Source organism: Erpetoichthys calabaricus, chromosome 11, assembly GCF_900747795.2.
Source record: "Erpetoichthys calabaricus chromosome 11, fErpCal1.3, whole genome shotgun sequence".
NCBI classification, from domain to species: Eukaryota; Metazoa; Chordata; class Cladistia; order Polypteriformes; family Polypteridae; genus Erpetoichthys; species Erpetoichthys calabaricus.
The window spans coordinates 75,341,054-75,629,411 of record NC_041404.2 but is presented as its reverse complement, the minus strand read 5'-3'; the positions used below and the strand labels follow the sequence as shown (position 1 = coordinate 75,629,411).

Sequence of the window (288,358 nt, the reverse complement as noted above, 5' to 3'; positions counted from 1 at the left end):
GAAACTCCATGCAGACATGGGGAGAACATGCAAACTCCACGCTGGGAGGACCCGAGAAGCGAACCCGGGTCTCCTAACTGCGAGGCAGCAGTGCCACCCACTGCGCTACTGTGCCACCCTAGTAGGAAAATGTGAGATTAAAAAAAAACAAATCCAAAAATGCATAAAATAAGTTAATGTCATTGTTTTCTCATTAACCATAAGTGAATAGTACTCAGAACAGAGTTACTAGGTCTTACCAATGGAACTGTGCAACATGAAGAACTGCTATATATGCTCAACATTTATTGGACATTGCCCTCTTTTTTCCCATTATCACATTATGTTGAGAACAGGGACATTCAGCCAAATAAAGCTTGCCAATCCTATCCACATAATATTTCCAAAATAACATTAAGTCGAGTTTTAAAGGTGTTGGATATTCACTTCAGCTTGAAATCTGAACACAAATCTTTGCATACTTAACATTAAATCCATACTACTGCAAGTCAAAGAATGGATTTTTTTGTGTAACTGAGAGATGACATCTCTTTGGTATGTAGCATTTACACCTCCTGATAAGGATATATTTGTCACAACCAAATATCACTTGAAAAAGCATATACCATACTTTAAAGTGACTTAGTGCGTCAGTCACGAAGACACCAACCCTTAACGTATCAAAATATTAGGCCTATTACTTATTGAGTCATACTGTTATCATTTAAATACATATTTATGCATTTTGTTACTGATTATGTTTTTGATTTTGTTCTGCCTACTTTTTAACATTGTGCTATCATAATACTATTGTTTATTCGGTTAAGAGTTTTGTAGTTGTTTTCAATGTTATCTGCCCTGTCTCTTACATGTGAAGCCCAAGGAGGGAGCACCACCTAATCACGTAGCTTGGGTACTGACCCCAGCAAAAATTTAAAGAGATACTGTAATTATCTCTGTTATTTCAACTTTGTATTATTTTTGACTTCTGTGTTTGGTTTGTGATTTTTATATTTCATGTCTTTTGAACTTTATTTAAGGTATTGTTTCATCAACCAAAACCTTAAACTGTAACTGCAGTACAACTGTCCACCACAAGGCATGAGTAAACCACACAGAGGAAGAGAGAAAAAGCATGTGGACAAAGTAGCGCAAAACATGCCCATCATCCTTGTACATGCGTAAGTGAAAATCTCTCTGCGGAACCTGAAGGACAAATCTCTAAGTGATGATGCTTATACCTTTGGTTCCAAGACTGATGTTGTTTGTAGTGTTGTGCCTTGGGTACGTAAAGCCAGTGAGCATATTAACATATGCATTTTTGGCTTTACATATTAATGTGTCTTGGCTAAATCTTTATAGTATCTTTTATAATTATCTCTTTCCAAATTGACAAGCAACCCCAAAATCTTAACAGTAATTCACAACAGCTGTAAGCATACAGTCCTGCAGCAGCTTCAAACCATGTGACACAAACAGACATAAACAACATGACAAAGGAGCTGTGCAGACAGTCACTACCTACTGCCAAAATAAGCAAGCAATAAGAAACTTGTAATCACACAAAGATTTGCCCATCTAAGATGTTGTAGACCAGAAATCTTACAAAAGCATCTAAAAGCTGGTTCCAAATGCATATTTTTTCCTTTGGCAATTATTTAGATATTATTTAACAAAGAGAGAGAATGTATACATTTGTACCCCATTTACAAAAGAAAGGTTGAAAGAAATCCAAACCACCTTAAAGTGTGTTTTTTTTATTATTTTCTTATTGCCCTGTGTCTGTATATACAGGCATATATCATCTAATATAATAACATCTTTTGTTAAAAATAAACTTTATTTTATTTATTACAGGAGATGTGTTTGTGTTGTTTGGTTAAAATAGTCTATTGGCACTTTTAAAAACAAAAAAGAGAAAGTGAAGATTTATGTGTGTGTGACATTATGTGACAATTTATGAATTTTGTTTATAAAGTGAAATTTGTATCTCTTAGTTTATCTATAGTTTTGGTGTCCTGGCTCAAATGTGAGAAAGAAATATTTCACAATGAGCAGTGGGTGTCAAGTGTAAAGTAAGGGGCATGTGCTGATAGAAGTTCTATCCTTTGCTCTGCACTTTCACAGTGAGATAGGATCTAGGTCAAAGTGAGAATACTCACAAGACTGTAACAGGCTGTTATGCAACTGCATGTTCAGAAGATGGACATAGAAACTGTTCAGAGTATTCTGTCTACTTACATAAAATGAGAATTGCATTTGAAAAGTATATAACCTAAAAACTCTGTAGTTAGTCTTGTCATCTAATCGTCTAGTCACAACCTCCAAGAGGGCAGATAGCAAGCAGGACACGCCTCCATTTCTGTCTGTTTTTCAGCTCTATTGATATCCATATCTGTTCAATTTCTAATATAATGTATCCACCTATATCTCTGTCTTCTCCTGCTTATTTTTCCCTCCATACATCCCTGAATAATGTCCTAATCTAAACTCACTTGTTTCTTCACATCATGGCCATATTACTCTACTTTCAGTTTCTGTATCTTAAGCAGCAGCTGTCTTCCCTGTTGTACTTGCTGTAAAATCTGTTGATTTCTTTCATGTTACGCCCTGGAAACCCTCAACAGTCTCCAAAAGCACAACACTTCAAAGCTCCTAACCACCGTCGGTCATGCTGCACATCCATATGTTGCAATTGGCCATAGAAGAATTTTGAAGTGCCTGCACTGATTTTCTATCTATTGCCAATCTTCTTATATCCGTATCACACTTTCCAGTTTATTTTATCAAAAGACTCCACGTGTTCCAGTACCTTCTCTGCAATAGTTATTTTCACTCAATGATGTTCTCTTGCTGACACCATTAGTTTTATTTCTTGGAAATTGATTGTTACAACTTCTTTAGCACTATCTTTATTTACTCTATTTACTGTTTCTTGTAAATCAGGTTCTAAGGTAGCTATTAGCACAATGTCATCTGCATATCTCACGTTATTAATAAAATGTCCTACAATTTTGAATCCTTTCTCATATCTCTCTAATACCTTTGTCATTACTATTTCTGCATATAGATTAATAAAGGTAAGGGGTAGGTAATACACCCCTGTCTCACATCAAACCTAACTTTAAACCTGTCACCTTCACTCACTAACAATTTGATCACTGTCCATCTTCATTATAATAGAGAAATCAGTCTAATAATATACAGTATGTGCAGGAAAACCCATCTCTAATATTGTATTCAAGAGTTGTTTGTTTGGTACGGTATCAAATGCCTTCTCATAATCAATAAACAGAAGTACAATGGAGTACTAAATTCTCTTGCTTTCTCCTTTATTATTCTCATGCTTATTTTTTAGGACACCAAGAGGAGTGTAAATTGGAAGAAGGGCAAGCTTGTGCTGAATTCCAGTGATAACTGGTACATGATTTCTGTGCTAGTCATGGGCTGACTATATCAAACAAAATTTACTTTATTCTATCCCTCAACAGTCAAACAGCATGTGTTAGACATGAGTTGCTAAGCTATCAGTTGAAAATCATTTTATGCTAAATCGTAAGTTGTGATAACTTCAGTAGTTGGGGGATTGCCATTACTTCGTAGGCTCTGATGGGTAGGCAACAAGGTCCTGTGAATATGTATTGGATGGCTGAAGATGACTTTATCTTTCTACTTTAGGTGGCAAGCATATATGTTTTGGTAAAAGTTAGAAACATTAAATATGAATTGACCCAAGGAAAGATCTCGGTTGTGGTGGCAACAGCAGTGTGAAATGAAAGGTGATTTTTAGCCTGCAATTGTGTCAACCCAAGGACCTAGAGAATGCCAATATTAAGGAAAGCCACTTAGGATGATCTATATTTTTGAGCGAGAGGTTCAAATTGACCAAAAAGCAAGGCACAAGTTGGGGAAATGCTGGAAGAAGTAATTGAGAATAACACTTTGGTGACCTCTATAGGTTTATGGTAAAATCCTGAATTACTTAGGAAATGTAGATGGAATGTCACCCAGCCTGCTCTTAGCAAGTTTGGAAAAATATTAACATTACCTAAAGACAGTACTAGAAGACAAAATTAACACATCAGATAACTCCTAAACTTAGTGAACATGTCTCAGTGAAGAAAATGCAGAAAACTCCTGACTCTTGGTCCATTTCCATTACAGAGATTGTCCTTCCAGGAGAACCATATATAAGGGAAATAAGTGAAGCTCTGAAAGCCAAAACAGGTTGCAATTACCTATTAGCAACCTTGTTAAAACAAATTAAACTGAGATATTCCTGGCTGGGACCCCAGAACTTTGACCCTGTCTTTTGCATTTTTGATACTGTGGTTACAATGTGAGTTAGGTGATGTCAAAAGTAGTGTCTCTCAAAGATCAGTGCTGGGATCACTGCTCTTTTTAATACATGTAATGATCACATACTGTAAGTAGCAAACTAATTAAGTTTGCAGATGACACCAAACTAGGCAGAACAGCAGATAATCTAGAATTAGCTACTTCAATGCAGAGGGACCTGGAACAAATTTCAGATGTCTGTAAATTTGTGGCAAATAAAAAATGCACATAGGAAGTAAAAATGTTACACTTAGAGTTTGAATTTGAAATTACATCTTATGAGAAAGACCTAGGAGTCTACTCTTTCCTATCCAGACTGTGTACAGAAACAAATAAGAAAGCTAATTGGATACATTTCACACAAACGTTACAAAGCTTTTCTTCACACAGGGAACTACAGAAACATGGAACATGTTATAATGTAGCCTATTAGAGAGTAGGACTTTGTGAACCTTCAAGACATGAGTCAAACCAATTTTGGAAAAATTAGGTGTGGTGGAGTGATATCTAGCATATAAGTTAATAAATATTTTGTATACCTTTATTTCTAAGGTAGACAAAGCAAATGTAATTTTAGATAGTGTTTTAGGAGGCATGGTTTACTTTATTGATGAGAGCCAAAAGCTTTCATGTTTACATAACCAAAACCCCAATGTTTTTAGGACTGACTCAGGATGTGACATTTATGGTAGGCAAGGGTGGAAAATGTATCAGCCAAGCTTGGCAAGGTTGATTGTGCTTGGATTTATAAGAGTCATTAAGTCAACCCATGCAGGAAAGCCCAAAAACTGATTAAACATAGCAAATGAGGGATGAGTTGTACCTGCACCTCCTCTCCTTTTCCTTCAGATCTTCTTTTACTATATTTACCCACATTTGCTTTGGCTTCCTTTGCTTTCTCTTCCCCTGTACTTGCATTCCCATCACTCTTTTGGCCACATATTCAATGTCTCTCCTTATCACACATCCATACCACTTCAACATACTTTCCTGTACTTTCTTAGATATCTCTCCCACTTTTGCTGTATCTCTGATTGTCTCATTTTTTATTCTTCTCCTGTGCTCCCTTACTACCCATGTCTCAGCTTCTTATGTCATTGATGATCTTATGCCTATCTTAAAAACTTTACCTTTAACCTTTGCCTAATTCTTTAGTCACACAATACTCCTAATATCCTGTTCCCATCAAAGTTGTTCTGATATATTAATGTTTTAATTTGTGAGGACCTTCAACAAAAATTGTAGCTGCACCAGATGAAGAGGAGTCAGTTGAGACTGATTGGCCTTTTGGTCAGGATACTCTTTGGGCATTTCTAACTATTAGAAGACCCTGGTGCAATCCCAGAATATCATGATAGGATTATAAACTCTCAGCTAGGAGGGATTGCAGCCTATTTAAGCATCACTGAAGGATGGGAACTGACATGAGATATGATTGCAATTCTACTTAATAGTTAAAAAAACAAAATAAGATGTGTTTTGTTATTTGCTCAACAATTTAGTGAATCTGAGACTTTTCTTTCATTATTGGATATAAGATACTGATCCACTTCACCTAAATGTATCAGTTAATCAGGCATTAGCAAAGGATGTCAAGTGGAAATTATTAACCAGTGATAAATTTGTAGTTTGAAGTCCTACAGCAAAAGACACGAGTTTTTACTACTTCAAGGCTTCAAAAATGAGCAGAGGCTTTTACAGTGTAAAGTTGCTGCAGTGTAACAGAAAAGATCATTTGAGTTCCACTTCTGATACTGTAACAGTACACAGCACTTTGCCTATACTCATTTAATAAGCGGCTTCTTATAAATGGATGGATGTAAACTGCATTCCCCATTCAAACAGATTAAGTACAATGTCTACTTTCTTTTTGGGTTCTTGGCTTCTACAAGCTGTTTAGCATATTTACATTGGTATACTCCTTTTTTCCCAGTTAACGGAACTCAACATAATGGTTTCAAATCTACTGTTTTTTTTAATAGTGGTTCTGTCTAAAGATGGAGTGTTAATGTCCTGTTTTTGTCTGCCAAAATTTCCTTTCTATGTACATACGCTGGTGTATCTCTAATTGGTTAGACTCAATTATTATAAATAAAACAGTTCAGTTACTGTAAATGGCATAGTACTCAATTCTAAATTAGAAAGCCAAGGACACTCCTCGTGTGTGTACTCCGGAAAGCTCTTTGCCAGTAATCAGATGCATTTATTCTCGATGGCTGCAGGGCTCCAACTCTGTTTTCCTTGTAAGAGGAAATGTTTCACAGCAAATCAGCCTTCCTTCACACTAATTAAAAAGGCTAGCAGTGTGCAGGCATTTAGACAATGAGGAACAGATAAATAGTTTTAGAATAATGAGAGCAAAGCAAGAAAATCACTACAGTCTGCATTTTTAACCAGGATATAAACTTGGTCACAGTAACCTCTTTTGCAGGCACCTACTGTATTTCCCTGTGATAGTAAAAATTCATTGCATGCAAAATATCACATATGCTGAAACTGTTGTTAGCTGCAAAGTGAGACATAAATGGCTATACCCAGTGGCACGACTAAGAAAATGCCTGGAGTATTTTTAAAAATTTTTTGGCAGTCCACAGTTGCACAAAGAAAATGCTATGCTGACTGTGTGAGACAATGTTTTATGAGGTGTGTGGAGTCACAAAACACTTGATGGATGGAGTAAATTAACTTCATGAATATAAGGACAAAAACCTTTATTAATGTTAATAACGCTTCATAAACATATTATACAGAAGAGTGCTTTAATGAATGTGCAAGAGGTTGTTATTTATATATTGATTTGTGATGAAGCTGACATAATGACACTTAATAATTATTGTTACCATATATTTATTTAGCAGACACCTTTAACCATGGCAATGTACAAAGCAAGGTATAATACATCTATCTATCTATCTATCTATCTATCTATCTATCTATCTATCTATCTATCTATCTATCTATCTATCTATCTATCTATCTATCTATCTATCTATCTATCTACATTGTGATGGACGACCGGCTATGGACTCCGGGCGCTACCCCCAGGTAGCTAGGAGGAGCCCTCCGGACAGCAGGATGGTGCCCCGACTTCCAGCAGGGCCTCATGGACTCTGTAGTTTATACACACAGCCCTGCTGGATACCTTGGGGGCCACCGGGAGTCGCTGTAGGGGGGCTAGTGGGCTCTTGCGTGCCCTATAACCCGGGAGTGCGTCACGGTCACGTGACCGGAGGAAGCGACGTGCTCCCGGGATGAAGAAGAGGACTGTTTGCCCTGACCCAGAAGGAAAACGGATTTGTGGGTTTGGCCAGGAACCACTTCCGGGTCAGGGGCTATAAAAGGATTGTGGGAAGCCCAGAACACTGAGCTGAGCTGGGAGGTAGGGTGGCGAAGTGTCTGGGCGAGGAGGAGAGAGTATCGTTTATTGAATAGTGTATTGTTTATATGAGTGTGGTGAGGAGGGTGCTTTGTGCACGTGACAACAAAATAAAATATTGTTGTACTTTTACCTCGTGTTCAGAGTGGTACCTGAGGGTTCAAGAGGGGGACAAAAGCCTTAACTGCTACAACATAAAAGAATGATTAGAAAGTACAAGTATCAAAATCAACAGAGAACAAGATAAAAACCTAGTAAAAGAGAATAGCATCACTTCATAATTATACCTGCAACTAGACTAAGACAAACATCAGCATACCTAACTCTTTGTCAGTACAACAGCAGCTATTTTGAAGAAGAGAAACTATGCAGTTCCAAAATATTTCATGAAAAGGTGCAGTTTCATAAAATGCCTAAACATGAGTAAATTGGGTGCAGTTGGATTAGACTAAGTGAGATCATTCCACTGCTTTGCAGCAAGAATGGAGAGGCAATGTCTAGTTTTGGCACACCTGGCAAGAGGAGGGAAGGTCAGCAGACAGGAAGAGGCAGAACAGAGACTTCTTGAATGAACATATGAAGAGACCAAAGACTGGAGAAACTGAAGAACAGAAGTATTTAGAGAACCATCGGTCAAGACAAGAGACCAAAGTAAGTGGGCTAATAGGAGTGAAAGAAGGATCAGAGAACACCAGTTGAGCAGGTGCATTCTGAAGGAGCTGGAGAGGTCTAATAGCAGCAGAAGGAAGCTTCAGCAATAAAAAGTTGCAATAGTCTAGTCAAGACAGTACCAGTAGTTGAACAAGGAATTGTGTGGCATAATTAAGGAGGAAGGGTTGAATCCTCAGAATATTATGAGGAAACAAAATGATTGGATCATTGAGGAAATATATTCAATGAATGAAAGTGAGGAGTCCAAAATCACACCAAGATTTCTGACCACGACTGATGGTGAAAGGGTGACATCGTCAAAAGCAATATTTAGAAATAAATCTGAGAAAGGAGAATCAGAATGCAAATACAGGATATCTGACTTTGTAAGATTGAGTTTAAGGTGATGAGCATTCATCCAAGATGAGATGGCAGAGGGACAGTTAGAGATCTGGGCTGAAACCTCTTGGTTGTAAGTGGGGAACAAGGATAATTCACAAGGAAGAAGGTAGTGGTGTGATTAAAGTGGTTAAAAATGAAAGAATGTTAAAAAGATTTCTTCATTATTTTCTGACTGCACATACCCATTCAATATCAAACACAAATATGCCATAAATGTCTATGTTCAAAAATACTACAATGAATAAACAAAACTGAAGACCAAGGTGAAAGAGACTTCTTCCCTTTAATTTCATACTTTTTAAATATTACAATTTGATACCTGTCAGGTTGTTGCTGAGCTGATTATCTGATATTATGCACAAACTCAGTTGCTTAATATTGATTCCCAGTGAAGATGGCCCAAGGGCTAATTCCCAGGAGTAAACCCGAATTGTTTCTCATTCAATACATTTTTATCAGATCCGTTTTCCACAGCCCTTCTCAGTCACAGAATCTACATCAATTTATGAATTGATTAAAAAAATGAATGAACACAAATTGTTATAAGTAAAAAATAACATTTAGGCAAAAATGATGAAGAGTTCCTACGAACATCAATAAGAGGGGCTGCTGCCTGGGCAAGTGGTTCAGTTCTCCTTCAGTAGCTATTGGGATCACCCCTTTCAAGATCAAGGAATAACTATACAAATATTGTACTGCTGCATCTGTAGCACAAAACTGGGTTTGAATTATGTCATTTTACAGTGCCTTATTGGATGCTGTGGTTCATAAGTTTAGTCTGGCAGCTTATATATCTAAACAATGAAAATGCAGTTTTTCAGCTACAAACACTGATAGGATTATAGGGTCTTTATTTGGCTCCGCTTACACCACAAGGAAGTGCATGTTCTTGAACATGTAGTGCTTCATATATGCTTATTTACAGAAAATTATTAAACTGAAAAGAGTCATAAGCAGTTTGTCAATATGGATACCATGGTAATATATTCACAAATGAGAAGGCCAAATCTTAGGAGACATTAGTGTAAAAATATACATATGGTAAATGGTACTTTTATAATATTTATCTCAAGGCTTGTGCCACATAAACAAATGAATTACTAGTAATTACGCTATCCAGACATTAAAACTCCACTAGAGAATATTAGTGGGATATCCATTTCCACAGTATTTCCAAGAAAATATGTACAGTATTTGCATTAACCACATTTTTGTTTTTATATTTGTGTTTTTATTAATTTCCTCTTTTCGCTCCATTTTCTTAATATCTGTGTATTATTGCTTAATAGATTGTGTAAGTATACAGTAACTCTGCACCTTTTCATTACTGAGACACGTGCCATTAGCCTTGAATCTATTAACTTATCTACCCCCCCATTAACCACCTCCTGAAATATAAGGGTGCCATTCTACTTTATATGTGAGAGAGATGAACTAGCTACCCACACAAGGCTTGTTCCCACATTGCCCACATGCTGCCAGGGCAGACTAAACTCACAAATGTCATTTCCCATGACCATGAATTGGATTAGGTGAGTAGATAGATGGACAAATGAATAGTTGTTTTCTGGAATGAAAAGCAATTCATCCTTTTAAAACCTTTGTTTTATGTGGTTTTGTTAAATGATGCCACCCACATATGAGCTCTACTGATTCCTTTACTTATGTCCACTGATCCACTGGAAGAAAAATAAACTAAAAACATGGTTTCTTTTTCAAACGCAATGATCCAGTTGTAACTGCCAGAGATCTCTGCATCCATAGTGACTGTCAAACTGTTACCCCTGAACTGACAGGAACTACTGAAACATGTATAGGTACTATAGACTTGTGCAAATTGTAATATTTTGACACCAGCAATGATTAGATTTTATGAACAGATACTTCATATTGACTTCATAGTAACTTCATAGTGACTTTTGCATACATTACAGTTCCTACTTTTTAATCATGTAAACTGACTCTTTATGATATGAAAATCTCAATAGTGTAGAGAGTGTGGAAAGTAATGAAAGCAAAGCTCTGTCCTTTCTTTATTTTACATGCCAATCTGTATTTAACATTACCATTCTCTGTGTGTGTTCATAACAGGCAGCTAATTCGCAGTTGTGGATTTATGGGCTGTATCTCCATGTACTAGAGACATCGATCCACTCAGTTGCAAGGAGCTTTGTCAGATCAAAAATTAGTAGTAGAAGATATCCTGATCCAGTGGCTGCACCAATTTCTAGCCACAGCTGGCAATTCCTCTATAATAAAGTGGGAGCTCACAATTTGCTGATGCACAAAAATCTGTTTTCAGAGCTATTTCTAAGACTTCATGTTTTTTTGTGTTACCTTTTTTAACAGGCTTCAATAATCCTGCACATTATTTGATTTGCTGTTTTGGAGTTACAAAGACAAAGAGTCCTATCAAATACATTGTCCTGGAAATTCATTAAATTATATCCTGTATAAAATCTCATAATGAAATGTTTTATAGTACTATATGAATAAATTTACAATATAACACAAGATATTACTATATATCAGCACTTTGTATGATCCTTCACTATACAAATTATTCCATACTCAATAACTCAACACAATAATACAGTACCCTTATTACTTTTTATACTGAAAAGATATTACAAATATATTATTATATTTCAGATAACCTGAAATATATGGTAAATTACTTTTTTCATTGCTGATATATGGTGAAATAAATCACTCATAAATGAAATATGATTTAAAGTTAATGTAATTTTATTACAGTGTTTGTTTTTTAACTTATCTGAAGTCATGTAATATTGAACCATAACATTTACAACTGAATGTCCTTACAATTTCCACAAACTAATGCAGCATTAGTGCTGTGCAATGAAATCACTACCATTTTCATAATCTTACTACCACCGAATATTATGAGCTCCCATTAAAATAATGCAAGATTATAAATCAAGTACAAGCATATTTTACACTGAGACATGGCAGGCCAATCTAGGTCATTCAAATGACAATTACTAGGTTATGTATCTTTTAAATGCATTATTTAAAAAAATGAAGAGATATTCTTCACTTAACTCGGTCTTCAGAAAGAATTCCAAAGACAGAAGAAAAAAGATCTGAATAACTTAATGATTTTCATAATAAAAAAATATGCCATATTATTTTTAAAATCTCCTCCTTTAAGATTCACCTTTATAATCCATCCATCCATTTTCCAACCCGCTGAATCCGAACACAGGGTCACAGGGATCTGCTGGAGCCAGTCCCAGCCAACACAGGGCACAAGGCAGGAACCAATCCCGGGCAGGGTGCCAACCCACCGCAGGACACACACAAACACATCCACACACCAAGCACACACCAGGGCCAATTTAGAATCGCCAATCCACCTAACCTGCATGTCTTTGGACTGTGGGAGGAAACCGGAGCGCCCGGAGGAAACCCACGCAGACACGGGGAGAACATGCAAACTCCACGCAGGGAGAACCCGGGAAGCGAACCCGGGTCTCCTAACTGCGAGGCAGCAGCGCTACCACTGTGCCACCGTGCCGCCCCACCTTTATAATCTCAATCTGAATGTAATTTTTGACCATAGAAAGCAGATAACCATATATGTAAAGCAAAGTAAAATTTGACTTCTTTACAGTTTTGAAAAGAACTGGGGCAAAATAAATAAATACATACGAGTAATGTCACAATGATACTGTATACATTGTATAAAACCACTTAAGACACTTTTACAATGCAGAAGTAAGTTATACGAGACAGTTTTCTAAGTGATAATTTAAAAGTATCAAATTCATCAGAGGATCTAAAACAGAAAATGTTTAGGCAACTTGCCATGCTTTCTATATAGCATCCAAGTAATACATTGTTGAATCCACAAACATTTTAAAAATTCTCATCAACTCTAAGAAAACTATTTACAAGTTACCCATTATCACTCATAAATACAGAAAGAAGTCAAGGACATGTTGATCTATATACAGGCAAAATATGAAAGTTTAAATGTCTGATTTTTAAATTATTGGTTGATCGATGCCTATTAATTTTTTTCTAATTAAAATCTGAATATGGCCATTGTTAAAAAAACAAATTCAATCAATAATATGTCTATATATCCCACTATGAATTTTAAATTATTGGTTGATCAAGGCCTTTTAATTTTTTCCCAATTATAATCTGAATATGGCTATTATTTATAAACATAATTCAATCAATAATGTGTTTATCTATCCATTATACATTGGATTCAGAAAGAATCAGATCCCATCACTTTCTGAGCAAATTGTGTTACAGATTTAATTTTAAATTGATGTACTTTCCAATTTTGCCCATCAGTCTTCACTCAATAACCTGTCATGACAAAATGAACATGTTTCCAGAAGGGTTGCAAATTTATTAACAATCAAAAACTGAAATATGTCATTCATATAAGTACAGACCGTTTGTTGTGACACACCAACTTGTGGTCATGTGCTCCCTGTTTGCTTGAACTATCCTTAAGATGTTGTGGACCACCAAGCTGGCACCGCCAGCTGAACCCAACACAGACACGCATGGGACACAAGCTCACGGCACACAGGTTTTATTTTTTCTTTTTCCCCTTGTAGGAAACGCCTTTCCCATTCCCCACAAGTATAACACAGTCTCAGCACAAGCACAGCACAATACCATATGTCTCTTCCTTCTCTTTATCTTTCTCCACCTTCACTCCTTGGGTCAAGCTTCGTCGCTCCTCATCCCGACTCTGGCTCTTGAGTAGTGGCTGCTGGCTCCTTTTATAATGCACCCGGAAATGCTCCAGGTGCTTGATTACTCATTTCTGGCAGCACTTCCGGGTGTGGTGGAAGAACTGCCCATAAGAGCTCAACAGCTCCTGATGCAGCAACCCCTGGCGGTACCTGCGAATCCCAACAGGGCTGCACCAAACTCCAACTCCCATGCTAGGGGTTGACATCTAGCGTCACGGGGGAGGTAACGCTATGGCCACACTTGCTTCCCTGGTTCTCCCTGAGTGGAGGCGTCCCAGCCGGGCAAGAGCCCCCGGCCACATGCTACAATGTGTCTAGAACTTGGCTGAAATCCACCTGTGGCAAACTGAGTCATCATGTTGAAAGCCACACACCTGTATATATAAGGTCCAACAATTCACACTGTATGTTAGGACAAAAACCAATCCATGAAGTCCAAAGAACTCTCAGTTGACCTAAGCAATTAAACTATGATGAGGCATAGATTAGGGCAAGTGTATAAAAACCTTTCTAAAGTTTTGAGTGTTCCCAGGAGCACATTGGCCTCAATAACTGAAATGGACTGGTTGTCCATCCAATCTTCATAACTAAGCAAGAAAGACCTTAGTCAGGGAGGTGACCAAGAACCCAATAGTCACTCTAACACAACCTCAGAAGTCCTCTGCTAATATGGGAGAACCTCGTTGGAAGGTCTACCTTCTCAGCAGCACTTCATCAATCAGGCATTTATGGCAGAATAGTCAGCCTGCTTGGAGATTGCCAAATGACATTTAAAGGACTCTGATGAGCAAGAGTAAAAAATTCACTGGTTTGATGAGACAAAAATTGAATTTTGTGGGCATTATGTCTGGGAAAGACCAGGCACTGCTTATCACCTGCCTAACACTGTCCCTATGGTGAAGTATGGTGGTAGCAGCAGCATCATGCTATGGGGATGCTTCTCAGCAGAATGGGTTGGGAGAATGTTGAGAACTGAAGAAAGGGTACATGCAGCCAAATAAAGAGAGGTCCTTGAAGAAAACCTACACATGACCTCAAGCTAAGACGACGCTACACCTTTCAGGATGACAATGAACCAAATTACACAGCCAAGACAATGCTGAAGTGGCTTGAGGACAAGTCCCTTAATCCAAAGCCCAGGCTTAAGCCACATAAAACGTGTGGAAAACAACATTTTTCCAAAAATATTGGAGCTTGAGAGGATCTGGATGAAGAATGGGATAAAATGTGTACATTCATCTATGCAAAGTTTAGAGATTTACCCAAGTAGACACAAGCTGTCATTGCTGCCAAAGGGACGTCTACAAAGTATCAAAATAAAGGTCTGAATATTCATAAACATGAGGGATTTCAGTTTTTAATTTTAATATATTTGCAAACTTTTCTGAAAACACATTTTCCTTGTTTCCTTGTCCTTGTAAAATTAAATCTATCACACAGTAAAGAGTACATAAAGTGAAGGGATTTGAATACTTTCTGAATGTGCTGTATGGCACACCGAGTCTTGCTAGCATTGGACACATGGGAAAACTAACTTGGTAGTAGTGATATTATTACTATATTATTTCTTATTATTCATTATCATCATTCTAAAAATTGAAAAAAACACAAACATATACTTTATTCCCCCTCATTAACTATGTTTCAGGCATAACAAATCTTTTTATAAAGACAACTTGTTGCTAGAGTGAAGTCTACATTTTTACATTTCACAAATCTTTCACAAATAATGTAGTAGCAAATTACATATCCATGGAAACCTCAATCATGACTTTAAAGGGGGTGAGTTTTCAGTTTAAGTTTAATCTAATTTTAATATAACAAGGGCTTTCAATTGCAGGACTACTCCCACCTCCTCTACTGCTCCTCTGCCAACATCTACATTGTCTACCTGCCTGGAGGAGATAGAGGCATGGATGAGGCTCAATTTTCTTCAGTTGAACAGATCCAAAACAGAAGCCATCTTAGTTGGTACATCACATAATCTTCGCTCTTCTACCATCACCAGTATTACTTTCTCTGGCCAAAATATTCCTCTTTCCACATCTGTTACTAATTTGGGTGTTAGAATGGACTCCCAACTTACTTTTGACACCCACATCAAATATCTCTATAAGTCATCTTTTTACCATCTCAAGAACATCGCCAAACTCCGCCCATTACTCACCCTGGCAGATGCAGAGAAGCTCGTCCATGCCTTTGTCTCTTCCAGGCTGGATTACTGTAATGCACTCCTCATTGGGATTCCTGGCAAGAATATCCAGAGACTCCAGTATATTCAGAACAGCGCTGCCAGGATCCTGATGAGGGTGCGAAAGTATGATCACATCACCCCAATCCTGAAAACCCTTCACTGGCTCCCTGTTTCATTCAGAATAGAGTACAAAGTCTCCCTTCTTACCCATCAGTGCATTTATGGACATGCCCCTCTTTATCTACAGGAACTCCTTACCCCCCATAACTCCTTACGTTCCCTCCGCTCTGTACTCACTAACACTCTTCAAGTCCCCAGAACTAAGCTCAGCAGCATGGGTGACAGGGCGTTTTCATCGGTGGCGCCGAGGCTGTGGAATGCCCTCCCTGATTACCTGAGAGCCCCACAGTCGACTGAGGCCTTTAAGCGAAACCTAAAAACTCATCTTTTTAGAAAGTCATTTTGTTAAAGTATTTTATAGACTCTTCTGTTCTTTTTTTTATTATTTTATTATTCTATTTTTACTCTGTAGCACTTTGGGATTGCTAAAATATAAAGTGCAATATAAATAAAATTTATTATTATTATTTATTATTAATTGAGCCAAATGTCATACTCTGCATGGCCCAGATAATAAATACCTTTATACTCTGTCCACAAACAAATAATGAATGAGCTGTCAATACTGTAACAAGTGGATATTTTCTTACTGACTTCAGATTAAAAAAAAATGTTTTACAAAAGAAGTAGTAACAATTAGCACTAAACACCAAGAAAGGGAAGCACTGATAAGGTGAGTGAAAAATTTTTAAACCTCACATTAGATAGATAGATAGATAGATAGATAGATAGATAGATAGATAGATAGATAGATAGATAGATAGATAGATAGATAGATAGTACTATCTATCTATCTATCTATCTATCTATCTATCTATCTATCTATCTATCTATCTATCTATCTATGTTTGTCTCTGGGGGAAATTTGGCTTAGAGCTAATCTGAACTAAATATCACTGAATAAAATAATTTTCATTTCTGTAATAAAGAAATTATTAAACAACCCATAATTTACATACCAAACACCACAAGATTCATGTCCAGAAAACAGATTTCTTGATGACTATTTCTTCAGAGTAGGCTGTAAAGTACTGCATAGCAAACACTACAGGAAATTTGTATTTTATGTTCACTATTTGCCTCCTACAAGGGAATTACAGAAAGAGGTATTGGTAAAATTACATACATGACATGTAAAATACTGTTAGCAATTGTGAAACTTAATTTCTGACTTCCTAGAGCAGACTAACAAATGCAAAGATTAATAAATGGAATAGTGTAACTTTTCCTATTAGATAGCCAGTTTAATATGAGATTTCACTGACTAGAACGTCCCAAACAGGTTTCCTGTATTGCCTATGATTACAGCAGATCGGACTGGTTCCAGTGTTACTTGACCAGAACAGCTGTAACATTCTTGAGTAGTACTTGACTAGAGCAGCCCCGATAGATTTTGCCATTACACGTCAAGAAGCGTATGGTTTTACCAGTGTATAGCATCAGTGAAGCACCAAATCTGACTTCTCTCACTGTAATGTGTTTAGTGTTCGGTTTGTTCAGATGTAATATTTTGCTAAAGGAGAATTTTTTATGCTGCTGCTGCTATGAGTAAATCTGAGGACAATTCAATTGAAGTGTGTCGGCAGCTGTAGGAATTGTCCTCGTGATTTTAATCTTGTGTTCAGATTATGTGTGTTTCTGTTACAAAGCTCATAGCTATACATTCACGGCAACTCTTTTCTTGATGTTATCATGTGTAAAAAGGAGCTATATACAAAGGCTAGGGTTGTCAGCTTTCAGATCCTTTGTAATTTCACTCTGAACTCATTTTAAAACAGATAAGGAAAATCCTTGACACCATCATATATAGTTAATTGTGTCAGTTTGGCATACTAACGGTTATATTAGAGTCTACTCAGATCCTCAAATGTTTTTAAGGCACCAATATACTTTGCTATTTGATTAGATTTTTTTACAACTATTTAAAAAAAAACTGCCAGAATAAAAGAAAAAAGAAAACAAAAAGAAATAAACCTTCCAAATAACTGAAAACCTTATTCAGAAAACAACACATTAAATGCCAACAGAGTTGTAAACATTGCTTTCTTTGTGATTGTTTTTAGACATTTTACAGTAATTTTTCACCACAATAAATATGGCTTAATACTACATAACAAATAATTGTATGTGATCTCACTAGAACCAAACTGCTCCAGTGCCATTCTTAGGATACTGGAGAGAATCTGACAGATATTAACATGAGAAATTGTGATGAGTTTTGAATAGAAGCTCTCATTGTATTCACAATCTTTATATGCAACAATATATCCTGCTCTAGTAAATGGCTCTGTGCAGTCATGCAGCCTGTCAGTCACTGACATGTCTCATGAGATGATACCTAAGCTTGAGCATACTAATTTTAGTCTCCCAGCTAGCACCCGCTACCCTGAAATGAATACTGTTTGAGAGACAGACATAAAACCTTCACAGCTCTTTTTTTAATTTAAAGAATAAATGTCAACACCCTGCAAATATTCTTCTTCTTGAATATATATAAAAGAATCAAGCCAGGGAACAATAATAAGAAATGGGTGTTTGCTTTTCTGAAGTCAATTATGTTACTGTTATAACCTGCATAATACAGTATAACAGGAAGCATAGAGGTGCAAGCCGAAAGCCTAAGCATCACAGTCTACAAAAACAAACTAATAGAGCAATTGAGAGATTTCAGTTCAAAAGAGTGCAGCAGGACTGTGAAATAAAATCTGTACAAGAGACACATGAATAGGACAAGAAAAGGTACATTTTGTGTGGAGGGTGCAAAGTCCAAGAACTACATGAATGAGGCAGCCAGCAATGAGATCAGCTTAGTTCAGGTTATGCTTACAAAGTGCACTTCCATTAAAGTGTCTGCTTTGCTATAATTACAAATACCTTACCACTCCTGATTAAAGACTTTCTCAGTCTTTAAATCTGTATTACAGTGATTCTTGCTTTGATTGTCGATTTTTTTATTGTTATATTTTTTGAAAACAATCAAATAATTTCTGAATTAAATTATCATTTGAAGCAACACTTAGAATACAAGGCACCTGAAGTAAAGCATTGCTGCAGCTTAGGCTCAGAATAATGAAGAACATGAGTAGTGCAGGAGTTTCTGTGAATTGGTGATTTTCAATAATGCAAATATTAGAATGGGATTGTTGAGTGACCAGCTAGCAAGGAAGTGCTATAGCAAGAGGCACAACATTTACTATTCATTTAATACATAATGCATAATCTGCTAAAAAAATATTCATTTTAAGATTTCACTTTATAATGCAGTCAATGAAACTAAAAACTGACTACAATGTTGCCTTAAACAATATGAGATAGAAGGAAATACAGAAGGGAGCAAAGGAGAAGAGCAACATATTAACTGAGAAGCAACTATTAGGATGAAAAAGTAACAGGTAGAAATTGCTGAAAAAAATGAGTCATTTTATCTCTAATATTAAAACATGATGAAACCTTCATCATACTTTCATTTGCTGGTAAAAGTATTTAGTTTGCACAGATAAATACGGTATACTGAGTTTAGAAAATACTTCTGTTGTTCACCACCATTTGCTTTTAAACTGTTCATTTGAGCAGATATCCTTAGAGCTGGTAGACTAATACTGAGCCACTAGTAATTACGTTATAAAAATTATCAAGGTCACCTGAAATTCAACAATGCCTCTGGAAGAATTGGCCAAAGTGTAATCATGCTACAGATTGGCTTCAAGGGACAGGTTAGTGATAAATTGCTAAGTAAACTATTGGAGCCATATACCTTAGGTCAGAGGTCACTGCTCAAATAGCATTTGTAAGATCTTTGACAAAACAAAGGAAGAACCAACAGAAATACACGTATATGTTTTCCAGGCAACCCAACAATTTTGATAATTGCATAGAGCAGAGAGACGGCCATCAGCACTATGCTTTCACATTAAGATGATTTCAAGGCCACCTTTATTTAGTCCCACAAATATTGTTATTGGCATTAGTGGATATTCAATGCATTACAGTGCTCCAGCTATTCAGTAAACTTTGCTCTTATAAACAGTACATAACCAGCTTATGAAAAATTATATTTCCACATCCAATATATATTGTATTTCCACTTATTATTATTATTATTATTATTATTATTATTATTATTATGTTACGCTGTTTGAATTACTTTTTTATTAAAGATTTTTCCTTTTGTTTCCATTATTATAAATCTTTGAGAAAGAATTTCTTGGGCTCTTTGTCTCTAGTTAGGCACTGATTGATTCAATGTACCAAAAGAATATTATCTTAAAATTAAAAAGAAGTACCACAACACCCTTGCTGTTGAGACCCCCACAACTCCTGAACCCAAGACAATATGTGGTACCAGAGCTTCTGAGGTACTTAACCCTGGGACTTTTGAATTGTAGCCTCTATAACATTTTACCTTCCAAAGTTCTCTGCACGCTCTTACAGCACCTGGACAAGATAAGAGCCAACACTCTGAGAGAAATTCAGCAAACAGAATGAGAGACAGAGAGAGAGAGAGAAGGCATGTATTCTAATTTCCGAATCAATGTTCAGTCTACCAACGTTCATCTGAGGTCTCCTGATGGAGAATGACAAGGACTGCATGCAGAAATAATTCCGTAAACAAGCTAAGTATTAAATTATTATTTGTGTTGTGACAGCACAAAGCAGCACTAACTTTCCACAGTGCATTTCCCAGCACTGAACTTGGTCCATTTGTGGAGCTAACGCTCCCTGTTGGACATAGGTTAAATTCATTCACGATAAAGGAGAACTGCCTCATCTGCAGGTACATTGTACTGTACTAATGTACTGTAATTACAGTTACCACACATATTCTGGCCACTCTACAGCAAGAAAAAAATGTTATTGTCTGTTATATCCAGACATGTACAATTTTTTTTAATGTGATGAAGTACAGTTTCTATCAAAATACTGATTCTGCCATAGCAAAAGGTAAGTAGAGCACTGCTATCTTTTAGACCATTTTTTTTTCTGAATTCTTTATTTGTCCAGCAAAGAAAGGTTTGGGGCAGCCACCTGTATAATATTCCCTAGCAGCAAATGAATAATTCTTAGGAGTTGTTTACAGATTTGAGTCCAAAAGAGAACTGATGCAGGGTGTCAAAGATGGTGGCTTTATTTGCAGAGACAGGATGTCATCAGAAGCGCTGGAACTGTACGGGATTTCTTGTGGATGGTCTACAAGGGATTGAGAAAGAAAGTCAATGCACCTCGCCGCCCCCTGGTCTGGCCTGGAATTACCATCATTCAAGCCCTTTAGCTGCTTCCCAATCGCACTTGTGTGACACAGCAAATAAAGACAAAAAAACAAAGACTGTATTGCTTCTCAAGTTGTCATAATCTGTAGCTTGGAGGTGTATTTCACCATAAGTATACTTGAAGGAGAGTATATTAAACATTACAGCAGGAAATACTGGAAACTCTGAACACATTTACCCAGTTAAGTAAAAAAAACACAGTAGAAGGAAAACCACCATGCAATAAGGTAAGACAGAAAAGATTCTACTCTGTTGGTATGCAGGCAGTATGTAATGACAAATTGCTATTGTAAATAATTTAGTCTTTATGTAAATATTAGGCATTTTAAAAACAGTTTTGAGATATCTTAATTGACCCTAACACTAAAGATGAGAATGAACTGTACTCTGCTTGAAACCACTTCATGGTTTATTGAATGGAGTCTATTAGAATTTTCCAAGCCCATTTAGGGATCATAGATATTGAAGGTGTGCATAACTTGTAGTAGTCCGAGCCAAAAAATACAAAACTGCAAAAATAAAAAACTGCCACAGCCATAAATACAAAGCTTTAATAAATTATGCAACTTCAAGGCACAGTATCTGTATTAGAATCTGCTGTTTTCTGAAAGGTACATCTTAACAGAGTTTATTTTTGTGATCGAGTCATCAATTAGTTTCCATTGTTACTAACTAAATCTACCATGTCTAACATGGTCTTTAGCAGAATTTTGCACCATACGATTGAAATTACTGCCACAACCAGGAATATTATTCTTTTTACCAGTTCTGCACTTTTAGTCTGATATGTGTGACTAAATATCCACTAAGAGAGTTCACCATTTCTACTTATAACATCCTCTTTAATAAAATCCCTGTGTGCGTCCATGTGTCCGTGTGTGTGTGTGTCTTCTGGTGAAGTACACATGCGCGGGGCACGGTGCGATGCTTCAAAGGCCGCCTGACGCGTCACACAAGACAGAGAGGGCGGGACCTATAAAATATCACGCGGCCGATCCAATCGGATTTCGGTAAATGAGGTAAGACCTAAAACATAACGCACGAAAAATCCAATCGGGTACTGAGATGCGGAGACCAGCTACCCCAAAGAGGTGGGATTAGTGTTTGTTGTTGTGCAAGTGTTCACTCTGAGGATGTCAGATTTGCGATTAACAAACTTGGCCCGGTAAAGTGAAAAGTGTTTTCCTAAATAAACGAATTTTCACATTACAATAGGATGACTTTTAAAAGTAGATTTATTTTCGCGCACATAAAATCCGTTGCTGGGGAGACGCCATACATACAATAATCAGCTGCACGCCAGCACAGATTAAAATACTTGCTGGACAGACGTATTACTGTGACAGAAAATTAAAGGCACACAATACAGTGACGCATATTACAGCCACATGCAAGCGAATATTACTGTAACAGAAAATAGACGGTCCTTTGCCATTTAATATTGACTGTTCCTACTAATGTTTATGCACTACTATTCTAGCGCCCGTTATTGTAACGGGCTTAATGTCTAGTTTCTAATAAAGACTAACAACAAAAAGACCTATAAGTTACCATAGACTATAACAGAATTAGGTATTTCTACCACTACACTATTATTGCTAATGGAACTAGGTTATTGTGATTTCATTCAGAATCAAACTATGATCTAGGCTCTTTATTAAAGCCAATAAAAAGTAAATTAACATTTTGTGAAAACAATTTGGATGACAATTTTCCATCCACTTCCACACCTGCATAATCCAGCAAATGTATAACCACTGAATTCCTGTAGGATACAGACAAAAATCAGCAACAACACAATTTGAGCATCCAACCAAAGATCTTATAACACACGGGGGGAATGCCATGTGAACACATGGAGAACATTTAAGTTCCATAGAGAAAGCACCTTAATTACCAATCAAACTCTTGGCCCAGCAGGCAGCAACATTTCTTACTGTATGACTGTGCCCAGATGACTTTTTTTTTTGTTTACAATTATAAAAAATAAACAGTGACAACCTGTTTCTCAGACCATTACAACTTTGACTGTAACAATCTCATGAAGCAGTTATAACCACTTGGCACAGACGTTCAAGCAATTTGAATGAAAGGGATCCTCTGCTGTGAGCGGGGTATTCTCTCCTTTGCCAGAGCAGCAGGGAGAAGAGATTTATTTAACAGGTTCAGCAGCCATAGAGATTAGTCTGCTGAATGTGTTTTTAATGTGCTCTGTGCTTGATTCATGGCCTTGATGTGAAGCTGCTGTATTGACAACCAGAGGGAGAATGGGGGAGGAGCAGAAAGTGCTGCAGAGTTGTTTAGTATGCCACACATTGCTATTCTTAAAGCCTGTGAGATCAGCCAGATACCTTTGATGGAGACTTCTGTTCAGGCGAGGATGCCTTCTAGGTTTCAATAAGGAAAAAAATCTTGTTTGTCTTTTCATTTTAATGTCCATGACGGCTAACACAACTTAGCAGGGTTACCAACTAATGACACCAATACAATGAAATGATATTGTGTTCAAAACCCTGAACCACTAGTGAGCAAGACAGTACAGTCAATCTGTCTGGAACAAAGTTTTGGAAGAAACACTATTCTATCAGGTATAAAACATTCACTTTTAAAACATATGGGAGACTTCTGTATATCAAACCTGTTTTGGTAGAGGCATTCACTTGAATATCTATCTGACACTTAAACAACTTTTCTTAATTTAATTAACTACATAGGTCTTTAGAATGGTCACGACTACTGCTGATGCTGAGCATGTGCCTCATATACTGGATCCCCATCCTCCTTTTTTCAGACAGTGGATAGTCTTCCAAAGGCTGAAAAGCTCTGTATTGAGAGACTCCAATACTACAAACAACAAGTTTGCTGAAGCACTGATTTATTCATTGTTTTACATGAATGCAGCGTGAAGAAAGAAAGACTTGACTATCATTTTTCCAGAGTTCACTTGCTTATTCTCCTTTCTGTATGTTCTATGCAGTTCCCTCTGTTATGGCACATTAGCCCAGAAGTCAAGCAAAACAGGAAGATCTGAATAGGTATGTCTGGACTGTTCAGTTTCATTTTGCTATCTTTATCTTCTGCTGTCTGTCTTTCTCGCTGTAACTCTCATTTCAAGTTGCTAATGGTCTTGTTTTATCCAAATATTTTTGAGATTAATCAGTTTCCTTACCAATTCAACCCTGGTTGTCTACTTTAACAGAAAAAATGGTGTGTGCTTTGTCATGACAGAACCATCCTGTACTGTTTGCACTTTCTAACCTTCTTGATACGTAGCATGGATTCTCACCATCATTTTTAGTATTTTTGTGGAAATATGCATGTATCTTTCATGAACTTTAACTTTTTTTCCTCCATCTTCCATGCTGTACTTTAAATGCAGAGTCGATGGTTTCATTTTGCGGACGTGCTCAGACCCCCCCCTGTGTCTATCAGCTGCTAAGCAAGTTTCTCTCTCATTTGTCTTTCCTCAGCAGTTTCACTTTGGTGACGGAGTCGCTTTCTTTCAGCTTCATGCTGTAGCCTCATACTTCTTTCTTCTTCCGACTCACTAACTTGGAGCCACCTTGCCGGCTCTTTGAGCTTCATAGCTGTAGCCTCTCACTTCCGGGCTGGACGGACACACACATACACTTCCATATGTAGGCGTTTATATGTAAGATACTATCTACATTAAAGGGAAGTCAAGATTTGTATCAGTATTTGCAATAGATAGATAGATAGATACTTTATTAATCCAATGGGAAATTCACATATTATGTGTAATTGAGGGCGGCACGGTGGCACAGTGGGTAGCGCTGCTGCCTCACAGTTGGGAGACCTGGGGACCCAGGTTCGCTTCCCGGGCCCTCCCTGCGTGGAGTTTGCATGTTCTCCCCGTGTCTGCGTGGGTTTCCTCCGGGCGCTCCGGTTTCCTCCCACAGTCCAAAGACATGCAGGTTAGGTGGATTGGTGATTCTAAATTGGCCCTAGTGTGTGATTGGTGTGTGGGTGTGTTTGTGTGTGTCCTGCGGTGGGTTGGCACCCTTCCTGGGATTGGTTCCTGCCTTGTGCCCTGTGTTGGCTGGGATTGGCTCCAGCAGACTTCCGTGACCCTGTGTTCGGATTCAGCGGGTTGGAAACTGGATGGATGGATGTGTAATTGATGTTAAGGGATTGTATGTTATTGTAAAATTTTCTGTGATTCACAAAAATGTCCAAATGCTATATTTCTGTAAAAGAATGTACTACATTTGACATAATTATTGGTATATGACATCAACATTACTAATTGTACTGTACAAGGATTAATTCTTCATTGAGTTCTTTTCATGTCAAATTGAGATGGCTAACAAACTTGTACATACAGTACATTGACCAATTTGTGAGGTGCTTTGTGATCACCAGCTATATAGATTTTCTGCAGTATGTTAACTAAAGCCTATGTTGAATCCTCTCAGCTGAGAGCTACTTTTAGGTTAGTATATATTTCAAACCTTTTTACTCCAAACCATTTAATCTTAAAATGGTAACATGACCTGCTGGTTACAGAATTTAGTCAGAATGACTACAATTGTTTATTAGGCTGATAACAGGACAACTGAGACAAAACTGGCTAGTAGATGTGGATTAGCATTCTTCAAAACAAAACAAATAAAAATGGCAGTATTTTCTAAAAGCACTATATGCTGAAATAATTCATATTTTCAGAGTTTCTACTGACCTAACTTAATTACCAAAGATTTCAAAGCACAAGCTAAAGAAACAGAAATAGTTTGCATTTTTGGTATGAATCCTGTCATGTTCACTGGGTAAATACATTAACTAGATTTCAGCAGAGTATGAGATCAAAGCAATGCTATGACATAGCCACATGTTTTATTAAACAAAAGTTGGTCTTTTCACTCTAGAATTATAATTTATAAAGTAGTGCATGTCTGAGGTCATTTCTGTGAAATGTTATCATGCCTGAAGTAAAGTATGAAGGCCCACATGGGGTAATAAAATGAGCATTAATGGTTAACTGGACCAAAATGAAAATGTGCAGATTGAAATAGAAATAACTAGGACTTTATGTTTATCACTGATAATTATTTTACAGATTATTTACTTGTACAGAAAAAAATATGTTTTAATATATAAAGAATTAACAAAAACACAACAGGCAATATCAAATCATATCAATATAAAATCTTTTTGTTATATAGTAGGTATGATTATGACTCCTATATAAGCTACAAGGCTACATATGTTTATTTCATATGCAATCTCTCTCTCATTTTCTTTCTGATAAGAGATTTTTCTTACTGTCTCGTTATTCTTGTTTTATTTGTTCTGTTAAATAATTTTAGGAGTGTTGTGGCTAATAACTATAAACTATTTGTGCTTTGCATAAACAGCACACAACTGGGACTTAGAAGAGCTTCAAGTTGCCCATTGTCTTGTTAATCACAAGTTTTACAGTGGCTGATAAAAATATTCACCGCAGCACCTCTTGTTTTTTCATATTTAATTGTGCTACAATATGCAATTATAATGTAATTAACTGGTACCATATATATTACCACAAATTCCATGAACAATTTACAAAACAAATAGACTCTTTTGCTATTATACACTTGCTTTTATATTTATGTAAATGGGTGGACTCCATCTATATGCAGCAATGGTACTTGTTAATTTCAGGTAAACACCTATATTTCTGAAAATTCCCACAAGTAGTTAGTATAACTTCTAATACAAACTACACAATGAGACAAAGAAACAAGGTATAGTTAACAAAGAACCAAGGCCCAAAAATCACCCAAAGCACTATAGAATCCATAATAAGTACATCTATTGTAACGGGCACCGAGTCCCATTCCTGGCCGGGACACCTCTGCTGCATATGTTCCGGGGGAGCAGCCATGGGCTCCTCAGTACCTCTTCCGGGATGCTTGGTGGCAGCCTCCCTGGGTGACGATGGTGCCTCAGTTTCCCGCTGGGCTTCATGGGAGATGGAGTTCTCCACAACCCTGTGGGGATCTGGGTTGGTCACCAGGGGGTGCTGCATGGATCCCGGAGCCAATCTGGACATTTCTATAGCCCCGCCCAGAAGTGCAATTAGCAGCAGGTGATCAAGCACCTGGAGCACTTCCAGGTGGGCTATAAAAAGGGCCAGCATCCAACACTCAGGGCCAGAATTGGGAGGAAGAGGACGAGGTTGCCTGGGAGGAGTGGTGGTGCCAGAAGGGCATATTTGTGGTTTGGTTGTGCTTTATTTGAAGTGCTTGGGACTGTGTATTGCCTGTGGGGTTCACGGGGAAGACGTGCCCCACAAGTGAAGGAAAATAAAAAGTCTTTGTGCTTTTACACGTGCCTCAGTGTGAATCTGTGCCGGGTCGGGCACCTATATAGTGCCTTATTTCACACTATATGGAACAGGATTTTCGTTGCATGCAAGTATCCAACCACAAAGGGCTTTTTTTCAAAGAGGTGCTTATGAATTCTGTTGGAGTTATAATATTCAGTGCTTAATATTGAAGAACCTGTGAGCCCATTAACAATTGACTGTATGCCCAAAAATATAGTCTTTATATCGCGGAGGCAAAAAATCCCATTGTTTAAAAAAAAAAAAAATTCATATCAAATTTCAACTAAAGTTTACTAATAGATGTAAGTGTCAATAAGATGCTATGATTTGTTTGATTTTCTGCTCTCAATGATAACTCTTTTAATCAGCACTATTTCCATCATTCTGAGAAACCACCTATAATGAAAATCAAAATGTTCATAAAGGAAGAGAACTGAATGGTGACCGCACAGAAGAATGTTTTTTTTACCAATTGTTTCAATTTACTGTTGTGTATTTGTAATATCAAGCTTTTGGGATAACTTGTCTCATATAAATCCTTTACATAATGAGTCTGAATTGGATGTTTAAATGAAAGAAACAGCTTTCTGACAATAAGAATACATATATACTCACTGAGAAAATTATTAGGATCACTGTATTAATACTGGATAGGACCTCCTTTTGCAATCAAAACAGCCTCAATACTTTGTGGCATAAATTCCACTAGATGTTGGGAACATTCCTTAGAGATTCTGGTCCATGATGAGATGATTGCATCAGGCAATTTCTGCTGATTGGTCAGCTGCATATTCATGCTGTGAATCTCCAGCTCTACCACACTCCAAAGGATATATTCTTATCCAGTGATTAGGAAGGCCTCTAAAGAACATTGAACTCGATATCATGTTAAGAAACCAGTTTAAGATGACTTTTGTTTTGTGACATGGTGCATTATCATGGCATTAGAACATAGGTAAACTGTGGTCATGCAGGGATGCACATTGTTAGCAACAATACTCACATTCAAGCAATGTTTGATTGGTATTAATGGGTCCAAAGTGTGCCAAGAAAACATCACCACCACCACTAACCTGGACTGTAAGGAGATGTACATGTGTTCCTAATAATTAAAATGTGTAAAAAAAAATAAAGTCATGCATGTTTCATTGTTATGCTTCTCTGGGGTGTGCAACTTGTGGTACAGGGGTTGAAGACTCTGCACAAAAGTGCTTCAATATATCCTGCTAGTCTGATACTCTGTGACATGTGAAGCATTTATTTTGTTGTACAGGTTGTCACACACGTGCGAGTTGGAGGCAGTCAAAGAGCCTAAAGATGAGTGAATTATTGCGAGACAGAGGGTCATCATGTGGTACTTACCTGAATCTCTCACATTCTACAGAAAGTCAGAAGAAATAAATAAAATGGCTGCGATGACGTCACTTCCGGTCAATCCCAATGATGTCACTTCCAGTTCCACGATCCTCCACTTCTGTCGACTCCTGATGACATTGGTTCCGCTTCCTGTCTCCAACCGTCACTTCCTACCAACCATTTCCTGTCCCATCATTCCTTGTCATATAAAAACGCCATTTTGTGTGTAGTAAAGTGTTCGTTATTCTTTACAAGTTACGAATCAGTTTCTTTATTATTGTTTGGACGACAATATACGGGGACGGTCCCCAAATCTTTTTCTGTGTTTTTGAAGTTTTGTTTTCTTCAAGACTGACTTTCACAATTGGCGTAGCCGGCAGGATTGTTTTTCGAAAGTTTTAAAGATGTCGGAAGAACAGGACCTTAATACAGTCTTGAGTACCATCATGGGTGATCTCTGCACCTTAAAAATCCAGATGGACGAAACGCGGACCCAACTAGCGGAAGCCGAGGCTCGTTCCATCGTTGGTGTACGGACGGAGGTTGCATTCAGTTAACGACACTGACTGAATCGGATGACATTGAGACATATTTTTTGATTTTTGAGCGTACTGCTAAGCGGAACGCATGGCCGAGGTTGGAATGAGTGTACCAACTGGCTCCCTATCTGAAGGGGATGGCACAGAGGACTTACTACGACTTAACTGAGGAGCAGGCTGCTGACTACGACGCTCTAAAAATGGTGGTTTTCAAATGCTACGGCGTATCTCCGGAGCAGCAGACGAGAGAATGGAGGGAGTGGCAATTCGATCCCGAGAGGCCATTAAGAACCCAGGGCTTTGAAGCTTGGGGAAAAGTCTGTCGCTGGCTAAGGCCAGATATAAATACCTCCCATAAAATGGCCGAGCTCCTGGCGTGTGAGACCTTTGTGCATGCCCTCCCTGACCAGCAAGTCCGGAAGCATACTTTTGAGGATATGGATTCCTTGATTCAAATCGCCGAGCGTCATTGGGTGGCCTGTAAATCAGGGTGGTCGGAACAGTTTTCTCGCCGAACCCAACAGGTACGTGGGGCAGCCCCTGAGCCCACCCGACAAACTCCCAAACTTGCCGTCCGTAAAAGGGACAGACCAGCTGGTCTTCCTCGCTGTTTGAAGTGTGGGGAGATCGGACATCTGTCTCCCAACTGCCATTACGAGCCTATGGATTGTTCATTAGGAAAGGGAGAAAGGTATTGTGCCACAGTGACTGACCCTTTGTCTCTTCCATATACAGGTGCCAGTTATTATAAATGGCAGGAAGGTAAGGGCGATGTTTGATTCCGGGAGTGACATTTCTATTGTTGCTGCCCGTTTCGTTTTACCGCAACAATGGACTACAATTAAAACTAGTCTGAAGTGTATTCATGGGGACATCCGGTATTATAAAACAGCCAGATGTGTGGTGTCTGTGAACCAGAATTTAACTAGTATGGCTATGGCTGTATTACCAGATCCCCCTTTTCCAGTCATACTAGGAAGAGATTGGAATAAAATTACCAGCGGTAACAACGTTACTGTACTTAAGGAAAATTTGGGCTTAGTAATGGAGAATAATGCTCCGACTGCCTCCACACCATGTCCCACAGTAGCACGGACAAATACGGGTTCCAGTGCGAAGAAATCGATGTCCCATCGTCCTCTGCAGGAGCTAATACAATTAACGTGGAAGACATGGAGGCAGAAGCCCCTCCCATGGAGGTCAAAAGAGACCCTATTCAAGATTAAACTGCCCAATTCTTATTAACACCATCATCTTTTAAAAGAGAACAGTGAAACGATGATTCCTTAAAATTCGCTAGGAATGCCATAGTATCTACTGAAGGTTATACAAACCTAGATCCCATGCCACTGATGCCGTTCTTTGTAATCAAAAACGAATTATTATATACAGTGGAAGAACACGGGGGTGAAGTGCGAGCGTTGTTGTTAATTCCACATACTTTTTGGTGAAAAGTGTGTGAATTGGCACATGCTCACCTTCTGGGAGCCCATTTAGGCTCCGATAAAACACTGGAGAGAATTAAACTCTGATTTTATTGGCCAGGAGTTAATGAGGAGTTCCGGTGATTTTGCACTTCTTGTCCCGAGTGCCAGCTTCGCCAGATTCCAAGAAGGACTAGAGCTCCTCTTGTTCCCCTTCCCCTTATAGATATCCCTTTTGATCGAGTTGGAATTGATCTCGTAGGACCCCTAGAACCCTCGTTAAAGGGCTTTAAATATATTCTAGTTCTAGTGGATTATGCCACTCGTTTCCCTGAAGCTGCTCCTTTGCGCTCAGCTAATACAAAAAATATCGCACGGGAATTGATAGGGATATTCGCTCGTGTTGGGATCCCCAAAGAGGTTTTAACAGACCAAGGGACTCCCTTCACTTCAGAAATGTTCAGGGAAGTCGCCAAATAAAAAATCTGAAAACGTCTGTCTACCATCCCCAAACTGACGGGCTGGAAGAATGTTTTAATCAAATGTTAAAACAGATGTTATACAAAGTAGTTAACGAGGATGAAAGAAACTGGGACCAGTTACTTCCTCTCATTTTATTTGCTTATCGGGAAGTTCCTCAGACCTCTACGGGGTTTTCTCCTTTTGAACTGTTGTATGGAAGACAACCCAGAGGACTTTTTGAAATGCTAAAAGAAGGATGGGAAGAGGAATTCCTCCCTACTTCAAACATTCTTGAATATATCGTACAATTACGTGATAGATTGGAGAAAATCAGACCTATTCTAAAAGAGAATTTGGAAAAAGCACAAGCAGCGCAGTCACGCTATTACAATAGAAATACCACCATTCGGAAATTTGTCCCAGGTGATCGTGTTATGGTATTAGTCCCAACTTCTCATTCAAAATTGTTAGCACATTGGCAAGGCCCTTATGAAATTAAGGAAAGGAAAGGACTCGTCGACTATTTGGTTAAACAACCTAATCGTCGACCGAGTGAGCATGTTTATCATATTAATTTGCTGAAACCGTGGAAGGATAGAGATCTTGATCTCCCCTCCGGACAGCCTAGTTCGCTTTTTATGTCCTGTGCCCATCTTAACTTTGGTCCCAATTTGACGTATGATCAACGACAAGATCTCAAAAGGGCTATCTTGTCTGTACCCAAAGTTGTGGATGAAATACTGGGACAAACTGCACTGATTGTTCATGATATCATTACTGACCCTGGAGTAATTGTCAGAGAGAGACCCTATAGGCTCCCAGAAGCAAAGAAAGCGGAAGTAGAGTTGGAGATTAAGTGAATTAGGGGTTATTGAAGAAAGTTATGGCCCTTGGTCTAGTCCAATTGTCTTGGTTTCTAAATCTGATGGTTCATGGAGGTTCTGTAATGACTTTCGTCGACTTAATCAGGTCTCTAAATTTGATGCATGTCCCATGCCACGAGTGGATGATTTACTCGATCGACTGGGGAACGCCCAATTCCTAACTACTCTTGACATGACAAAAGAGTATTGGCAAATTCCCTTAACGGATTCTGCTAAAGAAAAAAACGCTCTTTAGTACACCCAGTGGACGCTGGCAATACAGGGTTCTTCCTTTTGGTTTGCACGGGGCACCAGCTACTTTTCAACGTCTGGTAGACACACTGCTACGACCCCACAATTCCTATTGAGCTGCCTACCTGGATGATGTAGTCATTTATTCCGGCACATGGAAGGATCATGTATGGCAGGTTCAAACAATACTCACCACGCTGGCGTCAGCAGGGCTTCATATTAATCCGAAGAAATGTTTTTTTGGATTAAAGGAAGCCAAATATTTGGGCTACCTGGTGGGTGGGGGGTGTTGTTAAACCACAATGTAATAAAATTGATGCCATCCTGAATTGGCCCCGTCCGATAAATAAGCGGCAAGTACAAGCATTTTTGGGATTGGCGGGTTACTATCGACAATTTGTAACGCATTTTTCTGAAATTGCTACGCCCTTATCAAATTTAACAAGGAAACGAGCACCTTTAAAAGTGGTACGGGATGATTCAGTTGATAAGGCATTCAGTGACTTAAAATGGGCCCTTACGTCAGCACCTTTATTGAAATCTCCTAACCTTTCTATTCCTTTTATTCTCCAGACCGATGCATTGGCCACAGGATTGGGTGCCGTGCTGAGCCAATGCGTCGACGGTGCTGAACACCCCGTTATGTATCTCAGCTGGAAACTGTTGGACCGGGAGACCAAGTATGCTGTGGTGGAGCGAGAAGCCTTGGCGATTAAGTGGGCTATTATGTCATTGAGGTACTACCTATTGGGGCGTGAATTTACTCTGGTGACAGATTATGCCGCTTTACAGTGGATGTCTCTTCATCGGGAGTCTAATCCTCGCATCACTAGGTGGTTTTTAGATCTTCAACCTTATCGTTTTAGTGTCACTTATCGTTGAGGTTCCTTACAGGCCAACGCAGATGCTCTCTCTCGTGTCCACGACCTCTCGGTGCTGGTCGCCTGACCTGATGGGTCTGGGCTGAGTGGGGGGGTCATGTCACACACGTGCGAGTTGGAGGTAGTCAAAGAGTCTAAAGGTGAGTGAATTATCGCAAGACAGAGGGTCATCATGTGGTACTTACCTGAATCTCTCTCATTCTACAGAAAGTCAGAAGAAAAATAAGGATCTCCATTTCTGGGTTCAAAATGGCCGCGACGACGTCACTTCCGGTCAATCCCAATGATGTCACTTCCGGTTCCACAATCCTCCACTTCTGTCGACTCCTGATGACATTGGTTCCGCTTCCTGTCTCCAATCGTCACTTCCTGCCAACCATTTTCTGCCAACCATTTCCTGTCCCATCATTCCTTGTCATATAAAAATGCCATTTTGTGTGTAGTAAAGTGTTCGTTATTCTTTAATATACGGGGACGGTCCCCAAATCTTTTTCTGTGTTTTTAAAGTTTTGTTTTCTTCAAGACTGACTTTCAGAAGGTAGAATGTACGAGCCTCTGGACGCAGAACAAGATTTATAATCATGAACCCTCCTTACCCTTCCAAGAAGAGGGCCTGGGGGAACCAAAGTGGTCAAAATGAAAGACAAAGAGGTGTGTGAAGGACCATAATACTAGATAGGTTGAGGCTTAAAGAGGCATGCTGTTGTCTCTGCTTCTCATGCAGACAGTCATGCTGTGCCTCTACCATTTCATCTAAGGGCCAAGGTGGACCTCATTGTAGACCAGAAACCAGACAACACACTAAAACAGAGATCCACCTAACAGCCTAACCAAACAACATGAACTGCTTATTATCATAATTTTATTTACTTTCATTCTACTTATGTTTTACACACTGGAAACATTAAGTTAATCTTTATATATAATACGCTACCGTAACTGATCGTTTGTCTGTCCAGGATTTTAAATCACCTGTAGCTAACAAACCGTTTGATCCTATTGAGCTGAAATTTGGTACACATATACTATGTGACATCTACTATCCGATTTCAGGGTGATGATTGACCTCCAAGGTTATTCCTCTTTTTATTTTATTGTTGAATCAACTCTCTGCAGCGGCCAGCAGGGTGGCCATGCGGCACATGCATACGGGTGTTGTTCTCATCCCTACCACCTTCACCGTCACTTCCCCTACCTTTTCTTAGGGGAAGACTTAACTGCCAGCTTAAGTGAAAAATGAAAGAAAACGTACTAAGTAATTGCAATACAAACACTGACTTAATCCATTTTAACGCGAAAAGATGTCAATGAAAGAAGAGAAGAAGTGTGCCGCTAGGGTGGAGAAAAGAAGATCTGCTCAGGAAGCAGCAAGGGCATCCACCTCTGAGCAAATGAATGCTAAACATACAGAGAAAGAGGATGAAAACTATGAATGCTCAAGTCAAGTGTATTCACTGCATGTTATCATGCAGTGCCCCATTACTGGTCTATTAATAATAAGTGTAACCTTCTCTCCTGCTTGGGGTTATAGATGTAAAACAAAGGCAGAGGTATTTAATTAAAATTCCAGTCAAGTCCAGGGGGGTAAGGGTAAACCAACAAGGGCTATATGTGGTATTTTGGACATTCTGTTCAGGGAAGGAAAAACAGGGTCACCCTAGGACCCTACCATGACAAAATACCACCTTTGTTGTTAAGAATTGTAGTTGCATCACTATGTTATAATAATTCTTCATTATATTAGGGCCTCAAAGAATTAAGAAAACAGACAGGAAAATGAATGTAGCAAAGTGCATGGAAATTCTATAGGAAAACCTAAAAATAAAAAATAAGACATGAAGGGTTTGAGTAATTGCTGCAGTAGGATTTGACACTGAAAACAAAAACTCAAACTATGATTAGATGGATATTCAAACAAAATACCACTGTTCTGCAATTACCCAGAAATCACCTTGGCTTCAGTCCACTTACTTCAATAAATTCTAGTATCCATATTTCAAGAGTTGTCAAAGATTTATTGAAAAGAATAATTTTACCAAAGTTGTGCCTAATATTGATTGAAGGGAAGAAAAACCTTATGGGGCATATATACTTTATACCAAACTTAGAAATACTGGCAAAAAACTAACAGAACCTTTGATGGCTTTCTGAAATCCTGTACAAATGGTTCCTAAAATGTAAACTGATCTTATGTCAAGGCAACTGTCAACAAAAATCCCTCAAAATGGTGGCACCCAAAGGAAAACAAGATGGTGTTGTGGGAGAACATAATGAAAACAAACAACATAAATATTCCTTGGGCTTTAAAACTTTGACACATATAACATTTGATAAAAGCTCAAGGAAAGAAGATGATCAAAGCATAAGTATCTGCTGAAGCACAACATAGACATATCAGAAAAGGTCCCACAGAAGAACTGCTGTTGAAGTTCATAGAGCTGGAAATGGCAGCAAAATCACTTTTAAAAAATATGTATATTCAGATTGTGCACAAGTGTAAGTAAATTCATTACATTTACTAGTCTAGCTTGGTGTAGTTACCATGAATTGTTTACTAAAAAATATTAATGTTCAGTACTCAAGGAGGTGACAAAGAACTGCAGACATTTCTTGAACTTGACAACATCTGTGTCCATGAGTCTATGATAGGAAAAACAGTGCTGTTCATAGGATGTTACTACTGCTCTTAACTAAAAAGAACAAAATATATTTTCCTTCACATCTCAACTTTGCTGAAGACCACCTGGTGTCTGTGGATAGATGGTATAAGTTGATCTTTTTCATGAAAGTGCACAATGTGTGGAAGTTCACCCCCGTACACAGACAGACTGGTGTTGCAGAAGCGTACCTGCTTCCTTTTCCGGCAGCACTTCCTGTTGCGGCGTAAGTGCCGCAGTCCATGTCTCCGGAACTATCCGGCCGCCCCCTGGTGGGGGCCACGGGCTCCACAGGGTTGAGCTTCTAAGCTCCGATCCCGTGGTCCCCATGCAAACCTGGGCAGGCTGCCCTCTCGTGGTCCAGGGGAGGTATTGTCCCTCTCCTGGTCCTTCCAGGAGTCCACCACAAGTGTTATGATTGGTAATACCAATGGAGATCTCATGGTATTGAATTGCTTTACTGCCTTAGGGTCTGAACAGCTTGCAACCACTGACTGAACAATAGATTTCAAGTTGTAACCAGAAATTCTAAATGGGTGAACATTAAGGCATTGATTGAAGATGTACAGTGTCACAAGCGGCTGGGGGACAGACCCATCCGGGACGCCTGGAAGGACTGGGAGGTGGAGTATTCGTTCTCCGGGCCATGAGGGGGCAACCACCCTGGATCTGGAGAGGACCACGGGAGAGGAGCAAGGAGGCTCAAGCCCACTGGGGCCTGTGGACACCGCCAGGGGGCACCCCGAGCCTCAGAAAGCCCGGGAGGCATTCACTTCCACCACACCCGGGAAGATGGAAGAAGAGCCTTCCATCTGTCTCACAACAGCTTAAAACAAACTATGTCATGCAGCATGATACTGACCTTAAACACAGGAGTAAATTAATGACAGAATGCCTTAAACAGAAGATGTTCCACATATTAGAATAGTCAGAGACCTGCGCCCATATTTATCAAATGTCTCAGAATCACTCCTGGGAACAGCACTAAAAGTTTGACTAGGGTAAGAATTTGTCCTTGGCAAAACTAGGACTTGAGAAGTGGTTATGAAGCATCCTAAACAACTAGGAATTCATGTTTTAGAACGAATGATATCACGATATTATGTCACTCCAAGCCACCATTCATGCATTTTTGTAGTTTCCTTGGAAATCATGATGACGTTTTGTAGTCTTCTGAATCTAACGCTGAGGTTTAATCACAAATATAACAATAATAATATTTAAAGTAGTTGGAGAAGAAGAAAATAAATAAGCAAGAACATAAAATGGGATACTGAGCTAAAATACATGTATTGTTGCCACTTCGCAACAAAATCAAGAGTAATACATCGTGCATCCTTCATCCACTGTGTTTGGATACTGAAATATTGCTTGTGATTCAATATGTGTGCTCATCCACACTTGGGGCAATTATCTTTATTTGCAAGCTCTCAATCACACCAACAGCTCCAGGAAAACCAGTGACCTGCATGAATGCAACTTGCTTCAACATTACCTCACATGGAGTGGTGGGAAAATATATAAATCTGAATATTACCTAATGGATTTTAAGGGTGTTCAAAATTTCGTACAATATCTGAAATATCTTTGATTGTGGCATACCCAAATCACAGTTACAGCAAAGATGCATTTTCCCTATATCTAAAGAATGTAGCATTATTAACACTTTCATTTTGTTTGACAGCACATGGCGTCTTCTCGTTGTTGAAGCAGTCACATGATATATACAAGATTGGTTAAAAATATTATTCCATCTCTTTCAAATCAATATCGTTTTATTAGTTCATTGTTGTCCAGCATTTCCAAAACATTCCACAATTCCCAGAATGTGCATGAATGTCATCTTCTGGCAGCTCCTAGCGAGTTAGGAGAGACCACAACCTCTGATCTTAGTCATACTGAAATGCTATGGCACAATCTAAAGCAAGCCTTTACAAGATATTCCAGAAACATAAATCAACTGAACCAGTTATATAAAAAGGAATGAACTAGAATTCTTTAAATGCTGCACAGGTCTGATCAGCAGCTAAAGGAAACATTTGGTTGATGTTATTGCTGGTAAAGGAAGTTTTACCAATTACTAAATCTTAGGGTTCACATACCTTTTCCATCTTTGACCAATAATACTTAAAGAATACTTTCAATGAAGATATAACAATATGCATTCTGTGAGTGTTATTTTTTTAAAACAGACTATCAGATCTATTTTGTTAATATTATGGTTTCCATGAGTTTTTTGTGTTGTGGCAAAATACAAGTAATTTTATTTAATTAAAATTGCTAGAGAATAAAGTGATGAAAAGTCTTGAAGTGTAATAAATACTTTTTATACTCACTGTACAAAGGGGAAAAGGAAAGGTAGACAGATTGGAAAAAGTCAGACAGACACGTGATAGTTAATATTCTCTTCTACAAATGCAGGCTTTCCCAGAAATATATATACCAGCATATTATTAGGTCAAGGACATATTATATGTGAACAAAGCCAAGGGATGAATTGTTGCTAAAACAACCCATCAATTTCCCAAGTTCCAACCTAGTATAATTTCAGAAATCTTCCCAGTTTACATTATGTGTAAAAAAAGCCAGGTAAATACATCTGATGTACAGACATTTTTGGAAGTTAACAAATCATTACGCACTACAAAATGTTTCACAAACTCTTATTTTCTAATGTTAGCTATCAAAAAATGCACTGAAATTGAAAAAGATTTTGAAGTAAGGGAGTTTCTCTCCATTTTGGTCAAATAGAATGTTTACTGGTATAGTGCATATAGTGACCCACACAAGCACCACTTTTGTAGCCTCTATTTTTTATTAGAGAAGGTAGAAGTGGAACAGTGTTGGGCTTGTTTCCTAGTGTGCATATTTTAGTATTTATGAAAATGCAATAGTATGTGCCTTCTGATCTTTGCTACTTAGTATCTGGCTGTACTGTTGTTCAATTTCGTGTCTGTTGTGATTTAATAGCTTGTATGTATCTTTGTAATTCATATACAATGTAAAAGATAATGAAAAGAAAGAATGCAACATTCAACAATTTCTACTTGTCCATATATTATCTTTTACACAAAAAAGATTTTGAAAACTGTAATGTGTTGTAGTGAATTGTTTTTTGAACCTTTTAGAATCCTCACCTCTGAAACTGCGATGATCCTTTACTTTTAAATGCATTTGACCCCATATGTTTGACCACATAAATCTCCACAAATTTCTGAATTAAGCTGTGTGCGCGTGAAAGGGATTACTGCATGAGAACCAAAGCAAACGAAATATGTTTAAAAATGTTTCAGCCCACACTTAACACTTTCACCAATTAACATGTATTGATAAAATAAAGGTTAAATGTTGGTAGACTGCCCATTCTAGTTCTGATTTCTGCTTTATGCCTAATTATGTATGCATAAACAATATCCTCCCATGACTATAAACTGGGGTAAGTTCTTTGGGCAATGTAATATTATGGTGTATGCATGTATGTATATGTGTAAATGTATGTATATGTTATAAATATTACATAGAAACTGAATTTAAATCATTTAAATGAAGCATAACAAAGAAAGTACCAATTAACAGAAACAACTGAGGCCTTTCCTACGCTGGTTGCCAACCTGTGCCCCGGTTAGGAAATGGATCAATTAATTTAACACAAATTTCATCCAGTGTCTAGGCCATTAAAAAAAGAATCATATCTCCTCCACTCATTATTCATCTTGATGTTTAGTAGAATTCCCATTCTAAGAAATATGTGTACACCTCCATGAGGAACCAAAGACATGGATAATAATTTTATTAGTTCTAAATTGGGCATGTTTTTTGATTTAAACAAAATCATACATTGCAATTAATTTTGTACAGTCTGATAAGATGGGAGCACCATATAGGTTTCAGAATAATAGTATAGTATATTATGCAACTATATTATTATAGTAATAATAATATAATTGCATAATAGCTAGGAATGTGTGCAATTACTGAATAAGACAAATGTTTACATATGGTTTGAAAATGAAGAAGTAAAAACTAAAATCATCAAGAAATTTTCAATCAGTATTGTTGGTGCAAAGCTGAATGAAAAACCTGCTAATTGAATACACGTAGTGTACGTGCTGTAAGCACTGTAAGTATAGCAATTACAGTATATTCTGAAATGAAAATTGTGAGATGTAACATGTGGCCTGAAGAAGTTTGTTGATAAAAGCTTGGTGTCTATAAAGAAATTGTCAGCAAAGTAAATCCCAACTTTTCAGACATCATGAATCTACCAAGCAGTCGTCTTTTACCCAGTTTACCAGGTGGAACTGTTTTTGGTTTGGTCACTGGCAGGATACTGCCTGCTTGTCATACTGATGAAGATTATTTTCCTAAAGATTTTTTTCCACTGCTTAACATTTTTAAAAGTTTGCTTTACTGTTATGGATAGTTTTTGTTTTATGCAATGCTCTTTTTATAGAAAATGTAATAATGTGTACTGGACTGGAGAAAATGTGCAACAATATATTATGAGTGTTTAACTCAAGCTGGATCACTTGACCTGTAAGAAAGCACTGCATGTAACAGAATATGAAAGAAAATGGATGACATAGGTGCTTGTACAGTATAAACCAGAGCCAAAAAAAAAAACCTCTGACAAGATTACAAAAGCAGCAAAAAAGACAGTTAACATTGCACAAGTTTACTGAATAAATCAATGTTTATGATATAAAAATATATATCATATATTTATATATAGTATATATATTTATATATATAGATTACATTTGTGAGTGCAATGATGTGCAATTATAAATATACTCTATATACTTATGAGTGCACAAATGTCCAACTTATCTTTGATATAATCAATTCACAAATATCATCTTCCTTTAAATATTTTGCTTGTAATATAAGAAATCTGGAAGGAGGCCACTGGCCTGGTTTTGTTTTTTGGTGCTAAAATAAAAGTGCCATATGAAATCAATTCATAGCTCTGAAATAATTTGTCCCAGATATAGCAATAAGGCTGTTTATATGTTGTCTCCTTTTTAAATATTTAAAGGTCACTGGGTTACTGTTATACTGAAAGGTATAAAAGCTAAATTTTTGGAAGTATACTTAGTAAATTAAATTTTCCACCTTATGCCTTCTGTGTGGAGTTCATATTGTCGTTTCCCCAACATAAACTCCAATTTCCTTGTGCAGTCTACAATATTCTGTTAGTTCAGCAGGTTGGCAGTTGTAAAATTGGTTTGGCATAAACATATGCATACTTTGTCCCTCTGATTGCACTGCTACTAGGATTGGCCCCTGTATAGAGAATGAACAAACATTATCTTATTAATGGATCAGCAAACCATTTATGCACACATTGCTAAAAAGTACTTACCTTATTTCTAGTTCAAACAAGACTATGCTGTTCTAATGTAGTCTTGCTACAATTTCTGGTTTTCTTAAAACAAAGTGTGATCAAAACAAAATCAGGTTAAAAAACTATAACTATGCTTTTTTTCATTTTGACCTGAGTTGATTTTTAATTTTAGCTCTTTTTTAAATTTATTTTCAGTAGTCTTGGAAAGATAGACTTGCTTTTGAAATAAATATTCTGGATTGAGCTTCCACTATGCAGTGTGCTGCTGCTAAAATATTGTTTTAATATACAAAGTAAAATAACCGCATTGCTTAAAATGCTGGAATTCTCATAACATTGCACCCTTCTTCTCTAGTAAAGATGGTCTTAAATAACCAAGTGAGTTATGCTAATATAAAATGTTCTCTTTCAAAGCGCCGAAAATAAAATATGTGCCTTTGGAGACACTGGAATTACATTTCTTATACATTATTGAATATTGGGTCACTTACTCATTGTTGAGTTTCAGAAAGGCATTGTTTTAATAACATATTAATTCTTTTTCTAACATGTTTATAAATATAAGGTTTTCCATACTTCAGTATACATCAAAAAATGACTACTGTTCCTAAAGTAGATCCAGACATTCCCCGAGCAGATTAATCCATCTCAAGGTCATGTCAAAAATAGCAGACGCGATGGCCTGTTTCTGCATCGCTTTGCATATTGTTACGTATGGATCTGCTATGTACAGTAACTCACTTCTGAGGAACTCCACTAAATATCACCTCATTCTAATCTGCACACAAAGCTGAGTTTGTCAGATGTTCTCCTTTCGAACTGAATGCAGCAATGAAAAAGGAGCGGGCACGTTGCATTTTTCCTATTTTGGCTCGCAGCATTCGCATTGTTAGGTGTTTTAGCCAATTAATCAATAATTTTATTTACACTGCAGCTTATGTGACCAGGTACCTCGAGGCACTATAGCTGAGGAGTGATGTGCAGTGAAGTGCACACAAGGCCACTTGTTGTACAGCCTGGTTCCTGAAGGCAGCTTCAGTACGTTCCTTTCACAAGCTGCATTATGTTTCCCTGCGTCTATTGTCAGAGTCAACAAATTGTGCCCCGACAAGATGTGACACTTGCAAAAATGTGTCACATTGCTCAGTACGTAGACACTGTGGTAGATGCAGCATGCCTGTGCGCTCGGCTTGTATTATGTGTGTGGGTGTGCCACAGGCCATTGGGCTCGTCTGACACTGCCATAACTGACATGACAGGGGAATCTCTAACTGTCAAAACACAAGATGCGAGGTTGCCCGTTTTTTCTCTTTTGTCATTAAACGACGTTTCCTTCCCGCAATCCTTCCGTCATTCTTCCAGTTCCACCTCCTCCCCACCTCCCTCTCGCTCTCAAGAGGCGGCTGCTCGGATGAGTACAAAAGAAGAAAAAAAAATCAAAGCTCAGCTGAAAATTGTGTCGGCCCACCTAACAGCGAGAGCAGCGTCACCAGGACTGAAGTTGCTGTCATTTATTTGTCGCTAATCTATCGTTCCAGCAGACAAACTATACATTACAACGAATATGCATTAAAACACATACGTATATCAATTGTAACTAGACACTTCTTACCTAACTGAAAAAAGACGATGTCGTCTACGGTGCCGCGCTTCTGTTCCCCACCCAGTATTATCCACACGATTCGGGTGCGACCAGGGCGTCTTTACACAAGCCAAGTCGAGCGGATTGACGTAAAAAAATATACTGCTGCTTCTCAGACAAACAGGTGAAAATGTGCGAAAATGAGTGTACATTGTTTGTACCCATACTACCGTGAATTAAAATCGTAAGTGCTGCGACACCGAGAGGTCAAGCCTCACATTAACTGTTTGGTGTGTAACATTGCGTAAAGGGTGTCAGAGCCCCATATGAACGAGAGAGTACCAACTGTGTGGAAGTTACGGGACGTGGCCATGCCCGAGTGGGTATTTTCACGCAGGTAAAAATAAGGCTAACGTTTTATTCTACTACATTAAACATAAACTACCTGCTTACTGCCTTGGGCTTGTTGCTGCCCTGGCGGCCTCTGTCTCCGTTGAGCCTGCATGGGAAGAGAAAGCTACAGAAACGGTACATTTTTGTAATTATCTCAGTTACACCCTGACTCCCTGATGGTTTAAATTGTGACTCTTACTGTAAGTCTTATGCAGGGCTGGATTAAGGCCTTTAGAGGCCCTAAACGCTTAAAAGATTTTGGTGCTCCCATACAGGGTCATCTTAACAGCATCATAAACCACCAGGCAAGTAGTGGGCTGGGGCCCCAGTTTTCATAGCGAAACAGAAACATACAGTCATATGAAGAAGATTTGGGAACCCCTCTCAGCCTGCATAATAATTTACTTTCAACAAAAAGGATAACAGTGGTATTTCTCTCATTTCCTAGGAACATCTGAGTACTGGGGTGTTTTCCGAACAAACATTTTTAGTGAAGCAGTATTTAGTTGTATGAAATTAAATCAAATGTGAAAAACTGGCTGTGCAAAAATTTGGGTACCCTTGTAATTTTGCTGATTTGAATGCATGTAACTGCTCAATACTGATTACTTGCAACACCAAATTGGTTGGATTAGCTCGTTAAGCCTTGAACTTGATAGACAGGTGTGTCCAATCATGAGAAAAGTTATTTAAGGAGGTCAATTGCAAGTTGTGCTTGCCTTTGACTCTCCTCTGGAAAGTGACAACATGGGATCCTCAAACCAACTCTCAAAACATCTGAAAACAAAGACAAAGGCTACAAAAAGCTATCTCAGAGGTTTAAACTGTCAGTTTCAACTGTAAGGAATGTAATCAGGAAATGGAAGGCCACAGGCACAGTTGCTGTTAAACCCAGGTCTGGCAGGACAAGAAAAATACAGGAGCGGCTTATGCACAGGATTGTGAGAATGGTTATAGACAACCCACAGATCACCTCCAAAGACCTGCAAGAACATCTTGCTGCAGATGGTGTATCTGTACATCGTTCTACAATTCAGCTAAATTCGCACAAAGAACATGTGTATGGCAGGGTGATGAGAAAGAAGCCCTTTCTGCACTCATGCCACAAACAGAGTTGCTTGTTGGATGCAAATGCTCATTTAGACAAGCCAGGTTCATTTTGGAGCAAAGTGCTTTGGACTGATGAGTCAAAAATTTAGTTATTTGGTCATAACAAAAAGCGCTTTGCATGGCGGCAGAAGAACACCACATTCCAAGAAAAACACCTGCTACCTACTGTCAAATTTGGTGGAGCTTCCATCATGCTGTGGGGCTGTGTGGCTAGTTCAGGGACTGGGGCCCTTGTTAAAGTCGAGCGTTGCATGAATTCAACCCAATATCAACAAATTTTTCAGGATATTGTTCAAGAATCAGTCACAAAGTTGAAGTTATGCAGGGGTTGGATATTCCAACAAGAAAATGTCCCAAAACACAGTTTGAAATCTACAAAGGCATTCATGCAGAGGGAGAAGTACAATGTTCTGGAATGGCCGTCACAGTCCCCTGACTTGAATATCATCGAAAATCTATGGGATGAATTGAAGCAGGCTGTCCATGCTCGGCAGCCATCAAATTTAACTGGAACTGGAGAGATTTTGTATGGAAGAATGGTCAAAAATACCTCCATCCAGAATCCAGACATTCATTTGTAAAAGGAGGCTCAACTAGGTATTGATGTAATATCTCTGTTGGGGTGCCCAAATTTATGCACCTGTCTAAATTTGTTATGATGCATATTGCATATTTTCTGTTAATCCAATAAACTTAATGTCACTGCTGACATTATACTACTGTTTCCATAAGGCATGTCATATATTAAAAGGAAGTTGCTACTTTGAAAGCTCAGCCAACAAAAATCCAAAGAATTAAGAGGGATTCCCAAACTTTTTCATATGACTGTACCTAGGCATCAGAAACTTCATGGGCTGCTATGCTCCTGGGGCCCCAACCAGAGCCCATTGTGCCCATATGTTAAGACCTCAATGGGAAAAAAGTCATGCTGGATATGTCTACTGATATTTTTGATGGAAATGAAAATTATCAACCTCCAGAGGGCTCAATTCAAAGACAACCCGAAAATCAAAATAAAAAATGATGCAGCAGGCTAGTCCACTTTGCCGAAATTTTATTGCAGCAACTCAAAATCATACTCGGTAGTTTGTGTGACCCCTGCGTGTTTGTATGCAGGCCTGACAACATTGTTTGGGGGGGGGGAGGGTTCTGGGTCATGCTCCTAATTATACGACAGATGGTGTCCTGGGGGACCTCCTCCCAGATCTGAACCAGGGCATCACTGAGCTCCTGGACAGTCTGAGGTGCATCCTTGGCAGCGTCGGATGGACCAAAACATAATGTCCCAGAGGTGTTCTATTGGATTTAGGTCAGGTGAGCGTGGGGGCCAGTCAATGGTATCAATTCCTTCATCCACCAGGAACTGCCTGCATACTCTCGCCACATGAGGCCGGACATTGTTGTACACCAGGAAGAACCCAGGACTCACTGCAAAAGCATAAGGTTTGACAATGGTTCCAAGGATTTCATCCCGATACTTAATGGCAGTCAAGGTGCTGTTAGTTAGCCTGTAGAGGTCTGTGCGTCCCTCTATGAATATGCCTCCCTAGACCATCACTGACCCACCACCAAACCGGTCATGCTGAATGATCTTATAGGCACCATAACGTTCTCCACGGCTTTTCCAGACCCTTTCACGTCTGTCACGTGTGCTCAAGGTGAATTTGCTCTCATCTGTGAAAAGCACAGGGCTCCAGTGGTGGACCTGCCAATTCTGATATTCTATGGAAAATGCCAATTGAGCTCCATGGTGCCGGGCAGTGAGCACAGGGCCCACTAAGGGACGTCGGGCCCTCAGGCCACCCTCATGAAGTCTGTTTTCTGATTGTTTGGTCAGAAACATTCACATCAGTGGCCTGCTGAAGGTCATTCTGTAGGGCTCTGGTAGTGCTCATCCTGTTCCTCTTTGCCCAAAGGAGCAGTTACCGGTCCTGCTGATGGGTTAAGGGCCTTCTACGGCACTGTCCAGCTCTCCTAGAGTAACTGCCTGTCTCCTGGTATCTCCTCCATGCCCTTGAGACTCTGCTGGGAGACACAGCAAACCTTCTGGCAATGGCACGTATTGATGTGCCATCCTAGAGAAGTTGGACTACCTGTGCAACCTCTGTAGGGTCCAGGTATCGCCTCATGCTACTAGTAGTGACACTGACCATAGCCAAATGCAAAACTAGTGAAAGAACAGTCAGAAAAGATGAGGAGAGAAAAATGTCAGTGGCCTCCACCTGTTAAACCATTCCTGTTTTGGGGGTTGTCTCATTGTTGCCCCTCTAGTGCACCTGTTGTTAATTTCATTAACACCAAAGCAGCTGAAACTGATTAACAACCCCCTCTGCTACTTAACTGGCCAGATCAATATCCCAGAAGTTTCATTGACTTGATGCTATACTCTGATTAAAAAGTGTTCCTTTAATTTTTTTGAACAGTATATATATATATGTATGCCTTTTTTCATTTAATGGGAGCCCCTTTTTCTCGAACCTGGTTCACCTGTACCATTTGCAGTTTTGCACTATATGGTTTGTGGTAAATCTAGCAATGAAAAATTTTTATGGTACCCATTTCCCTTGATGTCCAAATCACGTGCTTATTTTATTATACTGCACTCATTGGTGGCTCTGAGGCTAGGGATCTGCACTGGCAATCGGTAGGTTGCCGGTTCGAATCCTGTAAATGCCAAAAGGGACTCTGCTCTGTTGGGCCCTTGAGCAAGGCCCTTAACCTGCAATTGCTGAGTGCTTTGAGTAGTGAGAAAAGCGCTATATAAATGCAAAATAATTAAATTAATTAATTAAAATTATTAAATTATTTTGCCTAATGGTTAATCCAACCATGGTGTTATGTGACTCTTAACTTCATAAGTTTGGTTCCTGACTTATAGCCACTGATTGTTGCATAAGTACCTGCTGCCTAGTAAATCAGTACTGGAAAAAGTAGTGAAGAAAAAATTATAGAGGATTTGGTGCCTTTTATAGTTACACATAATGTATAAAATGTAATAACGCTTGAAATTGATGGACACAGAATTGTACTGCAAGAATAGATCAGTGATGCTTATTTTATTTTTTTTAATATTTTATATTTTATTGTACTACGAAGATGAGAGAGAAACAGTATTTCGATTCTTCTGTATGTTCTGTACATATAGTGAATTGACAATAAAAGGCTATTTGATTTTGATTTTTTTTTTGATTATGTAAGATATCATTTGTTGAGTGCTGAAAGAGAAAGTAGTCATGGTATACTTGTACTGTTCTCTGTTTATAAAAAATACTTTCAAATGCTTTGAAACACTTTGATTTGTCTTGATGTCTTGTTATACAAGAAGTGGAGTTTTTAAGTGTTCTTTCCTATTTTTAACCCTATAGACCACAAACCTCTAATTTTTAGGCCATTTGTGGACTGTATTTTGTGCAGAAAAATACACCCTTATGGTAAAGAGTAAGCCAATCAGTGTTTTCAGCAAAGATGGTCAGAAGGCCATTGTGCATGCCACATCAGCTGACCCCAGGGGTTCACCCCTTAATGGGATACGAGTGGTCAATGTAATTCCTTTTTACAAAACTTTGAAGATGATGCAATAAAACACGTCCATGATGGCTTATGGGTAGTGGCTTATGGCGCAGCGTTCTGCCGCCCAAGCAGACATTTAAATATTTCAAATATCTGATGCAACTATTCTTGTTTATTATGGATTTCTACCTCATGAAGTAAATCATTACATTTCTTATGAACACCCCAAATTAGGGCGGCTTACACTAATTCAGAGTTTTTATGCTTCACAATGTAACCTAGCTTCCAAACAAAGCCTTTCAGGTTTTGCCACATTATGTAAGTGTTTTTGTCGTACCTCATTTCACTTTTGAATTCAGAATTTCAATTTAGAAAGCATATGTAAGTTACTAACACTTGAGGAATATTGTTTTTTGTATGTACCACAGTCTGTATTTGTTTAAATCAGGGAGGAAAAACTTTGATCCATTTGGGCACAATTTACTCTTAATTGTCCATCCTCCCTTTAACATATCCTTCTTTCCATTTTATGGGCAGCTGAGGACTGTTCCAGAAATATCAGGGGCAAGGCAGGAAGTAGCCCAGGATTTGGCGGCAGCATATTGCAGGACAACGTCACTCACACTCATTCAGTTTAGTTGCTAATTAACTTAACCTTCATGTTTTTGGGAATAACAAATAAAAACCAAAGGGCTGCGGACACAGGAAAAATGTGCAGACTTTACATGGATAGTGACCAGACTCAGACTCTTGGGAATGTGAGTGAGTATTGCTGGTCACTGTGCTGGACTACTAGGATCCTGTTAAATGACACCTATAATTAATCACCTTGCTTTATTAGTTTTCCCATTAAGTTTTTTCTGTGCCTGACAATGAGAGATTTTTTTTTCTTAAAGGTATACTAATACTGACCTGTATTGTTTTATAGCATTTTGAAAGCTGTATTTTTTCAATTACATTTGTGTTGTGTTAATTTATTTATTTGTAAGTGTGAATGGCAGTATCTTCTTACAAATCTCCAAACTTGCTTGTGGAACATTATTACAACCTGACAACTAACTGTTTCATAAATATTTCTACACAACAACATGCTTTCAGCATGTCAATATTAAAGAAGAATATCTGAACTACTTGAAAGGTTATCGTTTGAGTGCTTTAGTAGGTGTCGAGCATGTTGCAAGAAGGTGTTATGGTTAAAAAAACGCAGTTGTTTCAACACCTCAGAGTCTCTGTAGAAGTTTGTTGTATTTGTTGCATAGTCCTCTTCTGATAAACAGGTAATATTGATTAACTACTGCACATTTCCAGTAGGGAAGGTATGTTATGACCTAAGGGTATGCTGTTATCCAGTTATACCTTACTGTAATTCAATGTAACACTGAAATGTCCTAGTAGATAAAAAGTCTTATCCTAATTGTTATTCACTATACAAAGGGCTATTTTTTGTTGCTGTTTGTGAATCAGAATCCAAATTTGAGAGGTGCATGTGCAATACAACAACTTCCTATCAATTAAGAAGAAAGCATTAATTTGATGCTTCAATGACAGTGAAGAATACATGGGTTTGTAAAGCATGAGCAGTAAACGGGGCTGTTGCATTGTGATGAAAGTTACCGCTTAGAAATCCAATTGTGAAGTTTTAAAGATAACACTGTATCTGAGATGAAGACAAAGCCGACAGAGCAACTGTGATAGAATTTCATCATTGTATATGGTTGTCTGTTTAAGAGAGAAACAATGAAGGCACCTACACATTGCTACACATGTCAGACTGAGAGGTAAGGGCATACAAGATTTGTAATAAAGCTGTGAAATTTAGTGTTCTGCTTTGTATCAGCTAGTCTGACTCCTGGTGATAGAGGATAAATGAATAACCTGGTAGGGTGTGTGATTTAGCCAGTCATGATATGATTCTATGGTTTTGCCTAATAGTAGTGTTCTTAATTCTGCCCCACCCCACGCCACCCCCACCTTATCACTTCCAGCTGTCTAAGTCATCACATCACGGTAGTAGAGAGTGGGCTTCAGTCTCTGAATACCACAAGGGACATAGACACTTCTTATAGCCCACTGTGGCTCCTTATGGTGTTTAGAGTCACCAGGTTGACTTGACAGATGGCAGCCCATGTTCTTATGTTGATCACCTATGTTAAGTTTAACAAATATTTATATTTACTTTAATACATAAAATTATTAATAACAATATGAAATATATTAACTAATGGACTATGTCTGCAGTGGTGAAATGGTTGCTATGTTTTTTCCACTCAGTGATGTAGACACTACAAAATAAAAATTCACTTTCTGTCATAGCAGTATCTAGAACTGACTCAGCTGTCCATTTGAAACTAGATGTGACATAACAAGTGGCATCACCTGTCTCTTTGTTTTTTAGAATCTTCCAGTACATCCCTAGGGATTCTCATATTGTTTTCAGGGTACTGGAACCCCATTTTAACCTATATGTAAATCACTTTTCTGTCACAAGGGCGGTTCTCAGGGAGTCTGTTTTATTCTTGTAATGGAAAATGTGGTGCATTGCTTTATTTTAGCTGTAAGGTGTCTGTATGGAGAGAGAGAGAGCGAGAGCGAGAGAGAGAGAGAGAGAGAGAGAGATACAGAGAGAGAGGGGGGAGTTTCAAGACTGAGACAGAGAGCGAGGGACCAAGCAGTAAAAAGAGAGAGAGAGTCATGGAGAGCAAATAGAAACAGGGAAAAAATGCTGTTAGATGAGCTGAGGACACTGGAAGTGAGTATGGTGACAGGATTTGAAACTGAGAAGGATTTGGAATAGATGCTGCTCATACCTGACTTTTGGTGTATGCTCTGGATTTGTGAGCTGTAATTTCTGCAGAGCTTTCTGCTATTTGAATGCCTGACTTACAGGAGAATGCAGCTCTGTTACTCTATTCTATATGGGACCAGTCTGCTGCACTGCAGCTCTCTAGCTCATACCCTGTAGCTCTGCAGCCTTCGTCTTTTTATTCCATTCAGGGATTTTTTTTCTACATTAAGAGAATACTGCTGTCAGCACAACTCAAGCTGGAACTCTGGCATTTCTGTGAGTTTTTGTTTCTTCTTTTGTTAAATAAAATAAAAACTCACCTGATAATAAGAAACTTCTTTTTTGGAAGATGATTGTGAGAGACTTTGCAGTTTCCTAATACCAGTCAAGATACAAAATGGACTATAAATATTCTGGAAATGAAAACAATGCGTTGTGTTGATTAGTTGTGTTCACTCTGCATTATGTTAATGCCATCATCACTATTTGGAGTTTGGTACCTGTCCTGCAGCAGTACATTTTTCTTATGATCAAGGGAAATCATCAGAGCGGTTTTGGAGTTTTTGGTTATATGACTCTTTCATTCACACATACAATGCAACAAGACTTTTTTTCCTAAGAGGTGCTGCACAGTATTGCTGCTTTCTTCATTCTAATTCTTCTGTACTTTTTTCTGCTTATTATTATGCTAACATTATAAAAGAATAAGGTTAAACAGATTGGCCATTGCTACTGTTATATGAAATATTTTTTATTTGCATTTTTTCTTGTTTTGTAATTTCTTATTGCTATGGGAAGCTATTTAATGATGTGACTCTTGATAATTTATTTGGAAAGGATGTCACTGCCTGGCTGTTCCAGTTTCTGCTCACCTTGTTAAGCAGAATAAGATGTTTTTTTAAACATTTAGAGGATATGTATAAGTAGATAAAAGAAGAAATACTGTACAAATAAAATTCCTAATGTGTTATTTTTTTAGAAATATGAAAAAAGGAGAAAAGACTAAACAGACACATTTGCCTGTTGGAATAATTAGGTATTGTGTGTTCAGGTAAAACAAAAAGACGTGGTGGCAGAACACCCCTATGCTTTATTGAAATACTACCAAGTAATATTATACAGTACTTAATATTTTACTTAATATTTTGTCTTCTGTTCTTCAACAGAGAGACTATAAAATGCTAAGCACGATAGCTTATTCAGTCCCATGTCAGACATCTCACGACCACCTGCAGCACGCTGGCTAAGAGGATCTGATTAGAAAAAATAGAGCTCCTCTGAGAGCGGCTGAAGAAAGCAAGAGATCTTTTCTTTTTCTTTTCTTTGTATTTTTTTCGTTTATTTCCTCATTACCGATGTTAAAGGATTATTAGCTTGCTATCTGGGCATATGGCCCAGAACCACACATGCTGCAAATTCTTTCCGGACCCTCCTGGCAGGATTCCTCAGAAATACAACTTACTCCTTTGAAAGCAATATCCACAGCAGCAGAGAAATCTTTCAGACCAATGAACACAATGAACTTATTGGCCAGTACCTGTGTTAGGTTAAGACTAGGGGAGAAGGTCATTTGTGAGGCTCCCCAGACTTCTAATCCATGACAAGTTTTTTGGTTTTTTTTGATTCCGGCCTTTCACTTTCAAGAAATGGAAGTTTGGTTTGTTTCTTAGATTGTTGGAAACGTTGGGGGAACCAGATGGGGCGCTCAGAGGCTTGCACCTAGACATTAATTAACAAATTGATGGTTTGAGGCCTGACTTTCAACAGGATTAACTGCCTCTTTGCCAAGCCCTCAGTCCCTGTGACCAGACAGCTGGTGAGGATTTCTATTTGAATCTGATTCCAGATATATGCTTAAGACCAGAAGACCTCTCAATTTGGGTGACCATTAAGATTTTTGGATTATTTCATCACACAGTTCCACAGTATAGCCATACTAAGATGGGGTGTAACATGTGCGTGGTGCAGAAGCCTGAAGAGCAGTACAAGGTTATGTTTCAGGTAAGGGGACGCCATAATACTGTATAATTGTTGTCTTTGCCAAACCATCTGTTATGATCGTATAATAATAAATCTTTGTTGAACTTAACTTTCAGTGTGTTCATGAGCTTATCAGAAAGGGCCCTTCTAGTGTGAGTTTTTTTTTATAATATTGGGACATGGTATAATCTGTCATGTTGTCTCAGAGTACTGTTCTCCAGGGTCTGGGCCTGTTTCTTATACATTGGTTCATTCCTTTTCAGTTGGAGAGTTATTTGGCATTCTGGTTCCACTGCCTCAGGTGTATTAGCACAATACCAAGCCATACCTTCTGATATGTATAGCACACTGGCTGCTTTTGTCTGGCACCAAACTTTTACTTTCGTGCCAACCATGAACCTGTTTGTGCTTCTCGGTAGCTTTTGTTCTACTTAGCTTTCAACTTGCCAAGATCCATATGTAGCTATTTTTTGGAGTTTCTTTAATGATCTTGTGTATAATAAGTTCCATACTCTATTTCCAATAGTTTATAGAGTGTACACCTGTCATTTGGCCTATACTTTATAATATTTCCATGCTGGCACTTCATGATATTATCATATATATTTCTGTGCTGTCATGTGCTAAAGTCTTTTCCTTACTCATCTTGTAGTGCTGTTGTTACCAAGCTAATAATCTGTATAGTTGTTGCCTGCCAGTCTTCATTTTGACTTTTACATTGGTTGTCGTATGTGTTGATGCTCTTGCTTTTTACAGTTATGGTCACCTGACTGCCACATTTCCCCTTTACTCGTGTTTTTTGTCATTTGCTTGTCAGATTATATTGATTTAGACATCACTGTAAATGAAACTTGATAATTTCCGTGCCGGCAGTTTGGTGTTTTTTTTTTTTTTGCTCAGACGAATATGCTGTACTGTTTTGCTTTATTTTGTTATTTTTTCGGTTCATGACATTTGTTTGTATTTTTAATGTTTAAAGATGTTCTTAGTTATTTGGCACTGTATTTGTAAAATTAAATTATTAACAGTTTCTTTGCTTTTTTGTTTCCACCGATATTACTGTTTTGTTTACTTTTCTTCCACATGAGCACTTAATAAAAGGGAAAATAAGCTTCTATGCATAATAGCCATATTGGCAATAATCACCTGTTGTGTGATGATTGTACAATTTACTGTTATGCTAAGAATTGTTGCTGCAGCAAATTTGGAAAAACAGAAAGATAGCAGTTACTGTGTACAAATGAAAGGGTGTCGCCATGTCTATGTGAAAGGATGCAATGCACTGATAATGATAGCCTTCATATAATTAATTTCAGGAATAAAGCATTTACTGAAAGGTTCAGTAGTCTCCCTGGATTTTCAGAGATGTGCCACCTTTTTTCAGAGTCAATCTGCCCTGATCCTCACCTGAGGGGGCAATGTTTCCATCTTGTTGTCTGATATAACTACTGATTTGTGCCATATAAACTCATTCATCTCTTTCTTTGTTTAGCACAAATTATACATATGACAGTCACAACTCCTTTCTGCACTGGAATATGCCTCATTTATATTTGTTTGTAAGGGTTATTGGAAATAGGTTAAAAGAATAAGCCTTGGAATTCATAGTGTATGCAGTAATTAATTTTTGCCTGTGTGATTAGTATGCATGAAAGCACTCATCACGGCATACAAGCAGCCCATGTGAATCAAATCAGTATTTTGGTAAAATGATTGTGCAGGGGAGGAAGAGTGATGTGCAGCATTCTATTGACAGCTGCAGGAATTTGTGCAGCCAAGGAAGCAAGGCACAACGTCTAGCAGTCTTCATTATCTGCCCTAGAGAGAAGGGTTAATGCCTAAAATAAAAACAGAGACTTAGCATTTTTCTTAACAATCCTTTGCAGCTATGTGCCTCCTAATCCTCTGTTTTATTAGACTGGTGGTCTGAGAGCGTAGCATCTTGACAGGGTCATCAAACAAAGCACGAAGCATGTAATTGTCTGTTTCTGAGAAAGAGAGACAGGGTAGAAAGTGGAGACCGCAGACTGAAAGGACAGGTATTCCTGTACAGTTTATGTTTACATCTTAGAAAGACAAAGCCTTCTCAGATTGGACAGCATTAATGGAGGAGAGTAATTGAGTGATTAGGCTAATGACTTATCAAAAATTGTGAGACGTTTCACAGTTTATTCACTTGTCCAAACAAGTGAAAAGTGTCTGCTTTACAGAGGCTTAAATTTGTGTTGTATTCTTAGACATGAAATTGGTTTGTTTAGGAATGCAGGTCATTTAAACAAATATATCAGAACGTCATGATACCTTTTAGAAGCACTGTCTATATTGTGTGTATTATCTATATTAAATACACAGAAAATTTTATTTTCTGCAAACCACTGGAGTCAGATGTAGTCTAGGAAAGTGGCTGACAACTGTTATGTTGCAGATGTAATGTTAAGTTTATAATTGATATAGTATAGTGTAGTCTGTTCATCCATCTATTCATCCATGCATCCATTCTTTTCTAACCCCGCTTTATGCAAGATTAGGGTCATGGGACACCAGACCCTGTCATAAGCATACCAATCCATGACAGAGTACTGTCATGCATATACATGTTCCTACTCAAACTAGACCAATTTAGAGTTGGCAATTAACCCAGCAGAGGGAAAACTACATGACATGAAGAGAATATACAAATCTCCACACAAACAGGCTGAAAACTTTTTGAATTGACTATTTGAATTAATTTTTTAATTAATATTACCTGTATTTTTTAGCGCTCCTTTCTGGGCTCAAGGACATGGAACAAAGCATGCCAAAAATAGTTCAAAATACATAAAAAGGATATAAGCAAAGAATAGCAAAACAGAATTATACAAAGGATCTAGTAAACAGATGCATTTTAAGTATATTTTTAAAAACTGGTAGTGACTTGACTTCTCTGTGCTTCTGAGGAAGTGCATTCCATAAGGTTGGAGCTGAAATACAGAAGGCTCTGTCACCCATTGTACTCTTCCTTTTCCAAGGAATGGTAAGCAGAGGACTAATTTTAGATAATTGGAGGTAGTGGGAACAGTGGAGTAGCGTAGTAGGGGCGGCACTTTTAGGGGCGGCAAAATTTCACAATAAATAATAATAATATCTTGTAAAAATTTGAACCATACCTAAATAAGGGGGCGGCGGAATTTTCCTCCACCCCGGGTTGCTGACACCCATGCTACGCTACTGAGTGGGAAGGAACATACAGGTGTAGGAGGTCAGAGAGATAAGGTGGAGCTTGACCATTTTAAGGCTTTGTAAGTTAACAGAAGTTTTTTTGTAGTGTATAATAGATTGAACTGGGAGCTTATGTAATTTCATGAAAGTTGTAGTAATATGTTCCCAGTACTTGATGTAAGTGAAAGGAAGCAGATAAATATTAAGTAGTTGTGACCTCAAAATGGGACACCCTGAATAACAGGTACCACAGAAGATTTATGAGGACCCAGTATAACAAACTCCTGCCTGTCTGATAAAAAAGACCAAAACAAATCTGGAACAGTGCCAATAATATACATTAGTGTCAGTAAATGTTGAAGCAGTATTGTATGATAGATCATGTCAAAAGCAGCAGTGAAGTCCAGTAAAGCAAATATGCTCATAGCCCCAGAGTCAGCTGTCATCAGAAGATCATTAGCCACCTTTGCCAGAGCTGTCACCGTGATGTGACCAAAGTGAAATCCAGACAGGAGTTGTTCAAATAGAGCATTTACATGCATGTGAGTCTTCAGCTCTGCAGCCACAGCACATTCCGGAACTTTAGAAAGGAAGAGAAGCTGAGAAATGGGCCTGTAATTAGCTAAACCATCTAGATTTAGGCCAGATTTCTTTAGCGTAGGTCTAACAGCAGCAGTTTTCAGAACAGAAGGTACTAATCTTGAAAATTTAGAACTATTAATTATATTTGTAATAAGAGGACAAAATACAGGTAGACATTGTTTTATAAATGATGTAGACATAAGATCCATAGGAGGTGAAGATGGTTTAATCACTTTTCTAATGAAAGTAGAATCAACAGGATGAAAAGTGGAGAAACGTGTTAAGTTGCTTATTAATAGACAATGAAGTTTGAGAAAATAATTTATAAACTTCAGGTTTAACAGCTTACCACAGTTTGCTTTATTTAATTCCATAAAGAAATCTAAGAATTTTGAACAAAGTCCAAAGGACTGAAGAAAGTGGCAGAGTTATCACGAGCTTTTGTCCTGTAAATGTGCCGATTAAGACAAGCAGCAAGCAGCCTGCTATTCCATCCCCCACAGTCGCAGAACGTTCACTAAGTTCTCCCAGCTCATGCCTTGTTTGATTATCTGGGAGTGAACTGCTGGAGTTTTAGAGTGGAAATAATAGATCGTTATTTGGAACACATGCATTTCATGTGTGTTCCGTTTCTACAGTAATCTGTGTAAACACATTGTTAAAACAGAAACATTTTCATATTTTAGTAATAAATGTTACAAAATGTAGGCATAAACTATAGAATGTGTGAAGCCTGAAGTCCAAAGATCAAATAAACAGTTTCACAAAAGGTTCAAGGACAATGCAACAGCTTCCGTGGTGTAGCGGTAAGATTTGCTGGCTTGCAATCAAGGGGCCACCAGTTCAATCCCCACTGCCTCCTATATTTGCCATTTTCAGTAGTGAGCTGCTCTTATTGTTAATATTATACAGTACACACATACATTTGGTTTGCATCTGTAACAGACCGTGTACATTTATAGTACTGTACTTGTAAAAGTTACCTTTTTTTCACTTTTTTTCTCTCACTCACGATCACGATACATACTACCGCCACCCCACCCAGGGATCTGACGCTGTTAGTTTTTATTTGAAACTGGGAATAACTGTAGATGTGAGTAGTGTTTTGAGGCAATGGAACTGGATATTCTCTGATCTGCAGGAATAAAAGCTGACACACAAACGCTGGTGAATCTGCCTTCTTCGTATCTCATCGTCACTTTATTTTTTTTTATTCAGTTTTATTGAGTGTTCCTGCTCACGCAGAATTAGTATGCACCTTATGGTGTATGATGTCATTAAAAAAAAAAAACACAGACGTAGGTATATATGATATTTTGAAGAAATCATTTTATGACCTGAATAGTACCAATCAGAAAACATCATCGCACTAATGCAATATTATTTGAAAATGAACAGCGTCAGATCAGGTGTGAATTTACGCTGGCGCTGTTACTTAGAGTCTACTTAGAGTTACTTAGTTAAATGAGGTCAGTGAGACATGTGTTTAATGACTTTGTACCATAATTCAGGATAGGTTTCTCTGTTTGGAATTTTAGCACAGACCAAACGATCTACATCATCAGCAGTTAATAATTTTTTTTGCAAAGTAACCAATACATATACATATAATGCATGTGAGGTAAACCCATCCATCCATCCATCCTCTTCCGCTTATCCGAGGTCGGGTCGCGGGGGCAGCAGCTTGAGCAGAGATGCCCAGACTTCCCTCTCCCCGGCCACTTTTTCTAGCTCTTCCGGAAGAATCCTAAGGCGTTCCCAGGCCAGCCGAGAGACATAGTCCCTCCAGCGTGTCCTGGGTCTTCCCCGGGGCCTCCTCCCGGTTAGACGTGCCCGGAACACCTCACCAGGGAGGCGTCCAGGAGACATCCTGATCAGATGCCCGAGCCACCTCATCTGACTCCTCTCGATGCGGAGGAGCAGCGGCTCTACTCTGAGCCCCTCCCGGATGACTGAGCTTCTCACCCTATCTTTAAGGTAAACCCCGTTTTTGAAATTCTCTGACTTAAACTTCAAAGCCTTACAATATTTACATACTTCTGACATATCACCTATGTCCATATATTCGATCTCTATTCGCCTTTTCGTTATTTCTCCGAGTAATAATTTCTCTTTTTTTGCACTAATGCGATGTTTACTGTCTTTGTTTTGACACTGTCATTTTTTCTGCTTTCATATTCTGTATCTTGTTCAGCATGTGTATAGCGCCTACGTTTTTTTTTGAGTCTTTTGAATTCCAGTTTTCATTACTTCTAACCTGCTCTGCATGTGTTTGGCCCCCTTGTTTTTTAACCTCTTTATGACGTTTTACTTTGTTTTCTACTCTGTCTTTTATTTCTGACCTTGCTTTGTCCTGCTTTTTTTCAATGACACCTGGTCCTGTCGTGGCAAAAAATTGTCACCAGAAGGCTTTTTACCTGAAATGAAGGCTATTAGGAGACTCAGGATAGGCAAACAGAATCTATAGTTTTATTGCAATAAAATAACCATAATAATAACATGAACTCAACCCAATACGGCCAAATTGAGCTGAGTCCTGAACAGTTCCGGACTCCAAACTTATATAGTCATTTCTTATCACTCCAACCTCGCTCAAATTAGCTCATTTGCTCTTTGTCTCTGACTCCCCTCTGCTCCTGTCCGGCCGATACCTTGAGTTCCCATGGGAACCATTATTATCTCCTGACTTTCCCTGCAGCTGGCCACTCTGGTATTTTCACTGTCTATTGTTAATTTTACTTTCTGTTTCTGCTTATTTCTTTCACTGGCCAAGGCCTTTCTTCCATATATGGGCTTCCTGTCGTCATTTTCCCTTCCTAGCCTATTTGGTGGTCAAAGCTAAGCTTTAATTTAAAAAAGAAATATGGCATGTACGTTTATTCAATTATTTACTTGGCAATCCTGACTTGCATTAGTATCTACACTAAGGTTAATGCTTATATATTTGTCTATATTTATTTATGCTAATACATGAATACACTAATTTTACTTTCCATACATTACATCATCTTCCTTTTGCTGTTTCTGCTGACTCACTGTTCCAGCTGGCTTCTTACGTGCCTACCAGGGCCAATTTTTTACTGATATCGTTTCTCAGCTTTCTGACTTTCGAACACAGGTGTCCTGGTCCCCCCTTCTTCTGTCCTCGGGTAGTTTCTGTGCGTTATACTTGTCCTGTTCTATTCTTCCTCTCTTAATACGGGTAATTTTCCTTTTTTACTAGAAAATGTAATATGACTGACTTTTTAGTTAATTTAGTTAAATAAATCTTACTTGCTTAATTCTTAATGTTTTAGAAGCTATTAATTACTTTTATGGCTATTTATGCTAATATGCTATTTATACCTAATGTAAAAAATTTTATAGTCCATGGTGATTATTTTCCCTTTTTCGAGTAATAATTTCTGTTTGTTTGCGCTACTGCGATCTTTACTTTCTTTTTTTTATACTTTCTAATTTTCCTACTTTCATATTCTTTAACTTTCTCCACATGTGTATAGCGCCAACGTTTTTGAACGTCTTTATGAAGTTCTACTTTGTCTTTTACTCTCTGTCTTTTAATTCTGAGCCCGATTGGACGTGCTTTTTTTCAATTCCACTTGTTCCGGGCTGATAATTACTTTCCTTATTTTCTGAATTTGCACCTAGATTATTCTTTTTCTTTTTTGCTCTTTTTTCTCTCCAACGCTTTTGAGTGTCTTTTCTCCGCGCTGCTTTCTTCTTTTCTTAGTCGTCGACGTTTCATTTATAACGTATTGTCCTTATACGCTTTATATGCGCTAAGACCCTGGATCTGTGTGTGCTCAAATCCTTTAGACGACTGAATGTTTTGCTGCCCGTTGTCTTTTTTGATATGGGTTGTAAGTAGGGTGTGTCTTACAAGAATCTCACGTTCTACATCATCGCGAGTCCTGGGTCAATCTCTTGGCACAAAGTCTCATGTTTAAGGTCTCTGTGAGACACTCTGTGGACATTCTCTTTTGTTTCGTGGGTCTTTTAAGTGTCTTCCGTGATCTTAACGTGAAGATCACGTCTCGTCTCCTGTCTTTCTCTCCCAGGATTTTTTTTTTATAATAGAGAGATAAATTATACAACTTTTTGGTTACTGTTACCAGATGCAATTAATTTTGAAGTACAAGATATTGTTGTAGAGATTGGTGCCTCTCTGTTAGGATCCCTGAGCTTTCATGGAGTGGGGATTATGATTGTACCAAGGAGAAGAATGGGCAAATTAACAATGTGTGATTTAATGGGAGCTAGAGTGTCCAGGGTGGAATATAATAAAACATTATAGTTGGTAACTAGATCAGAGGTTGAAAGAGTAGAGCACCCTAGGACAGGTACCACTGGAATTTTATCCATATCATCAGATGGATTTACTGATTTAAGATTTCTAATTGAAATAGTAATTTAAATTTATCCATGGGCAGAGAGAGATGAACATCAAAGAGGATGAACACCTAAATCAAAACTAGTTATATGTATTACATTCATTTTGGCAACACAAGCTAAATCTAAAATATGACCTGAGTGTGAGTAGGAAAATTAACTAATTGCAAGAAAGAGATCAAAACATTCTAACAAACATAGTGTTTGTAACAAAGACACATTTTTCCTTGACTTGCCCCTCTGATTCATAGTTTAAAATTAGAAATCAAGCAATTCAGGTATACACATTTCAGATAATTTAAGGGTATTTGCATACATATCTGTCAGCAGCATATATAAATGACAACACCTTTTATACGTAGTTCCCCATTTTGTTTGTTTAGGACACTTGGTGTCACAGGTGTTTGCGATTACTCAGGTGTGCTTCATTGCTTCATTAATACAGGTATAAGATACCTTTGGAGTCTGTAGTTTCCATTGTTCAACATGATTACTAGAGCTGTGTCAGTTAAAGTCAAAAAAGCCACAATGAAGATGAAAAACAAGAATAAAACCATTAGAGACATTGGTAAAATCTTAGGATTACATAAATCAACTGTCTCCAGTATCATTAAGAAGAAAGCATACACTGGTGAGCACAATAATCTCAAAGGGACTGTTAGGTGACAGAAAAATCCTCACTATAGTAAAGAAAAAGCTCCAAATGCATGTCCAACATGTCTGAAACAGTCTTCAGGAGGCAGATGAATATATGTCAGAGACTTCTATTCACAGAAGACTTCATGAACAGAAATACAGACGTCACACTTCAAGATGCAGACTACTAGTTAGCCACAAAACTTGATGGCCAGATTAAATTTGTGAAAAATTACTTTAAAGAGACTGTATAATTCCAGAAAAAGATCTTTTGGGCAGACATGGCAAAAATTAACCTGTATCATAGTGATGACAGGAGCAAACTGTGGAGATGAAAAGGAACTGCCCAACATCCAAAGCATACCACCTTGTGTAACAGACATGGTGGTAGGGGTTATATGGCTTGGGCATGTATGGCTGCCACACATAATGGTACACTTATCTTCATTGATGATGTAACTGCTGATGGCAGTTGCACAATGAATTCTGAGGTGTATAGAAATAATCTCCTTAAATTCCAGTATATGTCTCCAAACTCATTGGATGGTGTTTCATCCTACAACAAAATAATGATCTCAAACACTTTCAAAACTAAAAATGGAAAATCCTTGAATGGGCAAATTCCACTTGAGCATGCCTTCCATATTTCAGTATTTTGGTAAAAACATATCATAGGACTTATTTGGCCTTAGGTGCATTGTGCAGTTTATTGACAATGTATTGCATTTAGTATAAATAATTTTTATGAGAAATTTGAATCCAGAAAAATCTTCTCCATTCCATTTTGGTCTGGTTTTATCGCAATTTCTCACTGTGAATAAATCTTGAATATCTGAGAAGGCCATATCTGATAGTAAAATGACTTTCTGGTAATACACTGCATTTACGGATTTTAAAAAGATGCATTCTTAAGAGGTTTTTATGTGTTTCATTTTATTATGTTGTTACAGTGCTACCACCATCCATCCATCATCCAACCCGCTGAATCCGAACACAGGGTCACGGGGGTCCGCTGGAGCCAATCCCAGCCAACACAGGGCACAAGGCAGGAACCAATCCCGGGCAGGGTGCCAACCCACCGCAGGACACACACAAACACACCCACACACCAAGCACACACTAGGGCCAATTTAGAATCGCCAATCCACCTAACCTGCATGTCTTTGGACTGTGGGAGGAAACCGGAGCACCCGGAGGAAACCCACGCAGACACGGGGAGAACATGCAAACTCCACGCAGGGAGGACCCGGGAAGCGAACCCAGGTCCCCAGGTCTCCCAACTGCGAGGCAGCAGTGCTACCCACTGCGCCACCCGTGCTACCACCAGGTTTTAGCAATATAATCTGAACACTTATGTAGCACAGGGATTTATAGTTTTTTTTTTCTAATAGTATTTTTCTAAAAATGATCAGTTTGACGTTTTACCTTTAACTTAAATATTGTTGACTACAAAAAAAATGTTGACAAGAAATGTATTGAATTTAATCTTCAAATCATCAAAATTAAAATTTTCACTGAGGATATAGTATGTAGACATTTTACATGTAATGTGCGTTCATAGACTAGGATCAGGTATCTTCTGATGTAGATGCAGATTATATTGTTGCTCTATATAAAAAAAAGTGTTTTTTTACTTACAGCATACAGTGATTGGAAAAGATAGCCATCCACACATTTGTACATTTTTATTTTCCTTTTTACCATATCTGTGATCATGCAGTGCTGAAAAAGCAGTTTGTGACAAATGCTATACAGTACAATACAGAAATGCATATTAAGGAAGTGCTTGTGACGGTGTGGGTCGGCTCCACCCTCCCTGTTGCTCTAGGGAGCCTCTTGAATATGCTACTGCTGATAATGTACCTGAGGGATGAGCCAGTGGATAAGGACTCAACACGTAAACATAGAAAGAGATAGATGCAAAGTGCCTTGGTGCTTTTAATAAACAATCAATTCAGGTGTCCAAATAAATAGTGAAATGTTCAAAAGTCCATAATAAATAAATAATCCTATAAAAATGAGTGTCTCTGTGGAGGTTAAAATCCAATAAATATCCTTAAAACCAGAGGTTAAAAACAGACCTTCACAATTCTTAGCCCTGGTGCCTTCCTTTTAAGACTGATGTCTCCATGTCTTAACCTGATTGGGCCTCACAGAACAGAGAGACGTCGACAAGCAGGCACAGACAACCTTTTATTCTGGCCTGTGTCCCCGCCGCCAATCCTAAGGCGTTCCACAGGTAGCTGCCAAGCCCTGCCCCGTCTTGCTGATCGCTGGCTCATTTGGCCGAGAGCACACCTTGAGCATATTGCCCGCTCTGGCGACCCCTCAGCTCCCCTCCTAAGCGCCAGCCACACACTCCTTCCTGGGGCTACATTCCTGTCTGCTTGCTTCCTCCTGCCTTGCACCAACTCTCTCTCAGTCGTGCCTTTCTCTCTCCTTCCTTTAACCTTCTTTCTTTCTTCTTCCTTTCATTTTTCTCCATTAACCTCAGTCATTTGTGTTTTCCATTCTTTTTTTGATTCATGCTGGCTCACCCTTATATGCCTCCATGTGTGAAGCATGCACCGCAGAAAGCTGATGAAGCAATTGAGACACGTGCAGGTGCATCTTGCTTCAATTACCTCACCAACCACCTGCAGCCACGTGAGCATGCACACCCATGGAGATCAAGCCGGCCATTCATTTATTTATTTAACAACAGGCCACTAATATCCACATACCTCCCCCCTTAAGTTTCCAGTTGCACAGGAAGGCCAAACGCCTCAATTAACGCAGCGCAACTGGTGGCCCAGGTCCGCAGTGTTAACCTACACTGCACTAAAAACAATAAAAGCACTGAAACCAACCCTTTCCTGAAAACAAATCCAATTCCTCCTGGTAAAACAGGACATTAAAAGAATAAAAAATTTAAAAGACAATAAATAAATAAATAAATAAATAGAAATTCTAAAAATGTCCTCCTCAGGCTTGATTCTTTTTAAAACTGTCAGGCACCTTTCTCACTTGTCATTTCTTCATCTAGTCTTCAGGCCTCCCTGCCTCATCTCATCTCTTTGGTACATTATGAGCTGTAGCGTGTTCAAGAGGCTTCCCAGAAGGACCTAGTAGCGTGGGGCCAATCCGCATCCTCACAGTGTTCCAGAGCACACCTCTCTCTGATAATACATGACTATATGTAAGTAATGTACCTTCACTAATTTATTCTTTCCCAGGACACACCCCAGAATGCAATAACCAGCAGCATAGTACATATGTGTCAAATACACATGCATGCAAACACACACACACAGATATACACCATTGTGAACTCCAACCAAAAAGAAAAATAGCATACGCTAGGACTTTTTCTGCTTTCCTCTGAGTTCCTGTCTCCATGGGATGCCATTTCTATGGAAACCAGAGACACCAGGCAAGATGAATGTGCCTCTCGCCAAGAAAGCCCCCCACCCCCCTCCCGAAAAACAGCAGAGCGCAGCCAGGGCTGGCTGTGTAAAAGAAGAGCTACACATACTGAACTGCCTTTCTTTCTTTCTTTCTTTCTTTCTTTCTTTCTTTCTTTCTTTCTTTCTTTCTTTCTTTCTTTCTTTCTTTCTTTCTTTCTTTCTTTCTTTCTTTCTTTCTTTCCATCATAAAAAAACTAATTTGTATGACCCTGCATGAATTAACACATGATTTCTGTATTTCCTACATTTGTGTATACTTGCCTGGAATAGGATGAGGAGGGGTTACTGTAAGTAGGTTAGCAATGAGCAGCTGTTATTAGCCTACATTTCAAGTATTCTGTCTGCCACAAGCAAGTTCTCATCTAATGCCGAAGTCCCACCCAAATGTCAGAACTTGTGTGAGACAGGAGACATTGTAGCTAATAAGTGGTTGATTATTGTATACAGTAGCTGTTTAATGTATGAGCTTTTTGATCCATCATATTATATTTGTATAGTGCCTTTCAATGATTATAATCACAAAAAGACATACCTAGCAATATTACACTACAAATGTAATGAAGCAGTAAATCTGAATACATGCAAAGGTGTAAACAGAGGCAACACTGTTAATCTACAGATTATCCAGTATAAAAATACAAAATCTGGTCTGAAACAATCAATAAAGTGTTAGTGATATTGGATAAGAACATCATTATTTATTGCACCTTTAGAGACAGAAACAACAAGTACCTGTCATATTATATAATATGATAATAATACAGTAATTTCCTAGATAAACCAAATAAATCTTTGATTAGATCATCTAACAGGTTGCCCATCTTAAAAAAAATCAAGTGTAATTGTATAATGTTATTATCTGAGTAGTGTCATTTATATTGGATAACAAAGTCAGAAAAGACTATGACAGAAAAAAGCTTAGTTGATTGTTATTTTTTTTTTACTTATTACTACATGCAATAATGGCTAAACATTTTACATCTGTCCCTCAAGGCAAACCCCCAAACCCTTAAATACAGTATGGTAATCCAGGTAAAGGAATTTGCTTTCGCTTGCTGCCATCTGCCTTTACTCATGTATTCTTGTCCCTGTGACACCAACGAAACCTATGAAAAGATTTTTTTAGTTCTTACATTTGCAATTCTTGCAGAGGGTAAAAACTACTTCTCATGCAGGGGCGTAACTATTTATAATATTAAAATAATAATCCATGTTTAATTGAATATTTAAAATTGCAAATTTGAAATAATAAAGCTTTTTGGTTTGCCTCTGAAAATCTTGGGTGGAACAAATGACTTTCATTGGGCCATTCAGATGATTCTATGCTTTTTCATTTTCTGGATGCTGAATAAAAAAAGACTTTCACTATATAAACAAGGAAGACTTCACAAAGGAAAACTAACAAAACCTTAAGTGTCTGGTTGCTCTGCTGGGCACTGTTTGCAGTTTTTTTTGTTCTGTCTAATATATGCGGTCAGCTTACGTGCTTTCTCCTGCACCCCAGGTTCTCCACTTTTAACTTCAAACTCCATGCAGTTTTGACCAATGTTTCTTCATCCAGACTGCTATAGCTGTACTCTTTTTTAGCTTACTTTGTCAATAAATCTCCATTTATACTATTACGTGTTTATTTTCTGAGTCTGGGGTCACCCTTTAAAGTTTTGGTGACCTCTAGAAACAAGGCATCCCTGATCCCTGACCCAGGCAACATAAAGCTGGAGTTTCATCCTTCCTCCTCTCTTATCATACCTCTCCTTTCCTACCTACACACTTTGATCAGAAAATTATTTTATGTCTTCTGATTAAATCCTCTAGAATTAACTTCTAGTCAATGTATAAAAAATAAAAAAAACAAATATCTTTATGTTTTAAAGATCATTTGTTGTACCTTTATATACAGGAAAAAGTACCCTTTGTAACATGACTATAATAATTTGAAAGGTAAAGAGAATCAGTCCTTCAATCAGGTTATAGTGTGTGACATGTATTAATACACAAAAACGAAGTAATAAAACATTAATTTGTATAGTTACATTATTTTTTTAACCTAGGTAGAAGAGGAAATTCAGACACATGTAGTAACACATTTTACAATAATACATTTTTCTTGTATTGAAGAATGGATAGATTATCAAAACTTTGAAAGCAGAAGAAAAATGAGGAAGCTATTCATTATTTTACCAAAACACAGACAATAGTGAATAGCATGTACTTTGTAGTCGAGCATCATTTTCTAAAATTGTACACACAGAGTCAGCTTTTGTTTTTTAATGGGTATCTTAAGATTTTAAGATGCTAGTACTTATGGTACATTGAATTAGTTTGGTTATTCAGAATGAGAAGGCTGCATTGATGGAGACATTGTTGCCATGGCACAGTTTCCAAGGCAACAGCAACTTAAACTTCACTTTGCAATGTTCACAGTGCTTTACGAGATACAAGGAGTAGCTTATTCATTTGGCTAAGGTATTAAAAATGATCTCTTATGTTAACATTCTATTTGTGACAGCCCAACAACATCTTTATATAGATAAATGTTTAGATGTAGTGTGGTAAAAAGTTTTTTGTATTTGTTAACAATATTGTATTGTCCAGTTGCATTTGAAGGGTCTGGTAAGGGTAATGGATTACAGTTAAAATATGGATTTGAGAAATAGCTGAAAAGCAAATGGGTTATCTAAAATACTGTTGTGTATGAAATATTAAGAAACATATAATTTTTCCCTAACATAATATTTTTAGTAAATTAATAATTGTTGCTAATTTGGGACTAGAGGTCTAGATACTGACCCAAATTATGTCTCAGATATGCAAAATAGTATTTATTAGGTAAAAAGAAATGAATTACAATCTGTGAGTAGTTTGTGAATATGCTGAAAAAGGCAGGTTATCTATTCATTCATTTTTAACCTGCTTATTCAGTTCAGGGTTGCAGGGGAACAAGAACCATCACATTGATAAACACAGAGCAAAAATAAAAGATTGTTGCTTATGCGTAATGGAATGGATTTGCTTTAGCAAAAGGCAGCCCGAGACAAGGGCATAAGACATAGCGAGAGAGATTGAGAGAAACAGGGGTGGACTTTTTAGATTTCACAGTTTCTTCATATCTCACTGTTTTATAATTAAAATACAGTTTTTCTATTAGTTTATGTATTTTAAGTAAGAAGAACTACTACAACAATGCATTACAATACAGTAACAGTTTCTAGTATTTCTGAAATGTGACATTGATCATTCAATAAGAATAACAATAGTACAAGGAAACTTACTACACATGACAAGAAAGAACTTTCATGCTTATCAGCCTCTCATGCTATATCCATACTATTACTTTTTTCATTTACAAATACAGACATTAGTCTCCCTTTTTTGCCTTTCATCCACACTGCCCTGGCATTTTTAACCCGCAAAAATGGAGACTTATGAAAAGCCTCTTCAGAGCCATATACTCCTGTAAAATCCAGCTTTGGCGTGGCAATATGGATGGGCAAAAACATGGACTTCTAACAACACAGTCTCTAATCACATTGTGATTTGTTTATACAGTACTTATTATATTGCTCTTTCCTGAATGAGTCCTGCTCATTACAATTTCTCTTTCCCTGACTGGCACCCTTCATGGAAGAAAATCATATTCCCACATTGCAGACCCAGAACAGTTGCCTTCCATGGTGCTTATTGTATTGCTTATCTATGTGCATCTATATTGCACTTTAAACAGTTTGAATGTTGCATATACAGTATGCGCAAAAGGCAAATAATTTACTGGTCACTACAGTTTTGCAATAAATCTCCTGGGTGCTGACATTACCACTTCTCACAGATTTTTTCAGTGATATGAAGATGCCCAGTGTAGGGGAACATTTACGTCATATGTGCTTTCAATCATTTTAGTGTTGACAGAGATACATTTGTAAAAAATGTAAAAACATTAGGGTGGATGGATGTTGTTTTCATTTAAAAATGCCATTTTTAAATCAAAACGTGGTAGTGTGGATGTAGCTTCAGTGTCTGAATAGGTTTTCTTTGAGTAATCTCTTTTTAATACATGGGTCTGCTAGATTAATGGCCAAGTGTGGGTGAGTGTATGTTTGTGTGATATGTTTGTGGATATGTCCTGTGATGAAATGGCTTTCCATGCAGGAGTGGTTGTTGTTCTGTCACCAATGCTTCCTGAATAGTCTAAATGCTAGACAGAGAAAACTTATAAAACTTATAAAAAAAATGATGGATTGAAAATACGTATTTTTTTTCCTTAATGTACCCAAGATCCTCATTATGAGAGAAGGCAGGGATTGAATATACAACCCCCAATTCCAATAAAAAAATGGAGAAGTATGGAAAATGCTAATAAAAACAAAAAAGAATGATTTTTAAATTTTATTTACCCTGTTTGTGACACTACAACAACACATTATTTGATGTTTTATCTTGTGAATTTAATTTTTTAAGTATAAACTTATATCAAATCTGATGACTGAAACACTCTTCAAAAAGTCAGCACAGCTGAGGGTTTACCACTATGTAACACCATAATTTCTTTTAATAACATTTATTAAGTATATGCACATTGAAAGCACAAGTTGATTCATTTTAGCCATCAGAATTTTCTCCCATTCATCCATGATTCAGATCTTCAACTACACATTTATACAGGGCTTTTGTTTTATTTTGCACTTCATAATGCGCCACACTGCTTACTCAGCCATGCACTTGTAATCTGGGCAGAATGTGATTCAGTATTGTCCTGCTGGAAAACATGCCTAGAGAAAATGGCATCTGAATGGCAGTGTATGTTGCTTCCAAATTTTGCATATCTTTCTGCATTAATGGTGCCCTGACAGATGTGCATGTTACCCATGCCATGGACACGGACACACCTCTATATCAAGACAAACATTAAGCTGATAACAGCTTGGATTGTGCTTTTCTGTTTTAACCTGTAGAACAATTTGGCTGTTTTTTCCAATGTTGTCTCATTGAAATTTTGCCTTGTTGGACCACAAAACGCTATTCCTTTGTTTTACTTTCCATCTCAGATGAGACCAAACCCAGAGAAGTTGGCAGCATACTGGGTTGATGCGTACCCTCTGCTTTGCATAGTAAAGCCTTAACTTACATTTGTAGATGTAGCAGCAGAAGGTTTTGACTGACAAAGGTTTACAGAAGTATTCCCGTGCCCATATCTTGGTATCCATTACAGACTCATGATAGTTTTTAAGACAATGACAACTGAAGGATCAGAGACCATATGCATTCTGAACTGGTTTTCAGCCTTTTCCCTTTAGCACCTGAGATTTGACTGAATTCCTTGATTTTCAATTATATAGTGTGCTGTAGAGGGTGAAATGTCCCAAATCTGTCTACCCATCTGTGTTTTGGGAATGTTGTTCTCACAATGATGGATTATTTATTGATGCATCTGCTGGCAAATTGGTCAGGCTTGACCTGTTCATGATTGATGTGGCCACTTTTGGACACTCCTTAAAACTAGAACATGACTACCTCACCTGTCTAAGGCCAACTGTTTCACATCGCCATGTTATTTCAACTTGTCACTATTAGTTGAAATAACGACACTAACTTAATGTTATTAATCCTAAACTACAATGCTGTTGATAAGGTAAAACATGAAATACCTCTTTATAATTTTTTTATCTGAAGTCAAAGTAATTTTATCAATAACTATTTTTGTTTTAATTAGCACCCCAACTTTTTTAGAATTGGAATATATGAAATATCTATGAAAAAAGTGAATCTATCCAGTTTAGTACACATATCAATTCAAATACACTAAAGTACATTTTTAATCAAGTCTGAGTGGGGCAGAGTGGTGGCTCTGAGGCTAGGGATCTGCACTGACAATCAGGAGGTTCCTGGTTCAGATCCCATTAACACCAGAAGTGACTCTACTCCATTGAGCCCTTGAGCAAGACCCTTAACCTGCAATTGCTCTGTCATGGGTATGACGTTAACCTGCATCCAGCCCTGTAAGTAAGCTCTCCAACCTGCAGGGAAAACTTGGGGGGTTGGTGGCAGAATTGGTGCTCCAGCCACCATAAAAAAAAACCTCACACTTGTTCCATTCCATCCCATCTGAACTAGTGTGGTGCTGAGGTGTCACCCATTGCACTCAAGTCCGAATCTGGGAACCTGAGGTGGTTTGTCATGTTGTGGGTATGGCAACACGCTGTATCAGCGCATGCTCCTAATCTCTCTCTCTCTAAATACCTGAAAAGTTTATTAACACAAAGGGGGTCCAAACGAACTTGAGTTCCTGCATTGTTAAACCGTAGTCGTATTTTTTAATATTTAATGTAATCTTGAAAGCATGACTGCAGGCCTCTCATAATTCACTGCTATAGACTGTCCTTCTATCTTGTCATCCCAGCCTAAGGTTAGTAGTTTCTGGATAGGGGATGAGAGATATATGAGACTGAAGACTGAAGGAACATTGCAGCATATGAAACAACATAAATCTTTTCAGTGTGGAGAAAATATGTTTTTAATAATCTACTAAGTGAAGCAGTGACAAGGCCCTGGGCTAAAAATAGAAATTATAAAGTGTGTTTTCATGTTTTTTTTTTATTCTTCAGTCTGGCTGTATCCAGTACTCATCCCCATCTTTTGAGCAGTCATCTCACCCTTTTAGCTCATTCCTCATTTTGTTTTTTTGTGTTTTTTCTGTTTTCTATCTAATCTGTTACCTTCTTTTGTTTATGTAGTCTGGCTCAAATAGGATCAATTGTTTTGCTTTTTTCAGTTATTTTACAGTTGCTCTTCATTGATCTGGGCATTTTGTGCATGTTGTCATTTGCATGTTGGTGTTTAGATGGCAGACTTTTTCCCCTAATTTCACTGTTTCGTATTTTTTGTCTTTCGTTTATTTCTTTAGTAACCTTTGTATTTCTCTTCATTTATGTTTTTTATTCAATTCTTTTACCATTTTCTCTTATTTGTCTCCCCATACTAATTAAACACTTCTTTTGTTTCCCTGTCTTTTGTGATGTTACACAACTTGTTTGTCTACTTATTTTGATTGATTTTTCTCTGATTTGTTCTTTCTATTTTTGTTTAGTGCCTGTATTTTATTTTGTTACTTCTTAAAGTATCAGCCTTATGGTACAAGTCAGTCAAGACCCTCAAGTCTATAGACTGTTTCTGCCCAGAATACCCCATTCTGAGTACCGTCTGGCAATATTTTTAAGAACCCATGCCAGCCTGTAAAGCAGTTGGAGTCCAAGCTTTAGAAGGTCTCCCCAAGGCAAGGCTATATCTCAGCACAAAGGGACAGTATGATGGCATTAATGGGTAGTGATTCCTTTTTCCATTCAATAGCCAGATGGATAACAAAGCCAGTCCCAGAAATGAGAAAACAATAACATCTATGCTAGACAGAAAATGTCAGACTTTAAAAAGTCATTAGCAGGGCATGCATTTATCCATTTCACTCATTTGTCTTTTTATATTTTTACCCAGAAATGTTGTCTTTTGGTTTCAGGTATATTTAGACATTCAAAGCACCTTTGACAGTTAACAAGCAGCAAGGAAAATCTAAATGTGTTTCTTGCATGCAAATTGTTCCCTTTGCAATGCAAGCCTTTGATTTAATTTTTTAGTTGCCTGAGGCCAGTATGCTGGTACAAAGACATGTCATTGATGACCACAGCAATGTGCACAAATCCCTTATATTAAATAAAGGAAATTGGCCTGTAGTGTGTGATTGTCAGTTCACCATCACTAATGGGATGGATGCTATTTGAAGGAGAGAATGGTAAACATTTCTTGTTGGAAACACAATAATCAAAGCAAAATGTTAAATTCTTGGCTTGTGTAAAATGTGCCAATGAAATAGTAAAGTCAGAGGTAATAATTGTGGTGCATTAATATATTAAAGGTAGTTAAAAAAAACAGGAAGCTGGACAAAATAGTTGCAACTTCAGAGCTCATTTCAGTGATTCATAGCACAGGAATTTTTATGAAGGGATATGCTCTTGACACTCATGCTTAAGAGAAATGGAAGAAAAGCCAGAATTTCTTTGTAGTGATGAACTTGGGTTCAAGTGAGAAATGGTGTTAAATTAAGTATAGTATTTGAGATTCTGCTAAACTGAGTCTGATTCACTTGGTAGGAAAATAAGTACTTTTTAAATAAAAAATGACTTGCTTATTTATTTTTATACTTATAATTACTGGATGAGCAGCAGCTATTTTTTATTAAACAAAATGAGCTGCTTTATAGACTCAAAATTGAAAAAGTGTATGACAAAAACCGAGTATGATATTAAAGCATGGTTCAGTAAAGTGACACTTGTTTATAGTAATAAAGTCTAAACTATAGGTTCGAGAGACAAAGAAATAGGAAGTTGACTGGATGTCTGACAATATTATTATAGACTAGCTACTTGAAAACAATGTTCAATGAATAGAATAGACATGCGGAAAAATTGGACTTGGCTGGCACTTTCCTTGTCATCTTGTTTGAGAAAGCTAAAACTAAAACTGAACTGAGGTCTACTGGCCAAAGTTCAAGGGCAGGGAGAAGAGTCTGACTGACTATATTTTAATAAGCAGCCTTTTTATATGAGCCAGTGATAATGAACCTGGTTGTACGCCCAGTGGTTCAAATTATCCTAGTTTTAATATATCTGCCAGTAAGCTTTATTGACTTAAGCTGAAAGGGAATGGTCAATGGTTTAATGATGACAAACCAATCTGTTTTCCCCACAGACAAGGTATTCTAGTAAAGGTGACATGGTTGACTGGGTTTTGGTTGAAACTACAGGGGTTGGAAGGGACTGGTTGCTATGACAGCAACCATACATAAAAAGCAGTTCAAAATTTTATTGAGAGCTCTGTTGGCCATGCTGTGTTTCTTCACTGTGTGAGCTTGGCTACGCTGATTTTCCCCTGGAAAAATAAATAGAGGGATTTACGAATCAATTTTCTAAAGGTGTAAATTGGTTTAGAAAGGTCTGAAAAGGCGGGCTTTGTGTTGTGAGCAGAGCTGGAAGAAAACTTAAAAAAAGCTACACACATTTTGATCAGCTTTGGGGATTTGAGGATTCTAATCTGCTGACTGCAGGGATTTGCTCATCCTTTCACTAATACAGTCAGGAAGACAGCATACTGACACCCAACTTTCTGTAACTGCTTCTGTTGGTCCATGCTGATCACAGGAGAATGAGAATCATTACACCCACCTTATATCACCTGTGATGAATATTTGTGCTGATAATCTGTAAAGACAATTTAATCAAATAACTAAACTCACACTTGTAAATTGGATTAGTGTTACTGCATCCATAATTTAGAAAAACAAAAGCATTTATTAAAGTGTATGTAAGTGATGTTTTATTTTTGTGAATGACATTTGATCTTTTTGAGCAGGTATATAAGTATCCATATGTGCATTTGTAGTATGCAATAATAAAGAGTGGAGGTTTTCGCCATTGTTTACTCATCATGAACATTAAAATTAAGTTCAACTTTCTTTTCACATAATATCCCACAAAACTAAGGCATTATAGATTTAAAAATTCAGATTGATAGAAGAAGATTCTTCAATAAGAGGAACATATCATTTTAAAAGTTATATTTTGATTTTTAAATATATTCATATATATCTTATACAGTCAGGGTTAACAAATACAGTATTCCAAGAGATTATTTCAATCAGGTAGTGGGTTACATAAAAGCTTACAATAACCTTGTTTAATCAAACCAATACTTAAATAAAAGAATGAATACTGTCAAATTGATGTATTTTTTGGTAGAAGTGATAGCATACAGTCAAAATAAAAAATTTGCTCATTGTTTTTATCATATGCTTTATACACATGACATTTTGTATCTGGTATAAAAAATTCAAGCTTCAAATAAACCTCAGAAACTTCTGCTAATCTGCAGTTAACTCTACAGGCACCATGCCAAGATCACACAGAGCCTCTTGTTACCCTCTGAAGAACATTTTTGATGTCTTTGTGCCTGGGTGGATATACTAAACAATTTCTAAGGAGTTCAACATAATCATTACACAATTCAACAGATTGTTTTCCAGTGTACATATTTCAAAACCACCAACACACCCTAATTTATCCTACATGCAAAGACTTTTAAAGAAGTCTTGAAAAACTTCATCTTTACAACAGTGGAATGAAATGCGTATCTTTCTAGAGTCGATGATAATGTGCTTGTATCAATGGTCAAGAATAGACCTCAATCTGCATAATGCCTTATTATGTAGTTTATGATTATGACAGCTATGCACAATTCAGACATTTATTTCATTACCAGGAAATGACATAGTACTTTATTTGAAAGAGATGTTATTTTAGAAATGTATTTGCAGCCATATGTGTGAAATGATCAGAGAGGCTTCACTGAACTTTAACAGCATTTAATAATCGCTATCAACTGGTACACGATTGTAGCTTAACTCAAAATGTAACATTCAACACTGGTCACTTATTCATTCAGTTAAGGTAGTGTAATAGTAGCATTATAGTTCTACATTCAAAATCAATATTTGCATCAGAGTCAACACAGGTTTTCTCTTTTTTTTCAGACCGCTTTCAAATTTTCAAAGTTCTCCTACTTCCAAAAAAAAGGCCATAAGTTCAGCACTAGTCTACAGGTCAAGTCTCTTAACCAGTTTACATACCCGTCCCGATCTTGACAAAGATTGCCTAGAAAGAGGGGTTATGGGCAAAGCCTTACTCTGAGTGACAGGAACAGTCTCTGATATTGTCATTTTGTCAGAGTAAGAGTCAGTTCCTGTACTCTCATCAGGTGCTGCTGGCATGGGCTAGTGTACCAGGTTGGAGGTGACAATGGTTCCTTCATAGCTGTGCTCTTTGCTATGTCCTGATGATGATCTTGGAGTGATGCTCTCTCCTGAGATGACTTCTGGCATAGACTGCAACTTTTCATGGTCCAACTAAGAGAGTACCACATCTCCAGATCACAGGGCAGGTAAAAGCCTTGCTCCATGGCAATGGCTGTAGTAGTGAGCCTGTTTCGTCTTTTCCTTCCTGTCCTTGTCTCTCACAGCTGTCATATCAGGCCATTTTGGGGTGAGGCTTTTCTCTAGGGCGGGCAGAGTGGTCCTGATTTTTCTTCCCATTAACAGTTTGGCTGGACTAAAGCCCATAGTGGTGCATGGAGTGCAGCTATAGTTCATCAAAGCCATTACAGGATATTTCTGTTTTAGGATTTTCTTTGCTGTCTGCATGCCTGGTGTCCTGAGGATGATGAGGACTGGACATATAGTGTCTGAAATCAAGCAGTCTGGTAAATTCCTGAAATTCCACACAGGAAAACTGTGGCCCATTTTATTATTTCCAAAAATATGGAGTAGTAATCTGAGATTATCAGGTAGTTTTGGTGCTCAAGCTCATATAAATCCATAGCAACTATTTACCAGGGTTGGTCTGGAAGTGATATGGAAATGAGAGGTTCTCTTTGTTGAGTTCTTTTCAGTTCCTGGCATACCTGGCAGGTGTCATGAGTTTGTTTACCTTTGCAGAAACTCCCGGCCAGCACACAGATGATTGTGCTCTATCTCTGCATTTAGTCAGGCCTTGATGTATCTTTGTGAAATTTCTGAAGGTTTTCACTTCTCATTGACCTTGGTACCACGATTCTGCTCCCTCTTAGGACAAGCCCATCACATTCAGACAGTTCTGATTTCACTGGAACATAAGCTCTCACTTCCATCGTCACTTTGCTCATGTGTTCAGGCCATCCTCTACTGATTAGCTTTGTGACAGACTGTAGTTCGGTGTTGGCTGCTGTTGCCACTCGGATTTTGTCCATTTTACTTGCAGCATACACACATAATCCCACCTAGACCCAGTCTTTGGTTACTCCACCCTGTCTACCGTAAAGCACATAGTAAATGCACAATGTCATTTAGCTACCGTATGACAATAAGTGACTGCTAAAATTAACATCAGCCTTATTAAATGGATCACTGGGCTAAACAGACCACTAAAACAAAAATAACAATCATAACAAAAGTCAAAACTCACTCACAGAAGAAATATACAGCACCAATATAAAGCACATGTCAAAGGATTAGTGGCAGTAGGAAATCGTGAATCATTTGTGAACTAGGGGTCCCAAGTGCTAAAACGTTTCAAAGCACTTCCGGTAATACCCACTAGAAGGGGATATGACCATCAAACCCCAGCTAGTAATAAGGACAAGCACTGAATCTCACATAAAGTATTCCAGTCACAAGGACGCAAAGAGCGATCAAAGAGAGAATGCACAGCATTGTTCATAATGGCACTCAGTTTTGTTTTAAATCTGTCCTTTGCTGTGACCTGTAGGGGGTCAAGAGTGCATCATATAACTGAGCTTACACTTTTAACTAGCTTGTTGATTCGGTGGGCCTCTCTTGATGCACTGGCCATCACAAAGTTATAGAAGATGTGAAGGATGTAATTTCCTAAAGGTAAAGTGCCTCCTCTGCCCTTTCTTATGTATTTCCTATGTGTTCTGAGACCAGTCCAACCTGTCAATAATGTGGACCCTCCAAGCACTTGTAGGAGTGGACCACCCTTACATCCACTTCTTGAATAGTGACTAAACATAGAGGCTTTTTGGTGCGGCGAAAGTCAATAGCCAGTTCCTTAGTTTTGCTGATGTTAAGATGCAGACAATTCTTTTTTCACCAAGAAACAAACTTTTCCACCTGACTCTTATACTTTGTCTCATCCCCAGAATCATCTGAGAATTTCTGCAAGTGGCATGACCTGGCGTTATATTTGTAGTCAGAGGTGTAAAGAGTGAAGAGAAAAGGAGACAGCACTGTTCCTTGTGGTGCTCTAGTGTTGTGAGTCTCACAAACTGCAGTCTGCCCAACAGTCCATTATACAGGATATGATAGGCTCATTCACCTGCATATCTCTGGGTTTACCTCTTAACAGGGATGGCTGGATGGTATTGAAGGTGCTGGAGAAATAAAAAACATAATCATCACAGTACTGACCGCTTTGTCCCGATGAGAATAAACCTTGTAGATCCTATAGGTAATTGCATCCTCCACTCCAAACTTTGCCTGATAGACAAACTACAGTGGGTCCAGGTGGTCTGCCACAACAGGACTCATATAGTCCAGGACCATCCTTTCAAAGGTCTTCATGATGTGAGACATAAGTGCTCGAGTCGAGTAATTATGCCCAGTTCATTAACATTCTTAATGTTATTCTGGGTGAGTTTGATTTTTATTTTATCTTTGTAAGCTTCCTTTACTTCACTCAGCCTTTTCTTTAGCACACACTTTATGTCCTAAAGAGCCTCTTTAACAACGGATTTGAATGTTCTCTGTTTTCTCATTTACAAGGCCTTTTAGCTCCTTAGTAATCCAGGGATCCTTGTTTGGAAAGCAACGCACTGTCTTTGTGGGTACCACAGAAGTTAATGTAGTCTGTGATGCAGTGACAGAGTCCCTCAATATTGCCCTCATGTGACATGAACATCATTTTCCAGTCTGTCATTTGAAAGCAGTCATTCTGAGTGATTTCAGCCTCCAAGCTACACTTCCTCACTATTCTGGTGGTAACAGGTTGCCATCTAATAACAGGCTTGAAGCTGGGAATAAGATGAATCAGGTTGTGGTCAGATTTACCTAACACAGCCAGTAAATTGCACTTAAACCCTTAACATTTGAATAAAGCAGTTTCAACTTGTTATTTCCTTGAGTGGAACAAAAATCACATGGTTGATGTCACTACATATTATAATTGTAGGATCGGAGAGAGTCATCATTAAAGTATTGGTGACAGAATGAATCATTTCCTTTTCTAGTCCCTCATCTTGCGGAGGGTAGAATATAAACATTACTAAGAATTATGTAATTTACCTCCCTGTGCAAATAACACGGACAAATTCCGACAGCCAGAATTTCAATGTCTGAATTACAAACTGTAGTTTTAACTTATTATGCTCCCTTTTACACCATTCCTCATTCACATAAATGGCCTCTTGTCTTTTTTCTACACTGCACTGGGTCTCTGTCTGTTTGAATAAGATTAAATCTATCCAGCATTAAAACAGTGTCAGGTTTATCAGGTTTAAGCCAGCTCTCTGTAAAGCACAAAATGCAGCTATACTTGTATGCTCCATAGCCCACTGTAAGTATAGACAGTTCATCCACCTTATTTGACAATGATTGAATATTTGCCATTACAATAGGTGGTAAGGCTATTCTAAGTTCTAAAACCTTTTCACTTTGTTTTTACTCTCGCTTCAGCACATCACCTTCTCTGTCTGTAGACAAATAGCTCCTGCTGTAAAGTGAAACTAAGCTGCTTAGGCCCTTGCAGTTGCAGTGCAAGAAGCTGATTACAGGAGTATTTAATATTCCCTGCTTTCATTTTTCTCAGTGTCTCCTAATGTTTCAGGTGTTGTAGACACAAGGCAGCATTCGGTCCTCTTCGCAACTCCATCCAAGTTCTCAGTCCGTTCAAAGTGCAGTCATGACAAGCTGGCGCCAGGGTTTACATGCATTACAGTCAGTCGTTAAATTTAAAATCCATTTAAAATCCATTTATCTGATTTCTAGTCACTACTAATGGTAACAAGCCAGATCAATTTAAATTTTTAAGGGTAGTGTAGTAAATGAGTTCAGAAAAAAAGAAAAACAGTGAGAAATAAGGAGCTTCTGTAAAAAGGCTACTGCTTGCACAACACCTGGAAGTAAGGAACCCAGGTTTGTTTTTTCATAAAAGTAATATTCGGCATATATAAAATAGCTGGATATGCAGCTCCTTTAAGGGATATCTAACAGTGCAGTAACAAGTCTTTTCAGCTGAGGTGCATCTCGACTTTTGGAAAAGGAATGTCAACAGATCAGCTGACCAAATTTATCCTTGATGTAGATTATGATTTTATCATCAATAATCTATCACCTTGAAGATTTTAGTGTGAATATTGGGAAGGAATATCTTTTTAATGCTGTGCTGTTATTTGATGCACAAAACCTGATGGATGGAGTACAATTTTACCTCCTTCATTTTGGTGGGGAAAAATAGGTGTAATTTGTAAATTGTTACTAGTGCTTATCGAATCCAGCTAGCTCTAGAATTGTTCACAATGCAAGTATCCATCGCTTTGAGTATACAATTACTTTCAGCTAGTATTATTATTTCATAGCCCAACAGACAAGAGTTGAGTCTTGTTACTGGCATTGGAAATTACATGGTCTCCCCACATCTTGTTTAGTTTTTTCAGTGTATTCTTTTTTTTCCGCCACATCTTCAAAACATTCATTTGTAAAGGTTAATTAACAATTCAGAATTAGCATGGAATGAATAAATATGTGAATATGTCTGTGTATGCGTTTAAAAGTACAACAGCAACAGCAATATTTATTTATATAGCACATTTTCATACAAATGGTGTAGCTCAAAGTGCTTTACAAGATGAAGAAAGAAAAGTTTATAAAAATTAAAAATAACATTACGCAATACTAAATAGCAAAGAATGGAGTAATGTCTGATGGACAGGAGGACAGAAAAAAACAAAAAAAACTCCAAAGGCATGGAGAAAAAAATAAAATCTGCAGGGGTTCCAAGGCCACGAGACTGCCCACCCCTACTGGTGCTTCTACCTAGCATAAATGATCGTAATTAGTCCTCATGGTTTTCAGTCTTTACATGAAGGAATTAGATGATGATGGTCACGTGGACATCTGTGGTACTGCCTTCAGTCTATCAGTGTAGGGACTGCATGGTGCCTTGATCAGGTGATGGTGGCGCAGGTTGCCAGCACAGAAAAAATGGAAAAAGAACAGCAGAGAAAACTAGGGATTAGTATGGATTGCAGAGCCATGATAAAAATGATAATTCAATGCATATAGAGTTTATCAGGGTTACACTAAAATGAAGCTATGAGAAAGCCATGTTAAAATAATTGTTTTTGGCAGTTTTTTAAAGTGCTCCACTGTATTAGCCTGGCAAATTTCTCTCAGTAAGCTATTCCAGATTTTAGGTGCATAATAGCGAAAAGATGCCTCACCACTTCTTTTAAGTTTAGCTCTTGGGACTATAAGCACACTCATTTGAAGATCTAAGGTTACTATTTGGAGTGTAAGGTGACGGGCATTCCAAAATATAGGACAGAGCAAGATTATTTAAGGCTTTGCAAACCATATGCAGTATTCTAAATAAATTATAAATGGCATGGGTAACCAAATTAATGACATTAAAACTGGAAAGATCTAATTGGATTTTCTTTTCCTAGTTAAGATTCTGGCAGCTGCATTTTGCATTAGTTGCAACCAATTGATGTCTGTTTTGGGTAGTCCTGAAAGGAGTACGTTACAGTTATCTAGTCGACTAAAAACAAAAGTGTAAATATCTAAGATTTCTGTTTTCTCCTTATTTAGTTTAAGAACATTGCTACTCATCTATTCAGAAACACAAGAAAGACATTGCATCAGTAAACCAAGAGAGTCGGGGTCATAAGGCACTCTTGATAAATACAGTTGTGTGTCATCAGCATAGCTGTGGTAGCTCACCTTATGCTTTGAGATTATCTGACCAAATGGAAGCATGTAGATCAAAAAGATCAGTGGACCCAGAATAGATCCTTGTGAACACCATACAGAATATCATGTGTCTTCGATTTTTGGTCTCGTCCGTTTATAGGAGATGGACGTCTGAAGCAGAGCTCCGCTAGCAGCGGCTTTATTTTCCCACGTATTTCATATTATTTAGAGGTATCCTGTATTTAACCCGACCAAAGAACTTCCACTACAATATACAAGCATGAGTAACAAGAAGAAAAGTCAGAAAGAACCGGAAAAGAAACTTAAAGCCGCTTCAAAGTCTGGACAGACATCTGGCCCGAGTGCAAGGTATGGTCTCTCGGAGACTGACCTGGAACAAGCAGACGAATGCGCAGATCTCCTGGCACCCTGCTCCATTGTATCGTCTCCAGTCGAGAGTGAAAATGGGAGCGAAGGTGCTAGTGATACAGGTTGCGCTGGATCGCCGATTTCTGAGAATCATTCGAGAATAGAAAAGGCCCTGCAGGATGTGCTCTCATCTACTCATCGCGAGCCCGCAGCACTTGCTGTAACAGGAGCTGCATTTCCTCTCTCGGAGCACAAAATCCGAAGCGAACTGTTCGAATTGAAAGAGATGATTGCTACACTGGCTGCCGCCGTGGCTACGGCCATAAATGAGCTTAAGAAGGATAACAAGAGTGAGCTTAATGAGCTTAAGAACGAGTTTAAGAAGGATATCATCGAGATTAAAAAGGATAATAAAGACCGAGAAACACGTCTATTTAAACGTTTTGACGTGAACTTTAAAGGCATGTTGGAGAAATTAGAGGAACACATCGAAGAAAATAGATCCAAACTGAAAATGCTTGCCGACCAGATTAATGACGTTACAGATCAGCTGGATGACGTTAAGCAGGCATTCACGGCTCGAGTTGAAACAGCAGAACAATTGGCGTCTAACGCCGATGAAAAAGCCACAGCTGCGAATTCCGAATGCAAACAACTTGGAGACAGACTTGTGGCCCTGGAAGATGGGTACAGAAGAAATAATATAAGAATTGAGGGTATACCTGAGAAACGAGAAAGCTCAAGCCCAGTGAAATTTGCAGTAGAATTACTGTCTAAAATAATTGGAGATGATTTTAAACTTGACATTGAGATAGCAGCTGCTTATCGCACATACAGGTCAAGTACCTTTAAATCTAGGTCTTTTATTGTTCGCGTTGAGCGACTACGATATAAGCTTGATGTGATCGCACTTCTCAGACACAAGCAAGACATTATATTTGAAAATAATCTTATTCGTATTTTCCCCAACTTCTCACCATTAACAGCTGTAAAACGTGCAGCCTACTTTGACATTAAAAAGTTGCTACGGAAAGCCGATATCAAATACAGCCTCTTGTATCCCACCAAACTGAAAGTGGAAGTTCAAGATCAATATTATATTTTTTCAAGCAAGGAAGAAGCTGAAAAGGAATTAAAGAAGCTGTTTCCGACACTCTTTTGAAAGTTAATAAGGAGCCGTATTCTATCAAGGCATGGGAAGGACCTATCTGCTCTCGGATCCACTTTTAAAGAGACTGGTATTATAATTATACATCCTTTTCTTTATCTGGACATTATATGTTTATGTCTTAATTAGAGTTATAGACGTGAGTGTGGGAGTGTGGAAGTAATTAAAGTAATTAAAGTAGGATTTGTTTTTTTTTTCTAACTACCTTAAAGTAGACTGTTTAACATCGTACTCTGGGTATATTGCTATTTCTACTATTACATTACTATTACATTTATACTATTACATTATACTATTACACTAGGAATTACCAAGTTTATCCTAATCTACTTTTTAAAATCATTCCCAGGGTTCATTCTTTTTTTTTTTTTATCTTAATATCTTAAAATTGCTGAAGATTATTTTAAGCTTAAAGACTGTTAATGATTATATTTTCGGCAGATAGTATTTAGAATTGAGCTGCAATAGATATCTCTTTGTTTTAATTCTCTAATGCGGCTGCGGGGTGGAATTTGTTTTGTTTTGGACGTGCTCTGTCTCTTCGTATGTCAGAGGACCGGGACATCGCGAAGTGGGATCAAGCCTCATGTGGGGAGGCAAAATGGGGGGGTGGGGGGATAAAGGGGGGAGAGAAGGAGAGCAGGCTATATCTAATCTATTCTTCTAATCCCTATAACTATAAATATCAATGCAACAATAGGCTAAAATGCAATAACTCATGGGGAATATTGAAACTAAGATTAAAACTGCCTCATTACCAGTTAAGGCTATAAAATGACATTAAAAACTCAGAATCAAGGTCTCCATGATGGGACAGTTAACTTCGTGAGCTGGAATGTTAAAGGCCTGAATCACCAATTAAAGAGAAAGAAAGTATGCTCTCACCTAACAGGCTTAAACGCTAAAATAGTATTTTTACAGGAGACCCACTTATTAAGCAAGGATCAGTTCAGACTACAAAAAGACTGGACTGGCCAAATGTTCCATTCTAGCTTTATAAAGAAAACTAGAGGGGTGGGAATTCTCATACACAGAACAGTTCCATTTGTAGCATCAGATGTAGTATCGGACCCTGAAGGGAGATATGTGATGGTCATGGGCAACTTAAATAACAGTAAAATGATTTTGATAAATGTTTATGCACCCAATGTCGATGAAAAGGAATTCATGCAAAATCTATTTGCATCCATTCCCAATGTGAACACTCATAAAATTATAATGGCTGGGGACTTTAGTTGTGTTTTAAATCTACTTTTAGATAGGACTCCTGTGACAGGGGGGACGACATCTAATACTGCAAAGACAATTACACAGTTTTTAAATGATCACAACTTATCAGACCCCTGGAGGTTTCTTAACCCAAACTCAAGAACATATTCGTTCTACTCACCAGTGCATTATAGCTACTCAAGAATTGATTATTTTTTATAGATAATAATTTCCTGCCTACAATTAAATCATGCAAATACGACACAATTGTTATCTCCGACCATGCCCCTCTAGTCTTGGAGCTAAAATCATTAAGCCCCTCACACTCACCTTGCAGATGGTGCCTTATCCCTCTTCTATTGGCAGACGAGAACTGCACAGAATTTGTATCCAAACAAATCAGCTTCTTCCTAGAGACAAACACGCCCACAGAGGTTTCTGCAGGAACACTATGGGAAATTCTAAAGGCCTTCTTAAAAGGACAGATCATTTCATTTCTTTCCCACAGAAATAAATTAGAAACCAAGAAAGTGTCAGAGCTAAGAAGCGAAATTACTAGAATAGATGAAGAACAAGCCAGGCGTCCAAGTGAAGCTCTTCACAGGAAATTGCAGGCCCTGCATAAATAAGAACTTAACATCTTAACTACTAAAGAAACTGAACAACTTATTTATAAGTCTAGACATCATTACTATGAACACAGAGAAAAAGCTAATAAGCTTTTAGCTCAACAAATTCACAAACAAGAAGTTCGCAATGCAATACCAGTAATCACCAACACGAATGGAGAAGAAATTATTGACCATAAAAATATAATGCGTGCATTTAGAGATTATTATAAATCCGTATATTCTACTGAGCTCAAAGAAGACAACACACAATCTAATGCATTTCTGGATACATTACAGACACCACAAATAGATGCTTTAAGTGCTGAGGAACTGGATAAACCTCTGATGCTAACAGAATTACTAGATGCTATAAAGTCACTTCAAAGCGGGAAATCAGCAGGCCTTGATGGTTACCCCGTAAAACTTTATAAGAAATTCTCCACTCAGCTAGCTCCCCTCTTATTGGCAACATTTACAGAAGCTAGAGACAACCAAATACTACCTCAAACATTTCGTCAAGCATTAATCACCATCTTTCCTAAACAAAATAAGGACTTGTTACAATGTGCATCATACAGACCAATTTCACTCCTGAATAATGATGTTAAGATACTCTCAAAAATTCTAGCTAGAAGGATGGAGAAAGTGCTGCCCTCGGTAATATCACAGGATCAAACTGGATTTATTAAAGGCCGACATCTATCTTCCAATCTCCGACGCTTGTTTAATGTTATATATTCACCAGCAAAATCAAACACCCCAGAGATATTACTATCATTAGACGCAGAAAAAGCATTTGATATGATTGAATGGAACTACCTTTTCACTGCATTGGAGAAATTTGGGTTTGGCCTGAATATTTGTGCATGGATCAAACTACTGTATACCAATCCAGAAGCTTCAGTTGGTATTAATAACATTTGCTCAGACTACTTTAAGCTAGAACATGGTACCAGACAAGGATGCCCCTTGTCGCCACTGCTGTTTGCAATCGCCATTGAACCACTGGCAGTTCACTGCCGAAATTCTTATCAGATAAAGGGGATTGTCAGAGAAGAACTGGAACAGAAAATTTCTCTATATGCAGATGATATGGTTTTATATATATCAGACCCAGAAAACACTGTCCCTGCAGTTTTAACAGCACTAACAGATTTTCAAAAGATATCTGGTCTTAAAATTAATCTGAATAAAAGTATACTCTTTCCAGTGAATTCACAAGCATATAATATTAGATTGGACACCCTACCTTTTACCATAGCAGATCAGTTTAAATACCTAGGGGTAAATATCACAAGTAAACATAAAGCTCTTTATCAACTAAATTTTGCCGTCTGTATGGAAAAAATTAAGCAAGACTTGCATAGATGGTCAACCCTTCATCTCACTCTAGCCGGAAGAATTAATGTTGTTAAGATGAATATCCTTCCTAAACTTCTTTTTTTATTTCAAAACATTCCAATATATAGTCAAAAAATCGTTTTTTAAACAGATTCAACAATAACCTCATTCATTTGGAACTCAAAACACCCACGTATGAGAAGAGCGACCCTACAAAGACCTCAGGCAGAAGGTGGAATGGCTTTACCTAATTTTCAGTTTTATTACTGGGCAGCAGACATACAAGCCATAAAAACCTGGACACAAATAAATTAACATACACAGACTTGGTCCGCAATAGAAGTAAAATCCTGTAGTACTTCTTTATACTCCCTGCTCTGCTCTCCAATAAATGCAAGTTATCGCAGATATACTAATAACCCAATTGTGCTTTACTCACTCAGAATATGGAACCAACTTAGAAAGCATTTTAAGATGGAAAATCTTTAATCAGTGGCACCTCTGCAAGAGAACCACCTCTTTCAACCCTCGCAAACATATCCAGTTTTTAATACCTGGAAAAGTTTTGGGATTAAAATGCTCAGAGATCTTTATATAGACAACATATTTGCATCTTTTGAACAATTGTGTTCAAAATTCAACCTCCCAGCTACACATTTCTTTCACTATCTTCAAATTAGAAATTTTGTTAAACAGAAATTGCCCGATTTCCCCCACCTCGGACCCTCCACAATGCTGAAAAAAATACTGCTCAATTTCGAGGAATTAAACACCATTTCCGCATTATATAAAATCCTATTAGAGTCCCTATCTTTCAAAGATCCAAGAGGACATTGGGAAGAAGATCTCTTAATCAATATATCAGAAAAGGAGTGGAAGGTAGCAAAGCAGAGAATTCACTCGAGCTCCATATGCGCAAAGCATAGAATTATTCAACTAAAAATTATATGTCGAGCTCATCTGTTTCGCTTAAAACTGTCCAAAATGTTTCCAGGGCAGGATCCAACCTGCAAACGCTGCAACCAAGCTCCTGCCTCACTGGGTCACATGTTCTGGGCCTGCACCAAACTAACATCATTTTGGACCAAAATTTTTAAGTGCCTTTCAGACAGCCTTGGTATCACAAATTCCTCCTAACCCATTAACAGCTGTGTTCGGTGTTCTTCCAGACGAACTTGAAGTGGAGAAGGACAAGCAAACGGTGATTGCATTCACTGCACTTTTGGTACACAGACTTATTCTGTTAAATTGGAAGAATCCTAACTCTCCTCTGATAAGTCAGTGGGAAACCGATGTTTTATATTATTTGAAATTGGAAAAAATCAAATTCTCAGTTAGAGGATCTGTACAAAATTTTTTCAAAACCTGGCAGGATCTAATCAATATAATTTTAGAATAAGAGAAATAACTATTACCGCATTTAATTCCCTTCTCCATCTCTTATTTACCTATATATTTATTTCGTCCTTTCTTCTATTTATTGTTGCCTTATTAAAAAGCCCTAAGCAATTCTCCTTTGGCTTAGCTCTACCTGTTAAGTAAGACTCAAACCAATTTAAGACACTACCAGAGAGGCCCACCAACTGACTAAGATTATTTATAAAAATATTGTGATCAGTGGTGTCAAATGCTGCCCTCACATCTAGGAGGATGAGAACAGATAAATGGCCTCTGTCTGCATTAACCCACAAGTCATTTGCTACTTTAATGAGTGCAGTTTCTGTACTGTGGTTTGTTCTAAAACCTGACTGAAACTTTTCAAGAATAGCATGTTTATTCAAGTGATCATTTAACTGTGTAATGACTGCCTTTTCTAGAAATTTTTTAAGAAAGGCAGGTTAGAAATAGATCTAAAATTGTCAAAAACGGGTGAGTCGAGATTATTTTTCTTGAGCAGGAGTTTAACAACAGCAGTGTTAAGACAGTCTAGGAAGACCCCTGTATCTAATGATGAATTTACTATGTCAAGCACCCTATCATTTAGCACATTGGACACTTCTTTGAAAAAGTTTGTTGGTATTTGGTCAAGGACACAGGTGGAGGGTTTCAGTTGAGAAATTATTCTACATAGATCAGGTATATCTAACCTGGTGAATGAATTTAATTTGCTTACAATGGAATACAGGGATTTAATAGGATCAGCTTTTGGGGGGATGTATTATATTATTTCTAATATCATTAATTTTGTAATTAAAAATATTGCAAAATCCTCACATGTTTCAGTGGAAGTTTTTTGGAGGTATTCCTATGAGTGACCTGGGTTTAGCAAACAATCAATAGTAGAGAATAAGACTCTTGGATTACCAGCATTATTATTTATTATTTTTGAGAAGTAGCACTGTTATTTTAGTCTTCAGTGTTTCATGGTTATCTATCAAATAAGTTTTTCTCCATTTACTCTCATCTCTCTAGCATGTTTTCTTTAAATCAGACACTCTTTGGGTCTTCCACTGTATAATAGTGCTGGAGGATTTTTTTAACTGTCTTTTCAGGAGTGACTATGTCAGCTCACACTTTAGCATTAAAATTTTCCACCTTACTATTTACATTATTATTACTATTGTAGTAAACACTACAAATGGACTGGTTGTTTAAAATGTTAGCAAACTTTGATGCTGCAGATGTATCAAGAAAGAATTTTTAACAATATGCTTCTCATTAGTTATAGCTATCAGTATTTCTATATTAAATAATAAGAGAAAATGGTCTGATAAACGATTATCGACGATCTGCCTCACATCAACTTTTAAACCTTTAGTAACCACTAAATCCGACGTGTGCCCAATGTGTGTGCTGGCTGGCTAATGTGCTGGCTCAGATCAAAAGGGTGCAGGATGTTCATGAATTCCTTTGTTTTCATGTCACACTGATTATTGATATGAAAATTAAAGTAGCCAACAATTAGGAACCTGTCATAGTTAATTGTTATAATTGACAGTAAGTCTGAGAATTCTTCAAAGTACACTGATATGGACTGCCACCAGGTTCAGGGTTGGTTTGTGCCTGTGCTGAATACTGCTAGGATAGGCTTTGGCAACTTATTACTATGTAATTATGTATACAGATTCAGAAAATTATTTGATGATCTGTAATTATAGTGGTACATATTGAATAGTAAGCATATCTATGCTTTGCATATGGTAATTTACATTACCTCATCTGTAAAAGGAACATCCTAATTTAGGAATATAGTCCTGTTTACATATCCTTATATTTCATGTTTCTTTTGTTTCCTTTTTGGCATTAAATACTGACAACAATACTGGGAACTATCACATAATAGATATTGTTAATATTTTGAAGACAATAATTTGATTAGGAAACCTTTTACATTGTTTGAATTGAATCTTCAGTTGATTAAGTTTGTGTTTTGTGATTTTAGCAATCTGAAATGAATTTTTTGGAGTAGGAAATTTTATATTTACAGTGAGGTTCTTTTGATTTGTTTTATATATACAGTATATATAAATAAAAGGTAGACTATACAGTAGATTGAATTATGCGCCAATATTTCATGGGAAGAATTTTCATTAGCTATATTAGCATATTTTTATTTTGGGTGATATTAAAACATTGCAAAAAGAAATATTTGGTTCCAGTCGCTAAGCTAGCTATTTTTGCATTAAAGTGAATCACTAAGTAACTTTGTTCTGTGTTACATTTTTATTTGCTTAAACTGAAAAGGTTCAGCTCCTTCATTCTCTCCTTATACCTCACAGTCCTGGAATCAGCCTACTTGCTCTCCTGTGTACTTTTTCTAGCACTGCTATGTCTTTTTTGCAAAGCAAAAACTGTACAGCGTACTTCATGTAAAGCCTCACTAGTCCATTATATAACTTAAACATAACCTCCCAACACTTGTACTCCACACATCGTGCTATATAACTGACTTCTAGATCCTCTTCATAAGGTATATTTTCAAGTTTGAGACCTCCCACCATGTATTCAAATGTAACATTTCTACTTACTATATGTAATACCTTACATTTATTTACATTCAGTTTCATCTGCCTTACATTGCTGAAGCCTGTATGTTGTCCAAGTTCCTCTGTATTAGTTTAGCTGATTCTAAATTATGTGACCTTCCACCCAGTTTGGTATCATCTGCACAGTTAACGAGCAAGTTGTTTTTCATTCATGTCCAAATTGTTTATATATTTTAAAAAGAGCAGCGGCCCCAGGACTGATCCCTGAGAGACAGTACTTTTAACATCACCTAATTCAGAAAATATTTCCCTCCCCCATAATCTTTCACTTCTTGTGTTTGAACCAATTTTGTACCAACCTACACGTAGTGCCTTGAATTCCCCCTTGTTTTATTTTGATTATGACTAGTTTTAGTTCTAGTGCAGTCTTTTAAAGTAGACTGCAAAAACTCACTTATGAACTGTAGATTTCAGTTTCAGGATGTCAGGTTCTGTCCATATTCGTGTGGGCTTCTTAGAAGAGCTTTATTTTTCTTCTTCTGTCTGAAGACCTGTTTTAAGTAGATTTGAGTTTTTAAGTTAGAATCCTGTAAGTATGTGTGTGTGAATGTGGTTTAAAGGGCCATGTGATTATCTGCTGTCCCAAATGTGCCATTCCCTTTGTTAGACATGCTAGTGAAAGGGCAGGTAGTTAATTAGGTAAACTGATTAGAATATCAATGAATGGTTTGAGTTTGAGCATAAATATAAGAAACATGTCTGCATTCCCAAGGCAGAACCTTCATTAGGTTGTAGGTCTTGTTCAGAAAGTGCTTCTCTAGATTTACAATAAAGTTTGCTTTGAGTATGAAGTGCCTTGTGTAGCGGTTTATTGTTTTGTTTTGTGTGGTTGTATTTTTTGATATATTCTAGCTTAAAGAGAAATGACTCAATAACAAAAACTGTCTTTATTGTTTTATAGGAATTATTTTTCTACTGATAAGAATTTTGATTAGAAAAATGTATGCAGTCTGAGATTTGTCTCTCAACAAGCAAATAAAACTTTCTGTAAGTCAACATTTACTTTGTAAACCACCATGAAGGGTATGCACCCTCACATTGCAATTAACAGGGCTAATGTCATTACAGTACACTTTCAATCATAGCAATTGAAAAATAAAAAAGAAAGAACAAGACATACATCAACACTGACTGTAGCAGCTCGTCCAAAGATAGAAAGAATGTGGAACAAAGATAAAAGTAAGATGGTAAGGACCCAGAACTGGCCATTTGGTCATTTTCCAACCCGCTATATCCTAACACAGGGTCACGGGGGTCTGCTGGAGCCAATCCCAGCCAGCACAGGGCGCAAGGCAGGAACAAATTGTTGGATGAACTTTTATGTGTTATGGTGAGTCAAAGACGGTTCCTGGTACTGTGGCATTTGTTTATTGTGTAGAACCATCTTAAACATATTCTGGATAATATTTAATGCAGGACAGTTTTCATCTGATATGATTAGACAGAGTGGTAAAAGCAGGGAAGGGTGTGGTGACTTATGAAGGAAATGCAAGCACATTACGATTATAGTACAGCCTGACTGATTTTTTTCCACGTTACTACCTAGCAGTAGTTGGCATCATCCTGTTGATTTTATTTTTAAAGTTGGCAACAGAACGATAAGAATTTCTAACCAATGTCTAACAGCATGCTTTATTCAAATGTTAACAAATTCAAATGAATGTCTGGACAGGTCTGACCATATGACTGCCACCTATAGCCCTGTTATAGATTTCTGCGGTTCTCCAGTGCTCAAGCCAAAAGTTCCTATGTGTGTATAGGGAGTTGTTGTTTATTTTATTATTTATATATTTATTTTACTCTCACTCTGTAAAGTTCTAATTTCCCATTGATGACAAATAAAGCACATCTATCTATCTATCTATCTATCTATCTATCTATCTATCTATCTATCTATCTATCTATCTATCTATCTATCTATCTATCTATCTATCTATCTAGAAAGTACCAAAAGGAGCTTTTCAAATCCAGACACAGCTACAATATAAAATGACAAAACAAAAAGCACAGCAATCATTACAGTATATCATATCTATATGCATGTTATTCAGCAGGGAAAAGAAATGTAAACATTTTAATTAGGCATCAGGACATTTAAAAGTATTTTTACTATGAGAGATTGTTTGATATTCTGTTAATAATTAGTGTTTACATGTGTATTTAGGGGGCAGCATGGTGGAGCAGTGGGTAGTGCTGCTGCCTCGCAGTTCGGAGACCCGGGTTCGCTTCCCCGGTCCTCCCTGCGTAGAGTTGGCATGTTCTCCCCGTGTCTGCATGGGTTTCCTCCGGGCGCTCCGGTTTCCTCCCACAGTCCAAAGACATGCTGGTTAGGTGGATTGGCGATTCTAAATTGGCCCTAGTGTGTGCTTGGTGTGTGGGTGTGTTTGTGTGTGTCCTGCGGTGGGTTGGCACCCTGCCTGGGATTGGTTCCTGCCTTGTGCCCTGTGTTGGCTGGGATTGGCTCCAGCAGACCCCCGTGACCCTGTGTTCGGATTCAGCGGGTTGGAAAATGGATGGATGTGTATTAAGGGAGAAAATGCTTTAAAAAAGGAATGTGCTCCAGTAACAAAACTTTCAGATGAACTTGAACTGTTTGTCTTTTGATTTTGACTTGTCAGTGTTCACGCATTTTTTTCTGAGAACTTATGAATATGCACAGTTTGAAAGCTGTCATATCAGTATAGTAGTTTTGATTTATTTCCTTCACATGCATTGCAGAAAAGCTTCTGTCAGGTTTTGTTCTGGTTTTAATACTTTTAAAAATACTCTTAAAAAGCTAATACATTATAGCAACTAAGAAAAATAAGAAAGGAGGAGTTCACTCATCAGTTTTACAGATGTAGCACAGCAAAACAATGGCATGGTAAGTAACATTGTTATGTCACAGCATATGAGCCTTGGCCTGATTCTTGGGCATAATGCCATTTATATGCAGTTTGCATAGTTGGCAGAGAACAAAGAATGTAGGTGGGTTGATTAAGAACTCTCTGTTACAAAATTGTGTGACAATTTGATCCGTCTCTTGCACATCTTCTTAAAAGTATAAAGTGCAGCTTCAAATGATTCAACACTAGGAAAAAAAAATTACATGACCATCTAATTACATTACCAAAAACCTAACAAACCTTAAAGACTACAGAAATTCAAATTATGGTGATCTGCATTAAATGCATAAAATCAGTTTTTTACCATCTTACTCAGAAAACAGCAATACAGATTTTTGTCACATACAGTATGGTGGACATTTGTAGAATAGTCCAACATACAACATACATTAGGTTACTAAAACTGTTTTTTTCTATCAACTACAAAGAGGACCATGGGCCTGAATTCACAGTCATACACAATTCTGAATGCAAACTGAGCATTAGACTGGAATTTTTAGCAGTGAAAAAATATGTACCTCACAAGCAATTGCCCTTTTCTAAATTTCAATTTAAATTGCTTACCATAAGTTGGAAATAAATAAAAGCTATTGGCTTTATGATCTATGCCCTGGCCTATATCATAGAGAACCAATAGTTCTCATAAGTAATTGAAGTCATTCAAAATTGGGTAATGAGATGTCACATGTTAAAATGCTTAACCAAATATATGACAGAGAATACGATTTCAATAGGATAAGGTAAAACGGAACTGGTATTCATCCACAAAATTCCTTTAATGCCATCTAATTATCATTTTCACTTCAAATACTACCAGCTCCATGTCAGTGTCTGCGTCACCTTGACTATTAATAAGGCAAACCTTTAGACATTGAGAACAGCAGGAGTTCACTTACCTTGAATGTGTTTCTCCCACAGCCAGTTTTACATGACATGCTTGAGCAGAAATTAGGAATTTTTTATTAACATAACTAAAAATATAGTGTACTGGTAAGTGTTGAAGTACTTGATGAAATACAGTACACATACTTCACAATTCAACTCTGTTTCAATTGCTGTGCATATTGCAGTAATTTACTGGCACTCAAAAGCAAACATAACCATTGTAAACATTAGACATTCATGGACTAGGATTAAATACAGTATATCAAAAGGTATGGAGACCTTTTTAAACAAACTAATCTCTGTTTTGAAAGCAAAGGGTGATTCCAAAAACTTTTAAAGAAAGGGTAGCATACTTATGCAACCAATGCATTGAAAGGTTTTTCTTGAAAATGATCTATTTTTCACTTAAATATTGTTGATCACGATATGTTATTAAGTTTGAAATATCTGTAAACGTTTGTATACTTGTCATTACATAATGTAATGCATTATACATTGGTTTTTAATTTATTTAAATTGAATTTGAAAAAGGGTAGAGTTGTTTATAAAAATAAGATGAATTGATTTTAATTTGTGAATAGACAATAGTTACCATTTACTGTTGTGGTTATGTTTAATTACTTTCTGTTTTATTGATCGCTTTCAAAATGAGTAAAATTGTCCCCTTTTAATTTGCTGATGATCTCTTTTTTATCATCAGCATATGCTGCCTTCTCTGCCTCAACTGTAAAAACATGAATCATACTACTGATGATATCAGAGATGAGTAGGGTGTAACTATTGCTGTATGTCTTCGTTTTGTGTCTCCTAACCTTTCTAGTGTATAGTGAACAGTTCTCATGGGCCTTCTGAATCATGGTACAAAGTGTGGGCAGCTCACATTCATTGTATCTTATGAAAATGACTAAGATTGCTCTGAGATCGGTGTCAGTAGTAACTGGGGGCCTTAGTTAAGATTAGCAAGTGTTTGCTGAGTCATATTAATGTTGATTTACAGGCTGGTGCTTTTGCTGTTTGGTTTATGTTTCAAACTGTGATTGGGCCTACTGCAGTTTTCTTTGTAGAAATATTATCAGTAAAATCCTCACCATTAAGCTGTGGTTTAGCCATTCTTGAACTCTGATTTAGATAAGTGATGAAACAGAATACCTTATTAAATGATAGTTAACTGACTTGATAACAGTGAAGAAAAGAAAGTTTATATGTCTTGTACAAGCTTTGTCAACTGCAATAGTAGCAAAGAACAGTGACCAAAATGTCTAGGCGAATGAAGTGATTTTTTCAACCTTTTCCAAATAACTTTGTCCTGCACATCCTCGCCAGTCAAACCATTTCCTTTCAGATCTTCTTTTACTTTATTCACCCACCTCTGCGTTGGCCTCCCTTGCTTTTTCTTCCCCTGTACTTCCATCCCCACCACTCTTTTGCCCACATATTCATTGTCTCTCCTCATCACATATCCATACCACTTCCAACTACTTTCCTGTACTTTCTTAGATATCTCTCCTACTTTTGTTGTACCTTTGATTGCCTCATTTCTTATTCTGTTCGCTTTTGTAACTTCACACATCCATCTCAACATTCTCATTTCTGCCACATCTAAAATCTTATCCTGTGGTCCCTTTACTGCACACATCTCAGCTCCATTTATCATTGCCTGTCTTACCACTGTCTTAAAAACCTTACCTTTAACCTTAATTGTTCAATAACATGATACCGTCTTCCATTTATTCCATCCACACTGCACTTTATAATGCTATCTCTGCATGTAATTTTCCATCTTTGGCTACCACTGATCCTAGTTGTTTAAAGGTATTCATTCTTTACAATACCTCTCCCTGCATCCTAACTTCTGAAGCCTGATCATCATTAAAACTCATCTATTCTGTCTTGTTCCTGTTTATCTTCAATCTTCTATCTTCAAAAGCATTTCTCCATTCTTTCAACTTCCTCTCCACTTCCTTGTTTCTGGAGCTACACAATGCAATATTTTCAGCAAAAAGCATGCACCAGGGGGATTGGTTGTTTATCCCATGACTCAACACATTTATAACCAGATCAAAAAGGTAAGGACATAAATAACATCCCTGGTACAGACTGGGATCTTGTCTGTTACCCAAACATGCTCTTAACCTGTGTCCTCATTCCCTCAGGCATATCCTGGAGAATTCTCACAAGCTCTTCTGGTACTTCTTTTTCTGTAGACATGTCACTGTATCATAAACTTCTTCAAATCAATAAACACCGTATGCAAACCTTTTAGTATTTGTCAATGCTTCTCCTTGAGCTGTGTCAATAAAAAGACTGTATCAGTTGTTCCTCACCTTGGAATAAAACCAAAACATTTCTTTTTTGCCTCCTTCTTAGTCTTTATCACATCCAAGTTTGTCCCCAGGTGAGCTCTTTCCTTTTATCCTACCCAACTTTTATAATCTTCTCCAACCATTCCTTCATACTCTCAAATAACTGCAATTCACTTAAAAATTCTTACTAAATCTGTTTATCCTTGTTGCTGCTCATTCTGCTTTTATTCTACTACTGATTCTGATGTCTCTGTTTATTACCTATACTTTATGCTGCATTGTCACACAATCTACATTTATGACCTTACAATTGTTTATCTCTTTCAAATGAGATCTTCTACACATTAGAAAGTCTATTTGGCTTTCCCTTCCTCCATTGCTGTAAATTACAAGTTGACTTTTTCTTAAAAAAAATGAACAATTACCAAATCAAATGTCATTGCAAAATCTACTATCCTCTTCCCATCTCCATTTCTCTCCACTATTCCCTACCCTCCATGTACCATTTCTATCATCTCTCTACTCTTTTCCACGTGCACATTTTGATCACCACTAACAATCACCTTTTATTCCTATTGTACCTCCTTTAGGTCTTTATCCATTTGTGCCCAGAAAACATCCTTCTTGTCTTCCTCACAGCCTTCTTGAAGAGCACATACACAAATGACATTAATTACATCAATGCCTGTGACACTCATCACCCTATCACTTCTCCTATCCACGCTGGCAAAACTATCTTTTAGTTCTTTGGATACTACTACACCTACACCAGTTCTACCTTACCCATTTGCTCCACTGTGCAACAACTTAAAATCTCCTACAAATTCTCTTGCATTATTCCCATTTCATCTAGTTTTCTGCAAACATAATACTCCCTCTTTCCTCTTTTCCATCCAATCTGCCAACTCTCTTCCTTTCCTAGTCATTGTCCCAATATTTTGTGTCCCCACTCTTACAATACAATACAATACAATTTATTTTTGTATAGCTCAAAACCACACAAGAAGTGACGCAATGGGCTTTAACAGGCCCTGCCTCTCGACAGCCCCCCAGCCTTGACTCTCTAAGAAGACAAGGAAAACCTCCCAAAAAAAACCCTTGTAGGGAAAAAATGGAAGAAACCTTGGGAAAGGCAGTTCAAAAAGAGACCCCTTTCCAGGTAGGTTGGGTGTGCAGTGGGTGTCAAAAAGAAGGGGGTCAATATAATACAATAAACAGAACAGAACAAATCCTCAATACAGTATAAAAATAAAAAATTTACAAGTATGGAGCGTAATTTAATAGTAGATGATATCCCATAATATGATTTGGATTTGTTTAGAGTCCTGGAGACATCAGCCATCAAGCTGCCTCCACCATTTGGCCATTCCACAGCTGAAACAGAGCTAGGCCAGCCAATCCGATGAAAGGACCCCTCTACCCCACGATTCCTGTGATCCTTCATCAGGGATGACTTTACCTTAGGCAGGCAAAACAACTTGGCACCGTGCCACATTTGAGTACCGAGAAGAGAAACAGAATAGGTGAGGGTTAGTAACAAATTCTATCATGTTACTTATGTTTTGGTGCTAATGACTAACAACAGAGATGCAGTCTGTACAGTTAATCAGCAGCTCTACTTAAGATATGCTAAACTGAAGTAGTACGACTTCAGCCGGGATTTAAAAGCTGAGACCGAAGGGGAATCTCTTATAGTAGCAGGCAGACCATTCCACAGTTTAGGGACCCTGTAACTAAAAGCTCTGCCACCCACTGTTATTTTATTAATCCTTGGAATCATAAGCAGACCGGCATCTTGAGATTTTAATGTGCACTCTGGTTTGTAAGTCATGATAAGTTCAGACAAGTAAGCCGGACCTTGGCCATTTAATGCTTTATATGTTAACAGGAAGATTTTTAAATCTGCCCTAAACTTAACCGGGAGCCAGTGTAAGGATTTAAGAACTGGAGTTATGTGTTTGTATTTTCTTACCAAAGCATATTCTACCAAATTTTTTTTAACATTTTGTTTTAAGTTAATAGATCATTCAGACATACTCAAAGCATAGAAACTAGAAGAACAGATTTTAATTGTACCTAGTTTTCCCTAGGGATGTGATGTCTCAATAGGGACCCCTCCACCACACTCTTTGTCAGCTGTCCCTGGGCTGTCTTACCTTTTTACTTCACCCTTTTGTCATTTGTACTACTGCACTTAATACTGTATCTCTTAAAAAGTCTCTGATACAAGCATGTCTTATGCCTGACTATGTATGCATGTTGTGTAATCACTGCATTGTGAGTAAAGCAGAATACTCATAAGGTAAAGATGCAAAGTCATTATTCTCTGCCATACATGTTTTGGACATATACTCCTGTTAATGTATACTAATGATACAGCTTAAGATGCATTTAATAATATACCAAAACATTCTCATATCTGCTTAAAGGATTTTAAACAGTATTTTTCAAGTCTTAAATTATTTCTTCACTATCATGGTATATATAAAACACTGCATTCTAAAATTAAGCATATTTTGTAAATTAAAAAAAATAACTAGACTGCTTTTGAATTTTATAACGGAGCCAATGGGTACAAGTGTCCCACTAAAGAGAAAACCCTTTAAACTTACCAAATGCGTGCAATTTGAGGTAGCAAAGATTTGATTTTTAAATGTGCCTTCTGTGTTTCTAAGGCATACTTGTAACAATAAAAGTAAAAAAAGTAAATTGGCAATAATAAATTTTATCACAGATTCTTGTTCCTATTTTCTCAAGTTAAGGATATGTTTCTTGCTTGTTTGTTTGCTTTCAGTGGATGTCATGGGTGAATACATGACAACCCAATGCCAAACCCAGCCTATTACATTCTGTGTCGTTCTATTACATAGCCTATGGAGTAAGATGCATACTATGTGGTAGCATGTTGAAGAGACCACCTATGAGTTTCATTGTACTTTGTACACATAACAGCAAATCTCAACTGAACCAATTATATTGTATTGTGCTTTTTTAATAAAACCTTGGGTTTTTGAAAGAGCCAAGCCACTTTTTCTGTGGCATGTCTTATACACACACAATGAAAAAAAATCAGAAAATGAAAAAGGCAGAGTGTGTGACAGAACAGATTGAAGAGCCTTGAACTAATTATCAATTTTTAATTAGATTAATTGAAGATGAAAGGTGACATCACCAATTTATGCACCACATAAAGTGAGCAAAAATTAACACCACCATACTCCAGAGCTAAACATATTGTTTATATATATATATATATATATATATATATATATATATATATATATATATATATATATATATATATATATATATATATATATATATACTAGTCATTTAACCCGTTACAATAACGGGCGCTAGAACAGTAGTGCATAAACATTAGTAGGAACAGTCTATATTAAATGGCAAGGGACTTTGACCTCATTCTTTTTGTTGGTCGTATTTTTCTTTCTTTCAGCCTTTCTTTTGTTGATGTTTACTTGCTGAGCTGACCGTTCTTCGTGGGCTGCCGCCGTGTATTGTGTGTCTTTAATTTTCTGTGACAGTAATACTGTCTTGTACGGCTCTATTCAATAAGGTAGCGCACAAAAAGGCGAGCTTCAAAAGGGCGACCTCAATTGAGCGTGGCGAATAAAGACGTTCGTAGATAATTTAGTTCAAATGGCTCTGGAATATGTGAAGAGCAACAAAGGTGCAGATCTTTATTTACGCGCGCCTTTATTCGCTGCGCCCAATTGAGGTCGCCCTTTTGAGGCTCGCCTTTTTGTGCACGCCCTTATTGAAGGATACCGTCTTGTACGTCCACTGGCTTGTACGTCCATAATATACCTTTAATTTTCTCTGGTGGTAATACAGGCGTGCACGTCGGTAATATGCCTTTAATCTCCTCTGACAGTAATACTGGCTTGTATGTGGCTGTAATATGTGTCACTGTATTGTGTACCTTTAATTTCCTCTCGCAGTAATACTGGTTTGTATTTCCATAAAACGCCTGTGACTTTCTCTGACAGTAATATCGCGCATCGCACCGTGCCCTGCGCATGCGCACTTCACCAGAAGACACACACACACGGACACCTGGACGCATATATATATATATTCTCAGGATGCAGCAAGGAAATTTTGGGGCACCAACTGGTCCTCCCTTTTATTGTCTGGAGACTGCCCAATAAACAAACATAAACAAAAATAATGCTCATAAGTGTTTGTTCTTTCAGTGGAGATCTCAATATAAACAAGGGTTACAGTTGCTCTAGCAGAGCTCCACTTGGCGTGTTGCTGTGGCCAGTAATGATGTCTTGTTTCATGACTCTCAGGAATTAATGGCAGCTAGACTGGTAGGGACAGGGTTAAATTCCTTCACCAAGCGGCTTCTCAGCCCTATAGGAAAAGAAGGAGATGACAGTGTTAGTGACAGCACCACTGACAATGAAATACTTTGGATAAATATACAGAAAACCCATCACTTGTTAACAGACAAGTGGAATCAGTTTAAATGTAAACTTCAAAAGCATTCACTCTAGTATTTATATTATAGAAGCAGCCATAACGCTCAGTTTCAATGGCAATTCATACTGATCCAGATCTGAAACAGTTGTGCCTAGCATACATGCCTTTGGGATTTGAGAAGAAACTAAAATGCTTAAAGAAGACCTGTTTGAACACAATAAGAACATGTACACAAATAATAACAGGGCTAGAACTTAAACTTAGGTTATTGGAGCTTCAAAACAGCAGGACTAGCCACCATACAATTATACTGTCTCAGGACTCCTGCATATTTGTATTGATGCAGTTAAAAACAAATATCTGACTGCATTTAATAGATTCAGAATCCTCATAATTATTAATCTCTTTGATATTTCTAGTGTAAATAATTACTGGCTTGCAAAAATAACTACAAAAAATACATTCAAGAGATTTTTTTCAGGCATGGTGATACTAAAGCGATTTACAAATCACAAAATCATATTTCTTACATACTGTACATACATCTATGTTTGCAAATTTTTGGCACTGATCACTGGCGCTGTCACTCAGTTTCTCACAATAATCCATTAATGGATTAAGCCAGTAATCTTGTTTTACAATTCAGCACCTTATTCACTATTATGATATTGCCTTTGCTTCTTTAGTCAATGATAATTAAGTGGTCTAGATCAGCCATTGACATGAGCTTACTTACCTGTCATACTTACATTCCATACATACTAGTGAATAGCTAACCATCATGTGACTTATGGAGTTGACTGCTGTCGGTATTTAGCGATTTCTATTCTGTCAATTCATAATTTGTACCCCCTAAACATTTGGATATATCTTAAATAAAAGAAGTTACTCAGTTGCTTTGACTTTGATTTTATCTTACCTTATACAGTAATTGTCCAAAGCTTGCTGAACTGTATTTAAACCCTAGTTAGTTAAACTCTAAATCTATTTTTAAATCAATTTCTCAACAGAATTGTCAAAATTAAAACACAGTATTCCAGTATAGCATGAAAAGATTGAGGGTGTGGAAAATTACAGTAAGATTTTAAACCAATGTAAATGTCATTCTAATGGCAATAGAACATACACTAGTATTTCTGGATGAAAAGCTATCAAAAGCGTGTCATTAGTCACTGATTTATCTTTAATTTATTCACTCTGGAAAAGGATGTAAAATACTTTAGTCAATTCTACTTACATTATTTACATTATTCCTTAGATTAGCATTAATAAATTGCTTAAACTAAAGTATTACTCCAAAACATTAGCCCACACACACAACACACAGTACTAGATATTTTATTATACTTATTATACTTATTAGTAAGTGGAAAATATAAAATCTAAAAAAAGCATTATGGATAATTTCTATAAATCAATAAATACATATTTCAAAACAAAAGCAACTTTGATTCACTTTTTTAGCACCGGTCTTACAATTTTTTGTGATTAATTTAATTATGAAAGACGTTTTACAATCTAGAGTGGCAGATCAGCCATTTTTTTTTTGGATCTGTATGAATCTACCATAGTGGATTTTCATACTTTGCCTAATTTGACCCAATAAGGCATTCAGAATAACTGTTAACAAGACACCAGAAGTACTTCTTAATTTTAGCATTAAGAAAACATTATGCTAGTATCTTAATAAATACATTGTAGATACAATGAAACTTGTTACAGAGATTTACTGAATCAATTGTTTTGTTTTTTAATTCACTATTGGGTCAACAGAAGATATTTGCAGCCATTGAAGAATTGTGTACTGCTGTGATTTGGGAAGGAAATTTCTGCATTAGAGGACAGCAATCAGCTTGTGGCAAATTTTAAATAGTTATCATGGGAATAATTGAACGTATGTTCAGTGGGTGTGACTGATTGATTTAATTGGATGACTGATTTATTATTGAATTATTGTTTTAATTAATTCATTGTTCAGTTTTATAAATTGCTCTTCTGCTCATTAAGGAGTCAGCAAAGGCTGTTGAAGGGCAATTAGGATTGACAGGGAGCGTCTGTGGCCTATTCCTTATGGTAGATAAAGAGTAACAGGGTCCGGATCATCATCTGCAAATCTCAGATTTGGACTGCTTTCAGCAGAAGATAATAACTACCATTTATCAACAGAACGTTTAGCAACGATCATACAGCATTGTTTTCTGTAAGTCTGTTTTTTACTATGCAAAAACTTTTTTTTTTAATGAATAATGCAACATTTCATTCTAAAATAAACCTTCTTATTCTGCATTGCACAAAATTAAATGAGTTTACGAAATATTACCATTCAGATTGTTAAATTAATTGTAAATATTATCTAAAAAAATAATACAAAATACTAAACCAAAAGCACTTTTTAGTTATATAATATTACAGAAAAAAGGTCTGTTTTTTTCACATAGAAATCTTCTGTTATGAGAAATAATCAAAATTTACAGTGAAACACAACTCTTTATAAAAATATACAATCATCATATGCAGGGAGTTTTTGAAAATGAAAAAAATTCAGTTGATCCTACAAGGAAATAAATTCTGTTGTATGGCAGTGCATATTTCTGTCCAGCAGTGCTTAATTCAGTTTTTAGGCCTGAGATAAGCAGATGTACCTGTTAGACCTTATGTGTGTTGGTTTAGAAGAAAATAGTAGAAGCAATTAAAAATTGTGCCAACAAAGTCATTATCTACAACCAGTAAAACGTATTTTACAGTTACCACAAAAACAAAACATAACATGTCTCGTTATTCACATACTGTACATGTGTGACAAAACTAAATTAAAAAAATGTACTTGTATTTAATTCAAACTAATATTATGGGAATTAAATGCAAGTTAAATGTATTACTAAAATGTGAAATTATTTACAAGTAACTTAAAATTCAAATTGGAAATGTAAAATGGCTTTTATGCATAATATAAACACAAATACTTGATCATAAACTTTATTTAGAAAAGCACAGATTATTTTAATAGAAAAACTATCTGTTCAAAATTATTTCATATGGTTGATGCCACAAAAATTCCAATTGCAGGCAAGTTCAAAAAGTTTTTTATTCCACTTTGAACAAGAATTTAGGACTTGAGGAAATACTAGATTGACAGTAATCAGCTAGTTATGCAGGGTCAGACGTGATCCTCAGACAAGAGCACACATCTGGGGACAGCCAGTTAAGAAGTTTTAAAGTGAATAGCTGCAAAATCCTGCGATGCAAAGGCTGCGGCCACAGGACTTCTTTCTAAAACACCTAACCCAACTTTCTCCAGTTCATGCTTTTTAAATCACTAATGTAGTTTCAGGGAGACAGCATAAGATACTGAACAAAAGACTTGATGCTGAGAAGAAATAAAAAGTTAAAATTGCTGTTATCCACTTGGGAGCTCAGTACCACAATGTAACTGAAGCTTAACAATTAATTTGTGTGTTGTATTGAGTACTGCGACAGAGGAGACAGAAAGACACACACACATGTAGACAACCACAGCTACTGGGCTCCACACGTTTGAGAAGTGTCTTTGTCTGCTACAATTTCTTTCTATTATTTTAATTATTGCATCAGTACATGACATAAGAACAGGAAATAGAGTTTAGAGAATCATTGTGGTGTATGGGTATCCTATTTATTAAAATGGTGTGGCTATTTTGTCATGGCATGTTTGAATTTCCATTTAGTTAATCATTTAGACATGCAGTCAGAAGATGGATGTTGTGCAGCCTCATCTTGCTTTTACTGGTGTTGTTAGGCAGATTTGTTTATTCGGGAGTGCTGAGTACTGAAATCTGCATCTCTTATGGCTCTTCTTTATCAGCTCCCTTAACAGCAGTCCTTTTGATGGAGTGTAACACACCATTTACTTCAAATGCATGTTTTGCAGTTCATATTTAATGAATATAGCTGCCAATTCTTTCAAGCTTACATCAACTCCTACACTATCATCATAATGCTGAACAACAGAGAACACCTGCAATAACATATCGTTCATGTTTACCATTTGTCCAATGGTGCCATTAAAAGACAATGTATAATCTGAAGTTACTGTAAGTTTTTTCCCTTTCAGCAGATTATGTTTATTTTTAAAACGTGCAATATGCACCCTGCACATCCGACACACATTTATATGTCTAATACGTTTTTTTTTAGGAGTCTTTTCTATTATAGACAGTTCATCCTAAATAAAAGCTTGCTGTCTGCCAGAGCAGGCTAATGAGAACACTCTGGTTTTTACAGTGTGAAATCACAGTCCCTACTTTGAGTGCTGTCTTCATGAGATGTTTGGTTAGTTTGAGATGTGACACTCAGCGAGCTGTCTAATGGTTTACTTAAATATTCTTTATATCACTAATTATTTTGTTACTGTGATATCTGGATATTCTCTTGCATTTTTTCCAAACAATTTTGTCAGCCTCTTACTACAGGCTCTTACCTTCCCCACTTCTTACATTCTTCTTGATGCCATTTAGATCTTTTATCTAATTTCCTTTTATGTAAGTGTTGAGTTCTTTACAAAATGTTATGTACAAACCCAAAGATGTGCAAAAAAGATGTGGTGGATAGTGTCAAATTTAAGAGAGGAGAAGGTGCACCTTATGGGGAAGGATTTGATATATTAGAGTGTGCTGGACACTCTAGCTGTAATTAGGTTTAAGTATTACATGAAAGACTAAACTTAAGTCATTCTCCATTTTAAAAGCAAAGGCTTATATGATAGTCTATCAAAATAAGGTATTTTATCTCCAAAAGTGTCTGTTGTATGAAAAAATATTCACTAAGCCATTAGCAAGTATCATCTGGTACCAACATTTAATGTACTGCATGTTACCATTTGACTTTCACTAAGACAAGGTTATTTTTTGATAATGCAGAACTTGTTTCTGTTACAAAAATACAAGAAAGAGAGAGAGACAGAGGCAGAGAGAGGGAGGGAGACCCCAGCTCTCAGCATACACAATACAAAGCTACCATAAATCATATTTACCCATTAGAAAAACCTTATACCTGCTTGGACCCCATTAGGTTTCCTAAAAACACATCTGTAGTATTTAAGTAGCCTTCTAGACAATATTGTGGTGAGTTTTCAGTACAAACATAGACTAGTTGAAATAAAACAGTCTTTCCTAAATACAGAGTGCCAAATATGATGGTTGATGTGTTCCTTTTGTGCAGTCCTCCTGAAAACTCTGTGCATCTTCCCTGGCATTCAAAAATGTTTAAAATTACCTTCACAGTTATACTGGCTTGGACCTTATTGCTGCATTTTTCTTTCTGCCTTTTACAATGAACAGGAAAGTGTCCCTTGTGCCAGATGAAATCCAATGATTGGCAGAACTTTATTTACTGCAAGCAGAAAAGGGCACCTGCACCAGTCAGGCCAAAGTGAAATGGGCTTGAATTACTGTAGGCACCCCATTCTGCACATCCATATGAGCCTCTGTATATATAAGCATATACTCCATGAAGCATATTCAATATTTTATGTTCTGCTTTTATATTGCATTTTTTTTATAAATTTCATGGTTTCAGCGTAATGGCTAGGAACCTTGAAATCCCATTGGCTTTGGTTTGGAGCAGGATACAGATTTTGCTTTCTCAGGGCTCTCCCTATCATATACCACCATGTATACTACTTTGCTGTTTCTATGTGTGGCATGTTTACTGTTGTTGAGATGCATCTGTAGTTTACCAGTTCGCTTAAATTTGGAACATGCCATGTTCTTGTGTCTGCATTAAGTTTGGTTTCAATTGTGAATTATAAAGTTAACACCAAAAAAATCAATAAAAATAATGACACTCTCCTGTAATTTATTTAGAAATAGTTTTGTTGATATAGAAATAACACCTAGATGCAACACTTTTGGTAAAATAATTGTTTTAAAAGTAAAATCTTTCTTTTCATGTTTTTTCCCTTACTTTCCATAATCCCAGTAATGCAAAAATAGCTCTTTTGATATGCTCCTAGTTTACCTTTACAGCTTTACTTTCTCCAAAATGTATTCCCAAAAATTTTATAGGCTTAATCTGTATATTTAGCCCTATTTCAGGTCTTCCATACTATGATTCTATTAATGAACACTCAGTCTTTCATTATTCAATTTTGAACTCTATCTAGATGTGTTATTGTTTTTCTAATTATATTAGCATTTCTAAACACAAAATATAGTTAGGTCCATAAATATTTGGACAGAGACAACTTTTTTCTAATTTTGGTTCGGTACATTACCACAATGAATTTTAAATGAAACAACTCCGATGCAGTTTAAGTGCAGACTTTCAGCTTTAATTCAGTGGGGTGAACAAAACGATTGCATAAAAATGTGAGGCAACTAAAACATTGTTTTAACACAATCCCTTCATTTCAGGGGCTCAAAAGTAATTGGACAATTGACTCAAAGGCTATTTCACGGGCAGGTGTGGGCAAGTTCATCGTTATGTCATTATCAATTAAGCAGATAAAAGGCCTGGAGTTGATTTGAGGTGTGGTGCTTGCATGTGGAAGATTTTGCTGTGAACAGACAACATGCGGTCAAAGGAGCTCTCCATGCAGGTGAAAGAAGCCATCCTTAAGCTGTGAAAACAGAAAAAACCCATCTGAGAAATTGCTATATTATTACGAGTGGCAAAATCTACAGTTTGGTACATCCTGAGAAAGAAAGCAAGCACTGGTGAACTCAGCAACGCAAAAAGACCTGGACATCCACGGAAGACAACAGTGGTGGATGATCGCAGAATCATTTCCAGGGTGAAGAGAAACCCCTTCACAACAGCCAACCAAGTGAACAACACTCTCCAGGGGGTAGGCGTATCGATGTCCAAGTCTACCATAAAGAGAAGACTGCATGAAAGTAAATACAGAGGGTGCACTGTAAGGTGCAAGCCACTCATAAGTCTCAAGAATAGAAAGGCTAGATTGGACTTTGCTAAAGAACATCTAAAAAAGCCAGCACAGTTCTAGAAAAACATTCTTTGGACAGATGAAACCTCTACCAGAATGATGGCAAGAAAAAAGTATGGAGAAGGCGTTGAACAGCTCATTATCCAAAGCATACCACATCATCTGTAAAACACGGTTGAGGCAGTGTGATGGCTTGAGCGTGCATGGCTGCCAGTGGCACTGGGACACTAGTGTTTATTGATGATGTGATACAGGACAGAAGCAGTAATATATATTATATATAATATATATAATGAATTCTGAGGTGTTCAGAGACATATTGTCTGCTCAAATCCAGCTAAATGCAGTCAAATTGATTGGATGGCGTTTCATGATACAGATGGACAATGACCCAAAACATACAGCCAAAGCAACCCAGGAGTTTATTAAAGCAAAGAAGTGGAAAATTCTTGAATGGCCAAGTCAGTCACCTGATCTTAACCCAATTGAGCATGGATTTCACTTGTTGAAGATTAAACTTCAGACAGAAATGCCCACAAACAAACAACAACTGAAAGCCGCTGCAGTAAAGGCCTGGCAGAGCATTAAAAAGGAGGAAACCCAGCATCTGGTGATGTCCATTAGTTCAAGACTTCAGGCTGTCTTTTCCAGCAAAGGGTTTTCAACCAAGTATTAGAAATGAACATTTTATTTCCAGTTATTTAATTTGTCCAATTACTTTTGAGCCCCTGAAATGAAGAGATTGTGTTAAAAAAATGCTTTAGTTGCCTCACATTTTTATGCAATCGTTTTGTTCACCCCACTGAATTAAAGCTGAAAGTCTGCACTTCAACTGCATCTGAGTTATTTCATTTAAAATTCATTGTGGTAATGTACAGAACCAAAATTAGAAAAAAGTTGTTTCTGTCCAAATACTTATGGACCTAACTGTAATTGTAATATACTGACCATAAAAGCCCTGCATTTCACTTTTTTGGCATCACTTCCTGGTATTTTTTATTCCATTTACTGTGCCTCATTCTTGAAGTTCTTTTTTTGTTCTGAATTAATCTTAGCATCCTCTGGGAGTTTTGTTTTTCAGTACTCCTCTGCCACTTTCTATTCTATTATTTATTCCAGTTTTTGATATAAATAGTTGTTGATCTGAAAAAACACTAACTGAATTTTAAATTCCCAATTTTTAAAGTTGGTACTAGATTGGATTATTTCATTTTATAGTTTTTTGTCCAAGTATACAGTGTGCTTGTTTTATTTAGCTCTCTAAAATTATCCTTAACATATTTTAATTATAGTGTTAAAAAGTTTAGCTATTTTATCTAGATATCCTCTTTTCAGATTCAACAATTACACATTGATAATGTCCAACTATTACTCTTTTTGTCTTTCCTGATAACATTAAATGTACTTTACTAAATAGGTCATACCTTTCTAGCATCCTGTTTGAAGCATGCATGCTTGTAGCTCTTTTCACCCATTCAGTCAGTACTAATAGAGTTCTTTTGGGAGATATTTCTTAAAGTTTTATTTTTTATACTGTTTTTATTATAAATTTAGTTCCTGCATTTTTATTTACAATTGTACCAAGAAAAGGCTTGTTCATTCTCTTGGGCCTATTTCAGTGTATTGATGTGACTGTATTGCTGGAATACTGAAAGGAAACAGTCTATAATATCTGTTCTGCCTATCCATCCATCCATTTTCCAACCCGCTGAATCCAAACACAGGGTCACGGGGGTCTGCTGGAGCCAATCCCAGCCAACACAGGGCACAAGGCAGGAAACAATCCTGGGCAGGGTGCCAACCCACCGCAGGACACACACAAACACACCCACACACCAAGCACACACTAGGGCCAATTTAGAATCGCCAATCCACCTAACCTGCATGTCTTTGGAATGTGGGAGGAAACCGGAGCGCCCGGAGGAAACCCACGCAGACACGGGGAGAACATGCAAACTCCACGCAGGGAGGACCCGGGAATCGAACCCAGGTCCCCAGATCTCCCAACTGCGAGGCAGCAGCGCTACCCACTGCGCCACCGTGCCGCCCCTGTTCTGCCTAATCTCTGTATATTATGAAAATGTATACTTATCATTTGATTAGTGCAATATTTCTACATTTCACATTCATCTAACATACACCTAATAAGGAACAGTAAAGTTACAGAAGTGAGTCTTTTTTAATACTTTTCTTTATTAATGTTATTTTTTGTAAATGCAAGTAAGAATTTCATTGTACTCTATACACATGACAATAATGGCCCAATAAACTAATAAGTTATTTTGCTTCCTTATTCCTTAGAAATTCTATACTCTGTTAACTATTGCTTCCTTCTAACTCTTTTTTTTATATATGGGGGTAGTGGATGAATCAGTTTCTTTGTCATTCTGTTGAGTTGCTCCAGATATAAATATAACTTTCACTAAAATCTCTGTTAATTTATCTGTTTCTTTTTCTTTTCTTTACATTTTCCTTCAATGCATTTTTTGCCTACATTTTGTTATTACCTAATAGTACTTTCTTGGTAAGGATTTTTGTTTCCACATAATAAGGCTTTTTCTTTCTTTTTTCTAGTATCTCTCCGCTGTTGTCTTTAAATGTATGTTTTGCAGCCTCTGCAAAGGGGGATAAAGTGAGCAATACTATGTTGTTTATCTTCTTCATCTTCATAATGTTTTGTTGTTTTTAGAGGTATAATTCTTGTTATATTCATGTAGTATTCTGAATTCTTGAGAATGGAATTATTCTCCTTGTAAGGACTATTTGATTGCATTTCCTGAAAACTTTAAAGGTGTATTCCAATTTCACGTGCCCTGTTTACACAGTTCAGCCTAGAATATAAGACTGCTATCTGTGCCTACAGTATTTGCAGACTTGGTGAAAGATATATTCTTCTGCAATCAGTTTAACACAAAAAGTATAATAACCAATTTTAGAAACATCCACTTTGGTGAATTACAACAAGAACAATGTATTATTTGTTAAAGCAATGATATATAACAGGCCCTATTTTTTAATAGCCCCCTGGCCTAAATAGATCCTTGTAGGGAAAAGAAAAATTGAACAAATCTTGGAAATGGTAATTTGGAGAGAGACCCCTTTCCAGGTAGATGCAATGAGTGTTAAAAAATGGGGTAAATACAATAAACAAAACAGAACGCAAGTAATCCTCTTCACAAAACTAGATGTCCACCTCAGCAATACAATACAATACAATACAATAGTACAGTACAAACTACAAAGCAAAATACAAGAACAGAATATATCACTCACTAAATACAGAACTATCACATATGAGGATACAGATTTTGTTCAGAGTCCTGGAGACCTCGGCCAACAAGCCGTCTACCCCCTACTGGCCATTCCACAGCTGAGTCAGTGCTGGGCTGGCCAATCTGATGAAAGGACCCTTCTACTCCATGATTCCTGTGCTCCTTTATCGGAGATGACTTTTCCAAAGCCAGGCAAACAAATTCGCAGTAGAGCAGTGGCACCAAAGGCCTCATGTGAGTACTGAGAAGAGAAACAGAATAGGTGAGCGTTAATAACAGTTTATAAATATTATATATTTTAGTACTGCTGACTGACTATAGATGCAGTATGCACAGCTCTACTCTGGGTATGCTAAACTGAAGAAGTGAGTCTTCAGCCTGGCTTTAAAAGCTGAGACTGAAGTGGTACTTCTCATATTAGCAAGCAGACCATTCCACTGCTTCCGGGTCCTGTAAATAAAAGCTCAATCTCATATTGTTATTTTATGAATACTTAGGATCATAAGCAGAAAAGCTCTTGAGATCTTAATGTGCACTCTGGTTTGTAAGTAATGGTAAGTTCAGATAAGTAAGCAGGACCTTGGCCATTTAAAGTTTTATATGTTAAAATGAGGATTTTGAAATATGCCCTGAACTTAACCAGGAGCCAGTGTAAGGACTTAAGAACTAGAGTTATGTGTTTTTTTGTTCTTGTAATAATTCCAGCTGCAGCATTTTGAAATAACTGAAAGCTGTATAAAGAACAGTTTGAACAACCAGTGAACACCACATTGCAATAGTCAAATCTACTACAAATAAACGCATGAATTAATTTCTTAGTATCATGCACATTTTGAAAATGCCTTAATTTTCCAACATTTTTAAGATTGCAAGAACATGTTTTGGATAGTTTTGTGCACTTTAAATGACATGTTAGTGTCAAGGATAATGGCTAGATTGCGGGCTGATTCAGTAAAACTAATGATGATTATAATAATAATGAGGAAATATTGTTTCAATCAGCATCATTCCAGCAATTAACATTTCTGTTTTATCTGTGGGTGAAAGACAAATAGTTCTCAACCATCCACTCCTTTAACACTAGAATTACCAAAGCCAACGAAAAAACTCATAAACCCAGTCCATCTTAAATCCGTTTGCACCTCTCCGTCAGCATCTTTTGTTTTGCAAATGTGTTGATAAGCAAAAACAGCAAGCAGCCTGCTATCCCATCCTTCCAGCTCCGCAGAAACAGCAAAAAGCTCTCCCAGCTCAAGCCTTGTTTATCTGGGAGTGAGGTTCCGGGAGCTGTAGAGGGTAAAAAATACATCGTTATTTGGAACACATGCATTTAAAGGCTGCTTGCTGCTTGTGCTTATCGACACATTTACAACACAAAAGACGCTGATGGAGAGGTGTGAATGGATTCAAGGTGTGCTGGGTTTACGAGTTTTTTCGCAGGCTTTGGTAATTCTAGTGTTAACTCACTAACACACCTAATTAAGAACAACATCGAAGAAATGTTATTTGAGCTAAAAAAAGAGGTATAACTGGGTGTCATCTACGTACAAGTGAAAATTAATGTTATAATTTCTAATGATCCTAGTGGAAACATGTAAAGTGAAAACAGTAAAGGTCCCAGTACTGAGCCCTGTGGGACACCATATTTCTCTTCTGTGTATAATGATGGAGTACTGTCAGCACATTTCTGTAAATACTGGAAGCGATTTGGTAAATAAAAACTGAACCAAGCAAGGACATTGCCTGTAAGCCCTATGTTAGTTTCCAACCTGTGTAGTAAAATAGAATGGTCAATGGTGTCAAAGTCTGCTTTTATATCTAACAGCATAATTACAGTGGAATTTCCTTCATCAGAGGATATCAGAATATCGTTTACAACACATGTTAGTGCCGTTTTTGTATTGTGAATGGTGTGGAGCCAGACTGGAATTTCTGAAATAAATCGTGATGTGTAAAGTGATACAGAAGCTGATTGTTTCCTGATTGGTTCCTTTTTCAAGTATTTTAGAGAGAAAGGGGAAATTTGAAATGGGGCTACAATTATTAAGTATATGTGGGTCTAGGTCTGAGTTTTTAAGTAATGGTCTGATAACTGACATTTTACTGCATCAGAATCTGCACCATGCAATAATGAGCTATTAATAATGCTAAGAATAGGTGCTGCAAGAACATCCATTGTGCATTTTACTGGTTTTATTGGCACTGGATCTAGGAAACAGGTAGTAGGTTTAATTTTAGAATTTAAAGTTTAAATTTAAATTTCATTTGTTTTAATATTTAAAACGAGTTCCACAAAGGATGTGAATTCACCTAAATTTTTAGTAGCAGTTTGCATTTTGTTACAAAGAATTATTCCAAGGCCACCTCCTCAACCAGAAAGTCTAGATTTATGAAAAATATATATTTATCTGGTGATGCTTCAGCTTGGGGAATAGTGTCAGATTTACTAAAGCCAGGTTTCAGTGACAAGACACAAATCTGATTTTGTACTTAGTATAATGTCATTTACTAAAGCAGCTTTACATCCAAGAGAGCGAATATTTAATAAGCAGCATTTAAAACTGTATAGATTTTTCTGAACTGGTGATATATATATATATATATATTTTTTTTTTTTTAATTAAGTTACTATTACAGGTGCCCGGGTGGAGGATCTGGTTTTATCTCTTGGTCTAATTATAGCCTACACCTTATTTTTTGTTTATCAAGTAATGTAAGGTTTTCATCAAGACTAAATTAATAAGATGTTCCACAACAGGGATTATGGGCGTATTAGGGCCACAGAGAAGCTAAAAAAAAGAGACACCAGTGAAGAAACAAAAGTCTATGTCATGATTAAAATCAAGATGTCAACTTTAATCTAGAAATTTCCTCTTTAATCTCGTCGTTTATTTTGTCATTAAAGAAGAATGTCATAAACTTCATATTAAAATCAATGTTAAATGTACTACAGTTTCTTAAACCCCATCATAACTAATGTAGCATTAAATGCTTCTTATTTAAGTGTTCCCCGATCCAGGCTTTAATCGCTATGTGTTTCTTAAAAGTACTTTCTCTTGCACCGAGAGGAGTTGCAGGTAGCGCAATTGCCACACAGAATACATTAACTTTGTGATATTACAATTGCACACAACATATAAACGCTCCTTTAATGGGCAGAGAACAGATATAACAGATAACAGAACGTTCAGCGCCAAGTTCATCTTCATCCCCTTCTGTAGTAGCTTTGGTGCTTTCTGTGTTCAGCTGAATCGCTAGGATACTGTCGGCTTTACGCTTTCACCACCCGCTGGGCAACTGTTTTCATACTGTGCTTCTCGTCAGATGTCGTCTTTTACTCCCGTTGTACTTTACTGATGCATTTGATTCATTTTTTGGCTATTCTTTTCTGGTGCACGTAAAATGCTATGTGCCTTTGTGAGCTGCCGCTCTTGTGCTCTCTGTGCTTCCATTCGCTACTCTTTGTTTGCTTTGATCAGAACGTTATCAGCTGGTAAGATGGGTCTGAGATCTGAGTTTACCACAGCAAACTTGTACTATGTGGACAGCACATCAACTTTTTACTTTTGACCCCTTGACAATCAATTTTATAATGAAATGAAGTTGAGTGAAATATGGAATGTAAGGAACCTGGCTGGGTTCCCTTAAGGAGAGTCATCAAGAGTGCTGAGACCACTCTAGCCAATAGCTCCAATTTTATAGCTAACAATTCCCTGTTCCGAAATAATAGTTATTTTCTTCAAGAAGCATTTTTTATACCAATAGGAACAAGGATGCAGTTTTTTTTTCTCATGACAGTTTTGAGACAGAATTAAACCAACCCTAACTTCAGATGCTTTTCACCTTACCTTCTTCCTTTTGAGGTCAAAGTAAGACCTTAAAAGAATTAAAGTTTTTTCAAGATAGCAAAATCGTGATTAAACTGAGAAGCTCAGTTCACTTTCGAAATGCTTCTGAGATAAGGGTGATTATCAGAGAAGGACTTGAACAGAAAATATCACTATATGCAGGTGATATGGTACTATATATATATATATATATATATATATATATATATATATATATATATATATAATATATATCAGATCCATAAAATACTGTGCCTTCAGTACTAACAGCACTAGCAGAATTTCTAAAGATTTCTGGACTCAAAATTAATTTGAATAAAAGCACACAGTATTAGATTGGACACCTTACCTTTTATCATTGCAGATCAGTTTAAATACCTAGCGGTAAACACCATAAGTAAACATAAAGCTCTTTTTCAACAAAATTTTGCTGTCTGCATGGAAAAATTTAAGCAAAACTTGCAGAGATGGTCTACCTTCCATCCCACTTTAACAGGGAGAATTAACACTGTCAAAATGAATTTCCTTCTTAAGCTTCTTTTTTCTATTTCAAAGCATCCCCGTATACATTTAACAAATAATTTTTTAAGAAATTAAATCTAATCATAACCCTATTTATTTGGAATTCAAAACATCCATGTATCCAAAGGACAACCCTACAAAGACCTAAGGCAAAAGGTGGCATGGCTGTACCTAACTTTCAATTTATTACTGTGTGGCAAATATACAAGCTATAAATCCTGGACAAATAGATGAACACACACAGGCTTGGTCCACAATAGAAACAGAATCCTCCAGTACTTCTGTATATTCCTTGCTTTGTGCCCCAGTAAATTCAAGTTATTGTCAATATACTAACAACCCAATTGTGCTTCATTCATTCAGAATATTGAACCAATGTAGGAAGTACTTCCAGCTATAGGAGCTTTTATCTGTGGCACCTCTGCACAATAACCACCTTTTTCCACCCTCTCACACTTGTACTGTTTTTAATGTTTGGAAAACATATAGCATTAAATCACAGTGATTTGTACATAGATAACATCTTTGCATCCTACAAACAATTACACTCCAAATTTAACTTTCCATTGACACATTTTTTCCACCATTTAAAAATGAGAAACTTTGCTAAACAAAATCTGCCCAATTTTCCCCACCTCACACCTAATTCTAATCCGAAAGAAATATTGATCAGTCTTGAAGACTTAGTCAGCATTTCTATAATATATAAAAAAAAAATTAAAGTCCCTTCCTTTTAAAGATCCCAAAATACAATGGGAATAGGATCTCTTACTCAACATTTCAGAAAAGGAGTGGAAGGCAGCCATGCACAGAATTTACTCTAGATCCATATGCGCAAAGCATATAATTGTTCAACTTAAAAACTTTTATCAAGCATATCTGTCTCATTTAAAATTGTCCAAAATGTTTCCAGTGTAAGATCCACCCTGTGAACATTGCAATCGAGCTCCAGCCTCATTGAGCCATATGTTTTGGGCATGTGTCAAATTAACATCATTCTGGACCAAAATCTTTAAATGCATTTCAGACAGCCTTGGTGTCAAAATCTCTCCTAATCAGTGAACAGCTGTGTTTGGTGTACCCCCAGATGGGCATAAAGTGGAGAAGGACAAACAAACTGTTAATTGCCTTTACTTCACTATTAGCATGTAGACTTATTTTGCTCAACTGGAACAGTCCTAGCCCACATCTTTTAAGTCAGTAGGCAACTGATATTATATACTATTTGAAATAGGAATAAATCAAATTCTCACTCAGAGGATTTGTTCAAAACTTTTTAAAACCTGACAGGATCTACTCAATAACATTTTAGAATAAGCATTTATATTGGGGAAAAAGATTCTCTCCCCCTTTTTTCGACTCTTAAAATTTTACTCTGGCTGCTGGTCTTCCTTTCTTTCTCATGAGTGGGGGTTGTATTGTTAACTTATTTTGCTCAAGTTTGACTTGCTTGTATCAAATGTTACTTGCTTTTTATAAATTCAATAAAATGAAAAGAAAACCCAGAAGCTCAAAAAACAAATGCACAAGTTTTCATTGTAAGAGCAAAGTAGTTACTGATCCAACAATCCTGCTAGTATTCTTAATAAGCCTACAATAATAATTGGCAAACACAATGATTCTTTGGACGTATTTAACTGAAATGGTGACTAGCTCTTTATTTTTATATATACTGTATATAATATATTTTAATCTATAAGCAATGCTAAGGGCTTTTGGAATACACATCTGGTTGCCTTATATGTAACAACTCTCTTACATGTTTCACATGTGTGGCAAGTTCAGGGAGAGATGTCTTTACCATGCACATCACGAAAGATGCCATTACATGTGACTGAAAAATTCTATTTACGTTAACTTATTTATAGGGCATAATCAGATTTGCTAAATGTCTACTATTATATACACTATATTGAATACTTTTTTCCATTCCTGTCCTTCATGGGTATGAATTAAATGGTTTGCACCTATACAGATCAAGCATTATACAGACTACTTTACCCAATTTAGAAACTGAGTGATCAAGGGGAAAAAAGTAATCATTTTTGTATTGTAATTATGATTAAAGCTCTGTAATCAAGATGTGGCTATAGGGTAACATCCTTTTACCCAGAGAAAATGTCAGAATCAATAGGAATGTGGGAAGGCCTAATAAAGCTAGTTTCTCAGTGATATGGTCATCAATAGGTGTGGTCTCAGCACTAGATAAATGATTTATGCATCCTTTAAACAGAGGGGCATATGCCCTATGAGACAGTAAAACTATTGTTCTCTGTTTATTATAAAAGATTTTGGAAGTCGTGGTATTCAACTAGGAAACCTTTCAACCACGCACTTAATAAAGATGAATCTTGAATTGACTGCAGACAAGATGTCAAATAACTCGCAAACTAGAATTCTATTTGCATAGTTTCTCAGCTTGTTCTGAGGTTGTATTTTTTTAATTATGGGTAAACGAGGATTTAACCTAGGTCTGGAATATATAAGTAAATTGTTTACTAAAAATGTGATTTCTTCAATCTGCAGAGCTTTAGCTAAAAAGACTGATGCAATATTCAAACTAGCCAGTACCAATATACAACTCGTTAACTGCCGGTTTCTTTAATTACGTTCACTTATAGTTGTGAAACTAAGTTGACACTAATAACATGTTTAGTATCCTCTGAATCAATAAAAGCCTCTACAAAGATGGGTTCATTCTCTACAATCGATGAGGCTAGCAAAGTGAACATCTAAAATTTCTGTGGGGTCCTAATCCTCGACTTCATTGAGTTAAAGTATTTCCCTCTGCTTGGGCTGAATTACATGTGTATTTGGGAGACAAAAAGGATTCCTATGTTTCTGCCTTCTATATAAATATATTTATTTTAAGAAGTACATAAGCTTTCATGGATTTCTTTATTTTTTTTTCTCCAGCATATAAACAATAACCAAACCACCTGCAACAAAACCCTTCTCTATTCTGCCTTTCTTTCAGCATACCTCCATCATATGTGCTATTTCCTTTTCTTTACATCTTGCTAGGTAATTAACAATTTACAATCTTACAACTTTATGTGTAACTCAAACACCGCATCTTATGATTCTTTAGTTGAAGATTTTTTGTTAGGGCTATTATGAATGCTGAAATTCTTGATTAATCATAAACAATAACTTGAAAAACCCAAAACCTTGAACCTGTTTAATTAAGATTGGTCACTTTTGTTCTTGTATTGTTTTTTACGTTAGCCAACCTGTTAGTTGAGAGAAAATCAAGAGGAGAAAGTAATTCTTCTTAACAGCTATTTTTAATTCCCTATAATACACACAATAATGCAGGCATCCTCCTTTTCAACAAAAAAACACCTGACTCTATTAAACTGACGGATGGTCTAATTAACCTACTTTCGAGATTTTCTTGCATGTAGTCTTGCATTGCCTTTTTTTGTGGTCAGGACTGTGTACACATTTTTCAGGTAAAGGTTCGTTACAACGTAACTCACATCCACAATGCCAGGAATAACAAAAAACTAAAATTTCCTGCTTCTCTAGAATCTACAAAAGCAAGCAATTCATGTAAATTGAATTGACTAGTGCCACTTCTGTATTAGAGGAATTTTAACTACAATTTCCAACATCGCCAACCACATAATAAAGTGAAGGAGTAAGTTTCCTAATAGCCTTCCAAAAAATACAGTATCTCTTCATTTCTGTAGAACTAATTCCTGCTTTCCCCAGCTCCTTTGGAACTGGTGTCACCTTCGGAATTTCAGGTGTAAAAGTCGTGAATAGTTATTTTCTCTTGTTTTTGTTCCTCTAGTCAAGTCCCTAGTTTAAAAGCCAAAATTGTTGTTTTCCTACAGAGTCATTAACCTTGTGATTACCATTTTGTCTTTAAGGTCCTCAGTTAGACCTTTTCAAAACAAAGTGACCAGTGGGGAGGTCCTGCAACTAGCATACTCAACTAGGTCTTGAATGTAATTATATGCTCACTAAATAATTTATTACCGTGGTAAAATGTTAATAACTAATTTCTGGCTAAATCCTTATATCCAGGTCAAAAATTCAAAAAACACGTGGTTTGAAACATACGGAGAGTATGATCAATCCAGTAGCTTAATAATCAATAGTGAACTTATGAATGCTGCCTATAAATTGTCCTTTGGGGCTCACCAGCAACAAATTACAAAATAATGAAATCATATAAATACTTAAATGGGCACATTTTAATTGATGAAGTAAAACAATATTATGGGCAAAATTTAGGTATCATTCAACTGGCAATCATTTACAGTACACCTCAGGTACTTTTGTAAATCTCGATTAACACATTCAAACTGTCCATTTCATCCTGGTTTGATTAACAGTGGTGAGATTCAATTATACTTCAACTTTAGAACAAAAAAATCTTCAAACATGATATATAAATTGAGAACACTTTTTGTATCCAAAATCATACAGGGTATAAACCTCCCAAATGAAAATATCAGCAAGCTTGGAGGTAGTCAGTTTTTTCAAGGGAATAAGTTGAGCACTCTTAGAGTTCTAATTTATTAACCACTACTAAAATAGTAGTATAGCCCTGTGAAGGCAGGAGATCTACAAAGAAATCCAAAGAGATGTCCTTGGTTATAAAAGTCCAGTTGGTAAACTCAAAGCTGACTTAGATCTATTACAAACCTCACAAGCGTGAACAAATTCAGTAATATCATGAAACATATAGATATTTTAGCATGAATATATCTCTGGATTAGTTTATTTGTCTGTATCATTCAAACAAAGCAATAACTTTTCCCTCTAACTGCTGAAAACCCACATAATTTATTACCAGGAATGTTTTCAGAAACTGAAAATATTTATAAAGCCGAGAAACTAAAGTAGATCTATCTTCAAGTGGATCTTGATGGGTAAATCCTTTCAGGCAATGGACAATGCTCCTGCCTTTAATTTTTTAAATAATAAAACTTAACAAAAAAGATAAGGCCAATCTAGCCATATTTCAGTTCATTCTTTTAGCAGAATTTAGATACATTGAACATGACATTTGCAGTATGTTCTCTGGTAGAGATGTTTTTGTAGTAAAATGGTCATAGGTGTAAATTTTCAGTATCAGGAAATCACTGTGAGAGAATAACACACATTCCAACACTTGATGTATCTATTTCAGTTTCAGGTGCAAGACTCACAACTGGATAATGCAGAATAGGTTCTGTAATTAATACATTTTTAAAATGATAAAATGGTTCTTGAGCTTCTTGGAACCAAACAACTTATGAGCAGTATTTCTGGTGATGGCAGTTATGGGAGAAATGACTGAACTAAAATTTTTATGGAAGCAGCTAGGGATTTCCACTTTGGGGTGGCTTGTATCTTAGATTTATCCATGTCTAGACTCTTTCGAAATTTCATACCCTAAATATTTTATGAAATTTGCATTTTTCCTTCTTTCTATATAAATTGTTTAATTCTCAAAAGTATTTCTCTAATATGAGAAATGTGATGCTCCATATTTTAAGAAAAGATCAGAGTATCATCAATATAAACCAAAGCACATATGATCTAAAGATCATTTACAAAGGACTGAAATTTTGCCAGTGCATTAGCCAGACCACTGGGCATTATGAGATATTCTTAATGTCTTGGGGCTACATTAATGACAGTTCTTCTCCTCATATACAAATAAGATTATAAGCACTTTTCAGGTATAGCTTAGAAAAGATGATATAACCTGTGATTTTGTTCAGGAATGACAAAATGAGGCATAGAGGTTAATTGTTTCTAATTTTAATTCTATTTAATTTTCTGTAACCAACACAAGAACCTAACACATCATACTTCTTTTGAGCAAAGAAAAACCCGTCTCTAAAGGACTACTAGAAGGTCTAATAAATCCACTTTTGAGATTCTCAAAACTATACTCTTCCATTGCCGTTGATTCACGTCACAGTAAAGGGTGCAGTTTTCCTTTAGATAAAGATGCTGTAGTTAAAGGGTCAATGGCACAATTAGAATCCTTGTTTTGGGGTGGGGGGATAACACTAAAGGTTCAGCTTATTAAGATCATCTGCATATATAGAGGCAATGGCTCAATTGAACAACAACATATATTTGGGATAATGCGCTTAAAAGACTAAGATGGATTTGAAACAAGCTATCTCCAAGTCTATGTTTCTGTGGTAAAAAAGTTAATTTGTTGATTGTATCATCATGATTAAGGACACACAAGGATGAGGTTTTATACCAGACTGTTAATAACAGAAAACATTTTTAAGTGCAGATTCCCAACCTGATAACCAACAGACCAAAAGAGAATACTCCACACATGGTTTCACCACCTTCAGTGTGAACAATACATGTATGTCTTTGGATATACAGTGGAACCTCGAGATACGATCACCTCTGTATACGAGAAATTCAAAATATGAGGAAAGTATGAGCGAAAAATTCAGATCTAAATACGAGCATTGGCTCGCGTAACGAGCCACGAGCCAGGCTGTGGGTATAGCTCGCGGCTTAGCAAGGGGGCGTGGTAGCAGTTGCGAGCCGCGATCTGCGGTGTCTGCGTTTCTCACTTAAGTGCACAGGTGGGAAACTGCCCACATCCATGATTGTTCCTGTGGCTGATGGGCTGCAGCTGCCATGTACTCCCCGCATATATAGAGAAGCCGGAGCCGGTTAAGGGGGAGAAAAAGTAAAAGAAAAGAGAGAGAGAGAGAGAGAGAGAGAGAGAGAGAGAGAGAGAGAGAGAGAGAGAGAGAGAGAGAGAGAGAGAGAGAGAGAGAGAGAGAGAGAGAGAGAGAGCGCGCGCGCACAAGCAGGCAGGCGGGCGGGCGGGCGAGTGAGTGCAGGCTCGCGTGTAGCTGAACAGTGAGCTGAACAGGCGAGCCAAACAGCTGAAGCAGGACGGTGTAGAGAAGGTCAGCTGCATTAAGAGTGTCTCGCCTGTTGCAGAGCCCGCAGGTGAGACGCTAACAGAGAAGAAGCACCGGGGATTGTCATCTGTTTTTTAAAGACGGCATCCTTTTGACGTTTTAAATTCGTGTTAAAGGATTGTTATTCTTGTGTATTTTAAACCTCCACTTCACAACTGTTTTAAGGATTATTTATTTAAAGATTTATTGAATGCTCTACTGCACTTTGGACACCTGTTTTGATTCTTTTAATAATCAGTTATATTATTTACCAGTGTTATTTATTAAAGGTAGACTACAGTATATATAATTTATCAGTGTTATTTGTTAGGAAAATTGATTTTTATGTTAATATATTTGGGGTGCAGAACGGATTAACTGGATTTCCATTATTTTCAATGGGGAAGTTTGTTCTAGATACGAGAAATTCGCTATACAAGCTCAGTGCTGGAACGAATTAAACTCGTATCTAGAGGTTCCACTGTAATTTAGCCCTAAAGGCTGACAGACCTAAGTCCCTAAGAATAACCTAAACACATGAAGTCTTATACACCTTGATTAATGCCAACATGCTGTTCTCTGCTGAGAGATCTACCTCAGTCTGCTAATCTTGTAGAAAAGGTGCCCCTGTATCTAATTTATTTCTTCAATCACTTAAGACTTGCAAAGAAAGTACCTGCAAAGTAGTATTTATTAAGACTAGAGAAATAGCAGCAGAAGAAAATAGAAAATATAAAAGGATAGTAAAATCTGCATAGATGGTCCTAAATAAAAATACACTCTTGCTTTAAAGTCAGAAAGCTTACTGAAGATTAGCAGCAAAGAGAACATCGGTGTTAAAAGAGAGAGTTGTAAAAGGTGGCTTGTTTTTATTCAGAAGTCAGGCTGATGCCATAGACATCATCTTTGACATCCAGGTGAGTGGAGTCACTCTGATGGAATGGAATCCCTCTCTATATCTCTGATACCACTCTTGGTCTCTCACACAGGATGTTCTTTATGTCAAAACATGAGGTTCCAGACCTTGTGATGTTATGCACAGACGATTGACTTGCTATTCTGGTGATGAATAACTGTGCCTTAAGACTTTGAGCCTAGGTACTTTACCTATGCAATTTCTTGTTGTCTCTAGTTGACTTCACTGATTAATTGTAAACTGTATGGTAATTCGAAAAGATTATTCACTTAGATAATAATGAAAGAAAGCATGCAAAAACTTAGATAACATAAAATGTCACTGTGTTGCATAAAACAGACCCAAAGAGGTCATTTAGGTCATTGCAGTCTCTTTGAAAAAATATCGGGACGTGCTCCCCACGACTTTCTCATATACTGAGATAGAGGAAAAGGTCATTGGAACTAAATATCATATCTCTTCATTTCATCTCTTTATTTCTCATCATAACTAATTCATAATACTGATACACAATCATTTATCTCTATTTATAATCAAACTTTATATTAAAATTATATTTTTGAACTTAGGGAGGTCAAAAACAGTGGTGGAATTTTTTCATGATTGCATATGCATTACCTAGATTACATGCAAAGTAAATAGAGTTATAGTCACCTAAAAACATAGTAAAAATGTTATTATAATGTAATATTTGTTGCAATAAATTTCTATAGGTAAAACTGCATTTAACTACATTTAATTATGATAATAATGTCAGAAATAAAAAAAAATCATAAAATTAGATGTATTACCATGAACACGACAGGGACGTAGCAGCTAATTGTTCCCATTACATCTTTAAATGTACATGGCATGTTCAATGTTTACATGTTATTGTTAAACTGATGACATATAAATTAAAATTAAATTAATAATAGTTGTTGAAAGACTAGGCAAAATATTGAATACAGTTTTTAATATCATATACATATTTATATTTCCTTGATACAAAAAATTTGGATGGTTGTTTAAATAAAATATTACTTCCAGTTGAGTAATTTTTCTCAAATTTCATATCTGTTTGCTTTTTATCATTATAAGTATCTATACAAAATTTGAATCATCTATCTGTAATTATAACTAAAGTTTACTTGAAAATTCATGAAAGTATTCGGTTAAAGTACCACTTCTGGTTGCATGATTTTTCTCAGATTTCATATCTACTTATTATTCATCATTTCTAATATCCACACACAATTTGAATCATATATCTTTATTTATAGCCATAGTTTACTTGAAAAATTCTGAATTGTGTTTATGTAAAGTATCACTTCCGGTTGCCTGAAGTGGCCCAAAAGTTGATAGGATTCCTAATTTTTGATATAAAGCAGGTGTACAAAATCTCATTGACCTAGGTCAAAGTGTTTTCAAGTTGTGGGTAATTGATGTTTTATACTATTTGAAATTGGAAAAAATCAAATTCTCACTTAGAGGATCTGTGCAGAACTTTTTCAAAACCTGGCAGGATCTAATTAATAACATTTTAGATTAAGCTCTTAAAGCACCGAGGAAGCAGATTCTCTCTCCATTTCTTTTTCTTCTCCATTTATCTTTATCCACTTATTAATTAATCGATTTACTTATTTTTACTAGCTTTAAGTTTTACTTTGTTGTCCATGCTCTCTTTCTCAGGGGTGGGGGTTGATCTGTTTTTAATCCTATTTTTGTAAAAATTGATGTATCTGTATGGAATGTTGTGTGATTACAATAAAATCAATTAAAAAAATACAAAAAAAACACAGAAAGTGTTTTCGAGTTATTGTGTTTAAACACAGACAGATATAATTTCAAAAATGGTCTAAAACGTCAAGATTAATCAAAATCTCGATTCACGATTCGTATACTTTCTCTATACAATATATACGAGAAAGTAAAAAGACTTATTTTTGTTATAGTGTCTGCAGTTCCAAAATGATGATTTTTATCCCTCCTGGACAGGCACAAACTTAATTTTGGAATTAAATATGGCCTGTAGTGCTCCTCTGTACAAATGGGGATTCTGTGCAAAATCTTGCAGAAATAGGCTCAATGATGCGTATTTGCATACTGAAGAAACATACACACACATACACACATTCAACTTAGTACTGTATATTAAATTCTGTAGTCTATGTTACTAAACATGTTTTTTCTTTAATTTATTATTGTATTGCATTTTCTTTTATTTATTATTTTCTTATGCATTAATTATTTTATTTTCTATTTATGTAAATTTAGTTTTTTATGTTTTGCTGTTCATTTGTGAAACCCAAGGAGGTGGGGTCTCTTGATGCAGCAGCTATTGAAGATCCTTTGGACTGCCTGTGGCCTAAATAAAAATCTGAGCTGCCTCAGGCTAGTGCTGAGACCTTGACATACTGATCTTGTTGTTTCCGTCTCCTTTTAATATTCTTTTATTTTAATAATTGGAAGTTGTGTTAGTCTTTTGATTTTTTCATCTGAATTCTGTGGTTTTTGATATTTTTGGCCCTTTTAACTGCGTATTGCTTTGGTATTTGAATTCTGATTTTGTTTATATTTTTGTCGCTTTTAGGTGGCAAACTTCATTCTTAAAATTACTTTTGGATAATTTTGTGTATTTTCAGTTCTTGTATCTTTGAAACTTTAGATTTTGGTTTAATTATTTGCTTTTGAACATTTGTTTCATAAATAAAACAAAAAATAAGTTTTGCTTTTATTCAATGGGCCAGAAGTTTAACAGTTCCCTTTTCCTAAATGTGTAGGCTGTATGCCTATGTGGAGTTTAACGCCAATACCTATTTGAAGCCTTAGGCCTGAATCACCACAATCTTGTATATAAACGTCTACGCATGGAAGTGTGTGTGTCTGCCCGGCCCGGAAGTGAGAGGTGGAGTCGGTTAAGGGCTCCACCTCTGAGGAAACAGAAAGCTCACTTTAGCCGCTAATAACACAAGCAAGGCCGGCACTTCAACAAAACGAAATCTCAGAAGAAACACAAAGTCGATTAGCTGCTAACATCTGCAAAACGGTATCCCTTTTACTTTTCTTCCCGCCGCTAATGCACAAGTGATGCAAGCACGTCGGCAAAACAAATCCTCCTAGGAGAGAGATGCCCAGAGTAGTTCCTTTCAATTACCTGACATCTCTACATTTCAGTTTTTTTTTCTGATGATTTCAATAGTTTCTAGGACCCAGGGCTTTTTACAGCACTGGCTTACACAGCTAGTATAAATACAAATGCCTGTAATCACTTGCATTAAATGCAATTGCAAAGAATTTAGAATTGTATTTAATAGAATCCATTTCTAAAATATAAATGGCATAAATGAGGCATTTTTTCATTTGTACACGTTTGTTTATGCCACTGTGCTGGGATAAGTCAATTGCAAATGTAATACAGGCATGTGTCAACTTACGTCTCCATTTGGGACTTGCAATTTGGCTGCATTTGGGTGGCAAAGTGCACAGATTATTGCAATTGAGGCTCTGTGGGTCAGGTGTGGGTCACTGGTGTGCATACTTTAACTTGTAGTACGAAGTAGCACAAACATGCCCAGTGCATAAGAATCAGTCATATGCAGCAGCGCCGATCAAACTTAAAGGGTCCTCCAAGAGTCAGAAAAAATATCAGACCCTTTGAAATGATATTAATAATAATAAAAGATTAATTGCTATTCAGGCCTGTATGAGGCGTCTCTGAGCCCCAAACCCCAGACAAAACTATACAGAGACAATCCTTGGTTGAAATAAGTTTTTTTTATTAACACAATACCACATTACAGGTTTCCTTTCACACAGCACAGCATAATCCAGTCTTTCCTTCTTTTCTCTCCTCTTTTCTTTTCTTTCTCCTCTACTCTTCTTACTCTGACTCTCTTGGCAAAATGGAGGGCTCCCTTTTAAACCTGACCCAGAGTACATTCGGTCCCCAAACTATTGTCTCCAGGAATTACTAAAGAGTCAGGCAGAACTACCCTGGAAAGGGCATTCATCTCCCACTAGCTTTCCCTGGCAGCCTCCATGGAAACCCAACAGAACACCTTACTGTGACTACAACTCCCATGATGCCCTGCTGGTATCTGTACAAGAGCTCGCGACAAAGGATGTTGCCACCCAGTGTGTGCAAGGATAACTTGTGCATGGGAGACAGTCTCCACTGTCCCACATTTTTTGCTTTCCGACCAGGAATGGGACTGATATCCATTCTGGTTCACGATGCCTCTCCACCAAGGTCATAGGTCCACTATGCTGGAATCCATTGTTACTGGGATGCCAGTTCTGGTGCACCATCTTCTGCAATGCCCCTCCATACCCATCTCCAGACTACTAAGGGGAATGTCACACCAGTCCATTAAACTTGACTCCTGTCGAGGTTATGGAATGGGCTCCATCCTAGCGGGGATGCTGAGTCCATCCATCACACTATTTACAAGATGTTTTTATCTCCTTCATGAAAGAAAAAAGTGCAAATCATCTGCACAGTGTGGAAATAAAAGACATACCAATTACTGTATGTAAACCACAAATTCAAAAGAATGCTGCATGACATGGCCAATCTGTGCCTAGATTACTGGAACTCTGTGAGTGCAATGTTATATTTTTTACTTATTACTAGTATGTGGCCACTTGTTGTTTGCAACATCAGCACAGGAAGGCAGATAGCAGAGAGACTGATGTCTCTGAAGATGCACCACAGCTTATCACACTGCTTCAATGCAAAGTGTAACTGTGCATGGCTGGCAGGCAGTGCTGCCACAAGTACATGATAAACAAAAGGTGTGTGGTCTTTGTGACTAACAGCTGCTGGTTTTGTCAATTTCTAGAACAGTATTACCCTATTGTTTTACTATGGCTGTCGACCTAAATTTGAATGGCTTGTTACTCTTCAAGTAAACACTTTCAAAACATTTTTTATGAAATAAACAAGACTAAACTTCTAAGCAACACAAGCTGATGGGGCAGAATTTGAATTAACTTTGTAGGTATTATGCACAAATATTGAAAGTAGCTTACATTGGCCATACCTGGACTCATCCCAGCTGTTTTTTATTAATTCCTGCTGACCTCTTCGTATTGTTTGCTGGAACAGTGGATTATAAGCAACTGAAAGAATATAAAAATGGACCAGGATATGTATGAGTTTTTAAGAAACTGTAACATAAACACTTTTCTGAAATCTCCAACAACTGCTATCAAAAACAAAATCCAGAGGGCTAAAGTCAAAATATAACTTACAAGGAGTTATTATGAAAACTACAACAATGTCATCAAAACTCAAACACTAAGAATATGAACCCAATGAAGAAGTGGAAAGCAATGAGTTGTTAGCTAGGACCATTTGCCTTATGAATTCAACAATAATACTTAATAAAGATTTAATTATGTAATTTCAAACAGAGCGTTGAAATATTGAGCTAAATTTTAAAACAGAGCTTTCATGACACGACACATATGGCCTCTTGGGAGGCATTCTTTAGCAACAGTAAAGTGTATTCTAGCAACTTACAAATGAAATGCTGAGACCCTAAAATTATTCTTTCTTAAGATAAAGATTTGATCTGAAAAATACATATGGTCATGTCCCTTGAAAATAGAGCCTTAAGAATATTATAACAAATGAACAGAAAAAATAATTTTTTTCAGCCAGATGTTTGAGGTTTACGAATTCATAAAAGCAGTTAATCTGACGCTTGTGAATTGTAAACTTCATTATTGCAGGATTAGAATAAAACCTGCTGCATATTGTAAAAGGGAAAGTGGGACGTTCATATTGGAAGTTCATCTGGTCCAAAAAATGTCTGCTTTAATACCACTGTTGATAGGAAGTGAAAATACATGATTGAGGAAACCCTGTGCTTCCCCTACTTTGTTACGTAGAACAGCAAATTGGGAAAACTGGCCAAACCACAGAGAACACTGATGTGTGTCGGGAGGTCCTTTCACGTGGCAAGAGACATGAAGAAGAGTGGAATTGTGTCAGAAAAATTACCTGACAAAGTATAAAGAGGGAGTTTGAGCATGTTGTAGTTGTTGAAATGTTTGCAGGTAAATGAGTGATTAATATAGTTTCAGCGTATATCTCCAATAGTCTCAGGCTGGCAGAAGTGACAAAGAGAAAGGATGAGTTTTGCAACATTTTAATGGGTGTGACATCTGGGGTGCCTCAGGGGGAGGCAATTGTATTGGGTGGTACCTGAATAGGATTATCAGAGCCAGTGCTGATGATTTATCTTTGGTACGAGCAATGTAGAGGGTTAGCATTCTGAAATTTGGTGGTGCAATGGAAATAGTGATATTTGAATCTGGTAGTGTAAGGTGGATAGTACATTATTTTTTGATGAGGAGAGATGATCAGAAATGGTGAAGAATGTGAAGATGATCCCTGACAGCCCTTGGTTATAGGATACCTTTTAGTCAGAGGCATAAAGAAAAATGAGAAGAAGTGTGTACCAAGGGTGAAGGTATAGAAGTTGAAGGAGAAAAGTGTGAAAAGTAAATTTCCTCACGTGTTGGTAGAAAGACTCACTGAGGTTTGCATCAAATGTGAAAGACAGGGGGGGAAAGATGAAGAAGCCCTGGTTTAAATCAACAGAATCGCTCAATTAAGGAGAAGAGGAGAAATAAACACAGAAGGTAACAAGGCAAACTATAAAGAAGCAAACTGAAATGCTAGAAAACAAATGCCAAGAAGCTAAGAGGTATGAGAAAGCAAGTGAGTTACAGCATGAGGCAGAAAAGAGGAATGTGTTCTTGAATGTGATCATGATGCTAGGTCTTTTTATTGTCACATGTACAATGTACAGCAAAATTCTTACTTGTGTAATGTTCCTTGCAGACACAATAATTATCATAAAATATCAGGCTCAAAATAAAACAGGAGAAAAATGTCCTGAATAGATGGTATCCATGTATAAATTTGCATGGATACAGCAAATGGCTGTACAAACCCCTTTCTTTTAACTAATTTTAACTTAAAGCTTTAACTGTGACTATATATAATTTTTCTTCAACAGTAATGCATCGTCATTTACATTAGCTATTTAACATTACACAATGGCTTCTAGATGGACTATTGGACACCTTTTTTTTTTTTCTTTTGTTCTTTATTTCGCCTTATACAATTTATTGTATTAGGAATTTGTTAGTTTTTGCATACCCCTTGGGGTCAGAGCGCAGGGTCAGCCATTGTACAGCGCCCCTGGAGCAATTACAGGTTAAGAGTCTTGCTCAAGGACCCAGCAAAGTAGGATCTCTTTTGGCAGTGATGGGGATTCGAACCAGCAACCTTCTGGATACCAGCCCAGATCCTTAGCCTCACAGCCACCACTCTGCCCTAGCTACTTCATAGCTGCTATAGATTATCTCTGTGTTGTCTCTGTGGTACTTCAGAGTATCTCTGCTTTTGCTTATTTCAATTCATGTTTGTTTCGAGTTCAACGTAATAATTTCCTTTGTAGCATTCTGTAGTTCCATTATCTTGTAACAATCGTCCAATACGGGAACGCGATTACTAAACTTCACCACCCAAGAGGGAAGTGGATGATATTTGAAGGATAAAATAGCATTAACATATTCGATCCTCGGCCCCTCTTGTCCCCTATGTGCGCCGTTAAATAACTGGCAAAAAATCAGAAGAAAGTGGGACTGGTAAATATATTGAAATCCACATTTACTTGCCCGGTGCCCGAGTGCCAAATCTTAACCCCCAGTTTGACACACACATAACGATAAATAAAAAAAATTGTTCTCAGAGAAAACAAAAAGAAAGATTTAGCATAGTCCATATACACGGAGAAAAAACCTGCAGTTCAGTTCCTATTGTAGGATGGAGTGAGGAAAACAAAAACAATCCTCCGGCGAAAATGGGTTCCCAGCTGGCTATCCCGAAGAAACTCAATCACAAGTCCGACTCACCAAACGGGAGCACCTGGAGAACACCAGCCCCTGACCTCTTCCTGGGGATTTGTCACACTAATTCAACTTCGGGGTGGCCACCCGCAAACAGCAGACTTCCCTGGGTGAAGTCAGATCCTGACAATTCTTAAAGTGCAGATAGTTGCCTCGTTGCCTCCTTGCCTTATGCCTTTTCCTTCCTTTTTTCTTCCCCACTCTTCGATCCGCCATTCCCCTTAAAAAGAAAAGTTTCCAGCCAAAACATCTTTTCCCCACTTGGTTGTTATGGTAACATGACGCCGGCAACTGGCTGCTGGAATATTTACCGGGCGGGATCCTCCCATCACTTGGTCATCCACAAAAGTGCCTGAAGAGCTATTCATAGACACCATCCCAGCCATAGACATATAAAGATAGACGCTGCATTCACTGTGTTGCCCAGTCGACATGATATGTCAGCGCGTCCGCCATATTGCGAGTGGCAAAAGTGCCATTTAAAGTAATACAGGTAGACGTGGAAACCGGGTTTTCTGATGAAAAAGCAATAAGGTTTAAAACAGTATCGTTTACATACAACAGATTTTAGCAAATTGTTTAAATGCAATTATTTATATCCATTTATACACTAATAATGGCAATTATTAAATAATAATAATAATTATTATTATTATTATTATTAAATCATTCCTCCCATATAAGTAACATTTCTCGGACTGCCTTCTTCCATCTCGGAAACATTTCAAGACTTTGTCCTGTTCTTATGCAACACAGTACTGAAGTATTGGTTAATGCCCGAGTCACCTCACATATAGATTACTGTAATGCTATTCTATCTGGCATCCCACAAAAACTTATCCATCGCTTACAACTTCTTCAAAATTCTGCTGCCAGGATAATAACCTACTGTTCTAAATCCACTGAACATATTACACCCATTCTCTCTCAACTTCACTGGCTCCCTGTTAACTACAGAATACAATACAAAATACTGCTCTTAACATTTAAAGTTCTCCACAACCTCACTGATCTCCAACAGACTTACACTCCTCTCTCACTCACTCAGATCCTCCTCTGCAGCTCTACTTTCTGTACCGCACATCAAACTCTGTTCTATGGGAGCTCTCATAGTCTCTCATAGTGCTCCTCAACTCTGGAATTCTCTTCCCTCTCATATACATCAGCTCAATTCAATAACACATTTTAAAACTACCCTCAAAACTTATCTTTTCAAACTGGCATACCAATTGTGAATTTTGCACTGTTATTGCCAGTTATCTTTGTTTGTCTTTCTTTTAACAGTGAAATGATACACTCAATGACAAAAATAAACAATCTTATTGTATACAAATTGGCTTAATAATTTCTGAAAACATTTCACTCATTCCTCTCTCAATCTCTCTCTCTCTCTCACACACGCGCACACACACATAATGTGGTTACTTAAATATATACAGGATAGGATCTAAAATCTATGAAACAGAACTGTCTTACATAGCTTTTTCCGTGTGATGCCACTCTGTAATTTGAGAGTATTCAGTCTGGCAATATGGTGCAGCCTTAGTTTGTGGAAGATAGACACAACTAAAGACATGAGCATAAAATGATGGTTGTCAGTTTCAAACTGTGTTTTCTCAATGTGCTCCTTGAGAAAAAACACATCATCTGAACCAATCTCAGCCCGAACAAACTGATTGATCAAAGATACAATGACAGCTTGTCCTAATGTCGACTGTCGGATAACACGCTCAGCTACTTTGACCACCTTGACTGTATCCTCAGAAGGAATCATCAAACCTCATTTGTTTTTTAATGTGAGCAAGTGGTAGCTTTGATCATATGATGCCGGTACAGCATCTGTTACCAAATTAGCATGGCACACATCATAGGACAGCTTTCTCAAAATCCCGTCTAAGGGCTACCTCCCACTGCTTCCTGAGGTGGATTTCTTTGGGAAACCTCCAAAGTTTGAGAAATGTTAACAGCTAACAACAATCTACATAGTTAGTGACTAAATACGTTTAGCCAAAACGTTGTTTGGAGGCTCACTTGAGCACATAAATGCATAGCTTTGCTAGCTTAGCCTGGCGTAGCTAAAGTTAAGATTATAAAACGGGATTTTCTAATGACCAAATATAACCAAAACAATTGTTCAGCTTTACTTATGAAATGTAATCCCCCGGGATCTGGTTTGGAGCGTACAGCAGTTTGTACAATCCCAAGCAGCACATGTGTGAGGCATCTTTATCCATTACTTCACTCCACAGCAGTTCTACTCGCAATATGGCAGTGACGTTGATGTACGATGCTGCTGGTCATGCGGCATCTAGTAATTCTATGTCTATGATCCCAGCCACATTATAAAGTGACGGACAGTCCAGAAGGCCAACCCGCCTGACAAGTTATGTAGCCTTGCTACAATCTGTGGCAGTTGTCTAATTTAATTTGATGTGAGAATATTGTGTTGGTGAGTCTCGAGCTGTTTTTTCCAGCAAAACTCTTTGTCCCACCTAATTTCCACCTTTTCATCAGGAGAGGGGACAGAGTGTATGTGTGTGCTTGTGTGTGTGTATGCGTGTGCATGTTTGTGTGTTGTGTCTCTTAATATATACACTTCTGTTGATGTTTTTCTTTTCCTAAGTAATCCGACCATTGCACAACTATGTAAATTATTTCTTAACTGGCTTGTTGAGTAATCAACCAATCCAGGTTTATCCTAAAATCATGAATATCAAATAATGTGTAACCCTCACTGCATATAAGTAGATTAATTTCCCATTAATGCAGCAGCCAATATATTTTTCCTGTAAATAACTTTAGAAAAATTCATTGCATTCACTTTCAAACATGGCTTTCTGTAATTTTATGTCACATCATATTTCTTATCTATCCAGTCTAAGATACTGTGCAAGTAGACCTGTTTATCTTCTGAGTCAACCTGAGCATAGATATTTCTTTTTGAAAAATCTCAGGTGAATTTGTAATCTAAAATGGTAATCTCTGAAAGAATGGCATTCCTCAAGGTGAAAATAATGTTGGGTACTTAACAGTCTCCATTTCAAATAGAATATGTCAAAGTGGCAGTACATCATTTTGTCATGAATATAAATGGGTATTCATGGGGTTAGGTATTATATATTTCATTTAGTGTAAGCAACGTATGCCCCTGCATTTTTACTGTTTTTTTTAACTGCTCCATGTCAGCACCTATACAGATCTGATCATTTTCAATGTAGCTAGAATTATCTATGAACACCACTCACCTGGTTGTTTTATGACTTTAATTATTCTACACAATAACATAGGTGAATTATTAAAATGTACACATTATATAGTAAAGTTTTTCTTCAAATTACTGTAAAGTGACCTGTTTTTTTATACTTCTTGAACTCCAACTTGCTAGCAGTACATTTAACAGTCCTAAAGTGATTTCTTAAACAACTGAAATATTTTTACAATGTTGTTTTAAAAGTATGTTTCTTTTGCTCCAGAGTATAAATGGATATATCTGTGCTTAGCTGTACTTCTCAAGACAACGGCACATTCTCCAGCAACCCCATTAAAGATGTTGTTATCTGCTTATAGAAGCCTGCAATCCAAAATCAGCCTTATCCCAAACTCTAGAAGCAAACCTCTGGCTTGCCTAGGCTCAAACATCAAAACTCAGAAATGTGGGAGAAGATAAAAAGAAAAGCAAAAATAAACAGAATTCCTAAACAGTAAACCAAGAATAAATAAAACCTGTCCACTTCATTAACCAGGTAATCCATTTTTGATTACACAGAGCCACAAATTAGAGAATGCCAAAGCACACAAGTTTAACCAAATGTTAAAGCAGTCATTTCATTGTCTGTTGGCTCATAAATAGTTGAAATACCAGGTGTCTTTGCCCCTTGGCTCCACATGAAGAGCCCAACAAAAATAACATGAAGAACTACTAAACATATTATTAACATAATGAAATATTAAATAAATAAACAAAACAATATTCATAATAACATAATCAATAGGAAAAATCATCAAAAAGAAATAAAAAAAAATCCTTGTTTTTTGTTTTTTTTTTGCTCTGTATACATTATTTATATTTTGGAAGATTTTGGACATCAGTGAATCTCCTTGTACAATTATTTTATAAGTTATGGTTAATAATTATTATTGTTTGTATAATTTGTTAATGCATATGTGGTGCTATTTTGAGTAGCTGTTGCTAGGGTGTGAGTCCTAGTTGCTAGGCCATGCTCCTCACTGAACAAGTTAGGTGTTCAGACATCTTTGGTGTGATGCTTTGAAAGCTGGCACCGCATGCTCATTGACATCTGAGATTGGTACTGGTAAATTTTCAATGACTCTTCTTTGTGATTTTCTATTTCATAATTTTGGCTACAGGCGTTTTGATTTTGGTGGCTAATTTTCTTGATCTCCTGGCTTTGATCTTCTTTTGTATAATGTTTGGGTCCTGTTGCGGACTGGGGTGTTCCTCTAAACAAACACCCAAAAAAGAGGTCTCCAAAGTAGATAAGGAACAGGACTTCAAAATGGATAAATGAACAATGCAGTTTAAATCCCAAACACTGTTGCAAAAAGCCCCACAAGAAGAAATATCTATTAACCTTCTTCAGCTTGTTTAATGAAAAGGGCAAATGAAGAATCATTATAAAATTAAAAGATTTATTTCACGAAATGCCCTGTAGCCAAGAAGCTCTGAGGAGCACAAAAGGCACAGAAGAAGTTGCCTTCAAAAATAGGCATTGCAGAGAAAGTTCAGAAAACCGAGCAAAAGAGGGAAAAATCCAGAAATCCAAAAAAAAAACTAAGTAATTATCACAAGAACTCACTATGCAATGCACCGCCAGGAACTGTGTGTTTCCTCATCCTTTATAGGGCTTTGGTGATTCCCTTGATGGTGATGGACAGGCCTGCCTCTTGGTGGACCACCTACAAAATAAAGGAAACATAGTAACCCAAGCAGTGTTACACAGACATAAAGCACACAAAAGTAATAAAAAACACAGAATGATCCCAAAATACACATAAACAGCAATGCTATCATAAACAAAAGTATCAAACATTAACAAAAAAGGCATAAAAAAAAGAATTTAAACACAAACCGTTGAGGAACCCTAGCTGAAACATACTATGTCAATCTCCTGATCCCTTTTTGCCAGTTTATTTTTATAGCAGGAAAGTTTGGATTTAAAAACATAGACGGGCTTGGAGACCCAGCTTGGCTGCTTGCTTTCAATGGCAATTAAAAGTTTTTTTTTTCCTCTGAACATTTCAAGCTGGGGACAGAGCCCTGGTTAAACCGTAACAAAGGTGTGTAGTTGATTCAACTCTTTGCAACTTAGCTTAGCTTTTCACTTACTTAGCAGTTCAATAACTTTCTGTTGTAAAACTTATGTTTTTTGACAAAATTTTTATCTACAAGCCTTTAGCAAACTGTTCCTAACTTAGCTAAAAATTAATGCCTATCTATTTACTGTATACCCTTATTTACTCTGTGCTTCAGTGTAACCTAATAAAAGTATGCTCTCTCCTCAATTACATTAATGTTAGGCTCAAAGTAGTGATTCAACCTTTCAATTTCCACAAATATTTTCATCCTTATTCCCCACATTTTCCAAACATACTGAAAATATCATGATCTTCTTGCTAAGCTTCCCTTCTGCATTTTCCTTATTTAGCTTTATAGGTATGAACTACCACTTGAATCATTGTCGCTACTTCAGTGATTGCTCATTTAGACAAAATTTTAAATTATTTCAGAGTCTTCAACTTTGTTATTATTTTTTTTGATACCATGTGAGATAATTCTGTTTTGAAAATCTATTTTATTTTGACTTATGTTTATTGTTATGTTTTTAACTGACCAGGTCCTACAACCAAAAAAACACATCAGGATGTGAGAGCTCAAAATCACTTCTGAATTTCATATCACTTAACAGAATAGAAATGAACTTGACACATGAACTCATACATCTATTTATGAGCCATGCTGTGTTAATGTACAGTACACATGGATACCAAGATAAATTACTCCTTCACTCAGAAGGTATTGCAATGTAGGCCCCCATAAGTGGAAATGTTAGCGAATTTGAAATTCTTTCTATCTGGAATCTAAACAATTCTAAATTTTTTTTAACCTCTAAATCAGCACATGGTTCTGAGAAAAAAGTTAATTGTAGTCCTGTTGTGTTTTAATACAATTAATTCAATGTACATCACTTTGCTTTTACAAGCTAAGCTATGGGCAAACCGTAGACATTCACACTGTCATTTCAACATTTTTTAAAATGTTTTAGAGGGCATGCTACAAAGTCAGCCCTACACTGAATAGGATGCAAATGAGGCAATTCAGACAGAAAGCAATTTTTGCAAAAGCTGTTTTCCCCAAAACTAGTATGGCCACCAAAGCATGACAAGAGTGTGCTTTTTTAAGATATATGACATTGCCACACTAAAAGGACACTTATAACTCAAAGGTCACTTATAATGTACATAGGTCAAATGGCTGCTATAACATACAATGTAGCAAATTATTGAAAAAAACAAAACAATAGTATTTGGGTTGTTGAACCTCATGATCTATGACCATTATTTTTATGAAGGCTCATTATCTCCAATAGACCTAGATATATGCCTCATTCAATATGCTTTTTTCAATTTTACTACAAACAATACTTATTTTAACAGCAGCTACTGTATATGCATCAGAGACAGTCATGGTAGTTTAGGAGTTTCTATAAGCAAATCTGACATCTGCCTGCACACAGATAATTCACTTAACTGCAGTAGAGGCTGCTGTGCCTTTCACTTTTATTATTTGCTAATAATGGTTCTTTTTTGCCATTCTTATGCTCATGAATAATTTTTTCACCTCCTCGATTTTCTAGATTTACTGCAAAGAAAGATTGTTAAATTACTTACTGTAGGCTTTAATGCTTCAGATTCTTATTTTTGTACCCAGAATGGTATTTCCTTCAGTGATATTTTGGTTATACAGTATAAATCTTATAAAACCATGGCTCTCTGAGTTCAGAGGGTTTTCTCTTTCTGGAAATACCACATAATTCTAATTATTTTTATTTTGCAGAGAAGAATATTTTCACCTTCTTTAAATTTTTCTGTAAACATGTTCTGTTTTATATACAGGAGTTGTTTATTGTAGGAAGAATGTTTATGGTTGTACAGTGTCAGTTTTAACAATTCCATAATAATGTCATGACATAGACAGATTATTCTATCAAGGTTCCTTTTTAAAATGCTAATCGTAGGTGTCATTGCAGTTCTTTACAAGTTCTACAGTTCTATGGAAAATTTGTGTCAGCTTACAGTATTAACTATATGGTAACTTGTATCTCACTGTCTTCTCTTTAACATCTGGATTGAATCCAAGCAGCCGAATAGCAGATCAAAATTTTTCTCTTTTGTCTTTTGCAGAAGGTGCATTGCATGGAAAGACAAAAACTTGAAAAGACACTAATCTCTTTGGAAACAGATTTACAATCCCAAATCCAAAAAATTTAGGACAGTTTTGAAAATGCTAATTAAAACAAAAATAAGTAATTTGTAAATTTGCTTTGACTGCTATTTAAATAAAAAAAATGATAAAGACGAGGTTTTTCATGTTTTACCTAATCAACTGCATTGTTTTTTGAAGATATACGTTTACTCTAAAATTGATGCCTGAAAAATATTCCAGCGAAATTAGGACAGCATAGTATAGGACTAATAAATCAGTTAAACTGGTGAGACTATCGTATTCTAGTAAATAAGGGGTGTCCAAAAATGGCCTAGTTCTTCAAGAGAAAGGATGGATTGAGTCTTGCTAATTTGCCACTACTGCATCAGCATATAATCCAGCACATTAATAACAACATTAAACAAAGACAGATTGGTAAAATTTGAGGCATTTTATCCTTTGCTGTGCACAATATGATTAAAGATTCAAGGAATCTGGTCCAGTCACTTTGTGTAAAGAGCAAAGTCTGAAAACCTCTTCTGAATGCATGTGATCTCTGTTTCCTCAGACATTACTATCTTAAAACCTTCATGCTTCTGTAATGGATATAATGAAATGGGCAAAGGGGTTACTTAGGTAAATTTTCTCAGTCAATACCAATTGCCATTGCATCCACAGATGCAAATTAAGGTTTAACTATGCAAACCAGAAGGCACACATCAACCCTGTGTGCTGCCAGCTTCTCTGGGCTTTGTCTCATTTGAGATGGAAAGTAGGACAGTGGAATTGTTTTGTGGTCTAACAAGTCAACATTTCAAATAGTTCTGGAAAAATAGCAGTTGTTTTCTGAGAGCCAAAGCTGAGAAGGATTATCTAAGCTGTTGTCAGTGTCAGACCCAAAAGCCAGCATCTGTCATAGTATGGGTGTATGTAATGCCTGGGGCATGGGTAATTTGTATATCTGTAAGAGTGCCATTCATGTAGAGTAGTATGTATATATTTTAGGACAACATGTCCTCTTTTCAAGGGACATCCCTGCATTTTCTAGAATGAGAACATCAACACAAATCCTGCCCTAATTACAAGTGCACGGCTGCGTCAGGGAGGTACTAGATTGACCTGCCTGCAGTCCTGACATGTCTCAGACTGAGAATGTGCGGCTCATTTTGAAGGAGAAATACACCAAATGAAGGCTCCATCCAACTGCACAGCTGAAAACCATCATATTGGATGAAAAGGGTCAGAGATGGCTTATGCTTGCTAAACTTGTGTCTTCAGTGCCCAACTGCTTAATAAGTGCCATTAAAAGAAATGGTTATGTTACATAGTGTTAAACACTCAAATGACCCAACTTTCTGGAGCATGTTGCAATTATCAAATTTGACTTGAGTGTATATTTTCAAAAAAAATGAATTAAATTCACAAGGTAAAAATTAAATAATGTGTCATTGTAGGGTTTTTAATGTAGTACAAGGTGAAGAGAATTTGCAAAGCACTCTTTTTTGTTTTTCTTGGCATTTTCCAAATTGTCTCAGATTGTTTGGAATTGGTGTCTTTTTTTATTATGGTGATTGTATAGAGAATGTGTGAGGAACCTTAGAAGATCATTGTTAGAATTACAAGAATTGTATCTTAATTTCAGCTACTGGTTGTCTTCTTTTTTGCGAGGAGAACTGCCATTACAATTGCTTGCAGATTTCTGTCGGGTAAATACCAGTGGATGCTATTTCTTTATTTGCAACTGTTTTTATAATCAGTTGTTGATTTCTTAATATTTCAAATCTTTTACCCATCAGTTCATTGATTTTCTTAAATGACATTTTCTTCTACAAGATCACACGTACCTAAAACCTACTCAGCAGCATAGAGCACTAAAAGAAATGAAAAGGATGCCAGACCATCACCTCATATTAATCACTGTTTAATAAAGTTTATCTTCGAGGTTTCTACATTAGATATATCAGTTTAGTGTCTCTGCCAGGAATCATGCAAAAATAATTTCCAAACCCAAATAATCTGATTCAGGACCCATTCCTGCTGACATGGAGAGCCTTTACATCATAAGATCTTCTTACACAATTTTCCAATTTGCAATCACCAATTAATGTAACATGTTTGTGTCTGGGGATGCGTAAGGAAATCCTACCCTGACACAGGAAGTGTAGGATTGTAAAATCTACTTGGATAAGTGGGATATGTGGGATTTGAACCCAAAATGCTGCATTTACAAGGCACCACTGCGACACTGAGCCATCCTAAAAATGAGTCAATAAAATATGGTCTAAGCACAAAACATGACAGGGGTTTTAGCAGCAACAGAGAGATAAATAAAAAGGTACACCATAAAATACTAACAAGCCCTATAGTTAGAATTAGTAAAAGGAGTTAAAAATGACAGTCATTTTTTCCTTTAAAAAGGCACAGAACATATTTATGATTGTGAGTATTTTTAATTACCTTCGGAAAGGCAGTTTCTGCCATCTTCATATTTGGCTTGTATGCTGTGCATGCCATTTCTATTCCTTTTGCATGTTTGATTGTGCCTTGCTTGTTGTTCTGTTTCTGGCACAGTGATGCTTTTTGTGTTGGTTCAAATCTAGTTATATAGTCAGATGCTCATGTCTGACCATGTTGGATCAGGTAAGCAAAGCGAACTATTGCAGGTTCCAATATAAGGCTAAATAACTATAACAGCTCCCTTTAATAAAATTTATGAAGTTGAAAGTTTTATGTGATTGTGGCAGGAGCTCATGGCAGGGTCACTGTCAGGTTGCAAGACTGGTGATACAGAGATTTATTGTATCTTTACATGATGATGTGGATAAACATGGAGACTTATCTAGCAAAGTCTGTATTGCTGTTCAGTTTTTACTGCCTTTGCTCTCTCCATTGTGTATGAGAGTAAAGTGAAAATGGTGGAATGGGTATACCAGACATATCACTATTGTACTTCCTTTTAAGTCTGTGTATGTCAGTGCAGCATTGCTTTAGAGTCATCAAAACTGTGCTTAATCGTTTTCAATAATTTATTGTATATATTTGTGTGTGTGTGTGTGAGGTTAATCTTCTGTGTAATATTTATAAGGATAAATTACAAAAATGTAAATTTGCCTTAATTATTAAAGTTCATGTTTCCCTTTGATTGAATCAAAACAGCCATTCCTGGCTCATTGTTGTAAAAAGGTTGCCAAGAGAACAGCAGCTCCTAAACTGAGTCTGTTAGAAGAGAACACAAGAAGGACTGTCATGCTGGGATTTTTCTGAGGAAGAACTGGGAGAACTGATAGACTCCTCAGGCTGTCTGTAATCTGCTTTGGGGCACGTTACCTCCGATAAGCTGTAAATAAATCAAACCTGTCTGACTTGCTGCAACAGTAATCATCATGCCAGGTTTTGCTGAGCGCTGTTGGCTATTGCACACTTGACTGTTAATCGGCTCAGTAATGGAGCCGTATATACAGCTCCACCTGTCATTGATTACTGTAGAGCATGGTTAATGTATAGCTCCTCATTATTGTAGTAGAAGCCAGAAATGTCCTGCTTGCCTTTGGGAAGTCTCTGCTTGTAATTCACCAGGAGACACCATACTGTGGTCTGGTCCCTCTTTTACTTTTGCAATGCCATCTCAAGTACAACTGACGAAACAGTATTACTCCTAGTGGAACCAATTGTATGATTAGCAACAGTTGCTTTTGCTAAGAAATCAGATGTCTCTGGATATGAGTAAAAATAGCACCTGAGGCAAAGAAACTCCCAAAATTGCAGTGTAATCATCATAATGCTAAAAATAGTGTACTGAAAAACTATTGGAAAAATATGTTAAAAATACTGAAAAAATATTGTGGCAAAGACTTATATTTATGTGTGTTCATCCTGAACTTCCTTAATAAAATATTTGTAAAAAAATGGAGAGAAAAAAGTGAAAGACTGAAATTACTGCCCTGTTCTAGTCAACAAATCATTTGGATAATATGTTCAGAAAGGAAAAATCTACTATATAAGAATGACCTGACATAGCATAATAAAGATACTAACAATAATTTAAAATAAAGCAATTTTTTTTAATGGCACAAATTGATCTCTAAGTAAGCAATTGCATTGGAACAAAAATCTCCTGCCAGTGTGGCACTCTATGACCAGACTTGAACCCCCTTGATTTACAATTACATATTATCGACAGTTGACTGAGGCCAATGGTCACATCATATTTATATGTTATGCTTGGAGCTTCTGGGCTTACATAGAATGGAGACTGGATATATAAGTATATAAACTTAGAGTCTGCAGCTAGTTCTACTTACCACTATTTCCTTGCCCTACTAGATAGAAGTGGTGCTTGTGATATGTAGAGAAACAGAATTACACATGTAATTGATATCTGAGACATTGCTGAGCTTTCTGTTTTCTCTGTGAGGACTCAGCACATTATCTGTTACAATACTAGAGTCCACTGATATACAAGATTAACTGTTTCTTTGAGTACCCCAATTATTTCTTTAATCTTCTTTTTAGAGGCATTTGCATGCTCTTCTCTTTAATAGTTTGATCTAAAGGTTTAATTCTGCAGAAATATAGCTGATTCAGGGAACAGTAGAATAACAGTCATTATGAATCTAGGACCTTGGTCAATACCAGGCCTAATACTTTACCTTTTTATTTGGAATTTTTACTCAATTGTTTATTATAATGAGTCCATGTATTGTCTGCTCTACATAGTTTTTACCAGCCAGAGCAATCTTGTGCCACCTATGTACACAATGTTTTCATAATAAACCAATTTAAACCACATGTTTGTTGCATTGTGTTGGGCTGATAGAGCTTGAATTGTATGAAGTGTTAATAGCTGCAATGAGTTCAGCTGCAATCTAGGCCCTATCAGGTAGATGAGCTTCTCTTCTATTTCTCAAGGTCAAAACATATATATTCTGTATTATTTGTCACTTCATTCTATGCATTGTACTTCCAGGTGAGCATCCATTGGTTGTCAGCTCTTATGTGCACACAGCCCACCCCTCCGACTCAACCTGTTTGATTTATCAAAGCGAGTTGCAGACTAGTTGAAGTGAGTCATTGGGTATGTCATACCCAAGCTTCATGGGAGCATGCCGCCAACATAATCGTTAAGATTATGTAAATGAAGGCTATGACTGAAAATTGCAGGAAAAGTCACATATTGTAATATAGAGTTAAATTATCAGACATTAATCCTGAATTAGTCATTGCTATTTAAATTTTCATATACTCCAAACGACAAATGGAATGGCTAATTCTCAGAGCCAGGCACACAATATGAACACTTTTATATATTTTATTATCTTCCCGTAAAACAAGATCTTTTTAAAAAAAAATATTTTTTGAACATTGTAGCAGAGGAACTTGGTGGGTTGCTAACAGGCTAATTAAAATTTTCAGAAACAAAGAACTCATTTAAGTAACAATGAAGTAAATGTGCAGCATCCAAGATCTAAATGTGAGAGATAAAATACATTAATTAACAAAAGGAATAAGGCGAGATAACAAACAGAGCCTTGGAGATTTCAAAGCAGGAACAAATAGACACAGAGATAATACAGTATATGGAGGATTGAAGCACCTAGTGAGTAAAGGCAACACAGCTTTTTGTGATTGTTATCAATAGATTACAGAGAGGCAATGTCATCTAACTGCTACAGACAACCACCAGCGAGTGATCAAACCCTTATTCATTCATTGATATAATTTTACCATGTTAAACCCTGCTCTGTTTAAAAATGCCAAGCATTGATGTCTAATTCAACTCTCAACTGATTTTTTAAAAGTCCCTTTATTAAAACCCTTTGCCAGCTCTCACCACTGTTTCTGAATGCAGTAATCACATTTTAAAGTCTGAACCTGAGACATAGCCCTGCAAGCTCTGTTTTTTCCCAACTCCGCCTTATACATAAATACAAACACTAGAAATCTTTGTATGCTCCTTGATATTTAAGTATACCATAAAATATAGTGGTGTGCTTCAAATTCATACAAAGCCACTATATATGTATGAGTTTATTGTCTCAAATATCATTCAAGTGTTTTATTATGCAGCTATACAAAATGCATTAATAATTTCAGAAATATATTTTTACAATGCAATTATATATAGCTGATATTAGAAATTGGGAGCCATCGACTAACTGTATTCATATAAATGAATTATTGCCTTAAGCATTTTATAGCTGTGACATATTGATTTAAGTACTTTTTATTTAATTGTTTTTACATTTTCTGTAATAAAATACACCTGTGATTCCAGACATTTGAAATACTGTATGTGATATTAAACAAGCATGCTATTTTTTCCAGCCAGACAATTAATCTGTTTTCTGTATGGGTCAGTAACCCCCTTCAAGGATGTTCCTCCCACTTGCATTCCATTTGCTGGGGGAGTATAAACTGACCAGCAAGGTATTATTTAAAATACTAACACACCTACTGACTGCATGGAAATGAAAATTATTATTACTGCTGTTCAAAAAAACACTTATTCATAATTAAATGCATGTGTATAAATGCAAGTCTACCCCAGAATCCAAGGGGTCACATAGACTGTGCTTACAGTCATTGATAGCTGTATATTAGTTTGTATTAAAGACAACATAAAAATGCAACCGTAAAAATAATGTGACCATATTTTACTTTGTAATTTATAAAGTTATAGTTGGTAAAGACATCCTCACTGTATAATGTTTTACATTGACTTCCTCACAATGTAAACATCTAGCTCTTTTTTCCACTACTGGCATATTGTTTAACAGCATCTTCTGGTAAAAGGCAGGAACACAAATGAAGTGTGCATCAGTCCTCATGCATCTTCCACACTCTTTCATACTAAATGGAAATAAACATAATTGATTAGGAAGATGTAACTCAATAAGGCATAACTTAATACTCTGTCAAAATGTCAAAGAGGGAAGAAATGGCTCAGAGAACATACATTATGCAAGATTGGAACCTCTGTAAATTGAGGCCAGTTCAACTCACTGCATTTGTACGAGTAGTAGTTGTAATGGTAGCGGGTATACTCACGTATACAGAGTACAGTGAAATTCTAACTTGCAAAGTACTTTGCAATCTTCTTGTAAGAATTTACAGCTAATGCATCTTCATCTAAGTCTAAAAAATGTATAGAAAGAGGCTTTTACATGTTACATTATCAAAAGTTGTGTTGGTGGACAAAACACTGAAACAATAGTTTAACATTAATTGATCACCAGCAGAAGATTCGAAGGAGACAACAAAAGTTATCTGTTACTAGAGAGTCATAGTGAGGGATCAGATCTTTTGTTTGCATAGTATTTCATTATTATTAGAAACAGGTGTGTAAATGGATCCCTCCACAGTTGATAACCAACTCAAGGGACCCTCTTTTATTTCCTTACTTAGTGAAACAGGAAAATTCAGCATTTTACCTCCAACCCCTAAAATGGAAACACTGCAGCTATACCATTCCATGTGTATTTATAAAATTCCAATTGAAAAAAGAAAAAACAAGTACGTATTATACTATTTTGAACATTGGTTCAAATTATATGTTTTGTTTGTTGAGAGGTTTCATCAAACTTTGTACAGGAAAGGTATAAGAAACTCTGTATAAAGTGACTCGGAATTAGGGTTCACCATGTATTTGCCAATTTAACCTTTTTCAAAATATCACTATTAAACTGGACTAACAAGATTAATTCAGAAGAATGTTGGCATGTACCTTTTTAAGCCAATACATTCAATGATATTACTGTAGTATCTGTTATTTAACTATAGTCTTATATATATATACAGTAAATTCAGACCCCTTCACTTTCTGAACACTTTATTGTGTTGTAGATTTAATTTTAAACAGATACATTTGCCATTCGTCCCATCAGTCTACACTCAATAACCCATAATGACAATGTGGAAACATGATTTCAGAAAGTTGTGTAAATATCTTAAAAATCAAAATCTGAAATCTCTCATTTAAATATGTATGTACACCCTCTGCTGCTGTACTCCAAATTGTGTTCACTTGCATCCTGTTTGCTTTAATTATCCTTCAGATGTGTTTAGAGCTTGATTGGAGTCTATGTCTGATAAACTGAAATGATTGATCAGTTAGAAAGGCACAAACCTCTTTATAGAAGGTCCTACAATTCACACTGCAAGTCAGAACAAAAAACAAACCATAAAGTCCAAGGAACTCTCTACAGACCTCTGCAATAAAACTGTGGTGAGGCTTAGATCATGGCAAAATTATAAAACCATTTGTAAAGCTTTGGATGTTCCCTAGGGCACAGTTGCCTCAATAATTGTGATATGGAAGAAGTTTGGAACCACCATGACTCTTCTTCCTTTGCTGTAATGTGAGAATCTGTCAGAAGGACAACCAATTCAGAAGCACTCCATCAAAATCAGAATCAGAATCAGAATATCTTTATTGTCATTGTAACAAATACAACGAAATTAGGTGCAGTCCCCGCGGTGTCAAAATATAAATAAAATATAATTAAAAAAAGGATAAAGGATAAGAAGAAATAAGGTAGAACACAAGCATTCAACATAAGACCTTAATTACACATGAATACTATTGCACAAGATGTCGTCTAATGCACTGCTGCATTGGAGGTGAAATTATTATGTGTTTATGGTAGAGTGGCTAGATGACAGCTATTCTTACCAAATGGCATTTTCTGTAAAGTACTCTGACAGCATGAGGAAAAGACTCATTGGTCTGATGCATCAGAAATTGAAATCGATGTCTGGTGAAGACCAAGCACTGCTCATTACCTGCCTTAGTGCTGGCAGCATTATGCTATGTTGGTGCTTTACGGCTGCAGGAACGGGGAGACTGGTCAGAATTGAGGAAAGAATTAATACTGCTAAATACTTGAATAAAATCTGGTCCAGAGTGCATGCAACCTCATAATGGGGTGACAGTTCAACTTTTAGCACAACAATGTCCCAAGATATACAAAAAGATAATGCTGGAGTGGCTTCAGAGCAAGCCTCTGAGTGTCATTGATTGACCAAGCCAAGGTCCGAACTTCAACCTCATTAAACATCAGTGGAGAGACCTGAAGATAGCAGTTTATAGACACTTCCCATCCAATGTAATGGAGCATGGGAAGATCTGCCAAGAAGAATGGGATACACCTGGCCATATCCTGGTGAGCAAAGCTTGTAGACACTTACTCAAGAAGACTTGAAGCTGTAAATGCTGTCAAACAGGCTTTTATATAGTACTGAATTAAGGGTCTAAATACTTATATGAATGGATAATTTCCATTTTTGATTTTTAAGAAATGTCCAGACCTTTCTGAAAACATATTTTAACTTTGTCATTATGGGTTACTGAGTGTAAAGTATAGAGTGTATACTAGCCAAAAATGATAAATGGATCCATTTAAAATAAAAGCTCCACACAATAAAGTGAGAAGAAAGTGAAGGGGTCTGAATTCTTTCTAAAGCCAGTGTACAATGTATAGATGTCTGAGTGGCTATTTCCTCAGGCTTCAACAGTATTTAGGTTTTAAGCTTTTACATGTCATGTTTATATGTTTTTCTGAGAGTTCATAAAATTGTGGAAGAATGTTATTTTTTTCCGATCAGGCATAATTTGCTTGAAGGTGTTAAGAATTATCTATATTTAGGAAGTTTGGTGATTTGACATCAGATGTAGCTAATGTGTTAAGATATATTTTCATTGTTCTATAAAAAGGCTATAGCCACAAACAATTCAACAGAATCTGACTTTTTCCAGTCTGTTAATTTGTGCAGTCTGCCATTCCTACTAATCTCCTTTTGGCTGGTACTCATGTGTCAACTGGGTGCATTTCACATGTATAACAGGAGCAAAAAAGATGAAATTAAGAAAGACAGTACAAGAGGCATTGTTTCTGGGAAATGTGTCAATGTGCTGAGGTAAAAAGATGCCTGCCTGAGTGTGGTGTAGACTGCCTTGGCTTTTGCCAGAAGCAGTCTTTAATATTATGATTTAGCAAATTTTAATTTAGTGCACTTCTGATCGTCATCTGTGATATTAATCTATGGCTGGGCAGGCAGGCAGCCAGCTATGACTGCAGTGACTCAGTGGTGCCCCCTGTGCTCTGTTATTTAAAGTTGCATATCCTTTGAGTTTTACATGGTAGCTGTGTTTTCCTTTAGATGTCTCTGTAAAATTTCAGTTAAAAGGAAAATTATACATTAGCGCTCAGTATGCTAACATTTTAAAGAATAATAATTTTAGATATGAGTCAGAAGTCAAGATTCCAGTGTCTTGTTTTATCAAAACAGAAATGAATGAGAGCTGGTTGGTGCATGTGTATTCATCTTATTATGTTTTCCTTCAGCACAGTGATTAGCCATGAGCCTTTTTTAAAACAGACGCAAGTCCGTTTCCACGACAACATCCCTTCACCAGTTCCTATTGCATTGTGGTTGGCAGACCTGCCTATTAGCGCCACATTAGAATCTAAAGATATGTTTTGTTTAGCCCTCTATTACACTGTCTGTAGACTGTCTGTTTTTCTACAGAATCCCATCATGTACCCTGCTTTAACATGAACAAATAGATAGCATGTCCAGTGTTGACAACTGGTGTTGAAAACAATAAATTTAAATCTATAAATTTTTCATTTGTTCTTCTTTTATATTATCTCTAGTAAGTCTCCTATTAATGCTGTCTGCTAAATTATATTGCTCAAAATGAATTTAATCAGCCTTTTCATTTGTGTGTGCTCTAAGCATTACGACACCCAGGGCTACTTAGGGTCAAATTAGCTCAAGTGGACATGATATTATTTATAGAAAAAGAACCAGGGAGGATAAGACAATGTAAAATGTAAAGAGGCTGCTTAAGCATTCAGGGAACAGATCCAGTGAATTCAAGCACACTATTAAAGGGTGGCAGTAACAACAGTTCCTAAGATAAGGCACAGTTCAAGGACTTAGAGAGACCATCTAGATGGATTGAACTGCTGCACTTTTGTTTACACTACGAAGAATTCAACCCATGATCACAGAATTTTTTACAGAGTTGATTTACTGTAGCTTTACATCAAGGGATGTACAGAAATGTGTACGTCCGTGTTCAGCAAACTGTAACGTTCCAGCACTATAATTTTGACTCATGAAAATTTAAGTTGTAAGTGTGGGCAGCTTCGCATTTGTATGTTTAGTGCTGTCCAGGAATATGTGTTTATGTACCCAGTGCTTTGGAAAAAAATACACCACCTTGTGTTCATACACCATTGCCTTGGTCAAATACCAACAAAGTATACTTTTGAATCCTTCATTACTGTCTAGTCATTGTGTTCAGTGCCCATATTATTAGAGAAACTTGCCTTCAACATGTAATTAACTCCAGAATCAGTTACAGTATCATATATTAGTATTTTGACAATGCTTTTTAAGGTAGGTGGGCAAGTTCCAGCAGTCTAAATGAAAATGAGATATGCTAAATAAGTTACTTTAAACTGGCTACAGTTGTGAGGGTTAGAAGCACCACTGTGAATACATCAATAACTGTAACCCTTTTGGTATTTTCACACATAACTGCAATAATGTGATTGTTCTGTCAAGTATATTCCTTCTAAACAATATTCATCCAAAAGAAGTCCTGTGCTTGGAAACAAACCTTTAATGAAACAGACTGAAGAATGGTGATGGTGAATGGAATATATTCAGCAATAGAGAAACACTGATAGCAATAAGAAGCACATTGAGATTCACATCTTTTGAGGTCTACTGTATATGAGGTATGGTGTATACCCAACCAGGTTCCACTATTGTGAGTGAAAAATCAACAAGTTGTGGTTGCGGTGTTCAATACTGATAGAGTTTAGATTAAAAAAAATTAAATAAAAATGATCTGATATGGTGTATTCTGGTTCCAGCTGATTCACACTGATGGGAGCATCAGAATATGACCCCATGAAATCAAAGATCCATATTGCCTGATGTCAGAAATGCAGACTGGAAGTGTACTTTCATTGCACACAATGAGTTACTTGATTACAAAAAAAACAAATTTTAAATGCTGCAGGATATTTACAGTAAATACAAAGTACTTTGTTTCAGGACATCAGGAAATGCAAGTTGACTTTTTTGCAGAGGCATACTCTACTAAAAAAGGCCAGGCAAAAACCCTGTAATAGCATCTGGACGGTGACTTTGAATTCACCTTAATATGATGGTGGGCACATTCATTGGAGTTTCAAGCATCTTTGGGACAAAACAGAATGATCAGTTTGGAAAATACACTGATATCAAGATAGGTCATCATCTTTCTGGTACATTTTTGACGCCTTATCAAGGCTCTGTTCCAAAAACTGTACACTGTTCTCTGGTCAGATGAAGTGCATGAAAGTGACTTCTACCTTGAATTTTTAATACTTTTTGTAATTGAGATACTCTTTTCTTCCTGAGTTCACACTACATTTTAACTGACTTTATTTTTCTTATCTAGGTGAATGGAAAGGAGCTGTCTCGTTTATCCCAAGAACAGACTCTAGAGGCACTGCGTGGTTCCAAAGACCCCCTAGTAATCCAGGTGCTGCGACGTAGTCCCCGCTCCAAAGGAGGAGGAAATAATACCACACTGGGTGGTGTATGTAGTGCAGGAGGATCTTCAGCTGGAATAGTTCCTCAGGATATGCATTTTGTGGATAATGGTACCCAGACAGACATTACATTTGAGCACATCATGGCACTGGGCAAGCTTAGGGCACCATCACCACCCTTGCCTCCAGTACTTGAACCATATGTGCTATCAGAGTTGTAAGTATTGATATATGCCTTTATGTTCATTGGATGACTAGTTTTGTGATCATTTTAGTGACTCCCTGAAAAATACATCTTTTCCTTTTTAACTTTACAGTCAATGTGTAAAAGGAACTGCTGACAGCTAGACTCTCCAGGAATTATTAATATGCTGTTTTCTTACTTTAGAATGATTTTGATGGAGAACACAGCTCGGAGAAGAGTGAATAAATTTAGCTTTAAAATCCAAGCATTCATCTCATTACTTTGAAAACATAGAACAGCCAGACAAAGAAATTCAGGATGCCTAAAGCTGTCGGGAAGAATGTGATTTTCTCTAAAGACTGAGTTGATTTACTGTCTTTAGAATTGAAATCACTGTCCTAGCACACTTGCGATAGCAGTCTCAATGGTCAGAAGCATCTGTTTCATCTTTACCTTTTGAAAAAGGATTGAGTTCTTCTTTGTCTAGCTAACTCCCACAAACCTGCTTTCACTTCTGTGTTACAGATTTGACTCTAAGTGACTTTTACGTTAAAGATTTGAATTCGCATGTACATTCAGACTAGCTTTAGTCATGGCAGAGGGACGGATGCTTCACTAGTGCTGTATGTCTCATAAATAAATATATTATTCCACATTGGCTATGATATGTTTCTGACTCTCTGTGCTTGGCTGACCTTGAAGGGAGTCCCCATATACAATGTGTTTTTGACCTCTGATCCATACATGTTAAAAATAAGATTTAGGCTGAATCAGTCACCATTTTAATAGCAATCTTAACACTTCACAGAGATTCATTAACGACAAAGACTATATTCCAGTCCAGGCATATGTATGCAAATGTATGTACACAGGCACCTTTCTATCTTCATACCATTACAATCTATATATACTGTACTACCACACTTTTAAATGCATGTACAATGATACATTTACTACTTACATTAAAACAGAACATAAACACACACACACATTTAGCATACAGAGCATTTTTAAGATATATGTAAATTTCAACATTCAAAGGTCTCCATGCCAAAAATATATTAAGGTTCAACAGCTCACTTCTTACTTCTTTTCTTTTTCCTGATGCTGATCTTTCTCCATAGTCCTGCTTTGAGAGGCAGCAGTCGTCTAGGGAGGTCTGGTAACACTAATGCCAAGACCATCGGAAAGCACTCTCACCAGTGGAAAGCAGTTTCTAGAAGCTTCTTTTTACAGTTATTATGCTTTATCATAATATATTCCTTTAGTTTTAAGGATAAAGAGAAAATAGTTACTATACAATATATGTAGCGTATTACAACAACATTTATTTCTATAGCACATTTTTATGCTTTACAAGATGCCAAAGAGATAGTTACAAGAAAAGAAAAACTAGTAAAATTAGGTAAAAATAATAACGAATGAGTTAAAATAAATACATATATCCATACAAGCTTATATAACATAGATACAGTACACAGATGAGTACAATAATAAGGTCAGATGGCCGGGAGGACAGCAAAAAAAAACAAAGTCCTGGTAAGCTGGAGTAAAATAAGTAAACCTGCATGGGTTCCAAGGCCAAAGACACCCAGTCCTTACTGGGCATTCATTGTTTCTAGGCTTCGTCCCAGAGGATTCAATGAAGTGGAGCTCGTGGATAGCTGGGGCACTCGCCTTTGATCCATCATCACAGGTGGCTGTATAGTGGTGGTGCAAAACATCACCAAAGAAGAACTGTAAAAGAAAGCAAAGAAAGTAGAGATTAGTGAATATTGCATATATATGATATTTCTAAGCCTATATAATCTATTAAAAGTACAACTAAAATGTAGCTATGAAAAAGCCAAATTAAAAGAGGGAGTTTTTAGTGGTTTGTTAATGTTTCACAGTATTAGCCTGGTGTGTCTTTATTGGTAAAGTATTCCAGATTTTTGGTGCATTATGCTTAGCTCTTGGAATAATAAGCAGACCACCATCAGAAGATCTAGGGTTATGACTTGGAGTGAAGGAGGACAGGCATGACAAAATATAGGAAGGAGTAAGATTATTTAAGGCTTAGTAGTATTTTAAAGGCAATTCTAAAGGGCATGGGTAACCAATGTAACAATTTTGAGACTGGAATGATGTGCTCAGATTTTCTTTTTGTAGCTAAGATTCTTGCTGCTGCTTATTTGGTCCTATTAAAGAGTGCTTTGCAGTAATCTAGTTGACTGAAAAGAAAAGAGTTAATTAATTAATTATTGTATTTGTATACAACTAACATATTTTTCTGTTCCCTGAAGCGTAACCATACTGATTATTTTGCCTTGAATTGGCTTTGATATTGGAGTTACAAAACAAGCTAAAAATATAATTTGAACCATTTTAATTACTATATAAAGTAGATTAATACAAAGTTCATACTATTACTGTTTTCAGATACCTGTTTAATTTAAATATGGCTGCAACTGTTGCATTTTATGGATTTATATTTAAAGGAACTTTTCTTGGATTATGTTGAATGATTCATTATCATTCCTACTGCTCTTTTGCAGGCCTCCTCTTGACCATGAATATTACGACCCCAATGACTATCTGGATGGGAGCCACCATGAAGTAGACAGAGCAGATGAATTGGAATATGAGGTGGGAGTGTTTTAGCTCTTAGAAGTTCTGTACCATTCTAATAAAAAAAGCAAAAGTTTTATAAACATAGGGTAGGCAAAAATAAATAAATAGCTGCCTTTGGGGAAAATGTTTTGCACATGGGCTGTCTTTTTTTTTTACTGCTGCATTCTAGTTCTGTAATATTTTTTTTTTGAAGTATCACACGTGTCACTCGTTACCCGGATATGAACATGCCACCAGTATGTAAGTAAACATTCTCAAAAAACTTCAATTCAGTCTTCACAACTACAAATTAAAGTATAAACTGCTCTTTATCTTCAAAGGTATTTCTTACATGTGAAGTATACAGTTCAATCAAGGCAGGGATTTCTTAATATTATTCCTGGAGTATATGCGCAAATTATTTTTAAGCCATGGAACATCATATCTTTTTTGACTGTAACACTTTTTGGCAAGAGGCAACCACATCAATTTGCTTGTCATAAAAAAGCTGCACACAGGTAGATTAAAATGCACAGAAAGGGTCTGACGCATTAAAGCACTTGCAGAAAGAAGTACTCTGTCAGACATTACATGAATAAAGTAAGCCATTACATAGTGGGTTCTGCACAACTGTTATGTACACACCTGTCCTTTCTACATAGAGCTTGTATCCTACCAATTCATAGCATCAGCATGTGTTTGTGTATGCCTGCTTGAAAAGACAATTAATCTACTTTTTCTAATTCAGTAAGCAACAGGCAAGCTCATGGAAAATATGCATCAAAAATTCCAAATGAAATGCACTGGCTATTTACTCTATAGAAGCAAATGTGAAGACTAAGCCAAATTATTTTCATGGTTTCAATAGGCTTCCACTGGCTTTAATTAGCTTTGAAGGCAATTTGTCCAATTTTAAAGACAACAAAATAAAACTAATGATTTAAACAAATAAATGTCCTTACAGAACCAGTAATTTACATGTCCCATTCTTTAGAGGTAATAAAGGAATAAAGCATGCTTGTTCAGGGCAGCAAACATTCTTCCGTCCACATTGTGTAGCAGTTTTGTCCGATTTAGGACCAAAAGCTATTGCAGCAGCTTTTGGCACAGGAACCACTACACCAACAAGCGAGTAGCAAACATTCACAAATAAAACTGGATATCATTCATGACTGTCAATTTTAATAATATGTACTGATCACAGAACTTGAATGGCACATAGTATGAAAACAATTTGTTATCTTGTGACAAAAGAATTACTAACAATATGATTGGATCATCTGCAAATAAATCAAAATGATGAGAATTAAATAAAGTTACCACACAAAAGAAGGGCGTTTAATCCACATTGTTGGAATAAAAGAAACAAAAGATTTCTGGAATGAGAAAACTGTAGTTATAGCTTCTGTACTTTCACAAAAAGGTCTCAATCTGTTTTAGACCTCTGACCATCAGTATGGTTTACACAGTGAGGAATTCCAACTTACCTACTAGCACATGAGGACTTGCTAGGTGCACTTTTCCCCAAAGAGCTCCAAGCAGGACAACCCCTGAGGTCATAGTAAGACAAGGTCACATTTAGTCAGTTTTCAGTGCATTTCAGAATGCTTCAGATGTCACCAGAAGAAAGAGTAAGGGCTATTGTCATGTTGCAGCATACCAGCATTGCCAGATATGCAAGATTTAAATGACCATACCAGTGAATTACCAACACATCAGGTTGGTCCATCTGAGGAGTTATTTCTGATCTTCCATTTATAATGCTGCTGAGAATGCTGTCAGACAAGGTGACTTCACAGAGATCCTTAGCTTACACCTCCTTGGCACTACACTTGACTGACTTGGGCTAGACAGAAGCTGTGATGTTCTTTTCAGCAGTGTCATGCTTCTGTCTGTACCAGGCAATATCTGTAGACATGACCCATAGCTTGCCAATGGCCAGCAACTTTGTTAATCTGTCCGGCAGGATTCAGTGGCTCATTCCATTGTACTAGAAGAGACAATCACACAAGATACTGAAGGACTGCATGGCAACTGTTGTTAATGTTCACATAATTGGTTCTTTGCCTTTTTTTCTGTTGTACTGTTTCGTTCTTTCTGTTATTCTCATTGGTTTATTTTAATTTTTGTAATGAAATTTGAAATTTCAGTCCAACAAGTGTTTTGTATGTTACCAAGATAATTAGCAAAAAGCTAGCTACACAGAAGCAGACAATATATGTTGATAGCTCATTGTGTTCATTCTCCAAATATAATGTGCTATTTTCTTAATGATTTATGTAATTACTAGTGAAGGTACCTGGATTTGCATAGGTAAATGTATAATAGGTTAAGGTAAGAAAGCAAATATTTATGTTTTTTAAATGTTGACCATTTTGTCATTGCTGGATGAAGTACTGGTATCTTATCTGCAACCTATATTACTTCTCTAACTATCAATGTGTCTGTTCTCAAGAATCAATAATTTGGTTTTTTTTTTGTGTAGCTTTGGATTCCATAATTTCCGAAACTCACCATGAACACTACTTCCTTGTATTTCCTGTGTTTAGCGTGGTTTGTTCCACAAATAGATGTTTAATCCCACATTAACAAACTAAATGGCTTACTGAATATTTGAATTCTTGGAGCACAGAGAGCATCTGGAGTAGGAGGGTAGGGGCCTGGGGGACTGGGGTTCACGAACATCGCTGCAGGTCTCCATATTATTACAGAACACAGAACCAATGACAGAATTTCAATAATGCTGTAAAGATGATTCGAAGTTGATTCATTCAGTGTTGAATTGAAATTGTTATAAATCATAATTTTATATTATCATGAAAGTCTAAAATTATAGCTGTCTAATTATAAAGTGGACTTGAATAAATGTCTACAATCAAGAAACAGTAAAAGTTACTAGAACCATCTTCAATCATTCTCTTTCAACCATATTCTGAACAGTGACTAGACATGCGCTAAATAATCACATTTCTTTCTGTTTTATCTCTATTGCATTTAGTAACAATATCAGGTTTACAGAAGCATTGGCTATTTCAAAAATGTAAGGTTTTGCTTTGATAAAAAATGTAATGTGTGGTGAAGCAATGTCTATTTTGACAACCTTTTTCAGCAAGTAAATATGACATCTGAAATTTGTGCTAGGACCAGAAGTGAAGACGACTTTGAAATCTACTGTTTCTTCTTTTTTATTTTAAACTATAGTGATGACATCTGAAAACTACCATAAATATTTCTGTTTCAGGCATTTGCTAAGATTTCTTTTGAAAATATCCACTCTTTCTGTGAAACTTGTTTTATATTCTTCCATTTTCTTTCAGGGTTCTGATTATTGTATAATGTTTTCCTTTCTCCAGTAGAATACATTTTCCACTTTCTTAGGTTTACTTTTTTCCCCTCTAGGAGGTTGAGCTGTACAAGTCTAGTCAGCAGGACAAGCTGGGACTCACAGTGTGCTACCGAACTGATGATGAGGAGGATTTAGGAATCTATGTTGGAGAGGTAAGGGTGTTTGTTTTAGGGCACTAACAACAGACAGTTTTACATTTGGGATAAATCTGTGAAACAACAGCTGAATTTGTTATCAGAGTTAAATTTTCAATAAATGATTTATTTGAGTGTGTTTACCCTGCTTACCTTGTGTAAATTTAATTGAGCTAAGTACACACTAGGAGAACTGCTTAGGGACACTTCTTCAAGTTCTACTTATGTGTTCATTCCAAATGCTTCTATATGACCCCTCTGTAAAGTTGTAAGTGAAGCCCTTGTTCTTTAAACAGCTCAGGGGACCTTTTAAAGTTTGGCTAGTTGTGCATCATTTTCAGAGCCTTTCATTTCAAAACAATCCAATAGATGAAATTCTTGCGGTTGTGGATTCACATACTCCAACTTCAGGTAAACATGTCAACAACGACAAAAAAGGGGTATGTTTAAAGTGTTTCTATACTACTCTGGCTGTTGGCTTTTCTCTCTTTCTCATGGGTGGGGGTTGAACTGAATTTAGATTTGTTTAATTTGACTTGATTGTATGGATTCAACAAAAGTTATAAAAAAATAAAAAAGTGTTTCTAATTATGTTATCAAAATATACTTTAAAAATGATCAGAGTATACACTACTAAGCTAAAATAATGTAAAGGTTTGCAAGATAGCTGTCACTTTGTAATTTAATGAAAGGGCAGAAATTAATAAAAAATAGACAGAGGAATGGATTTAGTCACTTTACGCCAGACTGCTGATGTAACCCTAACAAGGATTGCTGGTTTCTTCAGCAATGCCTCCATCCTACTGCCAGGTCTTCTGCAGCACCATGTGCTCATCCCCTCGACCAACACACTGCCCAAATTCAGCTTACTTCACTCATGCATGGTCAGAGGCAACTCTACTACCACACTATCCTCTGGTTCTATGTGCCAACCCAAGGCTAGTGTCATCTTCCGAAGTTCACCAGCAGCCACTTACACATGCAAATAGGCCTCAGCAGCAGGGTGACATAAAAAAGTGCTTATTCAAAGGAGTGCACCCAGCATCTTTCGTGGTCATAAAAGTTGCTTTTATAGCCAGCTTCTCTGGGCATCTCCGTCCCCTCTGACAGTCTGTGGCATCCTGGACAATATTGTATGTCACTGTTATGTCCAGTCCCATGGCTTAGCCAGCTTGAATTATACATCATTTTGCCACTTTTACAAACTCATTCTTATACAGTATTTCTACCGAGTGCTTTACATGTGAGATTAAATTAGAATGTGTTTTGCTGTTCTCTGCATTGTATTTACAGTATTTATAGTAATACTTCATTGTGCCACAGCCTTTTTTCAAACTGCACCTTCAAGACAATGTATTTTGATGTACCTGTTTAAGAATAAATAGCTGTCATGATTTGACTCTCATTTTTAATTTTTCTAAAATCGTCTCTGGGGTTCTAAAAATAACTTGTATATTATTTTGAGGGCTTTTGAGCCCCAGGAATCCAATGGTTCCAATTTACGGTATTTACTCATGTTAGTAATTATTTGCATTGTCCCCAGAAACACAATGATTTGCTTATCGCAGCAGACTCTGGACAAACCAGCATATTAATTCTATTAGACCTCAGACCTATAGACCTTCTATTAGTTTGACACTATCAGACATGACATTCTACTGTCCAGAATGGAGAACATGCTTGGTATCTCTGGCACTGCCCTCCAGTGGTTCAAGTCCTATCTGACTGATAGGCAAGAGTTTGTTAGTCTTGGCAACAGCAGATCCAGCTCAGCGCCAGTCACACAAGGCTCTGTCCTCGGTCCTCTGCTTTTCTGTATTTACATGCTTTCCCTTGGCCATATTATCCGTAGCTATGGACTGGGTTATCATTTTTATGCAGATGATACTCAACTCTACTTCAATGTTAAAAGTGGAACTTCATCAGAGCTTTCTCAGCTCACAACCTGCCTTAGTGAAATTAAAACCTGGATGGAGCAGAACTCTTTGAAATTAAATTGCAATAAAACTGAACTCCTTCAAATTGGGACTAAAATGCAACTTAATAAAATGAGCTCCTTCCCAGTCTATCTTGGCGGTGATCTCATCAGACCTGTCTCTACTGTAAAAAATCTTGGTGTCATTTTTGATTCCTCCCTCTCTTATTCCACCCACATAAATCACATTAAGAAACTTTCTTACTTTCACCTCCGTAACATATCCCGTGTTCGCTCATTCCTCTCCTTCTCTAATGCTGAGTTACTTGTCCATGCTTTTATCACATCCTGCATCTATTATTGTAATTCCCTACTGGCAGGTGCCCCTTCTAATCTTCTATCACAGTTCCAGCTTATTCAAAACTCAGCTGCAAGAGTCTTTAGTCGAACCAGCAGCAGCGAGCACATCACACCCATCCTGCTCTGTCTTCACTGGCTCCCTGTGTCTTACAGAATCGAATTTAAAATCCTACTAATAACCTACAAAGCCTTAAATAACCTCGCATCAAACTACATCAGTGACCTTCTCCATCACTATGTGCCTGTCTGCCCACTAAGGTCCTCTGATTCTGGCAATCTTATTGTACCCCACAATTATCTACACTCAATGGGTGACAGGGCCTTCAGCTGTATAGCGCCCAGACTCTGGAATGACCTACCGAAATTAATCAGGTCAGCTGACTCCATTAATTCTTTTAAAAAACAGCTCAAAACTCATCTGTTCAGGAAGGCTTTCAGCTCTACTTGACTTTATTACCCTTCTCTCAGTTTAATTCTCTGTCAAGATGCTTATGTAACCTGTGTGTGTGTGTGCGAGACCATCAATTAAGAATTCACTGTCTTAATCTTCTTTAATTATTTATTTGGTTTGTACAATGCTATATACTGTATACCCTGCTGTTCTTTATTATATTCTGTAAGTGCCTTGAGCATGGGAAAGGTGCTATATAAATAAAATGTATTATTATTATTATTATTATTATTATTATTATTATTATTATTATGTATTTTGTATGTGTGCCACCATTTTGAGACTTCTTTGTTGATAGTTGGTATGCCATTAGGTAATTTTAACTGAAGACGTGAGGCATGTGACATCACCGGGTCAAAGATATAAAGGTTAGCATCGTGCATTTACAGGTTGTCCAGGACTCCGCATTCTTTTTGTTTGTTCATTGAAAGACTCTGTGGTTTCAAAATCATTCCTGTAACTGATTAAGATTTACGCCTTATGTTTTTGCCCCGTTAACTGAACTGTTCTGGCTTTTGATCTTCTCATTCAATTCTGTAACTGCAATTTTTTGTCTCAGGTCCTGGGCTTAGTTTATTAGATTCTTGCTTTCCTGCTTATGACCCTAGCTTGTTTCTTTGACTTCACTCTGTGTTCTGATTCCAATTGTAAAAACAACTGCAGCAGCATTACATAGTCAGTACAATTACATGTCCATCATGGTTGTCTTGACAAGAGTAATTTTTTTCAAGAGTCAGTTAGCTGTATGTCTGTGGTGATAATCTTGACCTTGTAATGCCCACACACAGCTTGCTTTTCTTGCCTTTTGTGCCATGTGCTTGCAGAACAATGTCTATTCATGGAAACTGTTGTGAGTAGAGCACTTCATTTTGGTGAAAGAGTGAGACTAGCATCTGCTTCTTTGCCCTTACTTAACTAATTTCCTCTAAAGAAACAGCACAACTGCTGGAATTAAAACAAGCACTCTGGATCTTGGTACTTGATCTCTGCAGTTAGACTTGTACTATGCAGTATCTGCATCTGTAGTTCTTGAGAGCAAGAGGCTAAATATATTAATTTCAACTGATAACAATTTAATTGTATCTAAATGTTCCTGGCTTTGATTTATAAGAGGTCATTAGCATCAGGGCTCTTTTCATTCTTGTAATTACGCAATTAAGGGAGAGTTTTATGTTAAAAAAATGTCAATGTATTTGAGAGATAGTGGAGACTTGCCTATGTTTCTGATCAGGAGGCAATGGTGTGTGTGAATGTGGCATAGCTGTTAAATCATAAAAGAAACTTCCAGTCTGTTTGAGCCATCTAGTCATCAAAAAGCAGAATGCTAATGAGCCATATACTACCCTTCTGCAGCCAGCCTCCTAGTTCTGTACTGCAAAAAATACCATTAATGAGTTAGAGGTAAGATAAAAGATAACAATTCTCTATTTATTTAGGAGGAGGCGATTTATTGAAATACATTTTAAGTTTCATTAGATGCATATAAGCAGACGTTCCAACCTTTACAGTGCAGTATGGACAGACTGACTGGTACCCTCCGTGTGTAACTGATAAACTGACATTACAATGTAGAGAGTGTAGAGAAAAACAGTACATTTTTAAATTTAGGCTGCTTTCTCACTTGCCACAAGACATACCAAAAATAATATGTGTGTTCATCCACATATTTTGGTAATGTGTATGAACACGTGTGTCTGTGTAGGCTGGTAAGAGTGTTGCTCAGTATTATGGAGGGGGTTTGGGGCAAAGGTCAAGGGAAATTATGTATAAGTAACCATGGAAACAACAGGCTAATGGAGTCATTAACAATGAACAGTCAGTGTGTTCACGGCAGGGGTAGCTCTGTCTCTTTCTGTCAAGTTTAATCATTTTTTATTCACACTATGCAACCTGCCCCTGGCTACCAGTAGTGCCACCTGCAGCTTTATTAGAGACAAAACACCACACAATTACTTTCCGAAGCTGACAGGCAACATAACTAAAAATGTGTACAATAAAAACCTAAAGTGACACCCAGAAACAGACAAGCCAGACACAAAGGAAATGGATATAATAGACTAATGAATGGGCAGATGTGACTAAGGCTAAAATGATAGGGGCAAGTAAAGCAAGCAGAAGGACAGATGCCTAAACTGAAACTCATGAAAAACAGGCAGGAAAAATCAGTTTGCCTCCTAAGACAAGTGCAGTCAAATATGTCAACAAATAAATGCAGAAGTAGGAAATCTGCTTAAACAGCTAGATGGGTAGGTGAGATAAACAGGCTGACAGACAAATTACATATGTGGGCAATGTTTGGTTATTTTATTTAGGTTAATTTGAACAATTTATTTCTTTTTTTCTGCCTTTACATCAACTAAAATATATTGCATGTTATAAAGGAAGTTTAGGAATCCATAATTTCTCTGGAAGTCAGGGAATGGAAAATACAGAACCTGAATGTATAATCTTTATGTATAAAGTATTCCATACAGACTTCATTTTTATAAAGTAGATTTGACATTTGTCCATGAACCTAGGGCCCATTCATTAAGGTACTGTCTTGATTCTGTGGGATATAAGTAGGTCATTATGCAGCCCCACATAAGGGATTATAAACGTTTTAAAGAAGCAAATTCCCAGAGTGGATGCCTACAAAGAAACTAGAACCAGTGAGATTGAATTTGTATAATAATGCCAAATTAGATCTCTTACCTCATGGTGTCATTGATCAGACACTATGGTATGGAACAGTGTGTGATTGGTGACGTGATGATTAAATATATTTATTATGTGTATACTCTGTTGTGCAAATTTAGTTAATATTGCTCTACTACTGTGGACCTTTTACACAAGTTTTCCAGTCACCTGCACATCTGTTTTAAGTGATGTGACAATAAAAGTGATTTGACTTGAAATATTAAAGGTGCTTATAATATAAATCTATATCCGAACCCCAGCTGGGTTGATAAAGATCATAATTGTGTTTACTTCATTTCTCTATGTTAAGACTATAAAAAAAGAAACAAAAGAAGTGTCAAAATGAATAGAAATTCTTGTTTGTTCATGGTAGTTTGCTGTTCAACATTATGAGTATACAGTATATCCAACAAGGTAGCACTCTAATACTCTGGATATGTAACATCCTTTTTAAAATTCTACATCACTGCCAGGTGTGAAAATGGACTTGCACAGAAAATGTGCTAGTGTTTTGAAACCAGTTATAAACACAAAGATACGTTGTTTTTATTACTGTACAATTTTTTTGATACTTTGAGGAAGTAACAGTGACAGACACTGTATATGGAGAACTACTCACAGAATAGCTGCATAGAGTATGTGTGTGTTGAGAAATAGTTCATAAGGTAATGAGAAAGTGTTTAAATTATATCATTGTGTTTTAAATAGCTCCTCGAAATTGTCTCCTCTCAAAAGATAAATGAAACAATCATTTCTTTTTATAATAAAGGCTAAAACTGAAGGCAATTTATCATTGCATTTTTTATTGTATGCTCTTCACAGAAAATATCATAATAAACTGCTCTATAAAATAAAATTTAAATCAACTGCATAACAAAGTGCGATACAAGATAGTTCAAACAGATCATAAATCAAAGAGAAATAATTTTCGGAAAAAGACTATGGAGGTAAAATTCAACATAATACACATAGGACTGGAATGACAATAAGAGTTTAAACAGCAAAATATTGTGAACTTTAAAAAGACCTAGGCAACATAAAAGCCAATCTAAAGTAATGTATGAAGCAAAAAGCAAAGCAATAATAAGTATCTCTTTAGAGGTAGAAAAGAAATGAAGAAAGTAATTGAGGCTAGGGGTATGCCCTGGCAATCGGAAGATTGCCGGTTCGAATCCCGTAAATGCCAAAAGGTACTCTGCTCTGTTGGGCCCTTCAGCAAGGCCCTTAATCTGCAATTGCTGAGTGCTTTGAGTAGTGAGAAAAGTGCTATATAAATGCAAATAATTATTAATTAGGTGAATTTTAGTAGTGGGACTCTTTTAATTTGGTAGTTGTTGGTACACACTTATTACAGTGAAATTACTGCTATGTAAATATAGGCTGTAATAACACAGTAGGTATTGAATGTTTTAACATATTGACTGTGATAAATTTATTGATTGTGAGCATCACATGTATTGGGCAAGCACCCCCATAAATTTACCAGCCACAGTGAAATAAATCAATAGCACGTCATGCACCTACAACCTGTCCTGCAAACCAGGTGCACTAGGATTTCCTGTAGCAACCTTACTACCAGAAGAAGTCAAAAATTAAGCCTGATCTCTAATGATAAAAACAATTTTCTCCTCTTTGGAAAGTCTACCATTGTAATAGTATAGAGCAGCATTATTAATTCATGCGGCATCCAGGAATTCCTCTCTAGATGTCTTCACCTTCAACAGCCAGATTGAAGGAGCCTTCCTAGGCAAGTAAGTATAGTAATAACATAATATATTTTACAGATGAGAACAGACAAGTCATTCTGTCAAGCATGTTTGGTTAGCTAAGATCGAAGTTGCTCCAATATCTCAACTATATGTTTTTTAAAAGCAGTCAACTACATTTCTTTGTTCTGCACTCCTGTGATCTTTTCTGTGAAAATGTCCCTGGTTTAATGCGGTAGTGCAGAGAATTACTCAGTAATAGATATGGACCTAAACAACTTTAAATCACAACAGTGAAGATACAGACTACTGCCTGACCATAAGCAAAGAATGATTTGTTTGATGAAACCAGAGCAGCCTAACATCATTGACAAAGTGTCTTTTAATCTGTTCAGTCTATAAACAAAAAAGACAAAGCACTGCAGTGTACAAGGATCTAATCAATGTAACATTCTTGAAATATGTGACTTGTTTCACTAATTCATAAAAATGTACTGCAAAAGAAACAAACATCATAAATAACATTCTGGAGATATCTGGCAAAAATAAACAAAGAGTAACTACACAGAAAAGTGGTCTGACTTGCAATCTAAAACAATATAAAATAGTTTGTTGGTACTGCGCAAAGACAAAAATGACAGAGCTGAATGAAAGCTCTCAGAAGGCAGTGACCAAACATAATAACATGCTGAAAAATAAAATAAACAAGTGCATTAAAAATAACCTGAAAAACTACACACAGATATTTGCATGAAATTCATCTTAACCCTGCATACAGGACCTGGCATCTAGCAGGACTAAATAATGCGTTTTGAAACCATACCCTTAAATACCTAAAGTTGAAACAAAGATCAAACCTAAACTAACCAAAAAATGAATAGTAAAACAAGCAGAGTTCAATATGCAGTCTAGAAACTGTGAAGATTTTTAAACAGCCAAATAAACTGAAACACTATTATGTTAGATGAATTCAACTTAAAAAAAAGTTTCAGTTCTGTTGAGCCACAAGTTTTTAATACCACCACAGAAATACAGAAAACTAGACTCTCCTCACAAATCACCACATCAGTATGATCGTCTATACTTTGCCCATCCTCATTAACATGTATGTGCAATGCACTTGCAAGGAAAAGTCTTTGCTGGAAACATAAAAGGTTTTTAATTCCATCGGGAAAACTGGCCCTTTCCGCAGAATACCAGAGAAAGATGAAAAGCTCAGAACATCATCCAAAACATTTACCAGGAGCCTTAGTGAAGTGTCAAAAATGAGAATAACAGCATAGAGTGCAATAGCAGGAGAGCCCAAAAACAGTAAACCCACTTATGCAAGAGTAACCCGTTATTCTACAGTCAGTAAGTACCGAATAGGTAAGAGCTACATATGGGTATGCAACACACATCCCTAACTAGACAGTGGGGAGTCAACTTTATTTATCTACAGTGACACAATTGTCTAAACATCTCAGTGATGAGGCATGTTGCAGGTCTGGGGCAGTGCAGTTTGTAATAAGTTAAAAAGAGTGAACTTGATCTCCTGATGGGTGCAGGTGCTCGGGACAGTGTGCACGAGTGGCTCCGGAGTGATGATGAGGAAACTGGCTGGCCATGCATTCATAAACAGACGCGCATGGTACTGCTAGTTTCCTCGATAGTGCTCCGATGTTCGTGATAGCAGCACCAAAGTATAAAGTAGCCTGGGCAGGAAACAGAGAAAGAACAGAAATTAATTTATTTATTATTGAAAGAAGATGGCACTGCACTTTATTTATTGATGGACACTGTTGATTTAGATAAAAGCACAAAGCGTTTTGCACCATCTCTTAGTGTTAAGTGAGCTTATCGCCTGGCTCATCGTCAGTTATGACAATCCATAGTCCCTGGTTCAATGGAATATAGCATCTGTAGGCAATCCGGATCATCAATTTCCCAACTTTTTCTCACCTTTTTTGGCCTCTCTTGTTATTGTCAATTAAGCTCTTTTCTTCACTTGTTCACCCAACTCCAATCTTTCTTGCACTAAAAATTGAAGAAGCATTAGGGCTTCCTTTGGGAATTATTAGACCACTTCTGAAAGAGGAAATGCCTTCTGGAAGTCCTGGGGTAATCCTCTTAGAGCTCCTTCTGATGGACATTGAATGCCACACCATTAGTTGTTAACAAGCTAATTGAGTGGTTTGCACAATAAGAAATCAACATGTTATCTTGAAAAGGACACTAAATACTATAATAACACATAAAATAAAATGGTATGTGTTTGTCTGCTAAATGACAATCATCAATATTTATAAAGGATTATCCATATTGTAAAGGATCATCCATATATCCATTTCATCCATACAATATTGCATATTGTAATCTTTTTAGTTAGCCAATAAAAAGTGTCATTTTGCTTGACTTTTCACTACAAAGGATCATCCATAAATTTGGATAGAGCTGGCCGAAAAAATCATAAAATATAAAGCTGTTTGTGCTTTCAGTTTCTTCGAACACATTTTCATGGTGTTCTAAGCCAGAAAAAAGCACATATGAGCAAATAAGCGAAGAGTAATGGGAATGTTATTACCACACAACCACAAAAAAAAAAAACAGACAAAGTGTAGAGGGATAGGCAAGCCTCAAACAGTTTCAGATTATTTGAACCCACCACAATTGATGTTTTTGTTATATGCAGAGTCACAATAGTGGGAAAGTTGGGGTCGGACAACGAGAATGGGTATCAAAAGTTCGGAGTTGCTATAGACAGAAATGGTACACCAAGACAATGGTTACCTGTAGAAGTGTCAACAAATATCATGAGTGGCAGCAAACTGAATTTCCATCTTCATACCATTAATGCTGATTTTTGCACACAGCTGACATCATTTTTCATTTTCTGTCTCTCAGATTAAGAACACACTGCATCCTTATTGCCACCATTATTCTTCTTTTGCAATCCCACCTTCTAATGATCTGGCTTTTGCATTTGCAAGGGGAAGGGGAAGAATGTGCAATTAAAAGCATTCATGAAGCATTTTGTAGAGTTCTACTAAACTGACTTGACAGACACACAGATAATTGAGAGGATGCAAACAAATGACCAATGCGTGTAACTTGTTATTTTCTATCAGTAACATCCATTAGTTTGTCTCAGGCCGCATGTTCAAGTGATGTCGCTGCAGCTTGAGAATACCCCCCACCCCCGAGCCTGCTTAAAATTGTAACTTTAAATAATGTGCATACATTAATGTGTCTCTCTGCTGCCAACTGCTGCACTGGGGAACTGTTGCTCTACTGTCCCTTAGTGTTTTTTTATTATTTTTATATCTTCAGAATATTTATTTCATGGGATGCTTTCATTATTGATGGATGTAACATACAAAGACAATATTGCCTTTGTTGCACTGGCATGGTCATTGAATTCACTGCTGATATTGAACTTCCCAGGGTGGGCAGAAATAAGAGGTTGAAGATGAGTCTATCTTCCTTTGTACTGTTTCAAATATTACAAAGCCAGTAGAACACTTTTCTACACTCTCAGGCTTAATTTTAAACCTTATTGCAGTGGATGATAGCTACTAGGAGAAGGAAAGCAGATAATATTTATGTATTCAAAATATATCTCAATCTGTCACAAACAAACTGGAATTGTGCACGAAATTAGTTTAGTCTATAAGGTGAATTAATTTTTCCCATATTACTGTTGTTCTAAACTAGATATAAATGCTGACACACATTTGGTATGCAGTTTTTCCTTTTCGTCAAAGGCAACATTAATGTTAAATCTTGACAATAGTAAACAGAAAGACAAATGGAAAACCACAGTAAACAAACACATGCAATGTAAGGCAGTATCCGACAGTCAAGCAGACATTCTGTACAGTCCACTAGGCAGAAAAGTAGAAAGAAAGTTTGGATAACTAAAGAAAAAATAGAGATGTAAAAGCAAACAAACATTCAAATGGGTGAGACCAGGCAAACAGGTGAAACATTGACGTTCCCTACATTTGTTTTGATCATGACATTAAATTTCTGAAATTTCATAAGACTGATCATAACAAGAATACTACTTTTTTCCTGGAAATTTTATGTATTGCTACATGCTTGGTACTAACATAGTAAAGGACACTGATATAAGTCATCATTAAATCCACAGGTGAACCCTAACAGCATTGCAGCAAAAGATGGACGCATCCGAGAGGGAGACCGCATCATACAGGTCAGTGGCAATCAGCAGTCAGAAGGAGTATGTGTTATTAATTGTGGCTACATTTTTTTATTGTGTAGCATCATGTGTCATCATTTTGCATTTACGAGTATGCTTGAGGCATTGCCTGATGTGAACAAGCATGTTGTTGTAGTAGTAGAAGTAGCAGTAGTAGTAGTAAGTATTTGCTAGATTAAATCATAACTGATCCTTGCTTGATCTAATGGTCTCATGTGTAAGGTTTTTTTTTACTCCAATGTTTAATTACATATTCAAGTCTTATATGCCCCTGGAGATTATTGATGATCCTGAAAACATGTTTAAGCATTTTCAATCCTGAAGAATATTGTTTGTTTTTAATAGTTATAAATATAATAGTAAAGTAATATTTTAATGAATGCAGACCTTTGGCAGATAACCACTTGCTTATGACACTATGATTGGTTATTTAAAACATGTCTAATTATTTATTCACTACTGTAATGCATATACAAGAGTCTAAGAGATGTTGCCATCTGGTCTTTAGGCATACTGGTGTGGCAGAGGTCCTTTTACATTGGTAGCAGATGATTAGGCTAGTAGAAAGATTGGAGAAAGATTGGAGTCACTGTTCTTCATCCAGATTGACTGGTTTTAGACTGTACTACGAAAAGATAAACATTGTACCTTTGACATTTTTTCACCATTTTCTCACGTGTCTCCTTTAATTTGGTCATACTTTACATCTCCCCATGCTCTCATATATGTGAAAGAAACCTATCAATTATAAGATTTTGCATTTGAGACAGAGAGAGAAAATGTCTGTATTACCATGGGGGTTTAAATCACCTTAAAGCAATACCAGAGAAGGTCCAAAGACCATCTGGTCACTTTAAGGTTTGAATCTTTATTCCATGCTATCTACAGCTTTAGGGTGTAATCAGAAAGCAGAGTGAATTCCATTCCCAAAAAATTTATAAATCAGTTAAGAGACAGCCCACTCACATCTAAGGATTCTGCTTTCCTCAGCTGTATATCTTTGTTCCCAGTACAGTAGCTTTCTACTCAGAATCATTAAGGTAAGCCCTTCTCCCTCAACAATCTGCCTCAGTCTGCCTTGTGATTTTAACTTACACTGGCCTACAAAAAAAATCTTAATATTTTGCATCTTATAAATTAAAATAACATTTGTTACCAATAATTTGTAGGCCCACAGTTTTTAAAAAAACAAATATTTTTGCAAGGTGTTCTTCTCAGGTACTGAAATAGAATACAATAGAAAGCATCATCTGGTAGTCAGGACAATAAGCATTATGAGGCTTAAACTGTCTTTCCACCAAGGAAGAACACAGTACAGTTAGAGTTCAGCATGGGAACTTAACACTATATGGTCAAAGGGCTCTACTAATACCACTTTGTTGTTTCTATGGTACAATAAATAGGTATCACCTAGTCTCTCCATTCGTTCATCTACTTTTGACATGGGATCAGTGTTAAATTATGATACTTGATTTAGTTTTCTAAAGACCTCACTGATATGCCAAGAACTGCCATGTTTAAGTAATATTAAAACTGGACTAAGGGCTGTGAATTTCTTCGGTAATTCATAAGTCCAATATTTTCTGCCCCTCTAGCTGAACCTCAGCACATTTCTCCTAGGGCATACTATGTGGTCTCTGTCATTGTGGTCTCACCATCACCACAGAGTTGAGGTGAATATTAAACTACATTAAATGAGTTATATGGGTTTTGTGCTCATGACATCGCTTACCTTATTGAAAACTCTTGCAACTGCTTTTTCTCCTAGAGGCAATTCAACTGGGGTCATAAGATTTAATTTGAAGTGTTTGGAGAGTTTTCCTGCTAACAAGGAGCCTACTCCTGAGTTAGACTCTTAGTAGATTTGAATGATTTCTGTTCTTTGGCCCTATTATTACCATCTTGCTATTGATGAAAACACATGCCACAACATCCCAGACCATGCACACGGCAATGGGTCTCCATAATAGCAACCAATCCTTAAAATGAAAGCACCCAATAAAAACCAAGTTGACCTGCTATTCCAAAAACATTTAAAAAATATAACAAGTTTTATATCAAAATCAAGACAGAAAATTAAAGTGGAATGAAGTTTCTTCTTCTTCAAAACTGCAAGAAAAAATAAATTTTTCTCAGATAAAACTTTCCAAAGCCTAGGAAAAATCAATAAACAGATCAATGCGTTATAACTGGGCGGAGTGGTGGCTCTGAGGCTAAGGATCTGCGCTGGTATCCCGAAGGTTGCCGGTTCGAATCCCCGTCATTGCCAAAAGAGATCCTACTCTGCTGGGCCCTTGAGCAAGGCCCTTAACCTGTAATTACTCCAGGGGGCGCTATACAATGGCTGACCCTGCGCTCTGACCCCAGGGGGTATGCGAAAAAAACTAACAAACACTGTTGTAAGTCGCTCTGGATAAGAGCGTCTGCTAAATGATGTAAATGTAAATGATAACTCTAACTTTGACACAAGATTGATGAAATAAATAAATCAGTTGACGTGCCAACTTCAACTTGTTAATTCTTGAAAAATCACACGTCCTTTTTACAACATTGACCATATTACACAAAAGAATAAAGTGGAGGATACTCTAGATCAGGGGTCTCCAACTCCAGTCCTGGAGAGCTACTGTGGCTGCAAGTTTTCATTCTAACTCTTTTCTTAATTAGTGACCAGTTTGTGCTGCTAATTAACTATTTCCCTTTATTTTAATTGACTTTTCTTGAGACTCTGACCGCTGAATTGATTCTTTTTTCCTTAAATGGCACCTAATCATAAATTTGATGTGAAGTGAGCCAACAGATGACCAACTAAGTTGGGGCCTCAACTCCAACCTTCATTCAGTTTCTTAACTTGAAGCCAATTCTCGTTGCTAATTAAACCCGTTATCTAACTCCATGGTGCTCATTCTGCCATGGCAGATATTTACAAAACTGTTGATTTTCTTTTTTAAGAGCACTGTCAAAATGTTTTGTGGACCTGAGCAGATCATCATTACTGAGGCCTTCACGTTTCTTTATTTTCAGTTATTGTGTGATGGATGCAGGTTGTTGTTTATGTGTTGGTTAATCTTGTGTCTTAATATTGTTTGGTTTCTAATTAAGCAAAAAAGGGGCCTGAGTCTTAAGTTGTACATCAATTAAAATGAAGGCAAAGAGTTAATTAGCAGCAAAATCTGGTCACTAATTAAGAAAAGGGTTAGAATGAAAACCTGCAGCCCCAGTAGCTCTCCAGGACTGGAGTTGGAGACCCCTGCTCTAGATTCTTTTTACCTAATCAATTGACTGTAATGTAAATTCTGCAGTAAAGTTTTGAAGTAATAATCTGATCAATTCCAGGTTACACAGTTTGTGTTGTAAAAAGTCACCCTAAAAATTTTAAATTTATTCAATAAATATTTTTGAAAATGGTGACATTTATCTGTGACATCAAAGTATGAACAGTATATGTAGGTACTTGTGTAAGATTCTTCTACTTTTTGGATTCCACATATAAAGAACAGCTTGTTGCACATACATACACATTTTGGCTTGTTGATATTTTTTATCAATTTTTTCAGATTAATGGAATTGATGTCCAAAATCGTGAAGAAGCTGTAGCCATTCTAACTCGTGAGAACAGCACCAATATCTCTCTTTTGTTGGCACGCCCTGATGTTGAGGTGAGTTTGTTTGTTTCAGACTAATAGGTAACCTGTGTCCTCAAACAAAATTAAGTCTTGTTTTTATGTAAAAGAATTTGCACTTGTTGACCTGAAACAGATTTACATGTCATTATGCTTTTAGGTTTCCCAAACATGAAGTGGATATGGCTCATAAATAATAATGAAACACACTGTTAGCATATGGCAAGATTATATGGACAAATAAATGACAATTTATTATTTTTGGGTTTGTTTTCAGTTGGGAAAGAGGTGGAGAGATAGCGACCGTGATGACCTCCTGGATGATCTGGGTTCAGAAAATGACGAGGAACACCTCCGGACTCTTAGCGCTGGATCACCATCTCAGGTATCATGAGAGAAAACATAAGGGTTTTACCCACACTTGTCCATGAAAAAGCATTGGCAGCATGCTTCAACCATCTGTAAGCCTGGCAGACTGCAGCAAGGTAACAAAAGCTTGTGCATCTGTCCATGGAGTGCCCATACTATTACTTGAACTCCATGTCTTTGAAGAGTTTTAAATGTAATTTTAACTTTCTGTTTCTGGAGAAACACAGTGTCATTTCCATTCTGTTTGAAACCAGAACATTGTTTTCATTTTACTTCATTATCTCTAATTATACAGTAACACTTACCTTGCTGCCTATGACTCATTTATATTTTACTGTACACTGGTCTCCTGAAGGAGAACCTGCTATTACTTTATTTCATTGTTTTGACTGTTCAAGTATGTCATTTAAATCTACTACCAGTGGCAAACTTGCAGTACCTTACATTCCCCCCATGTTTGTAGTGACTGTCATTTCAATGTTCTGCTTCTTTATCTGTTGGAAACAAGTATCACTTTACCCCACTGTATATCAGGAATAATGGATTCACTTTTACCCCATTTTTTCAATATATGCACAATGATGTTACTTTAATTAAATTAAATTTAATTGTGCAGCAGATTTAGTAATTTTACTGCAGTTTAATGATCCTTTCATATAGCTTTGTTACAAAAGATTACCTGGCTGTTTTAATTATTAATTTAATTTAAGAGTACATAGTACAGAATGCAGTTATAATACAGAGTATGTTTTTTACAAACAACAGATGTAATTTAATATGTCTAACTGTGATGCACATTGATTATTTTACTTAGCAGTCAGAGGGAACCCATTTTCTGTGGCAAGATTTTTACATTATATAGAAGTTTTTTGAGAAATACTATAACATTGTGGTTTATCTGAAATTATTTTGACATGTCATTTCGTCATTTGATGACAATATCATATCACCGATATAGCATATAGCATATCCCCTTTTTGTCAATAGACATTGCATAACAGTCTTTGTGGATCAGATGGATGATTCCCTTTCCTACAAAAGTAGTAGTATAATGTTGAAAGCATATTTGTTTGGTTTTTTTTTTTGTGGCTCTTATTATGCGTAATTTATTCCCAAATTGTTTCTCCTTTTTTTACACCACACTCATTTTTTTCTAAAGATGATGATGATTTAATTTGATAGAGTGGCACTCAAGAGACAAATTTAATTCCCACATTCTATAAAACGTTCAAGTCATACTGACAAATTGTGAAAACCAAGGACATAAATTAATGCTCTGTTTTGCAATTAGTTAAGGCAAAAGATATTCTTCAAGTAACTAATGGTGGTAAAAAAGAATAGCCTGAGCTCTAAACTGAACTAAGATTGTTAGTGAGTAGACTGCCTGCTTGACTTCATTCCTGAGCTCACCTTGTCTCTCCTTTCATTACAGAATGACAACAATGATCTCCATGATAAACATCAATTAGACAATGCTTGCCATGTCAACGAAAACAGCAAAACGTCTAGCCAAGGTGGAGATACGCTGAGGACACTGCTTAGCAACAGCCAGGAACTAGACAGTGGAGTGGGCCGAACAGATGAGAGCACACGCAATGAAGAATCCTCTGAGCATGACCTGCTAGGAGATGACCAGACCAGCACTACCAACACAAACACCACAAATACACCAGGCAGTCTGCGCAAATTTCGATTTGGCAGTACAAGCAACAATAAGAGTGAGACCTCCTCACTGCACAGCAGGGATTTTCACTTCAGCACGGATTCACTGCTGGCTCTGGACTGCACTGGAGCTGGTACCACTCCAAGTAGTGGTTATATAGGAGAGGCAAATCTCATGATGCCAGGGCTAACTGAGGAGGAGTGTGAGAGGTACAGAGAACTTCTGGAAATTAAATGTCACTTTGAAAATGGAAATCAGCTCCTACAGTTGGCCAGTGCCCCTGCTTTTTATCGTGGTGCAGTAGGTTTGGCTCGTGGACTCTCTCTTGATGTCAACCGTAATGAGAGCATGGAGCATGAAATGGCCATGCTGGAAGAAGAGTTGCGGCACTTGGAGTTCAAGTGCAGAAATATATTACGTGCACAAAAAATGCAACAGTTGCGTGAGCGTTGCATGAAGGCTTGGCTTCTTGAGGAAGAGGCCAATTCTGCTGTCTATGAGTATGGCAGTGGTAGTGTAAGTGAACCCAAGAAGCATGAACTTTCTGATATTACTGAGCTGCCAGAAAAATCTGATAAGGATAGTACAAGTGCTTATAACACTGGGGAGAGCTGCAGAAGCACTCCACTCATGACTGATCAGCCCTTGCTAGAGAGCCCTCTGCGCAAAGTTAGTGAAACCATTTTCAAACCAGGTCCTAGTAGCACAGAGAAAGTGTCACAAAACCTAAACCGGACTCCTCATAAGACTTCCTACTCAGCTACAGCTAACACAAACAGTGGAAGTCGTGAAGGGAGCCCTGGCAAGTTCCGCTCACTCTCTAGGGATGGAGATGGAAGGAGACACTCAGAAGAAAGGGTTCGTAGAAGTCCAAAAGCTGGCAGTGGTGGTACCTTGGAGAGACCTTCCTGTGCTAGTGGGGACAGTAGCCCATATTTTTCCAGACGCCACAGAGGAGGGTATATCCCAGAACGTTACCAAAGTTGCATGCAGCTGAGGACAACCACATCAACTACCACTACTACCACATTGGATGATTTTGGTGGTTCATGTGAAGGCAGCAGTGGGCATCAAAGTCCAATGAGTTTGGCCAGCATTTGCAAAGACTCTCTGGTTATGGGTACCTCCCAGAAGTTGGGAGGATCCCCTCCCACAGAACCCAGAATGGAATGGAAAGTGAAAGTGCGAAGTGATGGCACACGGTATGTGGCCAAACGTCCAGTCAGGGATAGGTTGTTAAAAGCACGTGCAATGAAGATCAAGGAGGAGCGCAGTGGCATGACCACAGATGATGATGCAGTTAGTGAGATGAAGATGGGTCGCTACTGGAGCAAAGAAGAACGAAAGCAACACCTTATCCGTGCACGTGAACAGCGGAAACGAAGAGAATTCATGATGCAAAGTAGGCTGGAATGCCTTCGAGAACAGCAGAATGGGGAGGGCCGAAATGAGGTCAGCATCATTGCACTGAGCCACAAGAAGACCATGAAGAAACGTAACAAAAAGATCCTAGATAACTGGATCACAATCCAGGAAATGCTAGCACATGGGACACGATCTGCTGATGGCAAAAGGATATATAATCCTCTGCTGTCAGTTACAACAGTATAATGGTAGATGAATCTGCACCATCTACAGTTACTATCATTTATCCACAGTATTTATATGTCAGGTGATCAGCTTAAGCATGGTTCTTGGAAAATCGCGTAGGTAGTTTATCCATGCCAGCTTTGTATTAACAATGTGTAATAATTCAGGCAGCCAAAAGGCATGGTTTCAGCATTGCACATACAATAATTATTACAACATGTTCTATCATATGTCCTGGTTCTCTGAGTTTCTTTCAAAAAGCATTTTAGGAACCAACTTGAAACTTTCAGAAATATCAATAGTAATTTTTATTGTAGCATATTGACAAATTGTAGTCTTGCCAAGATCATAGCGGCTAACTGTAGTAAGTATTATGTAGTGTAGACATCATTTCACTCCATCCTCCTGGAGCTCTTAAAATTAGCCACTCCAAGTGGCCACTTCACCGTTTGGCGCTCCAGAAATATGGTTAAATAATATGTTCTTGAGTTGCTTGCTGACAGAAATTCAGTTTCCCTGGTCATAGTGGGCTTCCAGAAAATTCAAACCAAGTTTTTGTGCCTACAGAACATCTGAAACCTGACTGAGCTCCGAAAAAGTGTTTGAACAGAATGCTGACCAGTTCTTTTGAGATCTATCTAAAAACTATTTAGTACTGACAAATGTCATTATTGGAAAGCTACATGAAGCTGATGCTGCAAGGTGATAGGACAAATTCTTCTTTATATCATTTGCATTATTCACATCATGTAAATTGCTCAGACTCAAAGATGTTGTGTTGGGTTCTTCCAAGTCCAAGAATCACCAATACAGAACTGATCAATATGAATTACATAAGCAGTCACTTAACACAATCACAGAACACCTACCAGCTAAGGAAAGATTAAATTATAAAAACAAATGCAGTATCAGCAAAGTGCATTGTATTATGGTACACACAGCTGTGAGTACAGCACATTTGGTCTTGGTAAGCCTGTGGAAACTGACCAGATCTAGTTATGACCAGTCCTGCTTACTCAAGACCCAAATGTGAAAGGTTTACATTTTAAAGCTGATGCCTTGTCAAAGGATACAGAATGTCTTTTCTCGTTCAGCATAATTGTTACATCTTACATGATTCAGCCTTTAAAGAGAAGGGCAAATCGTATGTGACAGATGTTTGGTTAAGTCACGAAAGAACTTTTGATTTTGGCAGTTTATAGGGGAGGGATTTTTTTATTGTTTTTGAATGTTGGCACAAAGCACAGACTTTTAAACCAGCCGGTCTGGAGGTGCAAATCTGGGATATTTCTGGATATGAATGTAATTTCAACAAACTTTAAAAGTAAAATAAAAACATTCATTTTTAGTTAGTAAATAATACACAAAAAGTGGCACAAAAGAAAAATACCAAAATATTTTAATGCTTCATCTTATAACACTACATGCTTAATACTCTTAAATAGCCAACAGCTTTTTCTGTGTGTTTAATTGTTTGTGCCATTTTTTGATGAAAATGTATTTTATTTACAACCTTATTTATTATTGTGTATTATTAGATAATTTCTTAAAATTATTACCTGAAACATTTTTTTAAACTTGCCTTTAGATTAGTTTATTTTGGCCCTTTGAGAGTAAAGTAAAAATGTAAGGTAAAATTGACAAAAAAAATTTTTTTTATGAAAACATGTTTACCCTTGTGGCACCAAATAGGATTTTTTAAACACAAATGGTTTGAGGGAGGGAGGAGGGAACAGTAATGTCATGTCTTGCCTAGAGAGCTAAAATGAACGTATACTAGTGCAGTGAATTCCAAATACTCCTGACTCATTCCCTTCATTGCCACTTTAAATTGCTACGCTACACCTTTGTCTTATTTGACATTTTCTATTTGTTACTCAGTTGTAGATTTTTTTTACATGTGTTGGGTATTACATCTGTTTGTTTGTATGTCTGTGACCTTCCCCATAGTACAATTATACAATAGCAACCTGTCTTTTTCATGGATGTAAGCCACTGAGCCACCACATTTGTATTTCCATTTCAGCCTTTTCTTTGTGAATTTGTGCACACCACCGATATCTCATTAATGCTCCACAATATGAAAACATGTTCCATAGAGCTACCTCTTTTCATGAGGAAAATTCCCTTTCTGAAAGCACAAGTGTACAGCAACTGAAAGAATAAGTAACATTTTTGACATATCAATTGCAAAGAATTTTGAAAGAAATAAAAAAATTCATCTGACATGGGGTTCTGAAACAAATGTTTTTGATTTAGTTGGCACATTCATCTCTTTTCAATAAATTTCCAACTGCCTTAAATCAGAGTAAAATTTTATGTTATGCCTTTTATTGAAATGTATGTAAGTATAGTATTTAAAAAGCACATTTATCTACAGATAAAAGATTCACAAGCAAGGGAAGTGACGATCTAGCAGGTAAAGAGAACTAAAATAAATCTGCCAAATGTTCAGTTAAAGTACTAATCAAAGAATACAGAAAAAGGATACAGGAATGCTTTGATTCTGCCAATTTAGTTCTAAGTAATAAAGCAACCTTTTAACCAGATGAGCAGTATGTTATCTGCTCAGAAATAAAGGAAACCCCAGTGTGTTTTCGTGAGCAAAGTGGTTATTTTTCTGACATCAAGACTTGTTTAGCAGCGAGTACGGTATGAAAAAGAGAAGGGAGATGTGACCTAATATGGGAGGATATCTTGAGACAGAGAAATCTGTTGGAAGAACACACATTTCTCTTTTTCGCTCAACATTTCGTGTGCCACATTACCTTTGTTTTTTGTATATAATATCATAATCAAAGTATGATATAACTTTTCTGGGTGGACAACAATCAAGCGACCATATCTAGAATTAGAAAGATTCTTTACATCTTTGGGAGATTAAACTCTTCTAATTGTGTGGTTAAAATTCACTTGCTGCAGTGTTTCTAAATTGTCTTTAACATTCTGGTGTCTTTAACTGGAGTATATTTAGCTGTATTCCAATATCTCTTGCTTGACTATCTATTATCTCTGACTAAAGTGATTTCTAACAGACCTTTCAGTACAGTATCTGTGTTAGATTCCATTAACTTGGATACAAGCTTCTCAAACACAATCCAGCATCTGTGGTTGGAGTATTTCTACCAGAGTGTATGCGCTGCACAGGAAAATTCACAAAGTCTGGTGTCTCAGGCTATAGCGTCTCGTATGCAGTCTGATGTCTGGCAGGAATGTCTCAAAGAGAATTGTTTGTCTTCTACTAAAGTCTTCTTAACACACTCCAATATATAATAAATTTAGGAAACACTAACTGCTTAGCCTTTAGCAGAGTCCGATATCTGTATTATTAATGACATGAGTATCTATAATGCAGTAAATTATTCATTTTTACCGTACTTTTCATTTTCTTTCTTAGAGAGTTGCTGTAATTTCTCAACTTTCTGCATGTTATTAACTTTTCCTATCTTTCTCACTCTTGCTCTCTCTCTCTCTCTCTTTCTATATATATTTATATATGTATAAAAAAGCAACAATATATCTTTTTTTGCTGCAGTTCTTGTCTATAAGTTCTTGGTGTATGTTTGCTATTGTTGATTTACTGTTTATGACTGAGAATACTGCATCTGGCCTGTTTGCTGTGTTGTTAACAGTCAGTTTGTTCAAGTCTTAGAAAATGTAAAAAAATAAAAATACCTGTTTTATAGAAGTGAGTGGTTTCTTTCATTCTGTAAACATTGCACAAGCAGTGGAATATTTCTCCATATTTGGATTGTGAGAAGACAGCAACAACTGAAAGGGACTGACAAGCACAGGATGTTTCTGAAATGTTATACAGCTCTAATTATTGTCTTTTAATGCTAGAAGTGAGAAAATTCTAGGCAATAAGAGAAGATTCAATTATTTGTAAACAGACAGTTTTCACATTATCATCCTTCATATGATTTGAACATTATGTCTTAATTTGCACACTCCAGTGATCTCATTCTTATTTATGCGTGAAACCCATACTATTAAAAAGAGTTGTCAGTCATTACCTTTCAATTTATAGCCGTCATTGCTGTTACGTTGATGCTTCCATTGTCTAAGAAGATATGAGGACAAAGTGTGTTACCAATAGATGTGAAGAAAACTGATTCGTCCAGGTGGAAGTCACTTAGTGACAGTGATAATGTAAAGAGTAAGTTCCCAGTTTATGGTTGAAAGTAATATTTTTAAACAATCCATTTTTGTTTTTTTAAATGGTAGTCACAAAAGTACCCCCCTTCTAGGTTTCTATTTAATTTTCTAAATAAGGTGATTCCACTCCACTGAGCACTCCCACCATTTAATTCATCCAAGGTCATAAGAATTCAATTACATGCTAATTTATTGTCCTTGCAGATGTGTGGTCATTATCCGTGCTTTTGAACCATTGCAGAATAAGTACAGTGATACAGAATGTTTTTTTTAACTGTTTCATTTCTTTCATTTAGGTCACGCCACAGCTGACACACAAGTGTGGTGCAAAGAGCGCCCGCCACCACTCTGCTAAGAAACTGCGTCCATGTCATGTGGTTAAAAAGAATGATGACATTTAGTGTCTTATTTTGTTCTGTATCTTTATACTTCTGTTTTTATTAGTAAAGTAGCAAACCACTGCATGCAATCTGATTTCCAGCAATTCATGAGGTGAGTGGATTTGCACAAATTGAAGTACGGTACAAAAAATCTTTGCTTCAAGTTGTGAAATGCAGTATGATAACTGGAGAATCAAATTACAGCATGACTTGTGCAGGATTCTGTGATGCAGTGTAATTCAGACATTTTGTGTACCCAAGCACATTGTGCAGAGTTCAGTGCAGGAATTAGTTTTTCTAATTAAAGATGTGACTAAATGTCTAATTAAACCCCTTCAGTACTCACTCCCTAATTGAAATTAAGAAAAGATGGGACACCTAAGTATATTCAGCAAGTTTTTTTTTTAAACTGAAAAAAGATTTCACTTCTGAGAATCAACAGTAAAGTCTGAGGAAAGTCCATTGCAAATGTAGAGATGATCCTGCTTGGTGGCCTTCAAAGATCTCCTGTGCTAGTTCAGAGGGCACAACTTTAAAGGTGGTCTGGGGTTAGCGTGAACATTTTTTGCCATGAAAACCCAGTTAATTCTCATACTGATCCATTTAGACAGGACATACCAAAAATATGATTGTTTTCGAGATTCTTTATTCTACTCTAACTGGCTAATATGTTTGTTGTTTTCTAACTAGGTATATAACCATATGGTACAGTTCACCTGGGCTGACAGATTCTCAGCCAAAGTAGCAGCTTGTGGATGTTTTATGAGTACTGTTCAGGTCAGAATAGTCTTTCTAAAAGCAGATTAAACTAGTAATACACTTGCATACATCTGTGAGATGAATATTACATTTGAAATTAATTTTACAAACATAAAAATCATAACATGCCATGCTGAAGCTGGTTGTGTTAAGATATCCAAAGGACCTAGCAATATGTTCACTTCATAAATGTTAGATAACTGGGCATTTAATATTACCACAGAGCTGGTCATGGACAGTGCTAACATAAGTATGTGCATCAAAACACTTTTTAAAGCAGTTTTATAGAACACAATCTCATCTACGAGCCAACTGATAACCAATCTTAAAGTGAAGGGGCAATGACTCCCAAACCCAGAGCGATATGCGAGATAAGTTCAAACAGGATGTGTTTGCGTCTATACGTTATTACAGGCTATTAGGTTTACTTTCATATTGCAGCTAAAAGTGATCTTATCCCACTTTTTGGTTCATGCCTTATTTTTTGTTTGTATGTTCAAATTAATTTTGCAACCAATTCATATCTGAAATGTCTTTGTACAGATATCTATCCTGAATGTGGATTTACAGAATTATTAAAAGCAAATCTATCAGCAAGATACAACCTAGCACACAATTGTGGAGAAAAACATCGTGCTGCAGAGTTACTTGATACTTTTTCAGAGCAGGGCATCTATGATGGCAAATAAAACAAATAGAAAATGAAAAAAGTAGCTGTTGCTCTGAGAGCGGTTATCACTACAGTATTTGTATGTAGAAACCTGCACATACGAGGGAGAAATGAGGACTGCTGGGGGCAAGATGGGAAGGGTCTGATGCAAAACATTGGTTTGACAATATCAAAATTCTGTGGGGGCATTTGATGACTTATGTCAATGTCCACAAGGCTTGTTCTGAAGTGATTTTCAAGAAGGTTCCTCATATGTGTAAATATATATTAAAGAAACAAAAGACAAAGAAAGAGGTCTGGGGGCACCTTGAAGGCAAACCCTGTATATTATGAATACGCAAAAGGTGTAAAAATAAAAAAAAAAGTTGAGTCTTGCTGAGAACAACAGTCAGACTGCCCAAGATGGCGATTCTTCTTATTTTGATGGTTTCTGGGAGGAAGAGGCGGTCCAGTTGGTCTGACCTCAGAAGTGATGTCATAGGTGGAAATACAACGGTCTTCCTTTCTCCACAGGGAAAAGGAGAAGAGATGTTGTTATTACAAGTTGCCTCCTCATGTCATGGCAGAGAACCGCAATCACATAAGCCCTTAAGCTCTTCCCCAAGTACATGTGTGTGACATCTTTAGTTATGCCCTCTGACTGCCTCCTATGCTCACATGTGTGACAATATAAATATATATATATTGTGACAAAATAACCAGATAAAAATCAAGAAAAAGATTTGAGGAAGCTTCCCAGTATAAAGACCGGCATTCAAAGTATTCAAAAACGGTTGAGATATGGTCAAAAAGTTGAAAAACATTCAACAAATAAATAAATAAATAACTCGGCAGTGGTTTCATCATATGCTATGTTTCAGGCTAGATGTGGTCTTTTACTCAATAATAGCAATATGCATATATAGTAGCAGGTTCAAAAAGGAAGAAACATAAGTCTCAGAGAGAGTTGGGGTTCCAGATGAAAAACCATATTTAATGATGAAATAAAAGGTTAAAGGAAAAGACGCATGAAGGTGCAAAACAGACTTTACCAGTCTTTATGTTGTCAAGTGCACTCTGACGTCCATCAGCATTGTTTTCACACTACATGTCGACTTCCAGTTGAACTTCTGCTTATATGTCGGTGGTCGGGAAGGGAAGGAATTAGTGGGCAGAAATTTGAATTGGGTCACTTGGTCTTAGGATGGTATTATTGGAATTTTAGAAGCCCTGGAGATGTATATGTAGGAGAAGTAGAATCCCTCACACATGTATGACTATATATATATATATATATATATATATATATATATATATATATATATATTGTGACAGTTGCCCGGACACCACCAGTCGGAGACCACATCTTTATAAAAAGCACACGTTTATTTTCCATTAATAAACACAGTGTCACACAGCACACAATGCACAAAGCAATAATCACCACTGATTCTCTCTTTCTCAGTCCTTGGCCACCTCTACTCTCTTCCTGGGAGCTTCGTCCTACTCCCACTCCCGACTCTGGCTCTCTGCATGTAAGAAGGCAGCCCCTTTTATTCCTGCCCGGATGTGCTCCAGGTGATTGATGACGTCCATCCGGCAGCACTTCCTGGTGTGGCGGAAGTGCTGCCCTTTGCCTTGGAAGCACTCCGGGTGTCCCTGGCAGGTTCCTCCGCCATCTTGCCGAGTATGGCGGAAGTAACAATATCTGGGTCCCACGAGGTTTAACGCACCCTCTGGCGGTGGCCACGGGTCCCAACGAGTTTGAATCTTTGCTCTCTTTTCCCGTGGTCCTTTCCTGCTCCATGACGGTTGTGCCCTCGTGGCCCGGAAGCTATTCCCTTCCGGACCTTTTCTGGTAATAACCCTGGCCATCTGCGACAATATATATATATATATATATATATATATATATATATATATATACTGTGTATATACTGTGTATATATATATATATACTGTATATACACATATATACTGTATATATATAATATATGCGTCTTTCTGACTGTTTTTTCACGAGTTTTACATTTGGCTAAGGTCAGTGTCACTACTAGTAGCATGAGGAGATACCTAGACCCTACAGAGGTTGCACAGGTAGTCCAGCTTCTCCAGGATGGCACATCAATACGTGCCATTGCCAGAAGGTTTGCTGTGTCTCCCAGCACAGTCTCAAGGGCATGGAGGAGATTCCAGGAGACAGGCAGTTACTCTAGAAGAGCTGGACAGGGCCGCAGAAGGTCCTTAACCCATCAGATGGATTGGTATCTGCTCCTTTGGGTAAGAACAGGATGAGCACTGCCAGAACCCTAAAAAAATGACCTCCATCAGGCCACTTGTGTGAATGTCTCTGATCAAACAATCAAAAACAGACCTTGTGAGGGTGGCCTGAGGGCCCGACATACTCTAGTGGGCCCTGTGTTCACTGATCAGCACCGTGGAGGTCGATTGGCATTTGCCATAGAATACCAGAATTTGCAGGTCCACCACTGGCGCTCTGTGCTTTTCACAGATGAGAGCAGGTTCACCCTGAGCACATGTGACAGACGTGAAAGGGACAGGAGAAGCCGTGGCAGAATGTTATGCTGCTGCCTGTAACATCGTTCAGCATGACCGGTTTGGTGGTGGGTCAGTGGTGCTCTGGGGAGGCATATTCATGAAGGGATGCACAGACCTATATAGGCTAGATCCCAGATCTGGGAGGAGAGCCCCAGGACACCATCTGTCGTCTCACTGGGAGCATGCCCACCCCAATGTTGTCAGGCATGCAGACAAGCACCTCGGGGCCATACAAACTACTGAGTACGATTTTGAGCTGCTGCAATGACATTTCTGCAAAATGGACTAGCCTGCCACATTATTTTTTCACTTTTATTTTTGGGGTGTCTTTGAATTCAGCCCTCTGTAGGTTGATCATTTTCATTTCCATCAAACGATGTGGTATCCTTTCATTCCTAACACATTACCCACTTCATATCAGTATAGATATCCAGCATGATTTTTTTCCCATTGAGATCTGTTGTGTTTTCAAAGTGGTCCTTTAATTTTTTTGAGCAGTGTATATATCTCTCTATTATAATAAAAAAAACCTGAGACGAAACGTAACTTTTCAGAGAGATACTTTCACGTCCCGTGAGACGAGACTTTATGCCAAGAGATTTAACCACGCCTGGAACGGGAAATAAAAGACAAAGAACAGATGACAAAGTAGAATGTCATAAAGAATTCAAAAACGTTGGCGTGATACACATGCTGAGCAGGTTAGAGATAATGGAAGTACTAAAATTTGAAAATCTCAAAAAAATTATAGTAAAGATCGTATTAGCACAAACAAACAGAAATTATTACTTGGTGAAATAACAGAACTGCGTAAAGTGATCGAATATATTGTTCGTAGATCATCTAATTCATGTTGCCATCAGGGAAAAGTAGTGTTTCTTCCCAATGAGAGGCGTATCTAACAGAATTAAAAGATTTGTTGTTTGGTGAAAGCAAAAACCACACATGCGAGCGGCAGAGACGTGAAGTGGGGGGTTGGCGAAGCCCCCTAGTATATATATATTGTCACACACGTGCGAATAGGAGGCAGCTGAAGGGCCTAAAGACTAGTGGTAACACATATGTCCAGGGGGCGGCGGGGTGCACTGACTCTCTTTCTAAGTCTCCTGCAGACCTTTCCCGGGAAATCCCACCAGGAACTGCTGCCTCAATGGGACACATCACTTCTGGCCCCGAGGATGACATCACTTCCGGTCACGGCCACGAGGACGACGTCACTTCCTCCAGACTTCCTATAAAGCCTCACTCCCTTCCTCTGGAGTTCAGTTCTGTTTTAGACTCTGGCTTGTAACCATTACTTGCTTGAAACCTTACTCTTTCCAACATTACAAACCTTTGCTATGTCTGGTGTCTCTTCTTCTCACAATATATACATATATATATATATATAAATGATTTCCTTCCTTGGAAAAATATGAGCTTGAAGTGTGCCAGTTATATCAACAAATACATAACAAATCAACTGTTTTGGCTAGTCACACCTAAAGTCATAAATCCTATGACCTAAATCCAATCTTAAAAATTGAAAGTCCATATGTTTTTTACACTTCTCAAAAACAGAACAGATTTGTGTTACATATGAGTTGAATAAATTTGAATCAAGTAGTAAAGCAAACATGGCCTTATAAAGGCTGATGTGTACTTAAACACCAGCTGAACTTGATACCTTATAATGGCAGTGACATCAAAATTGGAGCTCCATAAACTAAAAACATATTCATTTACTTTAGCTCCCTGAAATAAACAATATAATCATAAAATTTAATGAAATCAGAGTATTGTAATCATATTTAAACATTTACTCTCAAATCCTGCATCAATGCAAAAAATGCAACATCACCATCCAGTCAGGGCACAACGCCAGAGAATTTTTCCATTGAGATATTGACTGAGACTTTTTTAGCCAACCAGGAGCAAATTTAAATGGTGTCATCAATCCTGCTATTGAACAGAAGAAGATGATGTTTTCCAGCTCCATTTGGGAGACTTTTACATTTTGACTTTGAATTAAAGTCATGCAATGCATTTAAAGCCTAGAGTTGCATTCGTGCTGCCACATTCATTGTTTTCTTTTGTTTTGCTCTGTCTACCTTATCTACTACTTCCGTTGGAGAATTAATATTGCTGTTGTGATGGTGTTGGTAGTGGTAGAGGCATTATTGGTGGTGGTGGCATTATTAAGAATTAAACTGTACAAATGTGAATTTCAAGCAAAGAATTTATATCAGTCAAAACTCCAAGATAACATAATGTCTTTCAACAAATAATCAAAAGTTTCCCTCCAGTGTGTGCCAAAGAGCAGGCTCCTGAAATGCATCAGATGTTTTAACATTTCACTTTCTAAATGAGGGCGGCACGGTGGCACTGCTGCCTCGCAGTAAGGAGACCTGGGTTCGCTTCCCAGGTCATCCCTGCGTGGAGTTTGCATGTTCTTCCCGTGTCTGTGTCCAGGTGCTCCGGTTTCCTCCCACAGTCCAAAGACATGCTGGTTAGGTGCATTGGTGATCCTAAATTGTCCCTAGTGTGCTCTTGGTGTGTGTGTGTACCCTGTGGTGGGCTGGCGCCCTGCCTGGGATTTGTTCCTGCCTTGGCTTCATGACCCTGTGTTAGGATATAGTGGGTTGCATAATGACTGCCTGACTGATTGACTTTGTAAATGACAGCATTAATGCAGTTCTTGGCTAATGAATCTTTCAATACCAATGACCAATCACTGAACTCAGGCATAAGTGATGTCAATGGTAGGCTATTGAATCCACCCCAATGCTTATGACAAGCGAGTGCCTGTGAGTAACAAGGTGACACAATGGTTATTTACCTTACAGCTTCAGAGTCCTGGGCACATATCATGGCCTCAGCACTACTTGTGTGGAGTTTGCATGTCTGATGGCATTTTTTCTGGGTACTCTGCTTAGTTACTTCATCATATTGATGTGTAAGTTAGATTGACTGCTGATTTTAAATGAACCTTATGTGATTAAATGTGGGCAACTGAATAAGTGTGCTCAAGAATAGGCCTCATTCCTAGCCATAGACTCAATTATTTAAAAAACCTTCTTTAGACAGAGAGAGGCATTTGAGTCGCCACTTTTTTCTAATTCTGTCCAGCCAAAGTTTAACCCTTCTGCTGGAAGACAAAGAAAGAAGTCTTTGCTTATTGTCAGTACATTTTATTGACTTCCCTTATGAGTTTACTTATCTCCTAGGACAACCTTTCAAGAATACAGCTGTCACTGACAGATTACACAGGTTGCTCTCATGTCTCCCTTTTCTGTTGTGCCACTGAATGTAAGAGGTGGTAGAAAAAAATCAATACAGTATTTTTTTTTTCATTTTGAAGATAATATTTATTTGCTTTTTATGTAAAAAAAAATGTAATTGCTCTTTATTTTGTAAATTCAAATTATCTGTTCACATGCATCCATTACAAAGAGCAGCCATGACAGCTTCAATAAAGTTTTATTTTTTTAAGTAACACGAGTACAGATGAGAAAATATCTTCATATTGAGAGTATAATAAGGACAGGAGAGTCCCAAAAAGGTTTGGGGATGGCCACCCCATATATTTGATAATTTATTGAAAAAGAAGGTAAAATAATCACATCTTTACAGACTGGAGTCAAAAACAGAACATAGGTGCACCTGAGATATACAGCAAATATGGTGGCAGTAGGAAGAGGAGGGTTCACGGGAGGCCGGAACTGAAAGTGATGACATCTGTAGGAGGATTCTGGAGACTGGAAATGACCGCATTGGTGTGTGGGTTTCGTAAACCGTCTCCCATGTGCACGTGTGTGACAAGAGGCATAAATGATACACAGCATGCTACCCAATGCATCTGTCCCCTTCAATACGTTGTGACAGAAAGAGACACCAGACATTGCAAAGGTTTGGGGCAGCCACCCGTATGATATGTTCCTGGCTGCAAAAGTAAAAAGGTTTGAGAAGCGAGTAGTGTTTAAAAGACAGAGTCCCAAAACAGAACTGCCCTCCGAAGGAGGGGAGTGGGGTTTTACAGTTAGGTCCATAAATATTTGGACAGAGACAACTTTTTTCTAATTTTGGTTCTGTACATTACCACAATGAATTTTAAATGAAACAACTCAGATGCAGTTGAAGTGCAGACTTTCAGCTTTAATTCAGTGGGGTGAACAAAACGATTGCACAAAAATGTGAGGTAACTAAAGCATTTTTTTTAAACACAATCCCTTCATTTCAGGGGCTCAAAAGTAATTGGACAATTGACTCAAAGGCTATTTCATGGGCAGGTGTGGGCAAGTCCGTCATTATGTCGTCATCAATTAAGCAGATAAAAGGCCTGGAGTTGATTTGAGGTGTGGTGCTTGCATGTGGAAGATTTTGCTGTGAACAGACAACATGCGGTCAAAGGAGCTCTCCATGCAGGTGAAAGAAGCCATCCTTAAGCTGCGAAAACAGAAAAAACCCATACGAGAAATTGCTACAATATTACGAGTGGCAAAATCTACAGTTTGGTACATCCTGAGAAAGAAAGCAAGCACTGGTGAACTCAGCAACGCAAAAAGACCTGGACGTCCACGGAAGACAACAGTGGTGGATGATCGCAGAATCATTTCCATGGTGAAGAGAAATCCCTTCACAACAGTCAACCAAGTGAACAACACTCTCCAGGGGGTAGGCGTATCGATATCCAAGTCTACCATAAAGAGAAGACTGCATGAAAGTAAATACAGAGGGTGCACTGCTAGGTGCAAGCCACTCATAAGCCTCAAGAATAGAGAGGCTAGATTGGACTTTGCTAAAGAACATCTAAAAAAGCCAGCACAGTTCTGGAAAAATATTCTTTGGACAGATGAATCCAAGATCAACCTCTACCAGAATGATGGCAAGAAAAAAGTATGGAGAAGGCGTGGAACAGCTCATTATCCAAAGCATACCACATCATCTGTAAAACATGGTGGAGGCAGTGTGATGGCTTGGGCGTGCATGGCTGCCAGTGGCACTGGGACACTAGTGTTTATTGATGATGTGACACAGGACAGAAGCAGCCGAATGAATTCTGAGGTGTTCAGAGACATACTGTCTGCTCAAATCCAGCTAAATGCAGTCAAATTGATTGGGTGGCGTTTCATGATACAGATGGACAATGACCCAAACATACAGCCAAAGCAACCCAGGAGTTTATTAAAGCAAAGAAGTGGAAAATTCTTGAATGGCCTGATCTGAACCCAACTGAGCATGCATTTCACTTGTTGAAAGACTAAACTTTGGACAGAAAGGCCCACAAACAAACAGCAACTGAAAGCCACTGCAGTAAAGGCCTGGCAGAGCATTAAAAAGGAGGAAACCCAGCATCTGGTGATGTCCATCAGTTCAAGACTTCAGGCTGTCATTGCCAGCAAAGGGTTTTCAACCAAGTATTAGAAATGAACATTTTATTTCCAGTTATTTAATTTGTCCAATTACTTTTGAGCCCCTGAAATGAAGGGATTGTGTTAAAAAATGCTTTAGTTGCCTCACATTTTTATGCAATCGTTTTGTTCACCCCACTGAATTAAAGCTGAAAGTCTGCACTTCAACTGCATCTGAGTTGTTTAGTTTAAAATTCATTGTGGTAATGTACAGAACCAAAATTAGAAAAAAGTTGTCTCTGTCCAAATATTTATGGACCTAACTGTATACTGAGACTTGAGGAAGTGATGTCGTCCTCGGAACCGGAACAGGAAGTGATGTGCTCTGAGCTGAGGCACCTGCTCCTGGCGGGATTTCCCGGGAAAGGTCTGCAGGAGACTTAGAAAGAATGTCAGTGCACCCCACCGCCTCCTGGGCGGATATGTTAATATAATTCTCTAAGCCCTTCAGCTGCCTCTTATTCGCACGTGTGTGACAATGTCCGCAAGGCTGGTCCTATGGAAGAGAAAAAATTTATATATAAAAAAATTATTAGCATAAATAGCATATTAGCATAAACAGCTGTAAAAGTAATTAACAGCTTCTGAAGCATTAGATTTAGCATAATTTAGACATGACAATCTAATAAGATATGTCAAGCAAATAGTTAAAATAAAGATCTTAGATTTATTGCATTTTCTAGTTAAAGTTTGAAGGAAAATTACCAGTATTAAGAAAGGAAGGATAGGACAGGAAAAGAATGACGTGTAGAAACTACCTGAGGACAGAAGAAGGGGGGACCAGGAGCACCTGTGTTCAAGGCTAGGAAGCTGAGGAACGATACCACTGACTTAATATAGAAAAAAATGGTTCTGGTAGGCATGTAAGAAGCCAGCTGGAACAGTGAGTCAGCAGAAACAGCAAAAGGAAGATGATGTAATGTATGGAAAGTAAAATTAGTGTATTCATGTATTAGCATAAATAAATATAGACAAATATATAAGCATTAACCTTAGTGTAGATACTAATGCAAGTCAGGACTGCCAAGTAAATAATAAAAATAAAAGCACACGCCATATTTCTTTTTAACTAAAGCTTAGCTTTAAGCCACCATTATAAAATAGTTTGAAAGGCCTAGGAAAGGAAGTGACACAAGAAAGCCCAAAGATGGAAAAAGGAAAACATCTGCCGAAGACCAATCAAAAATAAGCAATACAGAAACTAGAGATGAACAATGGACAGTAAAGACAGGTGCAGAATGAGCTAATTGAACGAGGTCAGAGTGATAAGAAATGATATATAAGTTTGGGGTTCTGAGCTGTTCGGGGCTCAGCTCAATTTGGCCATATTGGGTTGAGTCCGTGTTATTTTTATTGTTATTTTATTGCAATAAAATTATAGATTCTGTTTGCCTATCCTCTGAGTCTCCTAATAGCCTTCAATTCAGGTAAAAGCCTTCTGGTGACAATTTTTTGCCACGTCAGTCCACACCTAAAAAAAAACATCAATGTAGAGATTCACGTTGAGCTGAATAAAACAAGGCTGGTATTGTAGGGCTGTGGCTGATGCTCCTGTTTCACAGTTAAAGAGTTCTGGGTTCAGGTACTGTCTCTGTGAACCTCCATGTTGGCTCATTCTCAAAGACAGGCCATCTTGGCTATTGGTGACTAAATGGCCTGGTGAGCATCGCTGCGTATGCCTTGTGATGGAGTGGAGCCCCATCCAGGTTTGGTTTCTGCCTTTGCACTCATGTAACAAGCATAGGAATGGATCTCCAGTCACCATTACGTGGATGAAATATATTCGATAATGGATGAAGTGAATCAGTTTGGATAAGTGGACCAATTTGAATTACATTTTTCATGTGTGATGAGTAGATATTGTTTTACTCACTTCTTCTAGTAGATGAACACAGTTTTTTGAGTAACAGCAAAGTATTTTCTGCAGGGAAACCACAAATAATCCAATCAAACATGAACATTCATATAACTTTTGCTTTGACAAAAAATAGAAAATATTTTTAAAATATTAATTTTCTTTTTGATTTTATTACATTTTGTGTAGCAAGTTTTTATGAATGATGTTCTTTTTCTTAAATTGAAGTATCCAAAAAATCACTTGCATGTTTTAAACTCCACATTACAATTATGAAATCCCAATGAAAAATGGAATTGATACCAGAAAGAGACAAATATACGGATATAGTTATTTATATTTACAGTGTTTATAGATAGATAGATAGATAGATAGATAGATAGATAGATAGATAGATAGATAGATAGATAGATAGATAGATAGATAGATAAAGGGTTTATGCATAAAGGCAACAAAAATGCTTTTGCCAACTAAGCACAAAAAAGCATGGAATCTGCTTACATGCCACTTATATTGTTTCGCGCTTTGTCTGCATTAATCGTTTTCTTGAGAAAAAGAGCACAAGAAGCAGTCTGTATGCTGATCGATCCACTTCAATGGGAGAGGGCCATCCTATTATCTAGTTTGTTCCCTGACGTTAGCTAACCAATTTGTGCAGCCGTGAAAAGATTGCTCTGTGCAGGATACTGAATGACAGGCGGTTGAAATCATTTAAATTCAGAGTGACTTGAATTTCTATACCTTAGAAACAGCACATTTAGTGAATGTAGTTTATCTAAAAATACTTTATATCCACAGCATTTTCTTTTTTGCCAACCAGAATGCTTTGGGCCAAGCTGGGGTCAGATTTTCTATGTGTAATTTCACAGCCTGAGGAAAAGCTGAGTGGCAATTATTGCCTCCTTGACCCCTCGGATGCTACTATCCCAGTAAAAATTGGTTCATTATGGTCAAGCTTGGATACCAAACTCAGTACAGGAAGAAGCCATTGTTAAAGCTACAGGGGATTAGTTGGAGTAAAGAAGAACAAGTTTGTGCCCAACTGAAATGAAATATTTAGCATCTCTAATGACTACAGTTGCCTATCTCATCCAGTGCATGTCTAGCAAAGTTCAATATCTCTCTGACTAAGATATGAAGCCAATGGTTTAATATCACTGGCCTTTGTGCCCCTGACTGTAGCTCTCTTATAGGCTGCCATGTCTCTAACTACAATGCCCAAGCATAGTGAAGTAGCATTGAGTAAAGCACTTCTAACATGGTGCAGCATATTACATTAAAAGTCTGTTAATACTTGAAAAGTTGTAGACATGTTTCTAATAGAGTTTGGAATTTGTTAATATGCTCCAAACAAATCTGGGTGTCTGTGATTAGGATGTCTTTGTTACAGAGTATCATGTTACTAGTGACATCCGGATTTCCTGTGCCTTCACTAAATTTGTGCATAGAACTGGCAGAATTGCCAAGAAAACACGTTTGTTGTTTCTGCTATCATAATTGGTTTATCTGAACTGTCTTTGCCTATATTATAAACTTCAATGTCGTTGATATAGCTAGAACGTTATTTGTCCCCCGGAGGAAATTTGGCTCTTTACAGAAACTCTATAGATAGATAGATAGATAGATAGATAGATAGATAGATAGATAGATAGATAGATAGATAGATATTCGGTATAATACCTCCCCTGGAACACGAGAGGGCAGCTCTCCTGATTGCATCGGGGCCACAGGCTTGGAGCTTTGAAGCTCAACCCTGTTGGTGCCCTGGACTGCAGCACTTCTGCTACACTCGGAAGTGCTGCCTGAAGAGGATCTGGGTGCACATGGAATACTTCTGGGTGCACAATAAAAGAGGCCGCCTCACTCTGTTTGAGAAGCCAGAGTCGGGTGGAAGGTGGACAATAATTGTGAGGAGAGGAGTGAAGGCAGCAGAAAAGAGAGAAGAGAGAGATAGAGGGAGAGAAGTAAAAGATAGAAGGGACTGAGCATTATTTATTGGGGATTTGTGCACTTTGTGCTGAAAGGAAAGAAAAAAAAATAAAAGGGTGTGCTTAGACTTGTGTCTCTACGCCTATCTATGTCTGGGTTTGGGGAGCTGTAAGGCCCCAATTCACCACAATAGATAGATAGATAGATAGATAGATAGATAGATAGATAGATAGATAGATAGATAGATAGATAGATAGATAGATAGATAGATAGATAGATAGCACACACTATAGTCTAAACACACACAAGAATGACTTAAAAGGAAAAAAGAAGAAAGAAAACGTCTGACTTGGCAGTCATAGTCCCAGTGAGCCATCATACTGGTGTATCGCCATTGGTATAAAGGTATGACACACTTCTGCTGAATCATTCATTGGCTGAAAATACTTCATGTTAATGTGTCAGATATCAGATGTGCAGCATTGCTCATAATGGCACTCAGTTTATCATGATATTGGAATCACATGAAATCTTTCTACATGAGCACCAGTATGAAACTCAGATAAAGCAAATCTGTATGTCAGTCTGCATAATAAAAAATATGTTCTTGTCAAGACTTCTTTTTTTCAAGGGACTAGCTTACATGATTCCAGCTGGGCTATCTACATCACACAGTTTCACAAGATGTTGGAAATGGTATCCCTGCTTCCTTTGGACAGTATACACCTTTTCCATGCACTTCCATCTGGCAGTGACAACTCTGTCTCTGTCTATATTTGGACTTGGTTGGAGCACATGTTGATCCTGTAAAGGACACGTATGCATGTCCCTCTAATTTTCTATTGCATGAGTCAGCAATAAGCCATAAATTTAAGTTTTTGTGGGTGAATCTCCTTTAAAAGCACAAAAAAATTAAACAATATAATAGATATAGTGTAAGACCAGCACAAGTAGTATATATGTCTCTATCTCAATTTAATTAAGCTCTTTCACAAATCCAAGCTCATGATTCTCCTGTGTCCAGCAGTTATTTTGTAGTATAAATTCTCTCTTACATTTGCTACATTTATTTTGATACATGTATTTATGTGAAATATGGTAACATTCCAATCCAATAATGCTGATGATTCATGAACTCTTGGATTTTAGCCAGTGATCCATAATAACCACTCAGTTTTGAGTATACTGTTAAAGCAGGCAAACTGACAGCAAAGATTCAGCAGCAGGTGTATTTGTCATGGAATGGCAGAGGTGGGCTCTCCAGGCTGACATCAAGGTGGATTTAAAATAGAATCGTGTGCAGTTAATGAGATTGGTTAGAGGAAAGAGAGACTGGGAGTTTGAAGAAGTGCAGAGCGGGAAAGGGATAAAGGAACAATTGTGACAAGTGACAGCCAAACAAGAGTGAAGCGGGAAAGAGTGGAATAAAAGCAAAGTTGCAATCATCTCCAGAAAGTCACAAGGGGTGCTCTGTGGTTGTCATTTTATAACAGACAGGAAAGTGAAGGTCAGCCAACAGTCTGATTGTGCTAAATAAATTAATAATTACTGAGTGAGGGAGAGGGCTAAGCTGAAATTATGTGATTTCAAAAATATCATTGAGACGCTTGTTGCAGTGTTATTAAGTTAATGTATGTGAATAATAATTCAGTTCAATTTAGTTTATTTTTGTAAATTTCTCATTACTGGTTCAATGCTATGAATAATTCCACACTTTAATTCCACACTTCCACTTTAATACTTCAGCAGAAAAACTACTAAACCTAAAAAATGTGCACATGTGAATGCACAAACCAGGTTAAGCAGACAGTAAAATTGAGCAGTTAGCATAAACCATGACAGTTATGAATTGGACACACAAACATGGTGAAATAGGGGTGAGGCCTTCAAAATATTACCACAGAGCTGGTGGGGGAAATCACTTTGTCAGCCCAGAAGAGATGACAAAATAATGTGAAAGCCCCAAATATAGGAAAAGCCCCACAAGGGGGAGAATGAACATAAAACCCCCAGGTTGTGCACAAAAGGGCAAAAAAAAAGAATCTTTATAAACAAGGATGTCTCTCTATTATAGAAAAAAAAATCTTGGAAAGAGATGAGACGTGGTTTTCTCAGGGCCGGAAATAAAGGACAAAGAGTAGATGACAAAGTAGAACGTCGTAAAGAATTCAAAAATGTTGAATGCAGAGCAGGTTAGAGACAATGGAAGTACGAAAATTCGAAAGTCTCAAAAAAAGGATAGGAAAGATCGTATTAGAGCAAACAAATGGAATTTATTACTTGGTGAAATAACGGAACAGTGAAAAGAGATCAAATATATTGTTTGGATTTAAACTTTAAGTCAGAGACTTGTAGATCGTCTAATTTGTGTTGTCAGTGAGAATTAAAAGATTCCAAAAATGTTGCTGCAGTATGAAGTCCCATGAGATGGAGACTTTTAAACATGAGATTCTTTCAAGTCACGCCCTACTTACAACTATTTTCAAACAAGACCATCTAATCTCTCAGTTGTGTGAATGTTTTTGGCAGACAAACGTCCTGCGCTCTCAGCTCTTATAAATTTTATCAGGACAATAATTTTATTAGATGACACGTCAACGACTAGCAAAGAAGAAAGAACATGGACAAACATTCGAAAAAGTCATTTTATTTATTAGAGAAAAAGAAATGATATTCACTCTCAGGCAGTTATACGTTGCGTTGTCACGCTGTAAGTCCAAACACAGAATCAAAATTCAATGCGATCTTGAAGAAAAGTTAATTCCAAATATTGTTTTTACTAAAGTTTTAAAGTAAAAGTGAAAATAATGCATATGTAACAATTCCCATGAAAATAACAATCTCTTTAAATTGTATATCCGGTTAACCAAACCTGGGGGTGGGCGAGTGCAGCGAGGAGGGGGCAGAGCCCCCCTAGGATTACCAAAAAATAGGAAAATACAAGAAATGCTCAAAAGAGCAAAAATAGATGAAAGGAGTTGTCTATGAGGCTGGTCCTATAGCAAACAAGTCCGAATACGCAATCCAATAATCAGAATCCTAAAGACAGAAGAAAGGAGTCACCAAAACCAGGAGAACCCAAAGAAAATAGCAGCACTTACAAAGACCTCCAAACAAACCCAATGGTGCAGTGGGTGGGCCTCATGCTCTGGCCCCCAGATAACAATGGAGGGAGTACCCAGCAGCAGTGTTGTCAAGGTAGCAGGGGGCTTCACCCAGAAAACGCATGGAGTAGAAGCACATTTAAATAGACAGGACATAATTATGAAAGAGCACAAAAATATTTAAAAATATGAAAAATAATAATTAATTAAAAACAACAAAACCCAAAAATTCACATAATCAGACTGTTAGATAACAAAAAACGATATAAACTCCATTAACTGAGTCAAGTGCATCTGGAGCTGTGAGGCTACTACATTTTTTTTCCAGAGCACTTTACAAATAAAACAGAAATGTGAAATTGCTTCATGATTATTATTCATATTTGGGTCTAGTTCGGATCATTCGATCGACACTTCAGTGCATTAGATGTAAGGCAAGTCAATAAAAATCTGACTGTAATATTAAGAATGACATCAGCCAGAATAATTATTGAGCTCCGTGTTAATTATTCAAGTTGATCAAATTAGCAATTGTTCTGAGCAGCATTTAAGGATTATTTCTGTTTTGCATCCATTACTCTGGAATAATATTCAGAATGGGCAAAGAACACAGCTTTTTATGTACTTTTTAACAGTCTTCCATGCTGGTTTTAAGACCTGTAATTTTGTTGCTCTTCATCTACTCTCTAGTTTTCAGCGAGAGTGCTCTCATTAAATCAAACTGAGTTTTTTTTTGTGTCCTTATCACTGATTTTGAGAAAGCTGCTGTATCTAAGGCCTCTTTCAAAGCCACATTATGTCAGTGAATCTATAATGGTCTGTAGAATTAAGATTACGTTTAAGGGAATTTTAATGTAGTGTTGAAATCTAGAGGTTTCATTTCAAATGTAATTAAGTAGCAATCAGAGATAATTTCACCTATTGGAGTAATAGTTTTGTAAATGTTACAATAGCATTACCCAAAACTGTACTTACACAAGTGATGCATAACTTTCAATGTGTAACAAATCAAAACATAAAACACATTAGATGAGTGGACTGACAGAACACAGGCCATTGTGTTAATGGCACTTTTATTGTGTCAATGGTGTTGCAGATGAATGCTAAATAGAAAGGTACAAAAATATTTTGGTGGCCTGCAGTATGGTAGAATTAAAGTTGTATAGTTTGTGTGCTTGAAGTTGTAGGTCATTTTGGAATGGTTTTGTCCAGAAGGACTGCACTGTGCTGCATGACAAGGTGATCATTTCAGATTTGTAGTGTTGCTGAGATGGATGGAAATGCAGAATAAAAAAAGAGCTCAAAAGAAAAACACCTGCAGTATTCCTCTCTGCCAGAAGCCTAAACTTAACCCTAAACCTAAGCCTCAACCATTGGGTTTCATTTGTACATCATTCCAAAGCACACTGTCAAAGACATAATCCAGGGTCTTAGATTAAGAAAATATACTGGGCAATTGTCTTATTAGGTAACATCCCACTGTAACACACATTTTATATTGCAGCATGTCAGACATTACATGATAGTGGTGTGTCTTCTAAATCTTACAATCTAGTTTTTAGAGTATCAGTTAGTGTTCTGATGACTGCTGAGAATGGGCAAATGAAGTGGCCATAGTGCCTTCAAATGTGGCATGATTGTTGGTGTTAATGCTTGTCAGTTCTGTCTTCTCCCAGATGGGTTTTGTCATTGGTTTTGCACACACAAACCATTTCATCATCAATCCTGTGGTCAAAAATAGCTTATAAATCAGAGAGGTTATGAGAGTTTCACAAGCAAATAGACTGACCACAACCAGATACATCATATTCAGATTTGACAACAGCGTGCAGAAGGTCATCTCAGAATACACCACTCACCTGACTTTGCCTGGAATGGACTACAACAGCCAAATATCATATCAGGTTATAAATTTGTCATGAAAAACAAGAAATAGTGACCACAGTGAGCACAGAAGCATCAAAACTGAACTGTTGAGGAATAGAAAAATGCTACTTGGCTGGATGAATCCAGGCTTATTTTGCTTCATGGTGATGGAAGAATCAGAATCTGGTACAAGCTAAATAAATCCATGAAGCAATTCTGGTGGGCGTCAACAATACAGGCAAGTGGAGGCAATGTGGAACACATTTGGGTCCCTGATACCCCACTGTATAATGTCGGGATACAAAGTGAATCTAAAGATTATTGCTGACCAAGTTCTTTCTCTTCATGCCTATAGTTTATCCATGCTTTCATCATGATAATGAGCCATGGCACAAAGCACACTGTATTGTTTATTGAGTGGCCTGTATAGTCCCTCAGATCTCAAACCTATTGAACATCCTTAGGAATAAGGTCTAAAGGACTGTCTGCAACAAGGCCACACAGCTCTGCAATTTGTAGTTAAATAGCAACACCATCATTTCTGCATAGTACATCATTCCAGAACAAACAAATCCAGCATCTTGTAGATTCCATACCCAAACAGATTCATGTTGTCTGAAGATGAAGGAAGGTGTGACACCTTCTAGACAGGTATACCTAATAAACTGGCAACTTAGCATACATATCCATGAGCTCTCAAATGTGTGACGGGTCACGTCACAGGAATTACATGAGAGAATAAACACAACTAACTATAGCCAGACTGCGGATAACTGTTTATAACTGTGCACTGTTTAAATAGATATACAGTTAGGTCCATAAATAGGACAGAGACAACTTTTTTCTAATTTTGGTTCTGTACATTACCACAATGAATTTTAAATGAAACAACTCAGATGCAGTTGAAGTGCAGACTTTCAGCTTTAATTCAGTGGGGTGAACAAAACGATTGCATAAAAATGTGAGGCAACTAAAGCATTTTTTTTAACACAATCCCTTCATTTCAGGGGCTCAAAGTAATTGGACAAATTAAATAACTGGAAATAAAATGTTCATTTCTAATACTTGGTTGAAAACCCTTTGCTGGTAATGACAGCCTGAAGTCTTGAACTGATGGACATCACCAGATGCTGGGTTTCCTCCTTTTTAATGCTCTGCCAGGCCTTTACTGCAGCGGCTTTCAGTTGCTGTTTGTTTGTGGGCCTTTCTGTCTGAAGTTTAGTCTTCAACAAGTGAAATGCATGCTCAGTTGGGTTAAGATCAGGTGACTGACTTGGCCATTCAAGAATTTCCCACTTCTTTGCTTTAATAAGCTCCTGGGTTGCTTTGGCTGTATGTTTTGGGTCATTGTCCATCTGTATCATGAAACGCCGCCCAATCAATTTGACTGCATTTAGCTGGATTTGAGCAGACAGTACATCTCTGAACACCTCAGAATTCATTCGGCTGCTTCTGTCCTGTGTCACATCATCAATAAACACTAGTGTCCCAGTGCCACTGCCAGCCATGCACGCCCAAGCCATCACACTGTCTCCACCATGTTTTACAGATGATGTGGCATGCTTTGGATAATGAGCTGTTCCACGCCTTCTCCGTACATTTTTTCTTGCCATCATTCTGGTAGAGGTTGATCTTGGTTTCATCTGTCCCAAAGAATGTTTTTCCAGAACTGTGCTGGCTTTTTTAGATGTTCTTTAGCAAAGTCCAATCTAGCCTTTCTATTCTTGAGACTTATGAGTGGCTTGCACCTTGCAGTGCACCCTCTGTATTTACTTTCATGCAGTCTTCTCTTTATGGTAGACTTGGATATCGATACGCTTACCCCCTGGAGAGTGTTGTTCAGTTGGTTGGCTGTTGTGAAGGGGTTTCTCTTCACCATGGAAATGATTCTGTGATCATCCACCACTGTTGTCTTCCGTGGACGTCCAGGTCTTTTTGCATTGCTGAGTTCACCAGTGCTTGCTTTCTTTCTCAGGACGTACCAAACTGCAGATTTTGCCACTCGTAATATTGTAGCAATTTCTCGGGATGGGTTTTTTCTGTTTTCGCAGCTTATGGATGGCATCTTTCACCTGCATGGTGAGCTCCTTTGACCGCATGTTGTCTGTTCACAGCAACATCTTCCACATGCAAGCACCCACACCTCAAATCAACTCCAGGCCTTTTTATCTGCTTAATGATGAAGACATAACAACGTACTTGCCCACACCTGCCCATGAAATAGCCTTTGAGTCAATTGTCCAATTACTTTTGAGCCCCTGAAATGAAGGGATTGTGTTACAAAAAATGCTTTAGTTGCCTCACATTTTATGCAATCGTTTTGCTCACCACACTGAATTAAAGCTGAAAGTCTGCACTTCAACTGCATCGGAGTTGTTTCATTTAAAATTCATTGTGGTAATGTACAGAACCAAAATTAGGAAAAAAAGTTGTCTCTGTCCAAATATTTATGGACCTAACTGTATGGGAAAGCATTTACATTTAGGGAGAGGAGGAAGTGCAGTGCTAAGGGGGCTCCGGTAAACCAGTGGTTGTGCAGCTTTTACAAGTGTCAAGTGGCACATGGGGGTCATGGAGCGATACATGGCCCATATTCACCCAGGGGACTAAGAGGGCAGAAACGCCTGTGTTATCCCTATCACTGTTGGAAAAGTGTAGGGTTGAGTTGTGACCAGTGTGAAAAAGGTAAAAGGCCCAGGTAAACAACTAATAAGGAATATTTATCAGGGGGGTGTGTGAGAAAAATAAGAAGGAGAAGGCTCTTTTGTCCACGAGTGGTATGCGTGCAAGTGGGGGAAATTATTTACGTGGAGAGTCTCAAGGAACGTGGGGGTTTGGCCAGTGTTTATGACATTGAGCCCTCATTGGAGGGGCGTGGAAGCAGTGATGGGTGGGGATTGGTTGTGGCCATCCCACAGGCCGTATAAAAGGGGGGGGTAAGGAGCTTAAGGTTGTCTTTCTGCCATGGATGAACGAAAGTGATCACCTCAAGGGCGTTCTGCTTTTGGGATGGAGCTGATCCTGGTGAGCTAGGTGTTTATTTCTTTTTTGTAAATCAATTCTGAAGATCCTTTCTCTTTTCTGTTTTTTAGGAGGAAAAGGATGAGGAAATGCTTTTTTAAAATATTTTTTTTCAGTTTTAACATTTCTGTATACTTGTAAATTGTAACTTGTAAACCCATTTTCTTGTAATTTGGGTTTCTTTTTTTTGTGTTGATGAACACATGCTGAGTTTGATTTAGATCCAGGATCAGTGGGTGATACTGGTTGTCAGAGCAAAGGATCCCAGGCCAGGAAGGGCAACTTGTGTTGCTGTAGCAAAAGTGAACAAAACTATTTGTAAATACTGGAATTTTTGATTACATATTTCTGTTATTTCTTCACTATAATAAAGAATCACTGGTTTATCCCTCTTACTTCTACACATTGTCTGACGTTCTGCTCATAATCTACTAGAATGCCCAAGGCTGAATCGTTCTGGGCCGAGGGTACAAGGCATCACACCCAGTCCTGTCTTTAATCACATTGAAAATCAGTGACATGACATCACAATTGTTCTCCTTTCCAAATATCAAACTATGCTGATCCAGCTGGAGCTCTTTTTAGAAATGAGTGAATCCCTGCTTTAACATTGCTTACAAATTTAATGGAGGCTTGTCCCAGAAATGTTATTGGCTGCTCAACCCTGCCAGAAGAGGTTTACCAAAGCACCGATTCAGGAAGATGAATGCTTAGAACATTTAAACTTATTTTAATTTTATGTTTTTATTTTCTCTTTTCTGTCTTTTTAGGTTGGAAGGGATAGTTTTAAGATGCACCAAGAAGATCAAAGCTGAATACTTTCTGTAAAGGTTTTTCTACCTCTGATCATAATTTGCCCTTTTGATTTGTATGTCTATTTGTTTTAAAAGTTCCTTAACCTCCTTATTCTGAATACAGTCTCTGCCATGGTGGCACTTTGATATTCTGAGTTGTAACACAATCATTGCTGCCATAAATTTATTTTCTTGTGCTGTACGACTTCTGTTTTTCCCATTTATTTTTTGAAATTACAGCTACCCATACTATGACATCCCAATCACAATTCAATTTTTTATATTATTACAAAATTGGTATTTTGCACTATTGCTACAGCAACACAAGTTGCCTTCCTGGCTGAGCTCCTTAGCTCTGACATCCAGGGATACCCATTAATATTAGAAGTGAGGACTGGGACAGTTAGCCATTTTCAAAGCAATTTGTTGGTGACAAATGGGAATGTCATTCTAGTTTAAAGGTTTACACATGGTAGATAGACATCCAAATCATGGGAAGCAGGATGCTTAGTGGTTCTTAAAATGTGAGTCTGGGGGTCTGAAAGGTGGCTGTCATTGTATCTGAGCAAAGTGACAATTACTTCACTCATTTATTCATTAGTCTGTTATGTACTTATGCAATTTTAAAACTTATTGTCACTCCTTTGAAGGTCCTGAAACAGTATATTATTGTATTTCTATGTTTGCTCTCTACTTATAGTTCCAATAAGAAGTAGTCACCTCCTTGGACATTAACAATATTACATCACAGTAGATTTAATTTCACATTTCTGACACTGATCAAAAGAAAAAGACTCTCCAGTGTCAAAGTGAAATAGATGTCTGCAATGTGGTCTAAATGAATTACTTACACAAAATAATTGACAGCATAAGTATTGTAATATGACCCACCTCAGTATCACTGGTGCAGTCAATTGGTTTAAGAAATCACAGAATGTCATTACATTTTGTATAAACTGTTAAAATGTTGATGTCCTTTATCTGGATTGTGGGTTAGTTGGATAGATGAATGGTTTTAAAATTTAAGTTTGATTTGTTATTATGAACACTAGGGGGCTTCGCCCCCTGCTCGCTTTGTTCGCCAACCCCTGTGTTTGGTTAATCGGATATACTATTTAAATTTTTTTTCTTTGGAATTGTTTCAATTTCATTATTTGCACTTTTACTTTAAAGCTTCATTAAAAACAATATTTTTTGGAGGCACATTGTGACAATGCAACGTATAACTGCCCTTGAGTGAATATTGTTTCTGTTTCTCTAATAAATAATCTGTCTTTTACTAATGTTTGTTCCTGTGGTTTATTGATTGTCATAGCAAAAGCTATTCTCACTGTAAACTGTAAACATTTTACAGTAATCCCTCGCTATATCGCGCTTCGCCTTTCTTGGCTTCACTCCATCGCGGATTTTATATGTAAGCATATTTAAATATATATCGCGGATTTTTCGCTGCTTCGCGGGTTTCTGCGGACAATGGGTCATTTAATTTCTGGTACATGCTTCCTCAGTTGGTTTGCCCAGTTGATTTCATACAAGGGACGCTATTGGCAGATGGCTGAGAAGCTACCCAGCTTACTTTTCTCTTTCTCTTGCGCTGACTTTCTCTGATCCTGACGTAGGGGGATTGAGCAGTGGGGCTGTTCGCACACCTAGACAATACGGACGCTAGTCTAAAAATGCTGAAAGATTATCTTCACGTTGCTATCTTTTGTGCAGCTGCTTCCTGAAACGACATGCTACACGGTGCTTCGCATACTTAAAAGCTCGAAGGGCACGTATTGATTTTTGATTGAAAAACAAACTCTGTCTCTCTCTCACTCTCTCTCTCTTTGTCTGCTCCTGACAGAGAGGGTGTGAGCTGCCGCCTTCAGCAGCTTTGTGCCGCGGTGCTTCGCATACTTAAAAGCAGCCCTATTGATTTGTTTGCTTTTCTCTCTATCTCTGTGACAGCCTGTGCTCCTGACACACACTCCTTTGAAGAGGAAGATATGTTTGCATTCTTTTAATTGTGAGACGGAACTGTCATCTCTGTCTTGTCATGGAGCACAGTTTAAACTTTTGAAAAAGAGACAAATGTTTCTTTGCAGTGTTTGAATAACGTTCCTGTCTCTCTACAACCTCCTGTGTTTCTGCGCAAATCTGTGACCCAAGCATGACAATATAAAAATAACTATATAAACATATGGTTTCTACTTCGCGGATTTTCTTATTTCGCGGGTGGCTCTGGAACGCAACCCCCGCGATGGAGGAGGGATTATTGTAATATGAATGGCATATCATGATCTCCTTTGGTGTGTAATGTTATTCGCGGAATATATACATTACCTTTCTTTTTGCCTGTGAAAATTTGCATCACTTCTCCGTGATCATCATACACACCTGACCGAATTGTGTATTCTTTGAAATTTAACTTGTTGTTGCTTTAACTGTTCCGGGACCACAGATTCTCATAGCGTATGGTCCATTATTGTGTAAATCCACGTTTTGCCAATTGAATGATGCGAATGCAAAAAGACTTTGTTGTCTACTCTTTGCCTTTTATTTCGGACCTCGATTTGTCCTGCTATTTTTTCAATTACACCTGGTTCTGATGATTAATCACCTTTTGTTTTTACGGTAATGCAATCTTTTCTATCTTTTCTTTGATACTGTAACGACTGACATGATAAAGTGTCACAAAAGTTTTACTTGAACAATCACCGACTTCCTAACCCCAAACACAACTTTATAGCACCCTCTCCAATGCCCCCCTTACTCTATCAATCAATACCCCGCTATCAGTCCTCCGTGCTGTACTCCGCCCTCCTTCAATCGGACCTATCAGTCACTTAAAACCAAAAAGCCCTCAACCTGGCTGGGACACTACAATACTTTCGAATTTTACTGCTTTCATATTCTGTACCTTTGTCTGCATGTGTATCGCGCCATCGTTTGTTTGAGCCTTTCGAATTCCACTGCTTTCATAATCTCTTATCTGCCTTTTTTTCTCTCCAATGCCTTTGGGTCTCTATTCTCCGTATTGTCCTTATACACTTTATATGTGCTGAGAGCACAGGATATGTGTGTACTATGTGCTTTTACACCACTGAGTGTTTTTTGATGGGTGTGCTCTTATATAATATCTTTTGTAAGTAGGGCGTGTCTTGCAAGAATCTCATGTTCCACGTCCCCGCCAGACGTCCCTGGGACAATCTCTTGGCACCAAGTCTCATGTTTACGGTCCCTGCGAGCCGCTCCGTGGCAAGTCTCTTTTGTCTTGTAGGTCTTTTAAATGTCTTTCGAGAATTTCCGAGAAGATCACGTATCGTAGCCTTGCTGTTGCTTTCCAGGAATTTTTTTTATAATAGAGAGATAGATTTATAGATAAAAGAGGGAAAATTTTCTTATTAAACATCCTTGGCATTAACCCCATGCGTCTCTCAGGCTCAGGCCTCTATGCAAAGATAGTTAAGCCTGAGTGTCCCTTGTGTTAGGCTGTTATGATCTGATGTAAAAGTGTTAAGCCTGAATAATGCTCAGGGGAGTACTCTGTTGCCAGCTAGTGGATAAAATAACATGCTGCAAAAAATTTCTAAGAATTCTGTGGTATCTTATCAATATTCATAAGTGGGGCAGAGCTGTCAACCAAAACACACACTGCCGTGTAAATTAAAAGCTGAAATTGAACCTTTAGCTGAGTCAAGTGATTGCTATGCCAATGTGAATTGGTCATCAGACGTTGACACTGATAGTGAAAGTGATGCATATGGCACTGTACGACCAAACCACCGTGATATACCTGGTGATTACAACCACGTGGGATGACAGTTTCTTCATGGCAAAAATTCAAAATGATTGTGATCACATGGAAGGACAGGAAAGGCGTTAGCCCCCTAAGCACTGTTCACAATGCACCAGATGTCAATGTTCATATCAGGGGAAATGTGCAAGTCACTAAGCTTTGTGCTGTGGTAGCCAAGTCCGTTATGTGGATCAGGCACTGACATTCTACCCTGTCATGTGCAAGCAACTGAATCAAGATTATAAGGATGATGTGCCAGGAAACGGGCTTCTGCTGCTCAAATTCTATCCAGCTATGCTTTGGTGACTGTCCCAAAACATCTCACACGAAGGACGTGTACTAAATCTGCATCAGTATAGCAGTCGCCCTTAGACGTACCTTTCTTACTGTATTTATGTTGACTTTTGGGTATTTACAGGTTTCTGTTACACATAATAACATTTCCTTCTTATTGAAAAAAAAATCAAACATTTTTGGCTCGTTTTTCCTGGGGTAAACATAATTGTAAGGTGGCTACGGATTTGTGTTCCCTTCAGGATTTGTTTCTGCCTTGCTATTGCTCTCAAAGATCCTATAACAGGCTAAACAGAGTAGGAAAAAGAGCAGATGAATGGATGATACAGACATATTGTAAAACATATACTGACTTAATGTTTCTCCAAAGTCTGCAGCATTGAGATAATCTATAAAATATTTGGACTACAGTAATCCCTCCTCCATCGTGGGGATTGCGTTCCAGAGCCACCCGCGAAATAAGAAAATCCGCGAAGTAGAAACCATATGTTTATATGGTTATTTTTATATTGTCATGCTTGGGTCACAGATTTGCGCAGAAACACAGGAGGTTGTAGAGAGACAGGAACGTTATTCAAACACTGCAAAGAAACATTTGTCTCTTTTCAAAAGTTTAAACTGTGCTCCATGACAAGACAGAGATGACAGTTCCGTCTCACAATTAAAAGAATGCAAACATATCTTCCTCTTCAAAGGAGTGCAAGTCAGGAGCAGAGCATGTCAGAGAGAGAGAGAGAGAGACAAAAGCAAACAAATCAATAGGGCTGTTTGGCTTTTAAGTATGCAAAGCACCGCGGCACAAAGTTGTTGAAGGCGGCAGCTCACACCCCCTCCGTCAGGAGCAGAGAGAGAGAGAGAGAGTGAGAGAGAGAGAGACAGATAAAAACAAACAGTGAAAAATCAATACGTGCCCTTCGAGCTTTTAAGTATGTGAAGCACCGTGCAGCATGTCGCTTCCGGAAGCAGCTTGCACAGAAGGTAGCAACGTGAAGATAATCTTTCAGCATTTTTAGACGAGCGTCCGTATCGTCTAGGTTTGCGAACAGCCCCCCTGCTCAATCCCCCTACGTCAGGATCAGAGAAAGTCAGCGCAAGAGAGGGAGAAAAGTAAGTTGGGTAGCTTCTCAGCCATCTGCCAATAGCGTCCCTTGTATGAAATCAACTGGGCAAACCAACTGAGGAAGCATGTACAAGAAATTAAAAGATCCATTGTCCGCAGAAATCCGCGAACCAGCAAAAAATCCGCGATATATATTTAAATATGCTTACATATGAAATCCGCGATGGAGTGAAGCCAAGAAAGGCGAAGCGCGATATAGCGAGGGATTACTGTATACTAAAATATGGAAATTAAAGAAAACGACATTCTACAATGATTTAAGAGAATTACAATAAATGAATCACAAGGACTGGACAACATTAAACCTTGAGTTATCAAAGTAGCAGTTCATTAGAACACTGTGAAATATAATAGTATATTATGAAAAATCTGTACTTTTTGTAAGCCTCTACCAGCCAGAGGAATACTAGGAACTGAAAGCTTGGCCAACGTTGTACCATTAAAAATGACATTGTCAAAAACTGTTGTTAGCTTGATGGGTATCTTGAGAAGCTATAAAAACAAGCTAGAGGCCCAGCCAGTACAATTCTGTTAACAGACAGGCGGCACAAGCTAAAATGGGGGAGATGCTGTTTTACTAATATGATGACATTTTATGTGCAGGGAGAGCACGTTTCACAACCATGAAGTGAACAATATTTTTACTTTGGCTTTTGAAAAGCTTTTGACATTTTCCCTGTGAGATATTAATCATGAAACAACAAGAGCCAGGGGCCTAAGGTGTGGTGTGTAGATAGATGCACAAGTGGCTTCAAGAAAGAAAACAGCAGGGTTATGGAGTAAAGCATGATATATGTGATGTTACAAATATGGTCCTGTAGGACACAGGACATGCTACACCTCTGAGGTTATATGAATATCTTAGACTTTAAATGTAAAAACTCCTGCTTAAACTGGAAAATGACAGTAAACTGAGTAGATTAATGGACTCAGCAAATCTCAACATACCTAGACTAATTTCAGATTTGATTGGACATATGACAAATGAGGCTTTATTATATTGGTTGCTAGTTTCATGCATGGGAATGAACAGATAATAGCACAGTCAGGGGCATGGAGCTAGAAAGTGTAAGTTACACAGAAGATCCCAATGATGTCCAAAAATGAGAATATGGTGATAGACTACAGAGTGTGCTGTGTGCATATCATGTCAAGAGATTGGAACCAACAGGGGGCGCTCCAGAGCCTCAGACTTCAGGCACAATCGCACGTACACAGTCAAGGGTTCCAATAAAGTGAATTTTATTACAAACAAATAAGATTTTCAGGTCCTTTTTTCAACAGAAATACTCACAAGCACAACTCCCATTCTAATTCTCCTCTACTCTCCTCTAGACAAGCCTTGTCGTCCACCTCCTGACTCCAACTACCCAGGATGAGGTTGAGTGGCTTCATTTATGCCTGAGGGCAGGCAGTGTGTTGTAGTGGTTAAGGCTTTGGACTTCAAACCCTGAGATTGTGGGTTCAAATCCCGCTACTGACATTCTGTGACTCTGAGCACTCTTTGACTCTGCCTGTGCTCCAATAAGAAAACCAAAAGAAATGAAACCAATTGTATCATAAACAGTGTAAGATGCTTTGGATAAAGCCAATTGACCCATGAATATTTACAGTCCTACGCCATTATACCCTGGAAGCACTTCCAGGTCAGGCAGAACCTCCTTAAAATGAGGTGAGTCCTCTCCTCACCCCTCTAGTTGCACGCACATAACCTGACAGGACTGCCCTTCAGGACTATGATCCCAACATGTCCTGCGGGTGTACATTTGGGAGCTCCTCCCAAGGGCTGCTGCCACCTGGAATACTGGGGGACTATATGGTCTCAAGACACAGTCTTTCCCTGTCCTTCTAATATATCTTACCTGCCAGGAAAGGTACCTGCAACCAACTCAGCTGGGACACTTGTCCATCCATATCGTTTCCTTATGGTCTCCTTTCCAGGTAAGGGACCACCCTACTGCCTGGTTGGAGTGCCAGTCTGTTTGCCTTTGCATCTACACATCTGTGAGACCACATCTGGAATACATTGGACAGATTTAGTGTCTGAGTTGCAAAATAGATATGCCATTGCTAGAGAAAGTCAAGAAAAGACTTCATGCTAAACTGATTCAATACAGGATCTAAACAACAATTTGAGGAAAGAATATAGCGGTTCTATCCTGTTATCTTAAGAGAAAGGAGATTAAGGGGTAACATATTCTAAGTTTAGTGGTACCGTGGCATATTGTTAGTGCTCCTGCATCACAGCTTCTGTCTGATATCTCAGGCTGGAGTCAAGGAATTTCTCTCTTCTCTCTTTGTTCGTATCTGTGTGGATTATTCTTCAGGTATTCATGTTTTTCCTCCCACATTGAGGTCCGTGAAATGGCTAAGTTTGACTTAGGCAAGTGTTGTGTATGAATGCATTCTGTGATCACCTGCTAGCCCATCTGGGGTTGGCTTTTCCCTTGCACCTCATGCTTCCATGATAGAAAGCCTCCATGACCCTAGACATGGTGCACAACAGTGGCACAGTGGTTTGACTCACAGCACCAGAATTCAGGAGTCAAATGCTTTCTGTATGAAATCTGTACATTCTCCCAAGCTCATGTGGGTTTACTCTGGGTACTCTAGTTTCTATCTAATTCCCAAAGATGTGCAGATTACACAAACTAAAGACTCTACATTGTCCATGTGTGAGATAGATAGATAGATAGATAGATAGATAGATAGATAGATAGATAGATAGATAGATAGATAGATAGATAGATAGATAGATAGATAGATAGATAGATAGATAGATAGATAGATAGATAGTGTCACAATAATTAGACGCAAGAGTCATAACAAGGTTTGGGGCAGCCACCCGTATAATATTCTCTGGCTGCAAAAAGGGTAAATTGATAGCACTGATGTTCTCAGAACCGAGCCCAAAACAGAACTGAAGATTTGTAGAATATGGCGGCTTTAAAGGCTAGAAAGGGAAGTGAAGTCATCAAGGGCAGAAGCAGAAGAGTCCTCTTCCACAGGCTCAGACCGAGATATGACGTCATCAAAAGGCATGGGTTCTGTACCAGAAATGACATCATCAGAAGGGCCAGAACTGTAAGTGACATCATCAGGGCCAGGCAGAATTTCTCATGAATGGTCTGCAGGAAAGCGAGAAAAAAGGTCAGTGCACTCCGCCACCCTCTGTTCTAGCATGCAATTATTCTCATTTAGACCCTTTAGCTGCCTCCCATGCACACGTGTGTGACAAAAGATAGATAGATCTAAAGCGTGTGCTTTAGTATGTAAAGTTGCATTCATTAGACTGTTAGAACAGCACAAAGTGATAGGCCTACCTTCTGCTTTATCCCTCCCACCCAAAAAAACTTTGACACATAAAGCTGCAGGGGAATGGGGGTTTGCTTTTGAGTGTCTAGTTCATGTCTAGCCACAAACCAGGTTCACAGCAGATGGAAATGAGACTGATGGCCAACTAAAAACAGAGAAACCAGGCAGCTGCTGCTCGACAGCTTTTAAAATTTAACAGCTACATTTTTTGACCTTGTTTATGTATTAGTAGGCATTCAAGACTTTGAGTGATAGAGTAATGCTCATATCATCAATAAAAATGTTTTGGGGGGTTTAGTTTGTTTGTTCCTGTTTTATTTTCTTCTCTCTTTGCCTTAGTTAAAATGTTAATTTAAATATGTAATTTTTTTCTGTGTTTCTAATGTGAATGTGAGCAACACTGGAGCAGCACAGGAGCCCTATCTCCTCTTGTCTTCATCTCTGTACATCTCAGACTATAAATATAACACCAGGTCATGTCACTTGCAGAAATTCTCAGATTAGTCTGTAGTTATAGGGGATGAGACTGAGTAGGCTTATAGGAGTCTGGTTGTGAAGTTTGTTTCTTGGTGCAATGAGAATTGTCTGCATCTTAACATCAGCAAACCAAGGGACTGGTTATTGATTTTCCCCACACCAAAAAGCCTCTATGTCTGGTCACTATTCAAGAAAGTAGATGCAGAGGTGGTCCACTCTTACCAGAACTTGAGGTTCCATATTAATGACAGGTTGGACTTGTCTTGGAACACAGAGCAGCTACATATATAAAAAAGGGAAGAGCAGGCTACTGGGTTCCTTTAATGTGTGTAGTGAAATCCTTCACATAGATAGATAGATAGATAGATAGATAGATAGATAGATAGATAGATAGATAGATAGATAGATAGATAGATAGATAGATAGATAGATAGATAGATAGATAGATAGATAGATAGATAGATAGATAGATAGATAGATAGATGGACAAACAAGTACTTGTTTTTGCTTTGCTAGCAACTGATGATGATGCTTGCTGTGAAAAGCTTAATGTACAGTATAAAAACAATTAAAGCTAAATTTCCTCTTGGAACAAAACATTACTATCTACTCTAACATCAAAATTGTAGAATCAAAAGTGGAGAAAGCAAGTAAGAAAGACCTGGAAATCAGAACAAAGTCACAGACAAAGTGAAAGTAAAAGTCCAAACCAGACATGAAACCAGGTTTTGTCAAGCAAAAGGGAGATCAAAAATTCAAAGTGAAAAGCACAGAACGTTTGGTCGTTTGTAAGAAAATTATTAGGAAAAGTCTCACAGAATATATCTTTGAAATTAGAAAGTGAGAATGCAATGGAGTCAACTCATAAACTGTCGCAGCGATGACATAATCAAGTCAAGTCAAATCATGTGACTTTATTGTCATACCTTCTATACACAGTATTGAAGCATACAGTGCCATGAAACAACATTCCCCAAGACTGTGGTGCAACATATAAATAGACAAGTACAAGACTAGTAAAGAACTATACTGTACTATTAATGATAACAAGAACTAATAATGAAGACAACAACAGTAACAGATTGTGGTCGAGGGAAGACATGGAGAAGTTCAAAAAATGTTGGAGTTCCAGCCTGGTCACCCTGTTTAATACGATGTCGTAAGCACAAAAGAAAACAAAAGCATGATGATGCAAAACAACTGAAATAATAGGCAATAGGTGTCATCGAATAAGTAATACTGCTAACAGAGTGGGTCTGGTGTGGCAGAGATCAGTTCTGAGGTCAGCTCAAGTGATTTGCCTCCTTCTGGAAATGGTCTGCTTTTATAGGTCTCCAACCAGAAGAGGTGGGGTTAGTTGCCATCATGGGGTGTCTTCTTGGTGCTGTGGATGAGAAAAGAGATGATACTGTTAGTGACAGCGTGCCCTCCTCTATCTATCTAAAATAAAGATGGAAAGATAAATGGAAAAAGAGATCAGTGTCTAATCAGCAAAGTGCCTAGTGATGGTCTTTGCTGTGAAAGGCACCATATTAAAAAGTGAGAGACAAATAGAGAAGAGATATACTGTGTGAGTCCATACTTCCTGGGTGAGGTAACAACTTTTGGCTATGGTCTCACTATTTAGAAATGTCTGTGGAGACTTTGTGTTGTCATTGCTTAGTGTTGCTCATCTGAACATGTTGTGATAGAGTCTGGCTCTAATAATTCACATGTATAATGTCTCTATACAGTATATAAAATAGGGGAATGTACATAATATGTATAGACAATGCACTTTAATCTGGTTATTTTTCTTTTCTTGCTCCCATGGTGATACAGTGACAAGATGGCCTGAAGAGGGCTTGAGGAAAGTGCCAACTTAAGTGAACAAGTTTCCTCTTAAAATTCAATTGTGTAAAAAAATATCTATCAGCTCTGTAATTGTACTTATCTGACTATCTTACTAACAATTACCAAGTCTCTCCTGGTAATTAAATAATTACAAATCAAACTTTAGGTGAAAAACAACTCTTAACAATAAAAATGAAATAAAAATCCCCTGACTAATCCCATAACTCTGAAGAAGATAATTTGAGGCAGTTTTTCTTGTTCAAGTGCACTTGATAACGTGATGATCATGAAGTACCTCCACCAGGTTGTTAGGTCTAGAGCATAGATTCTTAAACTGTGGGTCGTGTGTTGTCTGAATTTGGGTCACGCAGGGTTGTGTATGGTTTGCTATGTGTCTTGCGATGTGTCACCGTTGGGCAGTTTAAGCAAATGCCATTGCTCTGTAGGACCAGCATTGATAATTCCACACTTCCCCCGGGATTCCCTTAGTAACTGGAATAACTATTGGTGGCAATTCTGGGGCTCGAAGAGATACAAAAAGGCAGAATTGGGGAGCAAACTCACAAAAAAGGCAAAATTAGGTTGTGATAGAAAAGTTTAAGAACCACTGGTCTAGAGCATTCAGATTCGAGATAACACCAGGGTCGACTAACAGCTGCAATGGTCTCAGAGAATCAATTATTATTCATCAGTCTATGAAGGGTTAAACACCATTTGAAACAGGTTTAAGTCCATCAGATCTACAGTGAGGATTATTTACAAATGGAAAACATTAAAGACATTTCCAAATATCCCTGGTGTAGGTATCCCTGGAATTTCACCTAAAGCATATATGATATTCAGAGGAATCACAAAGAACCAACAAGCTGCTTAGAGGTATCTACATGCTACTGTCAGCATGGATTATGTTAGAGGTTCTTGACTTTATGATCAGAAAAGGACTAGACAAGTGAACAAATATGGCTTTCATGAAATGCTTGTCTACAAAAACTCCTCTCTTGGCAAATGTAATATGGCAGCAAAGCCTAGGTTAGCATAGTTACATCTGAATAAACCATAACATTTCAGCAACAAAATTTTCTGAACAGACAACACCAACCCGGAGTTGGTTGATCATTACCCGAAACACCATATTCAACAAAACCTACATATGACATATCACCATAGGCTCCTCATACCAGTCATCAAGCACAAAAATGGAGGGGGGAAGACCTGGGTCTGTATTGCAGTCATGATACACCATTAACTCCTCTTTATGCCACAGCATTCTAAAGGAAAATTTGACCTAATTTGTCTCATAAGTAAAATGTAGCTGAAATTGCATCATGTAACTGGACAAAGTGTCTAGGCACATCATTAAATCTACAACTGCATGGTTGAAAAAGAAATGAATCAAGGTTCAGGAATTGTCAGGACCAAATTCAGAGGTCAACCTCATTGAGATGCTATGATGGGACTAGTTGTGACCACATTTTATAATCAACAGTCAATCCCAACGATTAAAAAGAATGCCATGCCTATCAGTACAGAAAAGCTTTATTTGCACAATATGTGCACCATTTTTTTTAGAAGTTAGGAGAAAAAGTGGACATTGCAGAAAAATTTCATGCACTTCTGTATAGAAATAGGAACATCTTGACATGCTTGGGAGTCCGTCTTGTGTGCTGCCTGTTAGCCATCGTGCCAGTGGCCCAAAAACAGCCACTCAGATAGTAGAGATGACCTGGGTAAGATGCCTGTCTAATCTGTCATTCACTGCCACTTGCAGTGATTGAGCAAAACATGCAACCTGGGCATGGTGGAGGGAGAGGTAGCTCTTCAGCATCTCATGGTGGTGGGTCAAGTAGCTCTTCAATGTTTTATGTGTTATCATGAACACACACTTCCCTATAAGGCCCCACAGTGCAGCAGTTATCTTCTAGGCAAGATTGTTAGTTTTATATCTGCCTAGAAAATGTTCTACCAATGATTTAAATTGCCAGTCTTCATGTTATGTAGTGGCGGCACGGTGGCGCAGTGGGTAGCGCTGCTGCCTCGCAGTTGGGAGATCTGGGGACCTGGGTTCGATTCCCGGGTCCTCCCTGCGTGGAGTTTGCATGTTCTCCCCGTGTCTGCGTGGGTTTCCTCCGGGCGCTCCGGTTTCCTCCCACATTCCAAAGACATGCAGGTTAGGTGGATTGGCGATTCTACATTGGCCCTAGTGTGTGCTTGGTGTGTGGGTGTGTTTGTGTGTGTCCTGCGGTGGGTTGGCACCCTGCCCAGGATTGTTTCCTGCCTTGTGCCCTGTGTTGGCTGGGATTGGCTCCAGCAGACCCCCGTGACCCTGTGTTCGGATTCAGCGGGTTGGAAAATGGATGGATGGATGTTATGTAGTGGAATGTTATTGTGCTAGAAAAGTAACGTCATTTGGGAGTTTGAACATTTTGACTGTGGCTAGCTGGATTTTCATCTCTTGCATCTCTTCAGTAAATGATTTTCTTTCCAGAAGGTGATGGTGGCTCTAAATAGAGTATGATGTGATACATGAAATGGAATATGAGTTGAACGTGGCCCAAGATAATTCATTAGCTGTTGAAAACCTCTGCCATCAACCACGTTGATCAGTATACTATTGGCACATTCAGGTAAGAATTTCACTGTACTCATGACAATAATGACCCAATAAAACTGTAAACCCACACGTAGGAATTCTTTATTTCCTTTCCTCCAGTGCCATCTGGCCTAAAGTTTATTAACCATGAGATACAGATTATTATACTCTTTGTCTGAACTGCTGTGTGTTTGGCAATCCGTGAAGAACGCTATGGTAGTCTACTACGAATCTAACACAAATTGATTTGAATATTTTTTAATTAATGCCCCCTGAGAGATTTTCTTTTAGAGTTCATTACCTCCCAGTGAAACGGGCCAAAAAGACGCAGTATCACTAACCTTATTTCCAGCCGAAGCTTTCTTAAGAGTTTAGCATCACTGAGTAAACATTTTACCTCTAAATGAAATGTTCTCTAATCACAGAGCCTCTAGTATCCAAAGAGCCATTTGCACACATTTTTCTGGTTCCCAAAATGGCAAGACATCTGTCTGTTTGTTTTTGTTCTTTTTTTGCGGGCATATGAAATAATAGCTGTTTTCAGTAATTACATTCTGTTTTCACCCTGGGGAGCACTTCTAATTAAGATAGTGTTCCAGCTGTTACCAGTGCCTGATTGGCTCGCCGCCTTATCTGTCTCTTTTAAAGTCAAATGTTAATAATGTGCAGCGACTCAGAAGGTGCAAGCGATCATCACAAGGATAGGTTGTTAGAAATTCTTTTCACAGCACATCAATCATGATGAACATTTTCTTGTCAGCACATGGATTGATTTGGATTGGATGTGGTGCAGAGGTCATCGCGCGGGTGTCACTCACATGTGAACACAGATGTTTTGATACGCAGAGGAGGTGGCGTGTGATGGAAGCCCAAGCTGAGGTGTAAGGGCACGTTATTGAAAGGGTGCAGCATAGAAATCGGGCCGTGAGTGAAGGAGCTTGGTGAGGCTGTAATGTCCAGATAATATACTAATTCATCTTTTCTGCATAAACCATTATTTTCCAATCCCGCTCTGGAAGATTGACTTCACCCATTAATGTTCATTACAGTTACTATTTCTTGAATGTGTTTTGTTATTTCCTTTGGTATGAATTTTAAATTGGTTTTAAATTCTTTTCTGCATGTAAAAATGAAGGAATCCTGAGACAATATCAAGAAAGGGCTCAGTACTGCAGATGTCTGCACTATAAGTGTAATGCCTAATGGAGGATGCATTGTTAAAATGCCAGATAATACTTCCATGTCATCTTTGAGGAGAAACCCTAAATGAGTTTTCCCTCATACAGATCAGCAGATCTGATTTCTCCAATGTTCTTGCCTGTAATGAACCGCTTTATGCCTCTTTTCTGCACATCATTATGCCACACTGAGGAATGCAATGACAATTTGCTGGCAGCTCTGATTGCCCAAGAACCTTATCACAGCCAATTATTATTATAATTCATCATTTCAGTTTTCAGATTGAGAGATACGACTGACTCAGCACTGAGAAGCAGTCGCTGTAGAAATTCCAGCAGGGCCATTGGAGTGTCAGAGGCTCTGTGAAGCGTGTGCCACAAGTTCATACATTTGCCTGCCATTATGCAAAGACACAGAACAAACAGACACAACCCTGACACAACCCTGGCTGACGTCCTGTTTTATTCTTTTTAGAAGTCATTTTGTTGTGTCATGGTGGCGCAGTGGGTAGCGCTGCTGCCTCGCAGTTGGGAGACCTGGGGACCCGGTTTTGCTTCCCGGGTCCTCCCTGCGTGGAGTTTGCATGTTCTCCCCGTGTCTGCGTGGGTTTCCTCCGGGCGCTCCGGTTTCCTCCCACAGTCCAAAGACATGCTGGTTAGGTGGATTGGTGTTTCTAAATTGGCCCTAGTGTGTGTGTGGGTGTGTTTGTGTGTGTCCTGTGGTGGGTTGGCACCCTGCCCGGGATTGGTTCCCTGCCTTGTGCCCTGTGTTGGCTGGGATTGGCTCCAGCAGACCCCCGTAACCCTGTGTTCGGATTCAGCGGGTTGGAAAATGGATGGATGGATGGATGGATTTTGTTGTGTCATTCATTTAGATGCTTGTTCTTCCTCTCAGTCTGCATTACCTGACATTGCTAATGGTATAAGTTTTACTCTTCTTGAGCTTAGCATACATATTTTGTAGAAAACTCTTTGGCAAATTAGCTACCTATTTATACTTAACATAAAGCAAGTGGAGCAAAATGAACTGTTCCACTCTTGGCTGCTTTGGTATTTGCACCTGTGTCTCCTCATTTTTATTTCTTGATGCTAGTTAAGATTAAAAATAGAAAGTCGCAAGCAGCATGGACTGGAGGTCTGTATCACATGTAAAGATGAATAATGCTTGGAGACAGAATACGTTTGCTCATTCGTGCTGCACCCCCTTATATCGTGAAAAATAAAAAGAAACAATCAGGGGTGCATTTCCCGAAAGCTTCATAACGCTAAGTACTTCATTATCTTGTACATAAAATTCTTTGTTAATTAAAACGTGTTTCCAGAATCTCTTTGTAACTAAAGTAGTACTCAATCCCATTTGTAAATTAAGAAATGATACAACCCACTCCTTATTTTTAAAGTCATTTTTTATATAGACTCTTGTCTGCAATTTTATCACAGAGACACAGAGGTCGCCCAAAGTGAAACACAAAAAACACACTAACACTCTTATTTGGACGCTGCAATAATAATTATAATAATCATCATCATCATCATCATCACTTTTACCTAAGCCTTTTGTTATCTTGTTCATTATTCATTAAGACTGATAAGTTTCAGGAAACACACCCCAAAATGGGGTTTTTCTTTTAATGCAAGTGAGACAGAATCTTTCAAGTGTAATCACTGTAGTACTAGGGTGTTGTACCGTGTTAGCCATTATGAATGTAGAGAAAAGCCAAGCAAAATGACACCTTTTATTGGCTAACTAAAAAGATTACAATATGCAAGCTTTCGAGGCAACTCAGGCCCCTTCTTCAGGCAAGTGTAATCACTCAAATGCTGTAGGCTTCTTTAAACTGAATAGGAAAGAAGGGAAAATTGAACTCAAAATCAGTCAGCCGGCAAAAACATTGAAAACCAAAACCTAAACCAGAAAATAAATAAATCTATGTGCTTCAAAACCTCAAATGGGTATAAAAAAGATTGCCAAAGTCAGAAAAAAGTAATCAGTTGCAGTTCACAACAAGTTTGGTATTCAGCTAAATAAATGCATTTTATCAGTTTATTTTGTTCTTACAAACCACCATGTCGTTTTTTAAAAGGCACCACCATGGTTGCTAGCGCACAGGTGCCTGTTTTCTTAGTTGACACAAGACTGAGACTTGTGATGCCACTAGCACGATTCTATTTAAACAGGATGATGTCATTCTAGAAGTCCAAGATTGCACATCATTCAGTGAAAGACTTTGGTGTTTTGAATTCTTACTATTGTGTTTTTACTATTGTTTGTATATTCTTTGTGGAAAGTTTTTGATTATTTTAATTGTCATGTCCGTGAAGTCACATGGCACCATTTTGAATTACTATTTCATGCTGGGTTACCACTATCACATGATCAAAGACTATAAAAGGTGGTGACTCGCTTCACTTGCTTTTGAATAACTACAAAAAACTCTTGTGATTCTTTTGGTAAATAATTCTCCCAATTATTTTCTTAGTCTGTTCCCTTGCTTACATGATTTTGACCTCAATTTTTGTCAGATCTTCTACTTGGTTTGGGCTCACTTGTTAGTTTCTGATCTCGCGTAGAGCATTTTCACCTTGATTTTTGTCCAGTGCTTTGAAATTGTTTTCCTGTGCACCAGTCCTTCCCAGTGACTTCAACTTTGCAGTTGCCTCTTTCTCGTACTCAATTTAAAACCCTTTGACCGTTCCTTGTCGCTCCTTAATAAGTCAAAGTGAAATCCCTTCCTACTATGTCACTACAGGCGTACATTTATTATGCTTCTCATCAGTAGTGTAGCTAGTTTGCTAAAGGCCCCTGTGCAGCGCCCTGAGGTGGGCCCTTCCTGTCTAGCATAACTGTTAGTAATTTTTTCACAACTAGATTGTAGGGGCTGGCTGGGCAGTAGTGTCACACTGGTGACAAACAAACCAGATCTCTAAATGAAATCTGAAATAACTTTTTAAATCGCTATATTACAGCCGCTATGATAAAAAAAAAAAAAAAATTGAGAGAATGGAATGTGGGAGGTGTGGGTAGTCGTACATAAATATATGTAAAATATGGACCCGCTTACTTTTCCAAGACATCTTTGTGAAAGAAGATAATTAAAATGTAATGTAAGATAGAAAATAGAAACTGTTCTGTGCTATAAAATGAAAAATTTCAATTTGTAACAAATTAAATCGACAAGACCGGCTGACGGTATACTACTACACAATTGATCCGTTTTACTCAAGCTCTGAGAAAATGGAAATCATAAAGCGGTGATGCTCAAAAATCCTCACAGTAGTGACACTAATGCACAGTAAGCCATACTGAGATAAACAATTAAACAGATTACAGATATGTTAAACTGTTAAAGCTTACAAAAATGGAACTGACTGATAAGTCACAAATCATATTATTTATAATATCACTTCTTCTTCTTCTTCTTTCAGCTGCTCCCATTAGGAGTTGCCACAGTGGGTAACTTAAAATACTCACTTGCATGCCTTCTGATGTGCAAAAGACTCAACAACGTCTGACATGTCAAGTTGTCTGGCACGCTCGTTTTTGATTGAGAGTACAGCCAAGCCACTGAGTTTGTCTTCTATGTGGTGCTTCTGAGGTCATTTGTGATTAGTTTTAACTTGGAGAACGATCGTTCACACATAGCAACAGTCACTGGAATAGTCAGCTGTAATATGTATGAAAACGTCACTGGAAGTAGTCGACAGTGCACAGTGATCTATCAGCAACAGTTCAGCTACTTTGAAAACTGTCGACTTGGTTGACAGGATCAATTTAAAACATGCACGAAATGACAACAATTGAGCAGAAAACGGCAGTGAAATGTTAACAAGAAGATCGGCAGAAGCATACAATTCGTTGTCAGCCATCGAGGTCAGAGTTGATAGTAACAAGACATTGACAGTTGAAGCCACTGCATCGAGACTATGAAACTGCTGTTTTAGTTAAGTTATTAAAAATAAAAATTTTTAAAAATTATACGGCCCCAAGTGGGCTCCCTAAGCTCGTAGGCCCTCGTGATTTGCACAATCTGCACAATCCATTGCTATGCCAGTGTTTCTCATTGATTTAGGGCTATGACTTTCAATGATTTCCATGACAAAGACATTTGGTTTTTGACTTGCTTTTGAAGCTTTTCTTTTGACAGATTTTGATGGCTTTTGACTGTGTATGTTTTTCCAGGTGAACACTCTCGCTCCTGGTCTCTTTAAATATCAACACCCTCATGGCTGTAATAACTGGGAAGCAGTGGTTTTAAGTAAGATGGAATCAGGAGATGGAACAGAATAGAATAATGAGCCAAGTTCAAAACTGGGAGGATGAGAGTCAAATGGTCAATGGTCAGAACAAGAGACAAAATTGTATAATCAAGAGATATAGTGAGAGAGTCAAAAACCAGAATATTTTACATAGTCTAAGGCAAAATGCTGAATGTAAATCAAAGTTGAAGAACAGAAAACAAGCTGTAGCCAGAAAGATCTTTAACAATGACAAAGACAGAGTTTTAAGCTTTGAATTAGTCACAAACTTGGACAGTAAAGTTGCGTGTGATGAACTTCATTATGTCGTCATAATTACATCACACATTGCACATTTCCAGACATCTTGCCTGACAACAGACTGGCAAATCTGCATTAAAGCCAGCAAACTATGGTGGTGCCAATTCTAAAAACAAAATGACACATTTGAAAATTAACATCTTCAAAAATTTCCCAGATCAAATAAACAGGCCAGATAGCTACTATCTTGACCTATAAATAATCCAAAACACTACCACCATTATTTTTAGAGGTCAAGGAAAAGGCTTTTAAAAAAATAAACAAATGAAATTCACAACAATGGCCTGTTGTTTTCTTTTAGTTTCCTCGTTGACTTTGACACCACCTGAACATGCCACTGTTATGTTACACTCATATGCGCATAGGCCACATATCTGGTAAAACATGGCATCCCAGCACATTGATCTAAAATGTTAGTCCGTGATGACATCAAAGACAACCAAAGAATTGGTAAAAATCATAAATAAATGCAATAAACAATAAATCAAAAATCAAAACAACTATCAACTAGGTGGAAATCTTTCCTGACAAGATAAATCGTCTGCACCCCACACATTAAACTTCTTTCAGTGTCCCCGAGGCCCTTCCACCAGTCTGTGAGTTCCTCATTTGCTTGTAATAATTGTTTATATACACCCTTACTTATTACAACAAGTTCTGTTTGTCCTCCCCTTATGTCCTTATGAGTTTTCTTCGACAATTTTAATAATTGTGCATTTTACAGTAGCTTACATGTGTGCTTTCAGTATACCATGTAGTGGTGCTACATGATTAATATCTTTGTAAATGTATTTAGTGCTGAGTCCCTTCTTTCGTAACATTGCCCTGTTTACATGGTGTGTATTTGTCTATGTAAATATGCTCCCCTGGAAACAATGGGGGGGGGGATGATAACTCTGTGGAACCGTGGCCCCACACGATACTTGGTCCTGTCAATTCCATCACCTGCATCTGATCAGTTGTTATTTAAAAGGAAGAAAAAAAAATTAAAAAAAAAATCTCGTTCTACTAGACCACCATTCCGCTACAGAAACAGGAGAAAGCACTGCTTCAAATCATTCACACCTTTGTCTACCTGCCACTTTCAACGCCCGACAACAACAGCTTTCCACTGCAAAACCCTGGGGTTCTGGATCACACCACATTCCGAGGATAAAGACGGTGAGACTGTTTCTTGTTGTTTGGGGAGAGGAGCAAGTCATCATTTTCATCTGTATACTTTCCGTAGGACTATTTTTCCAGCTGACCCAGGCTCACAAACATTATCCATTTTCTGTTAAATCTTCTGGACTTTTATGTGTGTTTTGTATTTTCTGTGTGTCTTATTGAGTTCATGTTCAGTGTGGGGTCAAGCGAGGGTTTGTATTATATATTAACTTTGTGCTGCACTTTTTCTTTTTATTATTATTTTCCGTCAGACACTTTTGGGTTTGTATGCTTCAAATAAATTATATTTGGACTTTTACCCGGTGTCTGGAGTCAAGTCTGAGGGTTCAAGAGAATGACAGCGCCCTCTATCTGTCACAGTGGCGCACTTGGCAGGATACTCTAGCGTCTTTTGCAAAGGACCTGTACTTAAATTTTCTGTGGTCAGAGAACCTCCAAGAAGGCCGCATCTGGACACACATCAAAAATCACCAAAACCCCACATTCATTATGGGAAAGAAGAGGGGTAAGCCGAGCGGCAGCGCGAGCGGAGAAGCTCTACTCGTTATGGCCGATGCTTGGGATGAGCGTAGGAGTGACCATGCGGATCAGGAGAAGCCTACGGAGGAAGAATGCATTGAGGTATGTGACGGGGATATAGTGGATAATATTTTTTAAATAACACACTTTGTACCTTGCACATACCTCGGAAATCATCATCCGGAAGCTCTGTGGGATGGAGGAAAACCCACTACAGAAGGTGGTACGCTCTTGTTTGAGCCAGGGAGAGGGACTAAAGACTTCCGCATGTCGGCTGCCGGCGAGAGACACGTGACCCAACCTGAAGCATTCTGGGAAGAAGGAGGTCCACATCCCGCTGTTTGCGCCTTTGTCTGCGAAAAGACGGACTTGGACTTTTCAAAGGGGAAGGGGGAGGCGAGCGAAGCACCGCTCACCCCGCAAGAAGGTAAGGAGGGCCGGGAAGTGGCTGAACAGTCTGTCGACAAATTAATAAAGACAGGCCGCAGTTCGCCAAAGAAGGCAACCTGGCCCTCAGACAATAAGAACTCCAATTCCCAGAAGCCTCCACGAGACCCGTCAGACTACGTGCCAGCAGCGGACGTGCTAATTGGCTCCCAGCTGGTAGGTAAGGCAAACAAGGAAGTAAGCTTGCCTCCGGACGATGTAAATAACATTTTGGACTTGCGGAAACTCGAGAAGGTAATCGAGCCCGTAAGTAGTTTCTTGCAGGTCCTGACGAACATTGAGAGGATTGTCGGGGAATTGGGAGCAGCGGCCGAAGCGCCTTTCAGGAAGCTGAAAGAATACCTGCGGCGGTTTGGTTGGGTGCCTCCCATACTAAAGAATGCGACGGTACAAGTAAGTGAGACCCGTACCGTACATAATAAAGGGACGCAGTGTGATCCGGGCCCGCGTTTAATAAGTAGTGGGTGCCAAATCACTGCGTGCCCTACAAAAGAGTGTGAAACAATGACCGAGTGGGTGGGGGAAGATCCGATCATACCGGAGCAGCTGGACAGTGCTGTCTTCTGGAGCGATGCGAATCTAAAGACACCGCCACCAGTCGTTGTTAAATCTAAAGGCTGTGCAGACAGGAAAGGGGTTCTCTTTAATAAATAAAGAGACTCAGACTGTGAGAAAGCCCCAGATTAAACAGGGATCACTAAAATAAAACGGGAGTCTCCTGACAAAACAGAAAAGAGATTTCAGAGCACAGAGGCAGCTATGGAACCTCCCTCGGCGGAGAAAAGGGCAGAGACAGAGTTCCCGAGGTGTTTCCAGTCTCGCGGAGGAAGGCTACCAGGAGGACGGTGGATCTGCTATAACTGTCGTCGGCTGGGCCATGTATGGCGAAGTTGTCCTCGGAGGACGGGGGATCAGAGGGGTTCCCATTATTAGAGTTCTCTGGGGAGGCTAGACAACGTAGCCAAGGCCCGACTTACGAATCCTCCTGGAGGAAGATGTCCCTCGCGGGGCTGGACGCTCCAAACCATGATTTTTGGCTGGGAGGAGGGTACTGTGATATATGGCCGGCTGTTTATCCCGACCAATACCCCCAGGCCTTCCAGGTGGAGCCCTCCCTGCAGCATGGAGGTGCCCCGAATGCCAGCAGGGAATGCTGGACAATGCAGTTTTTATCCCCAGCCCTGTTGGATACCTTGGGGCCCACTAGAGGACGCTGCAGGGAGGAATAAAGATTATTTCCCCTATGCCCCGGAAGTACATCCGAGTCACATGGACAAGAGGAATGATGTGCTTCCGGGGTGAAGAAAAAAGGATTTTTATCTGATCCGGAAGTGTTCCTAGTCACGTGGACAGAGAGGGCAAAACACTTCCGGGTCAAGGACTATAAAAGGATTGTGGGAAATCCCAGACGTGGAGCTGAGCTGGGTGGAAGGGTGGCAACGCGTCTGGGAGTGGAGGACTGTGATTATTATATTGATTGATTATTGATTTATGAATATTGTGGAGTGGAGGCCGCTTTGTGCACTGTTTATTGTTCAAATAAATTATATTTGGACTTTTACCTGGTGTTTGGAGTCAAGTCTGAGGGTTCAAGAGGACGACAGCGCCGTCTATCTGTCACAATATATATATTGTTTGTTTGGATTTTTTTCATTTCTTTCTTTATCAATATATACTCACTTTATTATTTTACATACTGTTTGTTTTTTGGCTTACTTTTGATCATCGATTGGGGGAAGTTTATTTGGAAAAAGAATGGCTTGTCGGGTCTAACGTCCTCATCTTGCCAGGCCACTGGTCTTGGTGGTGTAGCTGCCGGATAGGGAGAGTGAGTCGGCCATTACAACCAAATCACCCACAAGGAGAAATCCAATTCTAGATTTATTCTGCAGCGGTCTATTGAATGCTTTTGGTGCCTTTAGTTGACCCCAATTGAGAGGCTCTGACCATAATGTTGTTTTTCTGACAAACTGTCAGCACTGTTAAAGAGAAATTCCTGAAGTGAAGACAGAGCAGATCTTTATACGGAGACTTCCAGTAACCTGAATGAACTGACTTGTCTTTTCATTAACATTTTGATGTGATCAGCACAAGCAACATTCCCATTAATAATCCATTTTTTATAATGATAATGGCACTTCTTAAGAGGTAGATTATTTTGTATGATAATATGAATGACTGTATAAAGATCTAAGAACAATACAGTAACTTCTGGCATTGCTCGGTTTGCATGGGTTGTATCAAAAGAACAAAAAGGCATACAGTAGTTATAATCCAAAAATAATGCTAGCGTTTATTTACAATTTCTTAACTATTTGAAGGAATCCATCCCCAAAGTACAGTATGTCTCCATATGTAGCTTGTCCGCACTGAGTGGTCAAAGAGTTCCTATAATTGTTGAACCCATTGATGAGATGTCCTTTCATAATGCTCCTCATCTAAATCTCTGTTTAGGGGCATGACTTAAACATGTGGACATCATAAGCTCCCTGGACTTCAGCTGTCCCTTTCTAAGCATGTTCTGGACTCTGGACCTGCAGTTCTTTCTTGAGGATACAGAGACAGACAGAGAGAGAGAGGGAGAGAGCAGAATAGGACAGGCCTCAAAGCGTTGAGAATTCTTAATGCTTTTTCCAATTGTACCTGACAGGGAAACATGCTCCCTGGGAGTGTAAATCCATTCATCCATCCATTATCCAACCCGCTATGTCCTAACTACAGGGTCATGGGGGTCTGCTGGAGCCAATCCCAGACAACACAGGACACAAGGCCACCTCAGGGTCCCCTGGGAGTGTTTTCTTTTTTAATTTGTTGCCCATACTTGAATGTGAACATATTCCTTCCCAGTAACCACAATGAAGATATAAAGATAAGACAAATATGGTACAAAAGAAAGGACAGATTTAACTTGCTTCAAAATGCATATCTTTCACTTCTAATAAACATTGCAGTATAATACAGTGCATCCGGAAAGTATTCACAGCGCATCACTTTTTCCACATTTTGTTATGTTACAGTCTTATTCCAAAATAATTCTACACACAACACCCCATAATGACAATGTGAAAAAAGTTTACTTGAGGTTTTTTGCAAATTTATTAAAAATAAAAAAACTGAGAAATCACATGTACATAAGTATTCACAGCCTTTGCTCAATACTTTGTTGATGCACCTTTGGCAGCAATTACAGCGTCAAGTCTTTTTGAATATGATGCCACAAGCTTGGCACACCTATCCTTGGCCAGTTTCGCCCATTCCTCTTTGCAGCACCTCTCAAGCTCCATCAGGTTGAATGGGAAGCGTCGATGCACAGCCATTTTAAGATCTCTCCAGAGATGTTCAATCGGATTCAAGTCTGGGCTCTGGCTGGGCCACTCAAGGAAATTCACAGAGTTGTCCTGAAGCCACTCCTTTGATATCTTGGCTGTGTGCTTAGGGTCGTTGTTCTGCTGAAAGATGAACCGTCGCCCCAGTCTGAGGTCAAGATCACTCTGGAGCAGGTTTTCATCCAGGATATCTCTGTACATTGCTGCAGTCATCTTTTCCTTTATCCTGACTAGTCTCCCAGTTCCTGCCACTGAAAAACATCCCCACAGAATGATGCTGCCACCACCATGCTTCACTGTAGGGATGGTGCCAGGTTTCCTCCAAACGTGACGCCTGGCATTCACACCAAAGAGTTCAATCTTTGTCTCATGAGACCAGAGAATTTTCTTTCTCATGGTCTGAGAGTCCTTCAGGTGAATTTTGGCAAACTCCAGGCGGGCTGCCATGTGCCTTTTACTAAGGAGTGGCTTCCGTCTGGCCACTCTATCATACAGGCCTGATTGGTGGATTGCTGCAGAGATGGTTTTCCTTCTGCAAGGTTCTCCTCTCTCCACAGAGGACCTCTGGAGCTCTGACAGAGTGACCATCGGGTTCTTGGTCACCTCCCTGACTAAGGCCCTTCTCCCCCGATCGCTCAGTTTAAATGGCCGGCCAGCTCTAGGAAGAGTCCTGGTGGTTTCGAACTTCTTCCACTTACGGATGATGGAGGCCACTGTGCTCATTGGGACCTTCAAAGCAGCAGAAATTTTTCTGTAACCTTCCCCAGATTTGTGCCTCGAGACAATCCTGTCTCGGAGGTCTACAGACAATTCCTTTGACTTCATGCTTGGTTTGTACTCTGACATGAACTGTCAACTGTGGGACCTCATATAGACAGGTGTGTGCCTTTCCAAATCATGTCCAACCAACTGAATTTACCACAGGTGGACTCCAATTAAGATGCAGAAACATCTCAAGGATGATCAGGGGAAACAGGATGCACCTGAGCTCAATTTCGAGCTTCATGGCAAAGGCTGTGAATACTTATGTACATGTGATTTCTCAGTTTTTTTTATTTTTAATAAATTTGCAAAAATCTCAAGTAAACTTTTTTCACGTTGTCATTATTTAATCCATTTTGGAATAAGGCTGTAACATAACAAAATGTGGAAAAAGTGATGCACTGTGAATACTTTCCGGATGCACTGTATAATATGAGAGATGTTCAAAAAGTTTCTGCACTTTTTTAACTCTATTTATTAAGAATTTCAAAAACAAATTGCATCACTTTTCTACATAGTCACCTTCATTAGCGATGCAATTTTCCCCGCATTGTACTGATTTTTTAATCCCCAGTTACAACTCGTCCCACCTTCACCGTTTCCAACGAAAATATAAAAGTACAGAAACTTTGTGAACATCCCTCATATATACATGCATACAGCCAAAGAGAAGCCATGAACAATACAATTGTCTTGAAGTTCTTCACTATGGTTTTTGATGAGATATGTCCATCTTCAGGGGAGTTTGGAGGCATTTCTCTTCAGATAGACTCAAAGTTACATCTGTGAAGATAGGACTTCTGACTCTTTGAAGTTCTGACAAGTTTTTAATCCCCATACTTCCCACTGGCCAACACAATGTATGGATTGGAGCCAATGTGGCACATTCAGTGAGCTATTTGCAGGTTCTACTGACCAAAGCTACATATGGATTACCCACCCTTAGCCCATTCTGTCTTCTTCTGTTACTAACCTCCATTTACAATTTTTAGTTTGTCATGGCTGCCTGAAAAGATTTGTCTGCTTTCTTTGGCATGCTAAAAATAATTATTTTTAAGCAAAACAATCAGGGCCGGATTTTCCTATAGGCTAACTAGGCTTCAGCCTAGGGCCTCAAGATCAAGAGGGGCCTACATTCAAATTGTTAGCAAAATTAAAATTACACTATTCTAAAACCAGTGAACACTAAAACACTGAACCGAAAATAAGGAGAAATTCTACGCATATGACTAATAAACAAACATAAAAATGTATTGGTTAAGATCAACGCGTATTACGTATTTTATTATCTCTCATGTAATTTACAAACTTAAAAATGGAAGGTGAAAGGGCCTCATAAGTGGAATAGCCTAGGGCAGGGGTAGGCAACGTCGGTCCTGGAGTGCCACAGTATGTGCAGGTTTTTGTTCCAACCCAGTTCCTTAACGAGAACTCAATTATTGCTGATGAAGCACATATTGCTTAAGTGACATTTTAATGCTTCATTTTAGTGGTCTCGCTTGTTAAGGTTCTCCAACCTTAATTGCTTATTTCAATCTTAAACTGCTGCATTCAGTGTTTTAATTGCTCCTTATTAGCAATAAGATGTAAAAGACAAAGCAGCCAGCAGTTCTCCAGCTAGCTTTTTTCCAATTACATCTGTGTGTGTTCATCGTGCCACGGTTTGATTTAATAAAACACTTAATAGAAAAATGTGACAGACTGAAAATGATCTGTTTTAGGCTTCAAATCATTTGGATGATATCCTTGGAAAGGAAAAAAATCTACGATGTAAAAGCCTTACATTGCACAGACTAACAAGCCATAAAATTAAATATAAGGTCTGAGATTGGCAATGATTGGTTTCTAATTAAGCAATTGGGTTGAATGAAAACCTGTAGCCACTGCGGCTCACCAGGACCGACATTGCCTACCCCTGTTTTACATCTTATTGCTAATAAGGAGCAATTAAAACACTGAATGCAGCAGTTTAAGATTGAAATAAGCAATTAAGGTTGGAGAACCTTAACAAGCGAGACCACTAAAATGAAGCATTAAAATGTCACTTAAGCAATATGTGCCTCATCAGCAATAATTGAGTTCTCGTTAAGGAACTGGGTTGGAACAAAAACCTGCACATACTGTGGCACTCCAGGACCGACGTTGCCTACCCCTGGCCTAGGGCCTCTTTTCATATAAATCCGGCCCTGAAAACAATGTTCACAAATCACAGTATCACATACAGTACTTATTTCTCATCTGGTTACATTGGTACATTTTCTATTTTTCAGTCTTCTCTGGATTTGCAGCTTGTACCTGTGTTATAAAATTCTGCCTCTATCATCCCCATCCCTAAAGGGGATTATCTGTCCCTGTTAAATGATTATAGACCTATCACTCTCACATCCTTAGCAATAAAGGGCTTTGAGAAAATAGTCAGAAGCCATGTCTTAAAACACACCCAGCAACATTTGAACTCCAGCTTTCTTATCTGTCTTTCATGGAGTGCAATTTGTAAACACTTAGGTTCTGTTTGTTAAATTCTAAATAGCACATTTAATTATGTTTGCTCAAAGACTGACAGAGTATTTTATCATGGAATGGAGAGGTGACCTGAGAGATCCTTGACTTGGTCAGCACTAGTTCACCACTAGTCAAACCTGGCAGAGGACTGGCTAGAATACATGCTACTTACATAGGACCCCTCCCAGGTCGTTATCTGCCCCCTACTCCAATGACTCTAATGGTATTTATTCTGGTAGGTATCTAATCCTGATTATAAATAATAACATGAGAAGGAGGAACATGAACCAGTCTTGGATTACTTTGTTATATACTCTGACAGTTCCTATTTATGGACGAACATGACAAGTACAAAGGAGATTCGTGCTGAATACAGGAAGAGGCAACATCTCTTCAACTTATTATAAAAGCCAAATCATAGTGTAGGACATTGCCATTGGCCAAGGGAACACACACATGCACTGAAGCATGTTGTCCTTTTTGATAACAAATTAGTCTAAAAGAAACAAGCGCTCAATAGCTTTAAAAACAGAAAAAGTAAGGCAATATCACCAGGAAGGTGCTGCTTCACTGATCAAAGCTTAAATTCAAACAGATCAAGCCAGAGCTCTGTCGGGTGGGTCTGCTCATCCTGCAATCAGACAACCCCTGCCGGAATCGTCTCAGTTTTATAGTCACCTGGGCAGAGTCTTTTGCCTTCACTGGGCATTTTCTCTGGGCTGAGGGTGGAAAAAGAGACAACTTCATCAGTGACAGCACCCCTTTGTTGTCCAAGGGTGGTAGTGCTTACCTCTAATGAGCCCAAAAGATGAGCCTCTGAGGTGCATGCATGGCAATATACAGGGCTATTCATAATTAAAGAGCAGATTTCAAAAATTTATTTCAAACAAACTGTATAAGACAGAAACACATTCTGCGCATCACTGGATAGAGGAAAGTTCAAAGTTTGGTCCTATGGTCTTTGAGGTTGTATGCACTCAACATGAGGACCATGTGTAGTGCGACAAACATCAAAGCGGTAGACCGTTTCTTGCCACACACAAGTCAACTGGTCCCTAGTTACTGAATTCACAGGTTCCTCAATCTGATGTCACAAATCTTGAAGATTAGCGGGCATAGGTGGAACAAAAACTCTTTCTTTAATGTACCCCCATAGATAAAAAACCTCAGGGGGTAATTCTGGAGACCTGAGAGGCCATAGATGATGAGCAAGATCTTGTTGTTCGCCTCTTCTAATCCATCGTCTTGGAATGGTGCCGTTCAGGTAAAGCCGGACATCCAAGTGGAAATGCTACTATGCTATAAATAAGAAACAGCACTCGTGGTATTCACTGGTACTTTTATGGGGGCTATTAAACTTTGAACGTTCCTCTGTCCAGTGATGTGCAGGATGTGTTTCTGTCTTATACAGTTTGTTTGAAATACATTTTTGAAATTTGCTCTTTCATTTTGAATAGCCCCATATATACTTAGAGCATTTTAACAATTTTTATCATTTTTGGTATTTAATATAGTAAGACAAGTAGTTAGTGCTGCTACTAAAGCCTAGGGGTCTAAAAGATCACTTTGGAAGCAATCTTCAATAGCAGGGTCTCACAACAGCTTGATCTCCTTCTTTTACGCAGACACAAGACAATAGGATATAAAAGCAACAGAGCAAAACATTCTTTTATCTTTAGAGCCATAACTCTTCTGCATGATGGCAGCTGCTGATTGCAATTGTAATGTGCTGCCCTGACCTGGTGGTTCATTGTTTACTTCTTCTGGGGAACTAAGGCTTACCTTTTTGTTAGATTGATTTTTATTATTCTCAATTCATATCAATGCATCTTGTCTTTTACTGACATCTTTTGAAATATTGCTTTGTTAATGTTTGTGTTGATGTACCATAATGCCATAATAATATAATGTAGTGTCCCTTTTATGAAGGGATAATAAATAAATTAACTATTCTCAATCATCCCTTCTGCTGTATTTATTTTTATTGCTCCCACTAAGGTATAACAAACCTCCAAAATGTCATGAACAGAGTTGCCTAAGTATAAATTTCTGTGCTTAATAAAGTATGGTGGGACCATAAGGCCAAGATTAACCCAATACTGTAATTAAATGCACACAATCACATCGTAAGATACAGTGATTATGACAGGAAAATGCTTACATTTTGATTATATTGTTAGAACTTTCAGAACATATTAATTATTTATAATATCCCAAAATAAACAAACACAAAAACCAAAACTATATTTACACAGTCCAAAATAATTATAATTGGTGAAAATTGTTCTAAATGTCAATAACTGTTGAAGATGGTGGCTTGCATTTCCCAGGCAAAACCGATTCCCCAAAAAGAAATAACGGTCCGTCTTACCGGTAGATTCTCTATTCTTTATTCTGATTCTACTTCAGAGGTGCATCTCTGCCAAAAATAGCAACAACAGGTATGGCAACAGGGCAGGCACTTCACTCTTCCTATTTGATTGCAGCAGAAATGATTCTTTGGCAGCAGATCTGTCAGAAGCCTTCTTTATTGCTTTTCGTTTGAGTTGAAAGTTGGAAAAAAAAAGAAAATCCGACAGTCATCCTCAATGGTTTATGTAGTAAAAGAAATATAAGCTAAAATACCAACCCCCATTTTCATCCCACAATTTGCATAATTTGCATCCCACAATTCCTTGTTTTTAATTATCGACACAATCATTTATGGATATCTGCTTTTGTCAGTATTTAACAGTAAACCCAGACCTTAAGACAGGACGTACTAAAATGAAATAAATCTTGGATATGGTACAGCTACAAGCTGAATATGGAGAGCAATCCATGTTTCCTCCAGCACGATTGAACCCAATGTCATCAACAAGTTTTGATGGGCATCCAGATCAGGATTGTCTTTAACTTCCTCTTCATCTTTTCTCTTCATAAATCCATAACCAGATGAAAGAGGTGACGACTTAAAGAAGATCCCTGGAGCAGATCTACTTTAAGTGGGATCTTGTCTGTTACCCAGTGATATTTTCATAACGAAATCGAGAACTAGAACTAAAAATATTGTTTTTCGTTTTACAAGAATGAGAACTGAAATTAAGGCAAACAGAGAAAAAACTAAATAAAAATAAAAATTAGTGATTTGTGAACGAACTAAAACGAGAACGAAAATTGAGTAAAAACAAAAAAACAGCAGTAGCATTTTCGTTTAATCTGGTTCAGTCGTGCAGAGGGGTTGTTTTGTAGGTCGCCCTGAGCGTTCACTTATGTTGCTCTCTTCACTATGCGGTGATCTTGTAACTTGGGCTTACTATAGTCACGTGCCGCAACTTCTGTGAAGGACCATTGTTTGTTTGATGAGCACATTTAGCTCGTCGGGTTGAAGTAGTAATAGCTTGTGGTTGACGATAGTGAGTTTTGCATAGATGTTTGCGGGTAGAAAGCGAGAAAGTAATGCGTGCAAATACTTGATGATAATAAAAGCAAATGTAGCGTGCAAGAAGAAGAAAAGAGTCTTGGAGGTTCAGTGCAGGGCCAGCACGATCAGTGCTTAGTGGAAGTCCAGCACTTCTCTGGCACCATGACTGCACTTCATACAGGAACACGCGGTCTCACCTGTCATCATGAAAAGTAAAAAAAATAATAATGATAACATAAAATAAATTTGTCCACTGGTCTGTGCTATAAATTCGTTTTCTCGATGATTCCAATAATATTGATAATTTTTATAGTCAAAATCGTGGAATTTGCGCATTTCCTGTTCAAATACAGGGGAGAAACGTGAGGTGCGACAAGACGAACCCTCACATTAAACTGCGCTGTCCCCCACACACAGTTGCCAATTGGCGCGTGCCTGTTGCTGTCTCTCTGTATGTTGCCAATAAAATGTTTCCACACGCGTTTATTATACACCCTGACTTTCCACACTCTGGCTCATATCTTTAATAAATATGTGTGACATATCTAGTCTTGCTGATCGGACTTATAAAACCGCAGTGAAAAGGTACAAGGTTGTGAGCCCAACATATACTTGTTGCTACTGTTCTTCTATGCAGGGGCTCAAGGCGCCAATAAGTTAGCGATATCAGAAAATAAAGTGCACTGCAGAGGTCCATTTATTTTTATTTTTTGTTGCGATGGACTGCCAAAAATGTAAGATTAAGAGTTTTTAAACCAAAAAAAAATTAAGGAGGACTTTTACAAGAAAGTGACAAAGATTTTCATGGAGAAGGATAGGCGCATGGACTTCATTTACAAATAAAGGTAAGACCATAAACGGTTTTCAATTTTATAAAAACTAGGGGGCTCCGCCCCCTGCTCGCTTCGCTCGCCAACCCCTGGTGTTGGGAATGAGAAAGAGCGTGATGTATGAATGAGATATAGAATAGTGTGAAGGTGTAGATGATGCAAATAGAAAGCAAACAATAAAGTGTGTGGCATAGTGTAAAGATTTATTGGAAAAGTTCTTTGTACACGCCGTTTAAGTGTAAAAGGTAATTCCAAGTCAGAACTTGTAAGGTCAATGAAGATGGTTATTGTCGTGATCAGAGTCAAGTTTGTCAGAGCTTAGAAAGAGTTGTGTCTCTCCAGGAAGTAATGCAATGACTTGGGTATTTATGTTTTCCACATTAATATTTTTTGTACATAATATAGTGCGTTGTGTTAAAAGGGGCATTTGGTCTAATGAGATTGCTGTTCCAAATCTGTCTGTAACTAAGTCGTCGCAGATAAAGGCTTGAGGAATTGTAATAATATCTGGGTGAAGTCTATCTGTATTGGTGAGTGTACCATCTCCCAGTTGTAATAACCAATTGTTATGATCTGGATCTGGACATCGCATGTTTTGTACTAACTGTATCTTTTGAAAGCAATGCCAATTGTCTGCGTATTTTAAGGTGCACTGAACAATAGCTGAGCGCATGGCATGTGGAACAATAGGTAAGCACTGTCTAAAATCTCCTCCTAATAAAAGTACCTTTCCTCCAAAGGGAATATTATTATTCATAAACGTTTGTAGAAGTTTATGAATGGTGTTGATTAAGTGAGTGGTTGCCATTGTACATTCATCAATAATTAACAGTTTTGCAAGACGGATGTTATGTGCAGTGCCACTGTTAATGTTCATAGTGGATACCGATTTGTAGGATCTAATGCAGTTCATAAAGATTTCACTTTCAGGTACATCGTTAGTTAGAAGCTTCTGTAGATATTCAGGATATGAATGTAAAGGAGGCAGTCTAATTTGACACTTTTGATAACAACGTGTAAATTCATTACTTGTATTGCCAGTTGTTTCTTCAGGGAAGTTAAGTGAATGACAATGATTGCAAATGACATTCATTAATCCCAATGAATTTTCCTGAATAGTGGACTCATTATTGAACGCGTTGTCAGCTAACTGGCGCAAGCGTTTAGCAGGTGTCTGTCGTTGATGTCCGTGACGTGTATCTTTTGCTTGTGCCGTTTGAGAGTCGCGTCGTTGTATGTCCATTATTTGGGACGTGTTTTTTTGGAGGTGTAATCGATTTGCCTGTGCTGTGTGAGAAGCCCGTTGTAGTTTACGGCGTGCATTGTTTGTATTGAGCCTTTCCCGTTTTTGTATGTCGGTCAGTTGAGCTTTCTCTTTTTGGAGCCTTGCGTGCTTGTTTTCCGGCAGTCCAGATGCGCAGTGTAGACGTCTGCGTTTATTTATTTTGTCCCTTCGCTGCCATTTCTGTATGTCTGAGACGGGAGGTGTTTCGTTTTGAACCCGTGCCTGTTTCGATGCAGTACTGTGAGACGCGCGCTGCATGCGTCCACGTTCAGTGTGTCTGTCCATTTGGGTTCGTTTCTGTAACTGTGTTAGTTGAGCTTTGCGTTTTTGGAGCCAAGACATTTTTTCTTCCAGAGTTTCAGAAGCGCGTTGGAGCCGACGTGTATTGGTTTTTTTCATGCGGGTTCGTGTGTTTGGTCCCGTTACCCGAGCCGTATCGTTTTGTACCCGTGATCGTGAATTCATGACTTGTTTGTTCTTGAGCGTGATAAATATGGATAAGTAATAAGGAGGATCGCACTCACTGTTAATATGGAGCCTTTTCTGCGGTTGAACGGTTAATAGTGCCTTATTGTAATGAGATCCACCTATGCTGCATAGTGTGAACGTGTTGAGATGACGTATGTTTAATACGGACAGTTCATTTAGAAATGGGGCTTTGTGTGTCATTTGTTATTTATGTTACTGTGGTCGAGGGTCTGAATCGTCGTTTTTGTGTACGTTTCGTGTGCTATGGCCGTAGTCTGTCCCATTTCGTGTCCAATGGGCTTTGTGTGGGGCTCGCGGCTTCTTTTTTTTTGTGCGCTAGGGGCTTGTTGAATCCTCCTCTTTGTGTGTCCCGTTTCGTGTGCAACGGTGTCTGACTCCTTTTTTCTGTGGTCTGACTCCTTTTTTGTGTGCGCGACGCCTCATTTCTTATTTTACGTTGCATTCCATCTGGTTCCCGTTGCTTGCGGGGGGGGGATTTGTGGGGCACCTGCGCAGTACGTCTTTTGCGGCCACGGCCCATTGCCGGATGTCCCTGCGTCCATCCGGTTTACCATTCTCGGTTAGTAATGTGGATGGGATCAGACTAAGAAAAAAAATCCAATATTTAAAAACTAAGCCAGCTTCTGTAGCCGAGGATCGGACTGCCAAGGTCCCCGCCTTCGGCCACCACCCAACTCACACTGCACCCGACCTCCTTGGCCCCTCTCATAGGTGGTGAGCCCATGGGAAGGGGGACCCACGTTGCCTCTTCGGGCTGTGCCCGGCCGAGCCCCATGGATGCAGGCCCGGCCACCAGGCGCTCGCCATCGAGCCCCACCTCCAGGCCTGGCTCCAGAGGGGGGCCCCGGTGACCCGCGTCCGGGCAAGGGAAAATGCCGTCTAAAGTTTTCTTTTCATCCGGGAACGGCTCAGAGTAGAGCCGCTGCTCCTCCGCATCGAGAGGAGTCAGATGAGGTGGCTCGGGCATCTGATCAGGATGCCTCCTGGACGCCTCCCTGGAGAGGTGTTCCGGGCATGTCTAACCGGGAGGAGGCCCCGGGGAAGACCCAGGACACACTGGAGGGACTATTTCTCTCGGCTGGCCTGGGAACGCCTTGAGATTCTCACGGAAGAGCTAGAAGAAGTGGTCGGGGAGAGGGAAGTCTGGGCATCCTACTGCTCAAGCTGCTGCCCCCGCGACCCGACCTCGGATAAGTGGAAGAGGATGGATGGATGGATATTTAAAAACTAAATTTTGACCTTAAATAAAATATCCTTTTGTTGAGCAGTCTGTATTAAAATTGAGTAAAGCATCAGAATTAAAAGCTTTTAAAAACAACAAAATATTTCAATTAAGGTAAAAATTGAAATCCGTTTTTTTTGTACACCACTCTATACTTTCATTTGTATTGAATGAGTATGAATTGTGAAATTTAGAACACATGGAGGGTGCAGAGCAAATGCGCTATCTCCGCTCTTTCTTGCCATTATAAATGTAACTTTCTTTCTTAGCCAAATATGTACCTTACCTATCTGTGTGTAAAGAATGCTGATGAGATATGAAACATTATCAGTAGTCAATGTGCATGCTGCCAATTGAATAGTGAATGAGCTACTCTTTTGGGTCCATATGTTTGTAAATCTGATTCTGAAGGAGTCAGTGCCTCACCAGCTGAACCTCACCGCACATCACTACTTCAGTACTGGCAGCAGAACTCGTCAACGTACAACGCCGAGGACCTTGTCTGTGCACCTGCGAATATTTTCACTGTGCGGCTATCTGTGCAATGGACGTCGTTGCAACATGAACAAATCTCTCAAAATGCTTGCTTGTTTAATGCTTAACAGCAACGTGTTTGCACATAGTGGTTTATTGGGTTGAAACATTTGATCTTGCTGACTGTACTCATTAGGCCACTTGATCTGTTTGATCACTGATAGTCAAGTTGTGTTTAATGGCATTATGACCTGTGAGTGTATTTTGTTGACTGAAACATAACTTGCATTGAAATATGTGTACGCCAGCATTTGTGGTCTTGCACCAGAGAAAAACTAAAATTATACTAATATTATGTAAAAAAGCCAGAACTAAATAAAATAAAAACTAAAATTTTAAACACAGAACTAAATAAAAATAAAAATTGTTGACTCCACTGAAAACTAGAACAAAATAAAAATAAAAATTAATTTTATAAAATAAAATAAGAACTAAAACTACAATTAATATCAGAACTGAAATATCACTGCTGTTACCCAAACTCTTCTCTTAACCTGAGTCCTCATTCCTTCATACATATCCTGAACAATCCTCATATACTCTTCTGGAACTCCTTTCTCTCTCATGCACCTCCAGACCCCTTGACATGGCACTCCAGTATAAACCTTCTCCAAATCAATAAACACCATTGCAAAACTTTCTGTTTTTCTGTCTGTTTCTCTATCCGTTGTTCCTCTCCCTGGCATAAAACCAAACTGTTCCTCCTATATTGTGGTCTCCTACCTAAGCGTTCACTCTATAACCCTTTCTCAAATTTACATTGTATGTGACATCAGCTTTATCTCTCTATAGTATTGTCTTTATAAAACACATTTCACATATAAATAAAGGAAATAATGTTTTTTTTTCCTTTGGAATGTTTCTTACAATGTCCCACCAGTGCTGTTCTGTTATGATGGTTGGGTGTTAAAGAAGTTTATATTAGTGATGAGTGAAAATATTCCCATGAGCCTGAGTTTGCAGTGAAATACAGTGTTTTGCTTGGTAAAAAAATTCTTGAAATAAATTGTGTGTGTCTCTCTCTGCAAAAATGTTACCACTGACACAAGAAGAAAGCAGTTTAGTTCCTGTCTGGAAACATTTACATGCTGTAACCACAAGGTGGTACCATAGAGCCCTAAACCACAAACACAGTAAAGCACCACTCGTTTATGAATAAAATAAAGAATTTTTATTCAATACCAGCACCTTTCCAATGATCACCTTTCCAGGGGCCTTATGCATAACGGCGTGCGTAGAATTCACACTAAAACTTGGCATACGGACAAAAGTGGAATTGTGTGTATGCACAAAAAAAATCCAGATGCAAAAATCTGTGTGTACGCCAACTTCCACGTTCTTCCACTCCATAAATCCCGGTCAGCGTGAAAATTAACGCTTGTGCACGCGCCTGCGGCCCCACCCCGACTCATCCCAGAATTACGCCTCTTTGAATATGCAAATCAATATAAATAGCCCCTTACGTTTTGCATTCTGTGAAAAGACAATGGCAAAAGCACAGGAAAAAAGAAAAATTTCAGCAAATACCAAGTAGAGCCAAGGAAAAATGTACTATTTGTTGGTTTAAGCAGTGATATAAACAAGAAAAGGAAATTGATTGAGTGAAAGAGTGGAGGAGAAACTCGAAACTTCAAGTTGAGCAAGTCACACAGTGCCTGAAATAAATAAGAAGTGGTCAGAAAAGGCGAATCGTAGCTCACCATCTGAGTGTCATATACAAGCATATTAGGATACAGAGAAAAGAAAAAAACTGGGGCACAGTGTGAAAAAAGGTCAAAATTTCCACTTTAATCACGTAGTTTACTTTGTCATTAAAACAGAACATCATAAGCTTCATCTTGAAATCATTTAGTTTAATGGTTTCTCAAATCCCATCGTAACTAAAGTGGCACGTTAAATGCTTCGTTATATTCTATGCACTCTTATGTATGTGAATCACTATGTGCTTCTTAAAAGGGCCTTCTCTTATGCCGACAGGACACAAAATACATTACATTCATGATGTTACAGCTCTCTGAACAATTTAAATACTAAGATGTATATTTGATATAATTTCCATGATAATAGAAATTAAAGCATGTGGTAGCAACGAGCTGGCGCCCCTTCCAGAGAATGTTCCTGCCTTCTGCAAGATGCTTGTTGCACCATGCACGACCCTCAATAAAATAATTTATTGCAGCAGTACTGTAACTTTCAAACGTACTAACCCCGATTCCTGTCCTTCCTTTTTTTTCTCCAAGTAACCAATCGCCACACAATCAGCTGCCCATTGAGTCCTCACATATTTAATCATTAACGATATACATTATTTAAATTAAGTTAAAAATATATCTGTATAATGTAATATATATACTTTACTGCATTTCATCTTAAAAATGATATCAAGAGGTCCAAGAAGACAGCACCTGGAAATCTAAATCGGCTTAGAAGCCAGTTGTCATAATCTGTAAATATGTGCTCTTAGTTGAATTGAATTCCTTTATTGCTATTGTATGACACAATGAGATTCAATATGCAAATCCTCCATAAAATTATTTTCCTATAAAATGGTAAAATAACAACAACAACAATAATAATAGGATTAAAAACAGTGAAAAATATACAATATGAAAGCATAAGAGGCTCAGGTTCTGCAATATTACAACTGTAATGCAAGTTTACAGTAAGGTAATTGTACATACAGTATAAGTACAAACAGTTGTACCAGGAGCACTTGATGGACTGATTGAGTACGTTTATAGCTCTTGGGATGAAACTTTAGTACAAATTTCTGAACCGCAAGTTCTGTACAGGAAAGGCTCTGAAGTGTTTGCTGAATGGGAGAAGTTCAAATAGACTGTGCACATGGCTGAGGCAGCATGTGCTAAAAGCTGTATCCCGATATTTCTTCTGCTCTTGACACAATCTGCCATAGTGCTTTCCGATGTACAGCTGTGATTCCACACTCAGATACAGTGGGTTAAAATACTCAGAGTAGTGCACTGATAGTAACAATGCTAAAGTGGCTATGGTATTTGGAATAGTTTGGCCATTCGGTGCACAATTATATGGTTACAGGTTGATTACAATCAGATGCCTTGTACTAAAAAACAATATGCTGTTAATTTCAGGGTATTTGATAAAGCTGCGTCAGGGATGTGAAACTAAAAAATAAAGGGAAACCACACAGGAACAGTAGAACTGCTTTGATGCTGGGTGCCACCAGCTTGCAAAACCAAGCGGAGAACTTGCGTATGCAAGGGATTGAGCTGTCGTGAAAATGTGGTTAGTTTTAATACATCGAGATCTGAGCATGGAATCGGGCATACGCAACATTTTTGTGCGTACACACTGTTTATACATGAGGCCCCCGATGTAAACCACAAAATGCAATAAATCATATAATTCTTCAGCCTTTTCTCCTTCAGTGGCAACAATGAGTGCCTCCCGACTCTGACTCACTGGAACTGAGACACCAAACTTCTTTTATGTTGGACCATGGAATGCTTACGGTGTCACTCCATGTCTTCCAGGAAGCATTTCCAGGCCATAAAGAAAGTAGGGAGGTCCTTCCCCGACAGTGCCCTCTAACGAGACCCAGGGACCTCAACAGGGCTGCACTTCCAGACTACAAATATCCAAGCATCCCTGCGGGTGTCCCATCTGGGTTGTCACATGAGGACCACTGCCACCTGACATGCCACCAGTTTCTGTTGGTCTGTCCATTATTTCCTGCTGACTGAACACAAACGTATTTCTTGGATCTGCTGGACAATTTGCTTTCATTGTCGTGCTTGTCTTGAAATTGGGAAATCATTTGTAAAACAGATTTTAGCATCAGCTCTACAAAGCTGTATGTGAATGGAAACTCCTCACTAATAATAATCCTGTGTTTTCTATTCAATTCTCATTAATAACTTGACTTGCAAAGAACAAAACTTTTGCACTTCTATAAGTTTTGATATTTTTTTTAGAGTGAATGTTTGTCATTATCATTTAGTATCAAACCAAATGAATCTGGAACCTGTTTACTCCAATTCATGATTTGGTCGCACTGGGTGCAGGTCCTGACAGGACGCCAGTCGATCACAGAGTGATAGTTTAACATTAGTCTCACAGAGCCAGACGTATAAGATATACATCTGGAGACAACCATGACAGAATTTTTCTTGAAAGTCGGAGGGAACAATTAGACAATTCACTGACTGCGACATTTACAATCTAATACAAGATGGAGCTCAAAGTAGGGTTGGTGGTTTTAAAAGCAAAGAACAACATTGCTCTTGTTAATGTGGCCTGAAGACAGGACTCTTGACCAATGAATGAGGGGGAGAGTTGGCTCTCCAAGTCAAAACCTCAGGTCCATGTGAAGTGGCTTCCTGTTTGTGGAATACTTTAATTTCCCAGGAGTATGTATTTAACAAGATTTTAGCAGTAAATCCATGCATTTTGCACGATGAGATCATTCAACTGGGTGACTTGACATATGGGCTATGCAACACAAGTAATGTGAGGTTTTTTCATGGACATTTGCATTGTATGCTGTTGTCCAGGATTAGTCATATTGGGCTTTCATTCTATCATTAAAATTGTTGAAGCATAGGATTAAAATTTTTTCTTGGCCATCACTACAAGTCACATGGTATAGGTAACATATAAAAATATAATATTTGGGAGAAGTACTCCTTTACTTTTCACAAAAACATCATTTATATATTTTTAGATCAAGTAACAATTCAACAGTGACCTCACATTTCTCCATAAAATCCGACCAGAAACTCATGGAATACACTGAAGTAGAAAGGTGAAACATCACAAGTTGGACTTCTGTAAGCTCTAATTGCACATGAAAGCAGCATTAGTAGATTGTGGGATCCAGGATGTGGCATGGAGGTTCTTCCTGACCTTAACACCAGGGGGTGCACCAGCCGCCCTAACCTGACACAGAGAGACGATAGCAGAAGTTACAGCACACCACACATTTATTTAAGTATGGAAAAACACTTCCCAAATCGTTTTCCTCAGTTCCAGTATACAGTGCAAAACACAAGAATATAGCACACAGCACTTCTTCTCTTCGCTCTCTCCTTCCGCCTCCACTCCTCCTCCTCTGGCAAACTTCGTCATCCTCCTCCCAACTCCAACTCCCTGAATGGAGTGAGGTGGCTCCTTTTATACAGCTCCAGGTTTCCTGTGATTTCCTTCTGGCAGCTCCTCCATGTGTGGTGAAAGTGCTGCAATAAAGGGCTCCACAGTTCTCCATGCAGTCCCTGGTGTTGACCACGAACCCCAACAGGGCTGACCTTCCAAAGTTTCTCCAGGTCCTTCCATCAGCAAGGCATCCTGGCCAAGTAAGAACCCCAGCCATCTATCACGATATATATATAGCTAGTAATTGACTCAAAACCTATGCATCTTACAACCATTTGACTTATAACTGCTACCACATCTCATGGGCAAACAACAGTTTTTGTCATGCCAGTTTCATATGCCATGACTCATTCATCTCGATTTCAGTTTATTAACTGCAGCTGGTTCTGCAACTGACTTCAGTTACATTTGTCTTACAATTATAAGAAAAAAGGCAATTGATCTCTACACAAAAATGAAGGTGATCAAGCAGTATGAGGAAGGAAATGAGGTGAATGTGATCGAATGTGACTTTAAGTTATCCCATTGTAACCGGTGTTCACTGCACGTGCTGTACTGCTGCGCTCTGGCTTTGAATCCACTTAACTTCCAAAGCTTCTGAGTTGTGACTCACGAGGTGCTCTTTCATTTGAGTCTCCACTAAGGGGTAATGACACCACACGGAACTCCTTTATCTGATAATGTTAATTATTAACAGGCTGAAATGTTAAAACAGAAAATGTTTTAGTGCTCAGACTCTGCTGGTACAATTTCTCATCTCACAGTTAACATAATGAAAAGTGGGAGAGGCTCACACTGATGACGTAACATAAAACAAAGAAAGGATTCGTGAAGCTGTTACAGGTTCGCAACCTATGTGGGCAACAATAATAATGAAACAAAATAATGAAATTAAAGACCAGTGAGCTCATGTGTAAACGGTGCGTACGCACAGCAATGTTGCGTACAAACGTTTCCACGCTCAAATCGCGATGTATAAAACCTAAACTTGGCGTAAAGCCACGCACATTTCTACGGTACCTCATACCCTGGAGTACGCAAGTTCTCCTCTCGGTTTTGCAGACTGGTGGCACCCAGCGTCAAAGCAGTGCTACTGTTCATGTGTGGTTACCTTTTCTTTCTTAGATCCACATTCCTGACGCGGCTTTATAAATACACTGAAATTAACTGCAAATTGTTTATTAGTGTAATGCATCTGATTGTAATTAACCTGTAACAATATAATGGTCCAGGGAATAGCCATAGTATTCCAAATACCATAACTGCTTTAGCGTTGTTACTCTCACTGCACCTTCTTTTTCATCTTTCAGCTGCTCCCGTTAAGGGTTGCCACAGCAGATCATCTTTTTCCATATTACTCTCATTGCACTACTCAGAGTATTTTTATCACTGTATCTGAGTTTGGAATCACAGCAGCAGCTGATCGGAAAGAGAATTATCGGTATACAGCATCAAGCACAAACTGCCTCAGCCACGGCAAAACTCTTGAGAGCGTTTCCTGTACGGACCTTGTGGTTCAGAAACAGTTTCATCCCAAGAACTTTAAATGCACTCAATCAGTCCATCAAGTGCTCCTTGTAGAACTGTTTGTACTTATAAGTACAATTACCTCACTGTAAACTTGCACTACAGTTATAATATTGCACAACCTGTGCCACTTTATAAAGCATGTATTTACATATGATGACGATATAATTTTTAAGATGAAATGCAGCAAAATATGTTGATTATATTATACAGATAAAACTTTAACTTCATGTAAATAATCTATATTGTTAATAATTAAACATGTGAGGACACGGTGCCACAGCACTAACTAGTTCACGGATTGTTCCTACCTCGTGCTGTATTCTTGCTGGGTTGGCGCGACACTGGAAGGATAGATGGATAGAATAATTAAACACATACTACGAAGATATTTCAATGTTCCTTAAACATTTTGAAGAATCGTCATTCTAAGCTTACAGATGGCTTAACGTTTATTACAGAGCTGATTTTGTGGCGATTGGGTATTTGGAGAAAGAAAAGTAAGGACAGGAATTAGAGGTTAGTACGTTTGAAAGAGACAGTACTGATGCAATAAATTATTTCATCAAAGGTCGCGCATGGCGCAACAAGCATCTTGCGTGAGACATGAACAATCACTGCGCCACCGTGTTCCCATGTTTAATAACATGCTTTCATTCCTATCATTATGGAAAAGATATCACGTATACATCTCAGTATTTTAATTATTCAGAGAGCTGTAATATTACGAATGTAATGGATTCTGTGTCCTGTCCGAGGAAGAGAAAGCCCGGAAGCACGTAGTGATTCACACACATAGAGCACATAGAAGATCAAATACAAAACAAAGCATTTAACATGCTACTTTAGTTACGATGGGATTTGAGAAACTACTAAATTAAACGATTTTAAGATGAAGTTTATGATGTTCTACTTTAATGACAAAATACACTACGTGATTAAAGTGGAAATTCCGAGATTAAAGTTGACATTTCGAGCTTTTTTCCCACTGTGTGCCTATTTTTTTTTCTCTGTACCCTAATAAGCTTTCATATGACACTCAGACGGTGGGCTACGACTCACCTTGTCACAGCGACTTTGATATGTGATAACTTCTTTTTTATTTTGGGCACTGTGCGACTTTGTGAACTTGAGCTTTCGAGTTTCTCCGACACTATGTCACTCGATCAACTTCCTTTTGTTGATTATACCACTGTTTAAACCAATGAATAGTAAGTTTTTCCTTGCCTCCACTTGGTATTCGCTGAAATTCTTCTTTTTTCCCCCATGCTTTTCCCATTGTCTTTTCATATTGATATTGATTTATATTGATTTGCATATTCAAAGAGGTGTAATTCTGGGAGGAGTTGGGCTGGGGCAGCAGGCGCGTGCACATACGTTACTTTTCACGCTGATCGGGATTTATGTAGTGGAAGAACGTGGAAGTTGGCGAACGCACAGATTTATGCATCTGGATTTTTCTGTGCGTACGCACATTCCCGCTTTTGTGCTTACGCCATGTGATAGCGTGAGTTCTACGCACAGCGTTATACCTGAGGCCCCAGTTGATTAATGGCTAGAGCACCTCTGATGTTCACCTGGACTTGCCTCTCTCTGGTGAGAGGACTGAAAGCCTGCACTTCTGCCATCTTTGGCAGTTCTGTTTGAACTCGCATCTGCAGAGATGATAATTGCATTTTTTTTTTTTTTTTTACTTTTTCCAGTTATACGGGGTGGCTGTCTTGGCACCCCAACTCTTTTATCTTTGTCCTCTTTTTCTTTTACAATATATATTGTGGCAGACGCCTGGGGCACTTACCTGGCCAGGACTCCCCAACAATGGAAGGACCAGGGGAGAATATTTTTTCAGGACATTTTCTACCCCAGACCGATAGAGGGAAGCGGGGGCACAGCTGGCATTCCAGATGGGTCCTCCTGGCTGTCTGCTGGCAGGGGAACCTAATTAAATAGTTATTGTGGCCATACCAACACAGCAGCAGGGCCATGGGTTTTTATAGCATGGAAGATCAACCTGGAGCCCGGGGTGCTTGGACGTTTGCTGGACCCTGTTTGGCAGCACTTCATCCAAACCAGGATGTCCTATTAAAGGGGTCCAGCTGCCAGTATTCAACAGCCAGAGTTGGGAGAAAGAAGGACAAAGGTTGCGAGGGAGGAGAGGAGGCAGAAGGATTGTGAATTGGAAAGATAAGAAGGAAGGACTGTGAATTGTCTGTGTACTATGCTGTGCTTTATGTATTGAGCTCTGGAAAGCAAAGAAGAAACGCTCTCCAACTATAAATAAATGTGTGTGCTGGACTGGATCTCGTGTCCTGCCTGTCTATGTTGGGGTGAGTGGTTGTATGCGCCAAGGTGGTCCACAATATGTATATAATGAGGTCGTCCAAGGGAGTGATGGGTTGAAAAGCAACATAAATATTGGGATGCCAACCTGGATTTCCCCCATTTACTTGTGAAGTGAAAAATAAACAGTGCTTGATGGTGCAAGTACAAACAAAAGTATCGCCTTCTGGCATTTTAACAAATAAGGTAACTACCTATCAAGGCTGCTTTCAGGTGCTTTTTCTGTGTTTGCAGGAGCTCTGTCTCCTCTGCTCTCCAGTCAATGAGTGATGCCTTCTTCTGGGCAACTGGGCTTTTAAGATCCTGGGACTGGAAATTAGGTCAGTTTATATATATATATATTCTTAGATCTGAGTCACATGTATATCTGTAGATATTTTTTTGAATGACTACTTATTTTTAACCAAAACAAAGCATGCCTCATAACATAAAGTTTGATTGAGCATTACATATTTACTACAGTTTAAAGAAATTAATGAAGCCACTCAACACAGTAATGAATTTAATTAAAGAAGAATGAATGGAAAAGAATGCATTTCCCAAGACCTCCTCCAGCTCCAGCCCACATTCTGATTTTTTTCATATCTTTTTCTGATTATTACGCCAGCCACTGTCTCCTCTGAGTTGGCTCTTGTTTCCTGCAATTAATTTCTGAGCTGTTCAAGGGGTCAAGGGTCTGCATGATGTCTGCATATGAACAGAAAGCGAGGCTGGCACCTCTGAGGAATAAAACCAATCCTTAACTGAAGCTCTTTATGAGGCACTGGGGAATCAGTATTGATCCAAAACCAACACCACCAGCAGCAAGTCAATAAAAAGAGACCAGCCAGGCCTGTAGAGCAAGTCCATTAGGCTCTTTGATGTGTTCAGAGGTGATATAAAGGCAGCCTTTGAACTCCTATCAGAAGAAGCGTTTGTCAGGTGCTTATTCTCAGCTTAAAGGACACAAGCAGAGTCCTCAGGGCTTTTTAGCGTAACCTTGGGTATGCTGACCCTCAAGTCCAGGATTCATGCCTGTCTCCAACTGTATGTGTGTGGTCAGCTAAAACAGTTTACATCAGTTTTGATTTGGTCTGACAAAAGTGAAGAATATGATGAGTGGCATTGGTCTCCAGTTAAATGCACAATGCATTTTAAAACAATAAAATGTGGAACAGATCAAATTAGTGAATAGGTCTTACAGTTACTGATGAGAAAGGGAAAATAAGACAGCAACAATACATTTTCTAAAGGAATAAAGGCCAAGTTACCTGACTGAAAATAAAAAAGTAGCAACTTTGGAAAGAACCTGCAGGGATTACTCTGGTCCTTGGCTTTGTCTGTGTCCCTGATGCTGTCTGCGTGTAGTCTTCAGTGAGAGCAATAAGTGGTATTGCAGCTCCCTGGCGGCAATCAGGAGCTCAAAGTAAGAATTAAGGAGCTGAAGGGTGCCAGTATGGCCAGACAGAGTGGTCTGTGGGAGCTGAAGGGTCACTACAAGTACCCAGCATCTAAAGAGTAGAGTCTTCACTTGGTAAGGAGATGTTTTCATTTTACTGATATAATTTTTTCCCTATGAACATGTTTCTGTCAACATAGGAGGAGAGCAGGTTTGCAGATATGTGTGATTTAATATCACTGTTTATGCAGATAGGTCTACTATACATATACAAATGACAACAGGGAGCAAGTGGGCAAGACACAGAAAGTAAAGTGTATGTGTATAGATAGATGATTACTGTATATACTGTATGTTGGCATTTTTCATGTATTTTGCATTTTTAACATTCTGATCTTGTAGGTTGCCTTGAGTAAAGGTTTAGCCAAATAATAACATTTAATTGTCCACCCTTCCATTCATTCATTACCAAACGCACATCAAAGTTCAGCATGGCAGAGATTGGAGCCCATCCCAATAGCACTGAGCACAAGGCAGGAGCAAAGAAATCCATCATAGAACACACATCCACATTTTCTTAAGGAGATCAATTTAGTCTCACCAAGAAACCTAACCTGCATGTCTTTGGGATGTGGGAGGAAAACTTGACTTCATAGGAAAAGAAAGAACAAAAGAAAGAAAAGCACATGAAATGAAAAAGAGGCTTTTGTATATCTCTACATCCTCCACATTAAAGATGAAAGGTTGCAGCTCTTCTCACTTATTATTTGAGAAGTGTAAGCTGGGATGCAGCATTGTTAGGTTCAGTGGTCCTCCCCATGTAACTGGTATGCAATCAGGAGCATGTAATGATATCTAATGAAGGCAAGCAGGTTCAGTTCAGAGGGAGGTGGCACAAGATTCCAGTTCCTTTGAAGATGCCATGGCATTGTGCACCACCAGACAAGTCAATTTGAGTACATCAATAACTACAGACCTACTGGGGTTTTCCCACAGGACAGCAGGTTGAGTGTTTTGAACATAAGTCTATGGAGGCGAACACTAGTAACAGATGGGCAAGGCATCGGTCTGCTAGCTAACAGCTGAGTACCATAGAAGGACAGCAAAGGGCATATCAGAACATTTTGCTTTTTTTCATTCCTATTAGCAAAAATTAGTGTGGTTGTGGTAGAAAATAAACACAAAGACATGACACATAAGGACTGCAAAGGTGTCTAATGAATGCTGATGAAATGACCAGGATATGATGAAAAACCAATGAGTCCATGGGTCTATCCTGGTGGGTGTTATGAATGCTTGTGGAATAGTTTGGGTGTGTCTTCATGGTGCATATTGGGTCTGTTGAGAGAGGTACAGCCATGTTTGACTGAAAATGGTCAGGTGCATGTCCTTGAGGCAGTTGGGTACCAAATTGCCATTGGGCCTTTTCAATAAACTAATACTCCATGCTACAAGGCTAGCAAAGTTCTGTTATGGTTTCAGGAATGTGTGACTGTGAATGCAAGTTAATGTGGCACAAAACACCCACCCCCCTAAATCCGCTTACCAGATTGCAATCCAATTGATTGCCTGTGAAATGAGTTAGAATGAGTTGTTGAGAGAAAAGATCAATCAACAGCTAATTTACAACAAATACAGGACACACTAGCATTGGCAGGGAGCCACCATCGAAGCGCCCAATGTCAGCATCAATTGCATCCGTGACTTAAAGAATTCAGGCTGATCTGCAGGAAAATGAGGGCCAACTCACTCTTAGATGAATCCACCCAACACAACGGTGGTATATTAGTTACATTTATTATGCATCTCTTGGTATGAATTTTTTACTTATTTTTGATATAAAACTGAAGATTTTGAAAAGGAACAGGTTGGAAAATGACTGACTGATGACTGACAGAAATTATACTTAAAAAATCCTCTCCCCATCTATTCTGCATGGTAAATGAACACAAAGGTCTTTCCTCTACACCTTTCATCCATCCCATCAGTTCTGTAAAGTGCATTATTATAGCCCTTCCCAACTTGTCTCACCCAAACACATTTCTGGGTGGTGCAGAACAGGCTACCTTTCTAGTAGGTTGTATTTCCTGCAGCAAAAATGCTTCTCTCTTCCTGCAATTGCAGAGGTCCTCTGATGTTTGAATAATTCCTCCCAGCTATGGACTTCCTGTTTCTTTAAAACAGTTTCCTGTCCTTCCCGTTGCAAAGTCCATACTATATCTACTCCCTTAAAGGTGCAGCTCTTACCTCCTTTTGGGGCAAACAATAAGGTGTGACACCAAAGGCAATACTGATGTGGCAACCACTTCATATACCCCACCCCAGACCGCTTTGTGGCCCAGAGTAAGGTCACATTACTAGTGTCTGACTTCTTCCACTGTAATTGATAATTGATCAGCTTTGATGTTTTTTCCTTTGACACCCTTCTCTGATATTTAATAATTTTTTTTATTTTAAATATTTATTATTGGTAAAACTTGAAGTTATTTAAGCCCAATCTAATTATTGACAATGTTCTTCGTTTAGGTCATTTGTTTTAGAGTTTTCCCTATTTTGCTGAGGTGTTTTGGCTACATAATATGCCTCATTCGAAACTCTGTGAGCAACGGCTCATTCGACACAAAGTCAAACCAACGGTACCCAAGGATTTTCTGGAGAGACACAGTACCAAAGGAGTCCAATCTTCATCTCAGTTCACCGGATAGCGTCCATGTCTCGCCACCATACAGTTAGACAGGAAGCACCAGGACTTTAAAGACTTGGACCTTCACCCTTTTGTAAAGCTATCGGGAGTGCCACACACCCCTGTCCAGTGACCTCATGATGCCCCATGCTCTCCCAGTCCATCTACTGACTTCATAGGAAGAGTCACCAGAGACATGAATGTTACTGCTGAGATAAGTAAACCTCTCAACAAGTTCAACATTCTCTTCCCAAACACATTACTGATGGCTGTGCCTAAGAGGTCATTTAAGGCCTGGATCTTGGTTTTTATCCAAGACACTTGACAAGCCCAGACGCTCAGACTCCTCACTCAGTCTCTTGAGCGCTCCGATCAGAGCCTCTATTGACTCCACGAAGATCACAGCATCACTGGCAAAGTCAAGATCAGTGAATTTTTCTTCACCAACAGCTGCTGGACCCCATGAAGAAGGAAGATTTGATAGGTATATTATTTTTTTTACCTGGGAAGCTTTCCCATCTTTCTTATGGAATTTAATTGGGTTTCATCTGACTATGGATTGAAGTGGCATATCGTCAGGATTATGTATTCAACTGCTAAGTGTCATTTGTGTTGCTTATGTTGTTTTGTGCTCATCTTGTTTTTTCCAATTGTACATGTGTGTGTCAACTTTGTATTTTGTGTCATGGTTTGATTTCAATATAATCACAACATTTAATCACATAGTATAAGTGTGGTGTCTTGGTATTGTTGAGGAAAGCCCTGCAGGGCCATCTTAGCGTATGTGCACAATGGGCGCTGGCCGGGCGCCTCAAGAGCATAGGGGCCCACAATGTTTCTGATGCCTATGTATGTCAAAACAGGGAAGCCAGTGCACTACTTTTCCAGGGGGCCTATGGTGCTCTTAAGCCCTGGGAAAGGGTAAACCGGGGTAGCAGTTACAGTTAGGTCCATAAATATTTGGACAGAGACAACTTTTTTCTAATTTTGTTTCTGTACATTACCACAATGAATTTTAAATGAAACAACTCAGATGCAGTTAAAGTGCAGACTTTCAGCTTTAATTCAGTGGGTGAACAAAATGATTGCATAAAAATCTGAGGCAACTAAAGCATTTTTTTAACACAATCCCTTCATTTCAGGGGCAATTGACTCAAAGGCTATTTCATGGGCAGGTGTGGGCAAGTCCGTCGTTATGTCATTATCAATTAAGCAGATAAAAGGCCTGGAGTTGATTTGAGGTGTGGTGCTTGCATGTGGAAGATTTTGCTGTGAACAGACAACATGCGGTCAAAGAAGCTCTCCATGCAGTTGAAATAAGCCATCCTTAAGCTGCGAAAACAGAAAAAACCCATCTGAGAAATTGCTACAATATTACGAGTGGCAAAATCTACAGTTTGGTACATCCTGAGAAAGAAAGCAAGCACTGGTGAACTCAGCAACGCAAAAAGACCTGGACGTCCACGGAAGACAACAGTGGTGGATGATCGCAGAATCATTTCCATGGTGAAGAGAAAACCCTTCACAACAGCCAACCAAGTGAACAACACTCTCCAGGGGGTAGGCGTATCGATATCTAAGTCTACCATAAAGAGAAGACTGCATGAAAGTAAATACAGAGGGTGCACTGCAAGGTGCAAGCCACTCATAAGCCTCAAGAATAGAAAGGCTAGATTGGACTTTGCTAAAGAACATCTAAAAAAGCCAGCACAGTTCTGGAAAAACATTCTTGGACAGATGAAACCAAGATCAACCTCTACCAGAATGATGGCAAGAAAAAAGTATGGAGAAGGCGTGGAACAGCTCATTATCCAAAGCATACCACATCATCTGTAAAACACGGTTGAGGCAGTGTGATGGCTGGGTGTGCATGGCTGCCAGTGGCACTGGGACACTAGTGTTTATTGATGATGGGACACAGGACAGAAGCAGCCGAATGAATTCTAAGGTGTTCAGAGACATACTGTCTGCTCAAATCCAGCTAAATGCAGTCAAATTGATTGGGCGGCATTTCATGATACAGATGGACAATGACCCAAAACATACAACAAAAGCAACCCAGGAGTTTATTAAAGCAAAGAAGTGGAAAATTCTTGAACAGCCAAGTCAGTCACCTGATCTTAACCCAATTGAGCATGCATTTCACTTGTTGAAGACTAAACTTCAGACAGAAAGGCCCACATAAGGAGGAAACCCAGCATCTGGTGATGCCCATGAGTTCAAGACTTCAGGCTGTCATTGCCAGCAAAAGGTTTTCAACCAAGTATTAGAAATGAACATTTTATTTCCAGTTATTTAATTTGTCCAATTACTTTTGAGCCCCTGAAATGAAGGGATTATGTTAAAAAAATGCTTTAGTTGCCTCACATTTTTATGCAATCGTTTTGTTCACCCCACTGAATTAAAGCTGAAAGTCTGCACTTCAACTGCATCTGAGCTGTTTCATTTAAAATTAATTGTGGTAATGTACAGAACCAAAATTAGAAAAAAGTTGTCTCTGTCCAAATATTTATGGACCTAACTGTATTAAGGGTCCATTATCCTTAGAAATAGTCAACAGCAATCAGCTGCTGACCTGACCTGATGGATTTTGGTAGGATAGGTACAAAAATTTGTCAATAAACAAAGCTAAAGTGAGTTCCTGAACCACAGAAAGATCCTGACAGATATGGTGAATAAGTAGTATTTTTCTGAACAGGTCCATGATCCAAAGGCAAGTGCAAAAACCGGCAGGAAATCATACAAAGAATTGCTGAAGAAGCCAGAACCATCATAATCGTCACAAGGCCCGTTTTTGTTCTGCTATGGGATGTGGCAGAATCACACAAAGGTGGGCTAATCATGTCTCTCTTTCCCCTGCAACATTCTTCGGCCCCACTAAGAAAAGCATATCAAAAATGTTAAGAAAGAAGCACTCTCCAGATGGTCTATTTCAAAGGTTATAACACATAGTGCTGCAGCAAAGCCCCATCCTAACTCCCTAATTTGTGAGCCATGATATTTGTTACTATAATAAACAGGTACAAATAATGGGAGCCAATCCTAGGAATAAAAGAAGTGGTAGAGGCCTGTTCCTAAGTGGATAAATTCTGTTCTGCATCGGCTGAAAACAGATGGATTAATAGAAGCATAAAAGTGTCTCTGTATTTAGAAAATGAAAATGGGTGTACAGCACAAAGCAAAAAGGGCTTCAGAGCTAGAAGGGAAAGCAGCGCCATAGACACAAGAGAGCAATGGCATCCACAAAGCCAACATTAATCCAGATCCAAACAGCTGAAAGACCGGGGCTTCACTAAATCAACTCAGAGAGAATATGGGTTTCCACACTTGACAGAGACAAATAAACTCTTCTTGGAAACAGAAGTGGTGATAAAACACTTAAAGGTGTGAAAAATTAACATAGGAAATCCTAGGAAAGTATTAAAAAACAAGCAAGGCGGCAGAAAAGAGCAGGTCCCATGGTGTCCAGTGTTACATTCCCATTTTTCAAAACATTCCCAGGCGAATAAAGTACATTAGAGAAGCCGTCACTGGAAAGCGTTGTGCTAAATTAACTGGAGCTGTAGTGCAATATTACTTTAGGAATCAATACAATTAAACATAACAGTGATAGTCGTGTTTTTCACCTCTGTGATTACTCTACAGGCAGCAGGATAAAATAATTTTAAAAATAGAAAAACAAACCAATAGAAATATAAAAGGAGCCTGTAGAATAAACTGTCAGACACAGCATACTGTTTGTTTAAAAGTCATATTTGCCTTCTTGAGGATGAATACAATTAATTTCACTGAAAGCTCCTCTAACTGTAATGGCTCGTTTTCAGGATTACCATCACCAAAGACTGTGGGGACCTGCTGGAAACTGCGCTAATGTCCAACATCAGCTTTGCAAAGAAGAGCCAATATTAGCCGAAGCAGTTGATTGATTGCTTACAATAGGTTGTTATCTTAGCTCTTGAGATTTTGCATTTGTCTATTGATTTTTTTAACTCAAAAGCTTTCCTTATGTGTGGCTTATTTCCCTACTGCTGAGCTCAGCAGAGTGAGCAGCCAATGGGCACAGGGCCTACACAGCGACTCTCTTTGTGGGCTTAAGCTGAACGACTTTTGTCAGAAGTTCTGCTATTGCCTTCAGCATTTTTCTCCTGTTTTTAAATATGCGCAAGTACAGAATGCCTTTTTTTGCATCACATTTGTAATTATATCTTAACCGGCCATTACTGGCATTGGTCCCCTTATTAGTACGTTTGTATGGATCATCTTAAAAAAAAAATCAAAACACATTAATGAAAACACTATTTCCACAAGGTGTGTCATTTGCTTAGTTTTATGTGGACTTATCTGACAGTAACACTTGTTGGCACCTTATAGGAGTACTGTAGCCACCAGGAAGAGAAAGACTGCCACACCAAGGCCAACTTGTTAGAATACATACATGGTTTATTTAATCAGTGCAGTTCAATATTAGCCTACCAGGTTTATGGTACTCCAACAAGAGATTATTAACTGGTCTGTGTTTGCTGTCCAGCTTCTTATGGGTTTGATCCCCCAATAGTCAATAGTCTTCTTTTCTGGTTATTTTCTTGGGTTATGTGACAGGAATGGATGCTTACTGGTTGCTCTCCTGTAGCGGGTCTTGTATCAGGACATTTTCTTGAGCCTTCTGAACCTCCTGAGTGTGTCAAATCTGCAGTGTCTTTGGTTTGTATCTGAGGAAAAGAGAAAACACTCTTTGAGGCATCTTTGAGGGAACTCCAAAATGCCTTTACTTTTCAAAGCTAGTCCTCAAAGATGTATCATTACACATTATTGTATGTGCTTATTGTGTTTTTTGACTTAAAGGTTTCATTTTTGAGGTTCCTGTCTCAGTTAGACTTAATTTGGTAAAGTATACCATCTTGATTTTCCTTGTTAATGCGACAGTATTGGGATGTTATCTCACGCCCTCTATTACCATGCTTGTGCCATCACAGACATGATACTGTAAATGCACAAAGGCTTTATCATGCATTATCCCTCAGTGGATATACTATATTTTGCCTCTCCTTAGTGCAGTTAGTTTATTATCCATGTAGGCCTTTGCTTTAGGAGTGATTACTAGTGTCTGACTTTGCAAAAAAGTTTGTGATTTTTGATAACACCCTCAAATTTGATAAACAAATTAACTCCATTGTTAAAGACTTTTCCTATCAGCTCAGGGTATTGGCTAAGGTCAAGCCCTTTCTTTCTTTATATGATTTGTGGGGTCCATGCCCAGCCTGAACACCCCTTTATTATATGTTCAGGGGGAGCAGCCATGGACTGTTCAATATTTCCCCCTGGATGCTAGATGGCTGCCCCCCTGGGTTGGAGTGGTGCCTTGGTTTCCTGCAGGGCTCCATGAGAATTGGAGTTGGGTGCAGCCCTGTTGGGTCCCACAGGCGCTTCCAGGGGGTGCTGCAGCTGGGACTCCCGAGCCCGTATAGGCAGCGTATTCGCCACACCAGGAAGTGCAGCCGGAACTCGGCAATCAACCACCTGGAGCACTTCCGGGCGGACTATAAAAGAGCCCAGCAACCACCACTCAATGACCAGAGTCAGGAGGAGGAAGATGAAGCTTGGAGGAGGAGTGGTGGTGCCAAAGAGGAGTGTGGTGTGCTTTAGGACTGTGTTGTGCCAGTGGGGATCATAGGGCAGATGTGCCCCACAGGTGAAGAAAAATAAAACTTCTTGGTTTTTACAAGTGCCTCCGGTGTGAGTCTGTGTCGGGTCAGGTGCCTATATAGCACCTTTTACAGATTTTAAAACACTAATTTATGCATTTGTCTCTTCTTAGCTCGACTATTGCAACTCATTATACACTGGAGTTAATCAGTCATCCCTTGCTCATCTTCAGGTAGTCCAGAACACTGTTGCCTGGCTTCTAACAGAATCACATCACACCCGCCTTAGCTTCTGTTCACTGGCGTTCTGCTCGCTACAGGATTGACTTTAAAATTTTACTGTTTGTTTTGAAGTCCCTGAATGGGTTAGCCCCCTTTTATCTTACTGATCTCTTACACTCTTACTCTCCTTCACGATCACTGAGGTCCTCTGACCAGAAGTTATTGATTGTGTCAAATTCTAGACTTAATCTTAGAGGGTACTGTGCTTTTGCAGTAGCTACCCCAAAGTTTTTGAATATATTAGGTCAGCACCAACTTTAGTCACTTTTAAATCCTGCCTGAAAACGTTTTTAAATTTGTAATTCAGTAATTTTTTTGGTGTATTTCTTTACAGCCATCATTACACACGCCGTGGTGTGCTGGGGAGGCAGCATTAAGAAGAAGGACGCCTCACGCCTGGACAAACTGGTGAGGAAAGCAGGCTCTATTGTAGGCATGGAGCTGGACAGTTTGACATCTGTGGCAGAGCGATGGGCACTGATCAGGCTCCTGTCAATCATGGAGAATCCACTGCATCCACTAAACAGTGTCATCTCCAGACAGAAGAGCAGCTTCAGTGACAGACTTCTGTCACTTTCCTGCTCCACTGACAGACTGAGAAAATCGTTCCTCCCCCAAACTATGCGACTCTTCAATTCTACCCGGGGGGTAAACGTTAACATTATTCAAAGTTATTGTCTGTTATACCTGCATTTTTATTACTCTTTAATTTAATATTGTTTTTGTATCAGTATGCTGCTGCTGGAGTATGTGAATTTCCCCTTGGGATTAATAAAGTATCTATCTATCTATCTATCTATCTATCTATCTATCTATCTATCTATCTATCTATCTATCTATCTATCTATCTATCTATCTATCTATCTATCTATCTATCTATCTACTGTATATATATATATATATATATATATATATATATATATATATATATATACTAGGGGGCTTCGCTTTGCTCGCCAACCCCCACTGCCTGTACTACGTGCCAGCCACTTTGCATCTTTGCCGCTCGCGTATGTGGATTTCACTTTCACCAAACAACAAATATTTAAATTCTCACAGATATGCCTCTTAATTGGGAAGAAACACTACTTTTCCCTGATGGCAACACGAATTAGATGATCTACAACTCTCCAACGTAAAGTTTAAATCCGAACAATATAGTCAATCTCTTTTCGCTGTTCTATTATTTCATCAAGTAATAATTTCCGTTTGTTTGTGCTAATACGATCTTTACTATCAGTTTTATTTGAGACTTTCGAATTTTAGTACTTTCATTATCTCTAACCTGCTCTGCATGTGTATCGTGCCAATGTTTCTGAATTCTTTACGACGATCTACTTTGTCATCTACTCTTTGACTTTATATAAATACTAGCAAAATACCCGCGCTTCGCAGCGGAGAAGTAGTGTGTTAAAGAGGATATGAAAAAGAAAAGGAAACATTTTAAAAATAACGTAACATGATTGTCAATGTAATTGTGTTGTCATTGTTATGAGTGTTGCTGTCTTTTATATATATATAATATACACACACACACACATAAACATATATATACATATACATATATACATATATATACATATCTACATATACACATATCTACATATATATATACATATACACATCCACATATATATACATATATATATATACACATATCAACATATATATACACACATACATAAACACACACATATACATATACACATACATACATACACACATACATACATACATACACACACACACATATATATATATATATACACAGACACATATATATACATAAATATTTACATATCTACATATATACACATCTACATATATATACACATATATATACATATCTACATATATATATATATATATATATATATATATATATCTAGACATACATACATACATAGATTGACACATATATATATACATATCTACATATATATATATGTAATTGTGTTGTCATTGTTATGAGTGTTGCTGTCATATATATATATATATATATATATATATATATATATATATATATATATATATAGCAAAATACCCGCGCTTTGCAGCGGAGAAGTAGTGTGTTAAAGAGGTTATGTAAACATATATATATACATATACATATATACATATATATACATATCTACATATACAGATATCTACATATAGCAAAATACCCGCGCTTCGCAGCGGAGAAGTAGTGTGTTAAAGAGGTTATGTAAACATATATATATACATAAACATATATACATATATATACATATCTACATATACACATATCTACATATACATAAATATACATATACACATCCACATATACATATATATATATATACATATACAAATTTACATATCTACATATATATATATATATATATATATATATATATATATATATATATATATATATATAGATATAAATATAGACATACATATATACATACATACATTCACATATATATATATATATATATATATATATATATATATATATATATATATATATATATACTGTATATATACATATCTACTTATTGGCTCCTGTATTTAGGATATAGCGGGTTGGATAATGGATGGATGGACATCTGTATGCATAGCCCTATTTGCCCGTTTTCATTTTTTTTCTTTCTTCAGTAATATTTCAGTAAACCCGGAGCTTGTCAGTTCAAATCCTGGTACTGACAGCACTGTGTGACCCTGAGGAAGTCACTTCAGGTGCCTGTGCTGCAAAAAACAAAAGTAATGTAAGAAATTGTACCTCAGATGTTGCAAGTTGCTGGAATAAAGGCATAAGTCAAATAGATAAATATGTATTATACACATAGGAACTATTCATTTATTTTCAGTTAAGTCATCTGCAGCAAACTTTTATAAATGAGGGTTTCTCATTTTTAGATAGTGCAAACTGTTTCTTCTTCATTGACGTTTTCTCTTGGAGAGGTTTTTTCATTTCATTGAAAATTGAAGCAGCAGCTGCCAAAATATGTAGCTTTCTTATTAATTTTTCAACATTGTGTAAAATAAATTTATAAAGTAACATAAAAGGTTTAAATACTGGTTATCCTTTTACACTAAAATATTACTAAAGAGATACAAAAAAAGTAAAATGGATATGTTCTTTTTCTTTAAGGAGATTAAATATTACTGAAGAAAGAAAAAAAAAAAATAAAACAGCCAGATGGGGCTATGTATACGAACTTAAAAGGTTTAAATAAAACAGAAATATATATTTTATTTTTACTTGCTTAACTTGTGGAGGGTGTATCCTGTAGCAAAGCCCTAACTTTTTTCGTGAAAGCCCGTTTCAGTCAATAAGTCTTAAAAAAAGGTGTAAAGATATTGACAATAAGCTAAGGAAACCCAGGAAGACATGGAATCGTTTAAATTAAGTATCATTACATCTTCCTTTCTTAAAGAGAAGTAAGGCAGTACTTATAAGCTTACATATTTATATATAGACATACATACATATATATATATATCTATATCCGAAGCCGTGCAAGCACACTCTTGAGAATGCAACGTATAGTTGTACAGAAGAAAAGCAATCTTGCCTCAAATGAATGGCAACCTTTTGTAGGTCTATGAACTTAATTTAAACTTTAGGTTTACACGGTGCTTTCTTTCCGAAGTACCTGCACTCATGAATATGTCTGTATGTGTCAGTCGGTCAAATCCACGCGCTTCGCACCGGCGAAGTACCGCTTTTAAATTTTTATTAAGAAGAAAAGAAAACCTTTTTAAATTGAGGGAAAATATACTAATAACAGTTTGTTAAGGATCTGTTTTTTTGTGAAGCTGCCTTCACTCGAGTGATCACTTCGAGCTGACTTGCTGGCCAACTATAAGTGTTACCTGGTAGGTAACCACCCATACAATCAGATTGTGAATCAGACTACGAATGCCGTGAATGTAATTACCCCGATCTACATGCTGTCAAATAAACGAACCACACGTCGTGGCGCAATTTTAGGGGCTTCGCCTGTAGCGCTGACGTCCGAGGTTCGATTCCCGTAAGGGAGTGAAGTGAGTGGCTGGTTACCTACCAGGTAACGCTTATGGTTGGCCAGCAAGTGAGGTAACATCAGCCACGGTGCCTTCAGTTGTGAGAAGCAGATCATAGAATGGTTGAAAATAGTTTACTGTCAAATAATGCAAAGAGTACGCGACACGTCTTTCCCCCTTATTCTTGGCTCATCAGGCGTACACACTCACTGCACTCGCTTACGGTAATCGAACCTCAGACGTCAGCGCTAGAGGGGCTTTGCAGCGGTGAAGTATTGCTTTTAAATTTTAATTAAGAAGAAAAGAAAACCTCCGAGGTTCGATTCCTGTAAGGGAGTGAAGTGAGTGGCTGGTTACCTACCAGGTAACGCTTTTGGTTGGCCAGCAAATGAGGTAACATCAGCCACAGTGCCTTCATTTGTGAGAAGCAGATCATAGAATGATTGAAAATAGTTTACTGTCAAATAATGCAAAGAGCACGCGACACGTCTTTCCCCCTTATTCTTGGCTCATCAGGCGTACACACTCACTGCACTCGCTTACGGTAATCGAACCTCGGACGTCAGCGCTAGAGGGGCTTCGCAGCGGTGAAGTATTGCTTTTAAATTTTAATTAAGAAGAAAAGAAAACCTTTTTAAATTAAGTCTTAAAAAGAGGTGTAAAGATATTGACAATAAGCTACGCAAACCCACCAAGAAATGCAATCGTTTAAATCAAGGCGTGAGTCGAAAAACACCATCCCATAATATTAGTTAATGATTAACACATTTCTATATGTATTGTAAGCATACAATACAACTGATAATATGTTGCGCTTATTTATCTGGTGTACCGACATTTTTGCGCGTTTAACGTCTGAAATCTAACGTGGTTTGTGCCCTTCAGAATGAAAACAGTTTGCATTTACCTTTTTAATAAAAGGCGAGCTTTTAAGCCTGAGAAATCACCCCATAAATGCACACGTTTAATTGCACATGTGTTAATATGTATGCTTACACAGTATTAAAAGACACTCAAAAATTAACGTCATTTACCTTCGTTCCCGCGTTTGACTCGTGCTGTAAATCTCTTCCTTGTTTTTAGTTCACGTGATTACGTAGGAGGCGTGATGACGCAATACATGACTCCGCCTCCTCCATTAGAGTATATGGACAAAAAACAGGTTCCACTTATGACCATTACGCGTAGAATTTCAAAATAAAACCTGCCTAACTTTTGTAAGTAAGCTGTAAGGAATGAGCCTGCCAAATTTCAGCCTTCCACCTACACGGGAAGTTCGAGAATTAGTGATGAGTGAGTGAGTCAGTCAGTCAGTCAGTCAGTCAGTGAGGGCTTTGCCTTTTATTAATATGTATAGATAGATATATATGTGTGCGTATATATATATTATATATATATATGTGTATATATATACAGTGATCCCTCGCTATATCGCGCTTCGCCTTTCGCGGCTTCACTCCATCGCGGATTTTATATGTAAGCATATTTAAATATATATCGCGGATTTTTCGCTGCTTCGCGGGTTTCTGCGGACAATGGGTCTTTTAATTTCTGGTACATGCTTCCTCAGTTGGTTTGCCCAGTTGATTTCATACAAGGGACGCTATTGGCAGATGGCTGAGAAGCTATCCAGCTTACTTTCTCTCTCCCTCTCTCTCTCTCTCTCTCTTGCGCTGACGTAGGGGGGTGTGAGCAGGGGGGCTGTGTGCAGCTGCTTCCTGAAGGACATGCTGAACGGAGCTTCGCATACTTAAAAGCTCAAAGGGCACGTATTGATTTTTTTTTTGATTGCTTGCTTTGCACTCCTTTGAAAAGGAAGATATGTTTGCATTCTTTTAATTGTGAGACAGAACTGTCATCTCTGTCTTGTCATGGAGCACAGTTTAAACTTTTGAAAAAGAGACAAATGTTTGTTTGCAGTGTTTGAATAACGTTCCTGTCTCTCTACAACCTCCTGTGTTTCTGCGCAAATCTGTGACCCAAGCATGACATTCTAAAAATAACCATATAAACATATGGTTTCTACTTCGCGGATTTTCCTATTTCGCGGGTGGCTCTGGAACGCAACCCCCGCGATGGAGGAGGGATTACTGTATATATATATATATATATATATATATATATCCATCCATCCATTTTCCAACCCGCTGAATCCAAACACAGGGTCACGGGGGTCTGCTGGAGCCAATCCCAGCCAACACAGGGCACGAACCAATCCCGGGCAGGGTGCCAACCCACCGCAGTATATATATATATATACATATATATATCTATATATATATATATATATATATATATATATATATATATATATATATATATATATATATTGTGGACTAAGCCCTGGACACAGGCAGGCGGACATGTTGTGAATCACCACCACACGTTTATTTACAGTCTACTATTTACAAGTTAAATGCCACACAACCCCAAACTCCCCCAAAGTCCAGGCCTCACACTCTTGCCTTGTCTCTTCAGGCCGCCTCCATTCCATGCCTTCCAGCTTCGTCCTTCTTCCACCCGACTCAAGCACTCAATGAAGGGAGGCGGCCCCTTTTATAATCACCCGGATGTGCTCCAGGTGATTCCCGGCAATCTTCCACCGACACACCCCAGTGTCGCGGAAGTGCCGGCTGCATCCCCAGAAGCACTCCGGGTGTCCCTGCTCCTCTTCCCCCAAGCACTTCCGGGTGTGGCAGAAGTGCTGAGGTCCAGGGCCCCCAAGGCACTGGGGCACCCCCTGGCAGTGACCACGGGCCCCAACAGGGTTGAGCTTCAAAGCTCTGTATCCGTGGTCCCCATAGCAACCAGGGTGGTCGCCACCACGTGGTCTGAGGCGGGCATAAGCCCTCTTCCGGTCCTCCTGGGCATCCCAGCCGGGTCGCCACCCCCAGCCACCTGCGACAATATATATATATATATATATATATATATATATACTGTATATATGGTGTATTTATTTGAAGTTGTTTTTAAATTAGCAGTATAAATAAAATTGAGTTAATTTGACTTATGTTTTGTCTTCAGCCCCTGATTGCCCTTTGATTCTTGGTTGCCTGATTATTTTTTGATTTCCTGTTTTTTTTTTCATCTTTTGCTGTGCGTATCCATTTCTTTATCTAAGAAAATGAACTCCCGGTCTTTTTGCCACTCACAATAATCCTCAGACACTCTTTATGTCAAATAACAAAAAACTCAGAGAAAGGCTCTAAACAAAAAGCATGCCTTGCTCTGAAGCTCAAGAGGCAAACTTGTGGTTTGTGCATGCACAGAAAAACAGGGCCAACCTTACAAATTCCTTTTAATAATACTAATAAAAAGAGGAAATCTCTAAAAATGAGAGAATACAAAATGATGCCTCTGATCTATCACCTGGGCTTTCTCTGAGTTCCTAGTCCAGAAGTCACAAGAGGGTGAAGCAATCTGTAACACTTGCTCCTTAAATTCTTTAATTTTTATTGATTTACATGGAGAGTGTCATGAAATTGCAATGTGTTTTTTAGTAAATAAAGACGAGGCAATGAACTGAATAAATGGATGAGACAGGATATGCAGTCAAAAGGCAAAGAAAGGTCAAAACCAATAAGAAAAGATCATTCATTAAAACAAAAGAGTTGTGCTAAATACATTTGAGGTCAAAAACAAGAGGAGATTATAACCAGACTGACAGAGAATTCCCTAAAATGACTACTACAAAGAAAGGATTTTGAAGTAAATGTAAGCAACGACTAGGATACTTGATTAAGTACACTGCCTGCTTTTACCAACGTGGTGTAATGATGTCACCTGCAGCACTGATGACCACACACATGACATTAACTTGGCCGAGACCATAAGAATGAAAAACAAAATGGTGTTGCAGCAGCAATAATAACAAAACATAATAAATAAAAACATCATTCCATACAGAATATGATACAAATAATGTAACATACAGTACTTGACAGACAGAAAAGTGCAGTATTGTGTGTTTTCCAGTTATAAGAAATTTGTATTTTTGGTCATATTCTGAAATGCTTAACTGTGTTTTGTCCTTTTCTTTTTAATTCACCTTTTGTATAGCATTTATTCTCTTACTTGTATTCAGGTAACATCAATGCATTTCACTAAATGGTGAAATGTATGTTTTGCAGGACCACTTACAGTGGAATGTTGTTCCACAAATCCCTCATGTATCATCTTAAAGACGTCTCTGTGAACATACAGCTCCACAATCAAGATATGCTTTGGTAATGAATACACCACATCTTTTCTCAAGCATCAAATAGATAATAGAACTAACTACGTTTGTTGCTGCTATAGTCAGAGTGGAGCTCCTTGACATTCGTGGGGCTAATTTTTTCACCCCATTGTTAAATCAATAATGTGGCCATGCATTTGCTTTTTTCCCCAACACTTCCTCTATTAGAAATTGCTATTTTAACAACCTCAGGTTTGTTTACCACTTTCCTCTCCTCTGGGTTCAAGTAGCTATGACTCAAGCTGTCTTTTGAGATCATTCTCTATGCATAGCAAGTCTCTTGCCTGAAAGATAATTCTTAACTTTCTCAAGCCCATATCAATATAACTTAAATCCACCCACAATAATAATATGTTATCTTCTTGCTTCTAAGTCAGCAAGTACTGCAAACATCTTTAAGAATGTACCAGATAAAAATAGTTTAATTTACATCTGGGAAGTGCAGCCCAACATCATGTTGACAACATGAGATTTAAGCAAGAAGTTGAAGGGAGCAGCTCCCTTTGTCTGTTTCAAAGATCCTCTCTATACCAGCATCAGTACAGATGGAGATGTAGAATCATATTTTAGCATGTGGTCAGAACAAGGCAAGAAGCAGACTGAGTGATAGCTACGACTAATGAGAGACATTCTTTAGTCCCACTGCGAATCTTGTCATGCAGGCTCCTGCAAATGATGTGCTTGAAATTCATTTACAGACCACACTCATATAGCACTAGAGAGAAACAAACAGCGTAAGTAACTACATGAATGATGGAGCCACTTGAGCTGCTTTGCTTCATTACCTTTTCAATTCCATTCAATTTATTCTTATATAGCGCTGTCCTCTGAAGACAGTCTCAGAGCACTTACACTGATTTAGAAATATAACACTGTAAAAGAAAAATTTAAAGCCATATGATATTAACTGTACATATAAGAAGTATAAGAAGCCATACATATACAGTATAGGTACATACATATATCTTTCTTTCTCTCTCTCTCTATATATATATATTGTGGCACACAGCTGGCGTCCATGCCCAGCCGGGACCAACCTGCACTGTATCTTCAGAGGGAGCAGCCCTGGATGGTGGAATACCTCCCCCTGGATGCTAGACGGCCACCCTCCTGGGTTGGTGAGGTGCCTCGGGCTCCCTCAGGGCTCCATGGTAGTTGGATGCAGTCCTGTTGGGTCCCGCAGGCACCACCAGGGGGTGCTGTAGCTGGGACTCCTGCGTCCCTGTGGGCCACATATGTACCACACCCGGAAGTGCAGCCAGAACAAGCCAATCAAGCACCTAGAGCACTTCTAGGTGAATTATAAAAGGGGCCAGCAGCCACCACTCGAAGAGCCAGAGTCGGGAGGTGGAGGACGAAGCTAGACAGGAGGAGTGGTGGTGCCAGAGGAGTGTTAGTCTTGTCTTGAGCTGAGTGCTTTTGGGACTGTGTATTGCCTGTGGGGTTCACCAGGAAGACGTGTCCCACAAGTGAAGAAAAATAAAAGTCTATGTGGTTTTACACGTGCTTCAGTGCAATATAGCACCTTATTTCTACTATATATATATATATATATATACAGTATATACAATGGGAGACTACTCCCCATGTGTAGGTTCTTCCTCCATACATTAGGTGGCAACATCCCTCATGGTGATCCCTGGTATGGCTGCCCACAAGGTCCCTTAGAACAGCCCTGTTGGGTTTCTTCGGGGCTGCCAGGGGGAGACAGTGAAAAGTGAGGGTTCAAATTTATGCTTGACCTGAAAGTGCTTCCCAAAGACAAGGTTTTGACACTGGAAGTATTTCTGGGTTGGGTTGAAAAGGGGGGCCTCGACTACACATGGAGGGTCAGAGTCAGGACTGGAGTAGGACAAGACTCACCTGGGAGGAGTGGAGGTGCAAGAGAAGAAAAGAGCATTATTTTCTGTGCTGTGCATATAAGGAGAACAGAACCTATTAATGGTGTTTTGATGAATTAAAATGCATAATATATATGAAAGGTTGGGAGACACTATATATACAATGAAATATACTATATATAATGATAGATAGATAGATAGATAGATAGATATATAGATAGATAGATAGATAGATAGATAGATAGATAGATAGATAGATAGATAGATAGATAGATAGATAGATAGATAGATAGATAGATAGATAGATAGATAGATTCTTTAACCTAGATTGTGAAGAACCTCATTCTGTCACTGCTATGCACAATTTTGTTCCTATTTACATTGTGCTTGTCAATACCAGTGCACCACATAGCTTATTTTTTTCTAGTTTTGTGATCAGCATGAAGGTAAGTTCAGTAGCAGCAGTATTCAATGTGACTTTAGCCTTGTTCTTGACAACTAATTTGCAGGAATATCTAAGATCATATCTTGTTATGTTGAGTTGTTTTTGTTCTTTTTTTTACCTCATTTCTTGAAGAGGCAACACATCCTTGATATTGTGTGTGATAAGATGATAGGTCAGGATGGCACCACAGACATGAGGAGGTACCACGGAGCAGTGACAGAGTATATTTAGAAATGCACACTGGCAAAGAAGTATATACATTACCTTAGTAGTTGTAACTTAAACAAATGGGAGATTCAAAAGGATCAGGGATCCAAGAGGAACTTTAATTAATGTTGTAGGCAAAAAAAAAGAACATGGAAAATAAAAGTCCCAAAAGTTTACTTTATCAGTGTACCTTCGCTGGTCAAGATTGACAAGATTAACAAGAGTATCCTGGTGTGATGGTCCTAAAAGTTCTTGAGATTGGAAAAGATGGTTTAGAAAGGCTGTGGGTTTATATGATTTCCTGGGTTGTGTGGTTCCTCATAGAACTATTGCTTGTCAAATGACCATTTCATTCTCAGAATGATTTTTTTATATGAAGTCAATTATATGTGATTTGAAAAATGGCCTATTATGTGTAAAAAAATGCATTAATGCATGGTAAACTACCTAGCAGGACACTAACAGATGAAGAAAAACCTGGACTTAGTTTTCTGTTATTGTATGCAGTAAGAGTCCTTTTAAAATCATGGCCCATTGATAAAAAAATGTGCTACCATCTATTTATGGTTGTTTATTTATGGAGCCGGACACAGATGTGCACTTGGCACCAGGACACCCTAGGCCTCAGTTCGATGATCGACTTTGTGGTCATGTCGTCGGACTTGCGGCCACATGTCTTGGACACTCGGGTGAAGAGAGGGGCGGAGCTGTCAACTGATCACCACTTGGTGATGAGTTGGCTTCGATGGTGGGGGGAGGATGCCGGTCAGGCCTTGTAGGCCCAAACGTGTTGTGAGGGTCTGCTGGGAACGTCTGGCAGAGCCCCCTGTCAGAAGTAGCTTCAACTCCCATCTCCGGCAGAACTTCAACCATGTCCCGAGGGAGGTGGGGGACATTGAGTCCGAATGGGCCATGTTCCATGCCTCTATTGTTGAGGTGGCTGACCGGAGCTGTGGCCGTAAGCTGTGCCGTGGCGGCAATCCCCGAACACGTTGGTGGACACCGGCGGTGAGGGATGCTGTCAAGCTGAAGAAGGAGTCCTACCGGTCCCTTTTGTCCTGTGGGACTCTGGAGGCAGCTAATAGATACCAGAAGGCCAAGCGGAATGCCTGCTTTGGTGGTTGCTGAGGCAAAAACTCGGGCATGGGAGGAGTTTGGGGAGGCCATGGAGAACGACTTTCGGACGTCTTCGAGGAGATTCTGGTCCACCATCCAGCGTCTCAGGAGGGGGAAGCAGTGCAGTGTCAACACTGTATATGGTGGGGATGGTGTGCTGCTGACCTCGACTCGGGACATTGTGGGTCGGTGGGGGGAGTACTTCGAAGACCTCCTCAATCCCACTAACATGCCTTCCAATGAGGAAGCAGAACCAGGGGACTCGGAGGTGGGTTCCCCCATCTCTGGGACTGAGGTCACCGAGGTGGTCAAAAAACTCCTTGGTGGCAGGGCCCCGGGGGTGGATGAGATACGCCCGGAGTTCCTCAAGGCTCTGGATGTTGTAGGGCTGTCTTGGTTGACACGTCTCTGCAACATCGCATGGACATCAGGGACAGTGCCTCTGGATTGGCAGACCGGGGTGGTGGTCCCCCTCTTTAAGAAAGGGGACCGGAGGGTGTGTTCCAACTACAGAGGGATCACACTCCTCAGCCTCCCTGGAAAAGTCTATTCGGGGGTTCTGGAGAGGAGGGTCCATCGGATAGTTGAACCTCAGATTCAGGAGGAACAGTGTGGTTTTCGTCCTGGTCGTGGAACAGTGGACCAGCTCTATACCCTTAGCAGAATCCTGGAGGGTGCATGGGAGTTCGCCCAACCAGTCTACATGTGTTTTGTGGACTTGGAAAAGGCGTTCGACCATGTCCCTCGGGGAATCCTGTGGGGGGTGCTCCGGGAGTATGGGGTACCGGACCCCTTGATAAGGGCTGTTCGGTCCCTGTACAACCGGTGTCAGAGCTTGGTCCGCATTGCCGGCAGTAAGTCGAACCCATTTCCAGTGAGAGTTGGACTCCGCCAGGGCTGCCCTTTGTCATCGATTCTGTTCATAACTTTTATGGACAGAATTTCTAGGCGCAGCCAGGGTGTTGAGGGGGTCCGGTTTGGTGGACTCAGGATTGGGTCACTGCTTTTTGCAGATGATGTTGTCCTGTTTGCTTCATCAGGCCGTGATCTTCAGCTCTCTCTGGATCGGTTCGCAGCTTAGTGTGAAGCGGCTGGGATGGAATCAGCACCTCCAAATCCGAGACCATGGTCCTCAGCCGGAAAAGGGTGGAGTGCCCTCTCAGGGTTTGGAGCGAGATCCTGCCTCAAGTGGAGGAGTTCAAGTATCTCGGGGTCCTGTTCATGAGTGAGGGAAGAATGAAGCGTGAGATCGACAGGCGGATCGGTGCGGCGTCCGCAGTGATGCAGGCTCTGCATCGGTCTGTTGTGGTGAAAAAGGAGCTGAGCCGCAAGGCGAAGCTCTCAATTTACCAGTCGATCTATGTTCCTACCGTCACCTATGGTCATGAGCTATGGGTAGTGACCGAAAGAACGAGATCGGGAATACAAGTGGCTGAAATGAGTTTCCTCCGCAGGGTGTCTGGGCTCTCCCTTAAAGATAGGGTGAGAAGCTCAGTCATCCGGGAGGGGCTCAGAGTAGAGCCGCTGCTCCTCCGCATCAAGAGGAGTCAGATGAGGTGGCTTGGGCATCTGATCAGGATGCCTCCTGGACGCCTCCCTGGTGAGGTGTTCCGGGCACGTCCAACCGGGAGGAGGCCCTGGGGAAGACCCAGGACACGCTGGAGGGACTATGTCTCCCGGCTGGCCTGGGAACGCCTCGGAATTCTTCCGGAAGAGCTAGAAGAAGTGGCCGGGGAGAGGGAAGTCTGGGTATCTCTGCTCAAGCTGCTGCCCCCGCGACCCGACCTCGGATAAGCGGAAGAGGATGGATGGATGGATGGATGGATGGATGGACACAGATCTAAATAAATAAAGGCTCTTTGTGGAACTTTTATGTTAATGGTTGTTTTGGGAGCTAAAAATGGTTCCCTTTTGCAATCGCTCTGAAGAACTACCCTGACATGTTTACTGTTAAGACTGTATGGAGGAATCAAAAAGTGGGTTAGTTCCTAGAGCCACCTTAAGGATAACAGAACGCTTGTGCGCCTCATACAGTGTAACCTGAGGAATTCAGCCAGAGGCCTGTGTATCTTACATATCAGTTAGTGGAATCAGTGAGCCTCAGGATCTATGGGATTTATGATCCTAGGTGCATTCATGTGAAACTTTGCTATTCCACAAGGACAAGAACTTATTAAGCTGCTGTGTGCCATGGAATCCTGGCATTTTAAGTAGAGTACTAAGTCTGGAATTGGTGGGACACCAGGATCCAGCAGATGAAGGTCTAGTCTGGTGTTCTTGACCCAAATTTCAGGCAACATTAATGTTCTAGAAGTACCTGTAGTGACACAGGAAGTGGCTTTAGGGTTGACCTTAAAAGCATGAGTTTACAGTTGAGAGTGAAGTGAGAGACCACCAGTCAACTTGCAGAAGGAAGAGGTGCAGGAGTTTGTTCAAAGAAAGACATAGAAGGTGAAGATTCTTGCTAGTACTCTAGTGGATAACTGGGTAAACCACTCCACTGGCTTGACAGGAGTTTAATGTTTACTGTATTAGTCTGGACCAGCAGAAAACCAGGCATGGTATTTTATTCCTAATTATTTGTACTATTTTTTTTATTTTCATTTTATTGTATTTTTATTCTTAATTGTTTGTTATTCTGTTGTTTATTTCCTGTCCAGTATATTTTGTTTTATCAAATGAAACAAATCAAATTAAGTCACCCTTTTATAATACTTTGATCACCTTTGTAACATTCTAGAGCTGCCCCATCAGTCACGTCTGTCAAATATTTTGACTTTCAATGATTCTTTGCTTAAAAATATAGATTCTAAATTAAATCAAGAAAATCCAGTATCACAGAATGAAGTAATCTATCACCGTGTGTAGAAAAAGACCAGATTCAGTTTAATTTCCATAAAACAGAAATTTAGTTTGTTCTAGCAACAATACTGAACATCATAAATACATTCACACTTGAAATACAATCAAGACATGCCGTCTGTCACAGGTTGTCCATCAGGTAGCTCCCTAAGGGCAGAATGCAGTGTGATAAACAGAAAAGAAACAGAACAACTGTAACATAATATACAGTATAAGAGATTGGAAAAGAGTGTCTTTGTTGTGATTCTGGAGATGTAATTCATCCATTTTTTAACACTTTATTTTGAGGTTAGCTTTTGACTCATTCTTATTATTATATTACTGACCATTAATATTTGGTGGCTTTGACTATTTTTCTTTATTATTATTTGCTTATTTGGCTGACTCCTTTATCCAAAGCAATTTTCAACTTTTGACATACAGCTGATTGATGAAGTATTTATTCATGGACCTATTTAGAGGCATCCTATTACTTTTGCATGAATTATTAATTTTTACTATTTTATTTCACCCTGCGATGGACTGGTGCCCAGTACAGGGTTTTGTTCCTGCCTTGTGCCTTGTGCTTTCTGGGATGGGCTCCAGCTCCCAGTAACCCTGCACAGAAATTAGTGGGTTTACAAAATTGTACTATGTCATTTTAAGTATACTGCACCACCACTTTGTTTACTTGGTGGCATTGCCATTTTGTTTTCAGTTACAGCGCTTCGTTGCTACAATGTGACAGCTGGGAGTCATCGGACACTATTTAAGATGGCGGTATGCTGCTTTCTTAGTTAAAGTTTGTAGCTATTCTAAAAACCTTGCTTGTTGTAGCTAGCCTTGCAAACTCACTAGGTGGATATGATTTATTGTGTGTCTTGTTTTATTTTTTATTTTTTTTGGTTTACCCAATGGCCCTGATATAACGTTTAGCTTTTGACTTTTTTGGCTTTATAACTGATTTTTTTTGGCCTTATAAAGTCTTATTTCAAGACCTTTATCTGCTTGCATCTGCCATTCTTCACACAAGAAAAAGTAGTCTATTTCTAGCACCTCCAACATATGTCTCTATAAGGCACAGTGAGATGGCTATATCAGTCTAAGCATTTTTCTCATAAACAGTCGTCAGACAGCCATCTTGTCATGTCTTTGTAAGCAATGTAAAGTAGTTACCTCGTTACCATCTTTGACTCTGATCATTTTTAACTGCTCTCTCAAGCTCATATCGGAATTCTGAACAGAGTCTGGAATTACCTTCTGCTTAATATCACAGGACAACAACCTTCCATCACTACTAATTGTATTCTGTTTTATTAGCAAACAAGGCAAGCAATTGACTGGGGCCCAGAACTGGGAGGAGCACCCTGGGGATATTCATTTACATTATTGCAATGACAAATCTGCAGAAACCCCTCTTGAAGCATCAACTTACTGTAACTATACAATCAGAAACTCTTATTGTAATCATAAAATACTCATCTTTTAACTTTAGATTCAATAAAAGTGGTCCAACTAGATTTTACTTGTAAGTTTTGAATTAGATTAGATGCACTTTATTTGACCCCAAGTGTAAATTTAAACTTTACAGAAGCTCAAGAAAAGAAAAAAGTATATATACTGTATTATAATAAACAAGCAACAACCTAAGAATAACACATAAGAACTTCTGGCTTGGATAATGAAGAGTTGCTACTGTCAAAAACAGGCCTGTAGGTCGAGTAAGGTGGTGAGAAGTGCCCAAATGTACCACAGGTTTACATTTAAAGGCTTTAACATTTGAATACAGTGGGTCCAGCTCGCTGTGTCCACAAAAGAAACATGCCATTTGGAAGTCCCATCCAAAGTTGCCTGATTGAAGACACCAGTGTTCATGGTTCGATGGTAACCATGACAATATAATTCCAGGCTCTCCGTGGACAATCCACACTTGGCTACCATTGGTGAGTACTGAGCTGAAGATTAGCTTCATCTGAAAACTCATATCCTGCCTTACCACAAGGCCCAATACTGCCCTCAAAGAATAAGACTGCTGATATTCCTTACACTGGATATTCTCATGATTCAATTGGAATCACTTGCGAACAGTCCAGTCTTTCTGGGAGAGAACCATGACCTCATATTTGGAGACATTCCAACTGCATGACCAATCAAGAATTTGTCAGAGCTCACAGCTGAATCGACACAGGCTTTTGCAAGAGTTTTTGCAGGAGTATCTTGAGACAGATTAGCATCCCACCCAGGGCTGGTTCAGGCCTTGCACCTGATTCTCCAGAAATAAACTCTGGCCTTCTGTAACAATGCAATGGCAAAAGGGATCAGAAAATGGATGAATGAATATGTCCTTTCTTATGAAATTCAAATGTTTGACTTATTTGCATGTGCAGTTATTTCAGATTGAAACTATTGTACCTGCAGTGTCAAGTTGCTATGGGAACAGAAGGGTTTTTTTACAAGTCAAATTTGCTACAAAGAAGGGAGGGCTCCAGTCATAATTCTTGGCCAGCTCACACAACTGTTCTGGAGGGCATCAGCAGCTTCCAAAAGAGGTCAAACTACTATAACATGTACAATGAGCTTAACAGAGTTGTTTGCAGGCTCCTTTAAAAAGTCATGTCAGCAGGTAAGATGAAGTAGGTCAGACTGAGCTGAGGTAGCTGAGATGAATTATAATAGTGTGTGCTAGGAAAGGCAGAAAGAGATTTCAGACTAGTAAGATAACGAGCTGTTGTGAGGTGGAAAGGAGGTCCTTCTGGCAAAAATCTACACCCAGAATAATGCCAAGGGTTAACAATAAAATAAACAAACCAATGGGTGAATGCAGAAAGCACAGAATGATACAACAAAACAGGATACCTGCTGCCCTTCTGGCACCCCCTGAACATGTCTTGGAACCCTATATCTGTTGGGAAGGGTGACTAGCCCACTCGCCTGTTCACCAGATTTTATGATGTGCTTCCTCATCCTCTAATCCTCTCACATACTGATGCTCTGTGACTCCAGGCTTCATGCAGCAAGTGTTTTGACTAGAAAAAGGCTTTGCAGAGGGAGAGAGACTTTCCTGGACCTGGAGATGGACAACACAAAAATAAAAGTTAAAAGCACTAGAAAGGGCTGTTATTGTTATGGCATGTGTATTTTCTTTTTATATGATCTTTTGCTGTTTTTATTTTGTAAATATTATTACTTTTGGTGTTGATGTCCTTTCTTTGCTATATGCATTTAGGAATATTTTGTTTATTAATCAAGTCATCCCTAGTTCTTTTAGTAATGTCCTTTATGGCCAATTAGTTTAGCCAGGGGGACAGATCCACCTTAGGAAGCTTAGGAACCGTCCCAGTGCTATTTAATTAGAATCAGCCTGTACCATGTCTACTTTGGCATTGATGTCATTAGCCATTCTTTTTTGGCTTTCAGTTTTACATTTATATGACTAGGCAGGTTTGATGTGGTGAGGCCTACACTTTGGGTTCAGATTTGTGTGGACTGAAGGTCTGGTTTTGTTTTTGAGTCCTGTCACCCTTTTTCAGAATTGTAAACAATCATACCACGATAGCTGCCAAATTCAGAATTTACCTAAAGTTACAAAACTTAATATGCAAATTAAAAAATCCATTAGAGGAGACACACAAGAATTCCTAAGCCTTTAAACCAAACCACACACTATTTACCACTAGAAAGGTTTTGCTGTTCTTGAACCTTAGACAAAAAGGAAAAGTGTACAAAAGTGTACAAAACTCTCCTTTACATTGTTCCAAGAGTGACATCACGCATTGCGACATCCAGTTGTCATGTGGTAGCAATAGGACTAGCAATTACAAACCCCATCAAAAGTGGCAGTACTCATAAGAAAACAACATGATGGTGCATCATGAGGTGAAGTGTTTGTAGGAACATCAAAACAACTTTATAACACAAAAAAGAAAAACAAGGAAATCAATTCCTCATACTCAAAAAAACTCTAATGGAAAGAAAAGAAAAAAATGTGAACCTATGAAAGATTAAAAAATACCCCAGTTCATAACAGTGAGGTGACTTTAAACTCAGGGTCATTTCTTATCTAGTGCTGGGGCACAGGGCACTTCTGTTTTTGCTACTGGGGATGCAGGCCAGAGCTTGTGTCCCTATAGTCATCCATAAAGCCTCAGGGACAGATTTCTAAAACTTGTGTATGCACACAAAGAGACATATGCAAATTTCCATGCAAACATCTGGATTTGTAAAAAAAAACTTGACAGGATAGCCTGTGTATATTTACAGGAACTCTGACCCATGCATACGCAACATTTTGGAGGAAGTGGGGAATGAAGACACCCTTGATAAAATAGGGGAATGCAGTGAAACCAGGTAAATGATGACTTACATGTATAATGATTCATATCACTGAGCCATTATTATACTTTGCGATGACATAGCAAACATAATAACCCTAAAAAGTAATGAATATAATGCATATACTCTATTGTAGTTGCCTTTTAAGAGGGCCAATGCTGCATTTTTAGTCTGAAGAACTCAGTAGTGTTTTTCATCAGTTTATTTAGACTACCTGTTGTCACTTCTTAGGATCAGAAAATAATGTAATAACTTGTTGTCAATAATTTAATTAAGTAAAAACACAGATGAGTTTCACTGCCTGCATACTGAAAGCTCTAAATTTCATGCTCTATAGCCTATTCATAGCCTAATGGTTTGACACAATATGCTTCGTGTTGCTTGAAGACTATGCAAAAGGTCACATGCAAAGGGAACACACTTTTTTTTGCCTATGATGATGACTAGGTTATAAGTCGATTTCGCCTTCTAAAATCTATTCTCTTGGAACTACAAACTGAATTAGGCCAGCAATTAGAAAGGCAAACTACCCAAAGTCATCTATATCTGTTCAGATGCAGGTTTTAAAAATGGCTGGCTTTCTGGCAACAGACAGGTCAGGAATATCTCAGTTAAGATTCAGCTCAGTCATAGCTGCTGTGCTGGAAGTCAAACTAACTGACAAGGTACTACATTCCGTTTCATTATGATGTGGTTTGACAGTTCAACATAAAAATGCCCTTTTCAGCAGGGTCTGGTTTCCCTAACGAAGATGTTGCGATTTGACTGTACTCATATTTCAAAAAGGGCACCTAGAGAGAATGAAGCTGCTTTTCTTAACCTTAAGCAGTAATATTCCATTAATGCACAAATCATTTGTGATGCCAAGATGAGACTGACATATGTTAGAACTGATCTGGTATAATGTCACATAATGAGGCATCTCCAATTACAGATGCCATTTTCAGATCAAAATCAACAAACGTCAATGTGCTTTTTCCTCCTCCCATTTCACTCACACTCTACCCGTGATGAGTGATCTGCTTCTTCACCTGAGATCAGACCTACAGTATCTTTATTTTTAAATTTCAGACATTATGCAACTGGTAGAGCTCACCACATTCACAGCAGCAAAGATAGATAGATAGATAGATAGATAGATAGATAGATAGATAGATAGATAGATAGATAGATAGATAGATAGATAGATAGATAGATAGATAGATAGATAGATAGATAGATAGATAGATAGATAGATAGATAGATACTTTATTAATCCCAAGGGGAAATTCACATACTCCAGCAACAGCATGCTGATAAAGAAAATATTAAATTAAAGAGTGATAACAATGCAGGTATACAGACAGACAATAATTTTGTATAATGTTAACGTTTACCCCCCCCCCCCGGGTGGAATTGAAGAGTCACATTGTGTGAGGGAGGAACGATCTCCTCAGTCTGTCAGTGGAGCAGGAAAGTGACAGCAGTCTGTCGCTGAAGCTGCTTCTCTGTCTGGAGATGACACTGTTTAGTGGGTGCAGTGGATTCTCCATGATTGACAGGAGCCTGCTCAGTGCCCATCACTCTGCCACAGATGTCAAACTGTCCAGCTCCATGATTACAATAGAGCCTGCCTTCCTCACCAGTTTGTTCAGGCGTGAGGCATCCCTCTTCTTTATGCTGCCTCCCCAGTAGAAGAGGGCGCTCACCACAACCGTCTGATAGAACATCTGCAGCATCTTATTGCAGATGATGAAGGACACCAGCTTTCTAAGGAAGTATAGTCGGTTCTGTCCTTTCTTACACAGAGCATCAGTATTGGCAGTCCAGTCCAATTTATTATCCAGCTGCACTCCCAGGTATTTATAGGTCTGCACCCTCTGCACACAGTCACCTCTGATGATCACAGGGTCCATGAGGGGTCCGGGCCTCCTAAAATCCACCACCAGCTCCTTGGTTTTGCTGGTGTTCAGGTGTAGGTGGTATGAGTCGCACCATTTAACAAAGTCCTTGATTAGGTCTCTATCCTCCTCCTCCTGCCCACTCCTGATGCAGCCCACGATAGCAGTGTCGTCAGCGAACTTTTGCACGTGGCAGGACTCTGAGTTATATTGGAAGTCCGATGTATATAGGCTGAACAGGACTGGAGAAAGTACAGTCCCCTACGGTGCTCCTGTGTTGCTGACCACAATGTCAGACCTGCAGTTCCCGAGACGCACATACTGAGGTCTGTCTGTAGGATAGTCCACGATCCATGCTACCAGGTATGAATCTACTCCCATCTCTGTCTGCTTGTCCCTAAGGAGCAGAGGTTGGATGGTGTTGAAGGCACTAGAGAAGTCCAGAAACATAATTCTTACTGCACCACTGCCTCTGTCCAAGTGGGAGAGGGATCGGTGTAGCATGTAGATGATGGCATCCTCCACTCCCACTTTCTCCTAGTATGCGAACTGTAGAGGGTCGAGGGCGTGATGGACCTGTGGCCTCAGGTGGTGAAGCAGCAGCCGCTCCATGGTTTTCATCACATGCGACGTCAGAGCGACAGGCCGGAAGTCATTCAGCTCACTAGGATGTGATACCTTTGGGACTGGGGTGATGCAAAATGTTTTCCAAAGCCTCGGGACTCTCCTCTGTTCCAGGCTCAGGTTGAAGATGCGCTGTAGAGGACTCCCCAGCTCCAACGCACAGGTCTTCAGCAGTCATGGCGATACTCCATCTGGACCCGCTGCTTTGTTGGCACAAAGTCTCCTCAGCTCTCTGCTTACCTGGGCTCCTGTAATTGTGGGTTGGGGTAGACTCTCTCCTATGCTGGTATCAGCAGAAGGATGGGTGAAGAGTGCAGTACTCCGAGGTGAGAGTGGGTTAGGATGGTCAAACCTGTTAATATGCTCCCATTCAATATAATTGTGCTTACTGGTGACCCCTGTATTTGGGCCACCAGTTAAACGTTCTTTACGTGTCTTTTGTGTTCATTAGAGTCAAGAATTTTTTGCTTTTATTTCTCATCCTTGTCATAATTGTTTCACTTTAGAGGCAAATCTGGTCATTATACATGCATGAGGTTGATTATCATGGTCCATATTTGGTTGTTTCAGGGTGGCAATTGGGTGCAGTTTCAGGCTTGTTCACATACACACATTTAAAAGATGATTGTAATTTATAAAGGGTATGTTGCGTACAAATGTACATACACCAAGTTTTAATAATCTTTTTTTTACTGCATGAATTTTCCTTTTTTGTTGCAATTACAGTGGAACCTTGGTTTACGGGCATAATTCGTTCCAGAAATGTGCTTGTAATCCAAAGCACTTGTATATCAAAGCGAATTTTCCCATAAGAAATAATGCAAACTCAGATAATTCATTTCACAACCCACAAATATTTATATAAAAAAATGATTAATACAAAATCTTCACTCAAACTAATAGAATCCCTGCTACCTGTTGGCTCACTGGAATCTTTTTCTTTTTTTGCAACGTTAACAAGGAAACCTATCCAATGACAGTTGCTTTTGCCTGAAGAGTCACTACACTTGGACACAAAATTTAAAAAATGCTTTGCGCACTGTAAGGTTTCTAAACTCTTTTGGGATTTCCCCCCCAATGGGACAACATGCGGAAGAGCGTCTCGAATTAACTGCAGGCTCCGAGCGCTGTAGCAGTTTGCTGTAAAAGTTAATCAGAAAAGATCGCGGTCAAGCTATAAGCGCCTGTCATCGATGGGTGATGTAAGGAACATTATAAATACAAGAGCACAGTATATTACTTAGCCACTAACCTGGTCATGACCCTGCCTGATTGCTGTGTCTCTGTATAGGAGAGCGGTAGATCCCGCTACAATAAATAACCATGCTGTTCCTGTTTCACGCTGAATAAAGCTGATTTTGCTAAAGTACTGAGACTCAGCCTCGTGTTTTGGAGTGCATGACAGGGACTCGCATGTTACAGCACACACACGTGGTCACCATGCTATAGTAAACAGTATACGCTCATACGGATGTTGACTATATGAGTGAGGCACACCAACTGAGAAAGAACATGGGAGACGATTACTCACAATCCCCACGTGATGCTCGGTGGACAAAGCATATACGTACTACTTGTATTGCAAGACCTCGCTTGTTTATCAAGTTAAAATTTATTACAAATTTTAGCTTGTCTTGCAAAACACTCGCAGACCAAGTTACTCGCAATCCAAGGTTTCACTGTATATTTTCATGTCTGAATCCGTGCAAAGTTTTATAAATGTGAATCCCAGGTCTCCAGGGAAGCATTTCATCAGTCCATTTCCTTGGAGGGACAGCATGGCCCCATGCTTAAGCAAAAATATCAACCTCTTTTCCCCTTGAGAGGACAGCTATTTACCATTGGGTGTGAGAGAAAGAACTTTTAGAGTAATTGGCCCAAGATCATAACCAGAAGGTCTGACTGTTTTATTTTGACAGAGTCCTAGGTGACCCCCTATTTTACCTTTTTATACTCTTTATTATGTAGACCTTAACAGAATGTCTTAAATCCCACACTCTTACCACACTACAGGTAGTGCAGTTCAGTACTTCCTTCTCCTTCCCTTTTACATCTATAACCTCATGCAATTAGATAGAATAGAAGAACATGCAGGAGTTCAGTTACACAGTGTTTAGGTGTTACGAAAATACCCAAAGTATATGGAAGTGGAATAAAAATGAATGTTAATAAAATAATTTTAATACGACCTGAATAACATGTTACCAGGTGACATTCTGTCTTGTTTCGTTCCAGCATAACGACTGCGTGGAGTGGCAGAGCCTATAACTCTTCTACAATGGTGTAGCTGATAGAGAAAACAGAAGAAAGAAGAGACTGAGGGGGAGAGTGAGACGTGTCTTTATACTAATCTAATTTTCTTAGTATGCCTCCGGACCAGTGAGTGTAAAGCAACTCCCTTGGTTCATCCAGTCCTGTTTCAGTATGACTCAGACCAACAGGACATTTTGGTGTGTCTATCCTAATGTAATGACAAATTATGAGCAGCCACGCCTCAGTCCTTGAAGCCCTGCCTTATACCAATGCTTGTTTCGACAAGACTAATGGCTGAATATTATACCATTCCATCCAGCTAGATTACCCTTCATCTCAATTAGCTTCCCAGTTTATGGCCTATCTGGGGGGAATGGTTTATAGAAAGTCCTGCACAGATTATAACAAATTATCTTTGCCAAACCAGTTATAAGTAGACTAATGCAGTCTTTTACACTCCACTCCAATTGCTGGCCTGTTAATGCTAGCAAGTAACTTTGAGCTTTGGAGTTTTATCTTGGAGATATTTGCATGTAAAAATGACATTAATTTTAAAAAACATTATTAACCTACATGCTAGATATTTTTCTCCAGGACACTGAAATATCTGTCATTAGAACCAAAATTAGAAACCAAAACTTGTAGTAGGTAAATTGAAGCATAACAAAGGATTTATCCGTAATCTCGGATAACCAGGAATTGTACAGTGCCAACCTTTATGAAAACACATTGATGATCACAATCTTGGTCATCTCTAAGTAGAATTACCAAGGAACAAGTATATGAAAGAGACAAAAATTGTGACCCTCATAATAAACAATAATAGTATTGCAGAAAGATGAAAGAAGGTGGATGAGTTTAAATACTTGGGATCAACAGTACAGAGTAATGGGGATTGTGGAAGAGAGGTGAAAAAGAGAGTGCAGGCAGGGTGGAATGGGTGGAGAAGAGTGTCCGGAGTAATTTGTGACAGATGGGTATCAGCAAGAGTGAAAGGGAAGGTCTACAGGACGGCAGTGAGACCAGCTATGTTATATGGGTTGGAGACGGCGGCACTGACCAGAAAGCAGGAGACAGAGCTGGAGGTGGCAGAGTTAAAGATGCTAAGATGTGCACTGGGTGTGACGAGGATGGATAGGATTAGAAATGAGTACATTAGATGGTCAGCTCAAGTTGGACGGTAGGGAGACAAAGTCAGAGAGGCAAGATTGTGTTGGTTTGGAAATGTGCAGAGGAGAGATGCTGAATTTATTGGGAGAAGGATGCTAAGGATAGAGCTGCCAGGCAAAAGGAAAAGAGGAAGGCCTAAGAGAAGGTTTATGGATGTGGTGAGAGAGGACATGCAGGTGATGGGTGTAACAGAACAAGATGCAGAGGACAGAAAGATATAGAAGAAGATGATCTGCTGTGGAAACCGGGAGCAGCCAAAAGAAGAAGACGAAGAAGTATTGCAGAAAGAAGGGAATGATTTTCAAAATTTGAATTATACTTTGAATTATGAAATGAAGGTAACCACTGTGTTCTATACAATAAAACACCCTGATCAGGAGCCAAAATGGTGATGTAAAATGCAAACTAAATTTTAAAAAATGAACAAAAAGACATATCAAATCATGACAACAGCTTGGTGTCAGCCATGTGTCCATGTGTCAGTGCTCTATTTCTGTCTGTCTCTCTCTCTCTCTCTCTTCACACACACACACACACACACACACACACTCACGCACACGCACACACACACACACACTGTTGCCTCTTGCCCTCTTGGAGTATCCAATGGTTGTAAAGAGTGTACTGCCCCTTAGTGACCCCTACCCTGTGCTGCAGTGTGGTTCTCTTTTTGTCCCTTGGAGACTCGCCATATGATGTAACCTTTCCCTGAGTCTCCATGGTATGCCATCACTTTCTATCCAGTCACACGGAAAGGTTACAGGCCAAATGAGTCTGAGGTTCTATTTAACAGAGGGTAAAGATTTGCTTACAGGTTCATGCTTACTGTCAGATGAATAGTAAAGACATGTTACCTTGTCTGGACAGAGGGCTAACTATTACAAGACACAGTCCAGTATTCGTGATAAACTCTCTCTGTCTACATTCTGTATTCAAAGGTGCATTAAACGAAAGCCAGAACTTGTAATTTAGGCACAAAATCCAAACTGTACCCCACAGTCTGCTCCTATAATTCAAACCGATTTCCCTGTTATGGGAGCTTTATGTCAGATTTTGTAGGCTTAGCCTCGTCTTTTCTCATCTCTATTCTTGCTATCAGAAATCCCAAAAAAAAAAAAAAAACTCTCTCAGTTTAACACGCTTATGGAATGAATAGTACCTCCGCTGGTTCAGCTGAATACCACAGCAAATTAAGTCATTAGAGGGAAAAAAAGGAGCAAAATCTTCTCCCTTTGTGAAATGTTAATGTCTCCCTTTCCTGGGAACAACATGTGACAGCACCATAAATTATCGAGCGCGCTGCTTCAGCCTTGTCTGTCTGGGTCAAAAAAATGTTTTGTCAAAACGCAACTCCGGTTGCCATGGGGACAAGCTGACCCAGGCACTAGTGTTTAGGAATGAAAAATACATGTTGCTTGGCGCGCTGCAGCGTCCTACAGCTTCATTACCGCATCAGCCATGGATTTCACCGCACCAGCACAATAGCGTCGCTCTGCATAGAAAGCACCCAGGGTCTTCACCGCCTGTGGCAGCACTACCAGGGTCAGATGATATAATACCAGAAACCCTACTCTGCATATGAATTAGGCCTAGTGGAGGGGCTCTTGGGAGAAGCACGCAGCATGTGGGCTAGACAAATGTAAGCAAAACATGATCGACCGGCGAAGAGCACTGAAATATGATGAACTGGTATTAGGCACAAATAAGCACAGCATGCGGCCAGTCAAAATGGAACAAACAACACCAGAGCCGTTTAATGATTTTCTCGCCAGTTACCTGATTCTTCTCCGATTTCTTAAAAACGCACAGGTTATGTGATTTGTGAGTCTCCATGAGCCCAGAGGGTGTGGGTATGCTGTGTGTGTGTGTGTGTGTGTGTGTGTGTGTGTGTGTGTGTGTGTGTGTGTGTGTGTGTGTGTGTGTGTGTGTGTGTGTCCCTTCCAGAGCTGCTTCAGACCTTGCACCCTGTCCTGCTGGAACAGAATCCAGATTCCAATAATTCAGTAATAAACCAAGATGTGGAAAATGGATGGGCTGGTTGACTTTAGTGTTGGTGTGTACACAAGCAACATTTCAGCTATGCTTAGTTGCTACCTTACATCCAATGTTGCTTGGATGGTTTCTACTTCTCTGCAACAATGTAATGAAAAACGTAGTTCAGAATATGGATGAAGGGGTCAATAATTTGAAATGAAATACCATAGTGAATTAGAGGGGGTAAAAGCACCTACTGTTTAATCATCATCCTTATATTAATGGAAGGCTGGTGCAATGGTGCCAGTATCACCATTTTGTATTATGTAGAGTTGTTTAACTAAGGTTGTGTTGTAAATGGACTCTAGTGCAACTGTGCTGTAAAATTTAACTTCAGTATTGCAAACTCTGGCATGATGCTCATATTATATAGTCTTGACATTGATAACAGTGGCACAGCTTTAGAAAACCTGCCATCCTTCTGCCCATCTTGGCTTCATCTCTTCACTATCCACATGCTGAGAGGGAGAGAAATTAACCAGGACCCCTGGACTCTTCCATGCAGTGTAAGCCTGGACCAGCTATTGCGTGATAACAGCAGTTCTTTCTGCATTTGTTGATAACAGACCTCACTTTCCACTTTTCCCCCATATTGTTAGTCTGGCATGATTATTTCTGCACTTTTTAGTTGTCTATGGATTCTTGCAGTTTCAGTTCAATATGAGTTATTTGTCCTGTTACACTCCTTGTTTGTCACGTCTTCATCTAAATCAATTGAATAAATGAATAGCAGAAATGGCTGACTTGACACAATCCCTTGTGGGACCTCGATTTTGACACCTTCTCAATTAAAAATGGCGCTTCATACTACAGTCCATCCTTTCTTTAATTAAGTCAATACTGTTAACCATTTACACATTAATCTCAATCAATATTTAATCCTGAGGGGAGTCTGCACAAAACAAAATGAGTTCTGCTGTAAAATCTGCATCTTCTGCGCCTAACATGACTGACATTTGCATCAAAACACATTAACCAAACCAGTTTCAGTTTTCATAATTCAGTTATTTGAAGGGTACAGTTAAAATAGTTGACAACATCTATCAGGGTAACTGAGACAAGATTAAGTAGAAAATAAAGAGAACCCCATAAGTGTGTGAGGATGCACTGCAAGGGACTGGCATCTATTCCAGTGTTGGCTCCTGCCTAGAGACCATTGCTGCTGGGATAGGCTTTGGCTTCTAGAAATCCTGAAACAGAAATGACAAGTACAGAAAATGGATGGAGGGACTTTATTAGAACATGTTTACATTGCGTTCTATTGTTTTTAGAAATAACAAAAGAACCACTTGAAATGTAAAGGGGTGAGCCATACTGCCAGATTTCAGCCGTACAGACGCCAGAGGCTAAAATTTACTAAGTTCCACAAAGTGGCAAAAAAACAGAACCTCCCTGGTACTGAGGCAGAAGCACTCATCCCAGTGTTATTGGGTATTTAAAATACAGGACAAACATATATAATTAGTGAGTGTTTCTTGCTTAATAAACAGAGGATATGAATTTCAGATTTTTACTTTATTTAATCCATCCAGCCAGCCAGCTAAATGTCAGTTTACTGTTTAACCATTTCATTTTCCCAGGGAGCCATCACCTTTCCTGGCAACAGTTAGCGTAAAGTGGGAAACGGCCCAAAATGGGCCACCAGTTCACACCAGTTTGAGGCTCACTCAAGCAAAGCCAATAGAAAGCTGTCAAAGAACCAAACACAGTAAACTATGGAATGCACATAAAAGGTTCAGAGGGCCCAGAGAAAATAGCATGCCACACGGGCAGGTTCTGTGAAGCTGTGAGGCAGCAGTTTTCATTTCCCTGTCTCTCGGCTCAGTTTAATTCAGTTTATTCCTATGATGTGCAGTTCAATTTATAAGCTCAGCTTGCTATACATTAAGTTCTATTTAAATAAATTAAAACACAAATGCAACAAAAAATGAAAATAGATAGATAGATAGATAGATAGATAGATAGATAGATAGATAGATAGATAGATAGATAGATAGATAGATAGATAGATAGATAGATAGATAGATAGATAGATAGATAGATAGATAGATAGATAGACTGCGGTGGGTTGGCACCCTGCCCGGGATTGGTTCCCTGCCTTGTGCCCTGTGTTGGCTGGGATTGGCTCCAGCAGACCCCCGTGACCCTGTGTTTGGATTCAGCGGGTTGGAAAATGGATGGATAGATAGATAGATAGATAGATAGATATATAGATAGATAGATAGATAGATAGATAGATAGATAGATAGATAGATAGATAGATAGATAGATAGATAGATAGATAGATAGATAGATAGCGGGTGCCACATGTACTATTGGCCCTTTGTTAGTTTGCGTCTCCTTAAGGTGTACCTCAGGAAATGGGTGGCTAAGGGTTTGCCTGAAAATAGAGAACTGCACATTTAAGGAGAAGACACAGCGCAGAACATTTATGCTGTTGGCATTGGCTGCTTGCATACTTCATTGCGCTTCAGGCATTTCATTGTCCTCTTGAACTTTAAGGACAAACTGTGATAATTTGGAGAAAACGAGTTATCTTTAGCGATAGCATCTTGCCCCTAATTTGTGGATTTTTGTCTTTATTCTTGGTATGCACTTGTTGTTTGGGGAGTTATGTTTAAAATGTCTTGTCTATTAATATGTAAATATACCTTTTTTTCTTTCTTTTCATTTCTTTAATGCTTTTCATCATTTGCTGATATGGGATGTGTGATGAGTGGGTAAAACAGGACAAGTGTTGGTCATGTAACTCCGAAAGATTTCTATAAAGTACTGCTATTATTCTAGCAGTATTCTGATCATGCGGCTGCCCTGGGCTTGGTTGTTCTCCCAGGATGGGCAGACAGACAGACAGACAGACAGACAGACAGACAGACAGACAGATAGATAGATAGATAGATAGATAGATAGATAGATAGATAGATAGATAGATAGATAGATAGATAGATAGATAGATGTATTGGTCCCTGGGAAATTTAGATTCATTATATTGAACTATAGTGTTAGTACTGAACACAAATATGTCACATGTGTTTTTGTTGCATATGAATATAATGCAAATCCTTTTGAAACATAACAGGCTGAAAATCTCTTCTCTGCTCTGTAGTATTTCTTCAAATGTAGGAGTGCCCAACTCCAGTCCTGGAGGGCCACAGTGGCTACAGGTTTTCATTCCAACCATTTTCTTAATTAGTGACCAGTTTTTGCTCTTAATTAACTTCATTTAATTCATTTGCTATTCAAGACTCAGACCCTTTAAATCGGAGTGAACAACGTTGGTCCTGGAGGGCCGCAGTGTCTACTGGTTTTTGTTTCTTCCCAATTGCTGCATGAAAAGTCATGTACAGTAATCCTTCCTTGATCACGGGGGTTGCGTTCCAGAACCCACCGTGAAAGGTGAAAATCCGCGAAGTAAAAACCATATGTTTATAAGGTTATTTTTATATTTTTTAAGCCCTTATAAACTCTCCCACACTCTTATAAACATTTCCCACACAGTTATACAGCATAAACCTTTTGTATTCTCTTAGATGTTAGGTAAGATTCATTGAAATTATGTATGTAAACACACTGTTTATATACAGTAAAACCTAAATGTTGTAGCGGGGCTACATAGTAGTAATTGTGTTGTCAGTGTTAGTCTGAGTGCGTCTTGTTTCCATCATCCCGTTTGCTGTTTATGTGTGTGTCAGTGAATGTCGTCCCCGTAAAGAGGGACGGATGATGGAAAGAAACCGCAGCCCCAAATTGGAAAACACCTGTTAACTATCAATCAATTACATCCGGCACAAGACTATTTAAGCGATCAGGAAGAAACAAGGAGGAGAGAGGAGAAAGAAGGAGACCATTTTTCACCACCACGAACCAACTTACTTGCTGTTTTCACATCGCGCTTTTGCACTAGTTTGTTTTCATTCCGCTGGACTGTCTTCCATCCCTCATCACCAGAGACCCCAGGGTTGGATTACATCATCCACCACATGCCGAGGATTCACGGTGAGGTTGCTCCATTTGCTGGGAAATTCAAACAAATCACTTATCTCTTGTACAGTCATCCATATTCAGGACAGTTTTTATACCCGGACTCTAATTCACAATCATCAGCATTTCCGTATCCATTTACTGTATTTGTATTTGTGTTTTGTGTTGTTATATGTTACTGGGACAAGGGAGGGTTTTCTTATTATATACTGTATATATATGGTGTTGGAACTTTATTAGTTTGGTGGTGGACATCCATAGTTATATATATGTATTGTTCGTATGGAATTTGTATTTTTGTTATTTCATTTAATATAATTAATCATTTTAATTTTACATATCTGCTTTTGTGTGCCTATGTTTAATCCGTCGATTGGGGGAAAAAATTGTGTTCTTGCCATCATTCTGGTAGAGGTTGATCTTGGTTCATCTGTCCAAAGAATGTTTTTCCAGAACTGTGCTGGCTTTTTTTAGATGTTCTTTAGCAAAGTCCAATCTAGCCTTTCTATTCTTGAGGCTTATGAGTGGCTTGCACCTTGCAGTGCACCCTCTGTATTTACTTTCATGCAGTCTTCTCTTTATGGTAGAGTTGGATATCGATACGCCTACCCCCTGGAGAGTGTTGTTCACTTGGTTGGCTGTTGTGAAGGGGTTTCTCTTCACCATGGGAATGATTCTGCGATCATCCACCACTGTTGTCTTCCATGGACGTCCAGGTCTTTTTGCGTTGCTGAGT

The 288,358-nt window shown here is 38.2% G+C and overlaps 2 protein-coding genes across 3 annotated transcripts in view; one reads left to right on the top strand and one right to left on the bottom strand.

Annotated features, from left to right (window-relative positions):
* The first annotated feature begins 50,412 nt into the window (after positions 1-50,412).
* LOC114660595 (PDZ domain-containing protein 4) lies at positions 50,413-179,270 on the top strand. Of its 2 annotated transcripts, none has more exons than XM_051933792.1 (9): positions 50,413-50,525; positions 51,728-52,562; positions 150,682-150,992; positions 153,497-153,587; positions 156,951-157,049; positions 168,275-168,337; positions 171,901-172,002; positions 172,244-172,351; positions 173,768-179,270. In XM_051933792.1, exons 2-9 carry the CDS (start codon positions 52,503-52,505, stop codon positions 175,607-175,609), a joined length of 2,676 nt encoding a protein of 891 aa, XP_051789752.1. In that variant the 5' UTR covers positions 50,413-50,525; positions 51,728-52,502; the 3' UTR covers positions 175,610-179,270. The 2 variants fall into 2 exon arrangements, with proteins under 2 accessions (XP_051789752.1, XP_051789751.1); XM_051933791.1 differs by having other exon boundaries at positions 50,415-50,837.
* Positions 179,271-250,110: 70,840 nt separating this feature from the next.
* The window catches only part of prickle3 (prickle homolog 3), a 296,269-nt gene continuing 258,021 nt past the window's right edge, over positions 250,111-288,358 (bottom strand). The window contains exon 12 of the transcript XR_007936247.1: positions 250,111-250,124. The gene's annotated coding sequence lies outside the window, so the exon portion shown is untranslated. The remainder of the gene's footprint in view (positions 250,125-288,358) is intronic.

What these genes read in the sequence shown, in the direction of transcription:
- LOC114660595 (XM_051933792.1), top strand. Translation starts at nt 52,503, where the DNA reads ATGGGGTGTAACATGTGCGTGGTGCAGAAGCCTGAAGAGCAGTACAAG. An exon ending in AGGGAGACCGCATCATACAG is followed by an intron (nt 168,338 to 171,900) that starts GTCAGTGGCAAT and finishes CAATTTTTTCAG; the next exon opens with ATTAATGGAATTGATGTCCA. An exon ending in GCGCTGGATCACCATCTCAG is followed by an intron (nt 172,352 to 173,767) that starts GTATCATGAGAG and finishes CTTTCATTACAG; the next exon opens with AATGACAACAATGATCTCCA.